The sequence below is a fragment of the Sciurus vulgaris genome (genome assembly GCF_902686455.1).
Source record: "Sciurus vulgaris genome assembly, chromosome: 3".
Taxonomy (NCBI): Eukaryota; Metazoa; Chordata; class Mammalia; order Rodentia; family Sciuridae; genus Sciurus; species Sciurus vulgaris.
In genome coordinates, this window is record NC_136463.1 from 167953976 (window position 1) to 168191116 (window position 237141).

A 237141-nucleotide genomic window follows, 5' to 3' on the forward strand; every position below is an offset into this window, starting at 1 on the left:
CCTGCTGAGCACACTGTGACTTCTGAAGTGGCCACCTCAGGCTCCCCTGAGCCCTTCACCCACTTGGCCCTTTCCACTCATTACAGCACAGATCCACCTCCTGACTGGGATTAGAATGACAGGAGGTTCTTAAACCCATCTGCCTCTCAGCTTCTCTGCCCTTTAATTGAAAGAGATTATGGAAAGAACATCTATTCTTTTTATTTTTCAGAAAAACAACACACATCCAACTTGCAAGTAAACACAGAAGCTATTTAATTCCTTGAAAAATTTTTCCTGGATAATTTCATGTATTTTAGTAATACAGAGACAATCTTATTCTTATTGGTTTATTACCAAAAATAAAAACTATGATAACAATTTATAACTCTATAGATGCAAATAATCTCATGTATTTTGACATGAAAAAAGGAAGAAAGACAAAACACAAATTCTGATGCAGAGATTAAAACAATACAACATTCTAAGGTCTTTTATTTTATTGCTTCTTTTGCTATCTTCCAGGAGCCTACAGAAGTGAGGAAAATATCTGCAGGCTAATTTTAAACAATATGAGACAGTTTAAGTACTAAATATTTTTTTAAATAAAACATTTAGCTCACTTATTAAACTAGGGAGAATTTTCCTGAAACACGTCAGCTAAATTGTCCTATAATGCATTAATAAATGGAGAACATGTATCCTCTAGGAAATACTTTAAACATAGTGAACACTACCCAAAATGTTAATCAGGATATGAAAAATTTCAAGTCACAATTTCCTGGACTAATACAAGTTAGTTTTTAACCTGAAGTCAGAAGTGCAAAATCTGTAAAAAATAAAAATATTGCCATTGATCTCAGCAATCTACTGATAAAACCTATATGTCCCTAAAGGTTTTTCAAAAAATGAACCACAGTCTCTTGGCAAGCTCCTTGCTTAAGTGGCAAGTAACTTTTGAAGCTGTGGACAGAAGCAAGTTCAACTGATAGCATGCTCCAATCTGAAAATCATCTGCGAAGAAAGTCCAGCAGAGGCCTTGTTCAGGGCATTGCTGCCTGCACACCTGCAGGTCTACATGGGTGCTCCCTGGGCAGGTGACACTCTTGGCTGACAAGTTGGAAACAGTAAAAACAAAAGAAGAAAGTGAAGGTCACATGCTTCAGTTTACAGGTGCTATCCTGGTTAAATGCCAGGGACAATATGCAAAAATGAAGTCACCAGATAACAAAGTTGAGGGTTTTAAGATGCATGTACCTCACGTGAAGACAGAACTCTTCATCTGTAGCAGCAGGAAGTTCTCCTCAAGGCCATTCTAGTTGAAACCCACCTCTGAGCAGCTGTCCTTGGACTTTCTACCATCTGATTCATCTATACCTCTGAATAATCAAAACTGATATCCAGAATGATGCCTGGGACACCCTCCAAGGTTCTGCAAGCTTTTCCAAATCGAAGAGAGGTCACATAATGCCTACTATTTGGTGGGCAGGGGGTTAGCCTATGTTTTATTATTGACTATTGAGGGCTCAATGATAGCTCTATTAATCATATTGCTTTATTAATTGGAATATCTCACTCCCTGAATAGGGACTAATGATCAGAGCTTATTGTACAACCAAAACCAAGAGTGGGACAAAGGGCTTTTAGAATCTGATTACCAAAATGAACTCTCCCACTGACCAACTCTTCAACTTCCTTTCTAGATGCAAGGTCACCAGGGTGCTTCAATAAAACCGGAACATTTCTTAGAAGTCCTCACAAAAACCTAACATCTTTATAGGGATCTCTACTTGCTGGTAATCTTATACGTGCAAATATCCAACTTTGGTTAGCTGTTGAGTCTCAGTAGAAGGATTCCCATTGAGTCTCCTTTAGGGACTTGGAAATGGAAGGTAGTGTAGTTCTTTCTGGCCATCAGCCAGGCAAGGGACCCCAGGCATTTTGGGGTAAGTTCGACTAGCAATTTTAAAGAACTCTTCTGCAGCATCAAGAGCAATAAGACGGTCCTGCAAAATAAATAAATAAATGAGAGAAAAAAAAATGGTTGCCAAGCTGGAAATCAAGCCATGTAAATAGGAAAATCAATCTAACAAAAACAAAACCTACCCTAGAAATAATAATGAGCAAGTAAAACATTTATTCAAATTTTCTCAACAACCTAGAAACACATCTTAACCCTTTATTTAGATTACCTATGAAATAATCCACCAAAGTTCTTCCATGTGACTTTTCAATCTTAAGTTATATAAACAATATCTCTCACATCTCTTTGACCTACAAATCATTCAAAAATCTGCACAGCAGGATCAACTGAGAAACAGACTCTTGAACCACACCCAAGCTTCAAGAGTTTTCTGGTGTGATCCAGAAAACTGAATTTTTAAAGCTGTTCAGGGGACTCTGGTGCCACTGGCCACTGGAAGCCAGTGCATCGGAGGGCAGCATGAGCTCCCACTCCTTCCTGCAATGGTGGCTGGTGGCGTCAGAATGAAGAGTACATGGAATTCTAGAAAAGGCAAAAATCAAAGCAAGATCAGGGCAGATGCAGAAAGACATCCACTTACCACAACAAACAGGTATCTCTCTGAAAGCTCCCAGCTTCTTGGAAAAATACTGGTCTCTTCAGCCAGTTTCAGCAACATCTCTCGAGCTTTCCTTGTGTTTTTAGAATCACTCATGGTGCTGAGTTTAGTCACTGACAACAAAGAGTCCGCTTCCTTTTGAAAACCTGAGGTAGGAAAATTGACCCTTCACGCAAAGAAGCCACTAGGAAATGCCTGCCCTGCAATAAGGTCCCTGCACTGCAGCAGATAAAAAGGGACCCAAATGCAGACTGTACACAAACATCAGGCAACTGAGCCAGAGGCACTACTCTGTCTGGGCTCCCCAGCTCTGTGTGACTGGCAGAGTCTTTAACTAAAATGCTTTTGCTGTTTCTCCCTATTGGCTTTTCTGTGCTAACTTCTCCCTCAGAGTTAAACTCATACATCACCCACCAACTGCTTTCTGCCCTTTGTGTAGTTTGAACCCTCGTCCCTGTCCTCTCTACTCCTTGCCTCCGCCCCTGTTCTCTCCTTCTGGTCCCCCTTGCCTTGCCTCACCTCCAGACCCTTACTTCTCTGAGCCCAGATTTTCCTCCTCAGGGCAATATGGAGGGCTGGTGAAAATCACTTACTCGAAGGAAGAAAAGGCCCAAAGACTTAAACCTTCAGAGAACAGCTTAACTGCAAAAATAAGACTATTAATTCAAGACTATTAATGCCTCAACCCAAGGCATTCCCCTAAAGCAACAAGGGCTGTCAGCATAGCACCCCACTTTTGGCAAGTGAAGACATCATGCACCCTCAAAGCAGAAGGTTCGAGGACTTCAAAACTGATGAATTCATTTTGTTAACATTAAAACAGGTTGATTTTATGATGTAGGAGCCATGCTTACATCACAACCTGACAGAATACACAAAAACTATTATCTGATATTTACTCTAATGCCCCAGGGGTTTTTTCTAACCTTGAAACTTTTCTTCCTTCCACTTGTTCTGAAATTCTGTACCAAGTCTTGCTGCCTCTCTTACAAACAGATGTGTCCCAACCTGCCTCATCTGTAAAGCTATTACTAACTGGCCAAACATCTCCACCTAAGTCAATGTCCTGTGGGAAAATAGTGAATAGTACTGTCCATGTGACTCCACTGCCCTGTGCTACCCTGTATGGGGACAGATGGAGTGACACATGGCAGACTATGTCCTCAAGACATGGGCTGCTGAAAACAGAAACATCAGAGGTTTGTGCTTGAGGATATGAGAGCAGGATTGGGAAAATAATTAGTACATGGTAGTTTTCATTAGTCAATTACTGGCATTCCTTTTGTAAAATGATGGAAAAACTGAAGAGTAATGATCACAACTGGTTATTTTTACCATTTCACAATTTCTTTCAGACTTACCCAAATCTTCTAAAATGCGTTTCCATCTGTTTCTCACTTCCCTTCGAATCTGCCGCAGGGCATAGATATCATAGTTGAGTTTTTGCCACTCCTGTAAGAAAATTAAAATTCGGTGTTATTTATACCCTCTGGCCTAAACCTCTACCTCATTCCTGAGTGTCATGTTGCTGTAACAAATGATCTCCCTCTTGACTAATCTTCAAAGCATGCCTACAAGAAGAGAAAAGGATGGATGAGACAGAGCCAGCAGGAATACCATCAGCTACCATTTCTGCAGAATCTGCTCAGTACAAGGTGATGGGGCATTTCACATAAGTATATTACTCTTCACTTTATTATTCTCTCAGTTTCAGTGATCTCACCTGCAAAATGGGGTTAACAATGGTAAATATTCCATCTAAGATTGTTGTAAGGATTAAAGATATATAAGGCACATTATCTGCATTTGGTAAATGACTAATACAATCCCTGTATTTAAGTCAATTGATAGATGAAGAAATAGAAGCTCAAAGAGCTTAACTAATTCGATGTCATCCTGCTCACAGGTATTAGGATTGGTATTTGAACCCAAGTCTCACTGCAAAGTTCACGAGAAAGCTGACTCCCCCAGAAGCTCCCTTTGTTACCAGAAATGCCTGAACCTGGGAATCCCAAGCATCTTGATTCCTAGTCAATGCTTTCTACATTAAAGCTCAGCACCACGCTTATTTATTTTCCCTTGATAGGATGAATCTTTCAAGAACTCAGTGAGCCATTAACAGGCTATTGTTCTGAAAAGTTCTTCATCAGTCTTGTGTGTTAAGCCTTCACACTGGTCCCAATACAGAGGTTAAATCTTTTAGGAGCATTAGAATCTTCACTGAGCTAAGTATACCTTTAAAATGTCATGGAAATGGAGATTTATTTAAAAAGAACAGTCCTTTTATAGAGTATACCTTTTCCTCTTTCCAATTCCCCACAGACTGGAAAAACATGAGTAATCTCCTCTTCATTAGATGGACCTTTTACATACTTCATTGACCACTCAGCAGAGCGTATTAGAAAAGACCCAGACTTTTGGATGGCAGTTCACTATTTATTTACACTAGGTGGCTTCACTAACTCATCATTAAAGGTCTCTATTGTTTTTCTTGGTTCCTTGGGCTGATGCCTCGGGCCTTGTTCTAAGTGTAGACAAATCTCTATTTTTCAGAGCTGACCACAGGGAAATTCTTAGCAGACTGCCTCTCAGTTGCCTCATCTGCTATACAGCAATCCTGCTACCTGTGCCCTAAGGCTTACTGTGAGGCTTGACTCGTTAATATCAGCCCTTCAAATGAAGAGCAGGGCACAGTCTTCTCCAAATCAGGAGAGATGCAATTTAAAAAAAAAAAAAAAATTCCCCAAGATCCAGAATGATTTCTACATAAGAGGAGAATGTCATACGATCCATTATACTTAGCTCATTCCTTGGGATGTTCATAAGAAAAATGTCTCTGCTCTCGGCATCAAGTGGAATTTTACTTTTCCTAAAAACTGCTTCAGCCTTCTGGACATTAAACTTTATAACTGATCCATTTCTAATTTTAGTCGGAAATTTAGAGTCCTTTCATTAAAAAAGATGTAGGATTTAAGAAGCATTTTTTTTTAATGACTACTATTTGGGGGCTGCTTTGTATGTCTTTATTATTACCTTTTCCGTTTTTGTTCTCATGTTCCAGTTTGCGCTACATTCCTGTACTTTCATGTAAGTTGCCTTGAATCCTTTTTGAATAAAAGACTATAAACAAAGCATCATGATTATCCTCAATAAAACTGACCTTATTTTCTGGACTTAGTGAAAAGTGATCAGAACCTTAGTTACACTTGATTAGAGACCCTCAATCAATCCACAGAGCAGTTTCATGTCCACACACCTTAACACAAGTAACCAGCCACTAGGTGGCTTCACTAACTCGTCATTAAAGGTCTCTATTAGTTTTCCTTGGTTCCTTGGGCCGATGCCTCAGGCCTTGTTCTAAGTGTAGACAAATCTATTTTTCAGAGATCCATTCATCCTTGTATCATCCAGATGCTTCCTTCTGGTTGTCCATCTACCAATTATTTTGCTATTCCTAAATACCCACGCTGAATGCTATACAAATTCATTCAGTGTGTCGTTACTCTGACAGATGCAACATATACCGAATTAACAGTACAAGATTTTAAAATCTACTAAGAATAGATCTGTACATGGTGCATCATTGGATCCCACTCTCCCCAGTGTGGCTCATAGGCAACTTGCAGTGATAGGTACTTGTTAAGATCAGTGGACTGAAACTAGGCATTTCATATATGCACACCATTATAGTTTTCTTTTGACAGAATAAATATGAATAAACATATAGAGTATCTAGAAGTTCTGAGCAACATATAAAGCTCTAAAATCAGTGGAAGCTTTGGAAGTGTTTTACCTAAGAATTGGCATTTGATAAAATAAATCATAAGAAAAGAATGTGACTTCCTCTTAAACATATGAGCCCAACAAATCTAAAAACAGCAAATGAGGAATGGGGATGTACAAAATCTTGCCCAACTATGTTTCTCCATATGTTTTAAAAAAACAAAACAGCAACAAATATAACCTAATTCACCTACTTCCTGGTAGTAGAGAACAAGTCTTTCTTTTATTGAACCAAGGGGGCACTCAATTATTAAGCCACTTTTTTATATTTTTAAAGAGACAGCCCTTTTTTACATTTTATTTAGAGACAGGGTCTCACTAAGTTGCTTAGGGTCTGGCTAAGTTGCTGAGGCTGGCTTTGAACTTGTGATCCTCCTGTCTCAGTCTCCTGAGTTGCTAGGATTACAGGTGGGCACCACCGTGCCTGGCAGAGCAAGTCTTTTGATGTACAATTTTTATATTGTAATGGTTCATCTTTAAAGCTTAGGATAATTTGAAAATAACAATTAAAGATCAGTTAACCATTCTTCATAAGTGAATTCAATTTAATTCCACTAGACATTGAAAGTCTTATTTTCTAAAATAATTTGTTTTGCCATAATTTCTGAAATAATATATTGCAGTCAATGTGATCCAGTGGCCCTTGATTTTAACGACTAAATTAACAAAGGTGTAGCAAAAGAAATGATACAGAGTTAACTGCACAAAAGACCTGGGAACCAAGTCAAATTGAAAAACATGTCATTAAAGATTAAGAACTGAAGACCTTTATAGCTGAATTCTTGGGGTTTTTCTCCTCTCTTGTTTTGGCCAAATCAGATTAGAGCTGCTAGATAAGAAGGTTGAGGCAACAACATGAAAGGCAGCGCAACCTCAATCTCATGCCACCATCAACAGCTAGTTCTCCCCCAGCTCGGATCCCCAGGAGCCCTGACCTTGAGCCCTGCTGGAAGTTCTTCAGATCGCTTTCTTGGGCACAAAATTAAAATGCTTGATTCTCGGGCCAGCATCTCTCTATTTCCCCCACCCCCAGCCCCTGGTAGTTCCCATTCTACTCTCTGCTTCTATGACCTGACCTTTCCGATTCCATATATAAGTGAGACCATGCTGTGTTTGTCTGCCTGTGTCTGGCTTATTTCACCTAGTCTAGCAACTTCTAAGTCCATCCACATTGTTGCAAATGACAGGATTTTCTTCTTTTTAAGATGGAGTAACATTTCAGTGTGTGCATGTATTCATCCGTTGATGAATACTGACTGATTGTGTATCTTGGCTATTGTGTGTTATGTTGCAATGATATTGTGCCAATACACAGCCTGGTGACAACAGTTAATAACACTGTTTTGTTTACTTGAAATTTGAAACAATAGCAGATTTTTACATGCTCTCACACCCCCCCAAACACTCACAATAACAATTATGGTTAGTAATGGATATGCTAATTAATGTGACTGTGGTAATCATTATACACGGTATAAAGACAGCAAATCATCACACTGCACTTCCTGAATACATACAATTTTCACTTGTCAACTAAGTATTTTAAGAAACAACATTTGATTCTTAAATATACTATCTTACTGTGAGGTTGTAGATAACTGGGACAATTAACAAATGATTTTTATTTCCTGTTAAAAAGGTGATCTAATGATAACTATGTGAAGTAATAAAAATGTTAATTAGCTTGATTGGGCCATTCCACAATGTACACGTATTTCAAAACATCATGTTGTGTGTAATAAACATATCCAATTTTTATTTATCAATTAAAAATAACTTTAAAAATATGATTTATACATTTTTAAAATGTGCTTTAATAATAAGTTGTATATTTTAAATCATCTTAAACTCTTAGGAGCAACTTCAAAGGAGACCAATTTATTTTTAGGTATAAAAATAATGTAAGCACATAGAAATAAATATTCAGAGAAAAGACTGACATAAAATAAAAGCTACAAGTTTCCTTTCTCATTCTCTTTTTCTAATCTTATTCCTTAGAGGTAGTTATGTTTGAACATTTTGTCTTTTTTTGGTGGTGGTCTATTCTACAGTTTCAAATAATAGGCTTACACTTCCAATTTCTTTTTCTTTTTTTTTTGGAACTAGGGATTGAACTCAGGGCACTCTACCACTGAACCACATCCCCAGCCCTTTTTTGTATTTTATTTTATTCACTGAGTTGCTTAGTGCCCTGCCATTGCTGGGGCTGGGCTGGCTTTGAATTCTCAATCCTCTTGCCTCAGCCTCCTAAGCCGCTGGAATTTTAGGCACCTGCTACCGTGCCTGGTTACACTTCCAGTTTCTTGTATATTATCCTTTAAATTTCTTTGGTGAGACTGTCCCATATGGCCAAAGAGTAATTTGTTCTTCCTTTGCTTCAGCTCATTGTCTCTCTCTCTCTCTCTCTCTCTCTCTCTCTCTCTCTCTCTCTCTCTGTATGTGTGTGTGTGTGTGTTTGTGTGTCTAGTCTCCGTCTCCGTCTCTGTCTCTCTCTCAACAGCAGTTTAGACCAATCGGGATTCACCCCACAAAAGTGGGGTCCCAGTAGGAAGGAAGAAGGAGGGTATATATACTGGGGATGCTGATGTGTCTGTCAAAGTAGAAATATGATGTTTGCTTCCCCAACATCTATTTTCTCCTTCATTCAGATTTTTCTCTGGAGAACAATTGTGTCTGCACCTCTAAGTAAACTCTGATGGACTGATGTCAATAAATTCAGCTTTAGATATATGTGAGTGTTGGCTTAAACACTAATCAGTGCTTAGGAAAGCTTGCAGTGAGATAAGGAGGTCACCAAAAGAATATGGTAATGAAGGAAATGGAGAGAGAGCTATCATTTCTCTTATCTCCAATCTTTTTCATTTTTTTATTCTTTTTTTTTTTTTTTTTTTTTTTTTGGTACTGGGGATTGGCACAGGGGTGCTTAACCCCTGAGCATACCCCAGCCCTTTTTATTCTTTACTTTGAGACAGGATCTCATTAAGTTGCTGATGCTGACCTCATACATGTGATCCTCCTGCCTCAGCCTCCCCAGGCACTGAAATTACAGGCATGCACCACCATGTCTGGCCTTATCTCCAATCTTTAGATGAGGATCTAAACAGAGTGACCCTGGTTGTAAAGTAACAGATGTACTCATAAAACATCTGAGAAAATCCACCTGTGCAATGGGCATGCACCTATTCAATATATTCCCTGTTTATAGGCACGGTGTGGCCCTCCATTGTATGTTGGTCCCTGCTGTCACTGAGGAGTGAGTGGCTAATAAAATATCTGAAACCTCTCTGTTGAGTCCTCCAAGCTCTTCCTTTCTATTCGGATGTTTGCAGCCCTGGGGTTGAACAACTAACATAACTGGCAGAATCCCAAAGAGAAAGGTGCTGAGTTGACTCCGGAGTTGGGAAAGTCCATGGAATCTGCAGAGGGAATCCTGGGCTGGTCTCAATGTGGCTGGAGGTGGCTTCCCTATTGGAGGGATGGGGACCATCACATGAGTGGGGGTTGGGGGGGGGGGATGCAAGTGTTGGAAGCAGCACCCAAAGAAGTAATTGTGGGAAAGCAAAAGGAAACAAAGAATGCCAGTCCGTGGTGGCAAGACTCCTGCTGTGTGTACTAAAGTCGGTCACAGACAGGAGCGAGCTATTCAGCTTAGGAAGAGTTAAAACTAGAAGAGGTGCCTTGGTGCAGGGTGATTGTAAGGATCTGCTGTTGAAGCGCTGAGAACTTGCAGATGCATGCCTGCAGATCACGGCATGCTGTTATGCTACACTCAGGAGACATTATGGGCCCAGAACCTGCATCAGGGCAGATGTGGGAGCCACTTGGGGAATCCACTAGTTCCAGGACTCAGAAGCTGAGGTAGAACATGAAGATATTACAGAGGCGAGGTGAGGGATGAACCCAAAGTTCAAGACCCAGAAGCAGTGGCCTGTGGGGGCTGATTCAGATGTTTCTGGCTCCAGAGATGCCTACATATCACCACGAGACCCTACACCCCTGCTGAACTGGGATCCAAGCTCAAGCAGAAAACAAAAGAAAGTGTGCCTGCGTCGCTGCTCCGCTCGTGGGACACTGGAGCAGACTGGATAACGGTAAATCACGTTGAATTGTCTGAAGTGGCTTCAGTAACTGCTCACCCTGCTTTACCTCAGCAGCTTCAGGCTAGTACCACTGATGCAAGTGTGGGGTCATTACTAGCTTCTCGCCACTAGACAATATCTGGCCAGAGTCAGGAGACATTCCTATGCCCAGAAGCCCCCCGGACTATGGAAGAACTACAGAGCTATTTGCGGGAACTGGGAATGAAACATGTTATTATGTGCAGCCTTGCCCAGGTCAGGACAGCATGGCTTACTACTAGAATGAGGGATGTAGTGTTGCACACAGCCCCTCCGTCCACTTGCAGAGCCCTGGTGTCAATATTATCCCCGGTAGTAGGGCAGCCCCTCCAGCAAGCAGCAGATGGGGGGAGACAGATTGCAGCAGAAAACAGGAGTCTGTAAAACCCCACCAAAGCCAGAAGAACCTCTCTGAGTGTCCCGTAAACAGATGCACATGGACTTAATGACTGTAGGAGGAGGTGAAAAGAAAACAGAGAAATAACCTAATGCCTCCCTGGTACTGTTATGGAAGCAATTGCCAAGGGACAAGAGGTTTCAGCCATTGGTACTCGTTAGGAAACATAAAGGGAGGTGATCAGAAAGGTGGAATGGACTCCTACTCCAAAAAGGGACCAAGATAAGCCTCTCCTACTAGGAGATGTAAGGAAAGCAGAGCCTCAGCTTCCCCAGGGGACTTTGAGCCCTGGCAAGGGACAACTAGGGAAAAGGTCAAGGTTCAGGGGTCATGTGTCTGGATGGGAGATCATGTAAGGAATTGGCAATGCACTAGTCTTCAAAAAGTGTTCAGAGAAACAGCACTGGCGGACATAGGAGCCAAGCACACACTAGGACATGTACAATACTGACAAATTCTCAGGCAGATGAACGGCTTCTGATGGATAAAGAGGAAAAACAGTGAAAAATCCAACTGCAACATCAACATTGCAGCTTGGACACCTGCCACCCTTCCCTGACACAGTGTTCATAGCTCCTGTTCCTAAATATATAATCAATGTTGACATCTTGTGGGGTAAATGTCTACAAATTACCATAAGGGAGCTCTGGTTGCCGGGAGATTGAACATGTCACCTGCGAAGCCAATATTAAGAGGACATGCTAAGCACCCCCTGTTGACTTCCCTGTGCCCAGAAGAATTGTTGCCACCAAACAGTATCAGCTCCTGGAGGGCTATCAAGAGATAATGGAGATGATATGCAGATTGGCTAAAGTAAACCTAATTTGTTCAATCCAGAGTTCTTTTCTCCTGTGGCCCATGAGAAAGCAGGATAGAACGTGGTAGACTGACAGTGGATTACAGGGAATTAAAGAAGTGACACTTCCACTTTATACAGCCCCTCCCAGCATTGCCACTAGGCCACAGGAGCTCAGCACTCCACTGGAAACGTGTCACTGTGTCCTCGGGCTTTATTGTAGATGGAGTCCTGGAGAGTCAAATTCCCCTTGCCTTCACGTGAGATGTTCATGTTACCTCCAGGTTTCTCCATCACCCCATCGTGTGTCACAGAATGGTAACAAACCTGGTGGACCTCTGCTCGTACACTTGTTTACAAAATGATCAGATCCAGTTCTCTCTCAATCTCACCAAGGCTCCCCGGCCCTTCCGACTCGTTTGCAAGGGAGAGGGTGGGTTGTAAACCCTGACAAACTGCAGGGCCCTGGCTTATGGGTGAAATTCCTGGGTGCTGTTTGGTCAGACAGGACAAAGGTTTTAGACCTCAGGTGAGACAAAGTTCAGCTGTTTCCACTTCCTAACACAGCAAAGCAAATACATCCATTTGTGGGCTAAGGGGTTACTGAAGGGCTTTCGTCCCTCATCTGGCTCAGTCATTATGACCCCTATGTAATCTGTATAGGAGGGGTTCAACCTGGGACGGGACTGACCTTTTAATCAGCACAAATGAACAATAAAACAGGCACAAACCCTTTAAATATTAGGTATATTGAAAACTGCTGAGCTTACCATCCATGTCACTCCAGATGGCTTTGGATGGGACTTACGGCAGTGAATTAAGAGACATAAGACTGCCACTGAATTTGGATCACAGTTATGGAAGGGGGTGGAGGAATGTTCTAGCCTGTTGGCAAGACCGCTGGGTGCCACATACGCTGTTCTTCTCATTTTGAAGCCCACCCCAGGGGAAGCACCAGTCAAGGCCGCACAACTAGTGAAGATAAGATGGCTGGAGAAGACCCAGCAGAGCAAACTGCCACTTGGCTACAGCCCCAATTAAAGTATGCAGGACAAAAGACTACGTGGGCAGCCGTGACACACGGGACTGCCCATAAAGAGGTCTGGGTGTTGCTGCATGCCAGGGCTGCCTCGCCTGCTCTCAGTGCTACCCACAACAACCTGATGCCACTGAGAGGCGTATCAAGTGAGGTGACGTCCCTCTTCAGCGATGGTGGCTGGACTACATGAGCCCTCTCTCATTATCGGAAGGGGCCAACTATGCATTGGCTTGTGTGGACACGGGTACAGGCTTGATGCAAGCCTCCCCCAGCAGAAGAGCCAATCAGGGACCGATCTGAGTGCCATGGATGGCACACGGCAGGTGATTGAGAGTGACCAAGGAACCCATTTCACAAGCAATGTCATACAGCAGTGGACTCAAGACCACTGCAGTGGATGCATTATGGATTTTCCACCTGCCATTCGATCCAACAGGAGCTGGACTAATTGAAAGACTGAACGGCCTGCTGGAACAGGCGTCCTGGACGCAGAGTACCTCTATGCAGGGGTGGGCTGCTCATCAGCCTGCGGCACTGAGGACACTAAATGAGAAACCCAGACATCAGTGTCCTGAAGCACCCTGCAGCTGCTAACACCAAAGGCCACCAGCGTTGAGGTTACAGATCAAAGACACTTCTACTGCACATTTTTTTTTAAACCAGCCTGGGACACAAGTAACAATTTACGGCTGCTGGCTCCTCAAGACGTCACATCAGAGATGAAGAGCATTAGTAGGTCATGGACTGTACAAGTAAGACCCTGGTGGTCTGCCTTACTGACCCCTTGGGGGAGGGAGAATACCTCAGTTTACAAGTAAGCCTACTGTGTTAGGAACCTGGCCCTCACAAGTACACATGATATGACCCTCGGGTGTCATCATCCAAAAAACACTGTGTATCAGTTTATGGCAGCAATACATTCCCAAGGTGTCTTATTCTTCTGTACCCCTGAAGTACACAGGAATGGCATGATACACTTGCCCAGGGAGGCCTACTGCACAGGCGACTATGACAAGAAAGCATAGCCTGTATACCACCTCATGGAGCCAATTAGCCTTATTGGTGCCTATTAAACACTTGTCTCAATTGCCACAGGTTAGCAACAAGTAGCCTATTTCTGGACTGGGAAATGGAAGTTGCACATCATGCCAACCAAACCAACTGTTGGATCTGCTCAGAATTCCCCGTGACTGCAGCACAAAAACTTCCTGGTAGTCCACCCTGCAAATGAGATGGACTAGACTTGGATAAAACAACTGGGCTAAAACACAGTAGCTCTTAGGCTTTAACCCAAGTGTCTAAACAAATTAATGCTATCTTAATTACCTTAACAGGCTCGCTGATAAGATTCTTGCTCTTTGTACTGCTGTCGTAAGACATGGACGCAGTGTGATTCCCAGAGTCCTGTCCTGAGGGCTTCTAGAGACATGGGTGGTTTGAGATTGAGAGGGACAGAAAGGTGTTGGGTTAAATACTAACCAACTAGGAAATACTAGGAAAGCTTGCAGTGAGATAAGAAGGTCTCTAAAGAACATGAGAAGAAAGAAATGGAGGGGAAGTTGGCCACTTCCCTCATCTCCAAACTTTAGGTGAGGATCTAAACAGAGTGACCCTGGTTGTAAGGTAAAAGATGTACTCAAAAGACATCTGAGGACATCCACCTGTGCAGTGGGCAAGCAGCCTACCCCATATATTCCCCTCAACTCCAAAGAGTAAGTGAATAATGCAATGTCCCAAATATCTCCACTGAGTTCTCCTTTGCATTGGGTCATTTGAACAATGAGAATCATCCAGGGAGCATCTTAAAATACCATGCATAGGTAACACCTCCAAGACCAATGACATCAGAATTTCTTGAAGTTAAAGCAGGTTTGAGATTCGATGACAAGCCAATAGGCATATCCCATTGGTTCAGGGAGGGGCGCATCACCACCAACTCAAGCCCAGGAGATGCAGTGAAATCCACGAGGCCTCTGGAGCAATCGGGAACAGTGTTCCCTCTGCCCCTGGATGCCATGGGCACAAAATCTGGAACTGTTCCAACACTTCAACTACCCTGAGAAGGAAGGAACTAACACTTAGAGGAAGACAGAGTGAAAGACAGGATAGAGCTGACGGATGTCCTGAAGTCTGAATCAAATCTCCTCTGAAGTCAGTCCTACTTCTGGATTCTGGAACTCTCTCTAATATGAGCCAATTCCCTTTAGAGTTGGACAACTGAAACTCTTTTTCTGGTCCTTGCATCTGAAAAGAATCATGTTACAAAGCCCACTCACTGAGTGTACAAAAAAAGAAAACACAGATACTACGAAAAAGATTGGTCCCATATTTTGCCAGCTCTCGCCCCTGGCAAAAAAGAACTTTCAGCATGCAGACCTACGTGGCTGGGGACTGATAGGGCTGACAGAGGACGCAGTAGCAAGGGTTCTGCTTGCTGCATCCCAATCCTTCTGTCCTGCAGGGCCTCCTCCGGCAATGACACAGATTCAACAGCAGCCCTGTCTGTGTCCAGGAATGTCTTTCAGTCCTCCCCTGAACTTTGTCCAGTGGAGGAGAGCCCCTCCCTTCTTGCAAACGGTTGTTGTAACAGGGAGAGAGCTGGCTGGTTTCTAACTGTCATTTCTTCTCAAGATCCAGGGGACAGGGGCCCAAGCACTCCTGCCTTAACCACTCAACACCCTTATGAAGACAGGCTGACATCTTATAGATGAATGGGCCACCTATTTCCAGAGCCCATCTGCCTTAAAAGAAAAGGATGATTATGAAACACTGCTTCCTCAAGTTCAGTTTGTTTTACCTTATGCATTTATTATTTCTTTATGCTAAGTAATACATTCATCCCATTCACAATTCGGAAAAGTACTAAAGGCTCTGTCCCCCAGCCACCAGCACCCTCTCTTCAGGTAATTATCAATTTCTCCATCCATTTTTTTTCCCTCATAAATGGTAGGATATGCTAGGTGTAGTGGCACACACCTATACTCCCAGAAGCTCAGGAGGCCGAGGCAGAAGGACTGTGAGTTCAAATCAGCCTCAGCAACTTAGCAAGGCCCTAAGCAACTTGGTGAGACTCTGTCTCTAAATAAAATATTAAAAAAGGTTGGGGATGTGGCTCAGTGGTTAAGCATCCCTGGGTTCAATATCTGGTGCCAAAATAAATAAATAAATAAATGGGGTACTATACACTTTTCACTTAACAATATATTACAGTTATTATTCTGCATCAGAATACAAGATTTTGGTTTCTCTTTTAACTAGACCATCAGGCATAGAAAGAAAACACAATTAGAGTAAACACACTTGTTTTATAGACAATAGATCCCTCTCAGATTTCAATATTTTTCAAAATGTGCCTTAAATCTAAAATCGTTCTTGAAGACTTAATGCTTTCTACTCATTCTTGTCCACATCACCATCAACAAGAATTAAATTTCCACAGGTATCATGCACTATACACAAACGACCCTTTCAGAATTTCCACTGCAACTCAAACACCACCAACATGAAAGGAATCACCACACAAACCGAACGCCGAACCACAAAATTAAGCACATCTAAACCGAGGAGGTATGTGTCATATAGGACCCAAATACTTTCACTGGAAGTGGCAGCTTCATGGTAAAATGAATTATTTGAACATGGTGACTATTATCTGTTTCCTTGTGGTTTTCACCAGTTCACATCATCTTATGCTGTCTACTTATAATGAGGCAGGACTGACTCTTCAAAAGATGGAGAAATCTTCTCCAATTTAGCTTCCTTTCATCTTTTAGGTAGTGGGAGACATCAGAGGAGCAGGAGAAAGACATGTAATATGTGGTCAGTATCTGGATTTCGACAAGCATTTAATAAATTCTCTCACATTCACCTTTCACAGAGAAATTTGAAACGGATAATGGAGACTAGAGTCGTCTTGCAGCTGCTGAGGAGTACTCTAAAGTGTTGAGGTCGGTCTAAAGAAGGGCCTCTAGTATGCACGGTGGGGCTCAGTTTCAGAGCCAGGTCATCATTTTGATCAATGAAGTGGTAAGGTCAAAGATCACAAAAGTAGAAAGGACTCCTAATGCATGGAATAAAGAATCACAACTTAAAAGCATACAAGGAGGGCTTTTCAAAATTTATTAGGAATCAACAAAAATATACCCTATTCCTCAGTGGAAAAAACTCAGCACAGAAAGTGCCAGAGGCAGGGACAAGCCTACACAGCATTTTGTGTGAAAGAAAGCCAAGGGACTGAATAAACCAGAAGCTCCAATCCACCCAAAGGTAGTGTTCAGTCTATTTATTAGGCACCTTTTCTGTGCCAAGAGCAGCCCTGGACTTACCAAAAAATGAGTAGCACATGGAGACTTCCCTAAGGATGAAAATTTAGCCAAAAATGAATGGAACATTCTAGTGTATTTATAGAAGCATTCTCTGAAAGTAAGTAGCAATCCATGTCCTCAGCAGAGAACTCCGGGGGAGCCACCTGGAGAGGGAGGCTGCCCAACAGTCCTGCGGCCAGGAGGAAGCAACCAAGAGGGCCGACTGCTGGGAAACTGCGTCACAATGGCTTCCCTGACAGACCTGGGACCTAGAGAGCTTTGGGGACATGGTAAACGTCCTTCAAACTTAAACAGTTTGTATGTGGAAGAAGGATTCCTTTTCTTCTTTCTGAATAGCTCCGAAATGTAGAACACCACCCCAAGCCACGGTTTCACTCTCTCACATGACAGGCGTGAGCCCCTCAGCAGGCACGTCGGAACAATAGCCCCAGTGCCAAGTCCAAGAGAAAAAGGATTTGTGAGGAACCAGTTCACTTCTCTTAACATGCCAGCAGGCTTCCCTGATGCCAGCAGCCACAGCGCCCTTCCCATGATCCCTCGGCTTCCTCTTCCAGTCCATTTTCCACCCCCAACCCACACACACTGCTGAACAGCTGCAAGGGAAACCTGGGCCCACCGTTCTCACTGCCTCCACTTCCCCTCATCCTAGCACCCCGCTGCCTGCCTTCTTCAGGACCTGCTCCCCACCCTGCCCACCTGCTGGTGACCGAATCTGATGTCTCATGGTCCTTTACAAAGGACCATGCCTTCCCTAAAGCACGGGAAGGTCATTCTCTTCGTAGCATGCCTCTCTAGGATTCTACGGGGAAGAGGAGTGAGCATGCATGGTAGCCCCGCTTATCTGTCATTTCGGTTTCAGTTATCCATGGTCAACTGCAATCCAAAAATATTAAAGAGAACATTCCAGAAATAAACACTTTATAAGGTTTACCTTGTGTACCATTCCAAGTAGGGTGTTGAAATCTCTCAGTGTCTCATTCCATCCCATCTGGGACACAAATCATCCCTTCATCCAGTGCATTACCCATGCTGTATACATCACCTGCCTCTTAGTCACTCAGGAGCTATCTTACTTATCACAATGACTGTAGAGGTACTGATTGTGTGTTCAAGTAACCCTTATTTTACTTAGTAAGGGGCCAAGAGTAGTGATGCTGACCATACAAATATGCCAAAGAGAAGCCATAAAGTGCTTTCTTTAACATGAAAAGGCAAAAGTTAATAGGGAAAGAAAAAAATGTTTTATTCATTTTTAAATTTTGCAGTGCTGGGAATAAAACCCAGGGCATTGTGCATGCTAGGCAAGGGCCCTACTAGTGAGCTACACGCCCAACTCTGGGGAAAAGTCATAAACTGAAGTTGCTAAGATCACTTGTTGGAGTAAAATACAAAAAGAGTTCCATGCTATTCGTAGTTTCAGGTATCCACTGGGGATCTTGGATTGCCTCCTGCAGGAAGGGGAACAACTATACTAAACGCCGTTCAGGGTTGTAGACACTGAATCCTCCACCACCCCCAAGATGGCTACTTTTATCTCTATTCTGGAGGAAAGGTTCAGTGTCTTGCCTAGGGTTGAAGTCAGGAGTAGTAGGTTTGGAATATGTTGCCTCTAAAGTACATCCTCCATACTCTTTGTCCTCTCTTCCCTTTGCTGATTCCTCTTTGTCCCTTTCTTCATGTGGTTCTTGCCCAACGTTCTGTCTTAGGTCTCTTCTTATCTCTATCTCCCTGGATAATGGCCCTGGTGCCTCAACTTCCATCATCACTACTTCTGTCTGTGGCTTCCAGGTCTTTTTAGTGTTGACTCAAGCCTCAACTTCAGGTCTCAATTTCCACCTCTGTGCTGGACTTTGGAGTGTGGACAGACTGCTGACATGTGGGTAAGCCCAATGAGACTCCTCTACCATTCGATCCCAAGAAAGCACCTCCCCTCTGTTCTAGACTTTCAAACTTCTGCTCACTCCCTCTACTCCCACCTTCCAACTCCAAAGCAGTCACCTAAGCTTGCTGATTCCCCCTGTTACAAGATTCCTCTCTTTTCATTTCCATTGCCTTAGCCTTACTTGGCCTGAATGGCTGCAAAAACCAGTCCCTCTGCTTCCAGAAACTAAATTCTTCAATCTCCTCCCAAACACACAAGTCATTTCTCTTTCCAAAGACTTCAGTGGTTCTCCACTACTTAATGAATAAAATTTTAAATCCAAAGAGGCTGCCCATGATTTTCCCTGTCCAGCCTTGTTCCTGATGACACCCCGCCCCCCCCCCACAGTATGCCCCTCACCTTGGGGACCACCACTCTGTTCTCCAGTGCACCTTGGACCCCCATGCCTTCAACCAGGTGCCCTTCATATTCTCATTCCTCTGAATCTAAATCCTATTCACTCTTCAAGGCTCACCTCAAATGCTACCTCTTTCAACTTCCAGTTGAAACTAACTGCTTCTTCCACTGAATTTCCTCAGCCCCTTTATGAACAGTTGCAGACTCACTGTTGAGGCAGTGTGTCACTTAGAAGTTTGTAATGTCTCCTTCGCTGTTCGAGTGTAAGCTCCTTGGACACTAGAACCTGGATTCACTCATGTCCTACTCAGTGCTGAAACACAGTGGGTCCTCCAGTGGGTTTGCTGAATCTGCCTGCACATGAAGAGGCATCAAAAAGCCAAGTTCTGTGGGTCAATGAATCCACAAAACAGAGCTAAATCTTACCACAAAAAGCCATGCAGGCTACAATTCCTGCCTATTCTGACGTGGCTGGTTTATATAATAAGGTATTTTGATTCCCATAATTTTGGGAAAACAATAGATTCAAGAAAGGTGAAGTCAAACAAAATGATCCATTAATCTCTTCACTTTGTACCTGATCAGGTGTTTGACAGTTGGTAAGTACTTCTCAGACAAGTCTCCTTCAACAAACTAATACTGAAGATGTGCCACGCAGCAGGCCCTGTCCCAGGCATTACACACATCATAAGATCTCAGGAGATGGGTTTGTGGATCCCTTTTTGTGCCCTGCTAAGTGAAACTAAATGAGGTTACATAATTCAGCTAAGATCTCACAACTACCATTATGTGGGGAAACAAAAATTTAAATTCACATCTGTCTGACTCCAAAACCCATGGTGCTGGCAGTACAGTAAGGTGCCACTCAATTAGGTCCAAATTCAGCACTATATTGTCCTTCTCTGACACCAATGTGAAAACAGAGATGCAAAGAGACAAATGGAACATACCGTGCAGATATTTTCCCAAAATAGTCTCTGGGGTGGCCACTCAGGTCCAGGAGACAGATGGGCATCCCTCCTCTATTCTCATTGCCCAGCAGCAGGAGAAAGGTCAATGAAACCAGATCCCAAGCAACGTAGTGCAAGGGACAGGCTGGGGAGACCTGGCGGGGAAGCAGGCTTGAGAGTCGATTTTTGCAGAGGAAGCTCAGAGTTTCCTTTAAACACACCAGGGCCTGGGCAGGAGGGGCATCATCTTTCTGTACTATAAAAGCCTGTTCTCTCCATCCATCGGACATGGTGTGCAAATGAGAAAGATAAGATTATATTTCACTATTCCTAGACAGCAGGTCTGCTCCACCTCAACCCAAATGGCACAAACTCAAATGACACAGCAGAGGAACCTAGGGTATTAGAGGATAAGCTTGAGACCAGATGAACCTTAGAGGAGGGGGCGACAGGGAGTGGAGGCCGGGAGGGGCCCATGCCCAGGGACCTGGTAATAGGTCTGTGGGGACTCCAGGACTTGGCCCCCAAGTAGTTCCCGACATTCAGCTTTATTGCTTCAACCTGGATCTCACGGCCCCTGGGGCACTCACTGGAAGAAAGGAAGCTGTATCTCTTGGTGACCAGAGCTGACAGAAATGAGCCTTTTCAGTTGTTTAGGTCAAATTCTGATGTGGGTATTGCTGTCCAAGTCTCATCAGACCCACCTTCAGTGAAATGAGAACCAGCTTCTGGATGACAGAATTGCATCTGGCGAAATCGAGGGAAAACCTGAATAAGCCTCTAGCTTCGCTTGCTTTCGGTTACTGGCTTTATCACCAATTTTAGAGGTTACTTATAACAAATACCTCTGACATAAGGTCATGATGATAACAACTGCCAGAGTTGTTTTTCAGGAATTTGGAGGTAGCTTAAACCACCTGAAACCGGTGAGGCCTACACAAAGGTCCAAGGGGTGACCTTTCAAAGTCAGAAGGCCAAAACTCCATCTTCAGAAGGGGTTCATGTCAACATTTTCTGAACATGAAGAGCCACAAAGTCTGATTACACATGCACAGACCACCAATTACTTCACTACTCAGACCACCCTGCTTCTTTAATCCCATAAATACCCCTAAATCATATATATCCTTGGGGAGGCTGGTTTGAAGCTCACTCTCCTGACTCCACAAGATCATACACCTCCTGAATAATATTTTTCCCTTTTACATAACTCAACATTTCAGTGATGGGCATTCCTGTGTGGCAGGAATAATGGGTCTCATTTCCTAACAACCCTTCACGATCTTCCAGGGCTATCTCTTGCCCATTCTCTAAAACCCAGTGAAGCAACATCTCAGTGAAGTTCACAAGGTCCCTAGGTCTGAGGTGCTGCTCTAACCACCAGGCCCTGAGGCCCATCCAGATGTTCTAATATTTCAAAGATTAATAAAGTGAAACTTTGGGGCAGTTCATTTCTACATGCCAGGCAGAGACTCAAACCCCAAATAGCGTTCTGAAGTTACTGCTCGGACACCTTAGCACAGCCCATCCCTGCCCCGGGTGCTAAGGCAGTCTACTGCCCACTTGAGGGCTCACCTGCTTCCAGCCAAAATTAAAGTGAGAGCTTTGACCTAGAACAGGTCAACTGCTCCTGCTGAGTAATGCTTTCCCGCCCTCCTTGTTTATTTTTATTCCACAGCTCTGCTGGAGTTCTGGAAACAGAAGGCAGCCAGAGGCCTCTGACCTAATTCTTTATCTGGTTTTAATCAGATTAAGCCATAGGATAGCTTGCAGATTGGGCTGCTGCCACCAGCAAAGCCATGGGAAGGGGCTGCTAAGCATGAGAGCTGGTAAGTGTGGTCTACTTTGGGGAGTTACAGCCTTCTGCAGGGTTACAAGGTCCAAGCTCAGGAAGTGATTTGACTGAAGTTGCCAGTCAGAAAAACTGGAGCTTGGGGTTTTCCATGTGATACTATTATTACCAGCCCACTCTTTGGAACCATCTCAGAGTTCTGGAGCTCCAGTCACTGCAGGGAAAAAGGACAATGAGTTGCTGTCAGCAAAGGCAAAAGATAATATGACTAAATTCCTGCTCATGGTGAGGTAAAGAGGTCTGAAATTTCTAGCAAGGTAGAAACAGGTAATTCATACAATTACCTTAAGTTAGCACCAACGAGAAAGGCTGCTTCTTCAAAGAACAGACCTAAGTTTAGATTTATCAATGGATCATAGGAATCCATTGTCAAAGATCTGGCTACCCCTCGGCGTCTAGACCTGTGCTATCCAATATACTGGTCACGTGCAGCTTTACCTGCACATTCAACACATTGGCAACAGAGCTAAGGCTAGTCTGAAGTGACATGCTATTAACGTAAAATACACAATGGACTTTTGAAGGCAAATAAGAAGAATGCAAATCTCCCATTAAGAGTTTTTATAGTGATTGCATGCTGGATATTATGGGTTCAATAATATATATTATTAAATTTAATTTGACCTACATTTTTACAGTTGGCCCTCCCTATCTGCAGGTTCTGCATCCAAGGGTTCAACTTTTAAGCATGGTTCAAAAATACCCCCCCAAGTGGGAGGGGTGGGGAGGATGTAAAAAAATAACATAATGAATCAAACGTCATTACCCTATGTAAATGTATGATTACGCAAATGGTATGCCTTTACTCCATGTACAAACAGAAACAACATGTATCCCATTTGTTTACAATTAAAATAAATTAAAATTAAAAAAAGAAGAAAAAAATCCCCCCCACAAAAAAAAAGAAAAAGAAAACTACATTTCTTGTCATTATTACCTAAATAGTACAGTAGAGCAACCACTTACATAGCATTTACATTGCATTGCCTTGTAAGAGATCCAGAAATGATCTGAAGTATACAGGAGGAGAAGCTTGGGCGATATGCTTGGTATCTACAGATATCAAACTCCGAAGATACTCAAGTTCCTTACATTAAATGGTGCTGTGTTTGCAAATAATCTTAAGTATTTGGAGATTCCTCTTACAAAGCCTAAAGTACAATGTGACATCACATGCCTGAAGCCAAAATAACCTTTTAAACTGAAACCATCCTGGAATTTTCTGGAAATTCACTGGTTAACATCTGTTGGTCATTATCCCACTCTTTCTTGGCTCTTACAGCCAAGTAAGAGCCAAGAAATGACTGAATGACTCCTGGCCAAACCAATTAGCAAGTTGCTTGTGAGTTCCACAGCCATGTCCAGATTTCCAGATCTTGGACAAGAGTCACTCATAGGCCTGCTTCTCCTCATCAACATGATAGGCTTCAATTAATTCAAAAAAGTCCTTAAAACGATTCCTGTGGATTTAAATTCCCAGAATGTGGAGGGAAGAGTGGTATGGCTGTCATCAAAGACAAATTACATTTTAATGTAAATTGCAATTTGTGTTTTTTTTTTTATTGTAAACAAATGGGATACATGTTGTTTCTCTGTTTGTACATGGCGTAAAGGCATACCATTTGTGTAATCATAAATTTACAGAGTAATGTTGTTTGATTCATTCTGTTATTTTTTCCCTTCCCCCCACCCATCCCACCCTTCTTTACCCTCTATACAGTACTTCCTTCCTCCATACTTGCCCCCCTCCCTAACCCTAACTCTAACCCTAACACTAACCCTTCCCTCCCCCGCATTATGTGTCATCCTCCACTTATGAGCGATATCATTCGTCCTTTGGCTTTTTGAGATTGGCTTATCTCACTTAGCATGATATTCTCCAATTTCATCCATTTGCCTGCAAATGCCATAATTTTATCATTCTTTATGGCTGAGTAATGTTCCATTGTATATATATACCACAGTTTCTTTATCCACTCATCAATTGAAGGGCATCTAGGTTGGTTCCACAGTCTGGCTATTGTGAATTGAGCAGCTATGAACATTGATGTGGCTGTATCTCTGTAGTATGCTGATTTTAAGCCCTTTGGGTATAGGCCAAGGAGTGGGATAGCTGGGTCAAATGGTAGGTCCATTCCAAGTTTTCTAAGGAATCTCCACACTGCTTTCCAGAGTGGCTGCACTAATTTGCAGTCCCACCAGCAATGTATGAGTGTACCTTTCTCCCCACATCCTCGCCAACACCTGTTGTTGCTTGTATTCTTGATAATCGCCATTCTAATTGGGGTGAGATGGAATCTTAGGGTGGTTTTGATTTGCATTTCTCTTATTACTAGAGATGTTGAACATTTTTCCATATGTTTGTTGATTGCTTGTAGATCTTCTTCTGTGAAGTGTCTATTCATTTCCTTAGCCCATTTGTCGACTGGATTATTTGAATTCTTGGAGTAGAGTTTTTTGAGTTCTTTATAGATTCTGGAGATTAGTGCTCTATCTGAAGTATGATTGGCAAAGATATTCTCCCACTCTGTAGGCTCTTTCTTCGCATTGCTGATAGTTTCCTTTGCTGAGAGAAAGCTTCTTAGTTTGAATCTATCCCAGTGGTTGATTCTAGCTTTTATTTCTTGTGCTATGGGAGTCCTGTTAAGGAAGTCTGATCCTAGACCAACAAGGTGAAGATTTGGACATACTTTTTCTTCTATAATCTGCAGGGTCTCTGGTCTGATTCCGAGGTCCTTAATCCATTTTGAGTTTAGTTTCGTGCATGGTGAGAGATATGGGTTTAGTTTCATTCTGTTGCATATGGATTTCCAATTCTCCCAGCACCATTTGTTGAAGAGGCTATCTTTTCTCCATTGCATATTTTTGGCACCTTTGTCTAGTATGAGAAAATTGTATTTATTTGGGTTTGTGTCCGTGTCCTCTATTCTGTACCATTGATCTACCTTTCTATTTTGGTACCAATACCATGCCGTTTTTGTTACTATTGCTTTGTAGTAGAGTTGAAGATCTGGTATTGCAATACCCCCTGTTTCACTCTTCCTGCTAAGGATTGCTTTAGCTATTCTGGGTTTCTTATTCTTCCAGATGAATTTCATAATTGCCTGCTCTATTTCTGTAAGGTACGTCATTGGGATTTTAATTGGAATTGCATTGGATTTGTATAGCACTTTAGGTAGTATGGCCATTTTGACAATATTAATTCTTCCTATCCAAGAACATGGAAGATCTTTCCATCTTCTAAGGTGTTCTTTAATTTCTTTCTTTAGTGTTGTATAGTTCTCATTGTAGAGGTCTTTCACCTCTTTTGTGAGATTGATTCCCAAGTATTTTATTTTTTTTGAGGCTATTGTGAATGGGGTAGTTTTCCTAATTTCTCTTTCTGAAGATTCATCACTTATGTATAAAAATGCGTTGGATTTATGGGCATTGATCTTGTAACCTGCTACTTTACTGAATTCACTTATGAGTTCTAAGAGTTTTCTGGTGGAATTTCCAGGTTCCTCTAAATATATAATCATGTCATCAGCGAACAGGGATAGTTTGAGTTCTTCTTTTCTAATTCGTATCCCTTTAATTTCTTTGGTTTGTCTAATTGCTCTGGCCAGAGTCTCAAGAACGATGTTGAATAGAAGTGGTGAAAGAGGGCATCCCTGCCTTGTTCCAGTTTTTAGGGGGAATGCTTTCAGTTTTTCACCATTTAGAATGATATTAGCCATGGGCTTAGCATAAATGGCCTTTACAATGTTAAGGAATGTTCCCACTATCCCTATTTTTTCTAGTGTTTTGAGCATGAAGGGGTGCTGTATTTTATCAAATGTTTTTTCTGCATCTATTGAAATAATCATGTGATTCTTGACTTTAAGTCTATTAATATGGTGAATTACATTTATTGATTTCCTGATGTTGAACCAACCTTGCATACCTGGGATGAAACCCACTTGATCATGGTGCACTATCTTTTTAATATGTTTTTGTATGCGATTTGCTAAAATTTTGTTGAGAATTTTTGCGTCGATGTTCATTAAGGATATGGGTCTGAAATTTTCTTTCCTCGATGAGTCTCTCTCTGGTTTAGGTATCAGTGTGATATTGGCTTCATAGAATGATTTTGGGAGGGTTCCCTCCTCTTCTATTTTATGGAATACTTTGAGAAGTATTGGAATGAGCTCTTCTTTAAAGGTTTTGTAGAACTCGGCTGAGAACCCATCTGGTCCCGGACTTTACTTTGTTGGTATGCTTTTGATGACTTCTTCTATTTCAGTACTTGAAATTGGTCTATTTAAATTGTTTATGTCCTCCTCGTTCAGTTTAGGCAATTCATATGTCTCTAGAAACCTGTTGATGTCTTCGAAATTTTCTATTTTGTTGGAGTATAGATTTTCAAAATAGCTTCTAATTATGTTTGTATTTCAATCCTGTCTGTTGTGATATTTCCTTGTTCATTCCGAATTTTAGTGATTTGGGTTTCCTCTCGTCTTCTCTTTGTTAGTGTGGCTAAAGGTTTATCAATTGTGTTTATTTTTTCAAAGAACCAACTATTTATTTTGTCAATTTTTTGTATTGTTTCTTTTGTTTCATTTCATTGATTTCAGCTCTGAGTTTAACTATTTCCTGTCTTCTACTACTTTTGGTGCTGTTCTGTTCTTCTTTTTCTAGGGCTTTGAGTTGTAGTGTTAGGTCGTTTATTTGTTGAGTTTTACTTCTTTTATTAAATGCACTCCATGAAATAAATTTCCCTCTAAGTACTGCTTTCATAGCATCCCAGAGATTTTGATATGATGTTTCTTTGTTCTCATTTACCTCTAAGAATTTTTTAATTTCCTTCCTAATATCTTCTGTTATCCATTCATCATATAATAGCATATTGTTTAATCTCCAGATGTTGGAATAGTTTCTGTGTTTTACTCTTTCATTTATTTCTAACTTCAATCCATTATGATCTGATAGAATACATGCTAGTGTCTCTATCTTCTTGTATTTGCTAACATTAGCTTTGTGGCATAATATATGGTCTATTTTAGAGAAGGATCCATGTGCTGCTGAGAAGAAAGTGTATTCGCTCTTGGTTGGATGGTATATTCTATAAATGTCCGTTAAGTCTAAATTATTGATTGTGTTATTGAGATCTATGGTTTCTTTGTTCAATTTTTGTCTGGAAGATCTGTCCAGTGGTGAGAGAGGCGTGTTAAAATCACCTAGTATTATTGTGTTATGGTCTATTTGGTTTCTGAAATTGAGAAGGATTTGTTTGACATACATGGATGAGCCACTGTTTGGGGCATAGATGTTTACGATTGTTATATCTTGCTGATTTATGCTTCCCTTAAGCAGTATGAAATGACCTTCTTTATCCCTTCTGACTAACTTTGGCTTGAAGTCCACATTATCGGAAATGAGGATGGATACTCCAGCTTTTTTGCTGAGTCCATGTGCATGGTATGTTTTTCCCCATCCTTTCACCTTTAGTCTATGGGTATCTTTTTCTATGAGGTGAGTCTCTTGCAGGCAACATATTGTTGGATCTTTCTTTTTAATCCAATCTGCCAGTCTATGTCTTTTGATTGATGAATTCAGGCCATTAACATTCAGGGTTATTATAGAGATATGATTTGGTTTCCCCGGTCATTTGGTTCATTTTTTAAATTTTATTTATTTATTTGTTTGACACAACTTGTTTCCTCCTTTATTTGACAATTCCTTTAGGATAATTCCTCCCTTTGCTGATTTGCTTCTTTGTTTTTCATCTCTTCCTCATGGAATATTTTGCTGAGAATGTTCTGTAATGCTGGCTTTCTTTTTGTAAATTCTTTTAGCTTTTGTTTATCATGGAAGGATTTTATTTCATCGTCAAATTTGAAGGTAAGTTTTGCTGGGTATAAGATTCTTGGTTGGCATCCATTTTCTTTCAGGGCTTGAAAAATGTTGTTCCAGGCCCTTCTAGCTTTTAGGGTCTGGATTGAAAAATCTGCTGATATGCGTATTGGTTTCCCCCTGAATGTAATTTGGTTCTTTTCTCTCACCGCCTTTAAAATTCTGTCTTTATTATGTATGTTCGGTATTTTCATTATAATGTGCCTTGGTGTGGGTCTGTTGTAATTTTGTGTATTAGGAGTCCTATAAGCCTCTTGAACTTGATTTTCCATTTCATTCTTCAGATTTGGGAAATTTTCTGATATTATTTCATTGAATAGGTTGTTCATTCCTTTGGCTTGTTTCTCTAGGCCTTCCTCAATCCCAATAATTCTTAAATTTGGCCTTTTCATGATATCCCATAGTTCTTGTAGATTCTGTTCATGATTTCTTACCATCTTCTCTGTTTGTTCAACTTTGTTTGCAAGGTTAAATATTTTGTCTTCAATGTCTGAGGTTCTGTCTTCCAGGTGTTCTATCCTATTGGATATGCTTTCTATGGAGTTCTTAATTTGGTTTATTGTTTCCTTCATGTCAAGGATTTCTGTTTGGTTTGTTTTCAATATCTCTAACTCTTTATTAAAATGATCTTTTGCTTCCTGTATTTGCTCTTTTAACTGTCGATTGGTGCGATCATTCAATGCATGCATTTGCACTTTCATCTCATCGTTTGCTTCTCTGATCATTTTAATTATGTACATTCTGAACTCCTTTTCTGTCATTTCTTCTGCCATGCTGTCATTGGGTTTTATTGATGTAACATCTAGATTTGTTTGCAGCATTTTCTTTCCTTGTTTTCTCATATTGTTCAGGTATCAGTGGACCGCTGAGATATTGCAGATTTCCTCTATTGACTTACAATGTCCCTGAAGATTTCTATATATATCCCCCCTTAGCCTTCAGTAGGCTGAAGTCTTGGAGGAAGTTGATAATGCGGTGCTCCACAAGGAAGCTGCCTCTCTAGGAGTGGTGGCCTTCAGGTGGGGTATAATCCCTGCTAGTGGGCAGAGGTGCCTCCACTTGTTGACCAATGGTCATCCAAAGGGGACCTAGGCTGTGGGCTGAGGCAAGGCCTGTTTGGGCCTGAGTCTCTGGTTTTACCGTCCTTGTGGGGAAACCTCACCCAGCAGGGAAGACTCACCCGGTGGGGAGGTCTCGCTGGCCAGTTCCCTCCTAGAGGTTCCCCTCAATTTACAGCTACCGCCTGGGCTGGGCTGCCTTCCTCTGTAAAGTTCCCAGGGGCCCAGCCCTACCTCCTGGGCCTGGGAGCCTCACCCTTCGCAGATGAATCTCCTTAGGCTGCCCCTCCTCAGAGAATCTGCCCGCAGGCCTGGAACCTTCGCTCCGTCCTAAGCCTGTCTCTGTGCGGCTCTTCCACCAAGAAGCCTCCTAGATCCTGGGACCCTGCTCTGCACCTAATCGCCTGGCTATGCGGCCCCTCCTCTGAGCAGCCACCTGGGGCCCCGTACAATCACTCTGAGTCCCAGAGACCCGCCACACGCCTCTTCCTCCAGACAGCCACCCAGTATTCCGGTGCGGTCACTAGGAGTCCAAGAAACACACTGCGTGCCTCCACCTCCCACCAACCACCCGTAGCCCTGGACAATCAATCACTCCGAGTCGAAGTGACCTTCCCCGTTCCTCCTCCTTCTCCAGATAACCCCCGGGTGTTCAGGAGCGGTCGCGCTGAGTGGCTCTGAATCCACGTGACCCGCTGCATGCGTCCTCTGGGCAACCGCCTGGAGCTCTGGTGCGGCCACTCGAGACCAAGCGACCCACCGCGCTTCTCCTCCAAGCAGCCCCCCTGTGTTCTGGAGCTGTCACTTTAAGCCCAAACAACTCACCACTCGCCTTCTCCTCTGAGCAGCCGCCTGGAGCGCTAATGCAGTCACTGCTAGTCCAAAGGACCCACCGCGCTCCTCCTCCTCCTCCTCCTAGTCCTCCGGGCAGGCCCCGGGGTTCAGAAGTGGTCTGAGTCCAAACAGCTCGCCACGCAGCCCCTCCTCTGGCAACCGCCTGTAGCTCTGGTGCAGTCACTCCGAATCCAAGCGGCCACGCTCCTCCTCCTCCTCCTCAGGGCAGGCCCCGGTGTTCTGAGTCCTCACAGCTCTGCTCGCCACTCCTCCCCTGGGCAGCCGCCGGAGCCCCAGTGGTTGCTCCGGGTCCCAGCGCTGTGCCGAGCGGCCTCCTTTACGGCGCTCCCAGTTGTCCGAGTTCACTGCTCCAGCGGGGGGAGGGGTGTCTCGCCGGCAGCTCTACTTCACAAAGTTCCCTGCGTTTCGGGACCACCGTCCCATCTGGGACGCCTTCCCAACGGGTGAGAGTCACCCGGCTGCTTTGAGGTGGTCCCAAGTGTCTCAATATCTCCTCTTTTGAATCCTGCATCCTGGAGCAACATGAAATGCAGCCACCCTCTAGGCCGCCATCTTGAAACCTCCGCAATTTGTGTTTTTAACTTAAACAAATCTTACAATAATAGATCATTGTATAGTCACTGTTTTTTAAAAGAAAAAAATCCTGAGTAAATAAAAAATGTTTCACACCCATAAATGAAAAAGTTAGAAGATTCTCAGTTTCTAAAGATCTCTTCTTCCAACATATCAGTGAGCATAGGAAGTCCTCCTCAAAGAAGTTGCCTGTGTATTTTTTGCATGAAAAATTAAATCCACCCAATCATTTAGGTTAAGTCTACCAAGCACCAAACAAAAGACAAAGCTCGAGTGTCCTCAAGTAGAGGTCAGTAAACCACTTCTGTAAAGAGCCAGGTAATAAATATTTTCAGTGGCTGTCACAGCTACTCAACTCTGTCACCAAAGCCCAAACACCTCACAGACAATATGTAAACAAATGGGCATGACCATATGCCAATAAAACTTTATTTATAAAAATAGTTGGCAAACCAGATTTGGTCAGTTTGTCCTGAATGTGAAGGGAGATGCAGTATGCAGGAAATCAAATCCACCTGTTTTACTCTAAAAATGCCTCCAACTTCCATTCCAGGCCCAAGGCTTGCACCTTGCTCAAAGGGCATGAACTAATCTGTGCTGACCGACTAATAACTGGCAAATTAATTTTTTTTTACTAAAACATAATTTGATGTAGCTGACAGATATCTGATATTCTTCCCAGATTTTACCACGTCAGATAAAAAGTTCACATAAAACAAAGGTGAAAATGCCCAGGGTGGGGGGCAGAAAAAGTAGAAAAGGATGAATGGACCAGGCAGAGACTCCACTTGCTTCCCTTCCTGGGGGTTTTAATAGCCCTACCCTCCACTTTCAGCAGCTAGAAGAAGAATCAAAAGGGATTGGAAGCAGCAGAAACAAGAGAACAAGAAAAGACCTTTTGAAACTAGGGCAGAGGAGCAGGTAGAGTGAACGGGATGAAGGACAGTCAGTGTTCCAAAGATCTGCCAGCCACAAGGACATCAATTCCCAAAGGCCTTGCCTTACCTAACCTTCTGACGGGAAATAGTTCAGGGCATGTCCAGCCCCTTGATCACACTTCATGTCCACTCAAAGAGGTGTCAGATGCTGATGGCCAACTCATGCCATGCTTCACCCCTCTAGTCAATCCAGCTCATGAGCCACAATAATTCATTTAGGACAAGAAAAAATCTGGCTTGTCCAATGCCTCAGCCTCCACCCTCAAGACCCTGTCTCCATCCCAGGGTCTCAAGTCACTGACATTGTTTCCCAGGCAATGAGTCTGCTCCAATTCCAATTCAGGAAAGCAAAAACCTCAGCAATATTCTCCATAGATGTATCTGGAATTCCAACAACAAATACTGGCCCCTGTTCAGAAAACCTCTGCTCCCACTTGTATTTCACCAATTATTATGAATTTGGGTTCAGTTTCCTCTTTGAAAATTGCAAAGCAGGTTAAATTCATAAGCCATTCACACCCTCACAGGATTCTGGTCTTCTCCTAAAGTATGCTTTTCTTTTTTAAAATTCTCAGTTGAATTGAGCCTAACAGAGAATAAATACACATTTAACTAGGTGGAAGGAGGGGAGAAAAAGATTTTTAGGGTGGAGATTCTTGTGGAAAGAACCAGGCTTGGTAAGGAGCCCACCCAAGCGGGAGAGCCTGAGGGTAACAAGACAAGAGCCCTGGAGACTGCACAATCAGGAAAGGACCCCTTCCAGAGTTAAGAGTGGGTCCGGAATGGCAGGGGGATGACTGTGCATGCAAAGGACACCCCTTTTTTGTTGTTTTTATTTTTTATTCTTTTTAGATATGCATGGCAGTAGAGTGTGTTTTGACATATTATACACACATGGAGTATAACTTATTCTACTTAGGATTCCATTCTTGTGGAGTTTCACTGGTTGCATATTTCTATATGAAATAGGAAAGTTAGGACGCCCACTTTGCTGGTGCACAAATACAACTTAGGGTAGCTCAGTCCTACTCCTACTCAGCCTATTTCATTCCATCGTGTCTCCCATTCCCTCTAAACTGCTGTCTAGAGAGGCAAAGAAGTGACGGCTCATGAGTGTGTGCTGCACTGGCCCTCCTTCAGAAAAACTCTGAAAGCTCACCAGCGTTAGACAGGTAACAGTGTATGCAGTGTGAGAGGACAAAGTCATTTTTGAACTTATTTTTGCAGACCGCCAAGACTGGATTTAAAGTGTAGACACCTTGACCATTCCCTGGTCGCAGCTGTCTCTCCTTCTGACAAGCTGCTCCCATCCTCACTCCTTAGCCTGCCTCAGAGTCTCCCAAATTTTAAGTGATTGCTGGGAAAGAGCCAGAGCCAATGAATAGAAGGCCATGTCCCTGAAGCACGACCGGGCTTATCCACAAACCAAACTGCAGTGGATCTGTATCTCTACCACTTCGGCCTGTTTACAGAACTTTCTGATAAACCCCCAAGGCTGGTGAATATAATGTTAATAATAATAATAATAATAATAATTTTAAACAGGCTAGGAAAGATGGAAGTATATTCTTTGTAAAAACTGAACAGAAACGTTTTCGTTATGCTGTGAAAGACTGACTCCTGCCACACCCCCCTCAGATGACTTGCCCGGTATCTAGGTCTGGTTGACTGCCAAGGAACCTGGATCTTTTGATTCTAGGTCAAAAAATGAGACTGCACAGCTGGCAACCTGTGGTCCAGCGTGGTTCCCGCATGCCGTGCGGCCTCCCACAGCACAACACATTATTTAGGGAAGAAGGAACTAAGTTCATTTTGACAGGTCCAAGAAAAATTGCGCCAAGATGAGTGCTTTAATAACAATAATGACAACAGCAAACTGGTAAAGGAGCTTGGGTGTGACTTTACCTCACCTAATTTGTAATTAAACACGACAATTATTTCGAGAGGGTGTGGGCCAGTTGGCATTCATTAGCAGTGTGGCCTGCTTCTTGGATTGCAAAACCATAAAATGCCACAACTCACCTGTGGGCTGTGAATGGCATGCTCAGGTGTAACAATTACAGACGAATAGGTATGCAGGAGCCTGGCACCCAAATGGAAGGGTTGTTTCATGTCAAGAGAAATAAGATCGTATTCTCCTTCCAGAACACTCTGGGAATTTCAGTCTGTGAAGCTGCAGATCTGGGCCCCATCAGGAGAGGGAAGGTGCTCCCGTTTCTCCCACAGGCTCTATCAACACCAGGGAGCAAGCTGAGCTGTTCTTATGGAGTACTCCACAGAACCCTCCTGCCACCCACAGGTGAGCCTTGCTGGAAACAGGAAGTCCCAGAGCACCAGCAGCAATAGCTCTCCAGGGCTCCATGCAGTTAAGCGCCATTTTCATTTATTCTAAGAGGGACGTCTGTAAGGGTGGAGTGGTGAAGAATCCAACAAAGCTCTGCTGCAGGGCAAGAGAGCTCCAGAGTCGGACCCTGACATACAGGAAGACCCTTCGAACACTGAGAAGACAAATGCTGACCCAAGGCAGCACTTTCTGCCTCAGTCGACTCTGGCAGGATTCCTTAAAGCCTGTTCCAGCTCCTCCTAAACCCACAGTTCTCCCCCTACCCTCACCCCTTGGGCCAGCACCCCCACAGAAAAACAAAGCAAAACAATTTAGAAAGACCGAGGGACAAAGCCACAAGCTGTGAAATACTAGGGAGAGAATTTTATTTTAAATAAAATATATATGTATGCAAAATAATGTAGCTGAATTGTTTTCAAATGTACAGCAAGCTATAAAGTGACAGGAATGGAAAAGTCTCCTTCTGTTCATCAACTTCTCAAAAGTTCATAGACTTCTCAAAAGTTCATAGGTGAGTTTCCCCAAGTCTTATTTATCACTGTATATTAGCATCTTTATGTTTTCCCATGAGTGGGATTAGAGTACACATATCCACCTAGCAACAGATCATAAGCACCTTTCCAGGTTGGTACCTATAAGTCCTGTCTCGTTATTTGTCAAGCTTTATAGCATTCATTAGGCTAACTATTTATTATATATTTAACCAGACTTTCACCAGATAGGTTTATTTCCAGATTTTTACTTTTCAAAACAATACTGCAAAGAAAATGTAACTTTATTTAACAGCATACAAATATCCACAGAATAGACTGATAACAGCAAAACTGCTGGATGAGCTGACTTAATTCAGATCCAATGTTCAAGCTACTCTACCTTCCAAAGAGCCTCACACTGGTGAATCAGTCTCAATGACTGATGTGGAAACAAAGGAGCTCTTCTGATCACAAGGTATACCATTCTGGGTTAACCACTGCCATGAGCTCAGTCAAGAGGAAAATGTAGATCTTTACTCCATGCTGCCACAGCCCATTCCGGCAGAGATTCCTCAAAGCTTAATAGTCTCACACGTTTCTGTGTCCTCAGTCAGCTTTATATATTAAATAACTAACCAAGAGAATGAATGAGCCTTCAACTCGAAAAAATGTAACTCTCTATGACCAAGTTATTTGGGAGAGAGTTAAAAGTTCCCACAGAAAACCTGGGATGTCAGAACCTCATTTCCTTGCTGAGACTTGGTAGTGCATGAGGTTTAATTTGCAGCAATCCCTGTTATTTCACTAGAACTACAATTTCTAAAGGCTTCTACCTTCTATTCTGTCTCATGCCTACTGCCTTCCATTCCTGATCTGATGGGAATCTGCCTCCCCTCTTCAGGTTGAGCTTTGACTTGAAATACCCCATTGCTCTCAGCCCCAGATTCATCCCATATGACAATAATCTGGATTTTCCTTGACTCTACCTTCTGCTGTCTGTCTTCTCAAATCCCTGCTGGTGTCCAGAGTCAAAGGATCTGTTCATCAGGAGATGATGTTTAGAAATCGCCATCAACTACCATCAAGGGACAGGAAGTCCTAACCAAATGATGGCAACTCCTCTGCCCTAGAGATGAAAGCCCGAGGCCACACCATCTTAAGGACAAGGGTAGTAGCTATAGTATTCATAAAGCACTTAGAGCAGCACCTGGAATGCAGTAAGTGCTCCATAAATGCATTCTTCTTATCAGAGTCCTTCTCACCAAGCTACCTTCTTGTATGGTCCCTGGCTTCCCTTACAGATTTTATTATAGAGAGAAGTGGCACTGACCTGTTAAGTCCATGGCTCCCTGGGTGATTATATCTACTTGGGTTTACATGGCAGTCTCTTAAGAATTTGGGTAGTGTTAGTAAAACCCACTGTGATGGTTAATTTTACATGTCAACTTGGCTAGGCCATAATATCCAAATATTTGGGTCAAATATCCTAGATGTTTCAGTGAAGGTGTGTTTTGAATGAGATTGACATGCAAATCAGAGGACTATAAGTAAAGCAAATAATCTTCCATGAAGTGGATGGGCCTCATCCAGTCAGCTGAAGGCCTTAGTAGGACAAGGACTGGCCTCTCCCAACCAAGAAGGAATTCTGCCAGCATACCACCTTTGGACTCAAACTGCAGCTCTTCCTTGAGTGTCCAGCCTGACAGCCTACCCTATCAGAATTTAATTTACCAAAACTCCACAGTCAAGTGAGTCATTTCTCCACTTGTGTATCTACGTATGTACGTATTTACCAATGTACGTGTGTATGTTTTCTACACCATGTATGTATCTATATCAATCTACCTATGCTGTTGATTCCATTTGTCCAGAAAACCCTGACTAAGACACCAAGTTAAAAAAAATTCCAGCCCTCGAAAAATCCAGTTCAGAGACCTGCAAAGCTGATCACCAGATGTCAGGCTGAAGGCACACCATCCATGGTACTACATGCTTGTGAGCATGGCATGAACGACCACCCTGTCTCCCTCACCAACATGTCTATCATATTCACCTAAGAATAGTCACAAAACTAGAAACAGGTCCCCACTAGGATGAAAGGAGACACTCTAACTTAAGCAATGTCAATCAACTAGTTCTCCTATCAAGTTGAGGTGAGGGATATACAAAAATTAAAAAAAAAATTAAAAAAAAAAACAGAAAAAAATGTCCTAACTCATTAACACAAAATTAGCACAAAATCTAAAACATACTAGACTTTGGGATGTATGAGGAAGTGACAACACTCTAATTTCAAATCATACTTGCCTGATTTAACAATAGACACATAATTTTTAACAAAAGGAACTGATCGATAGACACATCAGGAAGAATTTGAGCTTCTGTCCTGTATTTGAGAATAGCTGAGATACCTTTCAAATAGCAATCTCATGCTGGCATTCTCTTAAAAGAAGAGGGAAATAAATTGAATGGTGTCTTACATTTTTTCTATAAAGTTATATTGCCTATAAGCATATCAGGAACATAGTGATCATTCCTGCTCATGGTTAAAATAAAGGACAAAAGAAATTATTCATTCTCAGCCTTAAGTCAACGGACCCTCATAATTTTATTTCTCTACTAAATAGTCACAATACTGAATCCAAGTAAAAAGCTCATTTCTGCTTGGACACCATTAAGAAAGATCATTTAGACTCTCTCTCTCTCTCTCTCTCTCTCTCTCTCTCTCTCTCTCTCTCTCTCTCTCTCTCTCTCTCTCTCTCTCTCTCCGTCCGCTGTGAGAAGCCACACATGATGCATGCAGGAGGCATCCTGACCACACGACAGGCAGGTTCCTCTGATGGTTCAAACGTTAGGGAAAACCAAAGCCAACACTGAGCAGGTGACTAGGGTTCACCTTGCTATTAATCCCTAGTGTTTCAAATGTATAAGTAGTCAACTGCAAATTTTTTAAAAATAGAACTTTATAGGCAGTTTCATGATTTCAATTTCTTCACAGGCCCAGTTGATTTATGCATTATAAAAAAAATAAATGGAAGAGCTAAATCCTATCAGTATATTCTCCTGTGCTGCCTGCCAATACACAGGTGGCCTCCCTTCTGGAAATGTTGACCACTGCAAGCACAGTGACAGAGGTGTGGAGATCTGTTGCAGGAACCGCAAAGTACAGGTCTGGAGAAGGCTGGCCAGCTTCCTGCCCTTTCCCACAGGCAGTTCTAGAGGATTCCAACTTGTCCAAGCTATTTCCCTGACCTGTCAGTACTCACCAGTACGCCTTCTACTAGCTTTCACATATTCTTAGAGGGCATCTTGGAAGGAGGTCAATGAAGACAGTCTCAAGAACAGTAAAAGGGGGCTTGGTCACCACATCCTGATATAAATGCCCAACACAATGGAATTCAGGTACAGAATGTTGGGGGCTGTGCCATGTTGGCGGCGCCGGAATGGCGCCTGATCACATCGGCAGCGAGGAGGTTAATTGACATAAGCACACTCAGGTGATTTTCTCGTCCATGCACACAATGTATGCGCATGTGTTCTCGAGCACTAATTGCTTGCTCCGAGTGTCTCACCTAATCTTTGCGTAAGAGGCATGGCCCTGCTCTCTGCGACCTGGAGGTGATATAAGTGTGGGCGGAGCGAGACATACACACAGCAGCCTTTGGAGGCAGCCAGAGGGAAAAACACGCGGCAGTAGCTAGTAGGGACATACACAACAGCAGCCATTAGCAGAAAAGCCAGAAGAAAGAACACAGCAGCGAGTAGGGGCAGCGGCGGAAGGCAGATCGCGGAACGGGGAACTGAGACGCATCACTAGGGCACAGGGTGGCCTCTAAGCTCTAAGCAAAGCCTGTCTTTCTCTCAAAGTTTCTCTCTTAAGCAAAGTCTCTCTCTCTCTCCTCTCAAAGCAAGTAAACCTCACTTCCTCTATCCTCTATAAACAAGCAAGAAAGCAGCGCACTAAAGAGAAAGATAGGAGTGCCTCAGTTTCCACTCCACCACCCATAAGAGCCGTGCAAGTTGTTGCTGCAGGCGGTGACAAATATCCATGGATTTTGGAACCGCAAAGAGCCAGCGACACAGAATGCTCCCAGTTTTCTGTCCTTTCCACGTCTTTTCTCTGGCCAAGGAGATGGAGGGAGGTTCTGCTAGACAGCGTCCTTGTTGTGGATTTACATCCCTAACAAGGACATTGAGTGGCTGTGACTGGCTTACAGTTTCAACTCTACCCACCCTACACAGATGTAAAAACTGGAGCCATCAGTTGTTTCATTGATCAATTTTTAAGAAAGATGATTGAAATAAATGTTGGTGAGAGAACAGAGAAACTGGAAAGTAAAATGGTGCAGCCACTGTGCAAAATAGCATGGCGGCCCTCAAAACATTAAAGATAGAATTACCACATGAATCCTCTTCAAGGTATACACCCAAAAAAACTGGAAGAACAGACTCAGACATATGTACACCTGTGTTCACGACAGCATTACTAATAAAGTCCAAAGGCAGGAGCAACCAACATGCCCACCAGTGGATGAACAAATAAACAAAATGAGTATCATTCAGCTTTTCGAAGGAAGGAAATTCTGACACTTGCCACAGCAAGTGAAACTTGGATGAATCTCGAAGACAACATGCTAAGTGAAGTGAGTTGGTTGCAAAAAGACAAATGTTGTATGATCCCACTTATATAATGTAATCAAATTCACAGAAATATAAAGTAGAAAAGGTAGTTGCCAGTGTCCAGAGAGAGAAGTTATCAAACTTATTATTGTTTAATAAATATGGAGAAAGATGGGAAAGATGATAGATGAAGTGATAAAGTTGGAAAAGATAAAAAATATTCTGGAGATAGAGGACAGTTGACAATTTGATAAACTACTTAATGCCACTGTGAATAAGAATACTTACTACAACAACACTGTACATGTAAAATGGATAAAATGGGAAATTTCATGTTATGTACATTTCACCACAATATAAAAAAGAAATGTGGTCTTATGACCCAGCTTGTCCTAATTTAAATTTTTGACCTAGCACAGTTGATAATAGCACCACCCCTTTCCTCTTCATTGAAGCTGTACAACTTTGTCCCAAACTGGACAATAGATAGTATATTCACCCTAGGGTTAACTAATGATTCAGTGTCATCTAGCTAGAATGTGACAAAGTACAATTCTTACCCCCAAATCTGTCTGATCCCAAAACCCATGTTCTTTACCATTGCATATCCTACTAATGATGTCCCCCTGCATACATCAAGTTTGCCAAAATTTGTCATCTCAACTCTGTTGGTTTACATGGACTACTGACATGCTACCTACTTCATAAGAAATAATATATATTTTAAAGAGGTCTGGGTGAGCAAACTATAGAAAGAAACATCAGAGACAGATAAACAGAATGTTTTCTGGTGAGATGCAATGAATTTTACTATCCAGAATGGTGCCACAGCACTGAGGCATGGAACATGCAGAGCCCACACAGGCTGACACTAAACATCACAGTCAGTGACTCCGTGATTTGGTAGGTACAGAGTAATGGTCAACAACACACAGACTCAGTGTCTACTTGAAGCAGGAAGTTAACATCCACTTGGTGACCTTGGCTTTGATCAAAAAAGTAACTTGTTGATCAAAGCTTTTTCTAAACACATTAGAAATGACCAGAGTAATGTTTCTGGTCCTACAGGTTTTGTGGTCAGACAAACCTGATCTGGGATCCCAATTTTCCCACTTGCTTCCTCCGACGACATTGTACAGATGACTCAGTCTCTCATTTTACCTGCTGAAATGCCTCCTTGCTAGGGCTTCCATGAGGACTCAGTACTTGCCTATAGAGCATGCAGCATAATACCCAATGAATATCATAACCTAGAAGACAAAGGGCGAGATCCCTAGACTCTCTGATCTTCAGAAGCTCTTTTATCCTTCCCACCACAATGCCCTAAACCCAAATAATCACTAACAAAATAAAGAATAGGTGCATTCAATAATCTAGATAACTTGGACTCCAAAGAAAGAGGTCCTTGGAAGAACCCTGAATTATCTAGAGAACTTCTTCAATACTTCATTGCTATTTTGCTCCTCCACAGTTAGTGTGAACTTACAGCCCTGTCTCCAAAGGTAGCCAATGTCTGCACATTCGTAGAGAACTCAGGTGGCCTGAAAGAGTGGATCTAGTCCCGTTCTGGAGACTGCTGAGACAGAGCAATGCAGAGTTGACCCAAAATATCCTAGTCCCCGAGTGCTTTGGAGTTCTGTGGCTGGTTCATGATCAGTTCAGCCCTCTCCCCATTTCTCACATTCTCCCTCCAAATATCCCAACCAACTCTGCTTAGTGGCTTCTTTTCATTAGGAATATGAAAGGCCGAGTGTATCATTCGGGCACTGGAAACAGCCTCTGGGAAAGCTCAGTGCTATTTTAAAGATGCCAGAGGAACGGTTTACATTGCCTGGGAACACAGTGGCCATCAGGCTGATGACAGGAAGATCACACACACTGTAAACCAGCAGGGTTTTGTTTTGCGATGTAAAAAACAAACAAGCACACACAAAAATGATTATTTAGCTGTTCACCCAGCAGATGTGCTTTCCATGGGATCGCTCCAGCCACCAAGCATCTGGTGATCATTGGCTCTGCTGCTGTGTAAACAGTGCCTCACTTAGTGACAAGGAGACAGGCACTCCTCATGAGAACTACATTCATCTTCGAGTGCAGAATTACTTAAAAGCTTTAAAAATGACCACAGAATTTCTATCACCCATTATGCCTAATAAATGAACCCAAACAGCACTTTAAAGAATGATCTGCCGGCATGTATTTTCTTCATCAAAGGTATAAAAGCTGGACTGAATGGTATAAAAGCACTCAGTGGTAGAGCGCCTGCCTGGCATGTACCAGGCTCTGAGTTCCAGACTGAGCACTAAAAACAAAACAAAACAAAAAAGATTAAAAGCAGTTGTGTACAAAAGCCTAAGGGAACTGTTACCGAACTATGCACAGGGACACAAATGGCACAGAACCAAAGCACAGAAAGCAGGGACATTAGCAGAAAGAAACACCCACCCTGGAGCCAACCATGCAGGACACCCAAGGAATGGGTCTTAACCAGCTACAATTGACACAGAAAAGCAGAACCCAGGAAATGGGTGGTGGCCAGGACCACCTCCTGAAATGTGCACCAGCCTCAAGTCAACCATGGGAAATGCCTCAACAAGTCAGACTGAGGCTTCAGGAAGACTTTGCTAATGAATTTTGAAGTCTATTATTACTTCATTACAGATGGTATCTGTCCCTCATGATTTCCATCATTATAGTCATTATATAGTTTGTCTCTGGATTCACCAAGCCCAGGTTCAAATCCTGGTTTCAAACTTAGCAGCCATGTGGCTCTGGATAAAGTGCCCCAAATGGAAATCATGATGGTACCTACTTCACCGAGTTGTCATTAAGGGGCATTGTTAGCCTCTGCAAACAACCAAGAACAGTGCCTGGCACTGTGTTCATTACCATTAATATCTTGAGGACAGGATCAGTGAGTATACAAATAGATAAATCAGGGGCATTGATAGATCACAGGCAATTATTGACATCCCTAGAACAGTGTGCTATGTAAAGTACAACTATTTTAATGAGAAAGAACATAAGGATAATGATTTAGTAACATGATTTTGAGATTGTTTAGTATTTCTTAGTCAAACACAAAGTATTTTATGGTATCATTCAAAAACCAGAGCAACAATCTCCCTCTACTTGGAGGACTGCCAATGCATCGTTTCTTCTGCTGAAAGTCTGTTTTCCATCAGCTCTTGAAGGCTCCTGTAAATGGACTTCTGACTATTTTTCAATTTGGAACACTGTAAATTCCACCTTAAGTATTCTCTATCCACTTCAGACTTGATGGGGGAATGTAAATAGCACACACACTGGTGTATAATCATTTTTATTACTCAGAAAACTGCAAATATGAACATTTCTAGGTCTTTCATGCTGTTGCCACTCAAGGAAAAATATTTTGTCTGTTTCCTTAATACCTTGCTTGAGGCTTCTAAACTGTAACATACAAAAAATATGTAGGGTTACTTGTTTCTTCATAGATATAATTTTATTTTCTTTCAAAACCCAAATCCTCTGCTTTATTAAAATCTAAACCGATGTTATCATGTGTGAAAAAGAAAATAAGCAATGATTAAAAAAATATGGAACTTATTCAAACTTAACCCCCCCACCACCACCACCACGAGCTTCCTCCTTCATTCGCTAAATCAATTTCAATTATACTGGATAAAATAAAAGTAAGTGGTAATAGTCCTCACTTTACATGTGCTTATGTATCCGTAGTCCATTAACAAATTTTGTAAGTTGACATTTTTTAATAGAAATCATTTTAAAATCTGACTATTTTATATGAACATTTGGATTTTTCAGCTTCTCTTCGAAAAAAAATTTTCCCCAGAACCCAGGGCCTTATGCATGCTAGGTAAGAGCTCTACCACTGAGCTACCTCCCCAGCTCTCAACTTCTCTTTAAAAATCAAACACTGCAACATTTGTGGGTCCGCAATCCCAGCATGGCACATAGCTCTCCGGAGCTTAGCAACTACTCCCCATTATTGCAATGTAGTTTCCAAAGCCGTTCAATATGGTGGGCCAGGGGTGGGACGGTGCTCCCTTCACTCACTGATGTACTACCTCATCCCTGGAGGGATCTGATATTGCAAACTGTTCCTCACTGTGAAGTGTTTTTCCTGGTTTCCTCCAAGAAGGAAGTACTCCAACATTTTAATGCATGCTGTGGCCCAGCAATCTATTCCTGAAAAAGACTATGGAAGATCATCCAAATTTCTATGGATGTCCTCAGCAGCATGCTTCAATCCCAAAAAACAAAAACAAAAACAAAAAACTGAATTAACCTAACTATCAATAGGGACTGTTTGAATAAAGATGATAAATCCTTGCAAAAGATACCAGAGTTCCCAAAAGCAATAAGGTAAATCTAAGCTACTAAAATAGAAATGAGTCCAAAATATACGAAGTAGAAAAAAGCGAAGTACAGAATGGTATATAATAAATGATCCAATCAGTAAGGAAAATGAATAGATATATTAATATATGCTTGCATTTTAAACTGTTAGAAGAAAATATAAATAACTTTTTATTAGCTGTATTACTTTATACTTTAAAAAGCAGATGTACTCTGAACAGGGATACCTCATATCATATTATGTATAATTGTCATCACATCTTTATGTTATTTGATTGCTTATCTTGGTAACAGTCCCTCTAGAGCCAAGTTTGACTTCATTTCTTCAGCAGGAAGGAAGTCTCCTGGATGACCCTTCACACCAGGTCCCAGAGCCAGCATGGAAAACACACATGGAGCCATTTTGGAATCTGTGCTTACTGAGAGCCCTCTGTGGTTCATGCAGTCTTCTCTCCTATCTTTTCAAAAGTGGAGACAAATAGAGCCGAGGGACTGGAGCTCCTCCACGGAGAGCTGCCAGGCTCGCTCCAAGCACACCTTGTAGTCTGCTTCACACTTGCATGGGACCCTGTGTGTGCATGCCTGGGTGTCATGCACTATATCCCTAATGCCATTACTACTTTAGGTAGGATCAAAGAAGAGGAAGAAAGGAGAACCGGTCCCATACTCACTAGCAAAACCCCTAACTGGCAGACCCAGTAGACTAGGATTTGCTCTTCCCATTAAGGGGAAACAAGGCCACGTGTTTCCTTCACATGCTCAGGAACAGTAGCCAGCGCAGACTGTTCTTGGCAGCAGCAGCCTCTGTGACCTGCTTTCAGTGTTACCAGCCAAGAAGGAGAATCTGCTGGGGACGGGAAGCCAGAAACAGCACGGTGCTGGGCCACTAATGGGATATTACACATCAACAGCTACTGCAGGGCTCTCCAGCCCACCCTTCCCTAGCCCTCCAGAACCAGAGGCAACTGTCAGCCTTCCCCCATCCCACCTATGACCCCTAAAGGCATCCAAGGCACACCAGAATAAAGGACCAGAACACATGGCATTTCCAAAAGTTATGACCTCCTGCTAAAATAAATTTTTTGAGACATAAAATAGTAATAATTAGCAAAAATAAAGAAACCTAGATAAAGATCAGGAGATTCCCACAGGCCCTACCAGCACTACACACCCAGAGCTTTTCTTCAAAGCCAGACCCTGGGTGCGAACTCATGCACTAGCATGTATTTAACACTGATGTCCACTCACAGCTGACAGACCCAGAAGTTAGAAAACAGGTTGCACTATTTGGAAAATGAGTTTATATAATAGTCCACATAGTACTCAAATGGCACTTTTGAAAGAAAGGAGAAAAAGACCATAAAGAGCCTTGCTGTTTTAACCTAGAGTCCCTCCTATTGAACGCCCTATAGCTCCCATACCAGTAACAGTGATTCAGAGTCCTCAGGGGTAGTTTCAAGTCTTATCACAAAAACCATTCTAAATATGGCACATTCATTACTGTCAAAGAAACACGAACAATTTAAGAAGCTTTAAACAGAAAAAGAAAAAACATTCATTCAGGCCCCACTAATTCAGAATTAGTTATAATGCAAAGCACCCTTCAAATTTCAGTCTCAATCATCTACCTTGTTAAACAACTGAAAAGATTATGGACTATTTAAGATATTTAAGACAATCTCTCTCCCTGCTCTTCAGCAGCACTTTCTTGCATGTAATTTGTACCATTAAGGTAATAATTAGAAAAGAGTCTTATCTGTGGTATCAAGCAAGTTTATCAAGACCGGCTATAATTAGCAACTAGTGGTAACGTATGCCACTAAAATACCTGCCCTTCATTTCAAATAGCTCATTGGTAAGGTGAGCTTGGTGATATGTACCTGTAGTCCCATCTACCTGGGAGGCTGAGGCAGGACGATCATTTTAGCCTAGGCATTTGAGACCAGCTAGGGCAACACAGCAAGACTTCATCTCACAAACAAAAACAAAACAAACACAAAACAAAACTCATCCTTCGTTCTTTATTTCAAGTGCTTATTTTTGTAATTTTCTATTTTTGGTCGTCTGGAGTCATCTGCACACAGTGAGATGTCAACGGTGCTTACCTCTGAGTCTTTGGCCTGCTGATTACGAATGACTATCAAATTATACAGGATTCTGTCATCATCTGCCTCTGTGTGGGACACATCATGAGGCAGACTCCACAAATTCTTCTCGTCATCCCTCGCCAGAGTTGCTCCAAATGAGGAATATGGATTATTACCACTGTGGTATAAAAAAAAGAGGGGGATGTAAATTTTGTTTTATGTATATAAAATATGGTAAATGTCACATGCATATAACATGCAATACAAATAAAAATACATACATATTATATAACATGGAGTGTAATATATAAATGTATAACAAAAATGTCTAAATTAGCTTTAATAATTAAGCACAACACCATCTAAAGAAACAAAAAAATATCACTTTAAAAAAAGCGGAGGATGGGGCTGGGTGTATAGCTCAGTGATAGAGTGCTTGTCTACCATGTGCAGGGACCTGGGTTTGAACCCCAGTAGCACAAAGAGAAAACGTGAAAGCAGTTAACCAAGAGATGAACTTTCTCCTGGCTCTGAGTCCAAGGAAGCATAATAAACTTAGAGCACAAGCTATATATAATAACCACCCAAATCCTTACATGAGAACAGTACACAAAAGTATGTATATTCGAATGCTCTCAATAAGCAATGCAAAATGTGGACTAGGAATTTCAATAGCCCCATTTGGTACATTTGTTTCATGATTTTTCCCTTATAAGGTGGTGTGTGTGTGTGTTTAAGATTGGAGATGGAGCATGATATCTAGGGCATGCCCATTCACAGCCCCAGTTAACTTGCGTGGGACAGGACAGGTAGGGTCACACTGGGGTCATTCACTTCAACTAATAATATGCATGACACACTGATTACAGGTTAATCACTGGGCTGAATGAAATTGTGAGCAAACAGACAAGTGTCCTGTGCGTAGGCCTCACTAGAGTCAAGTATGGGAAATACATTAATAAATTATTACAACTATATAATTAAAAACTGTGATAAGTTCTTGGGGCTATTCAGGGAGCCACGAGGGCACATGTGAGATGCTCACAGAAGACCCTGGGGGAGGTGGGCATCAGGTAGGCACTGTGAAGAGGGGATGCTTGAGTTGTAAGGTGACCGATAAGAAGAGAGGGAAAGCAAAGGTGTTCAAAGGTCTAGGGTGGAAATTGGGGGGTATGTGTTAGAAGAAAGGGGGCAATGGCCAGAGAATGAACAGGAAGCTGGGGCAGGAGCCAGGCAGACACGGCATTGAAGGCCACGTTTCCAACATTCTTCCATTGTGGTCTTCATTCCTAAGACCTGGAAGAGGTTTAAGCAGGACTGTGGTGTGACTAACCAGTCACAGATCTTTAAAAGCTCTTTCCAGGTAAAGTGTGGGAAATGTTTGCAGGGCCTCAGGAGAGGATTAGGCAAATTCATCAAGATGCAGTTGAGGTAACGCAGGTGAGAGGAGCCAGGTACTGGGATCAGAATGAAGGGTGCATGTGCACTACTCAGGACTGTGAAGGTGGGATTGAGGGGTCTTGGAGGGCTGCTCGGAGGGGTGGGGACGAGTCAGTGGCCACGCCAAGCTCTGGCTTATCCCCTGGAGGGCGAGTGACTCCATGCTCTGAGGCAGACCTAGAATGCCCCCTGGCCAGGGACTGGTAAGCACACCTGCAGGGTGACACAAGGGAATGACAAATGAGGACAGGAGATACCCAGGTAAGCAGGTGGGACGGGGGATGAAGGCTAAAGTTAAGATGTGATGTGCTCAGAAGTTAGCATGAAGGAAATTCCCAATAGAAAGAAGCACCAATCACCAGACTGGGGCTCAGCAACAGGAACCGCTCAGAAGGGAGCAGCTCCCGGGCTAGTGATGGATGCAGATTAGGCTGCCCAGAGTTGGGGAAGACAACCAGCGCCCTCGAGGGAAAACTGAAGCAAAAGACCAGGACAGGATGTTGGAGCCAAGGCCAGCCGGAAGCCTTGAACCTGAGCTAGCACAGTGCGTAGGGCCTTTGTGCCACACAGTGCTCCTGAAATCCCTCTGGCAGTTGGTCAGAAGTTTAGGGTCTGAGACCGGACAGAGTGATCAGCGTTATGGGGCAAGGAGCAGTTTATGAGGAGTCAGACACAGTTCAACCACACTGTTCTCAGACTGCTTCCTTCTCACTTAGGCTGACAAGCGGCCCTCAGACAAACACAGAGCCACAGCTCAGCTCTTAAGAAGGATGAGCCAAGGAAAACGAAGGCAAGGGTGGCTTGTGCTTGTACATATGAGTTTTAATGAGCATGTTGAGTCCATTTGCTTGGTTATTCGTTTGTTCAAAAACAAAGAACAGATACCTGCTTGGTACCAGGCACTGGGCTGGGAACTTCGTGCACTCAAAAATAAATAGGATACTGATTCTGCCCTTAATGTGACAGCGCTGGTCTAGGCTTTGTTCTGTGATCTGTGACAAGTTATCAAAGGAAGGCTGAGCCTTACTGGGACTGGCCTGTGATCACTTTGGCTGAAGCAGGAATAAGGAGATGGCTGAACTGGTTGTCACAACTGACTGTCACAGGATGGTAGGTGGAGTTTTCAGGCCATGTGCTCTGAGGTCTTCGTGGGGTCCCTCGGGATCACCACAGGGCAAGAGCACAGGAAGAGCTGGGCAGGGACAGAAAGAAGTCCACAAGCCAACCACAACCAGAGTGGCCACTCTCTCTGCATCTTCTTCATTACAAGGAAGATCCTTGAGGTATAAGAAAGGTGGTGTTTTATTGCTCAACAAATAAATACGTGATTTAAATGTTCTGAAACAGTGGTTGAGATGCAAATAAGCGTGGAGAGAGGGGAAATGAGGCTGAAGGCTGCAGCCCTGGGGGCAGCACAGAGGTGAGGTGAGACGAGGTCTTCAGCTGGGACTCATGGGTGAGATCTGGGTGCAAAGGGAGCTGGACACAGACCTAACTGTGCTCACCACAGAAGCCACCGAATCAGAGGAGGAGTGGGAATGAGGAAAGACCGCAAGGGAAGGGGTGTCCAGAGGGAATGCAGAGAGCCAAAGGTGACAGATGGTGGGACACAGGAGGGGTGGCAGCACCATGGGGGTCCCAAGCCCAATTTCCTTTGCTAACCAACTCTTGCAGCAGATGATGTACCACACGGCATTACCCCTGAAGCCCCTGCCCTGGGGTTCCACACTCCACTCCTGCAACATGCAACCATCTGAGGCAGGAGGGGTGGGAGGCATTATCTCAGTTGCTTGACTTCTCCAGAAGCAGGTGACGGTCCTCCCTGCAAGAACTCCCCAAAGGGGATCACCTAGCAACCAGCTGTATCACTCCATATCCAAAAGTTATGACTGGGATGCACCCACAAGGAAGGAGCTTCCATGACAACCCCACATGTGGATGCTCTGGGTACAAACCAGCAAATTCCCCAGGGGCTTCTCCCAGGGCAGCACTAATCTCAAGTCATGCAGGCCTGGTGGGCAGCTTCCAACCCGGGCTGCACTCACAGCCATGAACACACCTTTGGGCAAAGAAACCCTAGTTTCTGATCTTTCACTTTTACTTCACATTAGTTTCATTTCGAAAATCCTCATCTCCACACAAGGTGATGAGGTCCTCAAGGGCAGGGACTGTGTTCACTACTTCAGTGCCACACATCACCTGCAGGGTGGTTGCTTTAAAAATGGAATGGAAATCAGCTGCACCAGAATCCCAGGCTGCTAAAGGGAACCTTGGTCTTAACTCATTGTTATCACCTTTTTAAACATCCCTAAAGGGGGAGGTGAGAAATTAGCATACACTGGAACAATCAGTAAAAGTAACAGCTGACAGTGAATAATCACGTCTCGTCGCCTTTTGCCTTAGGAAGCCACAATTTCTTTTCCCATTTTGGGGTGGTTGAGGGTGTCTCATTGGCCAGTACCCCCTAGTCACAATCAACTTCCCACCCCGTCTCTTTTTCTCCTCTCTCTAGCTGCCTCTATCTTTCCTCTCTCTTCTTTTTTGCTCTCTCTTCTGTTTCTCTTTCCTCTCTAGCTGTCTTTGTCTCTCCTCTGGCTGTCTCTAATCTCTCTCTCTCTCTCTCTCTCACACACACACACACTCACACACACTGGCTGTCTCTAATATCTCTCTCTCTCACACACACACACACACACACACACACACACACACAGGACTCCACTCATCCTTGATCTATGGCTGTCTCTAATCTCCCCCCCCTTCTCTCTCTCTCTCTCTCACACACACACACACACACACACACACACACACTCACACACACTGGCTGTCTCTAATCTCTCTCTCACACACACACACACACACGAGACCACTCATCCTTGATCCACAGCTGTCTCTAATCTCCCCCCCTTCTCTCTCTCTCTCTCTCTCTCTCACACACACACACACACACACACACACACACACACACTCACACACACTGGCTGTCTCTAATCTCTCTCTCACACACACACACACACGGGACTCCACTCATCCTTGATCTATGAGGCGCTGGGGCTCTAAAGGAAGGTCAACACAGGCCTCCTGAAAAGTGCTCATGTCTCCAGCAGGCAAAGGCCTCCTGGGTTGTCCTCACATCTAGCCCTGCCCTAAGCAGAAGCAGTGCTCCCCTGGTTCCCCTGAGGAGCCTCTGACTCTGCCTAGTCACTGACACTCAGGGGACAGGCAGTACAGGAAAGAGACCCAGCAGCTGCTGCCTGCTTGAGCGGTGCCTCTGCAGTGCTGCCCAGCCCCAGCTCCAACGCCTTCCTGAGCTGCTCGTCCTGCAGAGCCACCTTCTCTGCTCTGCCCTGCCCTGCTGGTTCCTCTACCCCACTTTCTGCCACCTTCTTCAGTAGTGACAAGCTAGGCTTCTTTCAAAGGTCCTGAGGTCTGCACTCGAGCAGTCCTGGGAGGCCACAGGCTTGGCTTTCTCTCCCTCCACAATATCGTGATTTCTAAAAGCTTCTGAAAGAAGTGACAGCACTGCCTGCCCCTGGCCACCATCTGCTGATGATAAATATTTTATAACTTCAGACCATTTCAGAGGCTGCTCTGATATTACATCCGAAACAGAAACTGCCTTCACTCCCAAAAGGCAGGATGAGGAAAGTCTCAGATTTCACCCTGATCCCACCCAAGGGCATGAGACCCAACCCTTCTGGAGTCTTTTGTCAATGGGGTCTAGGGTAAAAAGGAGAGAGAATTAGAAGTGCTCAGTTCTGTCCCAGGGGACAAGTACTAAAGGCCAGGTCAGTTATGGACCAAGAAAGTCTGGGATTCCTCACTAGTGCGGTGCTCACAGCCCGGCTGCCCACACCAGCAGCACACCAGCAGAAAGGCCTCACTGCTCTTCCCAAGGGCTGTGTGTCAGCCGCCACTGGTGTACGACCAGAGCTGAAAAAGGTGCAGAGGTCCAAGCTCCAGTGTCCAGCAAGACAGATCTCAAGGGGATCCACCCGCTTCTCCACTGAGTCCTGGTCCGATTCCCTCTAGAAATGGGGTCCTGGCTTCCAACCTTCCCCTTCCTCCATCTATCCACACCTCCCTGAGAAGGGGGAGCACTGACAAGATTCTTTCCCTCCTCCTTCTCTTCCTTCCTTCTACCTGTCCCCCTCCCCCCACCACATCATGCCTGTCCCCCCCCTCCCTCCCTCTCTCTCTCTCTCTCTCTCTTCCTCTTCCTCTTTCCACCTTTCCCATTCATTCTTTTATCTTTTCTTTACTGTTTCCAGGACAGGGATTTTGGCTCTTTTTTTTTTTCTTTTTTTACCCACTTGATTCAATGCTTAAACATCCTTTAATGCCAAGTTTAAACTCACTACAGTTAGTGCTTTCTTGGTGATAAACCAGCTTCACGCAAGACTACCTTCAACCCCAGGAACAGGCCTCCCTCCGGGTGAAGAAAACAAGCCTGGCCTCTGGCTCCTGGCACCCTTCTGACGAGCTCCCGCCCCCTGGGCTTCCCACCCTCACGGCTGAAGCAGAGCTGTGACCGTGTTCCTACACGTGTACCCTGATTTCAAAGCCAACGAGAACCTTGTGAGCAGGCAGGGCAAATGCTGCTTCTCTTTCCTCCAGCTAAGGAAGTGCTGGGGCTCAGGAAGATGAGCTCGAGGCGAGGCCAGCATCCACACAAGGAAGATTCTGGAATCCATGCCTGAACCTCCAGCTCAGACCTCTCTCCCAAATTTCACACTTCCCTAGTCCAGATGGAGGCTTAGCAGACGGCACAAGCCCGAGGCGGTGTGAACAGAGCACCCCATCTTCCCACCAGACCTGACCACTTCCCACTGTCATGGCAACTCCATCCTAACCACTGATCAGGCCGAGACCCATGCAGTCATCCTGACACCTCATCCCTACATCCAATCCATCAGAAAAGCCTATTCGCTCTTCCTTCACTAAGTGTCCACCTCTACCAGGACGCCCCGAGCCAAGGCTTCTCAAGGCTGGCATGGGAATTTCCACAGTAGTTTTTACAGTAGTTTTTTTCACTTGGAGATCTACTTCTTTCTATCATTGCCTCCCACCTGCTGTATTCGTTGGCCAAAGTGATCCTTTTTACATAATTCAGATCATGTCATCCCTCTGCTCAAAACCTCCCAGAGGCTTCCATTTAACTTACAGTATAAGCCCAAATCCTATAATGGTCCACAGACTTGACCAGATTCCAACCACTCAGGCCTCTTTGCTGTTCCCTGAAGCCATAGGTCACACCCCCACCTCAGGGCCCTTGCACTGGTGGATCCATCTGCCCACACCATTTTCTTCCAGATGCTTCCATACCTCCTTTCTTCCCACGTGAAACATCTCCTCCATGAGGCAGGCCCCGACTAATCTACTTCAACCTGCAAACATGTTTCCCTTCCTGTCTGCACCTTTTCTTTTTCCTACACCCTCATCTCCTAGTTTACTTATTATGTTTATTGTTTATTGTGCTCCTTCCCTACCACCACTAGAATAAAGCCCCATGAGGACAGGAATCTGTTTTTTTTTTTTTTTTTTTTTTCTCAGTGATGTGTCTCAAGTGCTTAAAACAGCACCTAGTACAAAGGAGGCCCTCAACAAATATTTGCAGAGTGAGTAAACTTGTTTCCTGAGTTCACAGGACTCTAGTGATATGGTTAGAATCCGTGAGTTCTAGCTGGCAGACAAACTCTTTGCATTGTTGACTGATTACATTTATGAAAGCCAGGCTTGTAGTCTTGTGGGAGGAAGCAGATGATACGCGCATATGTTGGTGTCAGATGATGGCCGGGACTATGAAGAAATACACGATGAATAAGGTTCAGACACAGGGGATGGGCACTGTTTTAAAGGGGATGGTCAAGGAAGAACTTTCTGATAAAATGACTTTAAGAAGAGATCTGAATAAAGGGAGAGAGTTGTCCATGCAGGTAACCAGAAGAATATTCTCGGCAGAGAGGGTCAAGAGCCCTGTCCCGGGCTATGTTTGGTATATCTAAAGAACCAGGAGGAGTCCAGCATGGCTGAGGGAGGAACAATTTCACTGTATGTTCTGATTTTAAAATCTAAGCCACGCTTAAGAGCCCCAACCGGAAACCACCCCTGAAGTCCACAAATAGAAAAAGTGAACTTAATGGGATATACTAGAAAGCCAGAACTATGAAGTAAGCTCTCCACAACAGCACTGATGAATTGCACAAAGTCGAGCACCCAAGGTCAGGTGTACGGGCACATACATGGTTCCATCCATTTATGCAAAGTTTAAAAGCAGACCATGCTAAAGTTCCTCTCTAAGGTGCAAACTGAGGTGGTAAAGCTGCAAAGAAAAGAAACGACTGTCATAAAAGTCTAGATCTGATCAGGGAAGAGATACGGGCTGGAAAGGGCTATCTCTTGCCCTGGGTGGTAGGTGCAGAAGCAGGCACTTTAGAGTTGGGCTTTGTGCACTGTACATAATTTTGTGTGTCTTTTTCACTTTTGTTTTGTCTGTGACACGTACACACAAACACAAATTTTTTAAAAGCCTAAATTAAAACTAAGTAAGAGGCAATTCAGGACACCGTCAACTAATGCAAGGCATACACTCTCTTTGGACACACACTCTCACCAAAATTATTTGCTAAAAGGGCATTCTGAAAGAATAAAGTGCACAGCATATAACTGTCACAAAACAAATATTTATTAGCCAAACTAAAAAAGACTTCATTCTCCAACAGAGTAAACTATTTTAAGCATGAATTACTTTTTAAACAAAGGTGTGCTGATACATTCACTTCAAGGTATCTAGAAACGTCCAAGAAACCTAGATCACATGACATATAAAAGAAAGAAGGGTCATCTTCTGGGAACTTCCAATGACACTAAGACTGACTAAGGCAAGGCAGAAAAGGAGAAGAGGGAACCTGTGGGTTGCCAGGGGAAAAACCTTTAAAAGTCATCTTGTGGATGGAGAGTGGCTGACTTACTGTAAGCTCTGCCCTCCCACTTACAGGGCTGAGCCACCCTATGACTCGCCCCAACCCTCCCCTATCTTTCAAGGAGGAAAAAGTGCCAGGCTTGGAATGGGAGATCCGGTGCCTAGAGTCCTTTGTGTCTTTGCAGGCACTTCCTGTGAATCACGTCTGGCCCAGGGCTGCACGCTGCAGGTTTCTGCAGGAAGCTGGGCATGAGATGCATCGACTCTTCTCAATCTGCTCAGGCCTGGCTTTGAGAAACCATGGCATGGTGGGGGAGGGGGAGGATCAGGCCATCTGGGCTGATCCTGAGAGACCTCACTGGGCACTAATACACCGCCAACACTTTTCTTTCTGAGGTTGGAAGATGATTTGATCACTCAAGGTAGGTCCACACTGTACAAGAAAAGTTCTCCCCATACCAGATTGCTGTACTTCCACAGTTGGTGGTGATTCTTTTTTAAATGCTGCCAACCTTCCCCTTCCCCCACAATGCCCTTGCACTGGCACCTGGTCTCTGGCCTCAAGACAGGAAAAGAGCCTGCCTGGGGTTCTGGACAGCAGGCTGTCATCATCCAGGGAAAGTGTCGTACTCCAAAAAGTCGCTAGCACAAACCAGCACAGTGACACACCTCCCAGCATAGGGCCCTGCTCCTTCTATGACACCGAACTATAAAAGGATATGAATCCCAATTCAGACCATGTGTGCCTCTGAGCAAGTTACTGAAGCTCTGTGCCTCAGTTTCTTCAATGTCAAGTGGAAATCACAGACGTAATTACAGTCAATCCTCATGATCCACAGATTCCACATTCGCCAATTCTCCCATTCACTAAAATTTACCTGTCACCCTAAAACCAGTACCAGCGAGGGTTCCAAAGTCATTCGTGGATACATGCAGTGAAAAACAGAGCTAGGCATTCACTGAGGGTAACGTTCCGCCTTCTTGTTTCAGCTCTCGGGCCAGAAATGTGTGTCCTTTTTGTGATAATCAGTGGTACATTTTGCATTTTTGTACCTTTTGTTGATTTCACTGTTTATAGAGTTATCCCCATGTGCTAAAATACCTGTGTTAGATAAACTTTATTCAGACATACCGTGGCTGGGCATGAGTTCAGTTTTAATGAACTAACAATATATAGTAACTACAGTGACCTTGAGAAGAAACATCAAACAAGATGTGTTAGGACGGGTCGGTGAATCGGCTCACAGGCACCCAGCTCTCTCTGGACTTCACCGAGGAGCTGCTGTTCAGGATTCACACATTCAGCGTCAAGGTGGCTTCACAGAACAGAACCACCACAAGTAACAAGACCCAGCAGCACCTCACTGTCAAGCACTCAGGACAGTGTCTCCTATACCGTGAGCACTAAGCACACTGTGCAGGACCAGAGGAGCCAGGGCAGGGAAGGTGAAGCTCAGGTCGCCTCTTCCACCACCTGCCCGCTCCCCTCCCCTGTACCCTGCAGCAGGGTGACTCACACTGTGCCATTCAGGGAAATTCGATTCCTTCTAAGAGCAACCCCTTCTGTGGACACAAAATCGTCATCTAGCTCGAGCTGAGATTGTCTACTGCTTTTCCCTAATGGGAATTCTGGCCCTGCAGAAAAATAAAACCCTGGCCTCTGTTCTCGGTTCATTGAGCACAGATGTACGCACTGTGGGCATTGACGGGGGCAGGGAGTGAAATATTTGGAAACTCAGAGCCACCAATGGTTGGAAACTCAACCATCACTGTTAATCCTTTCTATTTCCATTTCTTCTTTTGATTTTGAACAACCAGATAGTGATGATGATGCTTGTAGTTACGGACAACAAATAAACATAAGAGAATAAGCATTTTACACCCCCCACCCCCACAAGTTCAAAGTAACCCTTGTGCAGATGCTTTGGTCCATGCTGCGGGCACTGCGGCAGCTCCCTTACGTTCCCTTCCAGCTTCCTCAGGCCTCCCATGCCTGTACTGAATGCTGTGTGACAGCTAGGCCTATGGCGCCAGGGGACTTGGGCTTCCTTCTGCTTAAAGTTGTCTGAAGCTGAGCCTCCAGGGCCTAGTTCAAGTAGACTTTTCTATGATGAGGGCATGACTTCATCACAGATGGAAGAAAGCCAGGCCAAGAAAGTGAAATAAAAACAATGCTCTGAGCCCACACATTTTCCCCAGAGTAGTTAGTAATGAGTTGAAGAGTGTTCCCCAAAAGGATATGTCCAAGTGCTAATCCCAAGAACCCGTGAACACGACCTTATTTGGAAATGGGCTTTGGAGAGGTAATTAAGGATCTTGGGATGAGATCATCCTGAATTTTAGAGTGGAGGCTCAATCCAATGACTGCTATCCTCATACGTGAAGAGAGGGAGATCTGAGACCCAGGAGGAGGAACACATGGAGGAAGAGGTCAAGGTGGCAATGGTGCTGCCACAAGCCAAGCACCAGCAGGAGCCCCCAGAAGCTGGAGTCGGCAAGAAACAGTCACAACACGTACAGCCTTCCGAGGGATGGCGGCCCGGTCCACGCCTTGACTTGTGACTCACTGACTTGCAGAACCGTGAAAGGATGTTTCCGCTGTTTTGAGCTACAGAGTTTGAGGTGATTTACTGTGGCAGACAAAGGAAAATGATAATTCATACCCCACATTCCTCTCCGTTGGTAACATGAAATCTTGAACCAGAAGACATTTTACAGACACATGATCCCTGAGGCAGCCATTCTAGAACAACCAACTGGTATGATCACCCCTCTGCTCACAGCAAACTGGTTTGCCATGGTCACTGTTTTGATCACATTTACCCTATTTCAGAAATGTGGTCAGTGCAGGGAAGAGTGGCGTACAGGACCTCGAGCCTTATGATGGTTGATAAGACGAATCCTCCAGGATTCAGGTCTTTCATGACTGCAATCTCACTGAAGGCGAGAAAACGGCAAGTGTGTGACGCACAGGTTGATGGGACCTTTGGCTTTCTTGGGTCAGGGTCAGGCCATGAGTCCTTTCTCCAGGCCTGGATGTGTTCTTAAGTTTCCTTGCATTAGAAAAAATGTCCACTAAGGGGCTGCAGGCGTAGTTCAGTGGCACAGCACTTGCTTAACATGTGCAAGGCCCTGGGTTCGATCCCCAGTACCACGAAAAATAAAAACGATAAATTTTTGTTTTGAAAATACAAAGAAATGCCTACTCAACTATCCACTGGTAAGGCAGCCCAGGGCAGCTAGAAAATTGACACATGATCAGGCTGAACTCTTCAGGGACTTCAGGCTCCTTCGCAGTTCCACAGACACAGTCTGAATGGGTCCTGAGAATGTCAGTCAACACAAGTCCACAGAAGAAGGATCAAGCCTGGAAGGGCCCTTCCAGCTCAAAATTAAAGATAGATCTCCCCATTTTTATGGAAGAAATGAAGGTCCAAGGAATTTAAGAGCTGGTTAGTAGCTGGGACTAGGGCTCTAGTGTCCCACCCCACACGTGACTTGGTTCATAGGATCAGGCTATTCCCACATCTAAACAGTAATGAAGAATGTAGAAAAATGGAAGGAGGAAGGAGTCAAAGTGGACAGGGGCTAAGGCCGTGATATTCAATAAGTTCTAGGAAATAAATTTTATGCTACTTTTGGAAAATATGTGCTAGTTTTTTGAATTTTCTCTACTGCCACAGCATGGGCTTTGAAGCCAGAGAGACATGGATTCAACCACCAGCTCTCTAACTAATTAACGTTGACTTTGAACTTATTACTTAAATTCTCTGAGCCCTGGTTTCCTCATTTATAAGTGGAGCTAACAAACAACCAACTCATTTGATTCAAGTGACAGTTAAATGACAATGTATGCAAAAAAAAAAAATCTCACTCATGCCAGAACGTGCATGCAATATGTACCACATACATAACGTTTAAGAATGGTAAGAGGTTCAGTTCAGAGGCCACCTCTGGAGGTAGGAGGAAGATGAAGTTATGGGGGATCCTGGTGGGGAGAGGGACTTCAACTCCCCCATATCAATATTTTCTTTTCTAAGGTGGGTGCTGGGTTTATGGGTTTCTTTCACTATTATTCCTAACATTTTGTTTTTAATAATTATTTTAAATGTACACACAGCAAGCAATTAATAAATGAACATTATTATTATTATTATTAATCAAAAAGTACTTTCTCAGTTCTTGCTTCACGATGGCACACTGTGCTGGGCACAACAGGAGATACTAAGGTGAGTAAGATTCAGCCTCTAGCTGGGCACGGTGGCGCACGCCTGTAATTCCAGCAGCTCAGGAGGCTAAGACAGGAGGATCCTGAATTCAAAGCCAGCCTCAGCAATGACGAGGCATTAAGCAACTCAGTAAGACCCTGTCTCTAAATAAAATTAAAAAATAGGGCTGGAGATGTGGCTCAGTGGCTGAGTGCTCCTGATTTCCATCCCTGGTACCTCCCCACACCCCCCACCCCCAAAAAAAAGATTCAGCCTCTAATTTGGGCGAAGGCCTTCAGTCTCACCAGGGTGACAGTAACCACCTTATGACTGTGATACCTAGCAGAACACAATAAGGGACCCAAGGGGCAAAAAGAAAGAAAAGAGACAGCAGAACTTCTTAAGAGACTTTCTGAGTTTTCATCAGAAAGTTAGCAATGAAAATAGGCCTTAAGCAGCAAGGCAGAGTAATAAGAAATAGAAGAAAACAAAAAGTGTTCCCAACACCAACAACTACTGCCCTGGGAAAAGCACCAGGTGGGACACAAGCTAGAACAGGCTGATCACAGTCAAAGAGACAGAGACCGCCAAATCAGAGAAGCTGAGGAGGAAGAAATGTGAAAGAAGAGATGAGAGGTCAGCACAGAGGTATTCCACATCACTGAGAAAAGAACACGCACTTCCTTTCTTTTAGCTTTCAAGGGAGTCATTTTCATGTAATACAGGACAGAAACCAGACAGACTTCAGCGGCTGGAAATACAGCTCAGCTGGTAGAGTGCTTGCCTAGCAGGCACAAGGCCCTGGGTTCGATCGCCAGCACCACCAAAAACAAACAAACAAAAAAAAACAAAATCAGAGAAACCAGATTTCAAGAGTACAATAACTACTCAAATAAATGGATTCTACCTAAATAAGCTTACCCCACAAAGGCCAGCAGCCCCTTAATCAATCTCAAGCATAGGCTTTTAGGGCTGTGTTTCTTGAAGGCTGTCCCCAGACCATGTACTGCCACCCACTGGGTATGCTTACTAAAATGCAGAGTCCCAGGCCCCACCCCAGACCTGTAAGTCACAATGTAAGGGATGGATCCCAGAAGCTACATCTTTAGCAAGTTTACCACAAAATTCTAGAAAAAGAAAAAGAATAACAGTGGTGAAGGAGTTAGGGGGTACAGTTGACTACTCTTGAAAGACACCTGTGTATGATACAAAGGAGGGCCGAGAACGGCAGTTGAAGGTCATGGTGATATCAAGATGTGCTGTTAGGGGAGCCCTCAAAATATTTCTAGAGAAAGGGAGAAAAAAACAAGCCAGTGGGTGAGAGAAACACAGATGCACTTCAGAGAAGGTACAAACTTCCTCCGTAGCTGCAAGGTTCCAGAAAAAGCAAAAGGATGGAGGTAAAAAACACAAGTGGCAGAGTCAGACAGGCAAAGGAACCTAGCCTAAGAGCTGTTGTTCCTGAACAAACAAGAGTCCCTGGTGTGTTCTGAAAAGGACTGGAGGTGACTGTGCATGCAGATGACAAACACTGTCTCCCCTGAGAGCACCTCTTCCAGGCACTGCTGCCCTGGGGAGTAAAATCAAACCTGAAGCCGTTCTTGTAGACAGTGAAAGATTGAGTTAGGGAGGAAAAGATGTCTTTACAAACCTTCTTTTTATAAATGAAAAAAATTTTAAAAAGCCATAAAGAATGAAGTTCTCAATAAAATAATAATTCAGACCATCTGGCCACATGACTTCACCACATCAATATTTAAAAGCAGTCTCTTTGGGAAACAATATGAGAGTTCCTCAAAAATTAAACATACATTTACCATATGACCCAGCAATTCCACTCTCAGGGCTTTACCCCAGGGAACTGAAATCATGTCTACACAGAACCTATACATGAATGTTCACAGCAGCATTATCCATAACTGCCAAAAAGTGGAAACTGTCCATCAACAGATGATCAGATAAACAATATGTGATATATTCAAACAATGGAATATTATTCAGCAGTAAAAAGGAATGAAGAGCTGATATGTGATACAAAGGGATGAACCCTGAAACCACTCTACTACATAAAAGCCAGGCACAGATGGCCACATATTGGATGATTCCAAGAAATGTCCAAAATAGGCAAATCCAGAGTGCCAGAAAGCAGATGAATGGTTGCTAGGTGAGGGGCAGGAGGAGGGGAAGTGACTGTTAAAAGATCCAGGGGTTCTTCTGTGGGTAATGAAAATGCACCGGAATTAGACAGAGGTGATCTTTGCACAATTTTGTGTATATACTAAAAATATACACTGAGTTGAACACTTAAAAGAGATTAAACACAAACTAAAAAAAAAAAGGGGGATCTGAAAGCAGACCTTCAGATGACTTGTGTAGAAAGAACATGACCTACCCATCCATACACACATACCACTGTTCCACTCGACCACTGACAAGCAGCTCTTCTGAAATAGTTATATTGAAATCGTGCCAGAATGACCCGAAACCACATGAGACCAGTCCACTCATATTCACGTGCTCGGAATAACAATAATAATTAATAATAACTAAAATTTATTGAGAGTTTATGATGTGTCAGACACTATATTAAGCACTCAACATGTATTATCCTCTTTCATTGCTCACTGCAACCCTTTGAGGTATGTACTATTATCATCCCATTTTACAGATGAGGAAATTGAGGCACAATGAGTTTAACCTATGCCGACTTGTCCAGCTGGGTGACTCATCCTGAGCAATCTGATTCATTATGACCATGCTATGCTGCTTCATCTGACACTGTCTTCTTAAAAATCACCTGCAAAATTCACTAACTGACATCGCTGGATGTAAGCCAAGACAGGAGATCTAGATTTTTTAAATGACCAAAACTATTAACCAAAATAGCAATCCTAGAGGGAACATCAGAAATACCCAAGGCTCTGACAATGACACGCAGGTGAAAGCTATATTTCATATTAACTAAGAGCACTGACAATATAATCCAAGCATGAAATTCTAGATTGTTACCCACTACCTTTTAAACAAGGAGGAGATGACATAGTTTCTCCCTGGAAGTAACAGCAACAAAAGTAATAAAAAATACCACGCATTGTACACATGGCTGTGTGTGTATATAATACACATGACATACATGTGGGCTCACTAACCAGGGAAGAGCAGATGACAGATTCTAAGTTCTAAATCACAGGAGAGGAAGATGAATGTAATGTAATCAGAGGCGACAGCTTGAGGAGGCCTTGAAAAATCACATCTAGAAAGGGGCAGCAGGGCAAAAGGTCACCACTTGTGGCAAGCTTGGAGGGAACAAGAGTGGACTGTTCTTATAGTGGCAAGAAGTACGGTGTGTTTAATGTACTGGAAAATAAGAGCAGACAGGCAGGAAGGCGTTATGTAAGATCTTCAAAGTCCAGGGAAGTGTTTTGACTTGATTGAGTTAAAGAAGGTAAGTCATGCTTTAGAAAGAGTTGTGAAAGCGTTATTATATTATCTGCATACTTCATAAGAAATAAACTCTGACGTGAGTGTTTGCTCACCCAACCCTGGAATTCCATCTTATAAACTGTTTCCTAATTTCATTTTAAACATTCTCTTTCTGTCATATCTACCCCAGAGGCATGACCTAGTGGAAGCTTAATTTCAGCCAACTCAAGATGCAAAATCATGGCTTAAAAAATCACAGCCCTGAACAAAACTATGTTGTAGGGTTTCTTCACAGAGCCTCTTAAAACATAACTAATGGCCATTAAATTTCTTCACATTTCATAACTTAATCTATAATGAATTAACATCCCAGTGAATACGGTGTCCCTAACACAACATGCATTTTTTTTTTTTTTTTCACGTAAAAAACATTTCCTGGGGCTCGGTCACTAAAATGGTGACACAGAAATCCACAGTTGCATACTGCACTGTAATAGACCTATCAAGGGCCCCATCGCATATTTTACAGGACGTTATGGAAACTTCTTCCGTACTGTCCTGCCCAAGCACTGCACCTGAATTCTGGGCACTTTCCTCAAGTATCCACTTGGTCTCAGCTGCCTCCAAGGATTTGTGTTTCCTGGTAAAAAACACAAAAATCGTACCCAAAGAACCCGTGAGTCTAAATATTCTTACCCAAGACATTCCGTAAGGGACCAAGGGGCTGAGTTTGTGCCCCAGGGCGACCTTGCAGCAAGCCCTTTCCCACCCCAGTTGAGTGCCGCACACAGGTATCCACAGCCCGGGTGCCTGGAGGTGGCCAGGTGAGCCCGGAACCCGGGCAAGCGGCGCACTGACCTGACCAGGGGCTCCTTCTCGGGCAGGTTGGGCTCCTCCAGACACTTGCACGGGCAGCAGCAGCACGCGGTCCGCAGCCAGTCCCTCAGCCCCATGGAGAGCAAGGGTCCCCTCTGGGGCCGGAGTCTCGGAACAAGTCGCCGCAGCGAGCGATCGCGGCCGGGACGCGCGCCACCCGGCCGGCGTCCAGGTGCTGGGACGGCGGCGGCCGGAGCGTGCGCATCACGCCGCGGCCGGGACGCGCGCGAGGGCGGAGGTGCCCCACCGACCAGAGGCTGCCGGCCGCGCGCCTCTCGCCGCTGGCGTCTTGTTGGGGGCGTGTGTTGGGTCGAGCTTTTTAACCCCCCTTTACTTTTAATTCCCCGGGTGCAAATTGGGGCGCATGCGTCCCCGAGGCGCCCCGCTGCTGCCCTCTAAGGAGGAAGCCGGGACTCCAGCCAGCCGGCGGAATGCGAGCGCAGCCACAGGCTGGCAGCAGGTGGGAGGAGGGCAGCGAGGGGAAAGCCCCGGAGCCACCGCGCACGAGGTCCGTGGAACCTATTCATACTTTTTATTGGCTTCTCTGCGGGAGGAAATGCAAGTCTCCACCCTCCCGCTTCAAAGCAGAGTTGAAGGCATATTTGAACATGTCAGCCCCACACAGCACGAGGTAGCCAAAGACTGGAAGGATGCAGTAGGGAGGTGTTTCGTTTTGTTTTTCAAGTGATATATTGACAACATAGGATTTTTTACATGTTTTCAAAACTCCAGTCCTTCAACAGCCCCTGAAGAAAAGTGGGGGAGGGATTCCAGAGCTGCTGTTATGTGTTTATTTATACCTTGTTATGTACAGATGCATCCTTTATGCTTGTATAAACTTGTTTATATGTACACATATTCTTTGTTATCCAGTTACATATTCCACATATTTCTGTCCCTGACTTCACTCGGGATGTCATGGAGATTTATCAGCGGGTGTGTATCTTTAGGTCAATTTAACAGTTGCATGTGATACAATCTTACGAATGCCCATATGTTATTTAAATAGACCCCTACTCATGGACATTTGGATTAATTCCAGCGTTTTGCTATAAAGATAAAACTGCAGTGAACATCCTTGAACTAATGCATTTGGACACATTCTTAAAAATATCCATTGAATACATGTTTGGCAGTTGAATTGCTGGGTCCTAAGTAAGATGCCTTTGTAATTTTGATGAATCTTGCCAAACTGTTCTCCAATTAATAATCCCAGTTTACACTCTGACACACAAAAGAATTTCCCTATATTCCCTGCTCCCTCCAATACAAGGCACAAGCTTACTTTTGTCTTTGCCAATTTGAACAAATCTTTAGTGAGCATCTGTTATGTGCCAGGTGTATGTTTTAGGAGGTGGGGATACAGCAATGTACAAAGTAAACAAAAAGTCCTATTCTCATGGAGTAAACATTTTAGAGGGAGTTATACAAATGAAACAAGTAAATTATTTATTTACTTGTTTGGAAGAAGATGGTATGCACTGTGGATTAAAATAAAGCAGGAAGGGGTAAGAAGTGCTGAGCAGAGTGTGTGTGTGTGTGTGTGTGTGTGTGTGTGTGTGTGTGTGTGTACTGAAGGCAGGAAGTGAGGGAGGGACTGGTGCCTGCAATTTTAAATCGAGTGGTCAGAGAAGACCTCCTTGAGGCTGTGATAGTGGCTTAGACCAAGGTAGTAGCAGTATTGATGGTAAGAGACGGCTGAATTCTGAATGTGAAGGTAATGTGAAGGTAAAACCAAAAAGATTTGCTAACAGACATTAAGTAGAGTGTGCAAAAGAGATAGGAGTCCAAGGTTTGGGGTTTACAAACCCTGAAGGGTGAATTGCCATCATCTGAGACAGGAGTGTGGGAGGAGCAAAGTTGGAGAGCAGAGGAGGCGGGGTGAGAGTTAATTTTCAACAGTGTCAATGCTAATGGCTGGTGTATTATTTTTAAAGTGCATTGCCACACATAGGTTTGTCTTGTTCTGGTGACAGTATGAACCTGTAAGGACTTGCCAAGTGCATATTCATTGAGAGGCTCCTGAAGGATTAGAAAAATATAGAAGGTCCTTATTGCTTCTAACTTGGTTGCAGAGACAGGATAAGAAGCCATCATGAAATGTTAGTAGAATGTAACAGAGTATCCACTGTCACCAGACTGCACAAGACTCAGGTATCAAGCCCAGCACCAAATCATTCATCACTTGTAATGTAACCAGTGCCTGATTAGGGTCTGAGAATTGTTCTAGAAAACAAACTTCTTACTGCCTGGATAATCCCCTTGGCAGAAACAACTGTGTTCTGAAATTGGATTTTGGATTTCAAGTCAATCTTCCTAGGTTCAAGTAGACAGTGGTTAAAGGGTACTGCTGAAGTGTGAATTCAGCTAGGAAGAAGATAGACTCTAGGGTCTGACAGATACTATTAATTGGTAAAGTTGGATTTGTTCAGAATGGAGAAATTAGAGAAGCATTCACCTCCTTTTACAAAACTTTGATTTTTAGATAAGTCAATTTTTCTAAACCTCAATTTTCTACTCTGTGAAAATGGAGAGGACAGAACTGACTCTCTTAGACACAGTTATGAGACTCAAATGAGATCCTTTAAAATCTCTAAAGCCTGTAGAAATATCAGAATTCAACAGAACTGATCGAACTAAATCAACTAGGACTGTCGGGGAAAATGGTCCCACACTAGTTGGATTGCATATGCTGATATTTCCTTTCATATTTGATCTCAGCCATGTGTGGACATCTTTTATGTGGTTTTCTGATAGGCTATTTACAGAAAGCCATAGCGACAGAAAGCCATAGCGTCAGGTCTATTTAATGAACTTGATCAAGCGGTTAATGCCCTACTATATGAATCAGGTCCAGTGTGTGCCTCCTCTAACAATTATTAATATTTTTCTTTCTAAATCAGTTTGACTTTTAAAACTTATTAATGAAACATTTCTCCAGAATAGTGAAATATTACAGTTCATGTTCCCTTTGACCACTATCTACAATCCTGATCTCCTTTCCGCCCTCCCCAAGGAAACTCTTATTGACAGTATGCTACACCCCTTTTTCTGGACACACATTTACATATGTGCCCAACATGGTGCATTCTCCATTGTGTGTGCTGATATTATTGGCAATGCACTTTTTTGTTTTGCTTTGTTTTGGTTTGGTTTTAATACAAATGGTATATATGCCTCTCTCTCCAAGCGTTTTTTGGCTTAATAAAATGTCTTAGAGATCTGTTCTTGTTAGTGTACATTACACTATCCGGTTCTTTTTTAACTCGTGTGCATATTTATTAGTTTTGTTTTAAGTATTATAGTATCAGTGTTATTCATAGTATTCATCTTCCCAGAAGTATTTAACTTTTTCCCTTTTTTGAAAAATTAGGCTATGGATAGGAATATCAGGGCTGCCAAACTCTCCAGCTTCAGCTGTAGGTACCTGAGACCATGCCTTGACAATCCCACTCTCTGCTTCAGACATCATTCACAGGGGAACACTGAGCTTCCCTTTTTTCAGAGTGCTACTAGATGGTTGCTTCTGCCCAAGTTGACACCAACACCACCAATCTCACACAGCACCCTCTGACATTTACCAAGAGCCCTTGAGACCTGATGTTGGGGGAGTGGGCAGTCCCCTGGGGCAACCAGTGACTCACAGAAACCATCAGCTGCTTGTTTTCAAGGCAGAACTAGGAAATAGGCAGGTCCCAGTTTTCAGATTTCTCTATGGCAGAGAAAATTCTGGAGTCTGTTTTGAGAACAACTAGTGTACTTTGGTGCCCCCCCCAACCCACCCACTTTAAAGAATTTATCGACAACTTCTAAGAGTTGGAGAGAAATGCATGTGCAAGGAGGGAAAAATTAGAAAACAAAACTATTTAAGCTCCTTTGTCACAAACCATAGATATATTCCACCAAAAAGCTCTGTTCGGAGCAACAGAGCATAGCAGATGTCATTCAGTTATTCATTCAACAAATGTTTATTGAGGCAGGTACTGGGGATACAGTGGCCTGTAGGTTCCATTCATGAAAGTGGGGATTTTGTTTTGTTTTTCTCAATAACCCCACCACCTAGAAAAGTGCCACAGTAGACACTCAGTAAGGAGAAAGAGATGCCATAGGGCAACATCTAGAACAGTGCAGGTGCTTAATAAATGTGTTTCATAAATGTAAGGAAATAGAAAAAGAGTTACTCAGTGTTTACATGGAAAGTTATACTTAATTTCTTAAGTGTTCATATCCAAGTCCAGCAAAGAAAAGATAAAGAACACTTTCCCACAGAAAACAAATTCTTCTAAACAAGTCAGAATTCTGAATCAACCTCAGCAGCATCACTCACCCCAAATCACCCCAAACCAACATGGCTCACTTCCGAAAAGTCACACTGGGGAGTGTGGCAGGACTGGATGTCACCAAAGTACAAGCCATAGGGTGTCTGGTTTCTGCTTCTACAAATCCCTCACCTCTCTTTTTGGTAACAGCACTTTGCTTTCCTTTGAAAAACACTTCCCAATTCCACGAGTTGGGCATGACAATGACGATACTCCACCCCATCGCTTCCCCACTACAAGGGCTGGGCTGTGACCACATAGGCCAAACCCTCCTTCCACAATTTGTATCTTAAAGTCCAGGACCCAAAGATAAGAAATGGCTGGAGTCGAGACGTGAATTATTGTAGGGATAGTACCCTGACAAGCAGGCCCAAGGCCACTGCTGTGTAGATGCGTGGAGTTTTCCTTTCACATTTCCCAGCATCAAGTCTTTCTAGCTGCTAGTTTTCACATTATGCTGTGGGTTACTCCCTAACTGTCAATCAATATTTTTGTTGTTGTCATTTTAAGTTAACCAGGGACAAATTTGTTGCTTTCAGGACTAACCCCACATACAAAGTGGGTGCAGAGGCAGGAGAAAGGTCACTGGGACAGAGAGCTAATTCTGAAAGACCAGTTCTCCTGTTTAGGTGTTGTCCAGCACACTGAAATTGGGTTTAGTTCAGTGAGACTTTTATTTCTGTTTCTCTCCTTGGCTTCTCCACTCTGAAGAGAAATAGGCAATATCCGCCATCTGAACATCCTCAGCACCAATGTTAGGCAGCAGTTAGATTTGAGCAATAGAACGGTAAGTGTTAACTTGCAGGGGATAAGGAAATGTTCCACTTGCTGGACTGATTGATAACTAACTTCCTATACTACACAGAACATACGGTTCTTGTGCCATGAGTGATAGGCAACTTCAAATGCAATACCCAGACAGAGAAACTATATATCAGGAAGAAATATGGATGAATACAGTAAAAAAAAAAAATCTCCCCTCTGGTCAATAAAGATGACCACCTTTGACCCGTCTGAGTAACCAATAGTTGCCTTTGCCTTATTATAATATCAAATACATGTCACTTTAATGGCAGTTTTGCTATCCCCACCAGGTTTCTATTGGATACCTATGGGTAACAAGCATGTACTCACACTGCCACAATAGTTGTATAACTAGAGTAGCTATAAATCAAGGAAATAGGTGAGAAATAAATTACTTAGTAGGTGGGGTATATTCATCATTCCCATTTAAAATCAGATAATTTGTAGACAACAAATGAACACAATTTCAGTCCTTTCTCAAGGGATAGTCCTCTTTTACTCTCACTTCACTTGGCTTATGTGAGAGCATACTTTCCCTTCCCATTTTCACTCTGTGTTAGTCAACTGTTCATTGCTGTGACCAAAAGACTAGACAAGAACAACTTAGAGGAGGAAAAGTTTACTTTGGCTCACAGTTTCAGAGGTTCAGTCCATGGTCAGCCAACTCTACTGCTCTCGGCCCAGGATAAGGCAGAATGTCATGGTGGAAAAATGTAGGGCAGGAAAGCAGCTCAGGACAAGATAACCAGGAACTTGAGTGCAAGGAACCAGAGATAATATAATCCCCTAGGGGACACCCCCAGTGACCTACTTCCTCTAGCCATATCCTCCCTGCCTATGGTTACCACCCATTCATCCATTTAAATTATTCATCCATCAAAGGACTAATCCACTGATTGGGTTACAACTCTCATAATCTAATCATTTCACCTCTGGACATTCTTGTATTGATTCACACATGTACTTTCCAGATCTGCACTACATCCAAACATAATGCACTCTCACTTTGCCTAATAAAACCATCTTCTTCTAAACCTCTGCCTCTTGCCTGAATTTTTCCCATGTGAAGAACACAAGGACAAAGGAAATTTCCATTTGTAATTCCAGTAACACTGTCACTCTGTGGTTTCCTATAATGCAAAATACTATCTAAAATTTCAAACCATTTTTATTCAGTGCTATCTGCAGGTCAATTTCACTTCCATCATTCCCCCAAACATGTACTCTGAAGAAACTCCAATGATCATAGTCTTTGCTTATTCTTCAGTTTCAAGTAACAAACATTTCTGTTCTCTATAAAATCCAGTAGTCTTTTCCTAGACAAATTTATACTCAGATATAATTTGGCTTTTCGAAGGATGCCTTTGGAAAGAACAAAACACATGAGAGGTAGGCTGGGGGCAGAGACCCTGGAGCAAACCAGGAGGTTTCTCATCAAGAAAGCTTGATTCTTCTGCCCTACCACTAAGGAAAACTAACCCTGTTGTGTGTCGCTCTATCTGATACCCTTTTGTCTAGACTTTTATGACCTTTATCCTCTGGGTCTTAAACAGCTGCTAATATGAATGATAAAAACATCACTTAGTTTAAATGTAAAGGGAAATTTACTTTCTCAAGGAACTGGAAAATCCAGAAGCAATGCCAACGTTAAACATAATTGGATCTAGGCCTTTCAAAGATAAAGGGTTGGTCTCCATCACCTGGGCTCTGAGTTGGTGGCACTCTCAGGTTTCCAGGAGACTTACACATCTTCTCTATTAGTAATTGCAGCACAAAGAAAACACCTCCTTCTGATCAGTCAATCATTGTCCTGAAATGGAACAGACTGCTCTTTTCCAAGGGAGAGAATACATCCACCTCACAGACTCTCGCACACCTTGGCAGTCCTCAAGTGAGGAGGAACTGGAGAGACAGGAAAAGTAAGCTTCTTGGACTCATACCAGGAAAAGGATAGTCTCCTAAGGGAAATCAACTGTAGGCACAAAAATGGGAATGGGAATGGCAAGCAAGGCAAAAGCAGCATGTAGCCACTGTATTCTTTACCTTGTCTAACTGTGTACTCTGTCTACTGTACTCCTTCTCTAACCAAGGCTACATATGCTCCCATAGCTTCTGGTGCATGGTTCAGACATGACTGTGTGTGTCCAAGGAGCTCCTGCCAACTGGAGTGGACACAAAGAACCCCATGAGGAATAGCCAGACATAGTCCTGTCAAGCTAAAAACCCTGCAACACAGATTGCAGGAGCTTTCCACAGGAGCCCTCAGGATCCACTGCATCCCCTATAAAGTCAGATAGTTAATCAATGAGTTCAACTTCCATTCCCAAAACCAAAGAGAAGGAGAGAATTATTTCACTGAATAGGAGCAACTCTCCAAGGAGGCTGTTGGCAGAAGCAGTTTCTCAGAGGTAGATGATCCTAAATGCCTGCATTAGAATTCCTAATGCTGACTGGATGCTCACTGAAACCCAGATTTCTCCATTCTACTTAAGATCTTCTGAATTGTCAGCTCTGGAGAATGGGCCCCAGAATCTGGGATTTTCAGATTCCCAACCAGGGCCAGAAGGAGGGTGAAATAGATGAGAGGCCTAGTGCAACATTTAAGGAGGCACTCACGCAAGGCACCCCTGGAAGTATGTGCCCCCTTAAATGTTGCTCGAGGCCCCTCACTCCCCTCCCCTTCCTCCATCCTGATGTTGCTCCAGGAGCTTGGGAATTGTAAAGTACATCAGGTTTGACAGCCAGGTAAGAATATAGACTTTGGCATAGCAGTGCCTCCAGGTGGCTATAGTCAGCCCTTGGGACAGTTTCATAAGAAATGGGAAACACTCCACAACTATACTAATGAACTACTCATATTTTAGTCAGATCCCACCCCATCCCCTACACAGCCAACTGTAGCCATCTGAAATGATTCAACTCAAATGTGTGCTGAGTGTCAACTTTGTAAGCCTGGCACTATGCCCAACCTCTTGTGGAATATAAAGATAAAAAATAAAATACTCATCTTCAGAAAAAAACTACCCTGAGCAAAAATTGGAAAATTATGAAACTCAAATATTCTCTATTTGTGCCTGAAGGCACCCATCCTTTTGATCCCTCAGTGTGCCCTCCCTTACCTAACCCCTGTCTTTTCCATGTTTCACTTCACGGCCACATCCAGCTCTAGTCCCATGGCTAACTATACCGCTACATCCAACACTCTTCCCACTGGAATCACATCTCATAACCAACTATACTCTTATGTCTAACTCTGCTGTGTAGCTAACCTCCAGCTATAACCAACACTGCAGATTCTCAGAACAGTCTCAATTATCAGCCCAAGATCTGGATTCAGAGATCTTGCCACCTCTGCAAGACCAGTCTCTTAGAACACCCTGTATTCCATGCTCTGGAAGGTCTGGCCACATTACAGCTGACTAAAATGGAGCATAAGCCTGAATCTACCTATCATGGCATACCTTTTCCTAATCAATTAAACTCTGATAATTAAACATTTATTAAGCACCTTCTGGTTGAAAGATGACATGAAATTACAACAGAGGAGAAAACACACCTCAAGAATTATAACAGAGCACTAATCACATTTACTCAGAGAGACGCCCCCCAGAGACTGACTTTGACATTAAAGCCAGGATCCTACCAATTTGACTACTGAGAGATGACCACATGCACGCCTGTGGATTTTTAGTTTCTTGTTCCTTTATGGTAATTATTTCCCCATAACACCTGCAGAATTACAAAAATAGGCCAGAACCCTGCCATTCTTTTGTGCACCTTCTATATAAGTGAAGGTAGCAGGTCCCTCCCATCAAGTTATATAAACCATTGGCTGATTCTCCGTGCTGCCACCTGGTGGCCTTCAGTTATAAATAAATTGCAGTTTTCTGGGAGATGGGGCTAAGGATCTGAAATGGGTTTATTTTATTCAGTTTTTAAAATTTCTTTTTAGTTTTAGATGGACACAGTATCTCCACATTATTTTATTTATTTTTATGTGGTGCTGAGAATCAAACCCAGTGCCTCTTGTGTATGCTAGGTAAGCACTCTACCCCAGAGCCACAACCCCAGCCCTATTTTATTCATTTTTATTCACTCCACAGATGCAAAGTTGCTGAGGCTCAATGCTTGTGTGTGGACTCCAATCTTAAAGGAACACAACAATATTTAAGTGGCAGGCTTAAACTGACTCTACGCTAAACTCTAAGCCTTCAGGACCCTGCTAAGTGGAACAAAGTCCTTTTTTTCTCTTAGCTACCATGTACCAACCATCACTGATGTATTACTATTTCATTTGATCTAATTAAGCATAAGTATTTGACTTGTTAGCCTGAAAACCATGTAAAAGTGCTTAGGCTATCACATATATTCCTTAAATTGTGTGAAGGAAAGAATTTCAAGATACAAAATTGGTGAACTTTGTTTTAAAATATATTTATTTATTCTGCTTTTTACCTATTTAAAAAAATGTCTTGCCAACAGCTTGATAACATTGTGGGACACAGTTCCCCAGAGAAAAAACTCTTTTGTTTGGTGAAATGTGCTGACAAGCCATTTGGGCCACCTAAAAAAATTCCCTCCAGGGCGGGCCAGGAGAGAGAAAAAGAACACTGTGGTCATGCACTGCAGAATGCAGGTTGACCATACATGACAGTGGTGCCGTAAGATCAGGTCGCCTAGTGCTGTTGTACCTGCTTGTTTCTATAATGATGTTCACACAATGACATTTATCAAAAACATCCTCATTGTTGAGTGATGCATGAAGGCGTACTGACCTGCACAGTAGAGGAAACACCTGAGCTTCCCTGAGAAATGGCATGAGGAGCAGGGGCTGGTGCAAGAGAGGAGACAGCAGAAGATGAGGCAGGAAGGACAGAGGCTGATTCCTGAAGGGCATCCTTAGCATCCCTGGGGAAGTCAGCCCCTCACGACAGGACAGTACTGCCTGCCAGGACTTAGATGGGAAAAGTCTCATTTGCAACAAATTTACACATATTAATGTTTTACTTGACCAAGTAAAGTACTCTCTTCACTGACTTTGCAAAGATCTGTAACATATGTCTAACATCTCCCTCTCCCTTCCCATGCAGAGCCTCACCAGGCTCTTCTCTCCATGAGCTCTGTCTCTGAGCGGCCCTCAGTCTTAAAAGGCCTTGCTTCTCAGGCAGGGATTTTAAGTGGAGCCACCCACCTTAGCCCCCATGTCTTTCCTAAGGTCTCCCCATAAGGGGACTGGTGCCCTGGTTTTTGTTCCTAGGCTACTTTTACAGCACGAATACTCACCCACTCCTTAGTTCGAGGGAGACCATCCCTGTGCAATTCATGCCAAACAAATACAGTTTCTTGCCTTTAGAAAATGCACTGTAAAAATGAGGAACTGGAATAGCAGTTTGGCTGAAAGATTTGAGGATATTCCTTTTATGCTGGCACCTTGAAAAGGCAAAAGAATCCTTGCAAATGCACTTCTTGATCAGATGGAAGATGGTTTTTGTAGGAAAGTGAGACTTAAAAATAAAAAATCTTTAGTTGCCACCCCACAGATAGGCAAACAAGGCTGCTTTAAAAACTTGGTGGGAAACATTTGAAACTAGGGAAGACCTCTAGTACCCATTGAAAGCCTCCAGTAGCAAAGGAGGGAGGCTCATAAGCTTAGAGGAGACTCAGGTCTTCATTCCTCTGCTGGAACAGTTCACCATGTACACAATCTATCCATGCACACAATCTGATATCAGGCTGGGGTGGCAGGGAAGTTGACTCCAAGAGAGAGTGTATGGAATCAACACGTGTGGAAGAGAGGGATGAAGAGGAAGCAGGACTGGCCTCAGCCAGCCCAATGGGAGATCTGAAGATAGAATGACACTTTAACACTGTTCTGAGTTGGTGCAAGACAATTGGGCCTTCATAGCCCCATAATAATTGAGCTCTGGATGAGGGCCACCTGGAAAGTAACAATGGGTGTGAGGCAGCTACCTCTCCTTGGCTCCGGTTCCGAAGGGGCTGACAGCTAAGAGGTGCCTACGGGCAGACTCCTTCCTTCCTGAAGGAAGATGTGTGTGGTGCATCCCGGCATTCCCTCCTTGCGACTCCTGGGCCTGGACTCATTCCTGTGGGGGGTTCCAAAAGGTCAGGATTTCCTTCCTCTGGAAATTCCAGGAAGTTTTAATCAGGTTGCTCCAATATATGATTGAATCCTCCAGGCAATATCACTAAAACTCTCTGCTCTTAGGAAGGTGACATTCTAGAAATAAGGTTCAGGATATTCTGCCACCAGCAGAGGCAGCCTCACCCATATAACAGTAATTAAAAATCTTTCCTCCAAGTACTGATATGTGGTACGATGTGGATGGACTTCAAAAACTTGAGAGTGAGAAAAGACGGACATGAAAGGTCACCAATTGTATGATTCAAGTTATGTGAAATATCTAAAATAGGTAAGTCCAGAGATGATGGAGGGGGAGGGAATGGGAAGCATGGGATTGCTGTACATAGGGCTTGGAACTAGACAGAGATGGTGGTGGTACACCACTGTGAATGTACCCAACTGCCGCAGGATCGTTCATTTAAACATGGTTAATATTGGGGCTGTGACTGTAGCTTAGAGGTAGAGAGCTTGCCTACCATGTGTGAGCCACTGGGTTCAATCCTCAGCACCACATAAAAATAAATAAATAAAGTAAAAATGCTATGTTCATCTACAACTAAAAATTTTTAGAAAAAATATTTAAAATAAATAAAAATGGTTCTTTTTATGTTATGACAATTTCACCTCAAATAAAATGATATAAAGTACCCACCCCTGACCTGAGAGCAATCCATTAAAGTAAAATTAACCCTTTATTCTGGGTGCCTTAATTTTTGAGTAAAAATTTTGAGTGTGGGAGGCTGACCAGGAGCACATGAGTTATTTGCAGTTCCTCTAGAGCAGAGTCCAGGTCAAGAAACAATGATTTTACCACCAAATCTATATTCCATTTGCAACCTGGGCCCCATGCCACACTCATGTACCCCCATAAGCTCCTGGATTCTCAGGGTAAACTCTTAGTTCCTTTCTAACACTTATACAATCAGCTAACTCTTCCCCATGCTGCCCCAACTAAATGACCATTTTTATTTTATAATTTTTTTAATTTTGGGAATTTTCAAGCTTGCACAAAGATGGATGTAATCGAATTAACCATATAACATACTGTATCTGTCATCTAGCCTAAACAGTTATTACCATGCTGCCAATCTGGTTTCAACTACCCCCTCTTTCTCTGCCATTTTTTGAAAACTGGAGAATTTCAAAGCAAATCCCAGGCATCAGTACTCCTTCTCTAATGAGGAAGAACATTTGCCATGACATTATTATGTCTAACCGAATGACCAATAATTTATTAATACTATCTAAGAATAACCAGTCTGTGTTCAAATTCCTTATCTCAAATAAGTAGTAGGAGCTGGGACTTGAACCCAGGCAGTTGGACACCAGTGAACTTGAAAATCTGTAACTCATAGAAAGAAGGAGATCCACACAGAGCTCTATAGAAACTGATAAAAAAAAAAAAAAAAAAAAAAAAAAAGGCAAAATAAGGAAGAACAGAATGCAAAGAAATGGTAAGCAGAAAGGTTGTTAGTAACTCAGCAACTGGTAGCCTCAACCAGAAGGGGATTCAACATGTTTTCTTGTAGGGAATTAACATTCTCCAGGAGGACAAGTTTGGAGGCTGCAGAAGGAAATGGGGCAGATCCTACTAGATCAAGGAGTGAGGAGACCCCCGGAATGCAGCACAAACATGGATAGCAATGGGACCTGGTGTGTCCTGACAATCTGACTGCCATCAGGACAAAGTGGAAGAATGTATTCACTTGGCTCAGCCAAGCTCTTCCAAAGTTGGCAGAAACCCATAACTGGCAGGAGGCCTTGGTTACCGTACAAGGTAAATAGTTTTGGTCACATAATAAGATTTGAATTATCCCTCTAGGTAACTGGAGATTTGGGCTGTCTGAGAACAAGGAACATAGTTACTACCTGTTGATGTAATATGCCTATCTTGGCTACAGTTGGTTTAAATTTTGTAAATAAGGCATTCAGAAACAAACAAACAAACAAACAAACTTAAAGAAATGACAGCTCCAGTGGAGGCTTTGCAATCATGTCTTCGAATCCCAAGAAGGCAAGCCCAGGCAGGCTGGTGTTCCACAATTAACCACAAGAGGCATTTTTCAAGCTCATCCCCTAAATAGTACCACTTAAATGGGGTCCATCATGTTCATTTTATGGTTACCGGATAAAGCTATATGGCAGCCGTGAAAATGTACCCCTTAGATCTCCTGTTAGGGGGAACATAATTGACGACAGTCGGCTCAGCTTACTGCCACTCAGGATCCCCCTTGCATTCACTCTTGGGCTGCTCTCAGTCACAGCCTGAGCACAGTCAGGCTGTTCATCCAGGCCTATTCTGGAGATGAGGAGCTGCTCCAATGGGTAACTCTGGCTGGAGGCTTTCCCATCAGCCTGGTCAACCCTTTCTTGAACTGTGCTATGATCTGAAATTATGCCTATTCAATCCTCTCTCCTTAGTTATTAGAACTTCTTTACGGCCTCACCAGAGGTGGCTCATGAGATAGTGAAGTTGGAAAATTCTTCTAATGGGCAAACTCAAGTGTTGCAAGTAGTAGGTACACTGGAAAGAAAAGCAGTCCCACGTGAGAATGTATACAAACTCCTGAATAGTGGTGCATGGCCTGGTCATTTGGCTGGGAAATGAACAAGATGATGAAGAGGTTATGGATGGACACAGGGGAGTGGGCCCAAAGTATTATTTTTGTCTCACACATGAATGCCCCTCTCCAGGAAGCATTCATCATGGAAGAGGTACAAAATGATCGAGTAGACAAAATGACTCAACCAGCCAATGTTAGCTGGTCTTCATGACTGGCCACCCAGAACTGGTGGCAGGGGGCACAGGAATGGAGGCTGCCCAACACCATGGACTCTTGTAGTTTGGCCATGACGTGTCCCCCAAAGCTCCTTTTAATGCAGAAATATTCAGAGGTAAAATGATTGTATCGTAAGACCTGTAACCTAATCAGCTCATCCCAGTTGGAATGACTGGGTGGTAACTGTAGACAAGAGGGGCATGGCTGGAGGAGGTAGATCACTAGGGAGTGTCCTGAAAGATTGCATCTTCCTTGTGATCTTTACCCCTACCTCCCACTTTTTCTCTTTCCTTCCTGACTGTGCCATGAGCTGGGCAGCTTTCCTCCTGTGGGTCCTTCCCCTGTGATGTGCTGCCTCATCTTGGACTCAGAGCAATGGAGTGGGCTGTCTATGGACTGAGACCTCTGAAACTGAGCCCCAAAGAAATTTTTCCTCCTCTATGTTGTTCTTGTTGGGTATTATTTTGGTCAACTTTTTTTCAATCACTGTGACCAAAAGACCTGACAAGAACAATGTAGAGGAGGAAAAGTTTATTTGCTGCTCACAGTTCCAGAGGTCTCAGTCTGTGGATGGCCAATTCCACTGTTCTGGAACTGAGGTGAAACAGAACATCATGGTGGGAGAGTTTGGCAGAGGAAAGCAACTCAGAACATGGCAATCAGAGAGCAGGAAGCAGAGAGCTCTGCTCACTGGGCACAAAATATAAACCCTAAAAGCAGGCCCCCAGTGATCTATCTCCTCTAGCCATACCCTATCTGCCTACAGTTACCACTCATTTAATCCCTCTGAGGGATTAATCCACTGAGAAGGTAACAACTCTCATAATATAATCACCTCTGAATGTTCTTGCATTGTCTCACAAATGAGCTTTTGGGGAATACCTCATATCTAAACCATAAAAGGGATTTTGATCACAGCTATGCAAATGCTAACAAAATAGATTCCCCTCAGTCAGGGCTGCTGCAGGTCTTGCTGCCTCTGAACTGCCAGCCTGACTACAACAGAGACCAGTGCTGAGTCCCAGTGTGGCCCTGTTCTTTAAGAAGACCAATGGATCACTTAATAGCAGGGTGACAACTGGGTGGGTTAGATTTATTGCTTCTCAGCCTTATAAAAAAGACCTGGGTCCTTCAAATGGTTTTCCCTTTGCCAGCTGGCCCTGAGGCTTTGCTAGTAGAGGGCTGGGGACAGATACTGTGAGAATGATGCAGTGCAGGTGGCTGCCACACCAGGGCCAGCAACACTGGGCTTGCCCCACACCACTCTCAAGTGGTTGTGCAGCCAGGGCTTCGGATGAGACATCTCCCCATGCAGTTTTCCCTTAGAGGGTAGATTTCTAGTAAGTTCCGTCAGCAACACACTACAGTGACTTCTTGTCACCCACTGAGTCACAGCTGTGCTCAACCTACTAGACCTGGGTGTTGGGAGCAGGGAGGGCTCTTCTTTGGTGCTCCATCTCAGCCCTAGTACACTGGCTGGTCCTTGCACCTGTTAGTCTCATATTCTTTAGGTTTCTCTTTACTTCTTTCTAGCCAATCCCACATTATACTAATCTCTATTACAATTATTAAATCATTATTTTAAACTAAAATACTACATTATACTAATCTCTATTATAGTGACTAAATCTTTATTTCAAATTCCAGTGTGATGTGTGTGCCACTCCTCATAGCACTAAGTATTTATTCCAGGTGAGTTTGCCTTCTCAGCTCATGGGATTCAGTACCACCTCTATTTGGGGGCTTGTAGAAAGCCTCATCCACGGGCACCACACCCTACATGACACAGCATCCTACCAGGTGACCCACTCCTGGCAAAGGAGATGCAAGAGTGATGCCTAACCATGGACCCACTGATTGTACCACATGCTCCACCATCCACAAGCAGCCAGCTTTGTGGTGTAGGCAACTTTGACTTCACAAACAAGAGAAACTATAAATTGACAGCCACCACAAGGTTTTATTGCTCCCAAAGAATTTGCCATCAAAAAGCAGTCATTGTATAACTCTAGTGTAATAACCATAACTACATCACAATTTAGATGTATTTTCCCATTATAATTCAGTAAAACTTGAGAATTTATGATCTTTCTAAACATTATTAACTTAAAATTACTTCATTTTTCTAATACCTCTTTTAAAATAAGAATTTAGTCAAGTTCATCTGTTTCTTAAAAAAAATTAATCACAAACTCTGGGGATGTAGCTCAGTGGTAGAAGGCTTGCCCCGCATGTCTGAAGTCCTGAGTTCAATCCCCAGTAGCACCAAAAAAAAAAAAGAAATCGGGTAGAAAAAAAAAAAAATCACAGATTCAAAGACATGGGGTAGAGCATTGAAATGAACTTATTTCAGGAATAGTTTTTGCTTAGCTATAATTAATAGCATTAAAAAAGAAGCATTTTTTTTTCCTAAACAAATTATAAGTGCTTATAAAGTACAGATGCACATTCTCAAGATGTTAAGGCATTCAGGAACAAAAGATAGCTGATTGTCCTTGGCTTAGAGTTTGGCTTTCTCCTTATAAGATTTCTTCAACCTCTTGACAAGAGTAAGGTCCCCAACTCCTTCAGGCCAGTTGTCATGATCTGTTAAGTGGAAAACGCCAAGTTAGCAAATGTTAACCTCCTTTGTCCTCTTAATTTCCACTTCTCTTGGTTTCTCTGGGTCATTCATGCAAGAAAACAAAATCCAGAGGTTTTGCAAAAGGACCTGGATTTGAATCCACAGTCTGCCATTCACTAGCATTTCCAAATTTAGGGAAGTTACTTTTTCAGAGCCTCAGTCCTATTTTATCTAACAAAATCTTTTAAAAATGGTGAGGGTTAAAGTGACCCCATCTGTACAGAGCTGGCCATACTATAGACATTCAATAAATAATATCTCCTTAGTAATAATTTTTAAATAATGTTCTAACTTTGCACCAGGTACTGATAATTGCATCCTCCCAACATCCAGTCCTCATCTCCTCTTTGCACGAGGATCCATTTCCTTTTGAGAATCCAGAAGGGTCTGAGGAGTGACCCTGCCCTGGTTTTGGGGTGAGGGGTCATATGATATAAGTTGTCACTCAGTGATCCCCATCCCCCTGGCTCTGGATGTTGGTTGAGAATGGGAATTTGCTTGAGCTGGTCTGAAACAGAAAGAATCTCAGAATTTGTTTAAGAAATTTTGGAACAAAGTCATTCTCTTCTCCTTGCTCTCTAGCTAGCTGAATGTGAACAAAAAGAGGCAGGTGATCTCAGGAGCAACAGGCAACCATCCGATAACCAAGAGAGCCAGACTCGAGAGAAAGCTGACCTCATGGAAGCAAAAACAGAGGAAAGAGGTGGGGAAATTGTCTTTAATAAGATCACTGAGCTAACCTAGTCAAGTCTCACCTGCTTTCTGGTTACATAAGCTAAAATTCCTTTATCTATTAGGCCAACTTGAGTTTCAGCTAAAAGCATCCTGATGCAGGGCTTTAAACATGCATTGTCTAATTTGATCCTCCCAACAGCCCCCTGCAATCAATACTAGGTGTGTCATCGCATTGTAGAAAAGAAAAGGGGGACTACAGAAATTAATTTTCCCCAAATTCAACAGCTGAGACAGGCAGGCAGCAGGAGGTTTCTATTCCAGAGATTCGCATTTTCAAGCTGGCAGTCTAAAACCCTGTACTGAAGTCAATATGTAGCACAGCACATACTTAAAAAGTAGATGTAACTACTTCCCTCAAAAATTTAAAGAATATTTTATATTGATAAGAACAGTATTAGAATTGCAAAAGAAAATCATTTTGTGGGAGAGCTGGAGAAGCAGCCATTTGGAATTTCTTTCCCTCTCTAAAAGAAAAACAATGCGACTCACCTGAACAAATACTGACTCAGGTCTACAGGGGAGGGAAGGGGAAAGGTTCTCGCCTACCCTCACTACTTTAAACACTATCAAAGCAATAATACATAGCTATACAGGCATTTTTGTCTTTTGTCCTTAAAAGCATAGTATCTTACACACATCACCATACACATTTTTTAGTAAAGAATATATATATAAAGGAAGGGACAGTAATAAATAAAATTAAAGTTCTACACTAACCACTTATTAACGTATGAGATACTATGCTTTGACTAGACTGAAAGCACAGGAAGCGTAGGTTGAACCTGGGACATTGATAAGAAAATTGAACACAAAGGGTTTATATTAACCACACCTTAATTTTCTAGTAGCCACTTATTCAACTATTTTTAGCAACAGAAAGTCAGGTGTATTTGTATTTTGTACCCTTTTCTGTGTTTTTTGAGTGACTTGTAGTTTTTAGCATACTTTTTAACTTCTGTGGATTTGTTTTGTCATTTGCAAAATTAGGATATTAGACTATCATAGTTTTTAGAAAACTTCCAACCCCAAAGGTCTCTGGTCTAGTCATTAGATATGAGCATGGACATACACACAAACACCACATATAAAGACGTTTGTGTGTAATATCAATATTTGCTTACAACTAATAAAAGTACTTCTTTAATATATCAAAAATGATTGAACATAGCAATTTCATATGACTTCACTTAACATATATCCTAAAGAGGGGGAAGAATAGCACAATACCACTGATTCTTCTGTTCAGATATGCAAGCCACTTACTGGAGGAAAAAAGAAGAGTTAAATCTTAAATACATGGCAACCTTTGCTTTCTTTCTGTAGTTCTTTATATAGAAACACTCAGAACATTTTTCAAGGTTCAAATTCCATCAACTCATGCATACACAAAAATTTCTTAAATATTTCAAGTTAAGTTCTATAATAAATACATCTAGGTATTTTCAGCACCTGGGAACATCCCTCCTGAGATGGTATCCTGAAGATAAATAAGCACTTTGCACATTTTGATGTCCTACAGGAGTAAACCTCTGTAATTTAAGTGGCTAACCCCTGAACATGAAAAGGCATACATCTAGTAGCTACTCATTCCCTGGTTGCTCACCTGGTATGTTGTGCGAGTGTGTGTACAGAGACTGGCCCCCGTCCACATTCACCAACTGTCCAGTGATAAAGGAAGCGGCAGGAGACAGCAGGAAGCACACAATGGACGAGACCTGGAAACAGAGGCATACACACACACAAAAGCAAAGCCTCTTTTCATCTCTATGGACTTCATGTTCCTGAGTAAACTCATGCCAAACCACATGACTGTAATGTGAATCCTGCATGCGCATGCCACAACCTGACACTACCCAGACAGCTTCCCTTTTCTACTTGAGCATCATTAAAATCAGGTTAGCCATCAGGGTAAAGGTGGAGAGACACAAAGGGGCCTTAAGAGGGTGTCAAGGAGGCCACACAACAAGAAGCCCAAAGTGAACACAGTGCTGAATCTCCATTCCTTCCTGCTTCAAACAGTCCAGTTCCTTCGACCCCTTCCATTTCCCATCACAATCCCCTTTTCTATCACTGCCACATGCCTTTTATATTTTGGTCCCTGAAGTAGTCAAGGAGTCTGTATAGCAATACATTAGCATTCTGATGGGTTCAGTTCATGGCCCAAAACTCAGCAACAGAGATGGCACAAGTTTCTAGAAGAGGGACTTCAGAATCCCACTGCATTCCCTAAAATATTAAGAGTCAATTGATGAGTTCAGCAACATCTATTCCCAAAACCAAAGATAAAGAGGGAATTTATATCAGTGAGCCTATAGGAAGAACAGTTTCTCAAAGGGTGATGCTCCTAAACACCTGACACTCCTGAATTCTCCCTCACTTAAAAGATGGGAACTCATGGATTAACAGGCCAGCCAACAGCCTGGTGTGAAAGTTCTGCCTTCCTACAGATGCAGGACACAATCAGGCCAACACATATTCTTCATCTCACTATAGCTACCATGATCTCTCTTCCCCTCCCTTCCTAACTCTCTGAAGGAATTAGCTATGTCAGCAGCTGTCAAACTGTGATGGGCCCAATCCTGGGTGTTCCTAAGATTTCTGGAGGGAACTTGCAAGGTTAAAACATTTTAATTTTACTAAACCCTAATTTGTCTTTTTCACTGTATTGACATTTGAGTTGATGGTATCAAAGCAGTGATGGAAAAGACAGCTGGAGCCTTAGCGTGAATCCTAGCTGGAAACAATACTGTGCCAGTCAGTAGTCATGATACCAGAAGGGCTAGGAGTGGGACGTTACAGGAGCAATTTCACTTTGGCATATCCTTGGAAACAGTTAAAAAATACTAATTTATTAAATATCAACCACTGAGTGCACATCTTTTTACTATTCTGTGTGATGAAATGGAAAGTACCAATACACATAAAGCCCTTCTGCTGTGTAGAGAAGGACAAACCCTCAAGGGATGCAACTGAATTGAAAATGGAGTCAGTCACTTTTTTCACAAAACACCATTTTTCCATGATGGAATGACTGGTACTACCGTTATTCACACTTGGGTCCTGGGCTGGCGTTTCAAAATGAAAATTTTATTTCATTTTGGCCTTTCATTTGAAAATTTTATTTTCAAAATAAAATGGGGTTATTGATGTAAAGGAAAATACCTGAAAATATTTGTTGTCAACGTTAAAATTCAAGACTCCAAGGGAAAATTTGAATTTCTGTGTACCTGTCACCATGAGCTTTCCAGCTTCCTAATACTTAAAAGACTTTCCTGAAGAGATGGGTGGAGACATTATCAAATGTGATTTTTTTGATATTATATAACAAATTGTGTGTCCACAGTTAAGACACATAACTCAGTGAACCAATATTTCCCAAAGGACAAATCATACCTGGATGAAAAATCCAAAGTGTGAAAAAGAGTTTAATAAAGTACAAGAAGTTCACTGCCACAGTTTCAGACTCTACATTGCAACTAATCTTTAAGAAACTACCATTTGTTGAATATAAAAAATAAAACCCATAGTTATCTAAAAAGACTATTAAAATGTTCCTTCTTTTCCAACTATACATCTGCCAGAATCCAGATTTTCTTCATATGCTTTAATTGAAACAACAGATTGAAATGGATAAATGCAGAAGCAAAAGTGAGAATCCAGCTGTTTACTATTAAGTCAGACATTAAAGAGGTTTGTAAATATGTCAAACAAATGTAAAAAAAAAACTCTTGTTTTGAAAATTATAGCTTTTTTATTTGAAATGTCATTTATGTTACCATAATGCCTATAATACTGTATTTTAATGAATTAATGAATATTTTTTAAATTTCTTGGTTTAAATTTCTAACATGGTAAATGTAGATACTATAATTTATGTAAACAAGTGTTCTTGACAAAATAAAAATGTAGTCATATTATTTCCTTGATTAAAATCATTGAAAATCTACTCTTAGCTTTCAGAATAAAAATCTAAACATCTCACTCAACATGGCTCATCAAATGTCCAATTTAACAATATCTTCCAAGCTTTAATATGCAAATCTATTTTAGTTCAGGGATTTCACTACTAGAAACCAACTCCCTCACGCCACAGTGTATGATGTGTCCAAGGATGTGCACTGTAGGCATACTGCAATCACAAAAATATAAAGAGAATCTAAATGTGCAAAAATTGAGTCTGGCAAAATATATTATGGTATATTTCATGGAATAGCGAAGTATGGAAAAGAATATAAAGCTGGATCTGTTTTTGTAAAATAATCGATAAATGCAGAGAATTAAAGTATGCACATTGAATTTCCAGGAAGAAATTAATGTCAAACATAATAAAAGTTTGATTCTATAAATTAGAACCATGTTGTTGTTGTTTTTTTCCCAAGAGTTTTATGGTTTTTCCTTTAAAGACAAGAGAGGGGGTCTAATTTATTTGTAAATGAACAGCCAGTTGCCCAAGACTTTTGCTAACTGGTTTATACTTTCCTTGCAAATTTGAAATGCTATGTTTATCCTATAGGCATGGTTCTGATTTTTAAAATCCAGTCAGTTTCACTAATTTTAATCTTCTCCAGTTCTAGCACTAGACATTGTAAATGAATATAGCTTTATAGTATGTCTTGATACCTGGAAGGGCAAATTCTCTCATTATTATTTTTCAGAACATGACAAGTTTTTCATAAATATTTTTCCAAATGAACTTCAGAATCAGTGTGTTAAATTCCAAAAACATATTAAATTTATGAATTAATTTAGGGAAACTTGACTTTTAAACAAAATCAATTCCTCCACTGAGGAGTATAAGGTGTTTCTATTCATTCTGGTCTTTACTATTCTTCATTAAAAAGTTTTTCTCTGTTTTGTTTCATTTAGAGTTAAGTTTACTCCAAGGTATTTTCATCTTTATTATTATTGTGGACAAGATACCCTTCCTTTAAAAAATTATTATTAATTTAAGATTATAATGCTGGCATTTGAGAAAGCTATTGATTTTTATGTACTCCAGCTGAACTAACATGAAATCTCATATGGAATTTCATAAAGCCATAATTATCAGACTCGCTTAGGGTTCTGTGTACCAACAAATACCATGTGATAAATATTGCAGCTGAAAAACAATGAAGCAAGGAGAAGCAGCTGTTCTTCATTCACACAGTGCTCATTCCTCAGTAAAGGCTGCTATCAATAGTCAAAGCACAACCAGATATTCCTAAGATCCAGAAAGCACAGGAGAAATGGTTGGTGGCAGTGGGAGAAATAATCTCCATCAGACAACCAGACCACCTAAACAGGACGCCATGTGTTATGTATAAACCATAGTCATTCTGATGGATGCTAGAAATACACATTACCTCCTCGGGAACTCCTATTCGTTTAGCTGGAATATTCTGAAATGCACTTTCAAATAAGTTTTGTCCAATATCACCATAGTTATCAGCAGCAGTCTTGGAATAGATTATTCCCTATGTTTAAACATAAAAGAGGAACAAATAAAACGTATACAAAATTAAATTTTAATTGTAAAGAATCAAGGTAGCCTAATAATCAATACCAAGAATTACATGGCTTATGTTTACTAGAAAAGTTAGCATTTTTAATATTAATTTTTCTCAATATTGTCAAAGAGGTATGGTCAACCACTGTCCACAAATGCATCATCCGAGTGCTCATCTGTGACTTCCTCTTCCTTAAAAAACAGACAATCCCTGGATTTTTTTTTTTCAAGGGAGATTGGTTTCCAAAGAGCATAATTATATAAGAAAGAAGGCATTTAAGTGGGAACAACAGGTCAAGGTACTCTGTCAACTTTATCTTCCAGTAGGTATCTCAACTTCACAAGGAAAGATGAGGCAATAGCTACATGAGTCTAAGAAATACAGCATTTTCCTTTAAACCCAGAGTGAAATAAAGCACAAAATATTTGAATTCAAAATAAATAAACTACAACTTTAATTGTTTAAGAATATTTCCATCTATCTTGTACTAGCTTTTCAAGGGCACAAGGCCAGGGCAATTACTTGAAAAACTATATGACACAGGAAAAAGCTTTTAGCTCTAGCCTCTAACTAGAGGTTAGAGGGAGGAGAGGAAAGATGACATTTCCTCAGTATGAATTACTCTGAAGGATACTAGGGAGATATTTTGGTTTCCAATCAAATGATGTGTAACATTATTTAAAGAGGATGGAATATTTTAAAAGTGCTAAATTTTAGATATTAAACCTAAAAAAAATCTCTGATGGACAAACAGAATTAGCATTGTACTTATCACACTGACATACCATTGAAGATTTTTTAGAAGTCACTATTTCAAGATATCAACATTAGGAATGGTACTATAAATAATTTGTGCTATAAATATTTGAGTGTATTATGTAAGGTTAGGTAATATACCTGTGGAGGACTAAAGCAATATGAGGTACTGGCTAGAGCTTGCAATTTTGTTAAAGAGGAAGTTTCTCTACTGACTTCAATAAGTTGGTTCACACTTAGCTCCCACTGAGTAGAATTTGTCGCTGGCTCTTTGCGGTATTTGTCACCGCTTGCAGCAACAACTTGCACGGGTCTTATGGGTGGTGGACTGGAAACTGAGCTACTTCTATCTTTCTCTTTAGTGCACTGCTTTCTTGTTTGTTTGTTTATAGAGGATAGAGGAAATGAGATTTACTTGCTTTGAGAGGGAAGGAAGGGAGGGAGGGGGGAGAGAGGGGGAGGGGGTGGGGGGGAGAGAGAGAGAGAGAGAGAGAGAGAGAGAGAGAGAGAGAGAGAGAGAGAGAGAGAGAGAGAGAGAGACTTTGCTTTCAGAGATATCTATGTCTTCTTAGTTTTCTGCTGCTTCTTACTGGTGCATCCTGTGAACTAAGGGTACATCTACCTAAGGTGCTTTAGTGATGCGTCTCAGTTCTCTGCTTCCTTTCTTCTGGCTGCTGCTGCTGTGTGTTTTTCTGTCTCACTCCGCCTACGCTTATATCGCCTCTAGGAGGCAGAGAGCAGGGCCACGCCTGTTACGCAAAGATTAGCAACACGCTAGATGTTTGAGCAGGCACTATTAGGAGTGCTCGAGAACACATGCGCATACATTGTGTGCGTGGACGATAAATCACCTGAGTGTGCTTATGTCAATTAACCCCCTTGCTGCTGATGTGATCAGGTACCATTCTGGCGCGGTCAACATGGCACAGCCCCCAACAGAATTGATAATAATAGCTATAGCTATTATATAATTAGATCTGTAGATAATATCCAAAGGTATTATAGTGTTTCAGTTGGAGAGATTATTGCTATCTTAAGAATGACCAGAAAATATCAGAGAAAAAGTAGAATTTAAGCCAAGTTATACAAGATGATTGAGATATTCCATCTAATGTCTCTCTTGGAATCTGTGGCCAATATATAATACCAAGGGGACTCAGCTGTAGCTTCTTTCACAAAAATGAGTTTTTGAAATTGACTATATCTATATTATAAATTTCCTCATCATCTATAGTATGATTCAGAGAAATTTTCTCTTGATTTCTAACTGATCTTTTTTCTTTTTTTTTCTGATTGATTTTTGAGAGCTCCTTTTCAGAACCCTGACATTCATGTCTCCTAATAATTAATGATAAACCAAAAAAACAAAACAAAACAAAACAATTATCTAGAAAAATTTACTCTTCAAAGCAGTGTTTCTCAACCTTCACTGTGAATATTCATTTTCCAGGATGCTTGATAAAATGCAGATGCCTGGATTCCATGATTTGGAGTAAAGTTTATACATCACTATTGTTTAACATTTTGCAAATAGTTATAAAATATATGAGAATCACTGGCTGAATTTCATCTTGACAAACTGATTGTTAATCAAAGACTACTTCTGTAATGCAACTTTGAGATTTTATCTACCTTGTAAGTCAATCTTTTATAGTATGCTTGTATATTTATTACCTACATGGTAGCAAGCAACCTGGCTTGCTACAAACATACAACAGCACAAATGGAATCAGAAGGGCACGATTTGTTCACAGATTTCATATGGCACATTTACCTACAGGAGCAACGCAATTGATCCTTACTCCACTGCTGGCCCACTCCAAAGCTAAGGATTTGGTGAGGTTGTAAACACCTTCCCTTGCAGCTCCACTGTGCCTTTAAGGACAAAAGAAAAGCATTACAATGAACTTTTATTGAGTATTTTCTTCTTAACTAAAGTTGTCAAGTGACCGATGACCAGGCAGAACTCTAGGTGAACCATCTCGTTATGAGTCTGTATTGTTGAGTCTCTGTTAGACAGAAGCAGAGAACTGGGTACTTCTGTAGTAAAGAGAGGCTTATTTTGGTTCATGGTTCTGAAGGTTCAAGTCCAAAATAGGGCAACCCCATTTATTAGGACGTCTGGTAAGGGAGGCACATGGTGCCATTCTTGGAACAAGTATCACATCTCAATCTAGAAAGCAGAAAGAGAGAGAGAGAGAGAGAGACTGGGATCCCACAGTTCTTTTTGAGAGCATGCTCTCAATAAGTTAAGGACCTTCCTCTAGCCTTCACCTCTTAAAGGTTAGCAGCACCTCCCAATAAATATCACGCCATGGGCCAATCCTTTACAATTGGAGCTTTGAAGGACACTCGTCCAAAGCATAGCATTAGAAAAGGGTTGAATACATTATGTGTTATGCTTTACAGAGTGGCACATTAGATCACCATAAAAAATAAGAAGAAAACTCTTTAGATGCTGGTGCAAATAAATCTCCAACATATGCTGTGTATTTGAGAACAGCTAGATACAGAATACTGTGTATAATACAACACAATTTTTACTTATCAACAGGGAAAAGAGCTGCTCAAAAACTAATATTAGTAGTTGCCTGTGTGAATGAGAGATGCCAGAAAGAACTGCTTTTATTTCTTCTAAGACCCTAAGGAAGGTAAACACATAAGAAAGAGGAGTAGGTAGGAAAAGGAACTACAGTGGCATAATTTGCCTGCATTCTTTACTTTTTTGGGGGTAACATCATCTTAATTCCCACTTAAGAACCCACCCCTTGGTCATTCTCAGTTCACGTCCAAGTGGTGTTGACCCCAGTTTCTCAGTCTTGGGATGACCATGCATAGAAGCACAACATCATTCCCACAAGATTTGGTTGATGGCTGCACTCCTGACCCAAGTGGGGTTAGTGTTATGGTTTGGATATGAAGAAGAGCTTCTGTGTTAATGCAGGAATATTCAGAGGTGAAATGATTGGATTGTGAGAGCTATAACATAATCAGTCCATCCTAGTTCAAATGAACTAACAGGTGATAACTGGAGGCAAGTGGGGCCGACTGGAGGAAGTGAGTCATTGGAGTTTGCCCCTGGAAGGGGTCATCTTCCAGGCCCCTCCCCCATACCTGCTTCCTGATGAGCAGTGCTCCTCTGCCACACCTGTCCACCATGTGTTCTGTCTCACCTTGGGTCCAGAGCAGTGGACTAGCTAATCATGGAGTGAACCTCTGAACTGTGAGCCAAAATAAATTTTCTTGCTCTAAGTTTTCTTGTCAGGTCTTTTGGTCACAACAATGAAAAGCAAACTAACAGAGTCAGCTAATGAGAATCCTCTCTGGAACTTGCTGGTACTGGTATTGTTAGTATGATTTTTTTCAGCACTATTTGAGAAGCACTCTCTCATTGGAGAGTTAGAAAGAGAGGGAGTGTTGACCTCTATCTCCTGCTGGTATTCTTTTTTTTTTTTCCCACATGTAGGAAAAGGCTGCTTGAGAATGAAACAAAGCTAAAAGGAGAGGTAGCTTCCTGCCAGCATCATGCCTGAACCTACAGAGTCCCTAGTTCAGGGACCAACATCACATAGGCTGCTGAGCCTGCTCCCAGAGCTTCTGATACAGCAGATCTGAAGAATGCACAGTGCTGACTGACAAGTTCCCAGCTGAGGCTGACACTTCTGTTCCAGAAACCACATTTGGAGAATCACTAATCTAGCTTGAATTATATTTCTATCCCATACAACTGAAGGAGTCCTGAATAATACAGAGAGCACATAGGGCATCAGAATTTGCATAGAGGAAACAAACTATCTACTTGTAGAGTGGCTAATTAAAAGTTTAACTCTTAGAAACTTTTCAGAAAAAAAAATCTTGAGTTTTTGTTAGGAATAACAATTTAGCGATTCTGTCTAAAATTAAATAGATATATTGATTGTATCAGATCTAAGTTAAAAGAGATTGGTTAACACAGATTGGTTTCATGTTCCTAACTTAACACGGAAGCTGTCCTCCACCAGTGATGAGCAGTTTAGTAACATTTGGGTTACAGTTGCCACATAAAATGTAGGATATCCACTTAAATATGAATTTCAGATAAATAAAGAATAACTTTTCAATGCAAGTATTTAGAATACATTTATACAAAAAAACAGGGCATCCTGGTTTCCCTCCCTTTCTCGGTAAACATGGCAACCCCAATCTGAATGGGAATGCTTTTAGAAGTACATTTTAAAACTTCAAATAAAAGGAAATACTAAGTATTGTGGTCATAACTCATTGAAGGCACTAATCATCTTGATTGAAGGTATTTTTCCCTACCTACCCACCGTCCCCATTCAGTGGACAAAATCCAAAGACATAGGAGGAAAATTTATAAAAATGCTTACGCGGCTAAAGGAAATCCATTTTTAATGAGGATGATGATGTTTACAATAGATCCTCCATGCTCCTTCATCCAGAGCTTGTAAACTGCAGAAAACAAACAACAATCATCTTAAACATGTCCTCTTTCCTGATATCCTGTTCTAGCATGCTGCTTACTGGATCTGCTTTCCATTTTAATTTATATTTCTTCTTTTAAAAAGCCTGATTACAGGGCTGGGGTTTTAGTTCAGTGGTGGAGCACTTGCCTTACACATGTGAGGCACTGGGTTCAATCCTCAGCACCACATAAAAATAAAAGGAAAAAAAGGTATTGTGCCCATCAGCAACTAAAAAAAAATCTTAAAGCCTGATTACAGTACAATTTACACATCCTAAAATTCGTCCACTTTATGCATACAGTTTAATAATTTCAAGCAAATATACAAATTATGCAACTATCACCACATTGTTTTGAACATTTAGATCACCCCAAAACGTTCTTTGTACCTATTTGAAACCCAATTCATCCTATTTGACCAAATCATCCCCAGGTAGATACTCATCTCTTTGTTTTTATAGATCAATAGATTTTGCATTAACCTTTTCTGAACATTTCATATTAATTGAATCATGCAATATGTCATTGTCTTTTGCATCTGGCTTCTTTCACTTAGAGTAAAGTCTGTGAGTTTCATCCACATTGTAATGTGTTAATAGTTCCTTCTTACTATTGAGTAGTGTTCCATGGGTAGATATGACACATTTATCCATTCATTCATCAGCTGATAAATATTTGGATTGTTTCCACTTTGGTGTGATTATGAATGAAAATCTTTCTGTGGACATGTTTTATTTTCCTTAGATAGAAACCTATGAGCGAAATTACCAGGTCACATGTAACTCTATGTTTAACTTTTTTGAAACAAACTATTTTCCAAAGTGAGTCCACCACTTTACATTCCTACCAGAAATATAGAAGGGTTCTAGTTTTTCTACACTTTCACTGTCTGACTTTTTGTTGATACCTATTCTAAGGGGTATGTAGTAGTATGATTTGGATTTCCCTAATGACTAATGCTTTTGATCTATACATCTATACTTAAGTCAGCAGGACAAGGTCCTAAAATCAAGAAGTAGATTTCAAATAAAGAAGTGTAAGCTCAAAATTGTTTGGGCTATTCTGGGTCCTTTACATTTCCATGTATATTTCAGGATAAACTTGTCAATTTCAATAATTGTTTCTAGGGGTTTCATTGAATCTATAAATGCATTTGGAGAGAACTATCATCTTAACAATATTGAATCTTCCAATGCACGAGCATGGAATGTCTTTACATTGCTTAAATCTTCTTTAATTTATCAGCAATATTTTGTAAGTTTTTGACATACAAGTTTTACATTCCTTTTGCTAACTTCATTCTTAAATAATTTATTTTTTGAGGCCCCATTTGATATTAAGGCACCCATTCTATTCATACAAAACAAGGCATTGCTTCAGACTCTCTTTAATAGAAACAGGAATTTTAAGAATTTAAAGATCAGAGAAAATTTGATACCCAATCCCTTTTAAGGCTTTAGCAAAAACAAGAATACTTTGCCATTACTTAATATTTTCCTGTGAATTCAGACTAACTTTTTAAAATGACAGAAAAAAAAAAAAAACAAAGGTAAAACCCTAGAAAAGAAGCTACAAACTATAATATATATTAAATTTTAGATAGTTTTTTTTCACATTATTTTACATTGCTGAAGTTGGAATGTTTTTACGGCTGATAACATCTTATAATTATCAGTATTTTCGCTTTCTTAATAATACATAGAATGATGGTACATTTCACAAGTGATTATATTTTTTTGTGATTATATTTTTGACTCAATAAAACACAGTGGTTATTTTTAGACAATATGCTAAACACCTAGAATATCTAAGAGGTAATTCAACCAATCATTAGATAAAGCTGCAAAGCATCAAAAAAAGCTATAAGATGAACTTGAAAAAAATTATTCAATAAACTAGCAATCATACAGCTGAAAAATAATTGGAATAGACTGATTCAAAATGGCAATATCAAAAAATCTAAGCATAACATCAATTTTAAAATGTGAAATCTATATGACAAAACCCACAAACTTTTGCCCAAAGATATAAAATAATAATTCATTCATAAAAAGGCAAGTCGTGATGGGGAGAAAGAATATTTAAATATTTCAATTATTTCCTAATTATTAAGTTCAACAACATGCAATCAAATTCCCCAACATGATTTCTGAGGAAGAAACCCAACTATAATATTCATCTGAAAGAATACAAGGTCACAAATAGCCAATAAAAGTTTGGAAATTCAAAGAAACAAAGCAGCATTTGCCAAATCAAAAGTTAAAAACCATATAAAACCATTTGATTACAGTATAACAAAGAAGAGTAAGTTTATTTAAATTATCCCACATGGATTTTCTGCTTCTGGATAAATACCAGTATATAGCCTGAAACAAATGAACTGAACAACTCTGAAATCATTTTTGTTTCTGAAATTCTGAGACTTTTCCAGGGCTCAGATGCAGATATTTCTTTAAGGTATGTGAGTGGACAGAGAGAACATATAGACACCAAGAACAAATGTAAAAGAAGAAGGACAAAGGTACAAGAAGAACCTTTCCTAAAACAGGGAAAGTTTATAAGTAACTACTAACATGAGAAGAAATCACAGCAATTATAACTTGGAGAAAGCTAGAATGTTGTTTTCTAATGTCCAAACTAAGAACAAACACCCTAGTCTAACTGGACTTCCTTCCAATTTTCTTTTATTGTGATAAACATAAAATTTTATTGTGATAACATAAAATTTACCATCTTAACCATTTTGAGTTGACAGTTCAGTGATATTAAGTACATTCATGTTATTGTGCAAACATTGCCACCATCCATTTCCAGAACTTATTTCAACTTGCAAAATGGAAACTCCATGCCCACTGAACAATATTTTCCCATTCCTCCTGTTCCCGGCCCCTGGCAACCATCGTTCTACTTTATGGATGAAGAGTTCTCTTATAAGAGTTGAAAGTATTGTGTTTGGTGGGCTTAAAGCAGCATAATGTATATAACGGAAAGTCCATGTGGATTTGGTAGACTAGAGTCTAAGGCTTGCTTTGCGGTGATGTTGGGTGAGTTGGACTAAATCTATGCTAGATGTGGTACTTTATACTCTACCTACATCAAGGAGGCATTGTAAGTGTCAAAGGAGATAACGATTGTGAAAACTACTTCTGCAAACTTCAGGAAAATTTTAAGAAAATAAAATACTTTCAAGAGCCGACAATTTAAGATTATCTTATAGGGAACTCATATAAAACTGACTTCCCTATCATTAAAAAATGGCCATAGGAAATAATTTTTAAACACTTATTCTCAAGATAAGAATGAAACAAAACAAAAAATCCATTTTCCCTGTAGAAGATACAAATGTGAATGAAAAAAAGTGAGGAAGAATTTGCATTTGTAAAGATATCAAGATGAACTCGTTTTCCTCAATATACTATTAAAAATGCCAAATACAAACAAAAAAGAAACAGAATGACATAATAAAGCCCAGAGAGATTTAACCCAGGGGTGCTTTACTGCTTAGCTACATTCCCAGCCCTTTTTATTTTGAAGACAGGGTCTCACTAAGTTGCTGAGATGGGCCTCAAAAATCCCCCTGCCTCAGCCTCCTGAGTCACTGGGATTATAGGTGTGCACACTTGTATTTTATTGGTTAAAGCAGCTGGTCATGTTACAGTTCTTTACAGTCTGAATTTTACCAACCACACCCTGTATTATCATTCAGCACGTATCCTGTCCCCCATATTTTCTGCAAAATAGTAGATTCTGTTTGATGCCAATAAATAGATAATTTAATTTTTAAAATCATCAATTTGTAACCTCCAAATGAATCTCATTAGAAATGAACTCCAACAAGGATCTAAAATGGCATTAAAACTCACTGGGTGAAAGGACACAGGAAAACAGTATCTTTATGTGACCTCAAAGATCACTTCTAATTTACACATAGAAAAATATTTCTCTACAATAGACAGATTTGATGGTCAAGGTCTTAAGTAAGTGATCAAATTTAGTTAGGATGAACAACAGCAAACTTTACTGCCCTCCAAAGGTAATGCAATAAGAAGTAGATAGGCCATATATGTTGGGTTCTTTCCAGAAATCTTTAAAATGCATCTAATTACCACAAAGATAGTAATAGAAATTTAGAATATGGGACATTCTATAAATCAATGTTGTAAAATAAAAATTTTAAAAAAGCCTGTTTTTTTTTTGTTGTTGTTTTGTTTTGGATTAGAGGAAACTAAAGAGTCAAAAGTACAATGTATGAATTTTGCTATGATCCTAGATAAAAATAAATGGGGAATACATGTTCATGGCATGAGGTGTCTGAGCCCCTACAGGTTTCTCTCTCACATGATCTCTTTCATCTCCCTCCATGATCTCTCTCTCCACAAGAACACAGTGATTTTTGCAGATATTGATGACACTCACCTGTTTTGCACATGTAAAAGGTGCCTGTCAGGTTGGTTTCAATCACAGCATGCCATCCCTTTGAACTGATGTCTTCAAAAGGAGACAGGAACTGGCCTCCTCCATTGTTTACCAAGAAACTGATCTTACCATAAATAGCTAAGGTAGACTTGACCAAACTATCCACCTAAAGAAAAACATTTAAAGTTCAATAACCTAACTTGCTACTTGAACTGGTCATTTGTTCTAGAAGTGTGACAGAATTTGCACTCTCTCTCCCATGGTGAAAACAACTCTGAGTATTAGGATCAATGAACTTTCAGTTGGCAATGAACAACCCTAAAATTCCTACACCAATGAGCAATTCACCAGTGTCCAATACTCACAGATCATAAAGTTAAAATTGTAATTTTGGCAACAAGATATACCTTAAAGTCTGGATCACCACTAAGTACAGCAGGTCTCTGGCAAATTAATTTGTGACCTATCAATAAGGGATAGTGATGAAATCAGGTCAAAATGAACATTAAGAAATGCCTTAAAGGACAAGAGGCCCTTTAACACATCCTTGCTTAGCTACACTGTCTTGCTTTCTTCCATCCCTTTCTCCTGAGGTCACTGGTTCAATAAATCATCAGCACAAGAGGTTCTTACAGGCTCTGTTAAAGAGCCCCTTCTGAGATAGCAAACACGGGAAAACCTGAAGCACTTCCAGGATTTGGCATCACTAGTGCAAATGATTTATTTGCATGAATATATTATTAGATATATTTGCATTACCTCCTCTTCTTTACGGATGTTGCATTGAATGGGAGTGATCTGAGCCTTGCTGGAGGGAGGTAGGGTAGCTTTAAGTTCCTCTGCTGCAGATTTTAGTCTTTCAATCTTCCGGGATGCAATGACCACATTACACCCTTAGGAACAAACAGGCAGAGAACAAATAAATAAGCTTTCATGTGAATTATCCACATTCCAACCATAATAATGTATAGAAGATATTTTGTGTGCTATATTCCTGTAAACAACAACAATAAAAAAATAGAACATCTTTTCTGGACAAGATGGAATAGTAGGAAACTGAAATTACTCTCTAACCTGAAACAAAAAATTGGATAAAATACATGAAATGATGGTTTTCAGGCATTGGAAATCAAGCAGCACTGGACTACAGACAAGTAAATCCGTGAGCTCATCACCTGGAGAAGGAGGGACCCATTCAGAGGCCAGAGGTCACTTCAGCAAGAAAAAGTGCTGTCTTGTCATAATTGCCACTGGCCTTTGACTTTCCTTTTAGCTACTGTATCTAATCATGTTCTGCTGAGTAACAGAAAGAGAAGACAAAGTAACTTGAAGACAAAGTAAAACTATGTTTTCTCTGATATATGTAAGTTAGAGAGAAAAAAAGAAAAGGAAAGAAAAGAGACCTCATGAAAATATAAGCGGGACCAACAAACTAGAGAAGGGGTGAAGGATGGAGGTAAAGGGAAATAAGGAGGAATGAAACAAACTAAATTATGTGGCACACATGTACAAATATATCATAATGAATCTCATTGTTATTTATAATGATAATGTACCAATAAAAAAATACTTTGTAAAAAGACTGGCTTGAATTCAACTTGAGTGGTCTTGGGCACTCCCTTGACAGAATCAGGACTTCCTGTGTCTAACAGCATCTGTTAATCAGAGAAAAGTTATCCAATTCTGTCTCCTGTAGCCTTCTCTTGTTAGCTAGGCCTTTCAGTGTTCTCTCAGCAAAAGGAAAAGCCAAAATCACGTGGATGTGAAAGACAACCCACTAATCACCATTTTACTCAAGCTATACTTTGCCCCCCAAGACAGTGGTCTTTTCACTGGAAAAGATTGAGATGACATTTTATTTTATGTGCCTCGTTTGGGTTTATATAACAACTTCCAGGAAATAACCATTAATTCTGTCATTAAAAAAAAAAAGATGAGGAAGTCATAACAAAAATTATTTTATATTCTATCAATGAAAGAAATTCATTTTCAAAACAACAACAAAAATGTGTTAAGTATATGAAATATTTTTCTAGGGAGATGCTCCATCACTTTTATAAGCATCTCAAGATTATAATATCACTGTCTTAATGTTTCAGTTTGTGCCATCAAAATAGTCTGCCACCTTACCCCACAATGACATAGTGTTTGGACAAAGCAAATTTACCAAAAAGTAAAACTCAAATGCATGAAAATCCACCAAGAGTTCTATAAGGTAAACTAGGATCCTACAAATCTGCTGAGAGAAGCCAAATGTATAAAATGATCACCAATTCTGATTTTCTTATGACTTTTTCATGAAAGGGGACAGAATTTAGTGTTAGGAGTAGAGTGGGTAGGAATGATAACATGCAACACCAAGGCCAGAAGAGGAAATGGTAATTTTCTCTTTTTTTCCTATTAAAAATGTATATAATTTCACTTCTTTAAAATATAACAGTTTGAGCTGGGTGAGGTGGCCCTCACCTGTAATCCCAGCAACTCAGGAGGCTGAGGCAGGAGGTTAGCAAGTTCAAAGCCAGCCTCAGCAATGGCAAGGTGCTAAGAAACTCATTGAGACCCTGTCTCTAAATAAAATACAAAGTAAGGCTGGGGAGGTGACTCAGTGGTCGAGTGCCCCTGAGTTCAATCCCATATAGAGGCCCACCCAAGAAAAAAAATATATATAACAGTTTGTTTGTTGTTTTTGTTTTGTTTCTTAGTTCATATCATGCCAGATCTTGGAAACACAATTGTTACCAAGGTAATTTACATGTTCATTAAAAAACTTTTTTTTTTTTGAAGAATTGGGAATAAAACCTTTGCCCAGAATTCACAGGAAGCCCTGTGAATTCAATCCCCAACAACAGAGGAAAATGTTAATGATGTTATAAACTTCCTTCCAGTCTTTTTAATTATTTTTCATTAGCAATCAAACTGAAATATTTTCTTCATAATCATGCTTTTTCTAATTATATGGTATGCATTTCTCCACATGAAGTGTTCATTTGGGTCAATATAGTATTTCGTTGTCATTGATTTAACTATTTCCCTCATAATGGATATTTGGGTTATTTCTAATTTTTCGCTACACGAATAATCCAATATTTTTGAATTCAAATCTTTGCTTGTCCCATTGTTTCCTTGGAGTAAAGTCCTCAGAAAGGAATTAGTAAAGTATAAAGCATGAACATTGTAAAATATTTTGAATGTTATTTCTAAATTACCCTCCAGAAAGGTGATAACATATTCTTCCTGCCTTTCTCATTCCCTTATCAACACTTCAATTTCACACAAGGTGTTTTGTTTGTTTAGTGGGGGGTGGGGGGAGTGAATTCAGGGGCACTCCACCACTGAGCCACATCCCCAGCTCTATTTTGTATTTTATTTAGAGACAGGGTCTCACGGAGTTGCTTAGCACCTCGCTTTTGCTGAGGCTGGTTTTGAACTAGCGATTCTTCTGCCTCAGCCTCCAAGTAGCTGGGATTACAGGCGTACACTACTGCATCCATCTTGCACAAGGTTTTAAACTGTATTCGAAAAACAATAGTATCTTATTGTTTCACTTTGTATTTTATTACACATAAAGTTGATTATTTTCTCAGATACTTATTTGTAGTTTCTCTTTTGGAATGCTTGTCACATCATTAGCCTATTTTTCTATCAATATACTGAATTTTTTGTTTATTTTGTAAGGGCTCTTTATATAATAAGACTATTGGTCTTATGTTGTAAATATTTTTTCTTTATAATCCTTTGAACTTTATACTGTTTCTTTTTAACTCATTGAAGATTGACTTCTTCAGATACGTAAATTTAGCTGTTTTTCCCTGTGTGGGTCTTTCCTTGTATATGTTTACAAGGTCCTTCCTTCATCCAAGTTAAGGTAGATATTTACTATATTAGGGGAGGAGGATTATGAAAGAGATGTGAGAAAATAACACAACAGAAGCCTCTCAATGTGTTGAGCCCTTTTCCAGCTAAATGAACTCTTCCCTTGTTTCATGATCACTGGAATTGGGCAACATTTAGAAGAGGTTAATTTTAAAACAAGTACACAATTCCACGGCATATACTGTACCCCAGGCACTGTATCTCTGGCTCTAAGCCCCTTTAGTATATAACCTAGTGGCTCCAGGTCCAACGCTTCCCCACGATTTCTAAGAACTCAGCTCCCTCCCTTGCGGTTGTATTTTTGCTCACCTCTACGATCCCTTTGCTTTACAATGCTATCCTATTCCCAGCCCCGCTAGTTACCCCAGCCGAGCCTCTGCAGACCCGTGGCTCTAGGTGCCCAGGTCCAGAGACCTGCACGCGTACCCAGGTGCAGAAGCTCCTTCGCGATGGCCTTTCCGAGGCCGGTGGCCCCGCCGGTGACGATGGCCGTTTGGTTCTGCAGCAAGCCGGCCGCCAGGCAGCTGTTGCGCTTTGTCCAGAAGCCCATGGTCCCGGAGCGTCAGAAAGCGGCGCCCGAAGGACTGCGTCAGTCTAGTTACCCAGATGTGGGCAGGGCTAAGGGCCGCGCCCACGTGATCGTTAAGCCCCGCCCCGGCCCCGCCCCCCGGCGGCGCTTCGCTTTCTTACCTGCTGGAGGGCTCTGCTGCCGCCGCCTCCCGCAGTTCGCATCCTCCACCGGCCTGGGTCCACGGGCACTTGTGGGTGAGATTCCTTTTTTCTTTCTTGCTTTTTTTCTTTTCTTTTCCTTTCTTTTTTTTTAAATCTCGATGTCACTGGGGAGGAGGAGGAGGGAAACACACACACACGCACACACAAAGCGAGTGTGTGCTGTATTTTGAAAATTCAATCCTCGGGGCCATAGCTTTCATGGTTAATTAAAATTAAATCTCCAGTGCATGGGAAAAGAAAGGCTGCAACTCGCAGCCCTGGCTGCGCCCTCCAGCGTCAAACATCAGGCTGTTTGGGCTCCAGCTGCTGTGTGCCCCTGGCTGGGAAGAGGAGAAGGGGCAGGCTTAGCTGAGGGGAAGGAAGTGCATATTCCTGATCCCTTCATCCTCATGGATGGAGCCCAGGGAAGAAAGGGAGAGACGGGTGGAAGAGGAGGTACGGATACAGTTATCCACTAACCAAGATAATAAATGGTTTAAAAAATAAGCTCGGGCCCACTTCCACCTCATCTCCCGCACCCCACCCAGGAATGAAGGAAAGAAGTCACCGCTAACCAGATTTGAAATCTGATCCATATCAGCAGAGCTACATAAGTCAGAAAGCGAATTTTTATTCGATGGTTGCATGCTTCCTGCAAGACTCATCAGTAGGTTTATGCTTGAGTTCCTGTCTTCTAGTTCATTCCCAATGCAGAAAGACTGCTGAGGATGGGGGGCATTTCTCACCCGTGTGTTGGTGCTGGGTAACAGGGTTTTATTATTCAGATGCTGCTCCTTATTTTCACCTTAAGAACTTGGCAGATCTATTGAATGTGTCAGGTGCAGTCATCTTCAACCAGGCAAGATGCTTTCTCTAAGTCTGTTGTTAGAGTGCAATATTTTCCCTGCCAGGTATTCAAATCATGTAAAAGCCAGCAGGTGCCATCATTTTGTTGTTGGGCCCATCACTTAAAATTCACCAAGCGAATTGAAAATGGGTCTGGTTAAGAATGGAACCAGACATCACTTCCTCCACTGGGTTCCTCCCACCAGCAAGACTGCAGTTCTTGTTGGACAGCCACACTTCCTCCCTGTTCTTCCCTCCCCTTGCCCTTCTGTGACCTCCTTTAGAAACACTTCCCCCTCTATCATTGTTGCTAAAGGATTCCAGTCTATACTCATTAAAGAAGGAAGCTCTTCTTTTGACTAGAGAGAGCTGAGTGATGAATCACGTACCCTTCTATTTAAGTCAGTTATGTAGATATTACAAAATTTTTAAAATTACACTATTGACACATTTTTTTTTAGAAAGTAAATTTAAATAGGAAAGTCCAAAGTATTGTTGCAGAGAAGTAGAATTCCTGGTGCTTTGATCTCATTGGTGAGGTTTTGTTGTTTGGTTGGTTTATGGTGCTGGGGATTGAACCCAGGGCCTTGCACATGCTGGCAAGTGCTATACACTGAACTACACCTCCAGGCCCCAAAGTATGTTTTTTTAAACAGAAAAAGAAATATTGACTCAATTCTCAGGGTTATGAAAAACTTCAGAATTCTGAGAAAATTTAGACTTGCTTTCTTCTGAGTGGGAATACTTTAAATTCCTTTTCAAAGATTGTTTCTTATTTTTTTAGTAGTTTTGACTTATCTCAAAGATAATTTTATTGAAGGTATAATGTATTGTGGTCTGTGACCTGGTCTGGACCTGCCAGGGTGGGTCATTGCATGTACACTGAGGTACAATGAGGGCCTGGCATTGTTGCAGCCTCTGTGTGGTCCCTGAGGGGACAGAGAGTGGGAAGCTGAGATTTCCAGTGAAAAGGTGACAGGGAGTCAGTGATGCCTATGAAGATGACAAGGTCTCGTTCCTCATCTACATGGAAGTTGCAAGATGAAAAGTGAGAAAGCTCTTTTTCATAATCTAGGTAAGACCTGTGATTGAGATGTGGAGTCTCTTCAAGGGATCTGTTGTTTAAAATAAGGAGGTTTAGTCTCTTTGTTCCTTGGGTCTCAGGGTCTAAAAGTCTGCTACCCACCCCCCCAAGCCTGTTGGCACAGCAGTTCTGCTACTTGGAAGCTCTGTTTTCAAATTTTAATTCTGGCACGCATTGGAGCCTTCTCTTCTGAGGACCACCATGCCACACTGCCCTGACCACTCCTTTGACTGAATCAAAACACTGCTCTTCCCTGCGCTGCTCCCCATCACCCCCTCCTTTGTCCTAGGGAACTGTGCCCTTTCCACATCCCCTGCTGCCATCTCTCCCCACCCCCGTTAGCAATGACTCCCTTCCTCTTCTGTAAATGCTCTTATTGCTCACCCATCTCCTCGCCCCTCCTCTGCCCCATCTGCCTGGTAACTTCATTTTCTTCCCTCTGTAAAGCAGCTGCTATCTCAGACTGACGGGAGCTTGTGGGATTCTCAACATGTAGACTCACAGAACCTCAGTGTTGAAATAATGCCAATGAGGCATCTAGTCCTGCCCCTGTCTTGAAGCCAAACCACTCCTGAGACAGCTCACATGAGTACGACTCAACCAGTTCACAATATTCAGCTGATATTTATTGAGCATCTGCCATGTGCCAGGTATTACTCTAGGCAGAGATAGAGTGCAGTCAATCAGACATTTTCCTGCCTTTGTACAGTTTATATTCCAGCATGTAGGAATGCTGGAAGGGGGAGTGGAAGGAGGATATGTGCCACAAGAGGTAGGACAACAACCAAGCAAAACAGATCAGAGACTGGAGATCAGGTCTTACAGCTCTTTCAATAGGAAGATGTTTACAGTCCTTGTAACCATCTACCCCTGCTGCTGGGAACTTTTTCTTCTATAGACAGTCAGGAGCTGCTGAACCTGCTTCAGTGTGAGAGCCTTTCAGCACCACATAGGCTATGCAATGATGAGAAAAATACTGCTCAGAGGACCAGGAAGGAACAATCTTTTGCTTGACTGCTCCACACCGATTTGCAGCAACTGGCTGGAGGCTGGGAGTTTGAAGATGCTGCTCGCCTGCAGTTCCAATCACTTGACACTAGGCTCAGCCAAATTCCTTTCCACTTTTACATCAATGAGACCATCTTTCTCAGAGGGGCTAATGGTAATTTTCAGTGGTAAAATGGCAAGAGTTGTATTTCCTAGTTGATAGCACATCTTATGGTGGTAAATTAAGATTAACTAGCATAATCTGGCCATCCCAGATAACTGATATGTGGTCCTTTGGGGTGACACACACATGTCAGAAAAGAGTTGAAAGAACAGCAGAACTAAAGCAAAGCATTATTCATTTAATGATAAACTAACTTCAGAATAATGAGACTCCACCCTTGCAGCTCCACTCATTCAGAGTCAATGTGGGAAAGATGCAAAAATGTCAACTCCTAGTTTTCTTAACTCACTGGAGCAGATGCACCCTGATTTGGAAACTGTTGGGCAAAGGTTACTAATTGTCAGCCCATTTGTGTTTTGTTTTGGTTATTTGTACACATAGTAATTTGCTTAAATTTGATCTAATTACAACAATTAAAATCAACTTTTCCATGAAATTTCAGACCACCCAGACCAATGGGCCTGCCTCTCTCTATGAAAGGAGTAGGCTAAACAGTAGATTTGGTGGGTAGAGAAGAGGGGAACTGAACAGTAACTTCCTGCTTTAGATGAGACTTGAGATCTTGTATTTTCCATAAGCCTTACCATTTGTTAGTGTGTCTCTAAGTCTTGATATTACTACCTTTTACTAGCTTATTTCAGCCATACTTCAACCACGTACATTACTGCTACCTTACAGTGAATATGTGAGCAGAGGTTTCAAAAATTCCTGGCTCTGCACCCACCAAATCCACAAGTTCTGGTGAGTATTTGGATGGGTTTGAAGAACTAATGGATCAGTTCTATTCCAGTGACCAGCTGGCAGCAGAGAGATGTGAGCAGACTCCATGGAAACCATGCCCGGTGGTGAAAGGTTGATGAAGGCACAGTGAACCCCTCTGTGGATTGGACATGGAGATTAGTGCCTGAGTGACTGATTGGATAGGACCTGGGCAGCAGGAACTAATGACCAGACTTCCTCTTGATGACCCTGTTCTATAAAGATACTATAGCTGGGCTTGTTTTATGGTGTTGGGAATCTTAAGATTTTTACTGAGTGTAGAAGAACTGTTGGTTTCTTTTAAGGAATCTTCCTTTTGATACATTGCTAGCCATCTCATTATAAGCAGAAACTAGTATCTTATACTGGACTGTATTAAACTTTCCTTTGAGTTTATAGTGAATCTTGAGCCAGTATCTGTGTGATATACTTTGTACTGGACAGCGGAGTTTCAGAATTCCTGGCCTATCCAGGAGAATTAAAACTGCTGACCACTCATTATCAGGGATGAAACTAACTCTGAAAATGCATATTAAGATCTCCCCATGCCCCAGGGCTGACAAATTGGAACACAGCAGATGGACAGAGATGTAAAATAACTTTGGATAATCCTTGTATATTAGTTAGGATTTCTGTGTGACTGCCTTAAGAGACCAAAATGATTGTGGATTAGAGCAAGTAGGATTTCTTTTTCATGTATATCAGTCCAAAGAAGGAGGGTTTGTGATCATTAGGGTAGCTTGTACACCTTCTATCCCATTCCTCTGCTCTTCTAGGGGGTTGCATTTGTCTGTGTAGGCTGCAGATGGCTCATCTAGCCCACGTTTCAGTCCTCAAGGAGTTGAAAAGAGGAGAGGGCCATACTGAGAAGTTGCACGCTCACATGCACTTAATCCCATTGCCCAGAGACTATCAGATGATCACATCAAGCTGCAAGAGTGCTGAGAAATGGCATCTTTACTAGGGAAACCATGTAACCAGCTGAAACCTCCATTCTTAAAGAGGAGAAAATAAATGTAGGGGGAGAACCTAGCAATTCTGTTGTGACTAGCATATAAAGGAGCTTGTTGATATCTCTATTAAATTTCTCTGTGGCCTCAGTCTTTGACACAATCGGGCTGGCCCTTAATTGCTACCACTTCAACTAGTCCCTTCAATTTTTTTCTTAAATATCTACTTATTGTTCTACTTATATGCTATCACTTTGCAGAGCTTATAGTCTAGTAGAGGTGATAGACAATAAACATGTAAAAGTACAAATAAACACAATTGGAGTTATTGATAAGTCTTATGCAGGAAACAGACTTATGACAAAGAATAAAGAGGGGAGCAAGGTCCTTTTTTGGTTGGGTGTCAAAAAAACCTCAGAAAAGTTGAGATTTGAACAGAAACTTGGAGAAACTAAGGCAATGACCATGTTGTGGAGCAGCATACCAGCCAAGGCAGGCTGCATTTAAATAAGCCTCAGGTGGAAAAGTATTTGGTGCTTTGGAGGAATGAGAGGCAGCCAGTGTGATTACACAGGATGGGTGTGAGGGAAGTGCGATATAGGATGACAGGATGGGGAGGGACTGGACCCTGCAGGTCTTTATGTCACATGAAAAGTTCGAATTTCATTTTATAACGGGGGGAGTCACAGGAGAGAATTTTTTTTGGCAGTAAACAGCAGAGAAAACCACCTGCCACCCAGCTAAAACACCCAGTTTTCTGACACATGTAATTGTGGGTGTGTGACAATGTGTATTGTTTTAAACCCCTGAGTTTAGGGTAATTTGTTACATGGCAACAGTTAACCATATACATTTTACTGAGACATGGCTGATCTCATTAAACTTCACAGAAAAGTGAATAAAAGTACCCAAAAATTCCAGAAAAGAGCTTGTTCTGTAGCTACGATACCAAGTAGCTGCCAGAACTACTTTCAGACCTTTTCAGTCAGTAATCCCCTAAGTGAACATGCTTTGAAGCTAGCTCATCAGTGCCAGCTCCTCTTAACTGAAAGTCACCTGATGGTCTTTCAGAAATGACTTGACTGATGGATTAGTTTCCAGAGGCATCTTCACTGAGTACAATGATTTCAGAGTTTTTTTATTCCCAAAATCCATATGCTAAAATCCTAAGCCCCACTGTGATGGCATTAGGAAATGGAATCTTTGGGAGGATATTAATTGATGTTTACTAATTAAAGAGGCCTAAGGAGAGTTACATATCCTTTCCACCATGGAAAGACACTTAAGAAAGAAATATTTATGAACAGAAAATGGGCCCTCACTAGACATCCAACCTGCTGCTACCCATCTGGGACTTCCTAGCTTCCAGAACTGTGAGAAGTAAATTTCTGTGTTTATAACCTTCCTAGTCTGAAGATTATAAATAACCTGTATTGTTATAGCAGCCCCTTCTAAGAGGGAAGTTGTTGATCATTGAACAAACTTAAATGGGTTCAAATAACTGCATTTTACCATGGTTACAAAACAATCCAGTCTTTCCTCATGTGTGGGAAATTTTTGTATTCTCAAAAGATCATGTTCTGATTGTAGGGAAATTGGGAACTGTGTTTCCAGGTGAATGGGGGATAGTGTCTGATGAACTGACACTGGCCAAGCACCTGTTTAAAACGAACTGTGCCCGAAGCAAAGAATGGCGCCCTACAGGTAATTACCAGAAGCTTACCACTTCATGTTTCATATTTTTTTTTATCAGATTTCCTTTGGTGATTCTGGGGATTGAACCCAGGGTCTCACACATACAAAGGGAAACATTCTATCACCCCAAATCTTTTTAAAACTTTTTATTTTGATATAAGGTGTTTCTGATTTCCAACTTGGGATCTTCCTGCCTCAGCCTCCCAAGTAGCTGAGATTACAGGCATGCATTACCATGCCCAACCCAACCAAATATTTGAATAGCATCTTCAAAAGTCATCTCTCTCCTTGCCTTCAGATAGGACTTCCCCTCACCATAATTTGACAAGATGGTTATATTTGTCTATACACTGCCTAGAGACTCTTCTCTTAGCCCCTATTTCCTGTATTTTTCCCATTCTTTGGCTTAGAAAGATCTTTCTATTATTGTCCTCTCCCATTGTGACCATCCAAGTCAAGTGTGTTAGAACCCTGAACATTTTCCTGTTTATAAAATCCATCAACAATGGATATTATCTCTGTGCATGTGTTTACTCTTCCCCACATATCACAAGAGAACAAGAAATATGAGATTTGCAGTTTGCCTACTCACTGCATTGTTTGGATTTCTTCTCTTCCTCTGAACACATCTTAAAGGGATAGGGTACAGAAAGAAGACAAACTTTGTCCTAGCTCTGCAGCTCTTGGATCTGCTTGAGTTCCCACTTCCAAACCCTAGTTTGAAAACAACCCACCCAGCACATAGGGAGTGGGGAAGGAAACTACAGCAAAGCAGAAGCTCTAAGTCAAAAACACTGTGGATCAGAGTACAGCTGTACTCCTAATGTAGTTATAAAGTGGCTTGATCAGAGGTAACTAATATCATAGGATTACCATGATGCAGCTTCCTCCAATTTTCCTAGAAGACTTGAACTAGGGGAAGTATTTTTGCATTAAACATATACACTTAGAGAGTAGAATTTTAAATTGATATAAAATTTTAAAGAAGGAAACTTGAAAATATCAACCTTGGAGAGAACCACATCCTCCCAGCCTCTATATCCCCTCTGGATAGATGTTCATTTTTCTGTGTTGGAACTGCTTTGGTGATGAGCCCTGGCTGAGATTATTAATGCTCCAGACATACTCCTGGGCGGGTATTTACCTTGGGAAGTCCCTCTGCCCTGATTCTTCCTGCATACACTTCTATGCTTAGATACCTCAACCAAAATGAATTCCAAAGCCCAACAACTTCCTGGGAAATCATCTGAATTTAAGAATCAGTGCTCCTCAGTCCTCTTAATTTTCTTTGTGTGTCTTAGCTTAAAATGTCAAACTCCAGGTAAGGTTCCTTAATTTTCCTCTAGAAAATCAAAATCAGCCCAAGGTTATTATGCAAACATTAACAGTGCACCAAGAATACAGCATCTTCTCTAAAAGATGTGACAGATTCTCCTTGCCTTGGTCTACCTGGAGAACAAAGAGAAGATGGAGTGTTTATGGTAGAAGTGCATCCTCCCTTCATTCTCCCAGCATGCAATAGGACAGACTTCTACAGTTTTCTGAGGTCTTGAGCCAAGAAGAAGCCAAGATATGGATTTCCTTTACAGAATAGCAAGGTAGAGGCAGATGGTGAAGTTGCACCATTTAGGGATGGCTTGTTCAAAGTTTGCTGTCATTCATTTGAGTATAGTTGTTTGACTTGATAGCTAGAAGTCCAGACTACTGGTCTCAGCCATCTTAGTCTCCATCTATGGTGGGAGCATATTGATTTTAAACCCCCATCTGCCTGTACATCTTCTTCAGTGACTCGTTCTGTCCCAATGGGACTGATTTTTTGGGTAATATTATACATTACACAAATGACAAAAATAATATTGTATTTGCTATCTGTTCTTATAAGAGTATTTCCACTGGGTTCCCAAAATAGTTACAAGAAGTAAAGAGAGGGGAAGGCTTTTGCCAAGTTGGGGATGATTTCCCAAGGCCTTCTCCATCTTACTCCATTTTCTCCCTGTTGATATCTTTGCTTTCCTATCTTTCAGGTGATACACATCCTTGGGACATCTTTGCATAGCCCTCTCCAGAAAGAAGCTCTGTGATGTGTGGATTGTGAGCTTGCTCAAGCAAGTCACACTCTTTATAAGACACAGCTAGACAATAGGACTGGTATGGAAGAGCCGGCACCACTGGAAGGCCAGGAGCAACCCCCAAGCCCCCACCAGGGCTCTCTGAGGAGGGCTGTGGCTGCTGCCCTGGCCCTGGATGGGGAATCTACAATGGGTCGCAGGAAAAAAAAGAAGAAAGAATCCCGCCCAGAATCTATCATCATCTACCGGTCAGATAATGAGAAAATGGATGAGGAGCCTGAGGAATCAGAAGGTGGAGATCAGCCTAAAGAGGAGGAGGGAGATGATTTCCTAGACTATCCCATGGATGATAGTGAGTCTCTCTGGGGCCCCTTGTTGAAAGCCATGGGAAGGGAACCCAAGAGGCAGATTTCATCTGTCTATATTTCTTCTTAGTGATACATTTCTCCCAGGGTTGCCATGTTCATTTAGCAAATTGATATATGACTTAGCACCTATAGTTTTTCTATTCTCGGTGAGATGGAGGAGAACCCTATGCTTTTCAGAACTCCTAGTGTAATGGAAAAAGCTGATTTATGTGCAAAAATTAGTTACACAAGCAGACCATGATAATTACTTAATGTATGTATAATAAAGTAATCAGGAAAATAGAAATTATGACATTAATGAGATAAAATATTCCTTCATTTGTAGGATTGCCAAAAATTTGGTTAAGTATAGTAACATCAATATGAGGAAATTACACTTGAAGTAAAAGTGGAAACTGCTTCAATCACTTTGTAGGGAATTTGCTGATATTTATTTATTTATTTAGTTTTACATCAGGAAGCAGGGCTTTATTCTGCAACATGGAGGAAACAGGCTTTGCCACCTGCATTTGTTGATATTTATTAAAATTCAAAATTCAAAATATGTGCACCCAATGTCCCAGAAATTTGCAGTATATCTTTTATGAAACTTAGGCCCATGTTCTGCCTGTGTGAGAAAACATGTATAAGAATATTTACTGCTACTAATGGAACTGTTGAGTGTCTGCACTAAGAATAACTGTGCAGCAATGGATGGATGAGGTAGATCTGTTTGTGTAGAGGGACAGATATTCAAGACACAGGCTGACAGAATTAGTCAAGCAGCATCCTGGCTCTCATGGAGTTTACCTTTTAGTTAAGGATGACAAATGTCAACCAATAAAAGATAATTTCAGGTAGTAGTATGAGTTGCAAAGACAATAAAACCATGATGGGAAGAAAGTCCTGGTGGAGGGTGACAAAGGGAGAGATTGTGTGGTCATGGAGGATCTCTGAAGAAGTGACATTTGAGTAAATCCAAATGACATGAAGGAGCTAGTGAGAAAAGATGTGGGGCAGAGCTTTTGAAGGAGAGGAAACGGCAAGGGCAAAGGCCTTGAGGGCAACATTGGCCCGTTTACAGAATGAAGTTAATTCTGTTTGGGAGTGTAGAGGACAAGGGGAAGGATGTTGAGATGTCAGAAAGTGGGCCAGATAATGTCACCATTGCAGGTCTTGCAGGTCATAGAAAAGGGTTGGAAAGTTGTTATAAGTGCAAGAGAAAGTGAATGGAGGACTTTTAAGCAAGGGACACACATTGTCTCATTCATAGTGTAAGAAGATCACTCTGGCTTGTTTGTAAGGACTCGATTGCAAAGAGTAAGAATGGAAACTGATGGGGGACCAGGGTGTCACTGCAAACACAAGAGTGCTACTGGAGAAGCTTGAAGAACAGTGTTAGTTGGGAGAGTGCTAGAGAAGAGAGACTGGATTCAGAATATAATGTGGTACGTACTGACAGATTGGAGGTAGGACAAAAGGGAAAGAGGGTGATCGGTAATGACTCCTAGGTGTTTGACAAAAGCAATGGAGTGATAATTTTATTTGCTGAGATAAAGGAGACTATGAAACCATTAGGTCTGGGGGAACACACAACCCTTCTATCCCAATCATAGCCCCTGCCAGTCCTGGGTCTGCTCTTAGGTGGCTCTCTTCTGTCTTTTCTCCAGCCATGGGGCAAAGTCTTCCCACCGGAGGGCCCAGGGAACACATCTATCTAAGCCTGTAGTCCTTAATCCACCCACACATTTTTAGACTACATTTTACATACCAAAGGCCACAGATTTCCCTTCTCAGTATCTCTAATCCCCTTTCCAGGGTGGTCAAAGGATCGCTATTTTGTGATTGAGTGCACATATATGTGTGTGTGTGTGTGTGTGTGTGTGTGTGTGTGTGTGTGTAATAGACATATGGAGGGTGTGGATATTTGTGTGGGGATATATATGTGGTGCATATGGTGTGGTGTACATGGCATGTGTGTGTGGTATGTGGATGTGTATATGGGGAGTGTGTATGTTATGTGTATGTGTGGAATGTGTGTGCATGTTGTGTGGGTATGTGTGGTATAGTGGAGGGTATGGTATGTATAAGTGGTGCGGTGTAGGGTTGGGGTACTTACAAGACTTGGATAGGGTGTATAGTGGGTGTGAGTGGTGTGGTATATGGTGTGTGTGTGTGTGTGTGTGTGTGTGTGTGTGTGTGCATGTGTGGTAAGTGTGTGTATACAGCCTGGATATGAGGGCTGGTATGTCCACTGGCATGTGAGAATGTCCACTCTCAGGAAAATGTAAAGTTAGGCTTGAGATGGGAAGGGTGGTGGGCTGCCTACGAGCTGATTGTGCACACATATGATCTTTACACAGATTGATACTCATAAATGGTATTTTCACAGAGCTTGTTAACTGGAAATAGGATCATTAAAGTGTTGTCTATAGTAAAGTTCCTCATTCTACTCTATATAACAAAGATCATGCCAACATTGAGGTCCAGAGAAATGGAGAGAGAACTGTCTTAAATTTTATCAGGGCCCAGACATGAAGAGAGCTCACCATGGAGTGATAATAGCAGTGGCCACCCTCCAAGGGAAACCATTTAGTCTACTACTGACTCCTTGACACGATGCTATAAAAAGACTCTCATACAGGGCCCAGACTCAGGGGATGCACCGTGATGAAAGTCCCCTCAGATCTTGATTCTCACCTCCTTTGTGCCCTACAGGTATGTGGAACATGCCTTTGGACAGTCGTTATGTGACCTTAACAGGGACCATCACCAGAGGGAAGAAGAAGGGTCAAATGGTGGACATTCATGTCACATTGACAGAGAAGGAGCTACAGGAATTGACCAAGCCCAAAGAGTCATCAAAGGAAACAGCACCTGAAGGAAGAAAGGCATGCCGGATGGGAGCAGACCGGGGGCCCCACGTGGTCCTCTGGACACTGGTCTGCCTGCCCGTGGTCTTTGTCCTCTCTTTTGTTGTCTCTTTCTACTATGGCACTATCACCTGGTACAACATCTTCCTTGTTTACAATGAGGAGAGGACCTTCTGGCACAAGATTTCCTGCTGCCCCTGCCTCATTCTCTTCTATCCAGTGCTCATCATGGCCATGGCCTCTTCCCTGGGCCTTTATGCTGCTGTGGTTCAGCTCTCGTGGTCCTGGGGGGCATGGTGGCAAGCTGCCCGGGACATGGAGAAAGGCTTCTGTGGCTGGCTGTGCAGTAAGCTGGGTCTGGAGGACTGTTCTCCCTACAGCATTGTGGAACTGCTTGAATCTGACAATATCTCAGGCAATCTCTCCAACAAGGATTCCACCCAGGAAGTAGAAACTTCCACTGTCTAAACTGCCAACAACTTACTTCCTTCTCTGGATGCAGTAACCTATATATCATCTTAAAATTCCTGTAGATTCTTTCTTCAATTTATCCCCTATCCCCTACAATTCTGAAAAATCTTAACCCACACCAATCTTCCCTGCCATCTTGATGGTTCCTGGAAGGCAGACAACAGAAAAGCAACTGTGCCAAAGCAGTCTACACAGTGAATCGACTCTTCTTGATTCCTTTCCCTAAAATGACCACTTGGATAGGGAACTCTACTGTATATCAATCCAGAAGCTTGAAGTTGTTACTGGTGCTGTAACCCAGGAGAATTTGTGACTCAGTGTTACAGGGAGAATAAAGAAGCTCAGGGGTGGCCAAGTCCTCCAAGAAAATACACAGATGGAATGAAACATTTAAAGAGCTGGGCTACTATGGAATAATAGAAAGCAGTGACTTGTGTGAATCACTTAGGTTTAGATTGGACTGCATATAATTAAAGCCCTAAAATATCATTATTAGTTTACTTCTTATACAGAAGTCAGGAGGCAAACAATTCCCACATCCTGTAAAGCCATTGATACCCCAGGTTTCTTCTCTTCCTCTGTCATTAGTAGGACATTGTTTTTACTAACATTATCCTCAAAGTTCCAGTGTCTTTAGCCATCACATCCATGTTTCTGGCCAAACAGAACAAGGTGCAAAGAAGAGCACATACTTCCTGATTAAGGAGACTTCCTACAAGTTTCCCTCTCAACATTTTTATATCTCATTGGCCAGACCTTTAGTCACATGACCTCACAATCAAAAGAAGCTGGGAAATGTAGTCTTTTGTCTAGGTAGTTATATTCTTAGCTAAATATTGGCGTTAATGCTAATTTGAGAAAAAAAGGGAAGAATGACTTATTTTGGTAGGCAAGAAGGAATCTCCACCTTATAAAAACTATTTAAGTACATTCAGAATCCCAAACTACTAATACAGTTTTATTTATTTATTTATTCTCTCATTTATTTATTTATTTAGGCTTGAATTTTACACAGACAATGTATACATAGAGATGAGCTACCTACACTACATATGTGCTCTACATAGGTATTAACATCTCTTGTATTTTGCAACTAAAATTCTGAAATGTCATGTGGTTTCAGGGGTTTTTTTTGTTTTTAAAGCAATAGTAGATAGGATAATACAATTACATAATGGTAGCATAACCCTTCTTCCTGTTGGTGGAGGTGGAACAGGAGTTAGTGATATTTAATCTACTCTATAAAGACTGAGCAGGGAGGGATTGTACCTGCTAAGTATTTCCCCAGCAGGGATCAGTATCCCTAAATATGAAGAAGCCAGGTTTAGCCTTCTGTGGTTTGGCAAAACCTCACTCAGCCTTACTCTCTCAGATCTTTCTAGTTTAACAACAAACATGATCTTTTCTATGCTGAGAAGCTTGTCTTCCTGGCCTGGGAGTGTAGATTAGATTAATCTGGATGAAAAAAAAGATTCTGAATTTAAAGAAAAATCATTCCTAAAGGTGTCCTAATTTTAAAATATCAAAGCCTAAGAGGACAGCAGATATTGGAAGTTTGGATCCTTACAAGGAAAGCTGGTGCTCATTTTTGTTCCCATGTGGGAAAGAAGCTGTTGAAAAAACTGCCTTGACCCAAACCAGAGGTGCCAGCCACACTCGCCACAGAAAGCCAGGAACATTTGCTCAATGCATGGTGCTGAACTCCACCTTCAGAAGAACTTTTTTTTTTTTTTTTAACTGTCATTAGTTTGACTAGAGAAAAAAAAAGTGTCCAGCATTTTTTGAAGATAACCTTGGTGCTTTCTGGTGTATTTGCAGAGATATGAAGAATTGAAATGCAGATAAAATAAAAAGTGAAATCTGATTAACATTTGCTCACTTTGTTTCTGAGGCTCTTCAGATAGCTTTGAATGTGCAGTTTGCAGAAAAAGCGTGAGCCTGGTGACTGTCCTATATATATATGTAGTGATCTCAGTATGAATCTTTACGTGTTGACTCTCTGTGCCTCATTAATTCATGGGGATTCTATTTAGGTGAACTGTTAACATAGGTCACACTTTAAGTCCGCATCAGAAAATTACAACTACATTTGTTGCATCTGTCTGTCATGTTGGTTGGGAAAATCAATAGACAAGGACACAAATAGTCACGGTTAGGACAAGGGTAAGTGGCCACGGTAGAATGGAAGTGGGGTGAAAGTGAGACTATTCCCAAAGGACACCTAGGTGAAGCTGACGTGGCCTTCACTCTAGTTGGGCTATCACCTATTGGAAGAGAGAGGCTCTATACTAAAGTAATTTCAAAAGGGTTCTGAAATGTTATGTAAATGCTTAGACTAGAGAAAGGAAAAGTCAACCAAACAGAACTAAAGTAACAGAATGAAACTTTGCTCTCAGTAAATACCTAGAGAACATTACAGAAGAAATTGCGGAGTTAGAGTTCATATTTGAATAATTCTGTTAGCTCATAGTTACCTAATCTTTGGTAAATATTGAGGAGGAGGAACATAGTTTAAGTTGCTAAGTAGAACATGTCTGACCCAGTATGGTGATCATGATGCTTCCATGTCATCTTGTCTGTTACCATTAGGTGGCACCCTTTCATTTCAGTTCATATCTGAGGAAACTAAACCCTTGTTCTTATGAAGTGATATTCTAAATCTTAAAAAGAATTAAGTTCAGATGTTTTGAAAGTTTGATTCTGCCATTTTGGAATGGTCACACAGGGGTTAATTTTTAGTCTTGAAAATGATTAGTAGCTTCGGGGCTTGGTGACCATGCCTATAATCCCAGTGATTTGGGAGGCTGAGGCCAGAGGATCCTATGTTCAAAACCAGCCTCAGCAATTTAGTGAGGTCCTAAGCAACTTAGTGAGACCCTGTCTCAAAATAAAAGGTAAAAATGTCTGGGGGTGTTGCTCAGTGGTTAAGCACCCCTTGATTCAATCCTGGATACCAAAAAAATTTTTTTTAATTTTAAAAAACCAAGATTAGTGGCCAATATAAAAAGGTTTCTTTTGTCTTGATTAATTTCATTATTAACATGAACCTTTTTGTGTGGATTTTTAGAAATGGAAGTTAATGGAAGTGGTAGAAACTGGAACCATTACCATTCACATCTATTTTGGGTATAAAATTTTATTCCTATCTCTCCAGTTAAGATGTTAACTAATTTTCCCAATTGTCTGTATAATCATCATCACAGCTCTCTGTCAAAGCACAAAGGCTGCACATATTTGTTTTTTATAATGCTAACGAAATCATCATTCATATTTCACTCTTCAGAGTGATGTCAAATTCAAATACTTTCCAGCAACTTAAATAGAAATTTCAAAATAAATAAAACATTTAACTACACTGAAGGGCACACATAGTCTTCAATACAACAATTTTTTTTAAAAAAATTCTATTGTTTCAGTTATCTATTGCTGTTGTAACACTTAAAATATAGTGGATTAAAATAACAACCTCTCAATTTATTTGCTCAAATTTCTGCCATTTGCAGAGAGTTCAGTGGAGATGACTAGTCTCTGCTCAATGTTTCTAATTCTGGGATGGCTTCCTAGGGGCTCAAGTATTACACCCCAGATAGCCACATTGGTCACCAGGGAGATGCTGGGTGCCATCAAAACACATCCCTGAGGTTACTCGTGCTCAGTGCTTTTATTAGTCTGCTTTGGCTGCCATAAAATGTCATAGACTAGGTGTACAGAAATGTATTTTCTCACAATTCTAGAGGCTAGAAGTTCAAGATCATGTGCCAGCATGGTTAGTTTCCAGTAAGAGATGTCTTCTTGGGTTCTATGTGGCTGCCTTTCCACTAAGTGCTCCTGTGACCTTTTCTTTAAGTGAATGCAGCTGATGGGGAAGGGAAGAGTGGGGGAGGGGAGAACAAGCTCGCCAGTGTCTGTTTTTTTATAAGGGCACTAATACCATGATGAGGGCCCTATTCTTATGACTTCATCTAAACATATTCATCTCCCAAAGGCCCCAACTCCAAATATCATGTTAGGGGTTAGGACTTCAGTAAAAGAATTTGAGGGAGACAAACATTTAATCCATAACAATTCTCCTCCATGTGCCTGTTGGGCTTTCAAAGTTCAGTGGTTAGTCTTCATACGTGCTGTCTGGCTTCGCCAATGTGCAAAAGCCAAAAGTGCCAAGTATTCTGAAGGCTTTGACCCAGCATTGGACCAATGTCACTCCTACCACACTTTACTGGTTAAATCAGGATAGGAGGTCAGTACACAATGGAAGTGACTAGTTTGGGATGTGAAGGCTGGGAGGCATGGCTCATGGGGACTTCCAAAATAAGACTCCGCCATCCCCTTTTCCTCTTCTAACCATTTTCTTCATATGCCACAGTGGCTCACATATTTCTCTCTTTTCAACACTTGTAATATTTATACCATTATCACCATTAGCCATAGCCCATCAATCTGTTATCCATCCCTTTATACCCAATTCTATATCATAAAAATCCAAAAGGATTTTGTACTGACAGGTATAAATGGAATTTAAAAAAAGCCAAAATTCTTTTGTTTTGTGACATATATACTGTTACATTAATAATGTTTGCTTCCTCACTCTTGATTAATGGAGGCTTTTTGCCAGGGTAAGCAATGCTTAAAATCATATCCATTCTCAGCACCATGGTTGCCCATAAAGATGGCTGAGATGCAAACTAGCAGAGCTACTAGCACCTTTCATTTTCCCCTGGAACAAGGCCTGTACTGGAGTGTGTGGGCAGTGGGGAGAAGAAAGGAGGAGAAAGAGGGAAAGAAAGGAGGGAGAGAAAGAAAAAAAAGGAAAGAAAATAGAGATTATATACAAGATGAAATTACGGACACAAAGCCAGCACATTGATGAGTGTCCATCCAATAATTCTATTTAGCAATCACAGTAAAACTTTTAAAAATAATATTCAGTTTTGAAATAACTTTTAAAATTTGAGTCAAAAAGAAGAACCTTCTGGGTCATAAGCACAATCTGAAAGTGTCTGAATCTCTTGGCTCCAACATGTTCTTAACTTTGTCTTCCTCAAGGACCTTCTCTCTTCATGGATTCTCCCTGTCTTTTCAGCTTTAGTTCCTGCTTTTTCCAGGCCCAGCTTTCAAGAGGGAGAGAATCTTAATGGACTTATTTTCCTAGATTGGGCAGAGGTGTGGAGAGACACTTTGCAGGTTGGTGGACCCTTGGTCAGTCACCTGTAGTTTGTGGGTCTTTTAGTGTAAAAACGGCCTATTTCTGTGGAAGAATTTTCAGAGGGGCATGGGCTGCTGGGTTACAGAATTTCCTTGAAAGGGCTGGTGAGCATATCAAGCACTGCAATCAATGACTTCCATTTTTGTAATATCTCCCTAGACTCAGTTCTAAATTAAACTTCCCCTCCTCCTTTCCAAGGAGGGCCAGACACTGTTTCATGACTCCAGGTGTTTAGACATTCCATTTTCTCTGTAAAAGTCATTGTCCTTTCTACTTTTGTTTGCCTGAAAAACTCCTATTCTTCTCTTAGGAGTTGGTCCTAAGGTCATTGCATCTGTAGAGCCTTTCATTAGCATCCTTTTTAGAAGAAGAAATTAGACTTTTAGGATTGAGAATCGTGTCCTATTTAATGGAATCTAACTCCAAAGCAAGGACTGTTACTGTCAATGAGAGCAAAGGGAAGTGAATCTTTTGGAAAACTAGTAAGTACTAACCCAGAACTAGCATTTTTAAGAGTCCAAAGTGCACAAATTCCTCACCAAGGGGCAATGGAAGGAATCTGCGCATGCTCAGAATTAGGAGCACGGTTTCCCCGCCCCTAGCAGTCACAGCCGAAGGCGGCTCCAAGGGTTGGAGGCCTGCAACTCCGCCGGAACTGAGTCGCTGCGCTGCAGGTTTCCGCCCGGAAAGGTTTCCTGCGCGCCCGCTGGCCGGCAACATGGCGTGGTCTGGGAATAAGGTAGCGGGAACCCTGGGCTTAGGCCCTACTCATTCCGGGCATCTGGACAGGGTGATTCCGTAGCAGGAATTGTGGGATCACAGTGGTGCTAAGTAGTGAGGTTAGAGGGAAGATCATGGTGGTGGGCTGCAGCAGGACAGCCCGACCGAGGGAAGCCCTAGGAGGAAAGCTGAGGATCTGGAGTCCTGAATTTGAGCCTGGCTCACTCTTCACCCCGCCCCTTTCCCTCCTCCTCTCCCACCACTTCTCACCCGGCTTTCCTCCTCACTCACCTCCCCTCTCCTTCCCTGAATCCCACTCCACCTCCTACCCTACCTCCTTTGTTGCTGCTGAGCCTGGGTTCTTAAAATGTTTATAAAAATGGAAGTTAGCCAGAATAAGCACCTATCCCACAGACTTGTCAGACTACAAAGAGGATTTTTGTGAGTAAAATAACTTGAAATATAGTGTTGTATAAGTACCTCTATAATAGGTAATATCTATAATTTATTGAAATCTTGCCCATTGTGAGGTACCTTTTATTTTTATCTCATTTAATCTTCACAACCACCCCGTGAGGTGGAAACTGATATTCCCAGTTTGCAATGGGAAAATGGGGAAGAAATAATTGATTATCACATGATCATTCTGTCCATTAATGGTGGAATCCGACTTTGAAACCAGGCTTTTTTCAGAGTCCTGGAGAATCTTGTGTTGCAAATAATCTATGATCCTTGGTGTCCTGGATTAATAACAGAAATTACAATGAATTTTAAAGTGAGTTTTGAGTCACTAGAGGGAGGTGTGATTCCAGGGATTCACCCATCCATCCGTCCATCCATCCATGTAGCCATGTATTTATTCAATACAGATAAATGAGGTAGGAGTTTGAGTAACTCTAGTTCCCTTAACTTCCTGCTGGGAAATGTTGATCAAACAATTGTAAGGTGCTTCCCTCCTTTATTACTCTTTCAACTGCCAAAAACTTCCTGCCTCCAATGGAGGAGTTTTTTGGTGGCAGATGAACTTGGAGTAAATCCTAACAGCCCGTATTGCTGCATTGTAGAAATGAAGAGTTGCTATGTTGCTCCATTTCTCTTTCCTGGTTTTCTTAACTGCTTCCAGAAGGGAACTCAAAATACCATGTAGACCATTCTTCCAGACAAGAAGTTCCAGATTATGAAACTCTTTGATGCCATTTTCTGGATATCTGATTCCTGGGAATAGACCTTTAGTCCTTTAGTGTTTTTTATTTTAAAGGTAGCTTTTGTGAACATGTGTTAAATAAATGCAGCAGCATATTTTGTAACTCAAGTATCTTTTTTTAGATTTTTATGCCCAGGGCATTAGTACTATGAGATGTAAATTTTATTGCTTTCAGAGAAATTCTGTAGTTCATTACTACCTTCCCCCCCCCCCCAAATAAATTATCTTTAGTCCAGAAATTTCTTAACATCAGTGCATTATGTTCAATTCTATATAAACTAGGGGAAAATAGTTTTAATTTTCACGTGTTGCCCAAGATATAACCAAATTAAGAAATCATCTGTAACTTCTGATAGGAGCTTATCCAGGATTTCCAAACGCTTCTAGAGTCATGAAAACACTGCTTGAAATCCTGATCAATAAAAAATTCCTTCTAAATGTTATTTTTTCCCTTATGTGAAGTCAAATCGATTTTCCTGTAACTTCCATCTATTGAATCTACTATCTCTCCCACAGACCAGTCCTTTTATAACACAGCTGCCAAATATTTGGGAGGACATTCTCATGTTCCCCTTAATTTTCTCATCTGGCTCAAATATCTAGCTTTTCTCTAAATGTTCTTTATGTCACATATTCTCCAGATCCTTCCCTAACCTCATTTCATGTTCAGTTGTAATTAGTCTTCCTCAAAAGATGTGATGGCCAGAATTGCTCACACTTTGATTAGTGAAACGCACAGGTGAGAATAGAAAGAATGTAATCTCTGGGAAAAATAAGTTCACTTATTCCAATAGTTTTCCTCCCTCCTTCAGTTAACAGTGAAGTGACATTCCCAAGGATTCGTAGCTCATTAGCAGTAGAGACAGGCCTAGAACCTAGGACTCTGTATTGCTTTTTTTTACCGTAATACTCTTCCTTTCTGGAATTTACTGTGCTGTTGATACAACCTAAAATATCTTGGGGTTGGAGATGTGTGTGAGGATGTAATGCTAAAGCTGTTTCATATTGTTGACTATAATCTACTCTAAACTTGTGAGTTACTGTTAGTTCAAGTCTCCTACAGCTTGTATTAGGTTAAATTTTGGATGCCAAATCTATAGAGTATAGAATATCATATGTATCCCTTTATTTTGATTTTATTACCCTTTTTTGTAGTTTTGGGACTTGAACCTTGGTCCTTACATGCTAGCTAGGTAAACACTCTACCACTGAGCTATATCCCCAGCTCATATGTATCCCTTTAACTTTTAGTTTATATTTCTTTAATCCCCTACATATATGATTGCTATCTGATGACTTGGTGCCTTTGTTTAAGTGGTTCCCTCTGTCTATAACTTCCTTGTTCTTATGACTGACTCCTCATTCTTTTAAGACTCACCCGAGAGTCAAACTGAAGAAGTTTTTTCTGCCTCTTAACCCTCCTCTGTTCCATCTACCAGTCTTGGGTAGGTGTATCTTATGTGTCTCTTTTGATGCTCACTATAAACCTCTTTTATGTAATGTTTATTAATTTATTTTTATTTTTTTAATTTAATTTTTTTTTTTTTTTTTTGGGCGGGACTGGGAATCAAACCCAGGGCCTTATGCTTGCAAGGCAAAACACTCTACCAACTGAGCTATCTCCCCAACCCCATTTTTTTTTGTTTGTTTGTTTATTAATTTATTAACATGTATTTATTTGTATCTGTGCTTTCTAGTAGAATACACTTGGTGTCTTACTCTTCATTTCAGGTCTCCAGTTTATAAACTGATTGAAATTGTTGGGGTGTATCATCCTAACACATGAATGAAGCAGTCAGTTATTGTCATAGAAGTGCTTCATGACGAATTGCCCCATTCAGGAACTTAAAACAAAAGCATCTATACTTATGCTTGTCATTTTGCAGATCAGCTGCAGTTTGTATGTATATATTAGGATCAGCTGGGTTGAACTTAACTGTAGCCTGCAGATTGATTTCGATCCACCCACCTTGGATTTTTTCTGGGATCAAGCCAAAGGAGTTTCAGCTTCCTGAAGCATTCCTCTCTCTTGGAAGTTACTTTCTAACTTTTAGAGAGTATTAGAACTACTTAAGGATTCTCTAAAATGAAACTATATGTCTTACATTCATTCTCTGTATAGAACATAACCCCTCTGTACATCATGCTTTGCCTAGATACCAGTACAGTTTCTGTAGGTGCAATAAGCAAGGAACCTTAGAATCTTTTCTTATAACTGTTATATTCTCACATTCTTTGGGACTTTGTTTCTAGGCAGCTGTTGTGCTATGTATGGATGTGGGCTTTGCTATGAGTAACTCCTACCCTGGTGAAGAATCTCCTTTTGAACAAGCAAAGAAGGTGATAACCATGTTTATCCAACGACAGGTGAGTTTCAGATTGACCTTGAGCTTGTAACTACATTGCCTCCACCTACTAATGCAAGATAACAACCTTATAATATCCAGCGTCTATGTTTAGGCGATTCTGGGTGATTTCCTACCTATACTCATAAAGGTTCATTTATCACTAGAGCCTGCTAATTTTTCTTTCCCTTCTGCTGGCCTCTTCACTGGATATTAACAGTTTTTATCAGAAACAAAAGGCAGTATAAAGTAGTGTTTTAAAACACACCCTCTAGGGCCAGGCGACCTGGCCTTGAATCCTTGCACTGCCATGTCATTTATTAACCACATCAAACTGACAAAGTTCTTTGACTTCTTTGTACCTCGTCCAGTTATCTCTTGCTTTGTAACTAACTACCCCAATTTTTTTTTTTTATATTGGGAATTGAAATCAGGGATTCTTTACCACAGAGTTACATCCCCGATATTTTATAATCCCTGGTTATGTAGGATGATTTTGTGGACTCCATTATTCTCTCTTAAGGCTTATCCAGTTGCTCTTTGTTGGAGGCTGGGGTGGGTATCATCTGAAGGCTTGACTGGGCTGGATATCTAAGGTGGCACACTCACATGTCTGGAAAATGATGCCTTATGGCAACTGTGAACTCAGTTGGTGCATCTGCATGTACCTCTGTATGTAACTTCGCTGTGTAGTTTGGGATGCTCATAGTGTAGCAGCTGGGTTTTTTTTTTTTTTTTGTACCAGGAATTGAACTCAGGGGCACTTGACCACTGAGCCACATCACCAGCCCTATTTTGTATGTTGTTTGGAGACAGGGTCTCACTGAGTTGCTTAGTGCCTCACTTTTGTTGAGGCTGGCTTTGAACTGTCCATCTTCCTGCCTCAGCCTCCCGAACTGCTGGTTTAAGGGGCACCAGCGCACCCAGTTAGCAGATGGTTTTTAAGAAGTAGTGTCCAGGAGCAAGTATTCATTTCAAAAGACTCTACCTGTGTGTCTTCTTATGACCTGGCTTTAGAAATCCCAGAAAGCCATTTTCATTATGTTCTATTGGTCAAACAAGTCACCAAGGCCAGCTCATATTAAAGGGTGGAGAATTATACTTATTTTAATAAAGAATAGCCTGAAAATACAGGGAACAAGGGAATGAATAGTGACCATCTTAAAGACTGTCTACCACAGTGCCTGGTGTGAAAAGTGAGAAAAGTAACAATACTTCCCACATAGACCTGTTTTGAGGAATAAAAGAATCAATGTAGGTAAAGTGCTTATTGTTAACACTGTGAAATTATTAGCTCTTATTATTTTTGCTCCTCCTACTTGGTATGACTACCATGTTTGTTAAGAAAACTTGCACCATTCAGTGGGTATTGTAACTCCTTCTGGACACCTCTGCTATTTTTCTGGGTGTTGCCCCTTGAATGAGACATTGCTGCTTCCCACCTGTCATTCTAGATTTTCATAAATTCTGATGACTAGAGTCCTTGATGTGTCAAGAGAGCACTAAAACCCTGTCCTTGGTTATAGATGTATTGGTAGTATTCAAGTAGTACTGCTGTGCCTTCTGGGGATTGAACCTAAGCCCTCACGCATGCTAATAAGTATATGTCCTTTACCACAGAGCTACACCCTCAGTTCCTAGAGGGTTGTTTTTTGTTTGTTTGTTTTAAGAGAAGCAGTCTAAGTAAATCTGAAATGTTGAGAGACAAAACCATATGGGTACTGTACCAGTTCCATACCTCCATCCAAATTTCCTCCCCTTCTATGACTGAAGTTTTGTCATTGGAGCACGATTATCTTAGCTTTAGGTGAATTCTTGTCTGGGAGGCAGATACCTGTCTAGGCCATGTGCTAGATACATTTGAACCTAAGCAGCAGAGACCTTTGCTTCATGTACAATTGGGAATTATAGTTGGAGTTGTTTGGGGGAATTTAGCAGGCAAAACAATAATGAAAATGATAGAATTAATTTAATGCTCTGCATTAATGTAAAAGGCTTAAGTTAACATTTCGGTGGGGATGGAGCTACCTTTTATACCAGATACTGTTTTTCATTTCATTGTGAAATATTTCATGAAAGAGGAAAATGCAGAGTACCATAATCAAACCAACTTTCCCATTGTCTTATACTGTGCAATCCTAATGCTTTACCATATTTTTCTTTCTTTCTTATTTTCTTATAAAACAAAATACCTTATATTACAGATATAATCAAAGCCTTTTCCTAGTGCTTTTTCTTTTTTTTCTGTTCCTTTCCTTAGAATTTTGTGCATATTTTATACGATTGAACATAAGTGTGTATTCATAAATAATAATGTTGTATGAAGCTGTCAGAAGTATATGTAAATTATTTTATATGGCACATATAATTTTGCAGTTTTTTTTTCAGCCTTATGTTTTTGAGATTTAGTCACATCAATAAAATGTTGCACAAATTCATTCGTTTTTACTGATATAATCCTTCATTGTGTAAGTATTTTGCAATATATTTTTGTGTTCTGTTGGTAGATAGGATGTTTGCATTTTTGCTTTATTATAAACCATCCTGAAGTGCAAACTTTCTTGTCCACCGTCTTCTTATGTAACATGTGCAAGAATTTCTCTAGCATATATTCCTGTCAGTGAAATTGCCGGGATATAGAATATGAATTTGAAAAAAAAAATTTTTTTTCATCCTCTGGAACATCCTTACCTTGGATAGACATTCTAGAAAGAGACTACAATCTTTTCAAAGTATCCATGATTAATTTACACTAAGAATTAGATTCTAGGTGCAGAGAGTGCATTAAGATGGCAGCCCCCATGGATCTGGGGTTGAAGAAAGCCTTTACAGATTTTCAAGCCAAAGTTATTGACAGCAGAAGGTGAAGCTTGCAGACACACAGATTGAACAGCTAAACAGAATGAAAAAGCATGCGCATCTTACTGGTACAGAGGTTATAACTTTGGTAGATGAGACTAACATGTATGAAGGTGTAGGAAGAATATTTATTCTTCAGTCCAAGGAGGTAATTCTCAATCAGCTATTAGAGAAACAGAAAATAGCAAAAGAAAAAATTAAAGAATTAGAGCAGAAAAAGTCCTACCTGGAGCGGAGTGTTAAGGAAGCTGAGAACAAAATCCAGGAGATGCTGATGGTGTGAAGGGCACTGTAGGAGCCTCTAAGGGGAAGCTCTTCTCTTGACCTCTCCCCTCCTGGCAAGGGTGGAAGGGCCTTTGCAGGGTAACAGTTTCCCTCTGCCTGGATGGACATTTTTATCTGAATGGCTTAGCAACCCCACATTTTCTGTATTGTCTCAAACCCCTTTTAGGTCCCACCCTTTTAACTTTTCCCCAGCTCTGCCTGCTGTCCCTGCCCAGGACATTCTTCTCTCCTGGATGACCCATGAACTCCCAGAAGAGGAAAAACGGGAGCCAGGGCAGATAGGGAAGCACTGCCTGATCCTGCCACTTGGCAGGCTGGTCAGGCCAATAAAAGGCTTCTGTTCCAAAAAAAAAAAAGAGAGATTCTGATTTGACTGGAAGACATCTAGAGCAGTTACTACCTTCCTATTCTGTCACTCTAACTTGTGCTGAAACGAAACAGTCAATTAAAAAAAAAAAAAAAAAAAAAGTCTGCCTAAAACCTAGTAATTGTCATTATCAGTTCCCATGTTTTATTGAGCCTATTGTTATGTGGCCCCAGAGACCTGCCATAGGGAAGTATAATGGTCTGCTCTCTGAAGGTTAGGTATCTTATTGCTTCTAGATTGTTAATATGGTTTTCGGCCTTTGGATGTTCTTCTCTAGGTGTTTGCTGAGAGCAAGAATGAGATTGCTTTGGTCCTGTTTGGTACAGATGGCACTGAGAATGCCCTTGCTGGTGAGGACCAGTATCAGAACATCACGGTGCACAGACACCTGATGCTGCCAGATTTTGATTTGCTAGAGGACATTGAAAGCCGAATCCAGCCAGGTTCTCAACAAGCTGACTGTATCCTTTTTCAACCAGAGAAGACTGAAGAAATTTCCTTCAATCTGGGGATTCCTAATCTAGCTTAGTGGAGCTCTCTTATAGTCCCAGCTCTGAGCATCTAGGGATTATTTCGTTCTGAGGAGAGGGAGGTGATGTGGGTAATGATTTAATGTGAAGTTAATCAAATTGGTTACTAGACTGTAGGTTCTCCAGTCATGTGTCCCTTCTCTGCATTACTGATATTGAGAGGTTGGGAGGCATTGAAAGGGAAGATACTAAGAAATATATGTGTGTATTGATTATATACACCAAATTTGGTGGGAGTGCTGGTTAGAAATGTTTGAGGTAGAGAAAAGATAGTTTTAGAATAGTTAACATTCTCCACCCTTTTCTAGTTGGAGGATGCTTTTGTGCTAAAAATCAAGCTGACATCCAAATTGAGATTTCCATTTCTTCCATCAATGTCCTGATTTTAAGGACTTACTCTTATTTATTTATTTATTTTCTGAACAATTAGTAGTATCATCCCTGATGGCTGGGAGGTGCTACTGTATTGAGAGTGACTTGCAATTACTACATTGTGGCTCACTTCTACTTTAAGAATGGACTGTAATCACTAAAAATGACTTCTAGATGCTGATAAAGGGCTTCAAAATTTTTGGTTAAATGAATGGAATGTGTTAGATTGCCTCTTTTTCTTTTTCACAGTATGTTTCAGGATGTGTACATGGATATATAGCATTTGTGAATATATGTTCATGAAATACTTGGAGGAGGGACATTTGAACAGCACTTTTAAGTCCTCACATAGTCCACTGTCTATAATTTCTAGCACTGTGGACTTTGCTGGAAAAAAAAGTTACATGTTCATGGGATGAAGTGACTGGTGTTCTTTCTACCCTTAACTAGCTAAGTCCTGGATGCCCTGATTGTGTGCATGGATGTGATTCAGAATGAAACTGTGTAAGTACCTTACCCAATGAAAGCTGGAAATGATCCTTTCTGTAAAAAATTGTATGGGTTGATATATTCAGAGCACTGTATGATTTGTTATTAATCAAGTAGCATGTTTTTGTTGCTAAAACTTTTGATAGAATTCAGTGGTTCAACCTCTCTGCTTTTTTAAAAGTTTAAGAAGATGAAGGGCTATATTTGGTGAGAATTTCTCTGCAGGGAACAAACACTTGGCATATTTCAGTTTCCTTCTTACTTAATTACCAAGAATCTTTAAAAACACTAAGTGGGGGCTACGAATATAGTTTAGTGATAAAATACTTGCCTAGCATATGCAAGGTACTGGGTTTGATCCCCAGCACCACAAAAACAAAATGAAACAAACTAAATAAAATAAAAGGTAAAAAGTACCAAGTGGTGTATAATCCCTAAGTAACTGATATTAAGTATATAGTAACTCTGACAAACTTCCTAGTTCATTATTTAATTATTGTGCCATGAAAATGTATGTCTTTGAACAAACACAGAAACTCTGCTCAGTTACCACATATATTTGGATTTGTAGAAAATAACAAAAATTGATTTCTTAATGTGATAACTCTCTCTCTCAGAGGAAAGAAGTTTGAGAAGAGGCATATCGAAGTGTTCACTGACCTCAGCAGCCCATTCAGCAAAGATCAGCTGGATATTATAATTCATAACTTGAAGAAATTTGGCATCTCCCTGCAGTTCTTGTAAGATCCTAAGAATAATGTATGTAGACAAGTCCTGCCATCCATCCCTAATGCAGTGAATGGGACCCTTTATGTAGACTCCATAAGAGTCTTCTCTTTTGACTAACTTGGAATCTGTGACATGACTTACTGCTCAGCAAACACTGATTATTCTTTGTGTTCTAGGAACTCTTTTTTTTTTTTTTTTTTTTTTTTTTTTTTAGTTCACCGACTAGTTTAATACTCTTGCAACACGATCATTTCTCCTCTGAACCTTCTTTTTTTTTTTAAACCTTTTTTTTTATTTTATTGTAAACAAATGGGATACATGTTGTTTCTCTGTTTGTACATGGCATAAAGGCATACCATTTGTGTAATCATAAATTTACATAGGGTAATGTTGTTTGATTCATTCTGTTATTTTTTCCCTTCCCCCCACCCCTCTTTTCCCTCTATACAGTCCTTCCTTCCTCCATTCTTGCCCCCCTCCCTAACCCTAACTCTAACCCTATCACTAACCCTTCCCTCCCCCCATTATGTGTCCTCATCCACTTATTAGCGATATCATTCGACCTTTGGTTTTTTGAGATTGGCTTATCTCACTTAGCATGATATTCTCCAATTTCATCCATTTGCCTGCGAATGCCATAATTTTATCATTCTTTATGGCTGAGTAATATTCCATTGTATATATATACCACAGTTTCTTTATCCATTCATCAATTGAAGGACATCTAGGTTGGTTCCACAATCTGGCTATTGTGAATTGAGCAGCTGTGAACATTGATGTGGCTGTATCTCTGTAGTATGCTGATTTTAAGTCCTTTGGGTATAGGCCAAGGAGTGGGATAGCTGGGTCAAATGGTGGTTCCATTCCAAGTTTTCTAAGGAATCTCCACACTGCTTTCCAGAGTGGCTGCACTAATTTGCAGCCCCACCAGCAATGTATGAGTGTACCTTTTTCCCACATCCTCGCCAACACCTGTTGTTGCTTGTATTTTTGATAATCGCCATTCTAATTGGGGTGAGATGGAATCTTAGGGTGGTTTTGATTTGCATTTCTCTTATTACTAGAGATGTTGAACATTTTTCCATATGTTTGTTGATTGCTTGTAGATCTTCTTCTGTGAAGTGTCTATTCATTTCCTTAGCCCATTTGTTGATTGGATTATTTGCATTCTTGGTGTAGAGTTTTTTGAGTTCTTTATAGATTCTGGAGATTAGTGCTCTATCTGAAGTATGATTGGCAAAGATTTTCTCCCACTCTGTAGGCTCTCTCTTCACATTGATGATAGTTTCCTTTGCTGAGAGAAAGCTTTTTAGTTTGAATCTATCCCAGTTATTGATTCTTGCTTTTATTTCTTGTGCTATGGGAGTCCTGCTGAGGAAGTCTGGTCCTAAGCCAACGTGTTGAAGATATGGACCTACTTTTTCTTCTATAATTTGCAGGGTCTCTGGTCTAATTCCAAGGTCCTTAATCCATTTTGAGTTTAGTTTCGTGCATGGTGAGAGATATGGGTTTAGTTTCATTCTGTTGCATATGGATTTCCAATTCTCCCAGCGCCATTTGTTGAAGAGGCTATCTTTTCTCCATTGCATATTTTGGCTCCTTTGTCTGGTATGAGAAAATTGTATTTATTTGGGTTTGTGTCCGTGTCCTCTATTCTGTACCATTGATCTACCTTTCTATTTAGGTACCAATACCATGTCGTTTTTGTTACTATTGCTTTGTAGTAGAGTTGAAGATCTGGTATTTCGATACGCCCTGTTTCACTCTTCCTGCTAAGGATTGCTTTAGCTATTCTCAAAGTATTCCATAAAATAGAAGAGGAGGGAACCCTCCCAAACTCATTCTATGAAGCCAATATCACCCTGATACCTAAACCAGACAGAGACACATCGAGGAAAGAAAATTTCAGACCAATATCCTTAATGAACATCGACACAAAAATTCTCAACAAAATTTTAGCAAATCACATACAAAAACATATTAAAAAGATAGTGCACCATGATCAAGTGGGTTTCATCCCAGGGATGGAAGGTTGGTTCAACATCAGGAAATCAATAAATGTAATTCACCATATCAATAGACTTAAAGTCAAGAATCACATGATTATTTCAATCGATGCAGAAAAAGCATTTGATAAAATACAGCACCCCTTCATGCTCAAAACACTAGAAAAAATAGGGATAGTGGGAACATTCTTTAACATTGTAAAGGCCATCTATGCTAAGCCCATGGCTAATATCATTCTAAATGGTGAAAAACTGAAAGCATTCCCCCTAAAAACTGGAACAAGGCAGGGATGCCCTCTTTCACCACTTCTATTCAATATCTTCCTTGAAACTCTAGCCAGAGCAATTAGACAAACCAAAGAAATTAAAGGGATACGAATTGGAAAAGAAGAACTCAAACTATCCCTATTTGCTGATGATATGATTATATACTTAGAGGAACCAGGAAATTCCACCAGAAAACTTTTAGAACTCATAAGTGAATTCAGTAAAATAGCGGGATATAAGATCAATGCACATAAATCTAATGCATTTTTATACATAAGTGATGAATCTTTGGAAAGAATAATCAGGAAAACTACCCCATTCACAATAGCCTCAAAAAAAATAAAATACTTGGGAATCAATCTCACAAAAGAGGTGAAAGACCTCTACAATGAGAACTACAGTACACTAAAGAAAGAAATTAAAAAAAACCTTAGAAGATGGAAAGATCTTCCATGTTCTTGGATAGGAAGAATTAATATTGTCAAAATGGCCATACTACCTAAAGTGCTATACAGATTCAATGCAATTCCAATTAAAATCTCAATGACGTACCTTACAGAAATAGAGCAAGCAATTATGAAATTCATCTGGAAGAATAAGAAACCCAGAATAGCTAAAGCAATCCTTAGTAGGAACTCTTTTGAATTGTGATAAGGAGATGGAAATCCCATTGATACACAGTGATACATAGGAATTGGACTCAGTAACAAATTATTTGTGTACAATTATTAGATTCAAAGAATTGAGGGATTAGAAGAATATTTTGAGGTTCAGTTTCTCTCTTGCCTGCATAGATTTTATTCAAACAGTTATCAGATTGATGATTTCTTTATTGAAATAACTCACCAGAATTGTCCTACTGATAGTAGATGCTTTGGTGTGGACAAAAGTGTCTACTTGGAAATCATTTTATAGCATATGTAATGTTTATATTTAACACTGTCTCTGATCTGAAGGATGCAGAGACATGTAAAATAATTTTCTTGTTTGTACTTAGAGATGGGGAAACAGATTTATGGGGAAGCATGTACTTCACAGTTTATTAGGCAGTTCCTCCTTTCACAGTAACTTAAATTTGCCCTCCAGCATTTACTTCCTTCATCTTGTGTCCCTAACAAAGAAAATCTTCACTGCAGTAATCGAGGGGCTGCATTTGAGATCTATTTTTCTTGTCCTACTTTTGGTGAAACAAGTGATGGTATAGGATATTGAATTATTAATCTGGGGACACTCAGTTTTCAAATTGAGAGCTATACTAAGAAGCTCTATCTGTGAGTGGTAAGCCTTTGGCTCCTTAAAATGCTTGCCATAGGGAATTGAGAACCTCTCTCGCATGTATATATCTCATAATACTGCTGAGGGACATTTTCCTGTAGGACGATAGAAAGAGAGTTCTGAATAACCCATCAAACTGATAGTTGTTAAGACAGTACTTCAGAAAAATTAAGTACTTTTTAAGTGACACTTGTTATTGAGATGAGGGTTTCTCAGTACTATAGAATCCCGGCTCAGCTTCTGTTCCCTATTCTTGATCTCAGGATGCCTCTACACAGTTGAAGCGTACTGTACTGCACTTATACCAGTGTCATTTGAAAAAACTGCAGGGTTTTTTTTTTTTTGGGTTTTTTTTTTTTTTTTTGGGTATGAGAAATCCAGAATGTGGGATGCTTGTTATTGACTGGTTGCCTTTTTTCTTGGGTAATATGTTTTCTTCTTGTGCTATAAACTACCATTATACAGAGCTTATGATTTTATTGTTCTGTGTATTCCATGTTTGGTCATTTTTTCTAGGTGGATTTAAAAAATATCAGCAGCATAAAGAAGCACTGTGTTTTTATCAGTCTTGTTCCATGGACACAACTTTTAGTTTCTTCTGCTGATTATTGAGAAAGCTTACTTTTGATTAAATGCAGGGTAGAAGAACTGTTATTGTAACTTTTTTTTAAGGGTAAACGTGTATTTCTTCATTTTCTTGTCAGTTATTCCTTCTTCCTGGCTAATGCTGTGGAAATAGCAGTAATGTAAAGCAAACTCTGGGTGCCACACCTTGCTTCCTGGAAGCTTTTTATTTGACAAATGATGCAAGACATGCAAATCTGTCATGCAAAGTATGTGTAGAAACATTTCAAATAGAACCCTATTTTAAGTATAGCAAATAAATGATAGGAAAATTTCCTTAAAAATAACCATCCACATAGAGGTGGCCAATAGAGAATGTTGAGTGAACTGAAAAGGTTCAAATTTAGCCATTTAGTTTTGTAGGTGTAAGAGAGTAAAGCACAGCGGGGTGCTGCTGTGGAAAGAACCTTGCCCTTTCAGTCAGGTGACTGAATTTTTGCTCCATTACTTATTAGCTTTGTAGCTTTGGCCAAATTATTTCATCTCAGCAGCTTTAGTTACTTTTAGAAAATGGAGGTACAAATCTCTAATGTAATGATTAAATGAGATTGTTGATGCAAAAGCATTTATAAAGTATCATAGAATATTAACAAAATATATTTGGATGGTTTATTTTTTAATTTGTGTATTGATTATTGAATATTATTTATTATTGAATATTTTTATGACTAGAATCCCAACTTAGTATTGGTCTCATTTCAATCAAACACCTAGCACAAAACACAAGAACAAAATTGGATTTACTTATATCTAGCAATTTTATGATTTCTGTATGGAAATTCCATGTCTGCAATAATATTTGAGCTTTAAATATTTTACATACATTCTTTTATTTAAGCCCCATAATAACTTTGAGGGATTATTAGTAGGCTTTGGTTTTTCTTTTGCCTGCCTAGAATATCAGAAAGCCTTTTTCTAAAAAATATTTCTTCCTGAATTCTAACTTTCTAGCCCAGCTTATACTGATATCTTCTAGTTTTGACCCTCAGGCTATCATTGTTTCTGGTTGTTCTGAATTTGAGACCACTGGATTAGACACTGAGGCCCTCTTAGGTAGTAAAGTTGGGCAGTGTGATTTTGTATTAGTGCATCCTGTTGCTTTGACAAAATCCTTAGACTGAGAAATTTAGAAATAAAAGAAATTTATTCCTCAGGGTTCTAGAGGCTTGGAAAGTTCAAGATCACAGCCTAAGCAGCTTCAGTGTTTGGTAAAGGATTTTGCTTCCAAGATGCTGCCTGTTGCCCTTTCTTCACATGGCAGAAAGGGCAAAAAGGATAGAGGGGCACTTCCTTCAACCTCTTTTTTCATTTTCTTTTCTTTTTTCTTTGGTACTAGGGGTTGACCCAGAGGCACATTACCACTGAGCCTCATCCCTAGTGTTTTAGTCAGATGTTTCACTGTCGTAACTAAAAGATCTGACCAGAATAATTTTACAGGAGGAAAAGTTCATTTGAGAGCTCACAGTTTCAGAGGTCTTAGTCATAGAAGGCCAGCTCCATACCTTGGGGCTTGAGATGAGGCTGCACATCATGGAGGAGTGTGTGGCGGAGGGAAGCAGCTCACATGAGATCAGAAAGCAGAGAGAGACTTCACTCGCCAAATACAAATATATACCCCATAGCCATGCCCTACCATTTAGTTAATCCTGTCAGGGATTAATTTACTGATTGGTTTAAGACTCTTACAACCCAATCATTTTTCCTCTGAACCTTCTTGCATTGTCTCACACATGAGATTTTGGGGGACACCTCACATCCAAACATAATACCCAGTCTTTTTTATTTTCTTTTTTCTTTTTCTTTTTTGGTATGATGGATTGAATTCAGGGGTGCTTAACCACTGAGCCACATCCTCCACCCTTTTATTTGTTATTTTTGAGACAGGGTCTTGCTAAGGGGCTTCAGTCCTTGGTAAGCTGCTAAGACTAGATTTGAACTTGTGATCCTCCTGTCTCAGACTCCTGAGTCATTGGGATTATAAGTGTGGGCCACCATGCCTTGCTCTTTTATTTTTTTATTTTTTATTTTGATACAGGCTCACTAAATTGCTGAGCATCTCATTAAGTTGCCCAGGCTAGCCTCAGACTTGGCATCCTCCTGTCCCAGCCTCCTGAGTTGCTGGGATTATAGGTGTGCACCCCTGTGCCTGGACCCTTTAATCTCTTATAGAGAATCTCTGATCCCATTTCTGTGGATTCCACTATCATGATTTAATCACCCCTCAAAATATCTCACTTCTTAATACTATCACATTAATGATTAAGTTTCAACATGGGAATTTTGGGGGACACATTTAGACCATAGCAGAGGTTGAGTGTGTTTGGAGGCAGTGTGGAAGAGGCCATCCTTGAGCAAGTAAAGCCATTATAAAGGCAAATGGAGGCACGTTATGGAGAGAGATAGTGAGAGGTTCCTGGAGTGCATAATTGTGGCTTTTGAGACCCTGGGTCTAGTTTGCGAAGGGCATGTACAGCTTTTTTTTTTTTTTAGTTATTTGGTTATATAACTCAATAAATTTCCCCTTTTTACCAAATCAAAGAGGTTTCAGCCTTTTGAAATGGAAAGAGTATTGACTAAGGTAGATAAGTGTCTATTGACAAATGAGAAATGTGAAATTTGGTGAGATTGACTGACAGGAGTATTTTCTCATAGCTAATGAGTAGTAGTCAAAGGATTGGAACCCAGATTATCTGGCTTCAGAGCCAGAGTCCTCTTAACTGTTGCCAATCTTTTCTTGATAGTTTGCCTTTCCCAATTGGCAAGAAAGATGGTACTGGGGACAGAGGAGATGGCAGCTTGTACTTAGACCTCCGTGGACCCTCCTTTCCTCAAAAAGGTATCACTGAGCAGCAAAAAGAAGGCATTCAGATGGTGAAAAAGGTGATGCTGTCTTTAGAAGGTGAAGATGGGCTGGATGAAATTTACTCCTTCCGGTAAGAAGTTAAAATAGGTGACAGCTTTTAATTGTACCCAAATAAATTTATTTTGATCATGTATCCCCCTAATACTTTGCTTTTTCTTAGCTGCTTCTTGAATTAGCAGTCATTCTTTAAATATATTCTGAGTTTTATTAAAGAAATGATATATTCACCCTCATCCCCCTTTTCTGGGTTTATATGGTTATCACAGCTTTCTCATTTATTTCCAGACTTGTATAAATGGAATTTGGGAATATACCCAAAAAAAAGGTATTTATCAAGTCAGTTTGTAAAGAATGAAGTAGTAGATTTTTTCTTTATGCCAAGCTTGAGGCACTTTTCTTGGGTTTTTCTTTCATATCTCTGTGGAAAACATTTTCAGTTATAAAAAGTGGTATCAAATCTGGAATAGTCAGTATTCCTTTGTCTTGATTTAGGTTTTAGGGTGAGGGTTTTTTTTGTTTGTTTGTTTTTAACTTTTGGTCACAAAATAGTTTGATCAGACCAAAAACAAAATTTAAACCCAAAACCTAAAGAATTCACAGACAGTGTATTTCACATGGGCATTATGAAGACAAAATGATTTTTAAAAAGTGAAATCTCTGAAATGCCATGTAACAATGAAGCAAACTGCTTTTTTCATCCGTTCATAATGACTGTGAGAGAAACCCATCTTCTTATCCATCTTATTCTCAGTTAGAATTGGGCATACACTTATTTTGAGAAAAAACCATATAGGAATCAGTGGCATCTAGAGTAGTATAAGGGGCCTGATTTGGCAATAGATTATTTTACTAAGCCCTGTGGCTCTTGTGGATTCGGATCCTTAGGGGAAATACTGCTTGATGTTCATGAATTAATTCCAGTTTATCAATTAGTAGTCAAAATACAGGCAGGCAATTTAAGCAGAATTCTTAACTGAAGTAAAGATTCAGCAACAAGAATTTTTTGAGTAGCTCTAGTATGTATCTGCTCATATTTTTCTCAGTCACAATTTTTTTTATTTCTGATAAGGTGTAACTGACAAATATTACATCCTTATTTTCTAAATATGGAAATTATAGGTAAATTAAAGTTTTGGAAATGGAATTATAATTTCCCACAGAGTTGCTAAAGAAATCAATAAGGAATACTGTAAAGTGAATTTTCTTGGCATAATGTGTTATTCACAATATGTGCCGATACATGTTCTTAGGTTATCTCACTTAAAAAATTTGGGAATACATGCCTTAAACTAACATATTAGCCATGATAACATAAAGAAAAATTATAGGCCAATTTAAATTTTAAAAATTATTTTTAAAGTTTTTTTCCTCCCTGTAGAATAGCAAGCAGATACATTATTGACTATGCATTGTCCTAGCAATTTGAAGCTACTTTGATTTTAGATCTGCCATAAAGGTATGAACTAGATCCTTACCATCCAGAATCCCTTAGCCACATGTGGCTAAGTTTAAATAAATTTTTAAATAAATTTTTAAAATTTGGTCCTTAGTCACACTAGCCACCTTTCAAGTGTTCTGTTGGCTGTTGGGTAGTCATGGTTAGAAATGGAATATTTCATTAGATAAATATATAATATATATAAGTATATATATTTTATTATATAAATTATACTTGATAGCTCTAGACTAGACTTACCCCATTGAAGATCTTGGGAAGACAAATTGAATTCTTGGGGAGATTTAACTGTACTGCATAACTGATAAGAATTGTTCTCAAATCTTATATATTAGATACTGGTCTTTAGAATTTCCCCTGGAACAGAATCTATATCCTTATGATGATGGTTTTAGACCTGACTCATAACTTGGATTAGTAATGTCTTATGAGACATGTTATATCTGGCAGAGACCCATTCATTCCCCAGCAAACCCAAAGCAAACATGTACTGTAAACTTGGGAAACGGTGTCAGTAGAATACCAATTATTTATTTAAAATCAGTTCTGAGAATTGGAGTCTATTGAGGTCTCTCTGTTTATAACTGTGAATGATGTAAGATTATTCCCTTGACCTTTTTGTAGATCTGTTTTTCATATATACCAAGGAGATGGAGCCAAAGGCTTCAAGTATATTTGGTTGCTAATTGCTTTGCTTTTTGTCTTAGTGAAACCATAAATTCCACCTGTCCTATAATCTAGGTTGTGTTTCATTAGAGCAAATAAAAGTAGAGTTGAAGAAGCACTCTATATTGCTCCTCTTCCAGCCCTTCCCACCAGTAAAAAACCTAGAGTTATCTATATTAAGACTAAATGTAGACAAATAATTTGCTGTATCCCCAATAGTCTTTACTTAACTCTTTCTACCGTGTGCATAAAAATAGATCAGGTCTTTTAAGAGAATTGGAATTAACTAATGAAGTTGTGAATTGTGGTGTTATAAGCAGTGGTGTTATATTCCAAAGCAGGGTTTTTATCCTCAGGTTCATTGTTTTCAGGGAGTTGATGAACCTTTTTATATTGTGTGCAAACTCGTTTGTGAATGTGCTTTTATCATATCCTCAAAGGTGTCCTAGGTCCTGAGAAAAATGTAAAGAATCACTGGCAGAGTTGAAAGAAATGATTGAATAGGGGAAGATACAGTTATTTATTTTCACCTGTCAATAAAACAATTCAAGTCCTACTTCCTCCTGAGCCATTTTACTTGTGTTCTGGCTCTCTCCCAAATGATTGTCATTTTCCTGCCATCCCCTGCTGTTCCTCTCTCTGAATCATCAACATCTCATTTCTCATTCTAGAAAATTGAGTGCATTATCCAGCACAAGGTAGCATTTTTAAATTGTGACTTTTATTGTATATTTTTCCTTATTAAGTGAGAGTCTGAGACAACTATGTGTCTTTAAGAAAATTGAAAGGCGTTCCATGCCCTGGTCCTGCCAGCTGACCATTGGCTCCAATTTGTCTATAAAGATCGTGGCCTATAAATCGGTAAGTGGTAGGTACACATTTTTTAAAGAGAAGTTACCAGAGAGCTAAATATGCTTATATAAGCAGCTGACAATTCATGTGTGGGTTATTCAGAGTATAATTAATGCTTCTCTAGCTGCTTTCCCTTTTCATTTAGTCTCTGTTTAGCTTCTTATGTAAAAGGCATGCCAGGAGAAGTTTTAAGAATTGTTTATGATAGAGTTTGATTCCCTCCCTCTCTCTGCATTAATAATTCATTGTTTTTCATGAGTTCAGTTTTTTTGGTCTCTCTTTCTCTTTCCTTTTCTTTTCTTTTTTTTTAAAGAAAGAAAATCTTATTAAGTTGACATTGTAATATGGCAGAAATGTAGATGGTGTGAAAAAGTTCAGGGTTTTGGAGACTCAGTCACACCTAGTTCACCTGATAGTGACAAGATCTATGAAATGTTAAAAGATGGTGAGTTGTTATTGTGAAATTACGTTTCATAATATATGTACATTTAACCATAATAGCATGCTTTAAAAAGTGAGTTTCTTTTGGTAATTATTTAATGAAATTTCAGTCTGAGTCAGAATCTCTGACCTGTCCTTCCACATGAACAAGGACTTGCTTTTTTCTTTAAATGTACAAAATAAAATAAAAACATTTTAAGTATATAAAATAAATATACAAACATGTTTTTGTATATTCAAGGACTGAGTTCCTAAACACATGATATGTCATAAGAACCTTTGAGGTAGTTCTTTATTTTGGGTTCCATTAAAGCCTAGAATAGGGTCCCTAGGAATGAGAATAGTTTCCTCCCTTCTTTATTTGGTTTCTTTTCAGTATGTTGATTTGTGACTATTGATATAATGCCTTCTCTTTCTTTTTTTATTAGAATACTAATAAAGTATATGAGGGTTTTGCACAGAAAGTATTTATGTATATTCAGATATTAATAATTGTAGATTATCCTAGTGGAGAATCGGAATGTAGAGAAAGTTGTATTTCCTATTATAAAATAAGGCAGCATTTCCATAATAGGTAAGAGCAAACAAAACAACGTAACTAGAGTAATTGTTCTTGATTTTTGTTTGTGAAACAGAGTGCATATTAGGTTTTTCTACCAGAATCCTAGATTTCCTTATTTTTCCTTTATTTTTCTTTTGGAAATAAGATTATGCAGGAGAAAATTAAAAAGACTTGGATGGTTGTGGATGCAAGAAGCCTAAAGAAAGAAGATATACAAAAAGAAACAGTTTATTGCTTAAATGATGATGATGAAACTGAAGTTCCCAAAGAGGATACTATTCAAGGTATTTTAGTATGAGTTTGCACTTTATCCTAAAAGAGATTTTCTTCAAGGCAATTTGAGACAGGCTACTATTCATATTATTGTTCACTTAAGGATTTTTCTTTGAGTAATAGATAAGATGCAGCTATCTGATGGGATGATGGAGACTTTAGGTCCTTAAGCTCATCTGTTGGGACTAAGGCAGAATGTCTTCTAGGAGAGCAGGTATTTTATCCCTGCCAATTTTAAATGTCTCAGGTGACAGGACTTAATACTTGGCTTTATTTTAAAGTCGAAACTTATTAGCTAGGAGAATGTTTTACATTAAAGTAGCTAAAGCAAGTTTTTTTTTGTTTGTTTGTTTATTTTTTACTTCCATTATGATTATTCTTCCAAGTTCCAATTTCAATTATTATATCCAGATATGTTCCCTTCAGTTAATTCAGGGGATAAGAAAGATTATTTTTGTTTGTTATATTACTTTGGACTCACTAAGATCTTTAAAGTTGTACTTATATATGATTCCCATTTGGTTTAAGGTAGCAACCAGGATTCTTACAGAAATTTATTGCCATGCTATGTACTACTCAGTATAGTTTTGATTTACAAGTTTTGACAAAAATTTTATCTGTAGCACTGTATTTCATTCATATGTGTGTTAGGAGTAGAAAGATTTCAAAGTGGGAATGGTTTTGACTCCCTGGAGGATTATGTATGAAGAATAGTTAATACCCTCTAGTTTCTAATAATTCTTTAATTCAGTTCTGATGGTTTGATCCTGGTATAATTGACCCATAGTAGGAAGAGTAAGTAGCATGGTTAAAGGCCCAAGACCATGAATAGGGGACTTGGTGTGGTATCTGATAGACAACCTGCATTTTCTCTTTTAATTGTCATAGTAACCTAAAGAAGCAGGCACTTGTTATTTCCACTTCACAGTTAAGAGAACCAAGGCTGAAAGGTATTTGTTAACATATTCAAAGTCACACAGCTAACAGCAGAACTTGAATCTAAGGCTGTGTTCCTTTACAGTCTGTGTTCCTACATACTATTCTGAATTAGGACTGACTAATGAAAGACTTTGAATGATAGGATATGTTCATACATAATTTTGAAAGCAGTGTGGTATCAAATGACAATTTTGACGAGCAGGGAATCATTGGGACTACATTTTAGGAAATTGAATATGACAGTTGGGTACTGGATGGATTGGAAGGAGAAGGGACTAGAGATGAGGATGTCAGTTTTTTTTTTTTTTTTTTTTTGGTTGTTAGCAAAGAAAATTCTGGTTATGTTACACAAAGAGAAAATTTACAGTGAGGCAATGGAAAAAGAGTTAAAGCCTGTTTGGGTTGAAAGAGCATTGAAGCACATCTTTTTCACCTTTATCTCTTTGTGGTTATTCATAGACATCCTTTCCCAGTCCTCCTTGACCCACCTCCTAATATGTAGAATTCTCTTTCTTACGCAGAGGGACTATAGTGTACACATGTGGGCAAAGGAATATGGTTATGTGTTGTAGTTTTTTTGTACTTTCTGCCAGGTACAAAATTAAAATTATTTGCCCTTTAAGTGAAAACACAAGACTTTTTTTTTTTTTTTTTTTTGCAGGGTTTGGGGGAAGGTATCAGGAATTAAACTTGGGGGCACTCAACCACTGAGCCACATCCCCAGCTCTATTTTGTGTTTTATTTAGAGACAGGGTCTCCTTGAGTTGTTTAGTGCCTCACTTTTGCTGAGGCTGGCTTTGAACTCTTGATCCTCCTACCTCAGCCTCCCGAGCCACTGGGATTACAGGCATGAGCCACCATGCCCAGCCACAAAACATCTTTAGTTAGAACTTTCAGGTTACCTTTAAATGATTCAAGTGAAAAATTGACTGATACAGAAAAAGGTAGAAAAGCTTTTGGTTTAGATACCACTATTAATGAAGTACCATGCATTTTTCTGTTAAAATGTTGTTGGAATTTTTTAGTTATTTTTGCCATTTTTTTAAACGTGATGAAAAGAGCAATGTGAATTTTATCATTGTTTTTAATATATGGCATCAACAGACTAATAGAAACAAATAAACTCTAGATCATAGACTCTGCCCCCGGACACCCAGGTTTTTTATTTTTTTAATTGTTGTTGTTTGTTTGTTTCTTGGGGTAAAGATGAATGTGCTTTTCCTTTGCATTTACTTTGAATTTTGATGATCCTTGCCCCCACTAAATATATAAGATACTGTGTTTTGAAAGGGCATAATCTTTCCACAGGGCACAAGCCTTGGAATAGGTTTGGGTTTGGAGTTTTTGTCTTTTTGTTTTTTAGGTGGGGGTGAGGACTGCATTTATGTAGATTTCTAATGAATTAAAAAGAAAAAAAATACAGTCAAATCCAAAAAATAGAATAAATTTAAATGCAGAAAAAAATGTATAGCTGAACAGTTGAATGTTTCCGAACAGAATAATTTTGGTTTCTTCAGTAGTTATCTGTATATCTCCAGCATGGGTTTTTGAGAACATTTTCTTCTAAAAATTTCCTATGGATGGTTTTCTTTGTGGGTCTCCAGGTTTCTGAATAAATGTGTTCTTGTTATTATGTTTACAAATCATGCTTGTACTTTAGTCTACCATGGTTTATCTTTGGAGGATAACTAGTACATTGCATTTGTGACATTGTTTCTTCCAGGCTGGATAATCATTAAGGTAACTAGATTGCAAAAGATGCTACTTAAAAAAATGTAATTAGATTTTAATCTTCTCTATATTGTATATGTGGTTTGTGTATCTGCTGCTGCTCTTTCCCTGTTGATCACGAGGGGCAGTAATTTGATTCCAGGGAATAGAAGATGGAGGCTTGCTCTGGAGTATGCCTGCATTGTTTAATATATGTATAGAGCTCATTTCATCTCAGAGAAAATGAGGCCCCATATGCTTAACAGATGCTCTTCTCTCATTCTCTAGGGTTCCGCTATGGAAGTGATATAATTCCTTTCTCTAAAGTGGATGAGGAACAAATGAAATATAAATCGGAGGGGAAGTGCTTCTCTGTTTTGGGATTTTGTAGATCTTCTCAGGTACAGCAATTACTTTGCAATTGTGAACAAAATACATGAGCTTTTCCTCAGCTGTTACTTGAGGTGGTATGCTTTTGATTGATCATTTCATTTACAGTATATGTTTAGTTTATTTTTTTTTCTTTAATGTAGCCTGGGGGTTAGTGTAGCTATTTTTGATTTTTGATACTCTTCCCTTTTTTTTGGTACTAGTGATTGAACCCAGGGTTGCTCTACCACTGAGCTACATCCCTGGGTTTTTTTATATTTTTGAGACAGGGTCTTGGTAAGTTCGAGGGTTTTACTAAATTTCTGAGACTGGCCTTGAACTTCTGATTCTTCTGCCTAAGTCTCCTGAGTTGCTGGGATTACAGGTGTGTGCCGCTGCACCCAGCTTATTTTTGATTTTTGAAGAGAAAAACCAAGATGTAAATAAATCTGAAGAATAGATTCAATCGTCACTTCCTCATTTTGCTGCCCATCAAAGCTTATAGAAACCTTAAAGGTAAAGAAGTAGTGTCCATTTCTTTGCTGTGGTATTGCTTCCTCTAAACTGTTATGTGTAATGGAGTGTTTTAGTTGATTGCTGCCTGGGTTTTGAATGACATTAACTCTCAGAAAAACATTGATTTATAGTGGTCACTTTCCTTCTCAGTTCCAATGTAGGATGTGAAACTTATCTATAAGTAGTAACATGGGTTTTAGGCTCCAAAGAAGAAAAATAACAAAATAGACACATGGGAAATGGAGTAATTCACCATGGGATACCACATGCTATCTTAGAAGGGATTGTTAAAAGATTCCCAGAGATCTTAGATTAAATGTTCTTGAATAGGCAGCCTAAGAGATGAATTATAATTAAGAGATGTAAAATGTAGCTTTTTATGTATTTTACCCAAACTATACAGGGATGAAGAGATTTTTATTGGAGAACTCATGTGAAAATTCTGTTGAAAATAAATCTCTTCCAGTATTCTGAATTTGAACTTCCTCATGTTGCTCTGGCATATAGTCTCCATCCATGTACTTCAGTGTTAGAAGAATTCAGTGAGGTTGAGGAGGATTGTTTTCATGATTGTCCAAACTGATATGTATGCATTCAAAACTCATAAGATTTTATTGGTAAGAATAAGTACTTTTGGAAAGTTGAGAGTTTCTAACAAGACACTAAATTTGACTTTCTTAAAAATGAAATCATTTACTTTAGAAAGCATGTAAATTTAAAACTGATGAGAATTGATAGCAATGCTTATGAGTCTTCAATGGAATGGAAACCTCATTTTGACCATTGTGTAGAAACTGGTCTATTAGATATTGTGTCCACCTACAACTAAAACATACATATAAGAAAAAGAAACTATAAAAAACTAAAAAAAAAAAAAGATGTGAATCTAGGTCCAGATAGGCAGAAAAGACCTGTGAAAACCCTTCAAGTATAATTCAGTTCTCAAGATATTGAAATCACCTTTGCCAGGTTGGAAGAAAGGGCCTTTGGGCCTTTTTCAGCTAAATAACAAAGGAAAAATAGTTCAGGACAAAAAATATACTTTCCATTTTAGAAGACTTTTATTAACTTAAAATTAACTTCTAAAATTATGAAGTGTTTTCTATACTTTTTGTTTTTAAACTCTAAATCAACTTAATCTTAAGTAAAATCCCAGACAAGTACAATGAAAATAATTATAATAGCTACCATTTATTGAATAATTATAATATTCTTGTCAATGTCTTAATAAGCATCTTATGTGAATTTTCATTTAATTCTTATTTTAACCCTCTCAGGTAGGTGCCATGGCATGCATTTTATAGATTAGGAGGTTGAGGCTATTAAGTATCTGACCCAGTCACACAGCTCAAAGATGGTAGAGATGGGTTTTGAACTGGACTGACTACAAAGCCTGTGCTATTGTTTAATGGAAATCTGCTCACCAGATGAATGAATGAAAGCTTTTGATTAGTCTAGTTTAGATACATCATTTCATATATTATCTTAACAAAAAGACATGGTGTTAAGAACACGGTAACTATGATAAAATATAAGCATGCATCTTTTTACAGACTAGTGATTAAATTAATAAAATCACATATCATTCCATATTGCCTTAAACTAGAATGTTGACAAACTAACATTTTTTAATTGAATTAATGATAAATTTTCATCTTGTTTTGAGATGTGTATGTATTTTATTTGTTTGTTTTTGTTTTGTTTTGTTTTGCAGTGCTTTGGATGGAACCCAGGGTCTCTCACATGCTAGGCAAGCACTTTACCATAGAACTACATTCCCAGCCTTCTTTTTGTTTTTGTTCTTTTAATTGTGAACAATTTTTAAAAATTTAAGAGGTTTTTCAGCTTGTCTGTCTTAATGTTGTCAAGTGTTCTGCATGCCTATATGAGAATTTATCCAGAACTTTCCCAAATGTCTGGCTGTTCTCTGAAAAGTCATTTAGGTGCATTAGGAAGAGATATCATCAGCTGTTGTTTGACAAATCAGGAACTATTATAGATTATTAGGGCAGGCCAATCTATATGAATGTAGCAGACTAAAAATATAGGATTATTCCTGGAAGTGGAGATGAGGGGCATTTGAATTATAAGGGTCTGACCCCATAACTTTGATACTCATCTTCTTGAGCTGCTGTTACGAAGAAAGTACTCCAATAATTTCTCAACTTTAGAAGTGGAAGGGCAGGAAAAAAACATGAGAAACAGTGCCTGATAGAGCATGTGACATGTTATAAATAAGCTCCAGGCTCCAGATTACATAGATCAGAGAGAGGTTGATCTTGGTAGATAGATGCAGGTGGTTACGATTCCAGTACCTCTTCACTGTTCATTTTCTAATTGAATATTGGTGGACTGCCTTGACCCCTCAATACTCTGCTGGTAACATAATTGAATTTAAAAGCAGGGGGTGGAAGTGGGGGAGAGGACATGAAGTACTTACTTTTGGCTTCACGAGTTTCCCTTTCTTCAACCATACACCTTGCTAATTTGTTCTTCACTTTGTTGTCTTTGCAGTTCATCAGTACTTTGTCACTACAGTTAGGATGATTTCCAAGCCACATAACTTTGTTCCCAAGAGACTTCATGATCTTAATTGTTGTTAATCTTTAATCTGATTTTTTATATTTCTCCTCACACTGTGGTGCTGCACTACTCCAAAACTAGTCCAAATGTACTTTGCTTTATGTCACTCCAGAATTTTGATTGACACTATTGTCCCTTTCTGGGACCTTATACCCAGATGTGTCTCTGGGTTATTCCTTTTTATCTATTAAGTCTTGACTTAGGTGTCAGCATTTGCATAAACCTTCCCTTAACCTTCATGACCAGACTCTGTGCCCTTCATGTGTGCTCTTATAACATCATAGGACCTTTGACTGGAATGCTGCATTAAAGTTTATTTCATGTTTGTCTTTCTAAACTCCTCAAGAACAAGATTATGTCTTATTCACTGTTGTGTTTATTGTATCCAGAACAATGCAGTACACACACTAGGTGCTCAGATATTTGTTGTGTTGATGAATGATCCTCAAGTAACAAGTTATTTCTAGTAGTTGTAAATGTTTTCTAGTTAAAAAAAATTCAATAGGATTTCTTAGAATTGTGTGGCATTCTGGCTGTATACGATTTTATATTGAATCAAAAACAGTTATTTTCTTCTCAGTTATTTTCTTCTCTTGTAGGTCCAGAGAAAATTCTTTATGGGAAATCAAGTTCTAAAGGTCTTTGCAGCAAAAGATGATGAGGTGAGTTGACTGTGGAACATTCAGTTAGTGCTACAAAATTGAATTGTCATTTGATGAAAGTGAATCATTTGGGGCTTTTGAAGTTTAAAACGACATGAGTTCTTGCAACAGCATTGGGAAGATTCACTGACCTTTAACTCTGAAAATGGAGAAATGATAAATGTGTTTGTCTTAGCATGAGCAAAACACTGAGGACATAGTCCTACAGTTGGAGACCAGGTACATATTTAAAAAAATGTTTTGAATGACTGCATTTAGGTGTGGGAATTTCATGGTCAAATATTAAGGGGGTTGGGGTCAGGTTGACATTTTGATTTTTCATACACACTGAACGTATAGAGCTGGCATAGGCATCAGGAGAGGCACTTCAGTCACTCACTGGACTACTTCCATCATTGAGGAAATCAGTCTTTTCCTCCTCCCTCTTCCTACTCTTTTCCCACCTTTCCAGGATTTTTGCACCCTATATTCACACCTTTGCTCTTTGTAAATATTTTCTTTCTGACCACCAAGTCAGAAATTACTTAAGACTGTTGAGCTGGGCACAGTGATGCATGCCTGTAATCCCGGTGGCCGAGACAGAAGATTGAGAGTTTAAAACCAGCCTCAGCAAAAGTGAGGCACTAAACAAATGAGTGAGACCCTGTCTCTAAATAAAATACAAAATAAGGCTGGGGATGTGGCTCAGTGGTTGAGTGCCCCTGAGTTCATTCCTTGGCATCCTTCCCACCAAAAAAAAAAAAAAAGACTGTTGAAGCAGATTTCCAAGTCCCTGAGGTATTTGCAATTGAAATTAGTAAACTGAATGTAGAAGGTTTGTTTGGGATGGGATAGGATGTTGTTATAACAAGTAAAGCCCTCTGATTATCCACACTTCTGAAAGGTAACTGGCTGCTGATCTCTTAGATGGGTATGCTGTTATTCTATGAGCAAGTTAAAATTAGAAGAAAATGTGTGGCTTCCACTCATTCCTGAATGAATTCATTATAACACAGTGGATATGAGAATCTTCATATTTGAGAATTCTAGTTCATTGGCTTCTTCTGAATCAAGTTCTCAGAAAACTCGCCGGTCTGGTGTGTACTGTTGTCAAACCACAACTTGTGTTTAACTTCTGCTGAGGTTTTAACTCCCATTTGTCCCTTTACACAAAGAAAATTCTAATCATTTAGGGAGAAATGTTGCATTTGCAGTGAGGAATGTTATGTCACTAAGCTGTGTTGAGGTGTATGTGTTGGGTGATTATCTGGATTTGATAGCCAAGGAGAGCCTTGTGAAATGTGTAGTTCAAATATGCCCTTATTTAGATAACTAATTACTACTGTCAAATAAAATGTAGAGACAAATCTTCAATAAAGGAACTTATATTTGGGAATGAGGAATAGGCTTGTGATGCAGGACATACATACACAGGCCTGATGGCCTCTGGTGTGTTTAAAGAACCAAAGAAAATTTGGGGGTCTTATTGCAAACATTTTATTCTTTTCACAGAGAGTCCTCTGTGCAAGTTTTAGGAAAGAAAGTTCATTGGCACTTTCGTGCTTGAGGGAGCTGGTGAGCTCTGCTCGTTGAGCTGTGGCAGTTACTGTGTAAAACTGGTTTTAAGATTATATTAGTTCTTTAACAGTTGCTTAGTACAGATAGTCTTAAAGTTGGGCTCACATTGGATTGAGATGATTCTGTGAGACAGTTCCTGCAGTAGGTATCAGTTGCCTGAGTGTTTCCTCTTCCTTCCCATGTTTTCTCCACTGCATTTTTGCAGCGTGTAACAGGAGTGACTCCATTTTTTGTAATGAATTTTTGTACTGTACATAGTAAGATCACTTCAGGGTCACTCAAGAAGAGAAATTTTCAGATCTGTTGGCAAAGGATGGTGTTTTAGTCAGCTATTTCACTGACTAATGCTGACTATAAGCCGAAGTGGCCTTTCTGTTGTATTGTCTCTGCTCAGTTCCTGCAGCTTTACTAAGAAGATGTCCCATGTTACTGGCATTTCTTTATCTGGCATTTTGGCTTCCTCCTCAAATCTCCACACTTTGCCTTCTCAGGGGGTGCCTGCAGGGACTCCAGCCCTGCTCACTTTGCCTGGCCTCCCAGGTCTTCCTTTGAAATCTTAGTGGAAGCCTCCATGAACCCCTAACTCCAGCATCCTACATTCCTGCAGAACCAGCACCATATGGTTGATGCCATCTTGAGCAGTAGGCAAACCTTCAGGGATCCTGGCTGCAGCAGCCTCTGAGTGTCTGGATGGTTGAACACATTGAAAAAATTTCCTAGACCTCCTTGTGCAAAAAGGATTCCCCACTGGTCTCTTCTCAATATAATTTTCACTTTTGCTCCCTTGAGCCTGAGATAGTGTGGTCTTGCCAACTTCTGAGATGCCCTCAAGTCATCTTTCTTATTGTCTATAGGCAGTCTTTAGCATTTCTTTAGTGGGGTAATGTCTTTAGCAACAGCAGCTTCCTTAGCCCCAGTTTTATTCCCAGCTTTTAAGTCCAAGTTTTTCAAATCTTTCTGCTCTGCTTTTTGCTCCTGTTTACCACAATAAATCTGGCTAAAAGTTGCCAGCAATATCCATGCCACTGCCTGAATGCTGCACTGCCTAGACATTTCTTCTCCAAGTCCATCGCTTTTAAAATCAGCCTCACAGAAAGTCTCAGGACACAGGCAAAATGCAGACAATTTCTCAGTCAGAACATAATACAAATGACCTCTAGTCCGTTTGCCTATAATGTTCTCCTTTTCCTCTAAACCCTCTTGAACCCTGTCTTCACTATTGGCATTCTGGTCTTCTGAGCTCCCAACAGAATCAGCCATTAGGCTCCATTTACAACAATTTGAAGCATTTGCAGCTGGCATTACTAAGCATCTCAAAATTCCTCTCACTAATTCCAAAAAGCTCAAAAACCTTCTGAACCAGTGGTCAGATTAGTCAGAACAAAAACCCCACTCTTGGTACCAATTTCTGTTTTAGTCAACTGTTTCACTGCTGTGACTAGAAGATCTGACCAGAACAGTTTTAAAGGAGGAAAAGTTTATTTGGGGGGCTCATGGTTTCAGAGGTCTTAGTCCATAGAAGGCGGGTTGCATACCTTGGGGCTTGAGGTGAGGCTAAACATTGTGGTGGGAGAGTGTGGCAGAGGAAAGTGGCTCACATTTATGATCAGGAAGCAGAGAGAAAGAGTCCGCTTGCCAAATACAAATATATACCCAAAGTCATGCCCCAGTTCCTACTTCTTCCAGCCACACCCTACCATTCCAGTTAACACTCAGTGAATCCCTATCAGGGGATTAATTCACTGGTTTTCGTTAAGACTTTCACAATCCAGTCATTTCTCCTCTGAACCTTCTTGCATTGTCTTAGATGTGAGCTTTTGTGGGGCACCTCCCATCTAAACCTAACAGATGGACTGCTTTTTGGTGTGTTTTTGATGTGGTGGTCAAAAAATGGTATTGTCTAATTGGAGTTCATGAGATAAGCAGGGGAGTAAGGGAACTGTTGCATGAGCACTTTCAGTAAACATTGTGTGGAGAAGACTTGTGTGGTTAGATAGGGGAGTAGGAGGCATGATAGACAGACATAAGAGTGCTATTCAGACATCTAGAAGATAATCTTATGGAATAGGGATTAATCTGAGCTTGGCACCAGAAAGGTGCACAGTGACCAGTGGGTGGTGGTTTTGTTCCAGATGAAGAATTATTTTATCAGTGAGGATTACTGTCTCCAAATGGATTGTTTTGTTTTGAGTTGGTCAGACTTCCATACCTATAAGTTTCCAAGCAGAGTCTTTAGTATCACCAATTGGGTGCATGGTATAGACTGTTAAACCAGATGAATATTGTTATTTTTCTACTCAAATATTCTGTGATTCTGTGATTAACTCCTTTAAAAAAAAGCATTTTCTCTGGTCATTAGCAAACAATATTTATAATATAACAAATTTTTTGCATAGAGAATCTACTTTTGTGTGCTCATTTATGTTGTGGTAGAAGAGAAAGGAAAGGAAATGAATGGAGCTTCAGTTGAGTTAAACACAAGTGTAGCATTGTCTTGCAAGGTTGCAGTTGTTCATGACCCCATCCTTCCTTACTTTAAATATTTTAATTGGTTCTGTCAAAAACACACAGATATAAACTTCTAAACAACTTTGAAGTAATCCCTTCCTCAGACTATTATTACTTATCTGGTCCTCTCTTATGGGACTTATTAGAACATACCTGTCCTATATTTGGCACATTATTTCTGCTAGTAAAAAATATATTAGCTCAGTGAAATCATGGTCTCATCTTTTTTTTTTTTATTTTTTTTTATTTTATTTTATTGTAAACAAATGGGATACATGTTGCCTCTCTCTTTGTACATGGCGCAAAGGCATACCATTTGTGTAATCATAAATCCACATACAATAATGTTGTTTGATTCATTCTGTTATTTTTTCCCCTTCCCCCCACCCCTCCCATCCCTCTTTACCCTCTATACAGTACTTTCTTCCTCCATACTTGCCCCCCTCCCTAACCCTAACTCTAACCCTAACACTAACCCTTCCCTCCCCCCCATTATGTGTCATCCTCCACTTATTAGCGATATCATTCGTCCCTTGTCTTTTTGAGATTGGCTTATCTCACTTAGCATGATATTCTCCAATTTCATCCATTTGCCTGCAAATGCCATAATTTTGTCATTCTTTATGGCTGAGTAATATTCCATTGTGTATATATACCACAGTTTCTTTATCCACTCGTCAATTGAAGGGCATCTAGGTTGGTTCCATAGTCTGGCTATTGTGAATTGAGCAGCTATGAACATTGATGTGGCTGTATCTCTGTAGTATGCTGATTTTAGATCCTTTGGGTATAGGCCAAGGAGTGGGATAGCTGGGTCAAATGGAGGGTCCATTCCAAGTTTTCTAAGGAATCTCCACACTGCTTTCCAGAGTGGCTGCACTAATTTGCAGCCCCACCAGCAATGTATGAGTGTACCTTTCTCCCCACATCCTCGCCAACACCTGTTGCTTGTATTTTTGATAATCGCCATTCTAATTGGGGTGAGATGGAATCTTAGGGTGGTTTTGATTTGCATTTCTCTTATTACTAGAGATGTTGAACATTTTTTCATATGTTTATTGATTGCTTGTACATCTTCTTCTGTGAAGTGTCTGTTCATTTCCTTAGCCCATTTGTCGATTGGATTATTTGTATTCTTGGTGTAGAGTTTTTTGAGTTCTTTATAGATTCTGGAGATTAGTGCTCTATCTGAAGTATGATTGGCAAAGATTTTCTCCCACTCTGTAGGCTCTTTCTTCACATTACTGATAGTTTCCTTTGCTGAGAGAAAGCTTTTTAGTTTGAATCTATCCCAGTTATTGATTCTTGCTTTTATTTCTTGTGCTATGGGAGTCCTGTTGAGGAAGTCTGGTCCTAGGCCGACATGTTGAAGATCGGGACCTACTTTTTCTTCTATAATCTGCAGAGTCTCTGGTCTGATTCCAAGGTCCTTAATCCATTTTGGGTTGAGTTTTGTGCAGGGTGAGAGATATGGGTTTAGTTTCATTCTGTTGCATATGGATTTCCAATTCTCCCAGCACCATTTGTTGAAGAGGCTATCTTTTCTCCATTGCATATTTTTGGCACCTTTGTCTAGTATTAGAAAGTTGTATTTATTTGGGTTTGTGTCCGTGTCCTCTATTCTGTACCATTGATCTATCTGTCTATTTTGGTACCAGTACCATGCCGTCTTTGTTACTATTGCTTTGTAATAAAGTTGAAGTTCGGGTATTTCGATACCCCCTGCTTCATTTTTCCTGCGAAGGATTGCTTTAGCTATTCTGGGTTTCTTATTCTTCCAGATGAATTTCATGATTGCTTGCTCTATTTCTGTAAGGTACGTCATTGGGATTTTAATTGGGATTGCATTGAATCTGTATAGCACTTTTGGAAGTATGGCCATTTTGACAATATTAATTCGGCCTATCCAAGAACATGGGAGATCTTTCCATCTTCTAAGGTTTTCTTCGATTTCTTTTTTTAGTGTTCTGTAGTTCTCATTGTAGAGGTCTTTTACCTCTTTTGTGAGATTGATTCCCAAGTATTTTATTTTTTTCGATGCTATGGTGAATGGGGTGGTTTTCATAATTTCTCTTTCTGAGGATTCCTCACTTATGTATAAAAATGCATTGGATTTATGAGCATTGATCTTGTAACCTGCCACTTTACTGAATTCACTTATGAGATCTAACAGTTTTCTGGTGGAATTTCCTGGTTCCTCTAAGTATATAATCATATCATCCGCAAATAGGGATAGTTTGAGTTCTTCTTTTCCTATTCGTATTCCTTTAATTTCCTTGGTCTGTCTAATTGCTCTGGCTAGAGTCTCAAGAACGATATTGAATAGGAGTGGTGAAAGAGGGCATCCCTGTCTTGTTCCAGTTTTTAGGGGGAATGCTTTCAGTTTTTCACCGTTTAGAATGATATTAGCCATGGGCTTAGCATAGATGGCCTTTACAATGTTAAGGAATGTTCCCACTATCCCTATTTTTTCTAGTGTTTTGAGCATGAAGGGGTGTTGTATTTTATCAAATGCTTTTTCTGCATCTATTGAAATAATCATGTGGTTCTTGACTTTAAGTCTATTGATATGGTGAATTACATTTATTGATTTCCGGATGTTGAACCAACCTTGCATCCCTGGGATAAAACCCACTTGATCGTGGTGCACTATCTTTTTAATATATTTTTGTATGCGATTTGCTAAAATTTTATTGAGAATTTTTGCGTCAATGTTCATTAATGATATTGGTCTGAAATTTTCTTTCCTCGATTTATCTCTGTCTGGCTTGGGTATCAAGGTAATATTGGTTTCATAGAATGAGTTTGGGAGGGTACCCTCCTCTTCTATTTCATGGAATACTTTGAGAAGTATTGGAATGAGCTCTTCTTTAAAGATTTTGTAGAACTCAGCTGAGAACCCGTCTGGTCCTGGACTTTTCTTTGTTGGTAGGCTTTTGATGACCTCTTCTACTTCATTACTTGAAATTGATCTATTTAAATTTTGTATGTCCTCCTCGCTCAATTTAGGCAATTCATAAGTCTCTAGAAACCTGTTGATGTCTTCGAAATTTTCTATTTGGTTAGAATATAGATTTTCAAAATAGCTTCTAATTATGTTTTGTATTTCAGTCGTGTCTGTTGTGATATTTCCTTGTTCATTCCGAATTTTGGTGATTTGGGTTTTCTCTCGTCTTCTCTTTGTTAGAGTGGCTAAGGGTTTATCAATTTTGTTTATTTTTTCAAAGAACCAACTATTTATTTTGTCAATTTTTTGTATAGTTTCTTTTGTTTCAATTTCGTTGATTTCAGCTCTGAGTTTAACTATTTCCTGTCTTCTACTACTTTTGGTGTTGGTCTGTTCTTCTTTTTCTAGGGCTTTGAGCTGAAGTGTTAGGTTGTTTATTTGTTGATTTTTACTTCTTTTATTGAATGCGCTCCATGAAATAAATTTTCCTCTAAGTACTGCTTTCATAGTATCCCAAAGATTTTGATATGATGTTTCTTTGTTCTCATTTACCTCTAGGAATTTTTTAATTTCCTTCCTAATATCTTCTGTTATCCATTCATCATGTAATAGCATATTGTTTAATCTCCAGGTGTTGGAGTAGCTTCTGTTTTTTACTCTTTCATTTATTTCTAACTTCAAACCATTATGATCTGATAGAATACAAGGTAGTGTCTCTATCTTCTTGTATTTGCTTACATTAGCTTTGTGGCATAATATATGGTCTATTTTAGAGAAGGATCCATGTGCTGCTGAGAAGAAAGTGTATTCGCTCTTGGTTGGATGGTATATTCTATAAATGTCCGTTAAGTCTAAATTATTGATTGTGTTATTGAGATCTATGGTTTCTTTGTTCAATTTTTGTTTGGAAGATCTGTCCAGTGGTGAGAGAGGCGTGTTAAAATCACCTAGTATTATTGTGTTATGGTCTATTTGGTTTCTGAAATTGAGAAGGATTTGTTTGACATACATGGATGAGCCACTGTTTGGGGCATAGATGTTTATGATTGTTATGTCTTGCTGATTTATGGTTCCCTTAAGCAGTATGTAATGTCCTTCTTTATCCCTTTTGACTAGTTTTGACTTGAAGTCCACCTTATCTGTAATGAGGATGGATACCCCAGCTTTTTTGCTGAGTCCATGTGCATGATATGTTTTCCCCCATCCTTTCACCTTTAGTCTATGTGTATCTCTTTCTACGAGGTGAGTCTCTTGCAGGCAACATATTGTTGGATCTTTCTTTTTGATCCAATCTGCCAGTCTATGTCTTTTGATTGATGAGTTCAGGCCATTAATATTCAGGGTTATTATTGAGATATGATTAGTATTCCCAGTCATTTGGTTCATTTTATTTATTTATTTATTTATTTATTTATTTTGAGACGACTTGGTTCTTCCTTTATTTGACAATTCCTTTAGGATGGTTCCTCCCATTGCTGATTTGTTTCTTTGTTTTCATCTCTTCCTCATGGAATATTTTGCTGAGAATGTTCTGTAATGCTGGCTTTCTTTTTGTAAATTCTTTTAGCTTTTGTTTATCATGGAAGGATTTTATTTCATCATCAAATTTGAAGGTAAGTTTTGCTGGGTATAAGATTCTTGGTTGGCATCCATTTTCTTTCAGGGCTTGAAAAATGTTGTTCCAGGCCCTTCTAGCTTTTAGGGTCTGGATTGAAAAATCTGCTGATATCCGTATTGGTTTCCCCCTGAATGTAATTTGATTCCTCTCTCTTGCGGCCTTTAAAATTCTGTCTTTATTTTGTATGTTGGGCATTTTCATTATAATGTGCCTTGGTGTGGGTCTGTTGTAATTTTGTATATTTGGAGTCCTATAAGCCTCTTGTACTTGATCTTCCATTTCATTCTTCAGATTTGGGAAATTTTCTGATAGTATTTCATTGAATAGATTGTTCATTCCTTTGGTCTGTTTCTCTAAGCCTTCCTCAATTCCAGTAATTCTCAAATTTGGTCTCTTCATGATATCCCATAGTTCTTGGAGATTCTGTTCATGATTTCTTACCATCTTCTCTGTTTGTTCAACTTTGTTTTCAAGGTTAAATATTTTATCTTCAATGTCTGATGTTCTGTCTTCCAGGTGTTCTATTCTATTGGTTATGCTTTCTATGGAGTTCTTAATTTGGTTTATTGTTTCCTTTATTTCAAGGATTTCTGTTTGGTTTTTTTTCAATATCTCTAACTCTTTATTGAAGTGATCTTTTGCTTCCTGTATTTGCTCTTTTAACTGTCGATTGGTGCGATCATTCAGTGCCTGCATTTGCTCTTGCATCTCGTCATTTGCTTCCCTGAGCATTTTAATTATGTACATTCTGAACTCCCTTTCTGTCATTTCTTCTGCCATGCTGTCGTTGGGTTTCATTGATGTAACATCTAGATTTGTTTGCAGCATTTTCTTTCCTTGTTTTCTCATATTGTTCAGGTATCAGTTGACCGCTGTGATATTGCAGATTTCCTCTATTGTCTTATAATATCCCTCAAGATTTCTATTATATCCCCTCTTAGTCTTCAGTAGCCTGAAATCTTGGAGGAAGTTGATAATGCAGTGCTCCACAAGGGAGCTGACTCCCTAGGGGTGGTGGCCTTCTGGTGGGGTATATTCCCTGCTAGTGGGCAGAGGTACCTTCACTTGCTGATGAATGGTCATCCAGAAGGGAAGTAGGTTGTGGGCTGATGCAAGACCATTTTGGGCCTGTGTCTCTGATTTTACGGTCCTTTTGGGAGAACCTCACCCAACAGGGAGGAGTCACCCGGTGGGGAGGTCTCGCTGGTCGGTTTTCCTCCCAGAGGTTCCGTTCAATTCACAACTACCGCCTGGGCTGGGCAGCCTTCTTCTGCAATGATCCCAGGGACCCGGACCTACCTCCTGGGCCTGGAAGCCTCACCCTTCACAAACGAATCTCCTTCAGCTGCCTCTCCTCAGAGAAGCTGCCTGCAGTCCTGGAGCCTTCGCTCCGCCCCTCAGTTTGTCTGTGGGGCCCTTCCACCAAGAAGCCGTCTAGGACCCTGCTCTGCACTTTTCCCCTGGCTATGCGGCCCCTCCTCTGAGCAGCCACCTGGAGCCCCTTACAATCGCTCCGAGTCCCAGTGACCCGCCACACGCCTTTTCCTCTGGCAGCCGTTCCGTGCCGTTCCGTTCCGTGTTGTTCCGTGCCGTTGCTCTAAGACCAAGTGACCCACCACGCACCACTTTCTCCACCAGGCAGTTACCCAGAGATCTGGTGCGTCACGAGTCCCAAGAACTCACTGTGCACCTTCTTGTCCCGACTGCCTCCCGTAGCCCTGGTGCAGTCACTTTGAGCCCAAGCACCCTGCCGCGCTCCTCCTCCTTCTCCAGACAACCCCCCTGTGTTCAGGAGCGGATGCTCTGGGACCAAACCACTCACCACGCTGTTCCACCGGATAGCCGCCCAGAGCCCTGGCGCAGCTGTTCCAATTCCAAGCGACGTGCCGAGCCCGTATTTCTCCTTCTCCTCTGGGCAGCCCCCTGTGTTCAGGGGTGGTCACGTTCAGTCCAAACAGCTCACCAAGCACCTTCTCCTTTGGGCAGCCTCCCAGAGCGCGGGTGGGTTGCGCCGAGTCTAAGCGCTGTGGTGAACAGCCACCTCTTCAATGCTCCCAGCTGTCTGCGATCACTGCTCCGGCGGAGGGAGGGGCGCCTCGCCGGCAGTTCTACTTTGCAAAGATCCCTGCTTTCGGGGCTACCGCCCTGTCCGGGGGCTACTGCCCCGTCCGCCTGCCCAGTGGGAAACACTCACCCGGCTACTTTGAGTTGGTCCCAAGTCTCTCAGTATCTCCTTTTCTTGAGTCCTGAACCCACGCTGCTCCTCCGGATAGCCGCCCGGAGCCCTGGCGCAGCTGATCCAATTCCAAGCGACGTGCCGAGCCCGTATTTCTCCTTCTCCTCTGGGCAGCCCCCTCTTCAATGCTCCCAGCTGTCTGCGATCACTGCTCCGGCAGGGGGAGGGGCGCCTCGCGGCCGTTCTACTTTGCAAAGATCCCTGCTTTTGGGGCTGCCGCCCCGTCCAGGGCTCTTGCCCCGTCCGGGACGTCTGCCCAGTGGGAGATTCTCGCCCGGCTGCTTTGAGTTGGTCCCAAGGCTCTCTATATCTCCTCTTCTTGAGTCCTGAGTCCTGGAGCAACACGAAACGCAGCCACCCTCTAGTCCGCCATCTTGAATCCCCCCCTCATCTTTGTTTTCTTACAGGGCCTAAGAAAATTTCTAACAAACAATAGACACTAAGTAAATATTCTTTGAATTGAACTGAAAAGGAAATGCGTCTTATGAAATCTGTAGAGTATTTTGATGTCATAGGTTTTTAGTGGAGGATATGGGAATATACATAGCTAACGTGAATCAGGTTAGCTATGATACTGAGAAAAGTACAGAGTGCTTGGGGAGTTCGAGAGAGGGAGGGAGCTGAGTCAAGCAGATCTGAAATAGAGAGGGTGTCAATTTTTCGAGCAGGGAAAATAGGCTCAACTAGAAAGTAGAAATTTAGAGGGAGCATTCTAGCCAGGAGAAAATTGCATGAACAAAGCTACAGAGGAGGGAAAGTACATGCTCCTGATCACTGGTCAGCTCGGTAAGGATGGAACAGAGGAACCATTGGAGGTCTTTGTGGAAGGGAGTTATACAATCAGCTCTGTGAACTGGGGAGGCAAGGACAAATTTGAGAGACAGCGTAGAGGTAGAATTAAGTTGAGGGATGGGAAGGGTGGCATTAGCAAAGACTCTGGGGCTGTAGTTTGGGTGGTGGCATTAATGAATATAGAAAATATGGGAAAACAAGGGGGAAGGATAAGTGTAGTTTTGGTCATGGAAAGTTTCAGGTACTTGGAGATATGTTATTGGCTACCATATGAGTTATCTATCAACTGGTAGCAATCTTAAGTCTGAATCTTAGGAGAATTTAAAAACTGATTGTACAAATTTTTTATTCTTTAATTCATGGGACTGGCTGAAATAATCCCCAAGTAGAAATTTAGAATGGGAGGAGGAGAAAAAGACTAAAAGTAGAACTGAAGAATCTGTTAAGAGAAGAGCTTGGGGAGGAGTGGCCCACAGAGAACAATCAGGGAAGACTGTTGCTTCTGAAGTCAAAGAAGAATGTTCAGGGAAAGTAGGGTGGGCAGAAAATACTTGTGTCAGCAACCTGCTGTGGCAAGTAGAAGGTCATGGGTGACTTCAGAGTGTGGTTTCAGTAAGGAAGCCAGGGAAGTAGCTAGATTTGGCTGAAGAATATTACTTTATGAACTTCTGAGGGTAAGAGAAGGAAAGGTATAGTAGTAATTTATGGAGAGATAGGGACACAGAAAGACCTTGTTTAGAAGGGCTAAGACTTGAATTTATTCAGTGTGTGAATTCAGAGGAAAAAGAAGGTCGAAGTAATAGAGGGTTTAGTTAGTAAAGTCCCAGAAGAGGTATGCTAAAGTGTACAGTTTGGCCTTGAGGTGGGTAAAAGGGCTGTTATTTAATTATCTGTCTATTTAGTGGTGCTAGGGATCAAACCCAAGGACTGTGTGCATGCTAAGCAGACAATGTGCCTCTGAGCTGTATCCCTAGGAGATATAGCTATGGGGCACTTAAAAAAATAGATAAATAAATAGGAAGAAAGTGGATGATACTCTTGTAAATATTTAGTTTTTTTTGTGAAAGTTCTCACATATTGGATTTGTGTTAATACATGCATCTTTCTTAAAAGGCAGCAGCAGTTGCACTTTCTTCCTTGGTTCATGCCTTGGATGAATTAGACATGGTGGCTGTAGTTCGATATGTTTATGACAGAAGAGCTAATCCTCAAGTCGGTGTGGCTTTCCCTTATATCAAGGATGCCTATGAGGTAAAACCCACAGATCTTTTCTATTCTCCCCGCAACCCATTCCTTTATGCTACACAGTGCTTCTCAACTGTAAATATGTATGGGAATCATTTGGGGATCTTGTTAAAATTCAGATAATAATCCCTAGGTCTGAAGTGGGGCCCAGATCCTGCATTTCTTAAAAACTTTCAGGTAATGTTGATACTGCTGGTCTGTGAACCAAACTTTCAGTTGTAAGGAAACAACAAGACTTATAAAAGTATTTAAGAAGCTTTTTATTAAATCAGTAAGGGTTAACTGATCTTTTTTCTCAGTTCTTGTCCTTTTTGACTTTACAGGATCAAATGAAAAGAGAAATACTTCCACTTTAACAAACAGGGATTATGAACAAAGGTTGAGGATGTGATTTTTGTTGTGATCCTTGTAAAGTTTATTTTGGGTTCTTGTGTTTTAGAAGATCTGTGTTTAAAATACAAGTCTAGATTCCTTACTATTTCCCACTTGGCAGAACTATAAAGCGAAACCAAATATCTTGACTTGCAGGTCAGCCTTCCAGGCACCCTGCGTTTTCCCATTTTTTTTTTTACTTGGTTATGCATTTTACAGTTTTTATTTAGTAGTCTTGTTTTTAAGCATTTCTTTTATTTTAATATTTTTCATACTCTTTACAGTTGCGAATAGTCAGTAGCACAAATCAAAATACATTAGTTTTTCATGTGCCAGATTTGAGCTGTCTAATTTCTGAAATATTTCTATTGTGCCACTTTCACAACATTTGGGACCATTTTTAGATTTTTCCATTAATTTGTTTCTGTTTTTGTCCCCTTTCTCATTAGTGCTTAGTGTATGTGCAGCTGCCTTTCATGGAAGACTTGCGGCAATACATGTTTTCATCCTTAAAAAATAATAAGAAATTTACTCCCACGGGTGAGTTTATTTCCATTTACTTCACTGACGGTTCTAATTGCCCAGATTGTTCTTGGGCAATCACGTGACTGCAGTCATTGGTTGGTGCTAAGATTTCATAGGATGGAATTGCTTGGTTCTGTTCATATACTCACCACCTGTTTTTCTGGTAGTAGGAATAGTTTTGTCCTAAACTTTCTAAACACTGTCTAGTTCCCCCTTCTGACTCTGAGCATGTGTCTAGGGAGGAGCTTGTTGGTGCTGAATGTCAGTTCTCTGGTTGTGAGCAGCTTTGCCCCAGCTGCAATGAATTGATGTGCAGTATCACACCATCTCCTACATGCATGAGGAAATTTGGAAGTTCACGACAATGTTGGAGATTAGCTTTTCTCTTTGCCCTTCTTTTGTAGTTTGTAGTAAGGTTAAGTCTCATTGTTACTTACTTCCAGCTTCTAAGAGTTACTTGGAGCTCAGCGAGAAAGTCTGTTATTTGGCCTTGCTGCACATGTTAGGATGCTCCACAGAGTGAGTCTCAGGGCCACAGGTCCAGTCTTCCAGAGAGCTCACCATTTAAGACAACTATAATAAAATATAGCAGGGGACAGAATGAGAGAGCATACCTAAAAGAACAACAAATATGGTAGATGTTTTATTCTTCAAGTTTAATTTTTTATCTGTGTCAGTGTAGGATGGAGGGGTTGTTTTGGGAGCAGTGTGCTGTGAAAAGGCCAAGAAGCATATGGGTCTCTGGGTCTGAGATCTTTATCTTCCTTCTAGAGTTGAGTCCCCCTACATCATGGTGGAGGCAGGCATGGACCCAAATATATAGAAGTTGTCACTGTCGTCATCTGTCTGAACCTGTTGAACATTCCAAACTTTAAATGAGTAGAATATTTTTTTAAAAAGAACTTTATTTAAAAATGATTTTATAGACAAATCATTCAGAATCTTAAAAATCAGAAATCTTTAGATCTGTTGATCTGTTTTCTGTGTTTTAACATATTTCTGTTTACATTCTTTCCTGTGGAAAAATGGATTCTTAAAGATGTTTAGTCTATTTCTCTAGTTGGTATAGGATGCTGCACGCATTAAGTTGGTGATAGCTGTGCCTTTTGCCTGAAACCTCCTCTGGAAAGTTCAGAAACAGGAAAGAAATGTGCCACAATACCTACCTGTGTGCTCTTTTATTTTATTGTGGCTGTACAAAGGAATATCTAAAAAGGTAAAGAATAGAAGCATAAGGTACTTTGGAGAAACCTTAGGCATAGGTACTTTTACCTTTTGCCTAATGACTATGAATCCCCAAACAGTACTTTACTTCTACAGCTGAACTGCTGTGAATCAGCAGAACAGAAGCATTTGGGAAAGAGTTGCTTTTCATCCACATTGTTTTGGACTATGCCATTCTTGTTGACTTGGTAGTTTTTTGTTTTTGTTTTTTTCTTACTTGCTTTCTGTTGGGTATTAGAAAAGACATGAAAAGGCTGTCATCTTTCTGCTGTCATGGAACTTTAGAGTTTGAGTAGAGTGGGGTAAGACATGTACATGGGTCTGTGTATATGCAGAAGGAACTGATTCTAACAGAAGAATCAGCTCACTGTGGTCTAGTGGTGTCTTCCTGTGAAGGTTCTAGACTCTGATAAATGTTATAGTAAGTTTTAGAAAGCTTATGCTTCAGTACCATAGGGGTTTTCTTTTTCTTTTTAATGTCTTTCTCTTTTGTTAACTACTAATTTAAGAAAATTAATCAAAATAAACAATACGTGTTTTCTCCATCACACACTCGCCCCACCCAGGAGTGGGCTTCCATCCCTCTGTGGGGAAGAGTTTGCTTCAAAAGCTGCCTGTGATGTTCTTCAGTTCCGAGGGAGTCGGAGAAACCTGTGTCCTGTCCTCAACTTCATCCAGGACTAGAGTATTCCTTCCTCTCTTTTTCACTTCCTTTCCTCAGCATACATCCACAATTTACTTGAGTGCAGTCTTCACCTTTCATTTCCTCTGGCTTAAGATTCAGAAACAATTTTATATTTTTCTATTTTTCCGTATTTTCTTTCTTGAATAGTTTTGTATATAACCTCTTCATCTTACCTCTGTGCTACCTTTATGACAAATGTAGCACTGGAACACTTTTTCCCTAATACTGGTTACATTATTATACAGTTTGTCTAAGGTCTCCTGCTATTTTATATTAAAAAAAAAAAAAAAAAAAAAAAAACAAAGAAAAATCTCATTCATATGAAATGCAAGAGAAAGACCTGGAAAAGCATAAAAGAAGATTCTACTTTTTATTAAGCCCGTCCATATTTTTTTTTAAAACCAGTCTTCTAGGGAAAAAAAGGTGGGGGGATTGTAGATTCTAACTTTTCTTTTTAAAAGCCCAGAATACTTTTCTTTTCAAGTAGCTCAATGAATGCTGAATATTTTGTTCAAATCTCCATGGAGAAGTCAGGTTTTTCTATGGCTGTCGTGCATTTTTCTGGAATAGACTTTTTTGCTTTTGATATGATACTCCATTGTCAAAGGTTCATCAAATGGAGGAGCTGAAAAGGACCTAAGAGGTCAACTACTCTAAATAGCTCTTTTCACAGATTAAAAAAACAAGACTCAGGTTAAGTACTTGCATACATAGAGAATATTTTTGGCAGAGCCAGGATTGTATAACCTGCCAGCATTGCTGTACTTATAAAATAAAAAGCATTTGTTTTAGTGGAGAATAATGAGAATAATCCTTTTTTCTTTCTGCTTCTCTGTTTATTCTTGTTTTAAGAGGCACAGTTAAGTGCTGTTGATGCTTTAATCGACTCCATGAGCTTGGTAAAAAAAGACAAGGAGGAAGACACTATTGAAGACTTGTTTCCAACCACCAAGATCCCAAATCCTGAATTTCAGAGATTATTTCAGGTGAGAGAAGGATGATCCAGTTGTATTTGTAGTAAATGCAAAGATAGCTAAGTGAAAAGGTATGGTCATTGGCCAGTCCCAAATAAATGTCTATCCACTGAGGACCTCATTTGCTCTATTTAATAAAAGTGTAACATTTTCCTGATTTATGCTGTGGAAGGGGAGTGAGAAAGGGAGGATGGAATATTCTAGTCCCAGATGAAGTTGATGGCAATAGGATGTAAGTTTCTCTGACTCCCTGAGAACAGAAGAACATCACAGGCAACTTTTGAAGCAAACTCTTCCCCACAGAGGGATGGAAGGTCTGCTCGTAGGTGAGGTGAATGTGTGATGGAGAGCCTGTGGACTGTTCATTTTGATTCACTTCACAAAACATCCTTAACTAACCCAAGTCCATATTGGGGCCTATATATTTTTTAAAAATTCTTTTTAGTTATACATAATGGTAGAATGTATTTCGACATATTATACATACGGAGTATAACTTCCCATTATTGTGGTCGTACACGATGTGGAATTATACTTGTCGTGTATTAATATATGAACATAGGAAAGTTATGTACAATTCATTCTGCTATCTTTCCTATTTCTGTTTCTCCTCCCTTCCCTTCATTCCCCTTTGTCTAATGCAGTGAACTTCTATCTCTCCCCTTATCGTGTGTTAGCATCCACATCTCAGAGAAAACACATGACCTTTGGTTCTCTGGAATTGGCTTATTTCACTTAGCATTATTGTCTCCAGTTCCATACATTCACTGGCAAATGCCATAATTTCATTCTTCTTTATGACCGAGTATTATTCCATTGTGTGTGTGTGTGTATGTGTGTGTGTGTACATATCACATTTTCTTTATCCATTCATCTGTCAAAGGGCACCTAGATTGGTTCCATAGCTTAGTTAGCTGTTGTGAATTGAGCTGCTATAAACATTGATATGGTCACATCACTATAATGTTGATTTTAAGTCCTTTTGGGTATATGCCAAGGAGTGGGATAACTGAGTCAAAGGGAGGTTCCATTTCAGCTTTTCTGAGGAATCTGCATACTGCTTTCCAGAGTGGTTGCACTAATTTGCAGTCCCATCAGCAATGTATAAGTATACCTTTTTCTACACATTCTTGCCAACATTTATTGTTACTTGTATTCTAGATAATTGGCGCATGTTTTGAATCAAGGGATCCTCTGCATGTGAGAAACTGCCTGTGGTTTTTGTTTTGTTTTGATGTTTGGAATTCCTTTAGGTAATAAAAAAAAGAATATTTTGTTCTGAAATTAGAAATATGAAGTTTAACATGTAAAGGCCTGCCTCAATGAATCCTTTAGTATTCTAAGTGTTATAACTGATGAAAATTGTTTTGGCGTTTTGATGTATGGAATTGAAGACCTGAAGCCATTTCTAAGCAAGGAAGGAGCTGAGCAGTGAGAAAACTTTCCAAAACAAGAGAAACTTCTATTACTTGACAGATTTACCTAGGGTAGGCTCTATTTATGTTCAATAAATTTTTTGGACTAAAAAATGGATACAAGTCATAAATGCAGACAGATTTATCTTTCAAAGCTGTGAGCACTGGTAGCTTTGTTTTTTACAGCATAATCAACTTTGCTTTCTTTTGTGGGGGAGAGTTTAATATGACCCATCTATATAAAGAATACAGATTCTTTATCTTCACTAAGGATGTATAAATTGAATTTACTTTTTTTTTTTTCCAGAAACAAATATTTACTAACAATGAAGCATGAGCTAAAAATAACATAGGCTCACTACTTCAAGGACTCCTTTAGAGGAGAGAGGAGTAGAGAAATAATAAAGCCAGTAGTTAAAACAATGATGGGAAAAGACCACAGGAATAAGAGGGAAAAGAGGGTTCTCTGAGGAAATAACATTTGGACAGAGTTCTGAAGGTAAAAGGTGGGGTGCATGATGTAACGAGGGCATGCGATGCAAAACAAGTTGCATATACAAAAGCATGGCAGTATGAAGACGTGCTGTGTGTTTAAGAATTTGCAGATGATTCCATTTCTCTAAGGGAAAATGATGGGGACGGTGGCGGCGAAGGCAAGTAGGGAGGTTGTGAGAGCCTTGTGCGCCTCACTCAGCAGTTTGGATTTCGTGGCAGTGAGTGATCATTAAAGGATTTTGTCAGCATGTAGGGAACACGTTTTTTTAAAAAATAGCTCTGGTGGTGCCATAGGAGATGGACTGGAGACTGGCTGAGAAACCTGCAGTGGCCTGCTTCAGGCTTGAGTTAAAGCAGTGATGCAGAGACTGGAGGGGGAATTGAGTTTGAAGGCATATAGCAGGTAGAAGAGATAGGATTTGAGAGATTGGATGGTGGTTGGCAAGAAAAAGAAATTGATGTTAACAGTCCTAGCTGGGGTGACTAAAAGGATGATGTCACCATTAATTGTGATAAAGCATACAGAAAGAGCAGATGGAAAAGGTCATTTTTTTTTTCACAAGTGTTAAATTTGAGTAATCTGTTGACTATACCAGTGTAGACATTCAGAGGAAAGTTGGAAATAGGAAATAGGAAATAGGTGTGTAGAGCCCAGAAAAGTAGGTCTAAATATATAGATTTAAGAGTCTTCCTTATTTAGGTAGAAGTGCATGAGAGGGCCTGTGAGAGCACGGTGAGTGGGGAAGAGCCGAGTACCACTCCAACCCTGGAGGGGGCGGTTGGGAGCAGATACAGAAAGAAGAGCTGTTACTAAACAGAACCAGGTGCTCCGGCCTCACCCCAACCACAGTCATCTTGAAAGGCATGTAAGAGAAGTGTCCAGATGGAAAGAATCCCAAGGCAGATGTTGCACAATGGTGAGCAAAAGTGAGTTTAGCAGAGGGCCTTCAGGGGCTGGTAGGTAAGTCTTTGATGAATTCAGGGCCCAGTGTCAGTCAATAAGTTGCAATGCCTAGAGATATCCGCTTTCCTGGTGAAGGGAGAGGACCCAGTAAGCTGCAGTAGGACAGGGAACCCCTTTTCCTTTTTAAGTATTTAGAGTCGAGGGTGAATGAGTTGGTAGAAGGGAGAGATTAATAATCAATCTGTTGGCAAGAGAGCAACTGTAGTTTTGGAATAAAACGCTGAAAAATGTATCTTAAGAGTACAGTTAAAACTACCTTTTAAATAATTGATAATAGTGTTGCTAAAAATCAATATGTTAATGCCCTTTGAACTAGCCATTACAGTCTGTAAATTTTCCCCCAAATCTTTTTCTAATGGTAAAAAATAACATTGAGGAGTAACAGTTACTTAAAGCAATATGTAGGTCAAGGATTGGGATCTCAGCTTTCTAGCTACTAAAGCATGTGTCTTTCTTTTAATCTCATTTTTCTTTAAACAAATTGGAATTTCTTGCTTAAATGATTTTTATATGTATCCCACTTAGTTTTATCTATCTGAAGTGTGAACTTAAAATATGAGTGAGAGGTTGTTGCTTCAGAACATGTTTTGTAGATCCCTTCTTATTGACTTGTGGATGAAAATACTGTTTGATAGGACTGCCTGAAATTTATAATGAAATTCTGAAATTTATACTGAAATTCTGGTGTGTTTTCCACTGGCTGACTGTTCTAGTTCATTTCCAAAACAAGCCAATTGGATATCACAGAATCTTCAGGAAGTTGCTGGGTTGATTTTTTTTTTTTTTTTTTTTTTTTTTTTTTTTGGTACCGATGATTGAACTCAGGGGCACTCATCCACTGAGCTACATCCCCAGCCCTACTTTGTGTTTTATTTAGAGACAGGGTCTCACTAAGTTGCTTAGCACCTCACTTTTACTGAGGCTGGCTTTGAACTCAAGAGCCTCCTGCCTCAGCCTCCTGAGTTGCTGGAATTACAGGTGTGCACCACTGCTCCTGGGTAGGTTGAATGTTTGATTTCTGCTTACAACTTTTTTTTTTTTTTTTTTTGTACTGGGGATTGAACCCAGGGCACTCAACCACTGATTCACATCCCCAGTCCCTTGTTGCATTTTATTTAGAGACAGGGTCTTGCTGAATTGCTTGGGGCCTCATTAAGTTGCTGAGGCTGGCTTTGAACTCAAGTGCCTCAGCCTCCCAAGCCTTTGGGATTACAGGCATGCGCCACCATGCCCAACTACTGCTTACATTTTTAGGACTTTCTAAGCTGAGATATTTTAAATGACTTGGGTGAGAACTGTGAATTAAGTATTATGCACAAGGTTGCGTTAGATTCAGAGGGCTTGAAGTCATTTTGGTTTTCCCTTTTGTTTTAGACTGAAAAAGGTAAGATAATGCTCAAGGGAAAGTCAGTTAGGAAAGAAGAAAACAGAAGTCAAACTCTGAAATGAATGAATATACTATAGAGAAGGAAGAGTTATGGTTGGTATATTGAAAGGGGGCAGGAACAACACTTGGAGTTTATAGAGGAAACTGGTACTTAATTCCTACCTGAGGGTTTTCTGAATTTGTAGGACATTGACTCTTGGATGATATTCACTATTAAACCTAAGTTACCTTTTATTTTTTAGAATGGAAACTTTTAGCTTATGCCTTTTTCATTATAGGAAAATAGTTCATGGGATAGTATAAATAGTATACTTATGGTATGAAATAGTTTAAAATTGCAGAAGCTGTTCAGCTCCCTGAGTTTTTTTTTTTTTCTTCAACATTACAATATGTAAGTTCTTTAAGAGGGGACGTAGCTCAGTGGTAGAGTACTTGCCTAGCATGTGCAGGACCCTAGAAGAAATTAGAGGCTTATTCTCTAACCTAATTTGGGAATTCCCTACATCAAGGAAATATCAAATGAATTCTTTATTTTCTTCTTTTTCTTAATAATATTTCATTGCCTTCCTGCCCACTGTAGAGAGCTTACCTCTCTGGGCAGACATGGGTGCCTCCAAGGCCTGGCGTAGTCACCTGCAGGCAGCATGGCAGTGATTAGTTGGAAATGACTTTCCATCCAGTTCCACTCACGTGAGCACTGAAGACCACCTTGTCCCTTGAACCTTGTCCAAACTCCATCAACAACAGGAGCCCTGGAAAAGAGTACTTCTTTTCTTATACAGTATCTGTCAGGTGCTGATTATATGCCAGGCATGATGTTTGTCTTGGAATTCAGCAGTAAATCAGACTCAGTCTCTACTTTCAGGGTAGAGGTCTAGGCAATAAGCAAGTAAACCAAAACAAATGATAAGGTGATATAGATCATAAATATTATAAAAAATATAAAATAGGGAAAATGATAGAATGTGACTAGGTGGTAGGAAGGGGATACACAGGGGCTACTTCATATACAGCATCAGGGAAAGTCTCTTAGGAGATAATACTTGAGCATGCTCAAGACTAGAATGATTAAAGAAAAAGGGCCAACCCTATCGGAGGTTGTGGCATAATCCAGCAACTCAGAAGGCTGAGGCGGGATGGCTGAAAGTTGGAGGTCAGCCTGGGTAGCTTAGCAAGAGCCTGTCTCAGAATAAATTAAAACTGGGATGGGCATGTGGCTCAGTGGTAGAACACCCCTAAGTTTAATACCCAGTACCTAAAAAAAACAGCCACATCTCTCAGGGGAGGCAGAAGAGACAGGAGTATTAAGCTCAGGACCCAAAGGCAGGAACAAACTTGGCATGGGGGAAACTTGAAGAGCCCAGCCTTGCTGCGCTGTGAGTGACAGTTGGTAGGTGACAAGACTGGGGAGATGGGCCAGTACTGCAGTCGTGTAGGACTTCTGGGATGTGGTAAGGAATTCATTTTCAGTTGACGTTAGCTTTGAGAGAACAGTGGAAGCAGAATCCAGGTGACCAGTTAGAAGGTGATGGTAGTGGGCTTGGGGAGGGATGTTGGTGTCTGGGCTAGAGTGGTGACAGTGAGGACCAGGAAGAGAGGTAGACAGACTGGCAGAGATGCGTTCACACTCCACTCCGCTGGGAGGTCTGCAGCAACTCGGTGCCCTCTGTCGCTCCCAGCCTTCCTCCTGGGACCGAGCTGGGCGCTCCCCTTCAGCCACCTGTTTCACCCACCACACATTAACTCCAAGAGCCAGTGAAGGCACAAGCATGGTATGAGCAAGGGTGGTGCTAGAGACTTAAAATGAGAAGGTCGTAATCCCAGATGGTCAGAATCTCTTTCCCCAAGTCTTTAAAAAGTGACAGTGTCTTTTTATAAGATGAGACTCCTTTCTAGGAGGTCTACAGAAGAACTGCTGCTAGGTATGGGCCTGTTTCCACAGTGGGTTTTAGACATGTGCAATGTGCTATTAACAACGGTGGTTAGGGACTGACCTTCTTTATTGTCTCATATCTGATATGAATCACATGTCCCTCCCAAACCAAAGATGAAATATCCCTAACTGGAAAATAGAAAGAAACCATTTATGAACTCTCCACTTGTGTTCTCTTTCCCCAACAGTGTCTGCTGCACAGAGCTTTACATCCCCAAGAGCCTCTGCCCCCAATTCAGCAGCATATTTTGAATATGCTAGATCCCCCCACTGAAGTGACAGCAAAATGTCAGATTCCTCTCTCTAAAATAAAGACCCTTTTCCCTCTGACTGAAGCCATCAAGAAAAAGGACCAAGTAACTGCTCAGGACATTTTCCAAGACAAGTAAGTACCTGGTATGGTTGCATTTAAGGTTAGTGATAGTCACAGGGACTCTTGGGGATTGGGATTTGAGAAGGTGGGAGGAAAAGAAGCCTGACGCTGGACTCTTAGGTTGAAATACCGGTTTCTCATTGATCCATTGTAGTCATATTTTATTCTGGCTGCTCACTTGGAATTTTGAACTGCCTTCTGAGTTGTTGACATTTGCATCACCATCAGATTCTTGGTGATTATACAAAGGAAGGATAAGCAAAGTCTTTTAATACCTAAGACTAAGTTTTACCCTTTTTGAAGTGAGGAACTGGTGATCAGAGGAGTGGGTTGAAGAATGAGGTTCTTTGGTGGGGGGTTAGGTGTCAGTGCAAGTTTTGGAGGAAAAGTGAGAAGTGAAAAATCTAACCTTCTTTAGCGATTTTGTGAATATGGCAGGATATACTTACTTGTTCATGCTGTTAGGGAGGTATTTGTAGTTAGGATTGCAGAATGCTTTTCACATGATCCTTCAATCAAGCTTACAAGTGGCTATTAAGTTTTTTCCCTTACTAGATTCTGTTCAGATCTTTCTATTAATTTCCATTCAAACAAAAACTAGAAGAAATTATTCTTTATTATCCAGAATCATTTGGATATATAAATCTTGATTTCACCAGGCTTCAGTCAACTAGTTGTTGGTGATTTTTTTCTCAAACCAGAATAATCTATTCATTTCTTTATGCTGCATTTTGAGATTTGGCTTTACACCATGGCGCTCTTTTCATTTTTCTTTGATTTCCTTCCCACAGCTGTATCTTCACTGAAAAAGCAAAGCTTATTATTTATAAATACCCAAGTTGAGGCGTATTGAGTGATTTCCAGAAACCTTCTCTGGTTTCTATAAATCACTGATTTAGTGAATTACTGTCTAAGTTGAATAGGGAACTTTGAATTTTTTTGTGACTTTCCAGAGGTTAATACCCCAAGCTATGTTAGAATTGGAAGGGGAAAAAATTATATCATCCATAGATCCTATCATGAGCATTCCTAACACATCCTGGAGAGATTCATAGCTCTTAGTCTGTCATACCTTCTATTCAGGAAGAGTGCCTAAAAATCCACTTTTCTTCTGTTCTCCTCATCTCTCTGCATGCCTCTGGGTTAGTAGATGAGAACAGTTCAATAAAAGTCTGTGGCCTTTTCTTCCCATGACACCATGCTCTTGTCTCACTGCAATCACAGGGCTATTCTCTCTGTGTGTATTAAAGCTCCAGTTCATGATCGTGATTACCTTCTGGTGTTGTGGGAAAGAAATGGGCCATTTTCTCCTCCTCCTTTGATTAGAATGTAAATTAGCTGGTTAAAAAATGCACCATGGAGACCCAGAAGGCTGTTGTTCTGTGATTTGGTCCCTGCTGTGATTCCACCTTCAGCCCTGGTCCTCTCACTCACTCTTTTGGAAGCTGTGCTGGGCTGGGCTTCTTGTTCTTTGCTCCCATAGTAGTTTGCAATGCAGCCAAATCACCTGCCTGGGGCCTGGGAATTATCTCACTCTTGCAGGCCTATTTACACACCTGTTCTCTGCCCTTTCTCCTCAGAAGTCTTAGTTCTTAAGAACTGCAGAAATAATGCATTTAGCAAATATTTATCATGTCCCTCCTGTATCCAAGAAGAATGATTCAGTCCCTTCTGCAAGGTTCTTAAAACTCTGTTTTTATGACTAGACTCTAGTCAGCTTTAGAGGTAGTTTTCTTGAGGGGGAAAATATTGCCAACACTGAGCTGTGTTTTTCTGTATACTCACCATTATAGGGAACACATTTCCAGAGAAGATGTGTGGGTTTGAGATTGGGGAGTGGCAAATGTTGGTTCAGGAAGTTTTGTAGTCCTGAACTGAAAATCACTAGTTTTTTCCCCAGCTTTGTCATTCTTGATCTGATTTTATAGTTTTATCTTTGAGATTTTTTCCATCTAAAAATGACCTTATCTCAAGAGATCTCATAACTATGAAATAACAGATGTTAAAATACTTCAAGTTATTTGAAGGAAAAGTAATAGCCAGAGCCCAAACAATAATACTATCATTATCAATGAAAAAACATTGATAATATTTTCATTATCAGAGAAAGTGTGCTGTTCATCTTGTACGTAGTGAATACGTACTATTAAAAGTAGTTCTTTCATTTCAAGGGGGGAAAGAGGTTTATTTGATACCCCAGTCCCACAGTGTACTGAATATTACCCAAGTCATAAAAGCATTTCTTCCCTTAATGTTGGTGTACACCATCAAAATTAAAATAGCAAAATTAGGACTTCTGAAGATCTAATCCTCCTTGTGCAACTAATACATAGGTGATCTCAGTTTATTTTTGTCCCTGTGCAGATAGTCTAAAAAGTTTTCTGCTTTTTTCAAGTCCCCAAAGATTCCTCCATATACTGGCAGCAGTCATCCTTGCCTGATTAATGACTTAGATTTCAGACTCCAGAGTCAGCCAGTGTGGGTTGTTCCCCTTGCTCTGCAGTGTGACCATTGGCACAGGTTTCTTATGTTCTGTAAAGCCTCAGTTTCCTCATGGGCAAAACAGGGATAACAGGAATATCTATCTCGCCAGGTGTAGTGGCGCATACCTGTAATTCCAGCTACTCGGGAAGCTTGAGGCAGGAGCATTGCAAGTTCGAGGCCAACCTCAGCAACTTATCAAGGTCCTGTCTCAAAATAAAAATAAGTACTAGAGAATGTAGTAAATGTAATGGTAAAATGCCCCTCAGTTTAATCCCCAGTGCCAAAAAAATAAATACGTATATATTTTTTTTAAATAAATTTAAACAGGAATATTTGTTTCATGGAGTTGTTATGGAAGTTAATTGAGTAATGTTTGCTGTTCATCTGGAACCCAACACAGTACCTAGCACATAATAGCAGTGTTTGTGAGTAAATGCTTTTGAAAACCCTAAATTATGTGCCTAGCATATTAGCAATAGTGACAACAGTGATGATATTAGCGAAGATTTTATAGAGAAGATACAGGCTTAGGTGAGAACACCTTAGTTATCCAGCTAACCTTATCTAAAAACATACCTGGTTTGCATCTACCTTTACTTTCTTCTTTCCTGTCTCAGTGGAATTGGGTACTGGTCCAGTCTAAAGTTCATCCCTTCACCTATGCCCTGCACTCTCTCTTGTCTCATCTGGTACTTTAGTCTACTAACAACTCCCTTTCTGTATTTTCTGCGTCTCCCTGTCTCCTAGCTCCTTTCCCTCCTCATCTAAAAATAAAAAAGTACCCCCAACCTCCTCCCTCTAATTACTACCTGTTACTAATTACTAATCTAATTATTATCTTTCCTTCCACAAGCCAGGCTTATTAGAAGAGTCTGCATTGCTGCTGTTCTCAGGTTTCATTTTCCTCTGCCCCCTCTACGTCTCTGAAACTGGCCTTCCAGAAGACACACACTGCTCAGTTCCCTTCAGCTTTGAAGTCCTTCTTTCATAACTTTTTCTTTTTAGCATTTGACATTGTCAATTATTCTTTCCCTCTTGAAACTCACATATTTTCTTTAATTTCAGCTTTTCCGGATTTTCTTCCTAATCTTTGACAACTCCCTTTCATATTCTTCAGCGGCTGTCCTTCTTTCCCCACAAACCTAAAATGTTGATGTTCTGCAGGATTTATCCTCAGAGAATAGCTAGCATGTATTGATCTAGGTATTTTATTGACACCATCTTAAAATTGAGGCAACTATTAAAGATAAGAAACTTGCTCAAGATTCCAGTTGGTAAGTGTTGGAATAAGGATTTAAATGCAAGGTTTCAGAGCTTGCATTCTTAGCTGCAATTCCATTTTACCTTAGCAGTGCGTGTCCCAAGAACTTTTTTTGTTTCACAGACAGGGCTTTGAAAACTACTAGATATCTCTCTGCAGCCTTGATTTTCATCCTGTCCATTGCATAACTTAAACATCTATCCTTACCTGAAGTTCAGTATATCCAGAAATTATGTCATCATCTTTCTCCTTTGGTGCCCCTTTCAAACCTCTCTTCTTGCTCTTATTCTCTATTTCAGTGAATGACGCCTTATTTCCTGGAAATCGTTCTTTTCTTTACCTTTCCATATCTAATTGGTTTATCAAGCTATATGAAATTTGCTTCAAAACCACTCCTTTCACTTCAGATTAGTATAGTGGCTAATGGCATTGATTTTGGAATCAGATAGATTCAGATCTAAACCCAAGCATTTCCCCTTAATAGCAGTTGAAATTGGCAAGTTGGTCTCTGTCAAGTGGCAGTAACAAATACCTGCCTTTCATGAGCCTTCATTTGCTCTTCTAAAAAAGGACAATGATAATAGCTAACTCATGGGGTTATTGCAAAGTTTAACTGAGATAATTTAAATGTGCTTACTACAGTGACTAGTGCATGATGTTAGCTCTTAATAGCTCCATCCACTGGCATTACTTTTATGGATGCCTTCTCATTTTAGCCTGCTTTACTAAGATAGTTTCTTAACTGATTTTTCTTCTCCCAGCCTCATCCCTTTCCAAGCCATTTTGCTACCTGAGTGTTTTTTTTTTTTTTCCCCCAACACTTACCAGTTTATGGTAAAAGATAATACAAAGGGTTTGGATGATGGCATGCATAGGAGAAGGCATGTAAAAGGATACAGAGTTTCCATGTCCTCTGGACCTGCCACCCTCTAGGAACCTTCCTGTGTTCACTCTCCAGAAACTGTCTGAACCTAATCCTTTTGAGCTTTTGTGGAGACTTTAATAATAGGCATAACTGATTAATTCAGTGGCCACTAGTTATCAGCCTAAGCTTCAGCCCCTCTCTCCTCCCCAGAGGTGGGGAATGGGACCAAGTCTTGCTGAAGCTCCCATCCTGAAGCTACCTAGGGCTGTCAGCCAACCTGAGGGGTTTTTTTTTTTTTTTTTTTTTTTTTTTTTTTTTAAACACAAATATATGATCACATCATTCCTGCTTAAAATTTTTTAATGGTGTGACTCTTGAACTTTTCTTTTTTTTTCCCATGCAGTATGGGAATTGGACCCAGGGGTGCTGAGCTACATTCCTAACCCCTCCTCACATTTTTTATGTCTGTAATTTACCTATTTTCTAGCCCCATCTCTACTTCCCAGCTTGTGCTTTATGCTGTAGCCCAGTACAAGTGCTTGCTGTTTTAAGGGATATATTGCTTATCACAATATTATCATTGTTTACATATTTATCTTTATTTGTTAAATTTCTCAAAAGTATTATTATGTATTAATTTTTGTATACCTAGGGTTTTGAGTTCAGCTTAGTGACTGACACATAGCAAATATTCAGCAAATGTTTGGCTACCTAAATGAATTATAAAACTGTATATTTATGAAAGAAAGCAAGAAAAGGAGAAGGAACAAATTACTGTGGTCACATCATCCAAATGTAGCAGTTGTTGACATTTGTATGCATGTTGTAATTTTGTATGGATGATTTTTACCTTACAGGACTTGGTGTCCTCGCAGATAATTTGGGGATGAGAGTCATTTTCCTTTCACACTTCATGTGAATGCAATATATAAAAAATTTCTAATAATGCTATTACATGACTTGGGACTGTTAACCATATTAAAGTTTCACTACTTTTTGCTTATTTTTGCAGCTGTTTTTATATGCCTGGTACTGAGAAATTGGTGTACATGCCTCTTTACCCCACCTTCCATATAGGATTTAAGAAACTCTTCCATTTAATTTAGCTTCATATTTCCACAGAATTTAGTGCAGTGTTTTGTACATATAATGCAATTGTATCTTAATGAATATTGTTGGAAGGGGATAATTGATATATTAATGGTTCTTTTAACCAGTGTTTTCCTGAGGAGCCAGCTAAAGTTCAACCAATATAATAACTTACTAAACTCTAGATAAACAAACAATAATCCACCATGAACAACTTCAAGAAAGTATGAGACTCTGGGGCTCATCAGCGGCAAAACTGAGATTGCAATCCAAGTCTTTTGTCTTCACATTTCCAAAAGTACTCTCTTGTTGTCTGTCTGCTGGGAACAACCAGCAAAAGTTAACTGAATAGCTGAATAACTTGCTCTGACTTTTTTTTTCCGTGGTACTGGGAACTGAACCCTGGCCATGAACAGCTAGGCAAATGCTCCACCACCGAGTTTATTCCCATTCCAATAACCTTTTTTTCCTAAATACTCAACCCCCAGCAGAATTTCCTTCTTCCTTAGTTTGTGCGTTTTTCCCATTTTTGCCATGAAGGCTTTGTGTGTTTGTTTTTTGTTCTTCTACCTTTAAGGAAAGAGCTATAAAAGATAGCCTTTGTTTCCTCTTCCCATTCTTCTGTCTTCTACTCATCTGTTCTCTACTTCTCAGAGGGAAAAGGTCAGTAGTGAACGGAAACGATGTCAAATAATGCAAGTTTTAAGTCGCATATGTATGGCAGTGATGATTATTTTTTTATTTTGCCTGCCTGTAAGAGAAGATTTGTTACTGAAATACTGTTGTGGAAGCCAGCTTTTGCCTTATTTTCCTTTGCTTTATTTTTAAGATATCCTCCTCTGTAAGCATCATTGTCTGAAGGTTGGGGCTCTGAACCACACCAAAAAAATAAAGGAAGGAAGGGAGGGAGGAAGGAAGGAAGGAAGGAAGGAAACAAGGAAACACATTTAGAAATACTAGTCTTGAAAAATCACTGAGAGAGTACATTTTAACTGTCTTACTACAAAAAACACCCTATGTGGATAATGTATGCTAATTAGCTTGATATGGCCATTGTACAGTGTATACATATTTGAAAACATCATGTTGTACACGATACATATATAATATTCATTTGTCAATTTAAATAATTTTTAAGAAAGGGAATACTAGATCATAGTTATTAACTTCTTAGTAACTAATTTCATTCAACCCCTTTTTTTTTTGTTACCGGGGATTAAACCCATGGGCACTCAACCACTGAGCCACATCCACAACCCTTTTTTTATATTTTATTTAGAAACAGGGTCTCACTCAGTTGCTTAGGGCCTTGCTAAATTGCTGAGGCTGGCTTTGAACTTGCCTCAGTCTCTGGAGCTGCCAGGATTACAGGTGTGGGCCACTACACCCAGTTCAGCCATTTCTTGATGGCTGCTTTTACCCTACACTGATGATTTCTCTGTGAGAAAATTCTTCATATCTTTATATTCTGCAGCATATGGACAAAGTCTTTGACTTTATTTCTCTTCTCCTTTGCAATTAACTTGACCTCCTCTTGACTTTAAAGTAGGCTATTAAAGTCAGCGTGTTACTTGAGGCAAGATGTTTGATGTATTTTCTTGGATTCATCTTTCCCTTACCACACAGATGCTATTAGACTTGGTTATCACATTGCACAAAACAGAATTAGGTTTATAAAACAACAAATTAAAAGGGTTTTTGCAATTTTTTTTAAGTTCAAGACTTATTTGTGAAATTCTTGCATATTTAAAGATTGTCTAGTAAGTTTTGATAGTTATAAGTAGAAGCTTATAAATTCTCACATACATGATGAAGAAGATGGGGACACATCTTCTTCTGTGTGCATAGAAAGCTAATTGCTTTCTGTTCCAAAATGGGCTAGCAAATGATATCTGAAGAGCAGATGGATTTCTTATTAAATGTAAGTTTAATCCCCTGTACTTGCAGTTTCAGCTTCTGCAAGGACTTTATGATATGACTGCTTCTTATGATTTTGTACTATGTGAAGCAAAGCTGCTCTAAGTTGGGCTGTCAGGGGCCCTGTGGCAGGGAACGGGAGGTGGACTCTTTGCAAGGAAGGACTAAGTGCTATGATTGTTTCTGATGCTTGGAAAATTAGTTACACTTTTCATATCAAAACTTCTGGGTTTTGTGTTTTGTTTTAAAGGAAAAAAAAACCACTGTTTTTCTTTTCTTTTCTAGCCATGAGGAGGGTCCCACTGCTAAAAAATGCAAGACTGAGGAAGGGGAAACCCCCTTCAGCGTCTCCAACCTGGCTGAAGGCAGTGTCACAAAGGTAAGCAGAGCCTTGACAGTGTTCTCCCCTTTTCGGGAAGGTAGGAACTTGAGCAGATGACTTCACGTTTCATTGGTTAGTTAACATACCACTTTCTCTGTTCCTCTGTGTGTGTGCTATAGAGTCCCATCCCGTATCTCTTCATTTCTTCCTTTAAGTAATTGTTGTCAGTGAAATTACTTATAGAGTTAACTATGCAATGTATAGTATGTAGAGCTCCAAATAATAGGTAGATTATAGAATACCTCAGTGGCAGCACATGTCGTACAGATTTTTTTTCTTGTTGGCTTCATTTTGCAGCTTTCCAGTTAGTCAAAATGATAGGATAAGTGCAGGTAAAACTTTTCAGTCTTACTAAGTACATAAAATTTATGTTACTATAACTTTACTATTTATTTTCTAGTACACAACTTAAGAACAGGATTCAAAAGTTTAGGCTTTCCCCAAACCAAGTATTCTTTGACATTTGAGAACTTTATTTAATGAGAATATTTTTGGAAACTTAAAAATATTACCTTATTTTAAATGACATTATTTTGATTAAATGAATCTTAAAAACTTCCCTTTATTAGCAAATTACACTAGGAGGGATATTCAGCACCAGGACCTGACTTGTGTCTACCTCAAACAGAAATGCTCTCAGAAAAATCCAAGTGTCTAAAAAGTGATTTGGATTTCATTTGAATATTTTGTAATAGGAAAAAAGCATGATCTTATTTGTTCTGAGAGCTTTTCTGTGTGCTATTCCAAAGCAAACTGGAGACAGAAGTACATTTTGTGCTAAAGTTTCCCAGACTAATAGGAGCCCCATTGCTTTCTCCCCTGTGGCCCAATAAGGTTGGGACCAGCAAATTAAAGATATAGTCAGAAAGTGTCATGAATTTTGGCAGAGTGTTGCATCTTTCAAGCTTTCCCACCTACCATTGTAGACTTTTAGATAATCTGCTTTTACATTTTGAGTAAAAGTTTTTTTATGTGTGTTCTGCCAAAACTTCAGTGCTAAAGGACCAACAACAGTCCCCCAAAAGGGACAGTTCAGTGAATCAAGCATTAAGCTGACATTTCTTATATTATTTTAGTGGAGCAAATATATTTCCTGTGACCCTATACTACAGCATCCTCTTTTTTCTTATTGGTTGAGTTTTAGAATGTATAGGCAGTACCTATACCATATAAAGCCCTCAAGCTGGACTTGTTTCTGATGACCCTCTAGAAACAAGTCAGCTGGCATAAAGAAAGATTAGTGAAAAGAGTCGGGCAGCTGTGTGACTACTTCAATATATTAGCTTTTAGCAAAGCCCTGGGAATGAAAATGATAGAAAAGGCCTCCTCTTTGTCTTTAAGAACACACTTATTACGTGAAGCCATCTTGTGTTGCCTTGGGTACTGCCAAAAAGAGAAGTGACCTGCAGGTTTATTGTCTGTGGGTCTGTTTCAGGTTGGAAGTGTGAATCCTGCTGAAAACTTCCGTGCTCTTGTGAGACAGAAGAACGCCAGCTTTGAGGAAGGTGAGCGCCTTGCCATCAGCTTGGCATTCAAGAAAAGCTACATAATTAGGCTAACAGATTTAAGGTCTGGATTAATAATTGTAGCCTTTTGTTGTTATGTTTTATCCTGCCTTTGTCTTTTTTGGCAGGTTTTTACAATTGTCCATTATTATGGGCTCACGAAGGCAGCATTATGAGCATGTGGAAGAAAATGCTGCATTTTCCTCCGTGGGTCTGTTCAAAGATAGAACTAATTTATAGGTCTCCCTGTTATGGAAACTTGAAACTAGAACTGTGGAATTTTAGTTCCACCTCATTGAAGTTCTTTGAGGTCTTGTGAGTGAGCTTATAGGATTTATCTTCCTGTTTTAGAGGTACAGTTCTTGTTCCAGTCCTGAGTTTAGGCCCCATTATTATACTCCTAGAAAAACCTTGTTGCTGCCCCTAGATTTGATCCTTCTCAAGTTGACCACATACTCGCATTTTTCTTATCAGATATAACCTAGAATTCCATTTAGACTGGGGCTAATATCAATATAACCGTCAGAGATGGATGGAGGGTCTGGGACCAATGTTCATTCACAATTGCTTTAGGTTCCTATTCATTTACCCTTTGAAGAGTTGCATCTGGCAGTCGTTAATCCTGCAGGTGTTTGTATGCAGTATATTGCCTTCACTGTAGATACCCAGGGGTAGGCCTCTGTGAGCTGCCTTCTGGGTGTGTATTTATGTTCACATGTGCACAGACCTTCCTCTTCCAGCATGGTGACATTTTAGAGGGAAACTGATCTTTCAGTGCCTGTTAACACTACTACCTAGCTTAGGTCTAAGGCACCTTACTACTTGCAGTCTAGGAATCTGGCAAGATAACTGGACCTGCTGGGCTGTTGCTCAAAGGCAATCGTAACCAGCTGGGCCTCAGAGAAAGCAAGCAGTCTACCAGGCCAAGTCCTGTTGGCAAGAATACCAAAGGCCAAGTCCATGAGAATTTCCCAGGAAGACCAGCTTCGTCATCATCTGCAATCTTAATTGGGCTGTGTATATTTGGTGTTTTTAGATGGAGAAAGAGCTTTTTGTCCTGCCATGAGTTGCCATTCAGCAAAAAATCTTTTGGGTTTAACACAAAACAAAACTTCATCTAACTAGAAGAGGGAAATCTAAAATTCTAAGTTTTCAGAAGGACTGGTAAAAGGAGGAGTTCCCTCTTTTCTGATTTGGGTAATCATGATAGACTTTGTATGATTTAGTATGGGACCTGGGTTATAGTCTGTTTTGCTGCATGTTGTGACTGTGTATTTAGAAGTGGCAGACAAGTCAGTGGACCTATCATGATTATTGTGTTTTTGAAGAAAGATTGAGAACTTAGCTTTTAATTGCAAGGACCTTGCCAAGTCTGATGTCCTCTCTTTGGAAGCAGTTGGTCTCCTGAGTTGTTTTATGCATGATCTTTTCAGGGATTAAATCTGACTGTGAACACCATTATGTGGTTATAGTAGACTCTAGTTATTTTGTGTCTACTATGTGCAAGACATTGTGCTAGCACTATATTATATTCTTTGTTTCATTTACTCTGGGGAGCAATCCTGCAGTTATGTGAGGAAGCAGAGAAAATGTTAGTGCTTTAATAGCTGGTGTCAGAATTTTCCAAAGGAGAGTATGATTTGTACAGGGAAAATACTTTGAATGGTGCTTAGGGTAGAGAATGGTTCTCTGTCCCCAGGCTTGGTGGCCAGCCAGTGCTAGGGTTTTGGAGGAAAAAGAAGTATGTCTGACTCAGAAGTAGAAAACCTGGAGCTGGTTCAGGAGAAGAGGAGTGAGGAGAAGATGTAAGAGAGAGAAGAAGAAGTGACAGTTTATACATAGGCACAGCCTTCCACAGCAAGTCCCCAAATCCCACAAATACCCAGTGTCAGTAAAACTCTGGGAATGCTGGGTTTGTGTACTTTGTTGGTGAAGAGGCAGCGTGGTGTCCGGAATTACTTCAGACAGGGCAGAAAATACCCCTGAGAACGCAGGAGATCAGCATCTGAAAATACCTTGAGAGAGTAAATTGCTGGGAGTTTACACAACCTGGGAAAACATGGTTTCCCCCAGGCCAGGGAACTGGGGATTTGCAGCTGTCTTGTAAATATAACAAGGGTAAGTGGACCAGATGGCCTATAGGTTACAATAGGTAGTAGCATCTCCATTTTACCAATGGAAACTAAGATTGGCAGAGATGGACTTCCCCCAAAACCACACAGGGATTCAAACACGTTTCTTTCACATACTGGATTTCTCTACTTAGCCACACTGTTTTACCCTCATTTCCTAACAACTTTTTGTTTACTTCTGAACAAATCATTATAAGGTCATGTATCGGAAACCTTGGACCTGTGGATAGAACTTTGTTAGTAGACTGCCCTTGCGTGTTGAATGTAACTTTTGAGTCCTAGCACATATCCAGTGTTGTGGCAGTGGAAGTCCCTCTGTACCTCCTTCGAGGGCTTGGTCAATCAGAGCTGTCTAGTGACATCACAAAACCAGACTTCCCACCCATCTGTCAGAAAATGGGACTGCCTGCTTGTTAGCCACTAGTTCTGCTTTGTGGCTCTCACTAGGTTTTTCTTTCATCTCTCCCTCTCTTTCCTCCAGCTCCAAAAATATTGTCTCCTCATTGTTTGTCCTGCTTTTGTTCTTCCACTTGGGCATCTCTTTATGAGCCAAGACTCACTTCCCTTCCTACCACAGAGCACTCCCTGCAGAACTTAAGCAGCCTCCCTGGTGTAATCTCCTTTATCCCTGGGAGAGGCCTCTGTCTGGGAACAGGAAGGGAAGCCCCTCCCTTTTCTACAGTCTGCTTTTTGAGTCAGTTGCCAAACTTGTGCTAAACAAACAGTAAGTAGTTGGTAAGATTATTTTACCCTGAGGTAGAGGTGGTCATTTCACCTGACGTATACCTTCTGTCAGGCCTAACTATAGCACAATGACACCAAGAGTATTGTGATATCTATCACCTTCTGATGTCAGCAGTCTATAGTGGGAAGCTACACGTTTTCTTATCTTCTGGTTTTCAGTGTGAGGAATGTTTCTTGTTCTAACCTTACCCGCAGAGAGGAGATAACTCACACTGAACCCCAGGCGATGTGTTCTTCCTGGCTGCCAGTGTTTCTGTGAACTGTCTTTGAAGTTCTTTCAGGTGCCCTTCTTCTGCCTGTCCCTTTCCTCTTTTCTCCCTGTATGCCCTGTCATTCTGCTACCATAGTTACAATAGAGACCATGGCTCGTGTACAGTGACCATCCGTCATTTGTGAATGTTGAGTTGTTTCCCTGTAACATGCTATTCATGAGTGTGGTGTCACCATCATCTGTGGTCTCTTGTCCCTGGTTGTGGATTCCATAGAGTTCTCAGAGCCTCCATAGGTGTAGTCCAGCCACTGGTTTGAAAGTGCTCCTTCACCCAGCTCATCAGCAAAGCTGCCAAGGAGGAGCACCATGGATTTCCAACTCTTTGCCCCTTCCCTATTTAGGAAGAATGCTAAAACAGTCAAAAGATAGACAGCAAATTGGAGGAGAAGGAAAAACCACATTTCTTTAATCCTCCATGCAATTCCTCTGTGATTGAGATATGTCTGAATTTATAAATTCCCATTGAGTATGGGACAATTATGTAAAATAGCTAGAATGTTCCTTGTGTGACTGAAACAGGCTCTCAGAGCCTGTCAGAAAAGATGGATATATGGAGACAGCTAGTAGGATGGGATATAGCTTATTTTATAATGAGATGATTCTTTTTCATGTCCCTTGTTTTTGCTACTTAGATTATAGGGTCTATATTAGGCTTCTGCATAGTGACAGGATAGCGGAACTCCATTCCACCAAATTGAATTCACATGAGTATGGCTGGTTAAAAAAAAAAAAAAACCTGGGAATACATCCTAAGTAGAAATGCTGCAGACTCAAACAGCTGCCATTTAACATTAGATCTGTGTACAAGTCAGTAGCAGTGTGCACCTGTCCATTTGATTAGAAGATTGGATCTATTTCTTTTGTGGCTGCTGAGGCACTTAATTTCTCTAGTTTTTCATTTTGTATCATATCTCATCCCTGAGTCTTTTTGCCTTCTTCTTCATCCACCCTTATTTTCATTCATCACAAATATTTTAATTTTAAAACAAATTTCTTAAAATTCACTTTTCCAAGGTTTCCCAGCATAAGGTAAAATGGTACAATTAGTAATAAAATTATGTTAAAATAAAATAGACCTTTTCCACTTTTTAAAAAATGATATAGCAGCACTATCCCACTTGCACAGCAGTTTACTCATATAGATAATGTGATTTTCTGCTCTGAGTCAAGCCCTGAATGGGGGGATCCTTGATCATTGTTCTCTATGGGAAATTTCCTGTGTGTGTTTTATTTTTGTGATCGATTCTGATTTATGTAATCTTGGATATGTATTACATAATCTGCTATAGTTCTGTTCTCACAAAGACAAAAATTGATCTCTGTGTACATAGAGCTGGTCAATTAAAAGCAAAAATTAGTTCTGTCAAATAACTTGAACATCTTAAGAGGAAGTTACTAAATATAGTGACTAAAATTTTAAACATATTTGGACTTATAAAAGTGTTGTTTTCTTTTTATAACAGTTTGGTATACTTTCTTAGTCCTTTCCCAAAATAGCACCAATGCATCTAGTCGTGAAAGAGAAAATACATTTTTGCTGAATTCAGAGGTTTGGTCCGTACTTTCTATAGTTTCATTTGTTCTTCACTGGCTTCCTTTTTGACTCATTTAAAATTTTTAAACCCCAGAACTTGATGATCCAGTCTTATTTTATGCCTGTTTGTCAAAACAAGTTGTCTCATTTTAACACAAAAATCAGTCTGTTTGGAATCCTAAAGGATACCTGCTGAGAGTGTGTGTGTGCTTAGTATTGGACATGGTAAAGACATATCAGTAGTCCTTAGGGTCTTGATCATCTTCCATGTGGGTGGACTGAAGTCCAGAATAGTTAGGGTGACTTTGCACAGATTCTTGCAAATGTGTAGCAGACACTAGATCAAATTCCAGTGAGCTAGTTCTTGTCCTCTAGTGGCTTAAATTTCTTCACTGATGGGTACATTTCAATAAAGGCACATATCACTGTACATTTTATATAGTAAAACTCATCAGCCAAATAGTTAAAATGAAATCATTGAGTAAGAATGAAAAGAAAAAAATTAAAAAGGTCATGATACAGAAATCAAAGATCATCATACACACATAACCATTGTTAAAGTATTTCATTTTTTTAGCAGTTCTCCTCTCAAAGACTTTCATCCATTTTTATTCTGCTTCTAAAATCTTTTCAAGTTCCTGCCAATCTGTGTATTAGAATATCTTAATTACAGGATATGGCTCTTGAAAAGTGTGACCTGGCTATCAACTTTAGAGAGACAATGGTAACCTTATAGTGAAAACATGTAGTGGTACTTCTGTTCTCAGTAAGTACCCACAGAAGACCATATGTAATATATACCCAGAGTGATCCTGTTCACTCCCAGTGTTTAGTTTTCTCATTCTACGTAATAAAGTGACTTCCCTTAAACCTAAGTTTTCTCCTTTTATGTTAAAAATGGAAAAGATATCTTTCCTCTGGCCGAATACATGGCTTTTATTAACACATTTCCTGCATCAGAGCCAAGATCCATTTAAGCCTGCATTTTAGTTACTGAGCCATTGGCTTGTGTTGACCCCGCCATCAGTGTAGCCAGTGTTCACAAGCAGCTGTCTTGGAGATTCGGAGTTCATGGGTGCTTAGGAGAAAGGGGTGTGCCATACAGCTTGCTGTTGGAATTGACTCCTGCATTCACTGCTCATGACTATTATTTGTGAGGCAGAAAGCAGTTGAAGTACTTACTCATGGCACTTTGGTTTTTTCTAACTCCTATAAATTCTGTGATTCCTCCTTGCATGGTAGATCATTATCATTCAGGGCAGTGCACTTGGTTTTCCTTGAATTGGACTGTCTTCAAGATTGCTTCTTAAGCCCAGCTGGTTGAAAAAGGAAACTGATTTGAGATTGTGCTGATGTGCAAACTGCTTTAATCAATGACTTAAAGTGACTGCTTGTGGCAAGCAGCAGAAGCTCTTAACCAATTAAGATTTTTGGAAAGGATGTTAGGCTTTTGTTAAAATAGGCACTAATCAGCTGAAATGTGTTAAGAGGAGCCTAGAAACAGCTTGGAGTCTCACTTAAATGTAATAAAAGTGTTTGGGTCCTGTCCTTTCAAATTGCAACCCCAAGGCCAAAAATATGCTGATGCAGAAAAAGTGGCAAGTGTAATTTGGTACAGTTAGTCCCGTCTTGTAGGTTCATGCATGCCTGCATAAAACTTAAAAAAAAAAAAAAAAAAAAAAAGGAACGCTTGCTTCTCTGGCCAGAAGAGGGAAAATAGTTTTATTCAGATAGAGAATGAAGTTTCAGCAGGGATTAAGAATATTGTCAGCCTAGATGTCTTTGGAAATAGAAAAAAAATTCATATTCTCTCTCTCTTTCTTTTTTAGGAGCCATTTTTCATATCAGAACTATCTTTTTATCTTTTTCTAATTTCTTTACCCTTGAAACCTCTAGTATTTTCTTGCATATTAAAGGTAAGATTTGATGTCTAAGCCTTTCTAATTATTCTGTAATAGAAACATCTAGTAGCCCCTACTATCTGTGGTATATATCTCCACAAATCTCATAAATTGTACTTATTGCCAGTTTTTAATAGCTTTATTGAAGTAAAATTTTCTACCATGTAGTGTAATTGTAGGAAACATTGGTGATCTTTTGTAAATGTATAGAGTTGTAGTAGTCATCACCACCATCCAGTTTAAGAATGTTTTCTTCTCATGTATCAGAATGCATTCAACTATCATGTATAACTAATTAGAACAACAACAACAAGGAATGGTTTTTTCATCCCCAAACATTCCCAGGTCTGTTGATAGTCAATTTTTGCTTCTACCCTGACCCTAAGCAACTACTTCTACTGTATAGATTGACTTTTCCTGGAAATTTCATATAAATGAAAACTCAATATAATCTTTAGAATCTGCTTCTCTCTCTTTTTTTTTTTTTTTTTTTTTGTATTTTTATTTAGATTCAGAATCTCACTGAGTTGCTTAGCACCTTGCTTTTGCTGAAGCTAGCTTTGAACTAGAGATCCTCCTGCCTTAGCCTCCTGAGCTGCTGAGGTTACAGGTATGCGACCTGGCTAGCATCTGCTTCTTAGCATATTTTTGAGATTTGTCCACATTGTAGCATATATTAATAGTTCATTTCTTTTTATGTCCGAATTATATTTCTGCTATATGGATATGGCCTGTTTTATTTATCCACTTACCAGCTGATGGACATTGAATCTGGAATATTACAGATAGTGAGTGCTACTGTGAACATTTACATATAAGTGTGTGTATGTTTCTGTTTTTATTGGGTAGCTGTGGAATCGCTGAACCATACTGGAAGTTTAACTTTTTTAAACTAGCCAAATATCAAAAGTTGATTATTATTTTTCATCCCCACCAGCAACATGTGAGGGTCCCGGTTTCTTCACATATTTGATAACACTTGTATAATCAAGTCTTTTCAGTTATAACTAACTGAAACTAACTAAAAGTGGCTGTGTTGTGGTATATCATTGTGATTTTAATTTGCTGTTCTTTGAAAACTAATATTGGTCATTTTTATGTGCTTATTAGCCATTCACATATCCTCTTAGGTTAAATATGGATTCTAATCTTTTTTATATATGTATTTTTAGTTGTATTTGGACATAATATCTATATTTAATTAATTAATATAGTTATTTATTATGTGGTGCTGAAAATCAAACTCTGTGCCTCACATATGTGAGGCAAGCACTCTATTACAGAGCCACAACCCTAGCCCCTAGATTCAAATCTTTTGAACATTTTTTGAGATGAAGAGATGTAGAGAGTTCTCTATATATTTGGATACAAGTCCATTTTCAGATATATGGTTTACAAATATTTTCTGCCCATCTATAGCTTTTCTCTCTCTCTCTCTCTCTCTCTTTAAATGGTGTGTTTTGAAATGCGATGGTCTCAATTTTTATTAAGTGCAGTTTATCTTTTTGTTTCTTTAATGGAATGTTATTTTGGTGTCCTATATAAGAAATTTTTGCCTAAGCCAAATCACAAAGATTTTTCTCCTGTGTTGTCTTCCAAACATTTTAGTTTCTTTATTTAGATCTGGTTTTTCACTAATTTTTGTGAAAAGGTAAAAAGTAAGGATCTGTGTTCATTATTTTACCTTGGGCTAATTGAATGTCCCAGTATCATTTTTTGAAAAGATTTCTTTTCCCATTGAATTGTCTTGGTACTTTTTAATTTTTTAAATCTGTTGACTATAAATTTAAGTGTTATATTTCTGTATTCTTCAGTTCTGTTATGCTGATTTACATGTCTTTCATTAATATACCGTTTTGATTCCAAGTTTTAAAATCTTCCAACTTTGTTCTTTTCTATAGTTGTTTTGGCTGTTCTAGATCCTTTGTATTTCCATGTAAAGTTCAGGATCATTTTTAATTTACAGAAAAAAGCTTTCTGGGATTTTGATAGGTTTTGCATTAAATATATAGAATAATTAAGGGAAAGGATTGCCATCTTAACAATATTGAGTTTTCTGATCCATGAACATGAAAGTTTCTCTATTTATTTAAATTGTATTTCCTTTCTCTACTTGTGTTTTGTTTGTTTGTTTGGCAATACTGGGGATTGAAGCCAGGGATGCTCTAACAGTGAATTATGTCACCAGCCTTTTTATTTTTTATTTTGAGACAGGGAATTATAGACATGTGCTACTGTGCCCCACTGCATACTGTTTTATAGTTTTTACTGTGTAAGCCACATACTTCTGTTAAATTTATTGCCGAGTATTTTATTCTTTTTGATGCTATTATTGGGTTTTTTTTTTTTTGATTATTTGTTATTAGAATATAGAAAATACAATATATATATATTTTTTTTTTTTAATGTACCGGGATTGAACTCAGGGATGTTCTACTGAGTATACCCGGCCCTTTTTATTTTTTATTTTGAGCCTGGGTCTCACTGGGTTGCCCAGGCTGGCCTCAGATTTGTGATCCTCTTGTTTTCAACCTCCCAAGTACTGGGATTATAAGTGTGCACCACTGTGCCTGGCTTGGATTGTTCGTTGATCTTACATCCTGCAACCTTATTAAAGTTGTTTGTTTTTTATACATTACTGAGAGGTGGGTCTTTTACATACAAGATCATATTTTCTCCAAGTAAAAATAATTTTACTTCTTCATTTCTGACTTGCATCTCTTGAATATCTTGTTTGATTATTATGGCTGGAATTTTGTTCAACTGCATCAAAAAGAAACACAATAAGAGTGAACATGTTTGATTTGTTCCTTATCTTATGGGGAGTATTTTGTCTTTTACCATTTGTATGATATGAGTTCTTTTCCTAGATTTCTTTTGTCAGTTTGAAGAAGTTTTCTTCCATTCCTAGTTGGTTGGCAGTTTTATTATAATTGGGGGTTGAGTTTTGTCAGATGCATTTCTGCATCTGTTGAGATCATCACATGATTTTTATTCTTCTATTAATATAGTATGTTACATTAATTGCTTTGCAGTTGTTAAGTCAACCCTGTATTCCAGGCATAAATTCCAGTCAGTTGTGGTATAAAATCCTTCTTCTTCTGTCCTGATTCACTTTGTTAATACTTTGTTAATGATTTTTGTATATATGTTTATGAGGGGTATTGGCATTTGGCTTTCTTGTGACATCTTTATCTGGTTTTGATACGAGGGAAATGTTGACTTTATAGAATGAGTTATGAAATTTCCTTCTCCACAAGACAAGTAATATTTCTTCTTTGCATATTTGATAGAATTCATCAATGAGGCCATCTGGGCCTGGGTTCTTTGTGGGAAGCTTTTTAATAATTTAATTTTTCCTGTTATTTATAGATCTAGTCAGATTTTTCTATTTCTTCTTTAATTGGTTCTAGTAATTTTTATCTTTATAAGAATTTGTTCATTTAAGTGATCGATTTTATTGATATTATTCTAATTTTTATCCCCTTGAAATATTTTTTAGTTCTTTTTCCTTTTTTATTCCTGATTTTGTTATTTTGTATCTTCTCTTTTTCTTGGTCAACTAGGTAGAGGCTTACGGATATTCTTTTTAAGAGCCTAGCTTTTAGTTTTATTGATTTTCTTCATTATCTTTCTTTTATTTAATTAATTTCTGCTCTGATCATTATTATTCCTTTTCTTTTGCTTATTTTGGATTTAATTTGCTCTTTTGTTTGCCTGAAGTAGAAGCTTAGATTCTTCATTTGAAACCTTTCTTTTCTAATATAAGCATTTAAAGCTATACATTTCCCTCAAGCAGTTCTTTAGCTGCACATCATAAATTATTATATGCTGTGTTTTCATTTTTCTTCAGTTTAAAATTTTGCCAATGTAATTTTGATTATTTCTTTGACCTTTGGGTTTTTTTGAAATGCATTTTTAAATTTCCAAATATTGAAGATTCCCCAAATTTCTTTCTGCTGTCGATTTTTAATTTGGTTCCATTGTAATCGAAGAATTTATTTTGAATGGCTTCAGTTATTTTACATTTACCGAGACTTGTTTTATGGCCTAATGTGTAGTGTGTTCTGTGGAATATTCCCCATGGCCTGACAGAGAATGTGCATTCTGTGGTTGTCGGTCAAGGGTTCTGTAAATGTCAGGTCAGTTTGGGTGACAGTTTGTTCAAATCTGTGTCTTTGTGGATTTTCTGTCTAGTTGTTTTCTGTGATATTTTAAATATTGAAAGCTATTCACCTTGAGACCTAGGATGAGTCAGGATACCCAAATGAATTTCTTCAGGGTAGCAAAAAGATAAACATTGTCAATTCAGATATTAGAAGGTATTTTAAATAAAAGTCTTCAGGTATTAAAGTTTTAAGAAAAATAAATTTAGTTAGCTACATGTATTGCAAGTTCATGTTTGTTTTTCAGAATCTTCTGCTTTGTGGGAAGAGTTGTTTTATATTTGGAAATGGTGAGCTTACTCAATACAGAAAAAAAGATATAGATTCAGGAACTTGTTAAAACAAAAGTGATTTGTTATAAGAAAAAGTTTTAGACCATTTTTTTACAACTTTGGAATGTTTTCACAATTTTGGATGTTTTGATACATGTTTACATATGTATTGCTTAAATCAAGTTAAACATATCTGTCTTTTCATATATTTATCATTTCTCTATGTGAGTTAGGTTTTTGAAATATGCATTGTTATCTGTAGCCAAACATCGATGCAAAGGCATTCTGGAAGTTCTTACTCCTCTGTAATTGTAACATAGTTCCATTTCTCATTGCTCTTAAATTGACTGTTGAATCTAGTGAGATTTATTCACTGAAATTTTAAATGTATAAGATCATAAAAGGGTAGAATTCACAGACCAAAGATAAGATTTGCCTGCAATACATCTGGTTCAAAAGAGGGCAGTAGAGGAAATATAGTATTTTCTAAGGTTCTTTTAACCACTTCTCTTCAAGTATATGAGTAATAAAGAATGAAGTATATAGTACAGAAAGAATAAAACAAAAAAGAAATAAAATAATCAATGACATAGAAGCATTGTGTGTGACCATCAGTAAAGCCAGCCCATGAAAAATGTCTTTCCATTTAGAACTCATTAGAAATATAAAAAAATTTCTATGACAGTGTCTTACATGTTTTAAAATGATTTGATTTTTTTTTTTTATTGTAAACAAATGGGATACATGTTTCTGTGTACATGGAGTCAAGGCATACCATTTGTGTAATCATAAATTTACATAGGGTAATGTTGTTTGATTCATTCTGTTATTTTTTCCCTTCCCCCCACCCCTCCCATCCCTCTTTTCCCTCTGTACAGTCCTTCCTTCCTCCATTCTTACCACCCTCTTTATCCCTAACCCTAAACCTAACCCTAACCCTAATGCTAACCCCTCCCACCCCCCATTATATGTCCTCATCACTTATCAGCAAGATCATTCATCCTTTAGTTTTTTGATATTGGCTTATCTCACTTAGCATGATATTCTCCAATTTCATCCATTTGCCTGCAAACACCATAATTTTATCATTCTTTATGGCGGAGTAATATTCCATTGTATATATATATGGCACAGTTTCTTTATCCATTCATCAATTGAAGGACTTTTAGGTTGGTTCCACAATCTGGCTATGGTGAATTGAGCAGCAGTGAACATTGATGTGGCTGTATCTCTGTAGTATGCTGATTTTAAGTCCTTTGGGTATAGGCCAAGGAGTGGGATAGCTGGGTCAAATGGTGAGTCCATTCCAAGCTTTCTGAGGAATCTCCATACTGCTTTCCAGAGTGGCTGCACTAATTTGCAACCCCACCAGCAATGTATGAGTGTACCTTTTTCCCCACATCCTCGCCAACACCTATTGTTGCTTGTGTTCTTGATAATCGCCATTCTAATTGGGGTGAGATGGAATCTTAGGGTAGTTTTGATTTGCATTTCTCGTATTACTAGAGAAGTTAAACATTTTTTCGTAAATCTGTTGATTGCTTGTACATCTTCTTCTGTGAAGTGTCTGTTCATTTCCTTAGCCCATTTGTTGATTGGATTATTCGTATTCTTGGTATTGTATATTCTTGAGGCAGTCTTGCTAAGTTGCTTAGGCCCTCACGAAATCACTTTGAACTTATGATCCTCCTACCTCAACCTCCCAAGCCACTGGGATTACAGGCATGCTCCACTGCACATGTTTTAAGATGATTTAATTGCTCCTTAGGCTTTCCCATGTTAAAAAATAAGTGCATGTGCATTGGGGGTAAATGCAGGAGTAGTAGTATAGTAAATATATATAGTTAAAAAGTGAATGTCTCTTTTCTTCATTGTCCTCCTCCCTTTAAAATTCCTCATTCCTACATTCTCTATATTGCTTTCTCTCTTCATGGGAATGACCCTGTTAATGCTTATTAGTATTCTACGTTGCGATTAAGATGGTTAGTTTTTTTAGTGTATAATAAATGGGGCAGTAAGTAATAGTCATAGACAGTACTTTTAGGAGAAACCCTCAAGCTCAGTGGGATCTAGCAGCTTAAGAGAAGGAACAGAATTTACAATAAGATGAGATGAGGCTGTCATACTTAGTAAGCAACACCAAGCTGTGTGCAGGCAAATAATCATGGCAATGTTGACCTGTTCATTCCCACACTTCTGCGTAATCTCTTTCATAGCCTGTTGTGCTTTGTGTTTCTCTCCTTTCCATAGAGCTTTACTGTAACCATTTCCAGCTCTAAAATTAAGGGAGAGCTGATGAAAGAAAGTTCTAGACAGTCCACTGCCCTAAATGATACCATGTGGTGATTGCAGTGAATGAATAACAAAGAGATATCTTTGCATAGGCTTTTAGAATAGCAAGCCAGGAATATTTGGTCATCTACTCAGCAAAGGTTTATTGAATGCCTATTATGAACCAGTCATTATGGCAAGACTTACACAGTAAACAAATAAGAAAATACTGTATGTGTTAAATATAACAGAGTGACAAACTTAGTGGTTTAAAACAACACAAGTTTGTTCTCTCAGAGTTCTTGCGAGCAGAAGTCCAAAATCAAGGTTCATCAGGGTTGGTTCCTTCTGAGGACTCTGAAGGAGACTGTTCAGTGGCTCTCTTGTGACTTTGGCAATAGTGAACAATCTTTGGCATTCCTTGGCTTGTAGATAACATTATTCCAGACTCTCTCACTCTTAACATGGACATGTCCCTGCATGTCTGTGTCCCAAGTTTGCTTCCTCTTTATGAAGAGGCCAGTGTTACTGTGTTAGGACCCACCCTAATGACCTCATTTTAACTTGAGTATATCTGCAAGGACCCTACTTTGAATAAGGTAATACTCTGAGGTCTGAAAAGGACACGAATTTGGGGAGGATACTATTCAACCCATGTCAGCACTATAGAGAAAAATTCAAACAGGTTGGTGAGGCAGAGGACACTGGAGCGAGATGGGCTTGTGATTTCATGAGGAGGATGAGGAAAGGCCTCACTGTTGAGGCATCGTTTGAATAGAGAGTTGAGGAAGGCTGGGGGCAAGCCCAGAGAATATCTGTGGGGAGAACTTTGTAGACAGAGTAGCATGTTCCTCTGAAGCCGGATGTGCTTGGCTTCCCATCAGAGGCCAGTGTCTGGAGGAAGCAGGTAGGAGAAGAAATCAGAGAAGCGACTGGGCACATACCACAGAGAGCCTCCTAGACCTTCAGCTTGTACTCTGAGTGAAATGACGAACATTGAAGCATTCTAAGTAGAGGATGATCTGACTGACTTTTCTTGTGTGTGTATGTTTTGCTACGTTGAGTAAGGGCAAGTTTGAAACAGGCAGATGAGTTAGAAGACTACTGTATTAATCCCAGTGAGGGAGGGTCTTCCACAGTGAGAAGAGGTCAGATGCTTGATATGTAACATAATTGACAGTTTTACTGATCCTGTGAATATATGGTATAGAAGAAAGGGATCAAGGATGATTCCCAAGTTTTTTAGTCTGAGCAACTGGAAGGAATTGCCATTATTAACTGAGAAGGGGAAGACATACTAAGTTGGTTATAGAAGTTTGGACATAAGTACTTCTGGGAGAAGTTGCCGTGGAGATGGTCTCTAAAGGCATGGAATAGGACAAGATCCTTTAGTAGGCAAGAGGTGTGGGGTCTAGGGCACAGGTGGCAGGGGTGACTTAGCTGCACAGTGTGTTGGAAGGCAGGCAGAGTATATAAGTAAGATGAAGATTAGGGACCAGTTTGAGAACATGTTCGTGTAGTAGGAGGTTGGCGTAACCTTGGCGGTAAAAGGCTGGACAAGAGAATGCTCAAAAAAACATTTGAATGAGGCAACAGGCTAAGCAATGACCCTGTTGCTCAGTTGCTAAATGGAACATCCCCAGAAATGGGGTTTTATTTTGTTGCTGTTGCTGTTTTGAATTTACTGTTGGTGAACTTTTCTGACTGTCTTGTATCCATTTTAAATCTTTTTATTTTCTAATCATTTCTAAGTCAGTTACCTTGGATCTATCCCATCCTTCCCAACCGCTATGCTAATTTAAGCTGTCCTTCTTTCACCATTGGTCAGTTCCAGATTCTATATTAATTGTCCTTGGTGGTCTTCTTCAGTCCAGACCATGTGCTTGTACAGATTCTTAGCCTATGCATTTGATTGTGGGTCAGTCCTTCTAAATCACTCCCCATGTCTTTGAAATCCCTTTAAGGTTTGCCAAAATCTGGTCCCACCTTGCCACTCCTGGCCATTCTTGTATATGTCTCCTCTGTGAAACCTATGTTCAAACCAATCTGTATTCCACCTAATGCCCTCTCGGCACTGGCTTTCCTCCCTCTGTGTGGTTGCTTATGGTATTCTGTTCATATTAAAAAATGTCATTAGTATCTTTCATTCACCCCTAAGACTCCACTCTGAAGAGATACCTGTGATTTGAAAACCAATGTATCTTTGGGTACCAGTAACTGGGAATAGTTTTCTTGTGTGTTATGATTTGTTATCATAGATACTGTTGCTGGTCCATCATCAGTGAGACAAAATGACCTCCATCTGTTTTTATGTTCTCCGTTGCCCATTAGTACTACTTTGTTTCCATTGTTAACTTGAGCGAAGCAGTGCTTGGGAGTAACAAGAATTTGAGTTTTTGAATTACAACAGAATTACTTCTGTGGTTCTTTGGATCCGTTCTTAAGTCAGTCCCACTAAAGAGGTAAAGACATAGCATTTTTGTATTTTGAGCTTTAGTATTATAACTTTTTAAAAATAAAACCATAAAAGAATAGAAAATACTAAAAGGGGGAAATGAGAACTCTTTAAGTCAAAGTAGCATGTAAACACAGGGTATCAGTGTTTAGAAAAATTAACCATATAGAATATGGTGGTTCCATAATGTCTGGTAACTAAATGACTCATCTTCTTAATGCATTATAAAATACTGCCTCCCCCTCCAACATCCACAAAAGCACATTCAACCAGTGGCTCCTGTTCCTCTCCTTGGTGAGGAGTCTGACTCATCACTCACTGTGTCTCTTCAACAGATACAAGAATTTCAGTTCCATTCAATTACCATATTTTAATTGAATCCCATTGCTAGATTGGTCTTCTATTCCAGACTGTTTCCTCTTGGTTATGTTGTTACCCTGGCTACTTGGTTTCTTCTGCTTACTTCCTGCATTACTTTGATGACATCTACTCAGGTATGAAGCCAAATTAAGTTGAGATTGGTAAGGTTCTTCAATCAAGTTGAGATGATAAGGTTCTTAATTCTTAAATGTTACTTTTACTTTAGTAAGCTTCCCAAATTTTAGAATTCTAGGACCTTAAAAAATTGTGGGAGTTCTCTTTCTCTGCCCTCTTTACCCCTGGTCCCCACCCCTGCCCCCATCCCCAACACATTCTTTAAGGAGTATGGCATATATATTACATAAACATGGCATATATAGTCCATAAATGAGCCAAAGAAACAATTTCCTCATTTAATGAGAGGATCTTCCTATAGTTTCTTTCTTATATCATCTTGTCTTGATTTTGTACTTCATTCTTTCTAGAATTAGAGAAAATTTGTTATACTAGAGAATGGGTGTTCTTTGTCCTGTATTTAACCATCTATATCCTGTAAATATTAATCGATTACTTTAAGGCTTGTGAGACATGTTCAGTGGGTCTTTGATATTTAAACTGCATGTTTTTAATAAAAAATTACTAAACAATAGAATTTCACGGAACCCACCCATTGGAAATGAAACTTAAAATTTGCCACCTGACTTGGGAAAAGATCTGGTCTTGTGCCCAAAGTATTTAAGATGAGAAATAGTTTTCGTCCCAAATAAAAGTGGTTTGTCATAATGTTCTTTTACATAAAGTGAGCTTATAGCCAGTAGGTTAACTGAATGTCCTTTTTCTAGTTTCTCCTTAGCTCTCACAGCCATTTTTATTTTACAAAGTGAGCTAAGGCCAAGAGACCTTCACTATTATTCTTCCTGTGGCTACAAAGTAGGACTCACAGTTAGTTCAAATAAAAACAAAAATAAAACAATAGACCTCATAGTCTGAAGGAATGGCTTCTGACAATAAAGACTATGCATTTACTCTGCTCCTTGTGCCTGGGGTTTTAATTTAACACATCAATGAAAAGGCAGCATTTAAAAGGGGGGGAAAACACCCAGCAGGACTTACTTTTATTAGTGCAATTTGTAAGAAATTACTGCATTTAATGAGAAAATCGTTAAGCATGAAAAAATGGGCTGTGACGGAACTTGTGGAGCTTAAATGGTGAGGTTTTAATTGAGTTTTTTAGTTATTGGAAAGAAAAATAATAATAATAATAAAAAACCAGGGCTGCCTCTGTACAGTTGAGGTGGTCAGCACTTTATATACCTTAGTTCAATTTCCTGTGTCACTGGTCATGCATAATGTTATATGGCTCTGGTATTCTCCTCTGTGTCCTCTGCTGACCTTTTCCTATTCTTAGGAGGAAGGCAGGGCACTTCTGCTAGCCAAGGAACCATGGGGCAAAAAGTCTAACAGAACATTTCTAAGAGGGGGAAGGACAAGAAAGGTAAAGAGCAGGGCTGAGCTGTCTACTTCACAGTCCATCTGCTTTAGGAGAAGAGTTTTCGATGGTCATTGTCAGGTTCATAAAGGTTATGCTTTTTCCATAGTTCTTAGTTTCCTTGTGTTCATCCAGTGATTCCTTTTTCTCCAATAAGAACATTTTGTTAAAGATTGCAAGAACTAAAAACAGGAATACCAGAGCAAGGAGCAGTGCCATCCAGGGCATACTCTTCCTGGAATCTTATATTTGAATTCTTGGAAGGAAGCAGAAAGGATATTTAAGTTAGTGTGTCTTTTGTCATTTAGAGAAAAAATATTTAGGATGCCTTCTTTATGTACTTAAATATTCAAAAGTGCACTTGACTTCTGTGAGAAGATGTGAATGCCGTGGGAGATGCTCAGTTATCTACATACAGTACCTCTCATTCACTGTCATGGTCCACGTAGTTGTATGGCAGCCATTTGCTGAGATTCACCATGTTAAACTTGAAAGAAAGAGAGATGTATGTAGCTCTAAAGTTGTTTCAGTTATGTCTTACACATAATTCTGTTTTCGCAAAAATACAGCTTTAAAAAATTTAAATGACTAGAAAAAGCTTTAAATATGCTCATGAACCTTTTTAATAACTGAATTGAATTTCATTTTATCCCCCCTCACTTGAAAAAAGTAGCCCTGTAAATTTTATCTTCCTTTACTATTTAAATTAAATCATGCCTTGTTAATTCTCTCTCTTAGAAATATCCAGTTCATAAAATGGGATCCCTTTTATGAGTTCCTAATAACACACAATAACAGGTGGCCCTTACATCTACTCCTCACCCTTCCTTTATGTACACCCAATCTGGGGGAAGGAAGGTTGGGGTCGCCCTGCCCCTGCAGGCTCCCTTTCACAGGTTCCCATGTCTAAAGGCTCCATGCCGGCTTCATTCAATGGGAGATTCCTTGTGGGAGATGGCAGGGAGAGAGGGGTAGAGGGAGAAGCCTGGTTATCTCCTTCATTTCTGTGTTGGGCAGCCTCTCTGGTCTTTTCATGGCTCTGCCTCCTGTAAGACAGGTCCTTGGGCTCTAGTTACACCCCCTCTTTTCTTTTGCACACATGCAAAAGGTGCTAAATCTCTTGCTGTTGTTGATCTCTGGGTTTCAGCATTCTCATTTGTCTTTACAGCTCTGCATCTCAGAATAACAATTCCCTGCATCAGATTTCCTATGTTAAATGTTTAGAGTGATTGCTGTTCTTCTGGTTGGACCTGAGGGATAAACACATAGCCTTTACCCACAGTGGCCAGTTTATATCCCAAAAGAGACATAAGGAAGCCTGTTTGTGATCTCTTTCTGTTTTAGTTGCCTGTATTAAAAACCTCAGACGCCTTTTCTTATCAGGCAAATGTTCTTTTAAGTTTCTGGCTTAAAACTAATTGTAATTTACATGTGGATTTAATTGGGATCAGACTGGACTACTTGCCTAGAGTTTTATTTGCTGATGAATATTACTCCTTCTTATTTTCTTAATAGTAGTGCGTATCTTGACCTTATACTTATTTGATTTAAATCTTAATTTTTATTGTTGCCTTTTAATTTTGTTTCGTAAAGATACCATCATCATTGGGTATATAAATCTGTTCCTAACATTCAAAAATGATTTCATTGCTGACAGCTGTAAAATGTACATGTTTTCAATAAGTAAAATTCATATGCAGCATTGAGATAGTGAGAAGAATTAAATTGAAGTAATATCTTGAATGATGGGTTCAGCAAAATCAGTTGAGATGCCTTTAACCATCCTTTACATATAATGTGTGGCAGATGAGTGAACCTATAGCTTTTCTGTCTCTATCACATAAATGAAAAAACCCACAGTAGATTACTTCCTTTGACTTTATTGGAAACATCTTTGCAGAGAACAGAGGTATTGAGTGCTATAAGTCAGAGACAGACAAGCCCATAACCCTGTGTGTTTTGGCCCTCATGACCATGCATCAAGAATGGAGGTGGGGCTGGGGATATAGCTCAGTTGGTAGAGTTCTTGCCTTGCAAGCACAAGACCCTGGGTTCAAATCCCCAGCACCACAAAAGAAAAAAAAAAAAAAAAAAAAAGAATGGAGGTGGTTCATTTTGTAGGACTTTGAATAGTCGTGAATGTTTTCTAGAGAGGGAAAACAGTTATTTCGGTTAAACAAAATTCTGTCATTTTTCTGTTGTATGACACTTCTGAATCTAGATAACCTCTGGAATATGACCCTGAAGTATTATTGTGTTGAGAATAGTTTTGAATATCAACATCTGTACTCATAATATGCTAAGTTAATATATCATACTCATATGCAAAACCTCAAAATCTGGAACAGACATTTTTGAAGTACTCTTTGAGATAAATGACAGCCCTTTGCCTGACTTAGTATCTGAAGATGAATGGCCCTTCCAGTGGCCATTTTTTATATTAGCTACTAATGAGTATTATTGAGTCACTGACTAATTCTGAAGAACATTTGGTGAATTATAATTGGGGCTATGATTTATGATTATATTTGGGGCTATGAAGACTGACAGCCCATTCCTTAGCCCTATAATTGCTGTAGAAGAAGAGAAATGCACCCTGGTTATCAGCATTTCCCTTTATGTGGAGTGGGGGATGACAGAGGAGTCAAAAGCATAATCCAACCAAAGTAAAATATTATTTTTGTCAGCCATTTCTGCATTTCATTTTTATTAAAAATTACAGGGAAATGGGAAGTGCTTCCAAACTTTGGAAGGAAAGTCTCTTGTCCACATATCATTCTAATATTCAGTATATAAAGCATCGTCCATCACAGGTTTCCCCTGTTAAATGATGCATTATAGTCAGTGAACCAGAGAGTGAACCAGAGAATAATCTAGGTAGAGGGGTAGAATTCAGAATCATGGGCCAGATAAACTGGCCATCTAACTCTCACTATGCCTAAAAGGGCAAAATCTGCTTCCTTGCATCCATTGAATTTATTGAAAGTTTGAATGTATTTATCTGCCTGTGCTTCAGACCCTCTGAAGAAAGGACAGAACAGTCTAACATGTAAATAAGAAAAACTAAATCCAGATAGGTCCATAGATACACAAGGACTTCGGTTCTTAAGTAGAAACTGAGCATTGAGATGTCTACTTATTTTTCTTTATATACCTTCTTTGTCATATCATAATTGCAAATGGATTTTTGACTTTGCTTATTTTAGTCTCTTGAACATTTTTCTCTGTAAGATGAGGTGTGTTTATGTGTGTTCTGTCATATTTTAGGATGAAATGGGTGAGGAAGCTGTGACTTTTTGCAAAGCAATTGAGTACTTCTCTAGTTGCTTCATGGACTTCTGGGCCAAAGGACTCCCTAAATTCCTTCCCTTAATCTCTTGTGGTCTTTTTGTAAAAGTTTGGACATACCTGGCAACTCTCTTCTCTTAGTAGCTGATAAAATATTCTTATTTTCTATGTCTCTCTAATTATTCCTTCTTAGCCTCCTCCTTTAGCTCCCATTCTTGTCTCCAACCTCTAAGTGGTGTAGTTCCTAAAGGATTGGTCTTGAATCCTCTTTTCTTCCATACTTTCTAAGGAGCCAAACTATATCCTACCACAGGACCCTTACATATATTATGCTCTGCTCCTGGAACTTCTTCCTTCCAACCTTTTGCTGTCGAATGCTTACTCCTTCCTTTTCTTCCTCTACTTTTCTTCAGGTACTGGGCCGTTTGCATTTCTCCAAATTCCCTCTGCTTTCCCAACCCTGTTCTTCATACTTAGGCTCATTTTTTTTTCCTGCTAGATAATGGTCAAATTCTGTTTTCCATTACCCAGCTTTTAAAACTATGTTGATTCCTGACACTTTAAAATCACCCAGGATTTCAAACCTTAGACCAATACGAAAAATTTTTTATCAGACCAGTTCATATGATTTTGTAACACTCATATGTGTTTTTACATTTACCTTATTATTATTTTTGTGTGTATGTGTTATATTACTAGTAGACTAAACTTCTCAAAGTACTTGTCTCCCACAGAACATAGTGAAATATCTTATACATAGTAATTACACAATAAATATTTACTAGGATAAATTAATGAAGACAATCACTAAGTCATGCAAAGAATTTTGTTGTTGTTTTGTTATTTGGTTTTGTTTTGTTGGAGTTTTTTGTTTTATTACTGAGGTTTGAACCCAGGGATGCTTTATCACCAAGCTACATCCCCAGCCCTTTTTATTTTTTAAATTTTGAGATAGGTTCTCAGTAAATTGCCCAGGCTGGCCTCAAATTTGAGATCCTCCTGCCTCAGCCTCTTGCATTACTGGGATTATAGATGTACACCACTGTGCTCAGCCCGTTAAGGGAAATATTGAAGCTTCCTAAAATTCTTCATTCTTATTTCAAAAGAAATGGAGGACATGAAGTCTCTGGGATTACTGCCCTTGGCCTACAAAGGTGCTTATTTGTGCCCAGATTTAAGACTGAGTTAACTTTATATTAATCTGTCTGAGAAAGTAGGCTGATGTGAGTTGTGTGAGAAATATCAAACATTTCTGTTATTTTGCCTTTCTAAACTGCGAAAGGTTAGAATGCTTCTGTTTGCTTTGAGCTTCTTCCTGATGATTTTCTGCTCTGCTTATTAATCAGAGTTGTATTATTTACCTTATTTAAAAAGACCATTTGAACATTTTTTTTTCTCTCTGAATTGTAGTTGGATATTAATTCACTGCTGGAGGAGATGTTGGTAAAGATTTCTGAAATTGCAGGGCAGTATTTCCTTAATCCCCCAAGTTTGTAAAATGCTTTTTTTTATAATGGAGATCATAATCTCCTAGTTGGTAGAAGAGATGAAATGGTTACTGGGGATATTTTTCATTTGCAGCAAAATTGCTACATTAGAAAATGTTTCGTCCAGTTTCTTAATCCTTTCCAAATGCTGTAAGGTCTTCAGGAAATAAGTAGATGGCACTGATTTCCTTCTTTCATAAGGCATTGAACTGTTTTCAGGTCACTGATTCAGAGTTAGAGGTCCTGTGCCTTTTCAGGTGAATCTTGAAAGTAGTTTGCTTTAGTAATATGCTCACTCACATTTTTAACTACTAAAAGGCTCAGATGAGATTGTGATTTGAAAAGATATGGCAGTATTAGAATATCCTGAGCATTTGGCATAAATTGTGGAACAGCCAGCTAGTAAATGGTTTCAGGAGACAAGGGAGAGAGCCTTTAAGCCAGGAATGTTTGTATCTCCTTAGTTTGTTCTTCAACATATATCTTAAGGACCAATTTTTATCTACTCAGCAAATTAAGTTCCCTGAGATGACTTTCACATTTCTGTTTTCCTCTGATTTTTTCCCCCATACTTAACAATTTTATGAGGCAGACTCAAGCTGCAACCCACCATAAAAATGATGACATTAATGTATTTCCTCTTTCTATAGCATTTATGACATTGCTTACTGACAGTTATTGTTTATTAAGTATTCATAGCTTGTGCTTAGCAACAGGGAGGATGTTCAGGCCCAGCTAAAGCATAAGATAATAGTGATGGGTTCTCATTCTAACAGAATGTTATGGTAGGACTGGGACTGGGGTTTTTGAAAGATGGGGTGTTCCTGGCTCGTGACTTTTCACTGCCTAGGACTGCTTGACATTTATCCTGAATGGAGTTAGTGGAGGAACTTGACAACCTGTTTTCTATGAATATATAGGAAAGGAAGTTTTGAATTGTCCAAGTGGCCCCTAAATTCTGAGGGAAAAAAATAAAAAGCAACAACAAGATTAAAATAACTATCCCAACCTAATATTTGATACCCCAAAAGGAATGTTTAGCTATAATTCTGAACATTTTAGAAATTAAAGTTTATTTTTTGAAAAAAAAAAAAAACAATAATTACTCATGTTTCTCAAATATAGCTTTTTGAAGTGAGAATTTTGCATCTCATGTTTCCCCCAGAAGAAATCTGATTGTTGTGCATACTAATCAGGAGGTCCTTGAACCTCCCTCATCTTTCTTGGAACACATGAAGATGTTCACTGTCTCCCACAAGCATCACTCATGTCTATGAAAATAAATGTATGTTCTTATGTTCTAGCAAGTCACCAGCTAATAAGTCACATTGAACAGTTTTTGGATACTAACGAAACACCATATTTTATGAAGAGCGTGGACTGCATCAAAGCCTTCCGGGAAGAAGCCATTCAGGTAACTTTCTTCTCACCTGTCTTCTCTGCCCCAGCAGTCGTTAACCATCACAGGGAAGAGAAGCCCAGCATCCTGCCAATAAGCCTGGCCTTTGGAAATAATCATTCTCACTGTGAATAGCAGTGTGTGCCAAGAGAATTAGGAGTGACCACACTGGGATTACTGTCATTGTCATTTCTGAGGAGGAATTAATGTAGATTAATGTAGATGGGTGGGAAGCTTTATCCCTTGAAGTGAGCTTTTTGTGCCACTAAAGCTCTAGCTTTATGTTCTGCCCAGGGACACCAGGAAATTTCCATTTTAACGTCTGATAACCCTGTTATTGTTGTGAAGGATGGACTAACTACTTTAGGGAAATGGATGAAAAACTTGTATTAGTATGATTATTGAAGAGAATTTTACAAAGACAGGAGTAGGAATCTAAATCCAGGGGACATAAAGAACCCTGAAAAATAACTCAACATCCCCACCTTTGTGTAGGATTTTTGTTTGTTTTATTATGAATTTTTAGAAAACAATTCTAAAAATCTTCCAAATTATATATAGACCTCTATACTGTAGGCAAGAGGTGAGCAAGTTTAAATTAGAAAGTATGTTTTTGAAGAAGGCACAGTTGTAATGTACATTCTTCTATGGGTACTTATTAAATATTTGTGGAATGAATGAAAAAGTTAACACTTGAATAATTTTAGGCACTTAGAAAGAATGGCAAGAAAATAAGAAAATCCTTAAAACTGGATTACAATAAATGATTTAGAATCAGATGACCCAAATACCCTACAGATAAAAGACAAAATTTTGGAAAGTAGAGTTGGGATAAGACTGAGGATAACTCACTTGGGTAGAGAAAGATTGCATTAGATGACAAGAGATAGTAAAATGTGTTGTTTTTTAGTATGCGCTACCCCAGGTAGAGGGAGCTTCTAATGGCACTTTTGCATGCTGTTGCCACCACATGTACTTGTAAGTACCAGGTCACTGGGTTTCTCAAAATAGGAGGAAGAGGGTAGGGGAGTAGGTCAATGGTAGAGCATTTGCCCAGCATGGGTGAGGCCCTGGGCTCAGTCCCCGCCACCACAAAGAAATGAATTAATTAGTTAATTAATTTTTAAAAAGATTGAAAAGGAGCAAAAGAAACTTTAGAGACTGGTCAGTCATTATTAATGTAGACCTATATTTAACTGTAAAATTATTTTTTAAAAAGAGAAAGAATTAAGAAAATGAATATTAACTGGTTATTTGCTCCTATTAAGGAATTAGTAATTTTTATGTGATGCAGAGTGGTCCGTGAGTATGTTTTCTTGAAAAACTAAATAATTTTTGATATTGCATACTGAAATATGTATAAATAATAAGACTGAAATGTGCTTTAAAACAATCTGAGAGTTATGGGAGATGGAAGGTAGGGGTCTAGATGAAACAGCTGATTGAGTTGATAATTACTGAAGTGAGTGATCAGTACATGAATTCTTTGAATTATGAATTATTCTGTTTTGTTTGAGATTGTCTGTATTTAGTTAAAAACAAACTATTTCAGGTACCAAAAAACTATGTGACTCTGGGAAATGTGGTGCCTTACACAGGTTTTCAGTGAATAAAGCTCAATTTGAATTGCCAATTTTAATTCGAAGCTCACTTTGAATTTACCTAAGAAGAACTTTCAAAATAAATAAATAAATGTGGTGTATTCAAAATCTGCAGTACCTTGGTCTGAGAATGATGGATTTTTCCCCCCACAGTTTTCAGAAGAACAGCACTTCAACAGTTTCCTGAAAGACCTTCGAGAGAAAGTGGAAGTTAAACGATTAAATCATTTCTGGGACATTGTTGTTCAGGGTAAGGGTTCTTTGTTTTTTGGGGTTTTTTTCCCCTCCAGATATTGATGCTGCATATTCATACAGCTTCTAAACCTAAATTATGTTGCATGATCTCTTTAGGAGGGGGCCTGGTGACTCTCTCTTTTTTTTTTTTTTTTTTTCTTCTTCTTCTTTTGTGGTACTGGGGATTAAGCCCAGAGCTTCATACATGCTAGGGAAGTACTCTCCCACTGAGCTACATCCCCAGTCTATCATTTTAGTTCAAGACAGGGTCTCCCAAAATTGCCCAGACTGGTCTCAAACTTGAGAGCCTCCTGCCTCAGCCTGCAGAGTCACTGAGATTACAAGTTTGTGACACTGTGCCCAGTGGGACCTGATAGACTTTCCATTTGGCTTTGAAAAATGCTCAGAATTCATTGAACTCAAAATTCTGTTTAATAAGCATAAATACAGAATCAGTACATACCAAGTGGACATGGCACTTTGTGCAACATGACCCATTCCTAAGATCGTGCCTTTCTGTTTGTTCACTGATGCCACGGTGTGGACAAACATCGCCCCTTTCTCATATTTTTAGGCCATTTCTGTTCTCTTCGGTCCATCATACTTGGATTGACTCACCCACATTTTGCTTCCCTGATACCTTACATTACCACATTCTTGGGCTTCCCAAAACACCAGTCCCACATCTTTATGCACCAAAGCCACCAATTTCCTCACTTTATTCATCATGACCACTACAAATTAAATCCAGAGAGAAAGGAACACATATTCTTTCAGTGTAAGACTTGATATCTGATTTTCTTCATGTCTTTTTCCCATTTTTTTAAAACATAACCCAGTTTTCTTTCAGAACCCACGTGTATTATTTATTAAAAATACATATGAAAATAAATGTAAGAGATGGTATGAAATTTTCACTTACAATAAAAAGGCAAAATTAGTCTCCACCTGTCTTTCTGTGTAAATTCTGTATAGAAGGGGTTGCACAGCTATCTATGCACCTTCTGACAGGCAGTATTTCATCACACAGGCATTATTGTCTGACAGTTAATTTTTCAACTCTTTAACATCTACTGGAGAGCAAAAGCAATTAGGATGTGTGGTGAATGGGACTTATTCAAATCACTTTTTGTCTCCACTGCTATCCCAATAAATGAAGGAGTTTGGTGTGGGTATTTATAAATGCCTAAAACATTATTATTTGCTGAAAGGAAACTTACAATATATGAACAAGGTACTCATTTTCTGGGAGCTTATATGCTGCTGAGAGAATATACGTAACCTGTGCCATTTCTAGGTACAAATGAATGTTAAAAGTGCATTTGCTTTTCTGGAAGAATATCATGCATCGGTCACTTGAGATAGGAAAGAATCTTAGGAAGAAGAGAAAATTAAAAAGCAAATTTTCTATCTTTTGCCTTCACTGAACTAAAATTGATGCACTATGCTGTGTTAGCAGACTTGTAACAGTGTGTTTTCTCCTGACCTAGTCCTCCGGTCATTTTATCAATAGCCAGTCACACTGCTTAAGTCAAAATGTTTGCACATGCCGCCATTGAGTACTGATGGATTTGGACAAAAGAATACACTCATTCAAACATTTAGATGAGTAAGGCCTAGTCCCTGCCCTTGAGGAAGGGCAGATGAACATGCAAATAGTTCCATAAGATGTGATGAGTGATTTCCTAGGGATAAAAAGTGATCTGAGAATTCTAAAAGGGAAGTATTCATGGAGTGTGTAGAACTGTACGAGTGGCCTTTGCTTCTTACTATATTAGTAAAAATAGGAGAAAGGACAGTGTGAAATGGGTTTTTCTTAGGACAAAACATCTTTATAGTTTTAAGTCTCCAGAGCAAAGGTGGGAGGAGGTGTGGTGGAAAGGAAGGTCAGATTAGGATTAACTATTTGTGTTTGAAGTTTACTCTGAATTACTTTTTAGATGGAATCACTCTGATCACCAAAGATGAAGCTTCTGGAAGCTCTGTCACAGCTGAGGAAGCCAAAAAGGTATTAAGAGATAATTTCCTGTATTAGATGAATTATTGTGGTGGACATTATTTTCCTTGATGTCTTTAAGAAGTTAAATTTTAAGTTGCGTGAAGTAGGCAACCATTCTTTATTTAGCTGACAAGCAAATTGCTTCAACTGCAGCATCCTCACAGGAAACATTATAATTCATTCAGTTTTCCATAGACCTTGGTTATATTTCTAATCTCACCTGTAATCCCAGCTTCAGTAGTCCTAGAGCTTCTGGCCTCCCTAGTACATGCCAAGTTTAGCCTGGACCCTGGAAAAGGCTATAAAATCCACTAGCCCAGTGTTTCTCACTGTGGCCACACATTTAGTCACCTAGGCAACTTTTTTTTTTTTAAATACTGATTAAAAATCAGAATCACTACAGAGATTCTATTCTGTTTGTTTGAGATAGGTACTAGGTGTGGTTTGTTTGAATTTTTATAGTCTCTCAGATGAATGTGCAGCAGGTAGAGAAAGACTCATATTCTAGCATAAGGGACATCCAGTTTTCAGTAAAGGTTGCTTTCAGTGAAAGATTGACACAATTGTTAGGACAAGGCCTCCCTGTTTGATGTATGAGCTTTGAGTCAGACTCAGCTATGAGTCACAGTACACATGATTATTTAGTTCAGTAATCCTTCATTATACCTCAAGGTTGTGATGAAATTTTAATGGAATTAGATTCATTAGCTTAAAAGCATAGTTCATAACATTGAGTTTTAGATAGTCACTAATTGATCCAGTCCTGCTAGCACAGTGCCTGGCAGCTGCCCTGACAAAGCCTCTGTTGTGTGCTAGACCCTGTGTTGCATGTTGACAGCCCTCTGCCCTCTAGAAGCTCGAGTTCTGGTTACAAGGGATCATAGGGTGGCAGTGGAGACTCAAAAAATAACTACATCTGCTAAGACAGAGCTTGACCTGGGACCACAGATAGGAATGTGTCAAGGGAATGGCAGGAGCAGGACTTGAAATGTTCACCACAGGTCTTGATTCAGACCAAATGGAAAATGCCTTGACCTTTCAACTCAACAAAGGCAGCTGACAGAAACCATATTGTTTGGGAGACAAGTTAGTCAGTATATACAAGAATTTTTAATTGGTACTGTACCTGGCAAAAGTTTTTCTTAAAGAACAGATATGGTCCCTACTTTCAGGGAGTATGTTTCTGGAATTTTAGATGCATACTCTAGGGAGCTGACTGTTGTCTCAGAAGGGTCCACAGTGTCTGTACCCTCTTCTTCCACAGTCATTATTGAGTACCATGGGTTTAGGTATGTCAGGTAACTGGTTTTATTTTTGTCAGTTTATACTGTGTTGCAATTGTATTTCCCCCTTGAACTGGAGTGGAATGTGTAGGTCAGTATTTTCCAGAGAAGTAGAACCAACAGAAAACATGCACTACACACAAACTCACACCCACACCTCACTTGATTGATTGACTGACTTTAAGGGATTGACTCATGCAGTTGTGGGGGCTGGCAAGTCCAAAATATATAAGGCAAGCTGACAGGCTTGAAACTCAGGCAGGGCTTCTGTGTTACAGTCTTAACAGAATTCCTTCTTCAGGAAACCTTAGTTTTTTTCTTAAGCCTTCAACTGACAGGATGAGACCTGTCCATTTTTTAACATATTGAAAACAATGTTGGATGATTGTAAGTGGTAATCTCATCTACAAAATACCTTCACAGAAACATCTAGAGTAGTGTTTGATTGAACAGCTGGGCACGGTAACTTAGCCAAGTTGACACATAATATTAGCCCTCATGTACACTGAAGGCTTTTGCTAAACAAGTAAAATAAGTCAAGACATACAATTTAATTTTAGTCATTATTGCTTTATAAAAATCTACCATCCAAGGGAGAATTGAATACATATTATAGTTTTTGGAGGGGGTGGGGAGCACTGATCTACTAAGGGTAATGCTTCCTCCTAGCAGTATATCTTAACCAAGTGTCACAGCTCAGTGAATCCTGAATATTAGAGAGGAAAGAAATCTAGAAAGGGATAATGCGTTTTTAAATTGTGCGAGGCTTGTTCTATATTGCAAATGTGATATCTTCTTTGAAATTTAAGGGCACAGAGTCTGATAATTGAGCTATAGAGAGAAATTTCAGTTAATTGCTAGGTATGAGGTGATATCCTTAGATGATTCTAATATCACCAGAACTGACTTCAATTGTAGTTTAAGACAACTCTGGGAATGTCACCATCTTTGAATAGAGAAAATCTAATAAAAAACATGTAGAGAGAATCTCTTCTCCCAGCACAGGTACCCTGGCTTTGTCTTGCATCTTCTTTCTTTTGGAGCAGTGTTTCCAGTCAAGGCACAGTAAGTATGCTTTTGATACTACCAGCAAAACTTCACTGTCATGAAAGATGAGAAGTTAGGAAATTCGACTGAAATGTATTGAGCACCAGTTCTGTGCTTTGATGTACATTACTTCATAACCTCTGAAATTAATATTAATATTAACCGTGCAGATGCACACCTAGAAGATGACATTTTCGTTTTTCCACACTTAACAGTGCTTCAGCCAATTCAATATTTTTACCAAATGTTTATGTGACATTTTGACTTCTAAAAAAACTTCACATTATGTGACATTCACCTAAAACATATGAACATCATATCTAGATAAATGATGGAGATGGTAATAAAATTTTGTGTAGGTGCGGGACTGTAGCTCAGTGTGCTTACCTAGTGTGCACAAAACCCTGGGTTTAATCCCTAGCACTGCAAAAAAAGAGGGGGCAGGGTTTGTATGTATCTTAACTTTAGAACCAAGTGTCCAGTACTGTCTCTGTGATCCTCATAGTGATCTGCTAAGAGGTCAAGCAGGAGCACAATACTGTCCTGTTATCACTGGAAAACCAAGTTCCAGAAAGTTTAGGTGGGGTTACTATGAGCACTCAGAGGCAACAAGAGGATTGAAATGCTGGTCCCTGTGCACTGCACTGGACCCTCATTCCTAAGCAGATTTAAGTCTTACAATCTATAAAATGCAGTCGTTTCTGTTTGCCTTATCTCAACAGGTGACTGCCCCACGGGCAGGTGGTGATTAAAATGACCTGAAGATCACAGAGTGGACCCTAAATGCTGATTCACCTTCCTCTTCCACTTTGTCGTGTCTGGCCTACAAAATTATGCTGTTGTGTCTTCTTTAATACCTGAGCCCTTTTTTGTTTTTCAGAGCAAAAATTTGATCTTTCATATCTAAAATGTTTTTAAATGACATTTGTTGGTTTTTAGCAAGAAGAATAGAAGGGAGATTGCACATATTGATGATAATGCAGAGCCTTGCAGACTAATTCTGATTCAAGGAAACCCATTCCTTGTGGTCTTAATAGGACATACATGCTTTGGTGTTTCTCCCCTTAGCCAGGTTAGGGAAATGTGATCACTTTTGACCATGTACTGAAATATTCATTTATATTGCCTTTGGGTGTTGAGTTGGGTATTTCCCAATCATTTAAGGAAAGTTAACTATAATCAGAGAAGTGGAAGAACAATCCCCACAGTCCATTTTAATTCTTTCAAGATATTTACCATAAGTTATTTAAAGTTAGCAAGCTGTCAAATTCTTGCTAGTAAGTGTTATTTGAAAAGAAATAATTATCCAGGATGTCCATTTTCAGTGAAAACTAAATTATAACTTTGCACTTGCGCAACATCTTAATGAGAACCATTTTCCTCTAGTGTGTTTTAGAAATGTGCACGTTTTATGATTCTTTTGAGAAACAGAGGTAAATTAGCCCTACTACAGACATAGATAATGCTTCCATAAATTTAGATAGTCACAAGTTTCCCAGTACCTCTCATTTCACTTTGAAACCTAAATATTACCCATCTCTGGAGCTCATTTTTATTGCCATTATAACCTGTCAGTTCTTTCGCTTAACCTTTTCTGTTTATAGATGGTGGTGTTAGACATGCCATTAGCATTTAATGTTGGGTAAAGTCTTTGTGTAGTCCTCAGTGCCTTTATCCATCATGTTGGTCTCATTTCCTGGCTGTCATAAGCAGGAGAGGTGAAGCAGGTGGGTGTCCAAGATCTCACAGTAAGTGACTGACCAGGAATCTTGTTCTAGGACTGGCCCTGATCTCCTGTCATTTAATTCCATGTTGAGAACACAGGAGAAAGAGGATTTATCCCCATGACTTTGGGGAGTCCAAGAGACTGAGCCATGTCTAAATAATCATTAGATGCAAGCTTTTGGGGTGGGGGGGCACTTGTTTTCCTTTAAACGGCCTCATCTGTTCTTCAATGTTACTAGTATTGATTAGTTTTCCATCTTAGTATCATAGATGCTTAGCTTAGTGATCTGGTTATTTCTCTAATACCATCTAGGAAGGTGAAGTTGAATAACTCAGTGTCTCACAGTAAGCTAATGATGAGGAGAACTGACCAGCACCAAGACCCCCTGGACTGCTACCCCAGCCCCACTCCCACCACCCTGTGGCTTTACCTTTCCATGCCTCCACCAGTCCCATCTATCTAGAGAAGATACACTCATGCTCCCTTTTTCAAGAATACACCTAGTTTCATACAGATGAATGTATATGAGATCACCAAAATCTTGGAAAGAATTCTAAGATGGTTTAAGAGTCTCTGATTCTGTTGGACCCTGTGACATTTATCTTTGCTCTTTTCTGCTTTCCTAAATCTCTGGTGTGGTTTTTCAGTATGCTCATACAAGAAAAGCAGTAATGCATATCACAGTGTTACCTAATATTTATTTAAAGCTTGAGAATTTTAAGATACAAGTTTAAATCTCTTATGAAGGTGGAACATATATAGTAAATGAACACATCATATGGTATACAACTTGATGAATTCTTATACATTCATATACCTGTGTACCCACTACCCAAAGGCTCCCCAGGACTTCCTCAGTCAGAACCCGTCTGTCCCCCAAGGTAACCACTACTGACTTCTGTCACTTGAGAATAGTTTAGCCTATTCTTGACTTTCATATCATTGGAATCATGCCTTTTGTGATTCATAGATGTTATAATTACTCTTTCTTTATTGTAACTTATGTAGTATCTCTTTTATGATTATACTGCAATTTATTCATTCATTTGATTGTTTCCAGACTTTGGCAATCATGAATAAAGATATGTTAGATATTCTTATGTATATTGCTTGGCAGGTGTATATTAGATATATTCCAAAGAATTAGAGCATAAAACTTACACTGCCATAAAGCATTTTTGCACTTTCTTTTGAGATTCAGCACCACACCCCATAAAATAGATAGGGTGAACCGTAGTATTTCCATTTTATTTTTGAGGAAAATTAGTTATGAAGTGGTCCCATAGTTGCCAGTGCTCCTGAAGGGCTGAGGTTATGGTCTTGTTCTACACACCAGGCTAGAGGATTTTTCTGGAGCACTCTTGCCATTATTGCATAAAATAAGCTACAGATGACATTAATGAAACCTAAAGTTATGGCATTTTAGGCAAACTTACATTCATCTTGATGCTTTTTTTATCCATCTGGGATCACTTAATGGTGTTGGAATCAGCCTTGTGGAAGCCAGTTGTTTTTAATTTGGGCTTTGGTGTAGGGGTCTGAATACAACCTGGTTATTAGTTTTTAATCTTATGGAGGGATAGGATAGGCAGTTCTTATAAAGAGGTTATTGATTCCATTTCCCTGCATGTAGCCAGGATTGTATTTCAGTTCACAATGAATAAAAGTAGTAGTTTATTCATTTCATAAAGATCTCCAAGTAAGAGGCTCTTTGGGGCAACCCCACGTAGATGATGGCTGTTTGAGGAATGGGGAATGTGTCACACAAGTGTCCTTTCTGTTAATTCTCTACTTTCTCAGCATTCTGCAGAAGAAAAGGACAGGAGAAAAGATGAAGCTTGACTCCTACCCTTCTCTGCTGTATTCAGAGAACTGTTCCTTTTATTGAGAAAGCAAACCAGTCCTTGAATTCTCTGCTCTGTCTCCTACTTCCTCTAGCCTCCCTGTCACTGCTCAGCCTAGAAATTACTTGCTGTTAAAAACTCTGATGAGGAGCGATATGTGTAAGAGATCAGCCTTGCCCGGGGCGTTGGGAAGGATGGCAGCTCAGCTTTTAGCCATAATTTGCTTATGCAGAAATGTGAGGAAGATCTGTCAGGGAAATCAGCTGCAGATGTTTAGCACTTGATGGAAATGCAAGGGTTTTTATGCTGCTGCTCCTCACTTCTCAGGAAGTTGGTCTAGCCCCAGAGCTGTGCCATTTGTGTTTGATTATATATACCATGGTCATACTGTGCAGATAGGCCTATCTTAATTTATCCTTTCATTTCACTGAATGAAATGGGTTTTACAGGTGGGGAAGAAATGAGAATTGCAACTTTTGTAGGCTGAATGCCAAAAAACATTAGGAATTTTCTATATTCATCTGAAAGTACCTATAATGTTTCAGGTTACAAAGGTAAAAGATGTAGTAGACTGTTGTACTACTGAGCCCATGGAGTTTGTCATTTGTTTTGGATATGCTTGTCCTTTGGTCTCACAGAAGTCCATGACAGGACACAGCTCTGCCTTTTACTCTGTTTGCTTGTCTTTTTTTTTTTTCTTTCTAGTGCTGAATATTGAACCCAGGGCCTCATTCATGCTAGATGCCTGCTTTACCATTGAGCTGCACATCCCCAGTCCTCACCCTAACTGGATATGTCTTATCCATTAGCCCTATATTGCCTAAAATAGGAAAAACCATGCAGTGGTTAATTATAATAGTAGGAGAAGCAAGGTACCAAATAAAAATCATTTTTAATAGTGATAATAATTAGGAGAAGCATAAAGATTAATTTGGGAGTTTAAGGTAGAGCATAGTGTGTTTAACCTTTAGGTATAAACCATGTGCAAATAAATGTATGAATTTCTTATTTATCTGTACTTGGTCCTCAGATACCTCTTATTAATAATCACCCACCATAAATTGAATTAATGATATGGCCGCTGCATTATAATTCACTTACAGACTGTCTGCCCCCATTGCTAAGATTTTCTGCCTGTCATAGCATTGATTCCCAGCCCTGCACATCATTCAGTTTAGGGTCAACAAAAGGCTATGGGGAAAAAAAATTCTATACATGTCCTTAAAAGAATTAATCTCTTAGTCAAAATGAAGGTTAATGAATAGTGAAGAACTGGCTTGGGAGACTGAGGCAGGAAGATTGAGTTCAGAGCCAGCTTCAGCAAAAGCAAGATGCTAAGCAACTCAGTGAGACCCTGTCTCTAAATAAAATACAAAAAATAGGACTGGGGACCTGAGGCTGTGGCTCAGTGGTAGAGTGCCCCTGAGTTCAATCCCCAGTACTCAAAAAAAAAGTAGTGCCCAGCTATGCAGAAACAGCCTTTGCTATTACCATTGTGTTAACTGTGTGTGAGTTTCTGTGCTTAAGAAATGGAAGGATGGCCAGAGTTTGCTTCCTGAGACTTGCTGCACACAACCTAATTAGTGAGTGACTTTGACTTATGATTTATTAAAGAGACATATTTTAGTTTATTTATAGGTCTTATGTTTCAGAGACCTTTATCATGTCACTGTACTATAACAATAACAGGAATGTATAGGAAAAGCAGTTCTTGCCATATTTTTCATGTTGGATAAGTATAACAACATTTTTCCTTTCTGGGTGGAGGCAGCTACAGGAGAGCAGAGCTAAGCCAGAAGGCTCCAGCACATGTGTGCTCCACTGCACACTGGCTGACTTACAGAATGCCTACAGGCATTGTCACCTTCTATCACCCGCTTTCAAGTGCTCATTCCTATAGGCTGGTCTCTGCTCCAAAATAAAGGTCACATTCTCAGGATAGATAGGCGTTGGTAGAACCTAGCTCTTGGATGCAGTTGCCACATGCCTTGAAGTTTGAGAAGACACCCCACCATTATCTCTTGGAGGAGACAGTATAGAAAAAAAGATATTCAAATAATTTTTCAGGGACACTCAAGATTTTTTTAAATTCTGAATATCATTCTTCGACCCTCACAGACTTGACTTCAGGGCCTTTGCTTTTCTGTGTCTGCCTTTTAGAAGCTGCAGGTCTAGAACATTGATGTTGAAGAGAAGTTTTCTCATCTATTTCTTATCTGCCTGTTTGCTGACAATTTCTAGCACAAGTGGAAGGACTTCCATAAAAGGGATTAAGCAGCCTTTCAAGTTCACCCATTTTTGTATTTGAGACAAGACCCACTGGTTTGGGGTGCTTATTTTCTTAACCTTACTTGCCAGCTCACCTGTGGAAGCAGAAGTGAAATATCAGGTGTCTATCATGCTGATGTGGGGCCCTCCCCAGATTCACCATCTTGACAAGCCCTGACGTATCCTCCCTCTTCCCTAGACCTTTCTCTAGTAACTAGTTAGTATGGACTGTTGAACCTCGAAATTGGTGCTCTTGCTCAGAGCCAAAGGAAGGAGAATATGCTAAAATGATGTTTCTTTTAGGCCATCTGCAATGGGACATTATTAAGCAAGTCTTCCTTAGGTTTGCCTGTGGAATGCTAGCAAACTGTTCCCTCCATCAAAAGAGGCAAAAATGTCACTGTACTAACATGACTGACTCTCTCTTCACAGTTTCTGGCCCCCAAAGAAAAACCGCAGGAAGACACAGCAGCCATGTTTGAAGGTGGTGATGTAGACGATTTAGTAAGTGCTCTCATTATATACGAGGTTTTCTAAAGATTGAAATTGAGCTGTAAATTCAGCCACAAAAGCTGCTTATCGTAGACTTGTTTCTTATTTGTGTTTTAATTTCTAACACACTAGAAGCTCTCTACACTGTTATTTACTGCCATTACAAATTTAATCAGATAGTGATTTCATAATGGAAATTCCTATGTTCTATGGTTTCAACTACATTGTTCATTGAGATTAATTCTCTTCTTTGAAGGGCTGGAACAAACTGGGGAGGCTCTTTCCTTAGTAGCAAAATGTTATAATTTACTGAAATTGCTCTTAACCAAAAATAAGTAATACAACATGCAATTTGTGTGGGTCGACAAATAAAAACAGCCTTTAAGAAACCTACTTCTTAAATATTCTCAATTAACACAAACAAAATAGACTGATAGGTATTTGAGGATTTCTGCACCTCATTACACTATGTTGTGGATACCTGGAAAGCTGTGTAAATGTTGAATTTACATCCATCTTCCAGGTTTAGACTCTTCTCTTTAAACCTCACTTGATAACTGTCCATACATACTATGCTTTCATCCTTTTTGTGAGAAGTTCTTAATAGCAAAACGAGGAAAGATTTGGTATTTAACTCCTAAAGTAGTTAGTAGTGAATAATAAGCATGCAAGTTCATGCATGCCTAATCAACATAGTTTTCACTAAACCCTCTTTTGCCAGAGCATCCCTAGTCCATTTTTATTTTTTATTTTAAGACAGGGTCTTACTGAGTTGCTTAGGGCCTTGCTAAGGTGCTGAGGCTGGCTTTGAATTTCTGATCTTCCTGCTTTAGCCTTCTGAGCCACTGGGATTACAGGCATGCAGCACCATCCCCAGCCTGGTTCCCTTCTTAATATGTCATTTTTGTTTGCAGCTGGACATGATGTAGGTCGTGGATGTTTGGAGAATCCAAGAAAGTTACCATCTCCATGGTGCTTGGGACTCTATAAACAGAACAACCTGGAGGAGGCTATTCACGGGAACCTGAAGCTCTGGAGATCATTTCAGCATGTTACTTGGAAGGGAATTCCCCTCCATCTCTATGGGGCAGACACATACACACATGTTGTAAGAGATAATTTACACTCTATGCATTTTATAAAGAAGCATTGTTATTTTTTTGATTGGCATATTATTTCTTTTGTGGTCTTCTTCTTGGTCTATTATATACGTACTTTTAAGTTTCAGGAAAATAGATTTCTTCCTGACCAGGCATATTGGTGAGGATTGCAGTTCTCATGACGTGATTAGCATCTCCTGTGGAACCATGGCCTGGTCACTGGTGAGTCCCAGCCCTACCCAGGCTGCTCCCCCAGCAACAGTCATGACATGCTGATTGAGCAGTGACATTTGCTTCCCACCAGAAAGTAGCTGAGAGGAAAATCACAGGGAAGGACTGACCCATTTCTCTCTTTAGTTAAGCCTTTTTTAATCACTACATCACTTTAGCTCTGTAAATAGGCAGTTTTCCATAAGCAAGGTGGGAAGGGAACATAGTTTCCCTGTATTAGCATCTTAAGCAGGAAATGATGGTGGTGTTCTCATGAAGAAAAAGCCCACTTTTGGCCCAACCTCTGCCATATCAGTGAACCTTGCAAAACCAAAAGCCAAGAAATTCATGGTCAGGAGTTAGGTTATCATCTCATTGTTCTCTACTTACAGGTGTCACATAGAGAATGTTTTGTTGTATAAAAACACTTTACTTGCCCTGTCTCTCCCATTTCTTCTTAAGTCAACTTTCATTTTTCTCTTGATAATATTTCCTTTCCCCCAAAAAAATAGCAAAGCCCATACTTTATTCTTTTCTGTCCTCATTCCTTCCCAACATTCTTACTCCCTCTTCCTGGTATCAAGAACTTCTTGGTACCCAATCACCTATATCCTAAGTACCCTAATTAAATGGTCACGAATAGACTTCATTTTGCAAATGCATTATTACAGGCATAACTGACTCATTCCTCTGTGGATCACTACTAATTAACTAATTGTCCATAAAAAAAAAAAATCTTCAGTGCTGTGCTGAGACTTGAAGCCCCTCTGTGCATTGATTGAAAATGAATTTCCAAGATGGAATGTCATTCATTCTGCTGAGGAGAAGGGTCCCTAGCACCATCCCCTTGTGATACTCTGCACACCTGAGTCAAACTTGATGTACAGATGCCCATCTGAAGCTACCCCAATGAGGGATGATGATGTGCATTCCAGTTGGATAACTAAAACCCAAAGGATGTTTGTGATTTGGACAAAACTTAAGCATTCTTAGAATCACAGAGTGAAAACTTAGGCATTTCCTAACGCCCCTCACATGTATATGCTGCCTCCTGCTAAGAATCACTGTTGAGCCATGCTTCATGGCACATGCCTATAGTTCCAACCACTTAGAAGGCTGTGAATGGAGAATCACTTAGCCCACAAGTTCAAGATCTAGGCAACACAGTGAGACCCCATCTTGATTTAAAGAAAAAAAAGAAAAAGCTATTTCAATGTTGGATTTTAATCCTTTGCTAATTAACTTAAAGTTAAAATTTACTTAGAAAATTTTTCAGAAAATGATGTTGAAATTTGACTTTCTTTACCAGATCCAGGATGGTTAAAAAAACAAAAACAAATGGACATAGTTCTAAACTTCTGTTTTAAATGTGTGCTGATGACTGACTTTGCAGTGATTCAGGCAGTCGTGATTCTGTCTGGCCTACTATCTCCCTTGGGCCTTATTTCACATTGTTCTCTTCATCAACTGGTAGCCTAGATTAAGAACACAAGTTACTGGCCTATCAGAATAGATGCCATTAGGGGACATAGTGTGGTTAGAGGAGAGAAGATGGGCTAGCCCAGATTTCAGGCTTGAGTCCTGCCTCTGCTGCTTGCTGTGTGGCTTCTGTTAAGATGCTACACCTATCTGCTGCCTCATAGTATTATTAAGCTACAGCCGGCCCATGATAGTGCTCTGTAAACTCTTAAGGTGCTTTCCACAAATGAGGTGGTTTTATGAACACTCCAAAAGAAGGCAGGACATATGGACTTCTTTAATACCTTGAGTATTCCAGTGTTAAATCCCCTTATTACCTATTGCTATTGGACTTAGGTTCTCTTTCATTTAATAAATAGACAAGAAAACCTATCTGTGTGATCAGAGGTTAGGATTCAGGTTCTAATAATTTTGACAGGGTGACCATGCATCCCTGCTTACCAGGTAATTGACCTGGCATGGTTGATAGACTCTCTTTCACTTCAGAAGTGTCCTGGTGTGGATTATAGATTTTATGTTCACCCTAGGTTTTGATCATATTGTAGATATCACAACCAGGGCCCAAGGAATGGCTCTATACTTGCCTTCTTGCCTTGCCCCTCTGCTGATAACTCCCTCTAGAACTAAATGTGCAAGGAACAAACAGCAAAATGGAAATTAGTATACTGTTTTCGTATTCACTTGTCTTAAAGATCTTTGGAGCAGTCACATTGTAGCTCATGGTGTAGGCTTGGAGTCTGCCTCATACATCCAGACCTTACCACCAAGTGGCTGCCAGCAGAGCAAAGGATTCTCACTGTACCTACTCAGATGGAGTAGGCCCTGGCTTTCTTGCCTGGCTGCCAGCATGCAGTGGAAAGTGGAAATGCATATGATCTTTGACACATGCATACCCTAATGTGGCCCAGTCACCAGTCATATGTGTAAGTCCTCCTCTCTGTCACAAGCAGGGGAATATTAGCAGGGGATGGGTAGAAGGGGCTATTCCCACCCCATTCCTCACCATCCACCTATCAGAAGTAGAGTTGCTAACACCCGCTTGGTGTTGTGGGCTTCCTGTGGTCATTTTGGAATGGAAAGAAGTACCTCTTTTGTCCATCTAAATGTAACCCAGGACCAGAGACTTGTTTAGAGAGGCATAATGGCAGAGTGCTTCCAAGTGTCACCTGATGTTAGATACTCCTGCATTTGTTAAATCTCAGTGTCAGTAGCACTTAACAGCTGCATGGTCCCAGCAATTCCTTAACCTCTATAAACAACAAAACAATGAAATCTTTTGCATTTCATCTGTGGACACAGTGACCTGGGAGAATACAGGATCTTCTCAGTCAAAGGGGATTTGAAGATGACTTTGCAGAAGCTGCTTGGATTATGAGAACAGTTGCACCTGGATATAGAGGGAGCCACACAGACATATGCCTCACCCAAAACTCAGAGCCCAGGCCCGCCTGCATTTGCACTGCAGCATTATGGGGCAAGGAAGGGTGCTGACAGGGGCTCTGACAGACACAGTATGGGGTCTTGGTATGTGTGAGTGTTCAGATTTCTCTACGCCTCTCCCTTTTACCTTCTTGGCATGCTGGTAATTGTAACCACATTCATAAGATTATTGTTAAGATTAACAGCATATAGACTATTGGCTAATGAGGATATAAATAAATGTGAAATAAAACTTATTTTGTACAGAATTTGCCCCTTAGGAACAGGTCTGGTTTGTTGGGTAAATACTTTGTATCTGGAAGGTGGAATGGTGGCATATAGGAAGAGAAGTGTAGAAGGAAGATGGCACCCTGTGCAACTGGAACGAGGAGGTGGTGGCCCTGGTGTTCTGGCTGGTTTCCAACCAGAGTGTTGATGAAGGTTATATTATAAATGAGGGCAGAGTTGTAGAGAAGGAGGTGAGTGAGAAGAAAGAAGAGTGATGGACAGCTGCACGGGTAACTTTGGGGAGCAGGGAAGACCTGATGTTCATGGGCATTCTTTTCTTCATTTGTCCTGGGTATGGTGTCAGTGAATCTCCACCTTCCTGCTGAGATTCACCAGATTCACTGGGCTCACCAGTGGGTTTGGAGTTAGTTATTGGAGGGGATGCATATCAGTGTCATGGACTGGGACTTGTTTCAAGGAGGGTAAGGGTAGAAATAGACTGCCCCTTCACCTCAGCCAAAATGAAATATCTGTGTAACTCCCCATGTACAATTAAGGACAAAAATGTACTACATTCTTGAAAGTAACTGCAGGTAACAACTCATCCAGGAAGGCACAAAAGGTAGCATATAAGACATTTGTCACTGCTCAGAACTTTAAATTTGCATTCTAAGCTATTAGTTCAAATTTAAGTGAAAATATACTGGAGCAGAATGGAATACAACGTCTAAGGATTGCATGTATTTCATGTGGTTACATCACTTTTGTTGTTTATTTCAAGATTGCTGGGCCTAGTATTAACACACCTCCCCCAGCCCCTGGGTCTGGTAGTAGTGTTAAGATTCTTGCCTACTAAGGAGTCTCCTCTGCTGATTTCAAAATTAGGAAAAGTATTTTATCTTTCCCTTCACTGGTAGTCTTTCCACTCAGGGTAGAAATAGCCTGCCCAGAGACATAGGGACTGATGTAATAAATCCCTGGCAAATGTAGGCAATCTTGTATAATGTAAGCCTGACTTTATCTCTGCTCTAGTAAGAGTGAAAGATTGAAAAATATGCTTCATTTCTTATCAGTTTGTGTTGGTAGAGATTGGCTAAGGATGCAGGTATGAGTCTGGAGATTCCTGAAGTTCAATGGTACAGTATCCCAGCCCTACTTGGGGATATCTGAGAGGGGTAGATAAAGCTCTTCCAAGTCTGTCCCGTCAATTTTGAAGCTTTAGCAACATCCAAGAACCATCTTTGTCAGCACTGAATTCGTGTAACCTGAGTCCCAATGTTTGTCATGAGATGAGCAGTGCTTGCCATCACTCCTAGGTGAGAATTTTCTCCATCATGGAGAAAATTGGAGTCTGAGGAATGAGATCTATGCAGAGGCATAGAAATACCAGTCTACTCCTGCCTTTTGTTCCCATTTTCATCAAATGGACAGAACTGAGACAGGCAGAGTCTTCTCCTATCTTTGAGGGAGGCAGGAATAGGCATGGGACAAAGGGGGCCTCTGGCTGCTAGGAGCAGTCCATTTGTAGGTCATCTGAAGTTCACGGGGAACTGAGTGTAGTGGCCCACACCTATATTCCCTGCTCAGGCTAAGGCAGGAGGATCACAAGTTTAAGGCCAACCTCAGCAACTTAGCAAGGTTCTATCTCAAAATAAAAAAGGCTGGGGATGTAGCTCAGTAATGAAGCACTCCTGGCTTCAATCCCCAGTACCAAATAAGAGTTTTTTAGAAAATTAAAAAGCTGCTAGGAGGTAAAGGACTTTAAAAAGACACAAAGGCTGGAGTTCTAGATGTTCTTCAAAGTAGTCTTAGTAGGCAATGCCCTTGTTTGAGTCATCCTTTTAAAGCAAACCATATGCCTTGTTTTGATCATTATTCACAAGATTTGAACAAAGGTAGGTGACTTTTTGCTGTTTTCAAACATCAAATATACTCTGAAAAGTTGGAGACCACTGCAGATAACCAAAGGATGTATCATAGGCTCCAAAGACAATTTGAAAGAAATTTTTGCTCATTTTGGTACAAATGACCTTAGTTTCCATTTCAAAGGGATCATGTTCTCTAGCAGCAGGAGGTTTGCTAGGGCTTATGTTTATTTAAAAAGATCTGTGGACTCTTCTCCCTAGATAAAGACTCAACTAACACACACACACACACACACTCTCTCTCTCTCTCTCTCTCTCTCTCTCTCTCTCTCTCTCTCTCTCTCTCTCTCTCTCTCTCTCTCTTTCTCTCTCTTTCTCTCCCCCTCCCTCCCTCCCTCCCTCTTTCCCTCCACTTGACACAGGCAAACAAGGCAGTGTGAAGTGTGAGGACAACATGATCTTTGGAAAATCCAGGCAGAATTTTTTTAATGTAATATTTCCTCAAATCCAAAACATCATTAATTATGCTAAGGAAAAAAGCTGATGACCATTTTAATTTTTTAAAATATTTTTTAATTGTAGATACACACAATACCTTTTATTTAATTAATTTATTTATTTATGTGGAGCTGAGGATTGAACCCAGTGCCTCATACATGCTAGGCAAGCGCTCTATCACTGAGCCATAACCCCAGCCCTGACCATTTTAATTTGAATTGTGATATTTTAAATGATGAAGTACCACAAAATATGTTCTTAGAAGGGATGAAATAAACTTTCATACCTCTTACTGTCCTTACTGTCCTTACTGGTGACATGGCGCAGATGTGAACTTTGCAATCAGATCAGTCAAAAATTCTTTAGTTATGACTAATAGAAATACAAACCAGTGTTGGCTTAAGTAAAAGGCCTATATCTTATTTGATAATCTTATTTTGAAACATTGCAAGAATTCTAGCCTACGCAATGGGCGATGATTCCATGGCCTGGTAAAGTGGAGACTTGGCAGTTTGTTTGACCCTTCCCTCATTTTGTTCCCTTTCAAAGAAGGTGGAAAGGGCAGCACCAGCTGTAGCTGGAAGAACAGCAGTCCTACTGGTGGTCCTGATTCAGTAGACTTCTTTGGGCAGCACTTTGTCACATGCCCAATCTTAGCAGCAGGAGAGGCTGGGAAAGTGAGACCAATATTCCAGTTGAGGGCAAAGTGAGGAGAGATGGATACTGGGTTAGCCAGCTGACAGCTTGACGTATATTATGTGTCTTGGTTAGTTTCATCTCCTCGAACAGAACACCCAAGAATGGGTAATTTATAAGGAACAGATTTATTTCTTGCAGCTCTGGAACCTCAGAAGTCCAAAGCAGAGGAACCTGCCTGCAACTAGGGCTTTCTTGAGACATTCCATAGCGAAATGAGGAAGAGCAAGGGAGGGAGAAAAGGAGACTGAACTCATGCTTTTATCAGAGAGAGGACAAAGGGAGCCAAAGTCTTCTTTTGCCAGAAACCAGATCCCCCACTCCTGAGACAACAGTTAATCCACTCCTAAGGGCAGAGTTCTCATGACCTAATCACCTCTTAAAAGTCCCACCTCTCCATACTGTCGCATTGGGGATTCAGTTCCCAATACACTGACTTGGGGGACATATTCAAACCACAGTACTGTGTAAACTCAGAAGTGATGTCAGCCTTCCAGACGCCAGCTCTGCTGCATATATGGTAACTGCGAGGTTTGTTGAGGTTTGTAGTGGGTTCATTGAAGTAACACTTCCATGGAGTGCGCCAGTGTCGGAAACTTGGCTCTCCAAGCCCTCCCGCTCCACCTGTCTTTTCCTCACATCTTGTGTCATTGCCAGAGATTTTGCAGAAACGAGCTGGAACAATTCGCACCATCTGTCGAAAGGCGCGGGCCTCCCTGAAGGAACCAGAGAAGGCATACCAGGTCCCTCCCACACATTTTTAGCTGTCCCTATACCAGAATTTAGGTGAGTGCTTTGAGAAGGTGGAGCCGTTCCTCCCACCACCAGCAGGGGCCTCTGGCTGCCCACCTGTGGCAGCTGGGGGACCTGGAAGGCCAAGGGGCAGTACAGACATGGAATGTGAGTTCTTTGATCCGGGGCTTCTGTACTACATGTTGACTTCACAGCACCTTTCCATCCCTGTTCTTATCTTCGTAGGTTCTGTTTATAATGCTCACCACGTATGAATATGAGGCCAACCTGGAATCAAACCGTCCATGTTTCAGATCCTGCCTGCTGTGGTTCAAATATGGTTTGTCCCCCCTGCACTCAGGCAGCAGCTTAATTCCCACTGCAAGGTGTTAAGAGGATGGAAACTTACTGGTGCGTGGAGTTGGGACCTTCAGGAAATGATTAGGATTGGATGATATCGTAAGGGTGGAGCCATCATGGCTGAGTCCTGGCAGCCTTATAAGAACAAAAGAGACCAGACATACACACTCATGTTCCCTGTCTCACCACATGATGCTCTGTGTCACCTCAGGACTCTGCCAGCAAGAAGATTGTGACCAGATGCAGCCTCTAGACCTTCTGCATCCATAACCAAAGCAAATCTCTATAAAGTGGGCTACCTCAGGTGTTTCATTATAGTATTGGAAAGCCGACACAGCCTGTAGCATATCTTGGCTGTGTGACCTTAGCCAAGTTACTCAATCATTCTTGACCACAGATTCTGAAACTGTCAAACAGGGTTATGTCAACCTAACTTCCAGGATTACAGGATGAAGTGAGGATGAACCACATAAAATGCTTGGTAAGTATCACATAAAATGCTTAGTGAATGCCCAGTGAGTATTTTCCATTATTATTGGTCTCTCCAAGTCTATATTTATTCTTGTAGCATACCAGCACCTCTTTGGCTTTAAAATGTCCTACTCTGCTTTCCAAGAATAGATACTCTAGCCTTATATAGATTAGCCAATAAAAAGCAACATTCAGACAACTCCAGCTTTTTCCCTAACTTTCTCTGGGATCCAGTGTGCATTTCTCAAATAGGCAATCCATTTTCTCCTACAAAATGGACAGCTGCCTCTCTGGATGTTGGAAGCAGAATGGGAAACTTTCTAAGGAAAGAACTAAAGGAGCTTGAGTTCCTAGATGCGGGGAGCTCTATTTTCCAAGTCTTAGGATCTTGGCCTGTCAATCACGATGTGTCCATTCACCTGGCTTCTTTGTTTAAAGATTTCCCTCCTCTCTTTCCAACTCCCTGGGTCCTGGATCCTCCAATGGTGTCAGGGTTAGATGCCTTTTGTGAGCCACTTTGATTACTATCCCAATAAAAGCTTGATTGCCACTCTACCATCCACCCACTGGCAAAGGGAGGCAGGGGAAGTATGTGGTTCTAATTAATAGTCTGAGCAGAGAGGACATTTGAAGTTTTAGGACTGAAGGGTCCTAAAAAGAGTGCACACAGGCATGGAAATATGTGAGTAGAATAATATGTGCATGTGTGAACTTACACTTTCTAGCACACATACACACTGTCATTCCACACACACAGGTATGATTCCTGTGCCCAGCATACATGCATACATTCCCTTCCCCAGCCACTGTATTTGTCTGGAAGAGCATCATCTTACAAGGACATCAGTCATATTGGATTAGGAACTAACCCTACTCCAGTGTGTCCTTATCTTAACTGATTACATCATTATCTTAACTAATTACACCTATTTCTTTATAAGGTCACATTCTAAGGGGGTTAGGACTTCAACATAGCTTTTGAGGGGAAGACAAGTCAACCCATAATAGCGATGGAGATCTGCATGGTGTGGCGTATGTGTGTGTATGTGTGTATGAGAGAAAGAGGGCAAGGGAAAGGGATTGAGCTGGGGACACACACAAAAAGCAGTCTTCTTTGGGAATAATAGTACCTGAATCTTGGGGCTCTATAAATATAAGAAGTGTGTATGTGTCTGTGTATGTTAGATGTTTTTGCTGTGGGAGATGGTGAACATGTGTCCATCTCATGTTGGTGGAAGAGATCTGACTGCTAAATTGTGAGGAAATAATCTCTGTCCATGTATTGAGAATGTGATTATGAAATAAACAAGTGTCCTATAAATGTCAGCTGTTATACTGATATGCATGTGCCTTCGTGTCCTTTTATTCTAATATGTTGTGAAGAAAGAGATCCAGTGGCCGTGTATTATTGGGTTCCAGTTGTGTGACCCTGACCTTTTATGTTTGTCCTTATGGGTATTATGTGGGCTACTGGGTTCTTATCCAAGGGTGGCAGGAAAGAATGCTTCTTCTGATAATTCAAGTGCCCCACAAGCCGGTCTCTGTGCCTACCCATTCCCATTCTATAAAATTCAATTTACTCATGTATTGAGCATCTGCTGTATACAAAACCCTCTGGCACTCCAGAGGATTCAAGGTGGAAAAACATACGTTGCTTGTTTGGGGAAAGTTCACTGGCCAATAGAGAAGTTCACAAATAGCCAAAACCATAGTGAGAGACTCATGAAAAAAACGTGAGAAGAGTTTCTGAAGCACTGAGGAGATTAATTTCAGCCTTAGTAACTGGGGTACTTTCTGAGCTGGTACAGTTAAGATGACTGTGAATGAAGTAAGAATTTGGTTCAGCAGAGAGGGGCAGGCCATGTGTCATGACAGGCTCAGGAAAGGGTCAGTGGTGCAATTTGCCTGAAGGTGAGGTGCATTGGATAACGTTGGATTACAGAGGTAGAGTGGGGTGATTATCATGGGAGAACCCTTGTTTGTAAAAAGTAAACAGCCAGATGGGTGCCTGAGCAAGGTTATGCTGACTGCAGTGCACACACAGGATGGGGAGGCTTTGAAGAGCCAAGGCACAGAAGCATATAGGGGCTGAGTCAAACCGGGGCAGTCCCCAAGGAGTGGGGACTCGGGATGGCCTGACAGTGCACAGAAATGGGAATCCATCTCTCCTCACCCTGCTTGGGTACTGAAATTCTTAGAGAAAAGTAACCCATTGTGATGGGTATGTACCTATAAGTCCCCTCGGTCCACCTGTCAGGGTGGGTTAGCTTAACCCCCCAGTCTCTCCCCTCCCCTCTCAGACCAACTCTGTTGCCCTCCTCACTACTTTGTTGACACCCAGCCCCCTCATGCCTCAGCCACATCCCTCTCCGACCTCCCCTTTTTCAGGAAAGTGCTTATGATTTGCCTCTGCCTGTTTTCTGCAGCCCCCTCCTGTGAAGTTCTTGCCTATGTCACCTTTGCCTGTGTCCCTCAGGCAAAGGGCACTATATTCGCAGGTCTACAGGTGTGCTGACCCCAACCTTGTGCACCGAGAGCATTTGCTGAGCACCCTGCAGTTTATCCTGGCCAGCTCTGGGCTCCTGTTCCCAACCCCACACTTTGGGAAAAATGGGGTAAGAATCCCAGAGGCTGGCTATTGGGAAGTGCCAGGCAGGGCTGCAGGCCATGGTGTCTCCCCGTCTTTCCTGCACCTTGGAATCGCCTGGAGGGCTTTGACTACTCCTGACCCCCAGGTCACAGGTAGCAGCAGTGTTTAGCATTCCCAGCTGACTCCATGAGCTCGAAGGCCACATCCTGGTGTTTCTTAGCAATTTGTAGTTCCCAATGTGTGTAGAGTGAGAACAGCAGAGGCTGTCTGGGTGCTCCTTCATGTATGGCGTGGAGGCATTTCAACTCTGGATCCTTCCTGTAGGGCTCCCTCGAAACTCAACTCTTAAGCCAGCTTTGGTGTAAGTCAGCCTATCCTACAAGAGGACCCCAAGTTCCTGCCTGCCGTCTCCTCTCTTAGCTGTACTGTGCCTGGCTTCTCCCATTTTTGTCTCTGAACCATTTCCTGTTCGTTTCATGGTACCAAAGAGCACAAAGGCCTACTAGAATATATAATTCAATGACCTACTCAGGCTAACATCTCCATCTTCATTCCTGTGAGTATGTGAGTTTCACTGGCAACCCCAGCAAGAGGAGGCACCCTGCACCCCACTTTCTTCCTAGAGATGATATGGTGACATTGCGTTAACTCCAATAAGGGGTAGGGTTGAGGATATAGAAGAAAGGTGGTGGTCTAATGTGTCAATATAAAGGTCTTTTTTAGAAGACTTGAAGGCTTTTCTTAAAGGTCCCTCCCCCTCTGACCATTTTAAAAAGGCCCTTAGTCCATTTTGTGATGCTATAGCAATACCACAGACTGGATAATTTATAAACAAAAAAAGTTTATTTTGCTCACTGTTCTGAGGGCTGGGAAGTCCAAAGCCAAGTGGTTACATCTGGTGAGGGCCTTCTTGCTGCCACATGACATGGTTGAAGTCATCACATAGTGAGAGAGCACACAAGGGAGACGGGTGCCATACTTATTCTCTATAAGGATGCCACACTTGCAGTAATGCACCCACTCCCAATAATGACAGTCCATTAATGAAGGCAGAGCCCCTGTGACTTAGCTCTTAATCATCCCACCTCAACACTACTTTGTTGTGGATTAAGTTTCCAACACACAAACTTTGGGAGACACATTCAAGCCATAGCTTACACCTATCTTATTCCCGTATCTCACGACTTTGGTCCTTGCTAAATCGAAGGTGCTTGTAACAAAGGTTAATGGTTTAAACTCATAAGAGTTCTTTGTTTTTGGTGTGAATCCTAGTTGCAGGTCGTTTCGTTTCAGGACTAGTGAAAGAACATCATCAGGGCAAGATAGGGGGTAAGAGGTGATACAGAAACAGACAATTTCCATAAGCCAAGGCCAGCTTGGCAGCATTTGTAGGTTGTGAGAGCAGGAAGAAGCAACTAGTCGTTTGTGTGGCTTCATTCAAGTGAGAAGCTCATGTTGGACCACATTCTGATGTCCCAGGACTTGTGGACTGCACGAAAAGTAAATGTGCTTCTCTGCCTTCTCAGACATGTTGGGGTTCATTCTCCATCTGAGACCTTCCACACTAGATTCTGACCACAGAGGTAAGCATGAAGCATAGACATGACCATAGCCAGTGGGGGACCCAAGTAGCAACCCATTTATGGCCAGGAAAGATGTAACATCCCCCCAGCACAGGGCTTCTGGGATCGGGCTGCATGGGCCTGGGGCCTTACCTACTGCCTTTGAAGCTACTGATGGGACAGAGACAGGGATGTCTCCACAAGGAGACTGATGGTAAGTGTTACACATCAGCTTGCCCAAGGGATGTCCCGATAGCTGGTTGAGATCATTTCTGGGTGTACCTGCGAGGTTGTATCTGGAAGTGATCAGCATTTGAATGGGTAAACTGAGTAAAGAAGATCTGCCTTTACCGGTGTGGGTAGGCATCGTTCAATCCATGAAGGGCCGGGAGGGAACAGGAAGTTGGGAATGGTGAATTTGTTCTCTCTCCTATTGCAACTACAACATCCATCCTTTCTAGTCCTTGAACATCAGCATTCCTGGTTCTCAGGCCTTTGGAGAATTGTACTGCTGACTCTCCTGATTTTCCATCTTACAAAGAGCAGGCCATGGGACTTCTCATCCTCCATGAGTGTATGAGCCAGTTCCTGAGTCCCTTCAATTTATTAAGTGGGTCCTCCCCAATTTTTCAACTTGACAATGATGTGAAAGCAGTGTTCATTCAGTAGAAATGGTACTTTGAATTTTGAATTTTGATCTTTGCCCATGCTAGTGATATTTAGTGCAGTACTGCCTCAATGTTGGGCAGTGGCAATGAGCCAGAGCTCCCAGTCAGCCACATGACTGATCATGGGTAAACAGTGATAATCTGTAGTGTGCTGTGTTGCTAAGCTATGATGCTTGACAGGTGTGTTAGTCAGCTTTACATTATGTAGCAAAACACCTGAAATAATGAACTTAAAAAGAGGAAAAGTTTATTTTGGCTTACAGTTTTGAAGGTTTTCAATTCATGGTGGTTTGGTGGGTTTCTTTTGGCCTGTTGCTTTTGGCCTGGTGGAGGAAGCTGCTCACCTCATGGTGGTTGGAAAGCAAAGAGAGAGGAAGGGCCTGGGGTCCCAGTATCCCCTTCAAGGACACACCCTTAGTGACCCAACTCTTCCTACTTGGCCTCACCTCTTAAAGTTTCTACCACCTCCCAATAGCACCACAGACTGGTGACCAAGCCTTCAACACATGGGTCTTTGGAGAACACTTATCCAAACCATAGCATAGGCTATTAAATGCATTTTCAGTTTGATATTTTCAACTTTCGGTGGGCTTATCAAAGCTTAACCCCATCCTGTGTCAAAGAACATCTATGTATGTGTGTGCCCGCCTGCGTGTGTGTGCTTGTGTCCCACTGGTTCTCTTTTTTGAAGAACTCGGACATACAGAGATGGAAAGAGAGGAGTTCGCTGTGCCTGTGCCTAAGGACAAGAAAAGAGAGTTAAGTCCTCTTTCAACTCTCAATACTCCCTGCTCGGGGGAGGCGTGGAAAATCCTCTACATAAACGTTTCCCTGCCCCACTTAGAGGACTTGAGGATGTGGTCCTCACCACTCTGCCTCCACTTACACAGGTGGAATTGCCTGGGGAAGGAGACCCTGCAGGGAATACAAAAGAGAGAGGTAAAGGGATCAACCTATGGAGAGCCTCCTCTCTGGCAGGGGTCTCTCTAGGATCCAGCAGAAATGACGATCTGGAAGATGCTCCGATTAATTGCTTTCAGGCCCTGAGATGGCACCTCCGTAGCCAGTCATGGTTTTAATTAATCATGCCAGCAGATGGGCTGTCATGAGCCCCAGCAGCCAAGGTAATGAACTCATTTATTATCAGGCTTCATCAGGGGGAGGCCATCTAGGCTTTTGGGAAAAGAAGAGACACACCTGGTGCCAGAGCCCAGAATCTGCACAGTTTGGGGGAAATGTCCAGAAGTACCTTGATTTCTAAATTTCTAGCCTTGAAAAGGGCAGGGTGGTATGGAACGGGATTGTGGCTCAGGCTAGAAGAAGCTTTCTCCCCAGTCCTCTCTTTCAGTGCTAGGGATCGAACTGGAGTCCTTGCACAAGTTAGGCAGGCGCTGTACCCCCAAGCTAGCTCCCCAGGCCTTGGAGGAAGATGTCTTGATAGCACGGTGCCTTAATAGAATGCTAGAAATGCCCTGGCTTGTTGCTATCCCTTGCACCCAGCTGACTAATGAAGTTACAGTGACACAGGGTGAGCTGTGGCACGTATTCTAAAGCAGGGGCCTGTTAGGATGCCTTGACCTACCAGTTGTCAGGTCAGGGTTCATGCCTTATGGATGAATTGCTGAATTTTATGTTCTTGGGTTGTCTGGCTTATTCTCCGCAGTGCCAGCATTGTGTTACAAATGTTGAATTAGCGAAAGAACAGATGAACAAATACATGATTATGAAGTGCACAGTGTGGAAGCCATGTCCGTAAAACAAAGCTCTTTATTGAGCCCAATTTGGGTCTGATAGCCTAAACTGTGCCTGGAACAGGACCCTGGATCTTATCAAAGATGTAGTGCTTGCATTGGAGGATTGAATGCACCGCTAACAGCACTGGGGCTAACAGGACATGTAATGAGCATGGTCACTCAAATGAGGCAGTCTAGAGGAGGGCCACCACAGAGGATCATGGTTAGCAGGGATGCAGGCACCATCCAGTCCAGTCCTCTCCTTGACTGAGGAGTCGGGACCATCAGGGAGAAGGGCTTGCCTAAGGCAGTTCAATGGATCCATGGCATAGAGCAGCCTGGGGCCCAGGTGCCTGCCTCCTCAGCCCCTGTCCCTTCCATGTCTCCAGACTGCCTGAAACCACACTGCAGCTTGCTGTCCTGGATCACTCTGAACATTCTCTCACGTCCAGCTGGCCCTGTCCCTACTGTGCTGATTCGATCCTGTATTTTAGTTAGCATTCAGGTTTTCTTCTACAGAGCATTACCCCACTTTCCTTCTTCCACAGTCTGTGGGGAGGAGGGCATTTCTGCACAGCCCCCCATCTCCTGCTGCAGCCTGAGTCACAGGGTATAATGGGATGTGTAGCCAGGCTGCCCACTTGACAAGTGTCCACACAAGGAGAGGACCTGGGCCTCCTCATTGTGAAAAACTTGGGTGTCTGCTGTTCTCTGTCCCCCTCTTTGTTGAGCAATAGAGAGGGACCATTTTGTTGGGCCTATTTCCTGTTGCTCCATCATTATGAATATTTACTAGTGCTGAAAGTAGCCTGGTAACTTAATCCCTACTATGAAGTCAGAAACTCTCTTGAAGTCTTTCTCAGAGTTAGGTGATGATGCTAAGAAGGAAATCAACTACCAGTTTTCCTATACCTGCTCAGTACTAGTCAGATTAAGTAGGAGAGTAGGTGACCTGCTAAAAATCGGGTGTACCAATTTGTCAGGTTGATAGCAATATTTACGCAGCCCTAACTGCCAGGAACTCAAACAAGAACCTTATATGTCTTAGTTATTCCCATTTGGGGAAAAATGAGACATGGGGAAACCAAATAACCTGTCCAGAGTTCATGCAAGTAGTGAGAGATGAAAGCCAGATTCAAGTTTAGACAGGCAGTCTTCTGAATCTGTGCTCCTAGCCATTTTACTATCTGGTCTCCTTAGGAAGACAATGCAAAGTTTCCCCAACCCCTAGCAAAAGTAAAATGAACCCCTGGGGTTTTTAAGGTTTGCCTACTCAGAAGCACACACACTCAAACTGTGTTGAAGAAGAGAGTGAACACTTAGTGTTTCAAAGGCTCTTCAGAATTGGCAATAAGCACGTCAGTTGCAGTATCCACAGGTGGATGCCAGAACCTGCCCTGACACTGGACCTACAGAGGAGAAGCCCTGCTGGTGTGGCTCAGGGACTGGACCCCAAGGGCTAGGCGGATGTCACAAGGCACCAGATAAGTAAAGGTTAAAGCTGTTGGCCTCCAGAAACACAGCCTGCCTTGTGAAGACATGCACACCGAGAGCCAAGTCTCTACAATTGAACACAATGGCAAATGTGATGATAAATGAAAACTTTAATCTCAAGTGCCTGGGATACATTAGGGAATGGTGAGGACTGTGACCAACTGTAATGTGTACCCCCTCCAAGAGGAATAGCTACTACTTGGTGCCAGCTGTTGATAGATATGTGGGAATATGAACTTAATATCATCAGTGTTAGGGCAGTCTGAGGTGGCTGGATGGGGTCAGGGCATCAGGCAGCCCACGCATGCACCAAGGAACAACGCATTCCGGGCATACGTGGGGGAACAACCAATCAGGCACTGACAGATACACCCTAATGGGCCTCACAATTTTCTGACGGTCAGCAGAGTCCCTGGCCAATCCCAGGAGGACACAAGGTCCTCAAGCTTCCCTCTGCCCACCCTGGACTACGAAAGCACTGCCCAGCCAGGCCGCGATGCGACTTCCCCAGCCCTCCACCCTGGTCCTCACTCTGGAGGACCGGTGAACCTCGCTCGAGAGCCATCCAAATAAAATTCTTTCTTTAAATTACATCTGGCCTATCTGTTCTTCAGTTACCTCCATCCGATCTTATAATTAGAGTTTTAAAATTTTTGAGAGAAACCATAAATCCAGATTTTTATGTGAAGTATTTTGATTTGGACAACTTAAATGATGTGGATATTTTAAATTTGCTCTGCTGTGGCTCAAATAACCCATCCAGGGAGGGTGTGCCCTATGGTGTTACCTGGAATCAACTTCAGTGTGAACCAGCAGGTCCAGATGGGCAAGGTCCAGTTCCACATGGCCCTGCCTGGCACACAGGGACAGTGGGACTTGGTTTGGAACCAGGCAGATCTTCTTTAGGGCTCTATAATTCCCAAGGACAATAAGGTCACCCAAAATGTTAAGCTGAGCTCCCACTTATTACCTTACAGGTGGCTTTAATGTGAAGGAATCAAAGGATTGTAACCATCCTTGGCGTCCTAAGTGAGGTACGGCAAGCAATTCACACCATTGGGACAGTTGCATTCTATCCATTGCAACGGCTCTAAGAGCTAAGAAACAGCCACATGTTGTTAACAGATTCAGATGGGCTGACTCCCCCAAAGGAACGCAGTAAGTGGAATAGTAAACACATGCCCAAGTGCACAGAATCAGACAGTCTGGGCTCCTTGGCTCGGCACTTGGAAGCCATATGGTCTGGAGCAACTTATAGTTTCTAAGCCTCTGTTTCCTTATCTCATAAAATAAGTGTAAAAGCAATACTTATTAGATGTGTTGTAGGCTGAAATTATTTAATGTGTGAAAAGCGCTTCATGCAATACCTCTCCCCTAATGAGTACTCCTTAAATGTTAGCCATGACAACTGTTATCCAAGTCATCAGCTGTCAAAGCCTAGACAGCCACCATTTGAGCTCTGTGTTAAGGCCTTAACTCATCACAGTCACCTGTGTTATTATATTTGACTTTCACACAGGCTCACTTGTCCACATTCCCACTAGGAAATGCTCTGAGAGTGGTCCAATATATTTGCCACTGTCCACATGTGACTTTTGAGCATTCAAGATGAGGCTAGAACTGAGATGTGCTCTAAGTATAAAGTATACCCTGGGTCATAGTATGAAAAACAGAACATCAACTGTCTCTATGGTCGTTTGTATATTGATTACATGTTGAAATGATTATATGTTTATTTAACCCCTATGCTGGGTTAAATAAAGTATATCATTAAAATTAATTCATCCTGTTTCCTTTTACTTTTTTAATGTGATCACTAAAATTTAAAAGTGTATTGTGGTTTGCCTAAATTTCTTTTGGACAACATTGGTCTAAAATGTAGAGTATCGCCTGACACAGAGTAGGCCCTCAAGAAACATAAGCAGATGAATAGATAATTTCCATAGATGTCAGACCTTTGTCTCCTCTCCTGAACCATAGCTCCCCTCCCCCTACAATGAATGACTACCTCAAAGTCTCAGTTACCATCCACAGTCCTACACTCCACATAACAGAGGGTGGAGGCCCAGAGAGATGGAGGGCTTGGAGAAGAACACATGCCCAGTGAAATGTAGAGCAGAGAGGGGAACCAGGTGCTATCCCAAAGCCTAAGCACTTGCTAAATACTACCTCGTTCTACCAATGAAGCCCTAGATTTTTTTATAAATCTGTCTTCATAAAGGGAAATGGAAATTCTCAGCATTAGGCAGAATAAGTGGTCACATAGGTACCAGTTGCAAAATGAGCCCACAGGAGATCATGCCTCATTCTAAAATCTTGACCCCAGAGTCAAGGTCAAATCTAACCCTAACCATTCCTCCTTGTAGGAAGTACTGGGGTTGCATTCCTTGAAGACAGAAACCAACAGTACTCTCATTTGGGGCATTCTGTCATTTCTTTTAAGTAAAAGGGCCTTGGGGTGTTCTTGTGCAGTGATAATAGTATTGGAAAAGCCAAAAGAGTTGGCAGTAGCTCTCCAGAAGTCTCTGAAATCGTTAATATTATTGATCTAGGGAGGTTGCCAGTTGGCACTTGCTGGATTGTTTTCTTTCTCTCAGTTCCACTAACAGCACACTACCACCACCACCACCACACAAGTGCAGAGTCAGTGCCCAGGGAACCATGTGCTAGTCAATAAAAGATTTTGGAACAATACCCTTAGAGTCAATTTAATCCAAATGTGAGACAGTTACATAATGTCATAAATATAAGCAAGGAGGAGGGGTGAGAAATAGAGAAGCCAGAAAAGAAGGACTAGAGTACACGAGAATAATGAAAATGTAAGAAAAATGTAAGGCAACACTTTTTTCCCCTAGTATTGATCACCTTCTGGAAATGACCATGATTTGCTCTGTCCTATTTCTTATCACAATCTCAGAGCACTTTACAGATCACACTGACTGTACCCAAACCCTTGATCATGCAGGTGGGTGAGCAGATGCTGCTCTTTCCATTCAAACCTTTCCATGTAAGGCCTGAAACTTATAGCATGCCTAGAATGGAATGAGAAGAAAGTTGGAGACACCAAGTTCACTCGCTTACACAATAACACGTCATTCCCAGGACTATAGAGTAAGTAACAGAGAATACTGGAAACAATAGTTCTGTTGGAAAGTAGAACTGAATTTTGAAGGTGGAAGAGGTTGTTGTTTGATTAGAAAGGATGGATGGAGCTTTTGATCAGGGTAAGCACCTGAGACCTGGTGGGAACAGAAAGAGAAACTGATTGTCCTTACTGGTGACCAACAACAGGTACAACACTTATCAAAGAGCCCTGGACAGCAAACATCCTTGAAGCTGCTCTTTAGATAATCCTCATGCAGGATGGGAGCAGAAGCTGCGAAGAAGGAAGAATATTGGGCCAGAAATTCATCCTTTTGTTCATGACTACATTGTTGGCCTCACCATCTTGCTTACTCAACAGTGTCTTTCAATAAAACTATGTTTACTGTTTGCTCTTAGGGCTCCCATTGCAGTGTTTTCCCGATCCAGGGGGCTGAGCTGTGGGAACTGGGTTTGTTTGGCTCCCTGAAAACCTCCACCCGCTGAGAGCTCCAGTTATCTCTGTGCCATCATGATGAACGCCATGCAAAGCACTAAAGTGGGACAAGTAAAGAATGAATTGAAATAAAGGAAAGGAAGCAACCTGTGAAAACCCAGCATACCAGGCTAGACCAGCAATGAAAGTCAATGAGGCCGACACCCTCTGGCCCCGAAAATGAATGGAGCACAAAGGACAGCCACACCTCCTGGGGGTTCATGTTCCAACTTGGTGCAGAGTTACAGACAGGCCTGCCTGAGACGCGCCTGGGTTGGGGGGGGGGGGGTTGAGTGTTGATGCTTTCCTACAGAGCTGTCCATGAGATCCCCTTGGCATCTGACCACTTGCATTCACTCATCCATCCTCCCTTTCATTCTAATATCCCTCTCTGCCTCTCCTTTCCCAACTCCACTGCTTTATCCCACTTCACAGTCCATGGTTCCCAGATGCCTGCAAGGGCCTCCTGTCCAGCCAGCCTGTCCACTCTGAACTTTCTTCCACGTGGTTGCCAGACTTTCCAAGGTCAGTTATACTCTACTACTCCTCTTAGTCAGCCCTTCCACATGTCCCCACAGTACCAGAATCAAGCTGCTGCTAAACAACCAGCTCCATCCCCCTACAACCCACTCATGCCAGACTACTTGCAGACCCACTACTGAGCCACATTGCTCATGCTCGGGTCTCTTTGCTTATACAGGTCCCCCATCCCGGAACAGTTTCTATTTGGTGTCCTCCCAAATTCCCTCATCTATATGCTGTTGATATTTATTTAAATATGAAGACCAACTGTGGTAGTCATGAAAACATGCCACTCAGATCTCCTGCTGAGTGACAATGTCCCCAGCTACTGCCCTTCTCATTGTACCACCATGTTTGCAATGGGACTGTGATTCCTATGGGCTGCTCCCAGCCATCCGGGTGCACAATGGGGTCCTAAGGGCAGCACCATTCAACAAGATGTGAGATTCTTGCAGTGGGTAACTTTGGCTCAAGAATTTCCCATTGGTCTTGCAAAAACTTCCTTGGAAATGCTCTGTAATCTGAGACTTTTCTGACTCGAGACTTCTTTTCACCTCCCTCCTTCCATAGAGAGAAACTTGATTGTGTGTGGCCTGACGGCTTTTTTTTTTTTTTTTTTGCCTTCTTTGCCACCCACCCCTATGAATTTCTTGTATTCCTAATCCTCTGTTTTAGTTCCTTTTGTGGTGTCACAACCAAATCCTATAAGCTAGATTTACAGAGAGCAGCAGCTTATTTTCTCACAATTCTGGAGACTAGGCACCCACCAGCATCTGGTGAGGGCCTTCTTACTGTGTGATAACATGGTGGAAGGCATCACATGGCAGGGGGGTAATGCCCAATTCTCCTTTTACAAGGAACTCACTCCCACTGTAACAGCATTAATGAATTCATGAGGACAGTGCCCCTGTGATCCAAATACCTCCCAGTTAGGCCTCATCTCTCAACACATTGCATTAGAAATCAAGTTTCCAACCCATGGACTTCAGGGGACACCTTCAAATCATAAAACCCTCCCTTCTCATTTCCTTTTCCACTGAACTGAACTAAAGTACAAAGTTAGCATCACCTCTTTCTTGAAAATTTTCCTCCCTTAAGGAAATTTGAAACTATTGTTCTTCACAGCATTCTCTCCACCTTATTTGTACTTTCATAATTATGTCAAGAACTATTTACTGTGCTAAATCTGTAGTTGACTCTGTCTCTCAGACTAGAATCCATGAAGCAAAGAAGTTTTCTTTTTCATCCTGTTAACATTACTACCTAGTATAATGGCTGTGATATTCAGATGCACCATAGCTGTTTACAGAATGGAAATGATTGACTGATTAATTCATTTTCAGTTTTCATTGTCCTAGATTTTGTTAGATACCTCGAACAGGGAGATTAACAAGCCAGAATCCCTGTTTTTCATATACTCTTAGGCTGGTCAGTAGGGTTCGTATGCGGAATAACTACTTCCTTTTTTCTTCTTTTATTGTAATATTGGAATTGAATCCAGGGTTGCTCTACCACTGAACTACATCCTAAGTAAGTCCTTTTTATTTTATTTGGAGGTGAGGTCTTGCTAAGTTGCCCAGTCTAGCTTCCAACTTGTGATCCTCCCACCTCAACCTTCCTGGTACCTGAGACTGCAGGTGTTGGCCACCACTCTTGACCAAATAACTACTTCCTAAGTAAGATTGGGATAGCATCTATCGAACTGGTACAGCAAAATGAAATAAGAACCTGGAGGAAGACATGATTGTTTATACTGGATAGTGCAAGGAGGAGGAGGAGCCAGGGCAAGCTTCCTGGAGAAAATAGCATGAGGATTCAGACATGAGGGTCCTGTAGGATTTGTACAGGAGGAAGAAGAGAGGAAGGGTCTTTTCTTCCAGCCAGAGACTGCTTAAGCAAGGGTGAGGGCTGTTGTGGTAACTTCTCTGATAAAGATCTTCAAATGCAGAAAAAGAAAGTGCCTCCCTTGTTTTACTGTCCTTCTGTTGCCTTAGCAGGCCTTATTTACTTGATGCTTATTTACTCTGCCTGATTCCCTAGGTCTCCATCTGTCTGGAGCTCAGAAAACAGCCCTTGTCTTGTTTGTTTTTAGTAACTCTGCACTGTCAATCTCCTTGACTGACTTTTCCAAGACACATCTGGCAGGTTCTGAGGCCAGGCCTGATACCTCAGAGGTTTCACATATTTGACTGAACTTGCAGAGTCTTCAGTGACCATCTCTAGC

The 237141-nt window shown here is 40.4% G+C and overlaps 4 protein-coding genes and 1 pseudogene across 10 annotated transcripts; 3 read left to right on the forward strand and 2 right to left on the reverse strand.

Annotated features, from left to right (window-relative positions):
• Nucleotides 1-238: 238 nt before the first annotated feature.
• MREG (melanoregulin) lies at nt 239-62595 on the reverse strand. Its single transcript, XM_079134640.1, has 5 exons — nt 62135-62595; nt 45302-45461; nt 3923-4013; nt 2544-2707; nt 239-1985 (listed from the first exon to the last, which is right to left on the reverse strand). The coding sequence occupies exons 1-5, from the start codon at nt 62227-62229 to the stop codon at nt 1851-1853; spliced, it is 645 nt and encodes a 214-aa protein (XP_078990766.1). The 5' UTR covers nt 62230-62595; the 3' UTR covers nt 239-1850.
• Nucleotides 62596-78137: 15542 nt separating this feature from the next.
• Nucleotides 78138-99159, reverse strand: PECR (peroxisomal trans-2-enoyl-CoA reductase). The gene is made up of 8 exons (XM_079133620.1): nt 98981-99159; nt 95441-95574; nt 94682-94847; nt 90171-90252; nt 87579-87675; nt 84901-85011; nt 81159-81270; nt 78138-78783 (listed from the first exon to the last, which is right to left on the reverse strand). Exons 1-8 carry the CDS (start codon nt 99102-99104, stop codon nt 78698-78700), a joined length of 912 nt encoding a protein of 303 aa, XP_078989746.1. The 5' UTR covers nt 99105-99159; the 3' UTR covers nt 78138-78697.
• Nucleotides 99160-99212: 53 nt separating this feature from the next.
• Nucleotides 99213-121961, forward strand: TMEM169 (transmembrane protein 169). Of its 5 annotated transcripts, none has more exons than XM_079132993.1 (4): nt 99234-99319; nt 105666-105779; nt 107795-108191; nt 110905-113400. In XM_079132993.1, exons 3-4 carry the CDS (start codon nt 107921-107923, stop codon nt 111525-111527), a joined length of 894 nt encoding a protein of 297 aa, XP_078989119.1. In that variant the 5' UTR covers nt 99234-99319; nt 105666-105779; nt 107795-107920; the 3' UTR covers nt 111528-113400. The 5 variants fall into 5 exon arrangements, 4 of the variants coding, with proteins under 4 accessions (XP_078989121.1, XP_078989119.1, XP_078989118.1 ...); XR_013762729.1 differs by lacking the exon at nt 99234-99319 and adding an exon at nt 121952-121961 and having other exon boundaries at nt 99418-105779; nt 110905-113297; XM_079132992.1 differs by lacking the exon at nt 99234-99319 and adding an exon at nt 99418-101186 and having other exon boundaries at nt 103157-105779.
• Nucleotides 117350-216186, forward strand: XRCC5 (X-ray repair cross complementing 5). Of its 2 annotated transcripts, none has more exons than XM_079132990.1 (21): nt 117350-117472; nt 120911-121024; nt 124791-124974; nt 125871-125919; nt 126522-126644; nt 133547-133738; nt 136537-136651; nt 137791-137929; nt 140856-140968; nt 144635-144697; nt 157469-157606; nt 158422-158512; nt 161259-161392; nt 167763-167959; nt 175849-175942; nt 177381-177450; nt 201125-201234; nt 202974-203070; nt 204995-205062; nt 213654-213725; nt 214628-216186. In XM_079132990.1, the coding sequence occupies exons 1-21, from the start codon at nt 117452-117454 to the stop codon at nt 214640-214642; spliced, it is 2199 nt and encodes a 732-aa protein (XP_078989116.1). In that variant the 5' UTR covers nt 117350-117451; the 3' UTR covers nt 214643-216186. The 2 variants fall into 2 exon arrangements, with proteins under 2 accessions (XP_078989116.1, XP_078989117.1); XM_079132991.1 differs by lacking the exon at nt 117350-117472 and adding an exon at nt 117553-117572.
• LOC306657212 (prefoldin subunit 1-like) lies at nt 122665-124502 on the forward strand (annotated as a pseudogene). Its single transcript has one exon. The product of its transcript is annotated as a prefoldin subunit 1-like (transcript).
• Nucleotides 216187-237141: the final 20955 nt, after the last annotated feature.

Excerpts from the sequence above, each read along its gene's own strand:
- TMEM169 (XM_079132995.1), top strand. The coding sequence starts at position 107,921 with ATGGAAGAGCCGGCACCACTGGAAGGCCAGGAGCAACCCCCAAGCCCC. Across the intron at positions 108,192-110,904 it reads AGACTATCCCATGGATGATA|GTATGTGGAACATGCCTTTG; the intron begins GTGAGTCTCTCT and ends TGTGCCCTACAG.
- XRCC5 (XM_079132990.1), top strand. The coding sequence starts at position 117,452 with ATGGCGTGGTCTGGGAATAAG. Across the intron at positions 140,969-144,634 it reads GATTTTGTAGATCTTCTCAG|GTCCAGAGAAAATTCTTTAT; the intron begins GTACAGCAATTA and ends CTTCTCTTGTAG. Across the intron at positions 144,698-157,468 it reads TTGCAGCAAAAGATGATGAG|GCAGCAGCAGTTGCACTTTC; the intron begins GTGAGTTGACTG and ends CTTTCTTAAAAG.
- MREG (XM_079134640.1), bottom strand. The coding sequence starts at position 62,229 with ATGGGGCTGAGGGACTGGCTGCGGACCGCGTGCTGCTGCTGCCCGTGC. Across the intron at positions 45,462-62,134 it reads GAGAAGGAGCCCCTGGTCAG|TGGTAATAATCCATATTCCT; the intron begins GTCAGTGCGCCG and ends TTTATACCACAG. Across the intron at positions 4,014-45,301 it reads AGCAGGCCAAAGACTCAGAG|GAGTGGCAAAAACTCAACTA; the intron begins GTAAGCACCGTT and ends ATTTTCTTACAG.
- PECR (XM_079133620.1), bottom strand. The coding sequence starts at position 99,104 with ATGGGCTTCTGGACAAAGCGCAACAGCTGCCTGGCGGCCGGCTTGCTG. Across the intron at positions 95,575-98,980 it reads GAAGGAGCTTCTGCACCTGG|GGTGTAATGTGGTCATTGCA; the intron begins GTACGCGTGCAG and ends TTTGTTCCTAAG. Across the intron at positions 90,253-94,681 it reads CTTTTACATGTGCAAAACAG|TTTACAAGCTCTGGATGAAG; the intron begins GTGAGTGTCATC and ends TGTTTTCTGCAG.